The sequence below is a fragment of the Atractosteus spatula genome, chromosome 7 (genome assembly GCF_055471065.1).
Source record: "Atractosteus spatula isolate fAtrSpa1 chromosome 7, fAtrSpa1.hap1, whole genome shotgun sequence".
NCBI classification, from domain to species: Eukaryota; Metazoa; Chordata; class Actinopteri; order Semionotiformes; family Lepisosteidae; genus Atractosteus; species Atractosteus spatula.
In genome coordinates, this window is record NC_142712.1 from 35,966,967 (window position 1) to 36,255,324 (window position 288,358).

At 36.9% G+C, this 288,358-nt stretch overlaps 7 protein-coding genes across 13 annotated transcripts; 3 read left to right on the forward strand and 4 right to left on the reverse strand.

Annotated features, from left to right (window-relative positions):
• Positions 1 to 4,221: 4,221 nt before the first annotated feature.
• slc5a8l (solute carrier family 5 member 8, like) lies at positions 4,222 to 20,243 on the forward strand. Its single transcript, XM_088921481.1, has 15 exons — positions 4,222 to 4,575; positions 5,042 to 5,107; positions 7,822 to 7,873; positions 8,726 to 8,793; positions 9,385 to 9,539; positions 10,297 to 10,437; positions 11,195 to 11,324; positions 11,862 to 11,950; positions 12,466 to 12,578; positions 14,687 to 14,754; positions 15,294 to 15,380; positions 17,837 to 18,042; positions 18,684 to 18,793; positions 18,875 to 18,963; positions 20,073 to 20,243. The coding sequence occupies exons 1-15, from the start codon at positions 4,222 to 4,224 to the stop codon at positions 20,193 to 20,195; spliced, it is 1,851 nt and encodes a 616-aa protein (XP_088777607.1). The 3' UTR covers positions 20,196 to 20,243.
• A 3,242-nt stretch (positions 20,244 to 23,485) lies between these two features.
• Positions 23,486 to 33,000, forward strand: LOC148830868 (uncharacterized). The gene is made up of 4 exons (XM_088920381.1): positions 23,486 to 23,634; positions 28,215 to 28,731; positions 29,846 to 30,010; positions 31,805 to 33,000. Exons 2-4 carry the CDS (start codon positions 28,233 to 28,235, stop codon positions 32,047 to 32,049), a joined length of 909 nt encoding a protein of 302 aa, XP_088776507.1. The 5' UTR covers positions 23,486 to 23,634; positions 28,215 to 28,232; the 3' UTR covers positions 32,050 to 33,000.
• Positions 33,001 to 33,095: 95 nt separating this feature from the next.
• On the reverse strand, positions 33,096 to 65,112 carry sycp1 (synaptonemal complex protein 1). The gene is made up of 31 exons (XM_088920564.1): positions 64,996 to 65,112; positions 63,205 to 63,289; positions 62,500 to 62,540; positions 62,114 to 62,278; positions 61,827 to 61,894; positions 61,002 to 61,075; positions 60,155 to 60,213; positions 60,001 to 60,067; positions 50,810 to 50,883; positions 50,168 to 50,276; positions 49,978 to 50,072; positions 47,393 to 47,574; positions 47,204 to 47,271; positions 47,026 to 47,087; positions 46,004 to 46,120; positions 45,238 to 45,342; positions 44,923 to 45,026; positions 44,212 to 44,329; positions 43,836 to 43,906; positions 43,238 to 43,319; positions 42,803 to 42,865; positions 42,491 to 42,553; positions 41,364 to 41,426; positions 39,656 to 39,772; positions 38,714 to 38,824; positions 38,484 to 38,576; positions 37,800 to 37,874; positions 35,561 to 35,746; positions 35,207 to 35,350; positions 33,635 to 33,721; positions 33,096 to 33,301 (listed from the first exon to the last, which is right to left on the reverse strand). Exons 1-31 carry the CDS (start codon positions 65,110 to 65,112, stop codon positions 33,164 to 33,166), a joined length of 3,003 nt encoding a protein of 1,000 aa, XP_088776690.1. The 3' UTR covers positions 33,096 to 33,163.
• Positions 65,113 to 71,319: 6,207 nt separating this feature from the next.
• On the reverse strand, positions 71,320 to 82,403 carry LOC148830870 (alpha-1,3-mannosyl-glycoprotein 4-beta-N-acetylglucosaminyltransferase C-like). Of its 7 annotated transcripts, none has more exons than XM_088920568.1 (5): positions 81,976 to 82,388; positions 79,463 to 79,661; positions 77,346 to 77,509; positions 76,466 to 76,613; positions 71,320 to 74,380 (listed from the first exon to the last, which is right to left on the reverse strand). In XM_088920568.1, exons 3-5 carry the CDS (start codon positions 77,442 to 77,444, stop codon positions 73,230 to 73,232), a joined length of 1,398 nt encoding a protein of 465 aa, XP_088776694.1. In that variant the 5' UTR covers positions 77,445 to 77,509; positions 79,463 to 79,661; positions 81,976 to 82,388; the 3' UTR covers positions 71,320 to 73,229. The 7 variants fall into 7 exon arrangements, with proteins under 7 accessions (XP_088776694.1, XP_088776695.1, XP_088776696.1 ...); XM_088920569.1 differs by having other exon boundaries at positions 81,382 to 82,388; XM_088920570.1 differs by lacking the exon at positions 79,463 to 79,661 and having other exon boundaries at positions 81,382 to 82,403.
• Positions 82,404 to 92,866: 10,463 nt separating this feature from the next.
• Positions 92,867 to 101,298, reverse strand: tmem183a (transmembrane protein 183A). The gene is made up of 8 exons (XM_088920572.1): positions 101,072 to 101,298; positions 100,323 to 100,412; positions 99,531 to 99,698; positions 99,131 to 99,290; positions 97,570 to 97,750; positions 96,162 to 96,242; positions 95,570 to 95,725; positions 92,867 to 94,083 (listed from the first exon to the last, which is right to left on the reverse strand). The coding sequence occupies exons 1-8, from the start codon at positions 101,133 to 101,135 to the stop codon at positions 93,898 to 93,900; spliced, it is 1,086 nt and encodes a 361-aa protein (XP_088776698.1). The 5' UTR covers positions 101,136 to 101,298; the 3' UTR covers positions 92,867 to 93,897.
• Positions 101,299 to 102,073: 775 nt separating this feature from the next.
• ppfia4 (PTPRF interacting protein alpha 4) lies at positions 102,074 to 224,611 on the forward strand. Its single transcript, XM_088920599.1, has 31 exons — positions 102,074 to 103,192; positions 174,708 to 174,809; positions 175,973 to 176,137; positions 176,963 to 177,037; positions 180,805 to 180,888; positions 186,619 to 186,840; positions 187,355 to 187,501; positions 187,851 to 187,985; positions 190,795 to 190,878; positions 193,932 to 194,063; positions 194,931 to 194,993; positions 195,267 to 195,358; positions 195,653 to 195,794; positions 196,564 to 196,790; positions 201,752 to 201,983; positions 202,675 to 202,710; positions 203,151 to 203,290; positions 204,900 to 205,054; positions 206,645 to 206,726; positions 209,560 to 209,641; positions 210,635 to 210,835; positions 210,955 to 211,017; positions 211,665 to 211,691; positions 212,237 to 212,412; positions 212,736 to 212,833; positions 214,044 to 214,064; positions 217,074 to 217,249; positions 218,028 to 218,096; positions 219,423 to 219,600; positions 221,651 to 221,742; positions 223,336 to 224,611. The coding sequence occupies exons 1-30, from the start codon at positions 102,944 to 102,946 to the stop codon at positions 221,707 to 221,709; spliced, it is 3,714 nt and encodes a 1,237-aa protein (XP_088776725.1). The 5' UTR covers positions 102,074 to 102,943; the 3' UTR covers positions 221,710 to 221,742; positions 223,336 to 224,611.
• A 2,786-nt stretch (positions 224,612 to 227,397) lies between these two features.
• myog (myogenin) lies at positions 227,398 to 232,057 on the reverse strand. The gene is made up of 3 exons (XM_088920600.1): positions 231,445 to 232,057; positions 229,256 to 229,361; positions 227,398 to 227,975 (listed from the first exon to the last, which is right to left on the reverse strand). Exons 1-3 carry the CDS (start codon positions 231,952 to 231,954, stop codon positions 227,860 to 227,862), a joined length of 732 nt encoding a protein of 243 aa, XP_088776726.1. The 5' UTR covers positions 231,955 to 232,057; the 3' UTR covers positions 227,398 to 227,859.
• Positions 232,058 to 288,358: the final 56,301 nt, after the last annotated feature.

Genomic DNA, 288,358 nt, shown 5'->3' on the forward strand with positions numbered 1-288,358 from the left:
TAAAAAAATCATAGAAGAGTACAAGTATCAAGATCACCATAATAACATATGGAAAGATGAGTTATCAGTAATCAGATATTCTTCCCGTTATTCTTCCCGTTTAAGACAGAAAGCAATGTACAGGTCACCTACTGTATTTAAAGAGTTACATTACCCTTCACATTTGTTTTAAAAAGCCTGATTCGTCACAGTTTAACAATTGGGTTCAGTACAGTATGTGTTGGAACTGAGGAAGTGAGAGGTGTCCAGTTAAAAAAATAACAACTGGTTGATTATTATGTCAGTGTCCACCCGCCTCCAGTTAACAACAATAAGACAAAATGGCTTTATGACAGTCTTGGTTTTGCCCAGTAAAGTGCAGCGTTGTAATGTGTCACCCTTGAACAAACAGATTTACGTGACTTTGTGTCAAAGTGCAGAAGCACTCTGCATCCATAAGCCTCATTTCCATTTGCAATAACAAAGCAGATTTGCATAGTTACATTTGCACAAGTAATTTGCAGTCCCAGACCTGACTAACATCATCAGCTTTCAGGCCTAATCTTGAGATTTAAATGACAGACCCAGTGGTCAATGGCTTGATTTCTTCTTACATATACAGTTTATGCAAATGTGGCCCAGTCAATGAACCATGACATAAGCTGCAGGCTACTGTATCACCATGTTGAAGCTTTTACAAATCCCGATCCAGATCCAGATATCACTTTTATAATTTCAGAGGCATATAATGGCCTTATTATATTATAATATAATAATATTATTAATATAATATAATGGCCGATGCTCTGCTATACACCCATGATAGCAAAACAGATTACCAACACATATATGTAAATTCTTGACATCTGTATAAGGAAGTTAGTCTAGATATAATGTATTGCTTGGCTGGATGCCTCAGATGTTCATGAAAGGCTGAAGGGTCAAGGGAAGGCTATGTCTGTGTGGTGAGGCTATCCAAATCCTTCATTTTCATCAACAGGAACCAGTTTTAGTTAATGAGGTTAGGCACTGATCACCTGAAGGGTGATTTATGAATAATGCACATGCATTGATTAATGGAAAAGGCAAAGTCTGTTCATAAGAACCGAGGATGATTTATATTAATACAGTACAAGCAGCGGAACTGTAATAAAGTAATTGACTTGCTGGTGCAATGAAATATGAAAAAAAACAAGATTAGTGACCTTTTAGCATTAATTACATAAATGAATATGTAGTTCCTAAGCCTGATCCTGAGGGCTACCACACCTGTGGGTTTCTGTTCCAGCAGAGCTCTTTACTTAATTGAACTAATATTATTTTCTGTTTCAAAGTTTGAGATTTTAAGTTATGACTCATAGTAGTTAAAAGGTAAGCTTCAAAATGTTTGAAAGAAATAAAAGAATTCAAATTAAGCCTGTTCCTAGGTGGATTAGTTCACGTGTTTAACAGAGAGCTCTAGTAGTACAAACGCCAAGAGGCGTGGGTGTTCAGGCCCAAGACTGTGAACTCCTGCACTACAGCTCGACACGGTGATCTTCCTCTGGCCCAGAAATCACAAGCAAATACAGCTGTCTGATGGAATGACATGATATCAAACAGTTTCAGATGACTCTTAATATCAGCAATCTTGTCCACACTGCGCTGCCCCCCCCACCGCTGAAACGGTACAGGTCAAATCCAAAAGTGGGTTATAACATACCCACCTTTAGCTCTCTCTCTGCCTTTAAAAAAGGACTTAGTCTTAATGGGACTTCCTGGTTAAATGACAGAGAACCATGAGGAGATCCAAAACAGTGACCCATTGAAAATATAGACTGCTTAGTGATAAAACATATCGATATGATTTTCTTTAGAAAACTGACAGTTTTTCAAGGTGGTTCATTTGTCATTAGAAAATCCCTAAATGAGCAGGAGCAAAAAGTCAGTTTGCTCTGTGAGGTGCTGTTTCCTCCCACAGTCCAAAGACTTCTCGGAAAATGTGCCCTGGTGTGAGTGTGTATGTTTGTGTCTGTGTGTGCCCTGTGAAGGACTGGTGTCCCATCCAGGGTGTATCCTGCCTTGCTTGCTGCTATAGGCTATGGCAGTTATCTCAGCAGTTAGAAAATATGGATTTTTTACCCCCTATACAGTGTACTTCAGATTTTCATAGCCTTAATGAAATGGAAAAAAACATCATATAACAGAATGAGTTATGGATTAAATAGTTGTTACATTGTAATGGTTGAAAATAAAAAGGGTAGATGCACAACTAAAGAAGACATTAAAATGGACAATAAAGTTAACTTTCTTTGTTCTGTGTCAATAAACGGCCTATATCGTTATGCTGGGTACAGTTATTACGCAAAAACATTTTATTTGGCCATGGTGTAACATTTAAAGGATATTAAGTTTCAGCTCTCCTCCCCACTGATAGCTGGTGTGTGGTGAGCGTTCTGGCGCACTATGGCTGCCGTCGCATCATCCAGGTGGGGCTGCACATTAGTGGTGGTGGAGGGGAGTCCCCATTACCTATAAAGCGCTTTGAGTGGAGTGTCCAGAAAAAGCGCTATATAAGTGTAAGCAATTATTATTCATTATTATTATCCTATTAAAAGGGATTTTTTTAAATGCCCTGGTTCCAGCAATTATCAGGCTATGTGATCATCTAGCCTGGATCCTGCAGTTTCTAAGGAACTTGTGGAGTGTATTCATGCAGGGGAAAATTGGCCCTGGTAGGAGTATGTGTGTTTGTGTGTGGGTGTATCCCGTCTCGTGCCTGCTGCTTGCTACGTTAGGTTCTGGCACTGCCTGCACCCCTGTACTGAATAAAGCAGTTGGAAAATGAATGGATAGAAAGATTAATGTGTTGTATATACAGCAAACTCAAATGTCTGAGATAAGAAAACTGAGTCTACTGCTTAATGCTGCCTAAAATGTGAATGCCAGCTTTTTCAGCAATGATTCTGTATACAATTGCATAGGGTCCTTTCCTGAGAAAAAGAGTTGGAGGTGAAAAACTCATTATCATGTCATTATGTCATTATAGCAGAAATATGAGATTAAATCTCTATTTGGGCACAGAACTATTCCAAAGCAGCAAACAGTGAAAGAAAAAGGTCAGGGCAGTTTAGGATTGCACATCATTCATTGAATTGTTTGTGTGCTTGTCACAGTAGGCCTAGCCTATGTTTTTATTGGAGGTTAATGATTTCTGAAAGCAATTTTCGATCATAGTCTGTGTTAGGCAGTAACCATGTGAAAATCTGTTTCTTATTGAACTGTTCCTGGATTTCCTGGCTTGTTATACAAATATAGCTTGACCTCACCTACCCATTTTCAAGAGAAGTAACATTGTTTTGTACAGAATGGTCTTCTTCTATACATATAAAGGCTCTGATTTTCTTTATGTACAAATGCTGTTGAACATTGAAGATTTTAAATACTTTCAACTATTGCTTGTCATAACTTTTGACACTGTGAGAAAAAAATCCAAATCACTTCTTGCTGGTAGATTATTGACTAGTGGCACTTCATATTCAACCAAGTTCAGAGAGCTGGTCACTCTAGAATCAAACTGTCATGGGCCCAGGTAACACTTTTCTGCTATGTTGAGACTTTAAAGAAGGGTTGGCTCAATGGATGAACAACAGGTAGTTGGTTTCTTTTCATAGCATTCCAATTGAAAGACCACACTTAGTTGATAAGAAGAAGTTGACAAAATCAGGTCAAGCTATAAAAGGTCTGTTCAGGTCTTCTTAGAAGCAGTTATAACCTTATTAATAAAATGCCAAAATTATTGTAGCTGCACACCTATATTAGTGAGGTGAACTGTGTTTGTGTTTTAGGAAATAATTCTGTTTTGAGTGAGAATCGTATTTTATACCGTTTCGCATTTATCCATGGTATTAGTAATAGAAGAATCGAATGTTGTTTGAAAGGGTGCTAAAAAAATCTAAAAGGGACTGACTGCATTTTAATCTGCTAGGAGTCTTACAAACCCTTTCTTATTATTTCATGGTTTTATATGTAAAATATATTTTCACTTATGTTTTTGGATTGAAATAGTATAGACAAATCTGGCCAGCTTTTTTTAAGACAGCTGTTGTAGGAATTTCAGTGAGAGACAGAGGCTATATGCTTAACCAAAACAGCTTGAAAAAAGTTAAACGTATAACACAGTTTGAGTTTTTGGTTTCTCTAGGAATACGTTACGTGGTGACTGACACAGAAGCCTAGGTTAGTGTTGGGGATTTATTAACAATGGTTGGGACAGGAGGCCCTGTTGCCCTGTTCTCTGTGTGGGACTATGTAGTTTTTGTAGTCATTGTCTTGGGGGCTGCAGCCATTGGACTGTACCAGGCCTTCTCAGGGCGCACTCAGTCCAGCAGCTCGGAGTTTCTGCTGGGTGGACGTCAGATGACTGCAGTGCCCGTTGCCATGTCTTTGACTGCCAGCTTCATGTCTGGCATCACTGTCATTGGCACACCGGCTGAGGCCTACAGATTTGGAGCTGCTTTCTGGCTTTTTGCTTTTGCCTACACCATTATGTCAACCCTCACTGCTGAAATCTTCGTGCCCCTCTTCTATCGCCTTGGGATCACTAGCACGTACGAGGTAAGCAGAGTGACAATGCAGTGCTCTCCACAGTCACGACAACCCATAAGAGCTGTGTAGCAGCTAAAGTCCTCTATCAGTGAACAACAGAATATACTGGGAAGGTCAATAACACATTGTGCCTGTATACAACACTGAGGAGCTCTTGTTTAACTTCTTGCTGAGTGAACAACAAATCTACAAAAGTTCATTAAAAGACTAAAATGTTAACAATTTATTTGCTCAGAGATGTACCTTACATTAATTAATATCCTTCCAGTTTATTTTTTTCCAGGGGGTGGGAAATGTGAAGTTATATTGTTTTTTATAGATTTTTCATGAATATTTCCTGTCAACAAATTAGCAGCCTGCTGTTTGAAGCACATATTAAATGTTATTGTGAGACAGATATAATTATGCAACTTGTCATCTGTAACTAATGATTACTAATTACTTTGGCAGCTGAAGACTTGTTGTTCTTTTGCAGTATTTAGAGATGCGATTCAACAGACTGACACGAATAATTGGTACCACTATGTACATTTTCCAGACTGTGAGTACAAAATACACCAGGAAAAACATAAATAAAATATTAGAACATAATGTCATTGTGATTCTGTACTTTTAAATTTTATATTTGAATGTTAACAAAGTTATGGAACAAATGAATTTGTGCCCCATTTTCAGCAATTCAAGTCAGAATTCTTTCTTATTTTTACAACTAAGCAAACAGCAATCAATCCTTGAACTGATCTATTATTTTTATAAGTTCTAGATATGCTTAGTTTGCAAATAGCTGAGAATTGTTTGGGAATCTGTCATGGTTTTGAAAAAAAAAATATTGAAATGACTTTAATACAGAAAACTATTTTTTTTATTTTTCCTTTGGGAAATTATCTATTCTTCTTGAATGGAAGCTGCCATATTCAGCCATACTGGTGTATTCCTAAGTGCAGAGTTAGGATCCAATAGAAGACTGTAGCAGTTCTCACAGAAACATTTGAATGCTCACAGACACTCTGCAAAATACAGGTTACAAGCCATGAATACCCTACCAAGTAATGCCCACTCAAAGTTGGTGGTGCTTGCCCAGTTGTTGGGGAAATCAGGTCTGTTTGCTAACGATATTACCCTGTCTCACATCAGCAAGACTTAAAGATTCAGCTTGTGCTTACAATATGTCTTTATTTAACAAGTCACTCAGGGGCAATGTCTGTGTCTATTATTTTGTTTTTATATGACACATCACAGATGATTCTCATTTGCACATTATTTTTTAAAAACGTGGAATAAGATCTGATCTCATGAAGTAGGGCTGGCTGATGGAAACAACTAGATCTTTTAAAGCTGTTTTATTTATTTTTTTGTTTTAAGGGTCTTTTATGAACAAACATTATCAATACTTATTATGAACTAAAACTTATACCATGAATCCTTTAATGCTTTGATGGTGCTCTAGACTAGAAAGGACATCGAAAAAGCCACTTTGGGTTGGATTTAAAATCTGAAAATGTCTTACCTTACCATGATCTTTAAATAATGTGTCCATCTGATGCTTTAATGGAATGTCAAATTCTGATAACTGTTAATATTTAAAGTGAATGATAACCATTTAAGCTTTATACAAAAAGCAGTGTTTAAGACACACACAGTACCTGTGCAAAACACCATAAATATTTATAGTGACTTCTACAGAAGATACTAAGTCAACACTTGTTCTTTGGTACAAAAATGGTACTTAGGTGTTGCACCAGTTCTGGCAGAGCAAAAATACATTTCTTATTTCCGTCCAATGAAGAAAACAGACTCTGATGGAATGCATTTGTGCTGTGACCTAAGTTTTGAGATAGTCACACCCAGTCATTTTCAGTGACCACTTTGAATGAAACGCAGGAAAATGAACTGTTCTATTGCCAGAAGCTTTCAAAGATCTGTATAAATTTGGTAGTTATGTATGTAAATCGCACTTGCTATACTTTGTAAATATTTTGTTGCACAATCAAATTTGAAAAGGGAGGCCATTTTACAAAAAGTTGTAGAAGTAACCATTTATGGTTAGTTATTTTATTACTTTAATTTATTATGTTTTTATGATAAGGGCAAGTAAATATTTTAACTGTTCTGTTCTGCGTCATTATCAACCTGAACACTTGACACTATTTACATGAAAACAACAACATATTACAACACTAAAATATACACAATCACATTGAATGAAGAACTGTTTTTGACACAAGAGCTTGGAGAACCTGAGAATGTTTGTGATTTAACAACACATTTCAAGGTCTAGTTTATAACCTAGTAAGACCAATAGGTCAATAATAAAGCACATTATTTCAATTATCACCAGAACACGGCAATATGACAGGTTATGTGGTTCATGTTGAATGCTCTTGCTGCCATCTACAGCATGTTTGGGGAACTGCGTATTGTACTGGTCAACAGATAAGCCTCCTGCAGAATGTGGCCTCAGGAAAACAGGAAGATGTAGTGAATTTATTAGGGTTACGAATAATTTATGTCATACCAATTGTAACTTTTTCTTCATGAAGTCTGGGTAATCAAGCAACTTTATACTAAACACCTGGCCTTGAACACATGGGGCATTAAACCATAAAAACTGAGATCCTGTGTCAAACAAGATAGGGTGATCTGATCCTCATATTGGAAAACTCTTTTTAAATTCAAAATCTTTTGCCTTTTGAACCACAGACACCAGCAGTTAAATCCATGCAAAGTTTGTTCCTGAAAAGAGTTTTAACATGGACTTTTATACAATTGCTCCTGCTCAAAATCTGTCTGTCCAATAAGCTCCAGACTTTGCAGGAACAGAGTTAGCACCAACAGTATTAGTATCCTCTTAGTGAAAATAGGTTTCTTTGTCTTAAACCAAGATGGCTGTCTAACCACAGTTACTTTCTCTTCATTGTTGCTATTTGGGTTGTAACACTTACTCCTGTCTGTTTTAAAACTGTATGGCCAAATTACTCCGAAGTTAATGGTGATAAATATCATTCTAGTGAAAATATCATTAACGTTTAATATGTTGTTCCTGTGAATACTAAGAAGGCTGGCTAATCAACACATTATTAGCACAAATCAAACTGCCTTTGTCTTGGGATATGGCTGATTTAAATAAAAACATAATTACTTAATTCTTGTCAAATGAATCCACAGCCCTGTCTTGAAGTAAATTTTAATCAGACAAAACAGACAACTGGATTAACTGGTATGTGCAAGAACTTACATTGATTTATTCCTTTACAGGCACTGTACACGGGAATGGCGATTTATGCTCCAGCACTTGCTTTGGAACAGAGTGAGTTCTGCTGACAACTATTTCATTGGTGGACTAAAGATCTACCTCAGTTAAAGCAATAGCAGTCCGGGATATGGACAAAGCAGCTATGTCTTATTATTAATTACCACTTCCATTAGGACATTTTACAATTTACAGAAGGACCAAGTTATTTTTACTGAAGTAATATGTTTTGTGTTCACAGGATGCTATGCTATGGGAAGGTTAAAATGTTGCTGAATACTGCTGGGAAAAGAGAAACACAACCTTAAAATAATCATATTTCTCAATAACGTAATTTTATAAGTTATAAGCATTACATATGTCATTCAAAAAAGGGAGCTGTGGTGATATTCCTTTTATTCAGTCAAACACCATTTCAGCAGTCAGGTAGGTCCTAATGAATGCAAAGTAGAGTGTATTTGGCATCACTCCCTTAGCTGAGAGAATGGCTTTCTAGTTGTGTGCATAGGCTGTCCAAATTACCCCTCCCTAGACAGCTACTGTGTGGGTGTAGATGACAGGCAGGAGCGATGTGAGAGAGATATGCAAAGGAACGTCCCAGGTACGAGATTTATATAGGTGAGAGAATGGAATTGCACAAGATTAGATTCTAACCTTCCTCCTTAAAATCATTTGTTCTGTTATAATTACATTTAGTGTGAATAATCCAACTAATTTCTCATCCTTATTTCACATTTTATTTTTATGTTATCTTTATCATTGTAACAAGACACTTTAATGGGGCACACATGTGAAAGACATGACCACAAAGCATGACATTTGGCATCTACAGTACAGTACCTCACTAGTCGGAGAAATTTGCAGTTAAACTGATCAGTGCTTACACTGGCAACCCCCTCTGCCTTTCAGTCACAGGACTTAATCTGTGGGGAGTGCTGGTTGCCACAGGAACAGTCTGCATCATCTACTGCACACTGGTAAGTGTGATCGACTGTCAGCTTCAGACATCACCCTATAACAGTACATCTACTCTCAACAGCTGTTGTCAAGGATTATCCATAAAACAGAAAGATCTTTTATGCCAGCAATAGTCAGTGATATTATTTCACATAATCAGATCACAAATATCCTTAGGACCAGCCTTTTCTTTGCTGTAGCTCTCTGGGTGGCTCCCGCTATGCCCACATGATCTGAGTACACTGGAACAATATTAGCTCAGCTTTGTCATTGGGCTGAAACTATTCAGTTGCATAAGCATCTCGTTCAATCCCTCTGGGAATTTCACAGGACCGGCGTGTCTGTGAAACAAATACAACTCACTACAAGGCATGGGTCTTAGCCAAAAATACTGAAATGCAATAGTGAGAGCAATTCCACTTTAACAAATGATAATGTAGGTCTGGAATATCATCGAAGCCAAACCTTTACCTACAATGGCCAACTTATTCTTTTTCTATTAAAGTGGATTTTAGGCTTTCACTCTTCTAAAAAGCAAGTGATTCCAGCACCACAACAGAATCAGAATGCATTGGGAAGATTGTCATCTGTAATCCCCCCTGGTTCTGCAGGGAGGCCTGAAGGCAGTGATCTGGACTGACGTCTTTCAGATGGTCGTCATGCTGGCGGGGTTTGTAGCGGTCATTGCCAGAGGCATGGTCATCACAGGAGGCCCACACAAGATCTGGAATGACTCGTACAACGGGGGTCGGCTGAATGCATGGGAGTAAGTGCTGTAGGGGAAAAACATTCAACATTCCCTGCAGCCTGCCGCCGAACAAAGGAGAAAGAAGCACCTCGCCCTCAGGCTGTCAGACAGCTCCTACTCCTGCATGAATACACTCCACAAGTTCCTTAGAAACTGCAGGAATCAGACAAGATGATCATGTACCTTAAGTGACATGCCTTAAGCTACATGATAAATGATTAGTTCTGGGATGCTTTAAGACAGGACATTTTTTAAAAAAGAAACCTTTCAACCAGGACAAAAATGAACATCCATTAAATGTTACATCATGGCCAAATAAAATATGTTTGCTTAATAACTGTGCCCAGCATAAACTGTAAACTATTATGTTTAAGCTATTTTAATGTCTTCTTTGTTAGTACATTTGCACTTATTTAAAATACTTTGACCATTACAATGTGATAACTATTCTAAAATATATACTGTAATTAATTTATTTAAATGCAAGGTATATTGTCCAATCCATAACTCATTCTGTTATATTCTGTTAATTAGGGCTATACAAATCTGAAGTGCATTGTATATGGGGTAAATAAATCCATCCATTTTCTGACTGCTCAAATATTTGGATAACTTCCAGTTCAGGGCTGTGGGGGAGCCAGAGGCTATAGCAGCAAGCAGCAGGTTCTAAGCAGGATCAATTCTGGACAGAACGCCAGTCCATCACAGGGCAGACAGACACACTCACATCAGGGCCAATTTCCCACAAGCCAATTAACCTGTCTTCTCGTGACAGCTTTGATCCCGACCCTTTGAAGCGCCACACTTTCTGGACAATTGTAGTTGGTGGAAGCCTGATGTGGACCTCCATGTATGCTATCAACCAGTCCCAGGTGCAGAGGTACATCTCTTGTAGGACCATGGTCCACGCCAAATTGTAAGTACCCCAAATCAGTACTGAGAAACAGGATATATTGTACAAACTAGAGTTGATATGATGACTGCACCTTGAATGCAGAAAATTAGAGTACATCTGTACTGAATAGCTTTCTAAACATTGTCATCATTCAATTGTTTTTAAATGGTTTTTAGAAATTATTTACTTTTGTTTGCCAGAAATTCAACAGTGTCTCCAACAAGCTTGTGTATAACAGGGAGACAAGTGGTGTGTGTTGCTTCTTCACAGACCTACTGTAGCTGTTCAGTTCTGTGACAGAATGCTGTACATATCCCTGTGAAGGGCAGTTTCTTCAGATGGTTCATCCTTGAATTTGTCTATACCTGGATATTGTACAGCATAACGTAATGCAAAACACTGAGGAAACCATGACTGATTAAGCTCATCAAACCCCGGTGAACAGATGTACACTGCTATATAGCAAATTCTGGACACAGCTGGCTAATTATACTGTATATCCCAGATATAAAGCAGTAATGTATGGACTATAGGGCTCAATCTACATAAACCAGTGATGTACTGTATGGACTATAGGACCCAATCTACAGTACATACTGATCAAACGTCTTTAGTAGAGGTTGTGCACCTGTTTCAGCCTTATCCTATTTGATCTCCTTGCCTTATTCAGTGCCAGTATCAAATCTGAAAATCATTGATGGTATTAATCAAAGACATTTCTGTAGGGATGGAGTGTAAAAAATGAGATTTTTAATCTCCTGTGTGTTTTCTCATCCAGATCATTGTACGTGAACATGGTTGGGCTGTGGGTCACTGTGACCCTAGCAATGATGTCTGGTCTCACCATGTACTCAATTTACAAGAACTGTGACCCACTCACCAACGGAGATATAGGGGCACCTGATCAGGTAGCCTTCACAGCACTAAAGATTTGTTTGTTCAGCATCTCACCCTAAATTATCTGCATTGCAGCACTGGATCAAACATTGGCACACGTGATCACCTTTGCATTTATCACGATCACTTAGATTCCTAACTTATTTTATTCAATAGTCTATGATGAAGTTTTTGTTTTGCCTAAGAGTGCAAGAGCTGAAGCCCATGGATAGTCATGGAAATATTATACATTTCACTCAAAAACAAAGAAGCAGATCAGTAAGCTGTTGCCTTCTCAAAATTTGCTTACATATCATGCTTCCTGACATGCAAAGACAGCATTCTCATTCAGAGTGTGAAAAGGGATGTCTGAATGACTCTCCTTAATGAAGACCTGTAACATTGCTAAAAGGCTGATTTTTCCAGCTGATCTGAGGGGAATTATCTGCTTTAAGGATCTTTACAATGAAATATTAAGCACTATGGGTCATCTCATGCAACAATGAGGAAAATCATTTTTTTTAGTATATCTTTAAACACCTGGGATTTATTGTCTTGTCCCCTGTTAGCTGCTCCCCTACTTGGTAATGGACATCTTGGCCGATTTCCCAGGTGTGCCTGGACTTTTTGTGGCAGCAGCGTATAGCGGTACCCTCAGGTGAGAGACTGTGGGCCCCTCTGCGTCTTCTCCTAAAGCGGACCTCTTTACAAAGAGCACATTAGATATTCACCTAATGTGGAACTCTTTAAGTCTTCACTCAAAGGGTTCGGTTGTAAATGAATATAGATATCACACATGTATAGGAAGCAGTATTTCTTAGAAATAAGGATGTAAATTAATAACTACTGTATATAAGGTATACAGAGTTCTTGAAAGTCTAAGAGTGAACTCCACTGATCATTTACAAGTTTGGTTAAAGTTAAAATGATTTAAGCAATTATTAGTAGAAGGAGACATAGAATACCCTATACTAGGATTCTAGGGCAGAAGAATTGGAATTAGACACGCCCACTACATGGGGTATGTGGAGGTGTAAGTGCCACTGTATGTGCTCTGAGAGTTTGATTGCAAGTGAATTCATTTTAAAAAATATTATCTAAATTCCCCCCCCCCCCCACAAAGGTTTCATGTTGAAATTCACTGCAGGCTCTTTGCTCCCCTGTTTCTTATAGCACAGTGTCATCCAGCATTAATGCTCTTGTGGCTGTCACTGTGGAAGACTTCATCAAAGCGCTCTGGCCCAGCACCTCCGAGAAGCTGCTGTTCTGGATCTCCATGGGTCTGAGTGAGTGCCTCTATGCCACACCTGCACATTTGCCTTTAGCCATCTCAAACAATCATCAGCTTCTTTCACTTTGGTACTTTTTTGCTCACACCACTCTCTGGTCCTATCCTTTCATTTCACTCCTGAGCTGATCACTATTCCTAATTGTCTGTTGTCAAAAGACACAATTGGTTCAGATCCAACAATACCATTTGTCATCTTCCCGTGACTATATACACTCACAAAACAAGTCATTACACAAAACACTAAATTGTGATTAAAGTATACACTGACACTAGGAAATGCTTTTCTATTCCTCATTTTTCTGTCATTTCTTCTTACTAGGCTACTTGCCGATTCCTCTGAGACCATCTTGAGTGACTTTTAGAGTTCTAATGCCCTATGAAAATCATGTATTTGTTACGCCACGCACCCGGAGGACTCTGCATTCCACCTCGCATTCCAGTACTGTTCCCAATTAGCCCATTTACCCCTGCCTATTTAATGCTGCTTCACACTCTCCACTGTGCTCAGTATTAGGGTTTTTCCTGGCTAGAGCTACTCCAACTCTCGTTTAAGAATTACTACTTGGTTTTTGGCTTTGTTTTCACTACGACTACATCTCCTGGTTTTGGTTTTGGTACTTTAGTACTCGTTCTGGTTTTGACTCTCGGCTTCCTTTTGGCTTATGGCTCCACTTTCTTTTTTTGTACTTTTGCACCGGCTTGTTTATCTTTGGTTTTCGGACCTCGGATTGTTCTACCGACTACGCCTTTGGATCCCCTGGTTCTCTCCATAGGTTCCTCACTACTTTTCCTAACAGTATTTCCATGATTAAAACTGGTAGAACACCATGAGGCCATGAAAATTAGTTTACCTTCCTGCTTCTCGTACTGGTTAGCATTTTTGCCTCTTATTTTAAATAACATTATCAAAATTCTTTCTTTCCTCAGGCAGAGACATGTTATAGATTTATTCCTTGTTGAACATCCAAGTTAAATTAAATATCTGTCACTTTCCTCTCATCATCAAAAAGGGTCTCATTTCAGTTAATCCTACCAAACAGGGCTGTTTCATATACCGAGCTGTGCTGCACATTGGAATTCAGCTGGGTCATCACAGCAACCAGGATTCCTCAAGCTGTGGAAAAAAGTAGTAACCCCTCCTGCCCCCCAGTTTAGTGGTTTCAACTTTTTTTAACTTTCCCAATCCTAGAATGATCTGTAGCTTTCTTTTTTTTATTTTCCACTGTTAATCAGAACTAAAGTTAACCAGATAATCCTGTTTGGCCAGGGATGCTTCTTGAACTACAAAACTAGTACAAATACCCCTGACAGTAGCAGTCAGTTTATACTTTCTATAAAATGTTCCCTATAAGGCTGAACCTTTTACTATTTCGCCACAAGATTTTACCAGTCTATCCCAAAACCAGAATAAACTACCTTTGTTCTTTGTTAACCTCTTTTATAGAAGGAAATCAGCTTGCAGCCAGCTGGAGTTAAATCTTTATTAACTTCATAAACAATGGAGAACCTTATCTAGCTTTTTCTATATCTGCATTCTCTCTAAACTACCCTCTACCAGCCTTACCTAGAATTAAACAATCCAGATCCAGTTACAGTGACTGCAGATCTTCATTTGCCCCCTGCCAAGCAGGGATATCAACAACTGTCAAGCCCAAATCAGAGGAGTAAAGTATGTAATCAAGCAACTGGAAATAATAAAAAAAAAAACTAAAATAAGCATATATTTGCCATTCTCTTAATTTAATTAAATGGTTTAGGATACCATATTCAAGGTGTTTTAAACTTAAGAGGTTCAGAAGAGGAGCTGCAGGCTGCAAAGAATCAAATAGAATTTAATTCTGTGCTGAAAAAACTGAAAGTGCAGTGTTCAGGTATTCGCTTTTTAGCATGTTTATTTCTACTTGTTTGTTTCAAAACTAATTAACAAAAACTGCAAAAGAAGGATTCCTGCAACCCCAACCCACAGGGAGGCTAACTCCTAATGTCCTGACAAATATGGATACAGCTTTGTGCAATCATTGACACTAGGATGTAAAGCTACAGTAAAATCTCTGTTTGAAGAGTTTCCTCATCTCAGTGCTTGCAATTTTATTTCAATTGTAGGTGTCTTTTTTGGGGCTTTATGCATTGGAATGGCAGCCTTATCTTCCTTAATGGGTGGCATTCTGCAGGTAGGCCTCAAAATCTTTTTGCAGTCTGTTCTTTATAAAAGGGGTCAGAAGTTCATACCAGAGCCTATCCTGGTTTCTGAAGTGTTAAGGGGATGGAGAGCATGTGACTCCTCCCTGAAGGGGACACCAGTCCGTCACAGGGATGACCCCATTAATCCTGGTCCCCACTCACACAGCTACTGTAGGTGGACTGAGGCAATGCACCTCTCTCAAAGGTACAAAAGCAGTGATGTGAACCCACAACCTGCCACTCAGCAGTCCAAAGGCTTATTCACTATGCTACACTGCCTCTGTCTGTACCTTATATGGTACTTTATATAAAATAAAACTGTATTTATATTACATTTATATTACATTTATTTATCATGTCCATGTCGTTCAATTACAGTAAAATTGACCAAAATATTGCAATGCTCCTCCAAAGCTACAAAATTACTTAATGCTCTTGATGTTTTTCATTTGATATCCTCTGCTCTCTGTTGAACATGGCATAGTATGGGCAGTTTGCATCTCACATGTCCTTTTGTTAAACATTCAAGGCAGCACTCTCTATTTTTGGAATGATCAGCGGACCACTGCTGGGCCTGTACCTGCTTGGAATGCTCTTTCCCTGTGGGAATACCACTGTAAGTCACACCAGGGCCAGGTTAATTGACTGTATGCATGTCTGTGTTTGTGTCTGCATGTGTATTGTGATGGACTGACATCCCATCCAGGGTGTATCTGTCCTGTACCCGTTGCTTGCTGGGATAGGCTCCAGCTCCCCCACGAACCCTGTATTAGAAAACTGATGGGTGGATATAGTATAGGAATGGCTAACTCCGTTCTACTATAGGAAAGTGTAAGTATTGTATTTTCCATTTAATATTAGATTCTTATTTTAATTGACAGGTAAAGGCCAGAAAGAGAATATACAGTAAATGACCATGCACAAACCATAGCGTGATGTAGCAATATCTATCAACATGTTCTTATCTCCCATATATGCAGGATATTCTAGCAATAGGTACTGACCAATATTATGTGTACTGTATATATTATACTGTATATAAAAGACACAGGATGCAGCACAAAAATAATTCTAGGAAATCATCTTTTGTATAAGAACACCCAAACAAATTAACAAACACATTTTCATAAAACAGAACCACTGCCAACTTTTGAGAGCAGGTGTAGTTCTACAACATTGTCTTTAGAAATCTAGAACATGACCTCTCAAACCCTTCCTCTCTATTGCACTGAGAGATGTTAAGCCCCACATCTTAATTATTCAGTTTTTTGTTAGCAGGTCTAAATGTAGCATGTCTTCCCAGCTACCAATACGAAGAACTAGTGTTTATATATATATTATATACACACACAGACTTTTGTGTCCAATATATTCATTTACATCACGCAGTGTACTGTGAACTTGGTGGCTACAGATATATGTACTGCATCTGGTGGCTTATCTAAGTATTTTATGGATGTCGCAGTATATAGAGGTTTATTTCATAAGAGCATCCTGAACCTCTAAAACAAGTTACTGTAAATTAAAGCGTGTACTTTAATTTGTAAGCGTGTACAATAATACATATTGGGCTATGAATATCACTAGACGGAACAGTTAAGTGATGGTAAACCCAGGGCTTCTGTAGTTTTAATAAACTGTTCAGTTCTTACTTAAGTTTAGACTGAGGATATATTTGGGAGTGATGTACCAAGGCAGATGATAATATGTCAAATATGTCAGATAAATAAAAGACTTTCTGCACTACTTAAGTGAGCATGTTTACCCTGTAAGTTGTCCAAAGCAAACAAGATCAATCTCCTTAGATTTTCCTTCGATGATGTACACCAAGCAAAAATATATATATACTGTAGTATTATCTTATATATCACATTATTGTAAAAGTACAATTACAGTTGTTAAAAAATATTCATTAGATTTTTTTTTTAATCTGGTCACATTTGAGAACATTGTTAAGGCACTGGCATCAAGCTACACTTTCTTTCTAAATAATTCAAATAGCGACAATAAGATATCCTCAGATATCTCAGAAAATCCTCAGAAAGCTTCTCCATATTTCTGCCCTGTAAGACTGAGTAAATCTAGAATTGATTCAGTCGCTAGGTGCAGCACTAACAACACAAAATATTCTCCTAACATTTATTAAGCAGATCACTTCTTCTGCTATTCTATGAGCCTCACAGTGTTCATAGCAAATCTCAAACATCTTGCCTTCATACACAAAGTGCATTCAAAATGAAGAGAAAACGAAGCAACACCTGGGCTCTTCCCAGCAGCAGAAGAGCAGAGTTTTACTTTTTTTACAGGCTGAATAATAGAATCTGACTGCTTAAACATAATTTCTGAAGCTGTTTGTCCCTGACAGTTTGCAATTCAACATTTTCAAAAGGCTCATTGCTATACTGAAAAAGGTAGTTCCAAAATGATCAGACTATGGAGTGAAAAATATTCTGATTGACTGGTTAATAAAGTTGGAAAGTTTTTGGCAAATTTCAAAATGATTAACAAGACTTTCTAGTTAATATTAAATTCTAAAATAAAATTGGAATCGCCATTTATTTTTTATTATATAAAAATAACCCAACAACAAATAACCCAAATTGGATTCACCGGTTCCCACTTTATGTCTTGGAACAGAGCTACTGCACCTGTACCACACAGATAGAATTACAGGCAGGCTCCCCTGACCCCTCGAGTCATTCATGTTTTCACATGGTGCAAGATCCACAGTAGCACACAAGAGGCTCAGCTTCTAATGGAGCAGAGGAGTGGCGCTCCCTGACATCACCACAAACCATAGGTGCCTGGGAAGTCACAGGGACTGTGGTTTTAACAGGAGTCAAGGGATACCAGGTTGCCTAATCCCACTCTATTCCTGCAGTCAACTGTGCACTGCAGTTTGGGGAATCCTGGTAACAGCTATTGACATAATCCAAAAAGAAACTGTGATTGAGGGAATGTTTGGAAGCCCAGACTACACTATTACATTATCCTGTATTAACTGGAAACTGTAGTTGCTAACAGCCAGAAGAATACTCTTACAAGTCTGCTGACAAAAATTTGATCACACAGGGAGGACTGACGGGTCTGATCACAAGCCTGGTGTTGACACTGTGGGTAGGGATTGGGGCACAGATATACCCACCCCTGCCTGAAAAGACATTGCCCCTCTCCCTCAGCACAGACGGCTGCTTCTCCAATCACACACAGCATCTTAACGGCAGCACTACCACCCCCTGGAGTATAGGAGGAACACCTACAGCAGCTAGTTATTCAGTGTAAGTTTCTCCTGAGGGATTGAATTACATCGGTTCTCAACTTTAGTCCTGGGGGACCACTTCTGGATTTTCCTTAAGCCATATTCTTAATTCCAGTAAAAATTATTTCCGTTTTGTTTGTGTTTTTATTTTATTTTTTCTCTAAAATTCTGTAAATTCAGATATGCAACACTTTGTGTGTTTTGTGTCATTTTCTTATTATGCAAAAGAAACTGATGTAAAGCTGATAGAACTACTGATAGAAATGTGATTCAAAGTGGACTAAAATGTTCACACACAAGCTTACAGTTGCCTGGAACATCAGGAAGGTCACTGTTTTGCTGAAATCCAAAAAACTCTGATCAATAAATGTCCAGCCTGCTGCACCACTACTTTAACACCAGTGACATGATCCTGCATCACAGGGGAATAGGCTGTACCTGAGGCCATACATTTTTACTGGTTGATTTATTATATTTGAAATGCAGTTTCATGCACAAGGCCCAAATGTTTTACTCTTCTTTATTTTTTTATTATTCTTATATAATACAGCAGCCACGAAACATTTTGATTTAAAAAATTGCATTTCTCCAATGTGCCCTGAGAAAGTGAACAATACACAGAAACAGGTTATTAACACTGATACTGACCTGGTGTTTCAGTGAAAGACCTGCAATTGCAGACAACTGGTATTCACTGTCCTACCTGTACTTCTGTCCCTTGGGCACCTTGGTCGCCCTCATCTTTGGCCTCTTCATCAGCATCATTTCAGGTAAAGCAACACCCTGTCTCAGTATATTTGCTCCTGTTATGTGATAAAAGGCTCTCACATGTACCATTTCATCTTCTTCAGGAGGATGTAAGCAGAAGAAGGTCAATCCTGAACTTTTCATCAGGAAGAGTGACCTTATCTGTTTTACTTGCAACAAGGAATCACCTCAGGTAAAACTGGTCACCTTGGGAAAGTGGGCTTCATATTGACTGTATCAGTAGCTAATTAAGAATCTAACAGTAGTGGGCAACCCTGGACTGAAGCAGCCTGTATGTCTGTAGGTTTTCATTCCTATTAATCTCTTAACGAGCTAAGTCACCTCATTACTGGCTTGAAGAGACTAATATACTGTAACAGCTTCTCCCAGCTCTTTAGCTGCTGGTGCTTTGAGCAGCATAGAAAACCTGTGGACAATCTGAGCCTCCTGGACAAGAATTGCCCACCTCTGCTCTAAACTGTGGTGTTATATCTCCTACATCATCTTTCTATTACTTTTAGTGCAAGTCTTGTAATGATAACTATACCTAATGTATACTAAGTGATTATAGTCAATATATACTTCAGAGGTATGGAAGAGTAAAAAAATGTTTTAAGCCCTAAGACCAAGTCCTACATTTAGTGGTAGCTTTAATTTTAAAGCCTGAGATGCCTATATCCCAATTCCTGCTGTAACGTGCAGGGGCATATACTGACCATGAAAAAAAAGTATTATTTGTACATCTAAAGGTTTACCATATAATTCATTCATCCATTTTCTGATGGCTTCATTCAATCCCTTTTCTCTGTTCCAGTGTTACTTATATGAGAGTGCCATTAAAATTCACTGTGGTTAACTGTAGAAGTATTTCTTCTAATTTATTGATTACATAGGGAGTAGAAAACTCTAGGGTTTTTTAGCATGAGAATCTAAATGATGTAAAGCCTGGAGGGCAGCAGCTGTAGTACAGTTCAATTTTTTTTTCAAATAAAAGCAATACAGTACCTTCCAGCACAGTCAAGCACCAGATGTAGACACAAGTTATGCACCTGAAATAGCTCATAGCAATAAGGTGCTTTGACTGTGGTCTCTAAAAAGTATACTAAGGTTTTCTTAAACTCTCATCCTTTTAGCCATGGTTTCAGTGATTTGCCTGAAGCTACACCTTACTAATGATCCCCGTTTAAAACAAATCCTTACCTACTTTAAAATAAAGGAACTGTAGTCCTATTCCTAGCAAGACTCTCTGAGCTTGATACCTTTTTGAGACCCTGCTAAATTCTATCTTCTTGTGCTGTCTAGCTCTCAGTGGCAGAGTGGAAGGAGAAGTCAGATGGCAATTTGGCCAAAGGAATAAGCAACCCTGCATTCAAGAACACTGAACACAACATCCAGATAACTATGGAGAAGATGACCCGTCTGTGAAAGAACTAATCAGACAATCCATTTGGGAACAATGAGACCTAGATCGGAGCAGAAATCATTTATACTACCACTCTGTCAGTTATGATAGTTAGAAACATCCATTTGGGATTTGCTCCAGATTTTTTTTTTGAGACTTTTTTGTTTGAAAGAACAATCAAGCACTCTGAAGAATAGAAGTGATAAATGTTTGAGTGCTGGGTAGAAAAAGACTGCTGTTTATATCTGTCTTTACAAAGCATGAGAAATGTGTGTCAAGGAATAAAAAAGTATTTCCCATACAGTCTAACTTAAAGTCACATTGAGGATCGATACAGTGTATACAGTATTGCAGGGCTACTTGATAAGCAGTGTGCCCAGTCCTGTTCTTTGAAATACTTTTATATGAAGCACTTTCATTGTTAATTGTTATATTCAATAATCTTCTGTTTAAGATGGACGCAGCAGTGAGGAGGGCCTGGAGGTGCTGCAGTTTGAGTGTATTACTATAACCTACTACAGGCTTTTTAAACTCAGAATCACAAGATCTGACAATCTCAGTTGTCCATTACAACCGTCATACTGTACTTCCATCCATCCATTTTCTCAGTGTTTTATCCAATACAGAGTCGCAGGGGAGCAAGAGCCTATCCCAGCAAGCAACTGGCGCGAGACATGAAACACCCTCAACAGGATGTCAGTCCATCACAGGACACACACAAATATGGACACTCTCACTCCAGGTCCAATTTTCCCAGGAGCCAATAACCTGCCAGTATATTTTTGGACTGTAGGGCGAAACCGGAGCACCCAGAGAAAACCCACACAAACACAAGGAAGGCATACAGTACAAACTCTAATCAGATAGCACCCCAGGAATGGTAATCGCTGCACTACCATACTACTCTACTCTGAAACCCTGTGGAATCATTCTTGGTGTTTGCAGTGGTCCAACATGTTTTTCAGTGGATGTTCTTATTATTTTGGCAGGGATGTGTATTGCAGGGTAGTTGGATGCAGTACATGCAAAATATCAAAAATGCACTCTAGGTTTTCACCCCACAAGCTCACTGCAGTGCTTGTAGCGCCAAGGGCAGGTGCAAGTGCTGATCTCTAAATCTGCAAACTCACTAGTACCTTTTAAGCAACAGGGTGTGATCATGTCCAAGGGCACCCTAGCTAGATATAGATCCACCTGACCACTAGTTCTGCTCAACTTGCACTCCAGATCTTCAGCTTCATGGTCAAGCTACTCAGGAGCACCTGAGAATCCCAGGCAAGATGTTTTAGTAGTTTATTATACTTCATGCTTTTAGCTGTAGTAATTAATGGACCTTTAACAGGTACTATATGAAATGCATATCTGGCTTCAGGAAGATGAAGAATTTTTTTGTGTTGTAAACTGTGGTTTTGTACTAACTAGTTTATGTATATTTAACACTTATTATTCCAATTACCGACATTCTGTTTGATTTTCAGTGATGTTCTAATCATGTTGTCTGCATGTCTTTGATTAGCAATGAAAAGAAACCTTTCATTTTGAAATATAATATTACAGAATCAGGAAAAAATAAGGGGTTTTCTTCTGAATAAAGATATTAATAACATGTACTTACCACACAGTTGTTTCACTTTGGTTTTGTGATTTACTGCCTTGGTATGGTTCCCAGCATGCTTTCAGTGCGATTCTCAAATCCCAGTAATTCATGTTGGAAAAAGACAAGGGTGAAAGCCAGAAAACATTTGAGAATGGTCACCTACAGAGTCAGGAAAAATTAGAATTAAATATAGACACTAGAAGTCAGATATGATGTTCGTGAAAATATACTGATGGAAAAAGAAATGCAACACCTCCTCCTCCACACTCTCCCTCCCTGGCCCTCCCGTCTGCGTGGAACAGACTGAAGAGTGACTCATCTGTGAGGAGGACCTGATGCCACTGCTGACAAGTCCATCGCAGTCTGTCTGGCCCAAGCCAGTAGGGTGTGGCGTCTAGGAGGTGTGAGCAGAGAGCCTCTGACAGGTCGCCTTGCTCTAAAGCCAGCGGCATGGAGCCTCACTGTCCTGTCACTGATGCGGGCATTGTGTCTGTCGGCAGTTTCAGCAGCATTACGGGTGGCAGATCTGAAACGATCTCTCAGATGGACCAGTCTGATGTGTCAGTCCTGCTCTGGTGTGGTCAGTCGAGGTCGACTGGATCTTGGAAAGTCTGCTGAAACCTTCTCTGCAGTCGGGACACAGTGGAGCAGCTTACTCCATAGTGTCTGGCAACACTGGCACATGACATGTCTGCCTGCAGCATGCCAATGACCCTCTCCCTTGCTTCTGGTGACATTCGAGGCATTATGGAATGCACAGAAAACTGACGTGTGGCCTTTTTCTTGCAGTGACCTACAGTAAGCTTTGAATTAAGGCTTTTTTAAAGGTGACCTAATCAGGTATTGTTTCACCTGGACCTCGTTGGGTGAAAGTGCACCTAACAAGCTCTTGTGTGATTGGCAAATTGCAATGCCTCACTGCACAAGCTGTACTGCTGGTCAGAGAGGGCTTAAAACAAATTGACAACTTTTTGTGAAAGTTTAGTACATGAGCTATAACTATAGTATTCTCATTCCAGAAAATGTTGAGTTTCTTTTTTCCATCAGTATATGTTCTAAAAACAAGATACTATATTGTTTCTAGCTTAAGAAACACAATGAACTGATTGTCTTTCCAAAGCACGGAGAAAATGGAGCAATCTGGGTAAAAAAATATAGTTGCACTAGTTCATATAGTGTATGAATGACACTTGTTTTTATGAATAATTTATTGTACCATCTGTTACAAAACAACAACAACAACACATAATCTAAATAGCAAAACACTTTTTCTTCACAGCGAAACTTGTAAGACAACATAGTCTTACAAGTTCATAGTCTATTCATAGTTTATTCAAAGTCTGAAACTGAAGCACAGGCATCACAAACAGACACTAAGACAAAGCACCATCTTGAGCTGGATTGAATGGGTACTTTTCCATTCAGTTGTTTTGTGTTATATTGTCCATCCTTGCCACAGAATGCTTTCACAAATTGTGAATCAGTACACGTACACCAGAGTACCGTCGTTAACAAGTTTTAAAATTCATAGAGGAGATAAATCAGGAGAAAATAAAAATAATTAAAAAGTCTTTCAATGTTGTAAAATGTAGGAAGTTCTCAGAAGGCAGCTGGAGGTATAATTGCCTATAAACAAACACAGTGAGGTATTTAGCTATTAACTGAGTCTCCATGGCAACAAACTAGGAAGGAAGGGAAGGTAACAAAATGTGATCCCTCCCTCTTACCTGGAGTGTGACGTAGGACTGATCCTAAGCTTTTCCCAGGCCTTCAGGGAATGAAAACTGAGAACTGTTGAAACAAGCACCAGGAAGAAACACTCTTCTCGGATAAACTCATTCGCTCAGATACAGAGTGAGGATCTGGTAAGTTTCCCTCTCTTTTCTCAGTTGATCTTCTGTTTTCAAAGGCATAGCCCACGGGTTTCCTTTGTCTGGCATATAGTTGAAAACACACCTTTGCACAGTGAAGGAAGAACAAGAGGATTTTTCAAAGAACAGTTTGGAAAGTTAAAGCTTTTCAAAAGTTGTGCGTTTATTTAATAACATAAGCTGTGTTAAAAATGTTTACTTTTTATTTAGTGATATCTGTTGCCAGCCAGTTACGGCTAATGCTTACAGTACTGTATTTCCTATGAAAATGTCAACAAAGAGGGAAATATTTGTAGTAGGAAAAGAAAAGTAGGATGAGTTTGGGAAACCAGGTTTAACAGATGTTTTGCTGACAACCCCTGGTGTTCTAGTGTTGTCTGGTCATGCTGTCAAACAGAGCGAGACTTCCTTGTTTCAGGAAAGTTGAGGGCAGTAAGTTAGTCGGGCCTTGTTGTCACTGAGCCTGAAACCCTAGAATCAACACTCGTCCCCAAGCCACTCTTATTTCATTTTAATACACAGTGCCATTTCAAAATTGCAAGCAGTAGATTTATACTATTATTATTTATTTCACATTTTGAAGAATTACAATTAATGTATAGAATTTTTTCAAGTAAACATTTTTTACTCAAAATAGCAATAATCATTGTATAAATGATGATGAATGTCAGCAAAATCTGCAAAGAAGCTATACAAAGTGAAGTTTACATTGCGTACAGTAAGTATTCAGTCCTCTAAGGCAGTCCCCTAAGGCATGGTGGAAGCTGCCTCTACCAGATTTGTACACTGCAGTAGTCCAATTTTCTTTATTCTTCCTCGTAAATGTGGAAGTTACAGTGGAAGTATTTCTTTAATTCAGTCAGACAAATCTCTCATTTTATTGTTGTCTGTTTAATCTTCAAAAAGGTTTTTGCTTTTATAAGAGGCCTTTAATGTGATAATCTGTTTTATACTGTATAGTGCGTAAGTCAGTGTTTTAGTGTCTCCCATAAATAAACAACATAGGACTGCGCTCTTTGAGAGACGGAAAATACATTTTTGCATAAAAGATTTATTTATCGAACAACACAATGTTTAAAAAAAAGACACCAGGAACATATAATCCTGTGCTATCATGCTAGTCTCCTCCCATAGTTTCCAAAGCAGCAGAGGAGTTTCAGAGCACCTGATTGCTTAAGGGAACTGCCAAGACTAGACTTGTACCGATTAGCTCCACAGTGTGTGAGACATTCTGTTGTAAGCCTAAATGGCTTGTTTATTCTTTTAGACTTTCTCATCCTCCCTGAACAATATTTCATCATACCAGCCGGCACCCCTTGATAAGCCAACACAGAACGAATGCATTACAAAGTTATTTTCTGTCAATTACTGTGCGATTTTTCAGTACATATCAACATCTGAAATGACGTATCTCCTGATCGCACAAAATACAGCACCTATAGCTGATGTGACTACAAAAGCCACAGGAAATGCTTACTGTACATGCACTGCTCTGCAAAAGTCTTAAGAGTGGACATAATCAAGAGTTACAATATATGTATGTTTTGAAATGAAAAACGTACTCAAAGCCATATGCTTTTGCATCTCTTATTCACATGCTGTAAGCTTTCAAATGTTGGTTCTGTTGTCTTCTATTAAGTCTTTCTATTTTCTCAGAGCCTGCAAGTCCCCATATATCCTGCCTAACTTACTGTATCTTCCTTTTCAGTGCTAATTGTGTTGCATCTCAGTTTCAATCAAACTTGTCTGACACACTAATGGCTAGACTTCTGAATTTGTTTAGTTTAGAGGTGACCAATCCTAGTCCTGGACAGGCTAAGCTAAAACAGCTGGTAACTGGCATAACTAGATCAATTTATCAACTTCTCCCAGGTCCTCAGAAACAAATCTGCTGGTACACCAGTTCTCCAGGTCCAGAATTGCAAGCCCATGGCTTATATGGAAGAATACATTTCCGGCCTTCTACTGTATATTCATTAGTTTAAAGACCTTATGTAGTTCTTTAAATCAGAGAAAATAAAGTTAATTTAAAAGGAATCTATTAGAAAATTTTATATTAAATGGCAGTGTTGTACTTTCTTTATGCTTTACGTTGTTGGTTAACTCAGAATCCCTTTTCAGTGCTCTTTCCTTCACATACTCTTTTAGCTCCCACCACTTGAATTAATTCTGCAATAACTAATCTTGATGCAATTGCCCTTTCTTTCCAGACATTTTTGTTTCTGAATATTTGCTGGTCTATGCTCTGGCACTACAAAGCTGTGCACCACTGTATTAAACCATTGTGGAATGTGCTGCATTAACATCCCTAATCCTAAATACACCAAAGCATGTTCCCAGCTTTGAACTCAATTAAGTAGATTCTTAGACTTATGTCATTCATAAACCGTACCCACCATAATTATTGGGGCAGTGAAGTCAAAATAGCTATTTTTGCCATATACTCAAGCAGTTCAGACTTCAGATGAAAAGGAAAATACACAGAATGTCAACGTATTTCTGTGTATTTTTTCAAATAGTGTATATGCTTTAACATTTTAGAATAGTTGCACTTTATGTGTTTCATTTCCACATTTTAGGTAAGCATATGTATTGGGAGAAGTTAAAGTAAATTGACATAGTATAAAACACAGTATAAAAAATCCTTTGCATGCAGTAACTGCATCAAACCTGCCACCCAGTGACACCACCAGACTCTTGGTTTGTTCTTTTGAGATGCTTTGCCAAGTCTATGCTGCAGCTACAGTATTTTCAGTTCTTTTTTTTTGTTAGGGTTTCTGACTTAAGTCTCCTTTTCAGCAAGTGAAAAGCATGCTTGATTGGATTTAAATCAGGAGACTGACTTGGCCAGTCTAGGACTTGGTCCTAGATCGCTTTGGCAATGTGTTTTGGGTCACCGTTTTGCTGCATGATGAAGTGCAGACTAATGAGTCTGGGGCATTTTCTTGTACATGGGTAGACAAGATGTTTCTGTACACCTCTAAAGTCATTCTGCTACTACAATTATTAGTTTCATCATCAGTACAGATGTGTGGGCCAGTTCCAGAGGTGGCCAAGCCAAGACATTACCTCTATGTTCACAGATGAAGTGGTGCTTTGGATTGTCTGTTTGTTCCTTTCTCCACACCTTCACAGTGCAATCACTTTGGAATAGGTTTATCTTTGGTTCATTTGTCCAAAACAGTTTGTTCCATAATTCTACTCGCTCATCTATGTACTTTTTAACAAACTGGGGGCATTCTTCCTCCACCCAATCTCCACCTTTGCAGCTACCTCTCAGTTAACTTCTGCATGAGGGCCTTATCCTCCACATCCTATGGGCACTGGGCTGGCCCACAGAAAAGCCAAATCTCACTATGCCTAAGCACTCAGATGTACATCCTCAAATGAATTTGTTCTATTTTTGGTGCTGATGAGCCAATTGCATCTTGGGGTGTAGGCTTTATAATTCTGCTGTCAAAGTCTTCTGTGAACAGTAGATTGTGATACCATCACTCCTGCACTGTGGAGCTGGTTGATTCCAGCGACAGTTGTGTTAGAGTTTTTCTTCACAGTGCAGACACTTTTTCTATCAACAACTGTAGCTGTATTCCTCGGCCAATCTGGGTGTTGCTGATTGCTAAGAACACCAGTGGTTTCTTTCTTTTTCAAGATATTCCAAATTGTTGATTTTACTATGCCCAGTTAATGTGCTATACTGTGCACCGAAATTGTGCTGTCCTGTTTGAATTCTTCTTTTCTTTCAACTTCCAAATTGCCTGTTTTTCTTTCATAGACAGTTCTATGGCCTTCATGTTGGTTTAGACCTACTGACAACAAATGCTGACAGCAAAGGGAAAAGGCAAAGGCATAGAAAAGACAAAATCCAACACCACACAGTCACAGCTCTTTAATGTGTGCACAATCGGTGCAACAGGATACACCTGACCAATACGAAACATCAAGCAGGCAATTATCCCAAAATGTATGCTTACCTCATATAGAGAATTGAACACAAAAAGTTCTATTAATCTAAAACAGTACAACATACTGTATAAGCACAGAAATACCCAGGAATAAAATATGGCATGGTGTATGTTTGCCTTATATACTGTTCATATTTTCATCTGAATTGTTTGAGTGTACAGCAAAAATAGCAATTGTGACTTCACTGTCCCAATACTTGTGATGGGCACTGTTCCACAATGATACATTAACAGAACAACAAAAAGAGTGTTTCATAAAATAACCAGCACTATAAAATTCACTTCTTATTTAGAACGGTTATAAAAAAGAAACTTCAATCTCCTCATCATTGCTTAAAATGTGGTCTCTCTGTCACAGACAAAGGGATGTTATTGTGAAGAGCAATCCCCTTTCCTAAAGAGTGTGATTTTAAATTTGTCTGTGTTAGTTACTCGTAAAATTACAAGATTTTAAATGTTTTAGCATAGTATCCTTAGTATAATTACATTATTTTATATCTACAATGTCTGCATTTATGTGGATTATTTTCTTTATATTCCTCTGAAATTTAATTATTGCACATTGTTCCTGAGTTTTTGAAAGGCTAACTGTAATTTTGTCCTACACAGGTTCCTACATGTACAAAAATGAGCCCGAAGCTCATCACTTTACCACTCTTGGGTGTTGCTCTGGGTCTATTATCTGCAATCCCTCTGTTGGCAGAAGCTGTTACATTTATTGCTGAAGATGCAACTTTGAACAGTGTATCCACAACCCCCTCTGTACAGTTGAGCACCACCATGGCCAGCACAACAGCAACAGAGAGAACAACATCTCAAACAGAAGCCATAACCAGTAAAGCACCCGAATTTGCTTCAGAGACAACTCCTCTCAGAAATGCAACTGGATTCACAACAGATTCCACCAGTGGTGATTCCACATCTGTGTCGAAGAGCACCATATCTGATCCTTCACCCACAGCCATGTCAACATCAACAGCCAAGGGGACTCATGCAATTACTACTACAATAAGTACATCACAGTCCACCCACAATCAGTCAGTATCAACCCTGTTACCCAATGTCACAGGGAGTAGTCCACTGATCCCCACTTCATTTTACTTCACTCTCACCACTCCCACTTTAGGTAAGTCCAGTTTAAATCTTCATTTCACATGATATAATGTTGTTTTAACTGATGTTCGGGGGGGGGGGGGGTGATGACAACCAAGACATTTTTATATTTCCCAACACCTTATGCTTAAATGTCTCTTTTTCACATTCGTCTTGGACATTCCTACTCCACCCAATCTTCACCTTTGCAGCTACCCCTCAGTTAACTTCTGCATGAGGGGCCTATCCTCCACATCCTATGGGCACTGGGCTGGCCCACAGATAAGCCAAATCTCACTAATCCTAAGCACTCAAATGCACATCCTCAAATGCATTTGTTTCTTGGATGTCTTTATTCCTTGTAAAATTCAAAGGAAGAGTGGGGTTGTTGGAGAAATAGTAGCTATTAAGTCTGGTTAATAGTACCTTAACCAGACTTTCAAACCAATGCCCTACAATGATCTGGACACTGTGTTTTAGGAGGCTTAAATGCGAAGTTAAACTGAGAACATGACTACTAAGTCATGACTACTTAGTGATCCCTCACGGGATCAATAAAGTATCTATCTATTAAACATCCTATTGTACTATTCATTAGGGAAGTGGTGCAAGCCCCAGTGTACTGTCTTCGTCAGTCTGTACTAAATACTAAATACTAAAAAGTCTTAACGAAATCTCCCACATAATTTAAATTTGGTAAAGTGATTTTTCACTTCTTTACTGATATCTGGTGCATAATGGCTTCCTGAATTTAAAGTGCTATAATTATAATTTAACTATAATATTTATTGTAATATTAATTAAATTATTACTTACCATTATCATTATTGTTGTTATTATTAGTATAACTAGCAAAAGCTGGCATCAGTTGGGAGCTGTTCAATCCATCTTTTCAAACTATTATTTCAAAATAAAATCAATAACAAAGTATTTTCCTTTAAAATCCTCCACTGCAAAAAATAACAACTTTAGAGCAGGTACTTCTGTGATTCAATAAATTAATTTAACCTTAAAATGTATACTGTACAGATAATATTAAGGTCAAGCTAAAGACAAAAGTCTTAAAAAGTACATTAAATTATACAGTACAGTAGCTTTAACAAATATTAGAATGTCAGCAACTACTATACATTTCTTTTTTTTATTAGGTGAGCATTTTGGTCTCAGCTATTCTGAAAAGGCTATCACCATTTTCCTCAGTATTATTCTTGGGGTGGCAGTTCTCGTGTTATTCATGTACAGCCTTAATAAATGCAAGAGGAAGAAGACTCAGTATGTACACCGACCCCTCTACAACAACCATGATGACACAGGTAGGATATTTAGCATATTTAATTTGAAATATTTGAGTTTAATTATCAAAGGTCTGAATATGGTTGCTCCATTTCATAGATATTTCAAATTGTGAAAGAAACACTTAAATGTAAGTAAATATAATCTTTGATCTGAAATAAAATAAACTTGTTAAAAATACACTGTATATAATTAATTGGAATAACAACTCACTTCTAAGGATCACATTACATGGAGACTCCCAGGCATGGCACTGTTGAGAAAGGTACTTCATCTGAATAGTCAGAGTAAAATGCCCCATCATATTCTGTAAATGGGCTACAAATGTAAGTTGTTTTTTACTATAAAATTAGCTAAGAGAGGTGCACTTTAAAAATTTGTAATTTTCTAAAATACTGAGCTGTATATTAAAAACATGGAGCCATGGTAGCTCAGACAGCAAGGGCATCTAGCTCCTGACTGGAAGGTCCTGGTTTCAATCCCAGGTAGGGGTAAGTGATTTAGCTTGCCCTAATTCCTTCCAGATGGCTCCCAGGTCCACTTAGCCTGCTTTCCAAATGAGTACTGGTAGTTAATCCTTCCAGGGGTAATAGGCCAGCCAGAGTGTAATGCTAATCACCTCCACTTCCAGTGTTGGATGGTTGAGAAAAATGGTGGCCCTTGCTCCCCATTCCGCCCACGGGTCTTTATGGCCTGAAAAGGGACCTACCTACAGTATATTCAAAACATTTTCCTTTAACCTAACCGAATGCAATCTAATTAAATTTGATGTGACCCAGAACAGGAAATATAGTATTTTCCACCCCCAACAGTTCGAAACCCACTTGTATTACTCTTATCATTAATATTATCAAAAATTATAATTATAGCATACTGTATAACACAACATTGAGATTATGCATAAGACAGTCAAAATGCTTTTCTTCAGGAATATATGTCATGCTGAAGCATTTCTTTTACAGACAAATTTTATTTTGTAGACGTCCAGCTAGCAAAAGAGTTTGGGTTCAACTGCAACATTTGCCAGGCAGATTAGACGATCTTATGACTGTTGATAATAAATAATTTGTAGGTAACTTTAAATAAGAAAGTCTTTTGAATATTGCAGTCACAGTTAGAGGCAAAGTTAAGGAGAGCAAGAGCTGTAGGTACAGTACAGAGATGACAAACATTCAGAATCCTGTCTTTCTTGAGCACTAGTGGGAAAGGAGCATTACATTTGGGTCTAGGTGCTTCCTTCATCCTGTAAAATTTGTTATGGATTCAGTCCTATAACTTAGTTTAGCATAAAAAAATAATTATACTTTTAACTTAAAAAGTATAATGTCTTTAAAAAGTCCTCTTACTGATCCAATTATACTGTGAATAATTTTTTAAAAATTATTCAGCTAAAATTTTCACAGATGTTTCTGGCTTGCCACGTGCAATGCAATAATTTAAAATCATTTAAAAGTTGTAACATTAGTGGTCTATTATGTTTGAGTTTTTACATTTGCATGATTGATTACTCTTGCGTGATTACTGTAACATTTTGCTTTGATTTTTTTTATTTTTGGACAATAGTTTGCAACGTGTAGCATTAGAAAAAATATTATTTAATGGACTTTATTTATGGGCTGCATGATCTTCCTAGAACCTGATTGATAAGAAAAACAAAATCTTAAAGTTTCGAGGAAAATATAAAAATAACATAACTGCTTGACTTCTTTTTTTAATTTATAAACTAAAAAAGGACACTTAATTAAATGCACTTGTCATATATAATGGCTTTGTCATGTCCATACGATATATTTTAAATATCATTGTTTTCACAGTGAACAGGTACAGGACACCAGAAGACACCCTTGTGATTTCAGGAGGACTATATGATGGTCCTCAAATCTACAACCCTAACATGACAGTTTTGGATGAGGATGATGAATTCCATTCAGAAAATCCTGCTTTTACCAACCAACCTACACAATTCCGTCTGGAATTCTTGTCTGAAGAACAAGAAAGGTCTCCTGACTTGGGAGTTAATACCTTTGAAACCTTTAATGCTCCAACTGAGGAAACATAATGCTTTCCAACCTTTTATAATTATGGAACTGCATTTAACAATGTCATTTGCTAAACTCAATGACAAATAAACAGCAAGATAATATAAAATACAAATTTGATATATTGGTTTTAACGTCTAAAAAATTTCCAAATAACAGGTGTGGTGTATGTATGCTAATTATATATGCAATTCCATTAAATATTAAAGCATATAATTTAAACAGAAGTGAAATCTGATGGAAAAATCTAATATTTTGCAGTGAAGGTTTATATTAAAAAATTAAAGGAGAAAAAGAATATCTAGAGTTTCTCATAACTATCTGCAAAATTGTTCCAGAAGAATATTTTTTAAAATCTCTTTCTGTACTTTGAGACTTTTCTTAATTTACATAGACTAATTGTAATATATTATCCAAAATATTATACCATAGCATAAAAGAGCAGAAAATGTACACAAAAATACCAACAGAATTATTCATAAACATTTTATTACAACTGTAACAATAAGTAACAACACATACTATGTTCACAAATGGTATAATTTCCATATCCTACTGCAGGTGCTTTAAACTGGCTAGAAATGTGTAATAAGTAACAAGAAAAAAAATGTATATCACTTAAGTTATTCCATTAAATTAGAAATTCCAAGACTTCACTGAATTAGGAATGGAATGGAATGATCTCAATATTAGTAGTGTATATTCATTTTATAAGCCATATCATTTCATTCCTACAAATCAACTAAATGTATATTTAATAAAAATAACCAATGGCATTTAATACTAATCATGCAATGTCAAATGAAATACAAACTATTAATTGCTGTTGATAAATCCAAGGACTTTCAAAAGAATGTTATCTCTTTTAAAACTCTTGTCTTTTATTGTGGAGATATTGTGAACTGTAAATGTGTGTAACTGTACAGCAACTTTGAACTTTGTAAAAACTAAAATAAAAACAACTAAAGCAATGCAAAACTCTATAAGATTATATAAGAAATTCAAAGGATTTTTCTTCTGAAGCAAATATTGTGTAAAGTGCAAATAGAACCCTCGAAGAAAAGGTTTTAAAGATACTGAAACAATATTGTAAAACAAAAGTTTTGATTGTGGATCAGGTAGTAACAGAAAGACTTAGGCAAATATTTTCTCACATGCTTTCATTTTTCTCTTCCTGTCAGAGCTGGTAACAGCTGTCCAACCAGCATCTCGCATCCTTTTTATAGCCGCCATTTTCAGGGCTGCCCCTGGTGATTTTGGAACAGCAGGACTCTGAAACATAGTGTAATAATACAGTACATAAGTTCTTATATGAATTATCAAGTGTATTAAATAAAAAATCAATATACTGTATAGATGATCAAATTAAACCATCTCAAAAGCTATCTGTAATACAAGTAACACTTAAATGAATTTTCAACATTAAAAAATATAACTCTTAAAAGTTATGATCATCAATTGACATTGAAAATCATATTCATAATTTAGGTTGTAATATATTTCATATTATGTTGCCATTAAGAAATTATTTGCAAGGAAATCACATGAAATATACAATTAGTAAGTAATTGTATTTAACAATAGTTTAATATAATAAAAACATACCATCTTGAATTCTTCTCCACAAAGATGAAGTGCATGAGCATCACTTGAATACAGGCTCTTGAATGAATCTATCTCTCTAGGAAAATTCTAAAATAAAAATTGAATTTTTTACATGAGCATAGTGATTAAGTATAGTGTGAATACTTTAACTACTGAAAAAACATTCTGGAGATAAACCAGTTTTTGTTTTTACAATACCAGAGGTTCAGCATCAAACTGCATCAGTGAAACTATGCACTACGCACTGATTGAGCTGAAACTTGGAACACATCAAAATCCATAGCTTTTTCAAGTTTGCAAATAAAAAATTGCAGTAGTTTTTAGATTCACAACAGATGATAAAGCATTTAAAGAAACATGAGCCATCATGTTAACTACTCTTATTAAAAATTTATTTGCCAATTACCTCTAAACTGTATATTATAGATGTAATTCTAGTATCAACAGGATGAATACAGTATGTATGAAAATTTGTCTCTTGCATAAACAATAATGACTCCCTGACTGTCAATTGCTATTGCCTTTCTTATCAATATGCAGGCCATGCAGTAACTTATCTTGTTTAAAAACATTTGGCCAAATAACTTCATACTTCATATTATTGTAGTTTTTTTTACACTTAACTTTAACACTTTGATGAATTGGTGTTCCTGCTTAAACCAAGATGGTCACCTGGCCTCCTTTTTTTCTCACAACTCAAAGTGCTTCTCTTGGGAACTAATGCACCTACTGCCCTGAAACTTGGAAGACCATATGCTTCTGATTTATGCCTCACAAGTTGCTGTGATAATCTTCCTGCTCAAATTGAATTTTCAATTGCTTGGCAAAACATCACCACTTACGCAAATGTATCCTACTGTTTGGAAATGTTTGGAAAGTTAATTCAGAACTTGATCATTGTATTAATAATCGGTATCATTGTAGTAATACTGTAATTGTTAAAATTGAGAAATGGGATTCAGCCATGTACAACAATGGCTGTTTTACCATTGTTTAGTGCCTGTCTTTGGAATTACTATACCCATTGATTTAAAACTTTGTACACTAAAACCTGCTTCAAATGTGTGCCACACGTTTCAACATTTTTATACCCACATTGGCAAAAAATGTTTCATACCTCTAACTTCTCTTTTTCAAAAACTGAATTCCAGACTTGTTAGGAAAAATGTTAATCATTTTTAACTCCTTAATTTACTTAATTTATTAAAAAATTTAATTTAAATTTTAAATGTAATTTGGAAATGGGTAAGAAGTTCCTTGGAAGCCTTCAAAACTGTACACAGTTTTCTAGTTATCTTCCTTTAACAACAATGTACTGTATGTGTTTAAAACTGTGTAGAATACAGTGTTCCAGTCAAAGTAAATTCCAACATAACATGATTAAAATAGTAATTTATTAATGCACTATTTATGCCTCAGCTGCTAAATATTCCTGTATTTAAAAATGAACTATGTTTTTATCTTAAAGATCCTAAACTTAAAAAAGCAGCATCAAAGAGTGAGCTACCACAGGGTTTCAGAAAATTGCAGTAGCAGTCCTAATTACATCATTATTAAAACCTCCTTGTTTACCAGTATGTCACTTTGTTCAGAGTTGTCTGAATTCATATCAAGCTCCACAGCAACTTTTCTTTTTTTCTTTGCACCATCAGTGACTGGAGTGGGTCTTGCTATTTGCACTGACTTCACAATAGATGGGGTTCGTACCAAATATGTCTAAAATAGAAAATAATTAATGCTATGTTCTTTTTTACTATACACACACGTTTAATAGTCATATTTAAACAAAAAATACCATGTAAGGCAATAATATGTATTTCAAAAATACCTTCAAAAGTGGAAGCAAAGGGCAGCTTTTCTGGCTAAATGGTTTTAAAAATGACAATATATAATCCACTTTGAAAACAAGGGAAATTAAACTTTTACCTTAATGTCTGGAGTGGACAGGTTTTTAACTTTTTTCACTGGTGTCCAAGATAGATGTTTTGTCGATGAATATTTTATTTCTGCCTTTCTCAATATTTCAGACACACTGTTCTTGGCAGATTTTTGAGAAGGAGTTTCTTTTGTGCTGGTACTAGCAGTGGAACTCAAATCTTGGGGATCTGTTTTCTGTCCATCAAAGAAATATTTGTATTTATTTGTAATATATTAATACAAAACAAACTCATTCAGAATATGCACAATGAGTACATAATTTCACACTAGGAATTATACTATACTATACATCAGATTTTAAAAACAAATCTCTGTCAGTATTGAATCAGATGTTATACTTAAGTTTAAACAAAAGTAAGCCTGGTGTTTTAATATTTTAAAACTGTACGTTCCAAAAGGAATGTTCACAGGAATTCTATTCATGTGAAAGTTCTAAAACTAGAAATTCTCTGTTAATGGGTGAAAGGACATTTAAAATTATATTTTGAAAAAAAAACTACACATTAAAAACATATTATTTGTCTGTAAAACATCCATAGGAACTAAATGACTGAACTGTAATTTCAGATGTCTACTAATAATAGTGTGACAAAATAAAAAAATATCAGCGTGCACTGTAAAATCTATATAGGCTATATTTTACATACTAGAAAAGAAAGTCCCTGTTCTTTTCACTCTTTCTGAATACTGACATTTGCTTTTTAATTTTTTAGTCTCTTCTTAAAATAGCCTTAAAAGTCTTCTTAATAGTCTTTTAGAAGTTATATATTTTCTTACAAGGGACCTTCAATTTACGCTGCCCTCCAGAAGTATATTTACAGCAAAATCTAAATATTTTGTTGGCTTTAAGTCTAGCAATTGGATTATGTGCTGTATACTTATAATATGAATGACAAGGATGTTATATTAATGCCTTTTTTGAGTAATTACATCCATGCAATTGATTATATTAGAACCATATTAGAACAAAAATATTATGTACTTTGTTTTCATCCCAGTGATTTCAAGTGACCATAGTCCTGGGACACAATTGCTTTAACACACATTTCCAAGTGTATACAGTCAGTATTTGGTTACATATCCCTTTCAGGCAATAACTGCATAACTGAGCTCACCACACTCTTTGTGTAATCATTGGAGATGTCTAGCCAGGCCTTTACTGTAGCCAACAGCCTTAATTTATTGCATATCATTTTAGTGATGTGGCTTAGACTTTTTATTCAGCATATAAAATACATGTTCAATTGCATTTAACTCTTTTTTTTATTTCTCCCGATGGACTAATTGATTGCACTGGTTATTTATTTTGGTCACTGGCATCCTATATTAAGTATGAATAAGTATGAAATCATTTTCTTCTATATAAGCAGACATAATGTTTCAATAAAGTTCAGAATTCATTCGGTTGTAACATTAGTTAAAACATTGTAATATAATTTTTATTTTTTATAATCAAATGCTATTATTATAATTATTATTACTACTAATAATAATGATAATCATCCATTAGTTACATTAATTGAAATAATAAAGTTATACTCAGGAGTTGTACTTATCAGTTATTGTTTCACTTGGTTAGAGTCAAATTTCCATTTTAGATTTCATTGTCCCAGTACATTTGCAGGGCGAGCCAGCAGCCATATCACCCTGCAACTCACAACTGGCAACCCACTGAGGCTAAGCAGGCATGAGCCTGGTCAGTACCTGGATGGGAGACCTCCTGAGAAAAACTAAGGTTGCTGCTGGAAGAGGTGTTAGTGAAGCCAGCAAGGGGCGCTCACCCTGTGGTCCAGGTGGGTCCTAATGCCCCAGTATAGTGACGGGGACACTATACTGTAAATAAGCGCCGTCCTTCGGATGAGATGTAAAACTGAGGTCCTGACTCTCTGTGGTCATTAAAAATCCCAGGGTGTTTCTTGAAAAGAGTAGGGGTGTAACCCCGGCGTCCTGGCCAAATTTCCCCTGCCTCCTAATAATCCCCCTCTATGAATTGGCTACATTACTTTGTTCTCCTCCCCCCCCTCTCCCACTCCGACGGCAGGCGGAGCGACGCGCCGGTTGGAGTATTTCTCGGTCGCAGTTAATGGCAACGTCAGCTCAAAGATTTGGTTCAAACCACCAAATGGAGACTGGTGTGCCGACAAGCGGACCCTGCTGATGCGGGATTAACGCTAGGAAAGAGAGAGTACATTTGCAGGGCACTGTAAATACAATTAATTAAGCTGACCTTCTCCTTCATTTCACTGTTGAGCTGTTGCTTTAAATTTGAAAACTCCACTTTCAACTTTGAAAGCTCCTGTTCCTGTTTTCACAAAAAGATAATTTTAGTGGATATTTTTAAGAATAATTTTCAATTAATTAAATATATTAAGGCATTTGTCTCCACCCTGAAACAGTTTAACATTTTCCATTAGAAAGTAATGAGAATAAACAATTGATTAAAGGGGAACTGCTATATTTCGGGTTAGAAAGAATCAGTAATGATGAGTCCAATTCAAACCACGATAAAAGTAAAATGTACACATTAATGTATAAAACCTCCAATTTACATCAGAAAATAGACACAATTTCCAGGTATGCGCAGCACCATATTCTGTGGAATACTACTTATTAGTTAACTGTGCATGCAGATCACTTTGGAACATTTCTGTTGTAAAATGTGTGCTGCACAACCTGTACTTATTTGTTCGTACATTACATCGCAATTCAAGATTTAATAACTGATCTGAGAAATTGGGACTGCAGTTCCCCTTTAAATTAGAAATATGCAGTTAAGTATTCCAAAAACAATATTTCATGATGCAATCTAGTAATACAACAGCATTTTCTAAAAACTTTCAGTGTTTATTAAAGAGTTGTTCAACAGGGAATATTATACTGTGTACTTTAAGTGAAGTTATATCATTCTTACCAGGGATGTTTTAGCAGTGATCAATTCTATCTCTTTCCTTTTCTTCTGATGAAATTCAGCTTCTTTTTCTTCCACGTTTTTGTCATACTGGTTCTATTACATAGTAATACAAACATAAGGCTAATCAATTATCACATAACTAAATGGCATTTTCAGCAAATTAATAAAACACAGAACACATTAACAATTAATTTTTTTACTATTTTTACCAACACTTGGTACAGTTTTACCTTATGCTTCTCCATTAAAGTAACCATTTCAGATATCTTGTGTTGGCATGTTATTTCAGTTTCTTGTTTATTCTTTAATGCTTCATCAACTGCAGACTTCAGTTTTTTTATCTGAGAAAAGACAAACAAAACTGTGTTAACTGACTCATTGCTGGAAAATATAACACAGGACCATAAGATGGGTTTGCAAAAAAAAATCTGATTTATTTTCCTTGTTCAATAGTTTAGTAGCAAATTGAATCTGTGTTTTGTTTTTTGAAGGAAAATAGAGTTTGGGCATAAACTACCTGCTTGGGAATACCCTTCCTAATAGCCATAACACTTTGAATTATTAATCCTAAATAAATTCTGTATTAGTTTCCAATTGTGACTCTGTATCCTTCCTTACAGTAGGTACTAAGTGTAATTTTTTTTCTTAGGTTGTCTCAAGCTTTCAGTAGACCCATTGTGCTTTTCTATTATTATAAACCCTAATCTTTGTCTCAAGCTTTAGAGATTTAATGTATACATCATATGTTACTTTATTATTATCACAATTTCCAATTGTTTCTGTCACATCTATTTACTTAATTGTATTGTGGTAGTTTAAAAAGAAAATCAATAAGAGCATCTCTCTGTGCCTTTACATCTTGCATTTAGGTGCAATAATTGACCATTTTTAACAATATAAATTTTGTCCCCTAATAAAGTGCCAGTCACCTTTGTTCATAACACTAAGACCTCATCAAACATGAAGAAACCCATACCCATCTCTACATCAGGTGGTCTATAGTATACACTTTTTGTTAAGACTTTAACAATAAGATTTTCTGTTTCCCAGTTTAACCTATATAGATTCTAAATTATTTATACTAACTCCAGTTCACCAGCAGGTATACTGTATATACTGTAAACTGTATAGACAGGGAGGGTGAAAAAAATCAGTATCTTAAAACACAAAACCTTTTCATTGAGGTCTGCTTCAATTCCACTTTTGGTTTCGATCGTCTTATGAAGATTCTTAATATTGTCCTCTTGAAGTCTTGGAACAGTTTCAAGCTCTGTTTTCAATGTATTTACCTTAAGCGAGGGAAACAGATAAATTGCAACAATATTACTTTTATATAAAGTATTACTTCAAAATTATGGGTTCTGTATTCAAAACACTTAATGTACCTCTATGTTTTGAGTAAAGTGACAATTCTGAATAAAAAAATATATGGTATAGTTTTTATTATTATTTATTCAAAATAATTCAATTTAAATCTCTTACTAAACAAACATTGTAACTTACAAACAGTTCTTAAAATTGATTTCAATATTCAAGTCATTACTATATCTGGAAAGCTATGCAGTTTACAAAGACCCTGGTCAGAATGAAGGGTTGTTTATACTTAAGTAGTCTGTTCTTACAGCAGATATGGGCTTGGGATGGCCTATGGAGTCAGTTCACATTTTCTCATCCTCAGGAGTGGGAAAAGCAATCTGCCTACCTATCCTTAGCACCAGCACTTTGTCTTGCTCTTTTTTAGACTAAAAACATAACTGATATTTCTGGTCACAGAAGACAACAGAAGTAAATTTAGCAGCAAAGAGTAGTGTTTTTATATTTGAGGAAAAAATGTTTCCTTTTACTACTCACCACTCTTAGCTTGTATCTCTGAGATGCATACAAAGGATGAGTGGGGGTAGTATTACACTGTAGAGGGCCTGGACTCACAGTTTTTTGCAAAATATTTGCAGTAGTAGAAGTTTATGCGTTAGTTTGTAATTAAATCTGAATGTGCCAATGGGACAAAGAAATCATGTGATCCACTTGGTCGTTTTTTGTTTCTGGAGACGGTGCATGTTATCAAGTATTTTAAATTGGTGTAAGGATAAAATGTGTACTGATACCTTAATACTCCACCCTCAGCTGTTACAATTTTAAATTAATTTCTATAAATTATTCACAAAACTCTGAGGAATAGATTTAAGATGTGTTTTATACCTAAGTTACTGTATGTAATACCACTTCAAAATTTGAAGTGCAGCAACTGTCTTTGGAACCGCCCATTTGGTTTAAGCCACTAGATGTCAGCTTAGGGATTCTCTAGAGGAAGAATGAGTGCAAGCATTTGCACAGAGCTGTAAGACAGGAATCTAAGCAGCTAGTTTCCATTATCTTTCTTGTATTCATATACTGTAGTGAGATCAAACCAGTTTGGTCTCATTGTAAGAATGGTTTATTTGATTTAAGGGTACTTTCATGGTTAAGCAATATCGCTGGTTAGATTAGTTCCAGAGCTGGCACTGAAATGATCTACTGATAATGCTCCATGCTTGCCCAACTTCTCAGGGTTAGAAATAGGTTATATGAAAAGATTTAGCTTCCACCAATTAAATCACTCTCCAAGGAGCAAGTGCTCCATTGGGAAAGGTTATGGGAGTTCTGTGGTGGGTGATGCCATCTCAGCTGCTAGCACAGTCTGAAGGAACCTTTTAAAGTTCAGACAGAAAGGGAAAATGAGATAGCCCAGTATGTTATGGACCTTAGTAATATGGGACAGTTATTTTCCTACACCAGGATTCACTGAGAGATCCAGGAAATTAATTTAAGTACATCTCCCAACTTTGTGCTAATCTGGCACATATCTCAACAATTTTTAAATAAAACACATTCTGTACATACCTCAGTTTGAACATTATTGCACTTTTCACGCTCTGCTGCAAGTTCTCCTTTTAAATTCTTATTCTAAGAAAATGAGATGATGTATAGAATATGTGCATATCCAAAAACAACATTATTATTTAAACTTTCTTTAAATCACATAATGTGAACATTTAGTTCAGAAAATCAAAATACATACAGTATATATGTTATATGTATATGTATATTTCATACATTATAAATGTTATGTAAAATATAATGGTTACTGTAATTCCAAACAAAAAACAATTCACAAGGTTTTGACAGTGGAGACTCTTCAGGTATGTGATGGAAGAAATATGAGGCATAAGCATCAGGATGGAGAAGATGAAAGAAAACGTGAGAATGGATAGAGAACTGTGAAAACTAAATAGAAATCTAGGAATTTATGTAGTAAATATGGAAGGTGGCAAACTGTAAAGGAGGGGAGATATAAGAGAGACATCAGTTGACCATTGAGAGCCAGGCGAATGTCTGAATCAACTTTAATGAATATATTGGCTTCTGATTTGTAGTATGTGATTCTTTGAATATCAAAGGTAGTGTATCTCATGGCCAGGAAAATTAAAATGGGGGACTAGAAGAGGACTTGAATCTTTACTGCTTCTTTGTTCCTTTAAATGGTCAATTAGTCTTCTATCTTTTCTACCAATGTAAATGACAGGACACTTTCTGCAAAAAATGCAATGAATGAGATTGAAGTGAAGGCATTACTCCCTTTAAGTGATCATGAAATGATTAGAAGGATCAATTTTAACCCCACACATATAAATTACCCACTATCCAAATATATAGTATATAGGAAACAACAAACAAGAAAGCAATGAAAGTTTTCTTCAAGCTGATGCTTCCTCAATTTACCTCTCTTGATTATGATTACATCTCTGTGCCCTTTCACAAAGATTTGAAGAGTACTAATACAACAATAATCCTAAATTAAATGTGGTTCACATATGCTCCAAGCCCTCACTGATTGATTAATCTCTCTCCAATGTCTAACTTTTTTCATTTATATTTACAAATGTAACTTACATTACATTTACTTCCTTGTTTCTCCGCACACCTGAAGAAAGCTATACAGCTAAAACATTTTTTACTTAGTACAGTACCTCTTGCTTTAGATCTTCTTGAGCTTTGTTTTTCTGTTCCATTTTTTTCTTTAAGGTATTCAGCTACAAAAAAAGTGAATCTAAGGAAATCATTTTAGATCAATATCTATGTTTACTTTAATAAAGATGAAGACACAACCATCTTACTAAATTATATTAAAATATAATTTAAATTTACATTGTCTGTATAATTTCATATAATTAAAAAAAATTAAAGTATGCCATAGCATCTGAATATATGAGGCAAGAAGGGGGTATTGAAATTGCAAGATTATACAAATGCAGTAATTAACTTTAAACTTAAGCATTTACCTTTGTTTCCAGGCTCTTAATATGTTTTTCCCTTTTAATTAATTCACTCTGCAAACTTTTAGTCTATGAAAACAGTAAATAAATAGTTATTCATCCAATATAGACATTATTATCATCCCAAATTAAGCTGTCCACGCAGATTTTCTTTTGATCATCTATTCATCAAAGAGGCAAAACAACTTTTATTTGGCTATTACAGAGGCCAAATAATGTTTTAGGTAGATATCTACAAATAATTAAACCATGTATTTATGTTTTAAGATTAAATTTAATTTTAATTTACTTTTTTAAATTAAAACATCACATTTTTACCTTTACATTGTTTTATGACATTTGACTTAATCAAGTCTTTTCTTAACCACTAGAATTCCAAATTGTTTGGTACAATGAGGAAGGATATTCAAAATCTAACAATAATATTGCTATAGTCCTTACTCTTTTTTCATGCTCTTCTAGCTTATTCTCAGTCTGAAAACCTTGCTTTTCAATTTCACCTTTCAGTAATTTGAGATCCTCTCTAGTGAAAAATGTTCAAAGGGAAACAAATTAATAAAATTGATGAAAATATACAACATTCATCATGGATATGTCAGATATTCCACGTTAACAAAATGTGGTCAATGCCAATTTTTCTTGACACAGCAGGCATTCTCCAGCTAATGTGAAAGTTTTATCAGAGAATGTCCTGTGGACACATGCCTGAGGGCACACAGTTTACAAGTGCTTTTCAAGCCATTAATTAGATTTATCAAAAGTAACTACAATTTTCATATCTATAAAAAGTTCAGATGGGTGACTTTAATAGGATCTACCACATGGGGGTCAGCACTGTTTGATGAAAGAATGGGGAAGGGCACTTTTCTGAGGGATGCTGGACCTCACTTTCATCCTTTTTTCATTTATAGTGAGATGTGTCATTTTCTCATCACCTCTCATCTCCCATTTTTTTATTACTGAAAGAACCCAATTGAATATGGAGTAGAATATTTTAATATGTTAATAACATTTTCAAAAAATGTAACAAAAATCATACCCGAGTTGATGGTTTTCTTTGTATAGTTTTTCAATTTCTTTCCTGCTATTTTCTTCATTTTCCTTGCTTGCCTAATTTGAAAACATAATCAAAACAAAAACTGCATTTATTTTCCTTCCTTGTTTCTTGTTTAACAATTTTCATCACATTAAACATATGAAACAGAGAAAAAGTCGTAACAAATAGCATATTTAAGGAAATTTAAGAAATATTCCTTTTTGTTTATCAAACTTTCACTGGTGTAAAATGTTAGCAACATAAAATCTTTTTTCATTTTCAAAAAATATATATCCCTTTCTATAATATGACTCAATATAGGATGACACTCTTCCATAGGTAGCAAACTCTTTTAAAGTCAATATTTTGACATGCAAACCTTCAGGTACTCTTCAAGGTTTTTAACATTAACAGCTTCGCTCTTCATCTGATGGATAGCATCCTGCTTTTCTGTTTGTAGTTTGTTAAAATTTGACATTAACTCTTGATATTTTTCCCTTTTAAGAAACAGTGAAATATGACATTGTCAATGTAGAGGCAATCATATTAATATAACCATATTAGGCAATTAAGTTATTAAAGTTTTAAATGTTCCATATACAATAAGATGGGTACCATATGGATAAATTTTAGTATATTAGGAAAATTGCTACTAGAGTCAGTGAAGGAACACATACAATATATTGCTAAGCTTTAATCATTTGTAACTCATTGTTGGATAAATTCTAGTCAAAAAAACTTTTTATCTGTTCAGAACTGTTAACTAACATGGCTCACAGTTGCTAACTTAAAAGCATGCACTTCATCATTTTTGGTCAAACAGGGTTAAGGTACTGCCTATTAGTTACAAATGTAATCTATCACATATTTTAAAAAATATATTAATTATTTAGGCAGATGCTGGACAAAGCATCCCATAATGCATTATAGTGAGTCCTAAAGAGAGTTGTGTTGTACAGTATGTATCTCTGGTAAGTTTCATAAGACATTTAAAATACAACATAAGATCCCTAAAATCTTAATTTCAAAAGCTCTTCAATTTGGTAAAAGTTATGGTGTAACTAAATTAAAAACAAACAACATGACACACTGTTGTTGTTTTAAGTCTTTCTTTAAATCTTCCATTTCCTCCTGTGGTACCACCACTTTCCCAAGAGCTGCAGATAACTGTTCTTCAATTTCACATATTTTTCTCTGAGAAAGATAGAAATGTATGTCATTTTCATATAGGTATTCTTACAAGTAACAAAAACAAAATTTCATTAAACAGAGCTTAAATTTTACTCCATTTCAGACATCCAATACAAATAGGTAAATGATTACCATAAACAGGTTTAAAGAAAATGTCACCATTTATATTAGTAAAAAATTAGTTAACCACTAAAGTTTAAATGTGGAAACATACTTCTCTGTCTTGCACAGTGTCCTTCAATTTTTTCTGGTCTTTCTGTAATTCTTGTAGAGTCTCTTCCATGTATTTTTTTTCTACAGAATTAATCTGACCTATATTCTACACAAAATGGGAATTTATTATTGTTACAGAAAAACGTAAAGGAGAAATTAAATATCTGTTCAAAGGCTCATTTGACTTTACAAAAATTTGAAAGCAGTGAATATAATATTCTGCTTATTATAAGAATCTACCATATTTATTGAGTAGGAGCACAAAAAATGTTGAGGTTGCTCTTATAACGATGACAAGCAATGGGTATTATTTTAAATTTTCTCTGCTACATGGACAGACACCTAAGCAACAGAATTTACTTTTTTTCAACTATACATCATATAGCAGCAGTTACTAATGACACAAATGAAAGATTTTTTTCCTGAGAAATTAGATGGTACTGTATAATACAAATATTGCATCCAAAAATCATTGAATGACTTAAATTCGCTTCAGAGCATATCTGACCCCTTGTGATATGAACATCTCTTCCTTGTTTATTTTTTAAATAGGGATATTCCCTCTTGCTATATTAACAAGTAGCATGACATTACTAAAAAGTGGAAAATCCTAAATGGTTACTGCTAAAATCTGGTAGTTTTAACTTATAATTATTCAATATTTCACACTACTGTTAGAATTTAGCATAACTGTCCAATTACCCATTCTATATGGAAAATGTATTAAGAACTATTTGAAGTCATAGTTTGAGAACAATTTCACTCACCCTTAACTTACAAATTTCAGTATTTTTATCTTCAAGTTCAGCAACAAGTTGTCCTGACTTTGACTCCTCTGTTTTGAACTTCTCTTCTAACAGTTCCATGGACTTAGTAATAACATCCTTTTATCATAAAAAAGTATACTGTATAGTTATTCATATTCAAAGTTACACTTAAACAAAAACATATTTTTTAGAATAATGTGTTCTTAGATATAGTGTTATCAAACTCTTACTTTGTGAACCCAGCATCTTTTTTTCCCAGCAGAACAAAAATACCATTAACTCTTTAATTGAGCCTAGTATTCAACAGAAAGTCAAGCAGTAGTTTAATTTAAAAAACTTTTTTGGTAAATTTAATAATGCAATAGAATGAATAAGCCTACATTCTTTAAGGCCTTATAATATATTTTAATTATGTGTACAATTTAATGGCTGAACTAAAGGACACGTGGAATTCTGCATTCTTTTTCTGAGTGTACAAGGAAATCAAATATCAGTGGTGACACACTGCCTAAATGTAATAGAGAAATTTTAGTTAATTTTATGTTTTATATATATTTCCACTTCTACCTTTTTACTTATTTACAGTATGAAACAAACCTGAACCATGCAAGCATTTAGTTTTGTTAATCGTCTCTTATAAATATACTGTATTACATGCCATACTTTCATTTTGAGATTATCCCAGAATGCATAGGAGTATTTAATTATGGTTTTACTCTGCTTGCGCACTCATGCAATTCCTGTTTTTTATACCAAGAAATGATATTTTTGATAATCATATGTGATCATCATGTTTTTATCAACTTTTAAAGCACTTTAACTGCATATCTATTTGATAAAATATTGATATGATTTTATTTTTTTTCTTATTATTTTATATTGCTTCTGATTTTGTCTCTTGTATGTCAAGCAACTGAAATGTTATTAACCACTACACTGACAACTTTATTTTGGGTTTTACCAAAACCACAAATAAAAATTCTAACATTACTTGTATTTGTATGGTAAAAATAAAATATTACCAAATCATTTTTGAGAATTTTAATTTGTCTTTCCTTCTCGCTCTTTTCCTCTCCTATTGCTCCTGGAATGTATAGAAATAAATCCAGAATTTAAATTAAACTTTAAAATTTAACATTAAGAAAATGTAAATATGCAGTATATTAATATATTTAAATTTAAATAAAGTATTTTTGATACCTAATTCACATGCCTTCTTCTTTAGTTCATCAGAAACTGTATTTAAAATATCTTCAAGCTCTCTTGTCCTTTAGGTAAATAAATAAACAATATGTCATTTAAGGAATCAATAAATGAATTCCATGAATATGTGTAATGCAAACAATGAAGCTGGAAAGTGTTTTGCTATCTCAAAGCCATAATGGTTACCTTTGCTGCTCCAAAGCAAGTGATGCTTTTATTTCCTGAGATTTACCCTGAAGCTCATCAATTACTGCTGCCTGTTGATCCTTCATTTTATTAAGTTCTTTTAAACTGGTTTCTTTCTCCAGAAGTATCTGAGCAAGTTCACATTTATCTTCTAAAGCAGTTTCAAGCTCTTTCCTACATAACTAAACAGATGCAGGGAAAAGTAATGTATACTGTAAGATATGTTCATGATTAAAAAAGTTCATTTATAAGGTTCATTAATAATGAATCTTAATTACTCAAATGTATTTATATAAAGCATTATGCTGCATAAAATAAATATTTGCCTTATATTTCCTTTATTTAGACACAAATATCTTAACAAATCAGTCTTACTGCACCAAGAGTGATTAATTTAATAACACCTATTTTACTTGATCAACTAAAACCTTTGATTTTATGTAATACATAGTTTCAAATATAATGTAATACTAAAATATAGATTACAGTACATAATTTGTCTTTTTTTCCAAGTTTCTAGGATTCACTGAGAGATTCTCAGAACCGTGACAAACATTCTAAAGATATACAGTAGTGTTAGGAGGATGCTTTATGCTATCAAACACTAATTACTATTCATTAAATTAAGAATTTATGTGGGAGAGTCCTATTTTCTCCACACAGGCTGGGAAACTCTTACTGTATATGAATCTCAAAAGCAGAAACTGAAATGTTAGACATATTTAATAACTGTTTTCTTACTCAATTTGTCAGAGGACCTACAAAAGGTATTGTATTAATCTCATCTTTTCAAACAATCAAGAAAGAAGCAAACAGAGTTGAGAGAACCCTTAGGGTACTGGAATCATAATATACTGTGCTTTGAATGCCCGTTGCTGAGGTTCTGCAAATTTTGCATAAGTTAGAAGAGACCCTATCTAAGCCATTGCATGAATACATGTAGAGAACTCCCATTCAAGATACTGTACTGTAACAATCCTCCCTTATTTGCCCTAGCTGTGTCTGTGAGGATGTAGGGAACCAGGGTTTATTGTCCTTTAACCGTTAACAGTTGTGTGAGCTCAACATGGAAGGTGATAGAGAGTGAGAAAGAGAATGCGGCAGCAGCTAGAAGTACATGAGGTAGCAAGAGAAATAAAATATACTTCCCCCATTTATATAAGGGGAAAAATTTAACAATAATGAATTAAATAATAGTTTTAAGACCCTATACATAGAGTAAATAGAGGACCACTTAAAATAAATAAAATAAAATGCCCCTATACAGCTGCACTATTTGCTGTTTACATATGTAATGTAAACTCTTTTTACGTTGAAAATGTTATTACGGAAGCCACAGGAGGATTTTAATTCCTGTCAAGCCTTGCATAACCAAAATTTATTTATCCCAAGAGTTTGTCAAAAGGTAAAAAACAGAAGCTCAAATGGTTTATCAAATCAATTTGGAAAATTGTAAGGGAAGAGTTATAATACATAACTCTTATAATCCTATAAAAACAGCATTACTTTAAAGAAAAGGTGTATGATGAATAGCAAGTGCAGAAATAATAAAAGATATGAGACAGACAGAGAAAGAGACAGACAAAAAGGAATACTGCAATGTAGGCTATGATAAATAATAAAAGATGCTTTAGGTATTACAACAGCAAAACACAGTTAATAATTAAGACAAAATGTATACAAGATTATAAAATTCTAGACTGGACTGGAGAATTGCTAACGTAGTGTCCATAAAAGCAGTGACAAAAGGGAGCCAAGTAATTACAGACCAATAAAGTCAGACTTCTATTACATGTAAGGTTATGGAGATTCCTAGTATCTCCATACCTAGTACCTAGAATTAAAGAAGGCTTTTGATAAAACGTCTGATAAAAGATTAATTTTCAAATTACAGGTGATCAGCATTTGTGGTAATGTGTGTGTTTTAGAATTGGTTAATGGATTAAAAGCAGATAAAGAGTGAGAAATAGTTAAGTTTGATGAACCAAATACCAAAATAGAAGGATTAGCAAACAGAATCAAAGTGTCATAGAATGCAAACTGTTGAAGGAGGAACAGGCTGTGATTAAATAAGCTGTATTAGTGGCCAGGATTGTGTCAAGTATACCTCCACCCAAAGTTTTCAACTTCAAAGTTTTCTATTGCTGACAGCAGGGCAGGAATCAATTAGCAACAATTTAAAAACATCCTGGCTGTCCAGACATGAAGCAATTACCACACCCTTGAAACTGACACATGGAGGTGTGAGGGATTGCTGAGCCAGTTTGGACCAGATCTATTATTCAAACTCATCATTTTGACAAAAGTAAACCAATGGATTTCTTCTAAGACTAGAGGACACAAAAGAAAACAACAAGAACAGGAAGCACATCTTCATCTTAACATTTATGTGAGTACCATAACGAGAACAAGCTATCCAGCCAAGCTCTCAATACCCGGTTGTCCTTCAAGAAACTACTGGAGGAGATCCAATAATTTACTGATTTTATGTTTGATTTTATTACTTTAATTTCTTATAACAATACAGGTTGTAAAAGATTAACAAAGAATAACATGAAAAAAAAAGATTTAGAAAAATCTCAAACCTCAGTTTCTTTGCATAACCGTTCAACCTTTTCCAATTGCTCCAAAAGCAATTCCTGCTGTTTTTTTGATTCTTGAAGGTCTTCGTACTGTTTCTCTAAAATTCAAAGTTTCAACAAATATTTACATTTTACAATAAAAAGAATGATATTTGATGTACAAACACTGTGAGGTTTAATAAAAAAATCATACTTGCAGTTTCTTCTAGTTGATCACAGCTCTGTGTTGATTCTTGAAACTTTTGCCACATTTGTTGAAGTTGACTGTCTTTATCATTAATTGTCTCTGAAAGCTTTAATACCTTAAAATACATATAGTTTATTAGAAGCAAATAAAAGAGATTTTATTTTCATAATCAGACATACATGAACAACATAACTCCTTATTTTCGATAGAACCCTGTTACTCAATAATAATAATCTCAAGCCTTGCTTAGTTTCCTAGATCTGACTACATTATGCAACAAGTAGTAGTGCTTGGTAGCAGTACTGCGGCTGTCAACTAAAACACAAACACACACTGAATATCACCAAAATGTACTTCATTTCAAATGCTTCCACTCAGATCTAACCACTGTGTAATGCCATAAAACATTTATTTTACTGGGTTTTGCTGAATTTAGTAGAATAGGGATCTTGAGATCACCACTTGCAAACAATCTGAATAACAAATTCAGATCAAAGGGACAGGCACATACAGATAAAACCCTGGATAGTTAATGAACATAATTACATATTATTAAGAAGGTCCATATGAAAATTACTTGATTGAGTAAGCATAATTACAATGCACATTTAAAGAAATGTATTGATAGAAACCACTGTAGCCACTAACCTCTTCTTGCTTTTTCATTAGCTCTTTCTGAAACTCCTGTCTAGCTTCTTCAAATTGTTCTATTCCTTCTTTTGCTGAAAATATAATTTATTATTTGGTAAATACAGTATAAAATATTTTTTGTTACATTAATGGTTCTTATTTTCATGATAAGATATATAGTAATTTCCCATTGCAAATGGGGATACTCAAACTGTCTTCAACTTAATGTTGAAAAAAGAAAAGACATGATCATTGATTACAGAAAGCAACCAAGAGCTGCAAAACCAAAAGTCACTGAGGAGTAAGAAATTGAAAATGTCAGCAATAACAAACATCTTGACACTATTGTTGATTACAAACTAAGATTGAGGAAAGCCATATGTAAGAAGATCCAATAGTGATTAATCTTTGTGAGAAAACCCAGCTGTTTGATGTGTTTACTACAATAATGGCTTTATTCTTTAGAACTTTCATTGAATCTGTCTTAACATTCACTGCGCTAGCCTGGTTTGGTAACCTTAATACATGCCATAAAATAGACTATGCAGGAATAGTGAATGTAGCCAGCAAAATTATTGTTGCACAAGAGCTACTGCTATCAGACATCTATACCAAACAAACAGTGCAGGAGTCCAATAGAATCACTGACTGTCATGACCATCCCTTGCACAGGGAATTTAAGCTCCTTCCATTGGGCATCAGTTTAGACTACCTTTATTCAAATACCATAGAACTTATCTTTTATTTCCACTGCTGTTTACTGAGGACAATTGATAGTGTTTGTTTTTCTCATCATATATGTATGTTTCTTACTAATGGGTTCATGTTCTGTTAAATGCACTGTATATTGTGTTTTGTCTATTACCTGCCTGCAAAGCAAATTTCCCACCTGGGTCAATAAAAGAAAGGTAACAACCATCACTGAATGACTGCAGATTGCATAACATTAAGTTTAAATTTGTATCAGTATTATTTTTGATACCATAATGATACAAACAACAAACTAAAATGAAACCACTTGGTATTCATGGCACCAAAAGAAATACAGATGCAGCCATTCAAAGTGCGCGGCACAGACACCGCGGTACAGATACCGCAGGTATGATGACACGGCATACCGCGGTGCGTGATTGGTTGACCGACAGGGGCACTCGTGGTCCGTTGGTCTGTCGTAGAAAGACTTACTGTAAACGTCTTTACTGTGCCCGTTGTAGATATTGAATTTTACCACTGAAGGGAAATCTTAGTAGCTGAGCATAAAAAGAATAGGAGCATACTGTAACGCGTGTGAAGGCCATAAACGATATTAATTTTGGAACGTAAACATACAGTATATAGCTGGTCTTGGTACTTTAAAGAAAAAAATACACACCGTTATTCCATTTCTCCCTAAACATTGTAAGCTTCGAAGTCTTTAACTAACGTGATACCGGAGTCAACAAGCATACTTTTAGAATTTGATTAAAAGGGAATATAATATGGAATCGCGTATCTAAAGAATTTAATAACGGTATGATTATATCCATGTACTGCGGCAGGGCTGTGTAGGGCTGTTTCGCCTGCCTGATCATGCGAGCTCTCTTGTAGCCTACTGGTCTAGGTGCGTGACTACCAACTGGTAGGTTGTGTGATCGAATCCAGCTGGTGCTGAACTTTTATTTTAACAAACATTTCTTCGAAAAAATAGGTAAGCGATATTATGGACAATCAGTTGACTTTTATATTTCAAAATATCGCAACATGATCGATATTTGCGATATTTTGAACATATCTTCCCTTCTGACAGCGGTTCCCGCTTCTATTGTGTGTGTGTGTGCAACAGTAAATTTTTATAGAGAAATGGAGGCTGGACAGTATGCGTTACAATATAAACATTTATATTGATTTAAATCGTGTTCTGATTTAAATCGCAAACGCGTGTTTAATTATGTGTTTTTAATCATAATCAGGCTAATGCATTTCTACAGTTTCTGTATGAACCAGCTTAGAGGTTCATACAGAAAGACAGCTTGTGTTTAAATCGAGTGTAAGGTAATTTATGCTTCTAAAGTCATGGTCAGTATTATTGTACTGTGCTGTACTGTGTCACATTATTTTATAGCGTTTTTATTGCGTTATTAAATCCGGTGGCGCTGTGTTAGTTTCCTGACTCACATTATTTAAACTACCACATTGATCATTCATCTCTAAATAAACTTTATTTTATATAGCGTTTTAAGCGATTAGGTAATTAGATTGCTCATAAACCTAATCGCTTTTTCTACATAAACACAGCGTGATTGCTCTCTGAAAATGCTTTTCCTTTATTTTTAAAGTAGGCTCAGATTTCAACTATAGATCGTATTATTATAAACTTTCTTGGAAAAATGTATTTTATGTAAACCATGTTTGCTATTAATTCATTTAGGGCTAAAATACGTTCATTGTCTTCCAATCGAGTCGAGTTGACATTGGAAGCCTGCCACACCCGGACTGTTAAACCAACGCATTAGCACGTCAAAGCCCATTGAGCCAGTATTGGCTTTAGTATCCCCCCCTTCTCCCCTCAATTCAATTCAATTCAAGGTGTTTTATTTGCATGACAGATGGGTACAAGCAGTGTTGGGTATGTATATTGTAACGCTTACGGCAGACAGGCACTGTGTAAGAGCCGGCGCACCAGAGCAGCGCACCGAGGGAGCGTCTGCATTTCTAACTTAGTTTTTAAAATTAGTCAAGCAATATGAAGCATCTCCTTTTACTTAGTGCCTGAGCATAAAAAGAATAGGAGCATACTGCAACGCGTGTGAAGGCCATAAACGATATTAATTTTGGAACATAAACATACAGTATATGGCTGGTCTTGGTACTTTAAAGAAAAAAATACACACCAGTATTCCATTTCTCCCTAAACATTTTAAGCATCGAAGTCTTTAACTAACACGATACCGGAGTCAACAAGCATACTTTTAGAATTTGATTAAAAGGGAATATAATATGGAATCGCGTATCTCAAGAAATTAATAATGATATAATTATATTCATGTTGCAAAAGAACTGCAACGGACATAAAAACTCCCTTGCTTTTAACAGAGCGTTCCATAATTTCTAACTACGAAAATGCCAGGTGAAAGGATTTGTAAACATATTTTGTTAAAGCAAGTCAGTTTTTTCCACAACACATAAAAGACATTTTTCCAAGAAAGTTTAGCCTTTGTCACTAATGAAACCACTAAATAAAGACATAAATATAGAAATCTTAAGATTTGTTCTATTTAATGTTGGTAGCAGGATGAACTGTCAGAGTGTATATTTTGTCGCAGAGTTGCTGCAAGATGTTAACAGTGAAAAAGGTATTTAGAAATGAGTTATTTCAAGATGAAAATTTTCAGAATAATTGCAAATCTAGCAGGATAGAGAAAGCACAGAAAACTGGCAGTTAGATTGATCAGATTAGTATGAAAAGTCATTTAGCAAAGGGAATTAGAAGAGTGACAAACTAGTATACTTTAGATCTTTTTTTTCTGAACCAGGGACAATCTGATCATGTTTCCCTATAACAATAATAAAAAACTTTATTTGATATATCACCATTAAAGGTGGCATCTCAAAGCAATACAGTAGATGTAAAAACAGATAAAAGGACCACAGATTACAAAGTAAATGCATATAAGAAAGACAAGCAGTTAGAGGTGCTACCAAAATTAGAAAATGAAGCAGATACAGACACTAAGTCTTCTGAAAAGAAAGGTTCTGAGGTTAGATTTAAACTGGCCCTGGTGTGTGTGTGTTTGTGTCTGTCTGTCCTGTGATGGACTGGCGCTATGTCCAGGGTGTATTCTGCCTTGTGTCCGTCGCTTACTGGGATAGGCTCCAAATCCTCTGTACTGGATAAAGAGATTAGAAATGGAAGTAAAGGCACTGTGTGGATGGAACTATACACAGTGTTAGAAACCCACTATGAAATGGCAGCATCTCACTGAGAATAAAATATTTTATTATTTTATTAAAATATTTTATATCTTAAGGAAACAGCCTTTCCACCTCTCTTGCACATCAGTATCCATACCTAGTTATTTAAACAAATTGCCTCTAATTATAAACATCTTAATATGCTGGCTCTGTGGATCCGCATCAGCTATGTTTGCCCATTCCTTCAATTCATGTGCATCCAACACAGTTCAATGCCAGCAACTACACATAATCTAAAATACAATCCTTATTTCAGTATCTATGTAAACATATAGTCTGTTAACTTCATCATCTTCATCAAAAGTATGCCTAACCCCATTAGGAAGTGTTCTTGTTATAAGTGTATTCCTCAGCTTTCCCCAAACTATCTTCTTCTTGCCAACATCTCTAGTCTTTTATCCTGCAATAACTCAGCCAACACTTAAATCTCCAAAAGCTGCTTGTGTTAATTTCTTTAAATCACAAATATCATGTGTAAATACTGGCCATGTAATACTCTGCATTGTGGAATAATAGTTTATTTTAAAGGGAACTAGAGAAACTAAGAACTAGAGAAATCTAGTTTTTTTCTAGAATTAATAAATGCACATCCTGTTCACTGAGGAAATTAAATCCACACTGAGCAATCTTCAATATGTTCAGAATATGACAGCAAGAATCCTATCAGGGATGCATTACACCTGTTTTCAAGTCCTTGCACTGGTTACCTATCAGATTTCGAGTCAACTTCAAAATCCTTATCCTCCTTATATACTGTCCTACAACTGTTATTATTGATCTCCGAATTATTGTACTTGACATGACTTCATTCAGCCTTTCCTGAACGTCTATGACAGGCAGAGAGAGTGCTGTTTCTGGTGCGATCTTTTACAGCTGACATTTCACTGTTTTAAACGAACAAGAAATTAGATTGCTCATAAATCACTTATTCTATATAAACACAGCGTAATTGCCCTCCGAAAATCTTCTTTTTCTTGTTCGTTTTAGAGACCTTGATCGAAACTGATTTTAGATGTCAGAAAGGATTTATTTTCTCTGTATTTCCTACATTGCTTTGTCGAGATTTTAACTTTATATCTAACTTTATATCTAGGCTCAGATTTCAACTATAAATCGTACAGTAATTAATAGCAGTAAATACTGATGTTTATACATAAAAAAGTCATGCCTTGGAGTATAGACCCCCAAAGGAATGCCATAGACTCAAACTGCAAAATAAACACATACAGAAAGAAAGTATTTGTATTGTAATTGCAAATCCTGGTACTGTATGAGTGATTGGTATGACTTTCCTCATTACAAATCTCTTATTAGAATTTAAATTTCTCTGTAACTCCAGGTCAGAACAGAGAAATGTAACTGCCTTAAGGAGTTTACGATTATGAAAAATAGAAGGATAAGCATGATACGTATGTCTTCTGTCATTTTCTAAGTCATGTTACTGAGCACCAAAACGTGTTGTGAATATGAATCCATTTAAGGTTTATACCATTAAAGTAACGGTTTATTCCATGCTGAAAATGTTTGTACCAGACTTTTTTGAGGCCTGTTTAATTGTGTCTGAAGTCTGATGTTGTAAATTTTATTGTTAAAAAGATCCATGAAAATGTCACTACTAAAGTTAGCTGGTACTGTTGGTACTGTAAGTGGCAAGTAGAGCTCATATTTTAGATTTTAAGGAAGCAACGGACACAAGGCAGAATACACCCTGGACATAGCGCCAGTCCATCACAGGACAGACAGACACAAACACACACACCAGGGCCAGTTTTCCCATAAACCAATTAACTTACCAGTATGTTTTGGAGTGCGAGAGGGAGTCATATCACACATATGGAGAAAAACCATGTAACCCAGAGAGAACATGTAAACCCCACACACACAGGATGGCAGGAATTGAACCTAGGACCCCAGTGCTGCAAGATAGCAATGCTAACCACTTTGCCACCATTATAAATGGATGGATATCTTAGTTATCTTTCTAGTTCACAGGTTTGCATGCATAATTTAATTTTGAAAGCCACTGAGACATCAGGTACTACTGTTGTATTTATGAAAAAGAAACAAAACAAAAAACATACTAACAACTGTGCCATCCTACTCCTTAGCTAATACATTTTATTATTCATAAACAGTTAACATTGTTAGCAAAATATTTTGAATTATATTTAACCCTATTTTTTCTTTAGTTTTGTATTTAACTTATTATATGATAGTCAGACTTAATGTATATTTGAACAATGAAAATATATTTTTACAAGATTTTACATTAAGCACTTAAAATTAATATGGTTAATAATAGTAAACTGTAACATGCTGTAACAGGATCGGTTAAACTGCGAAGAAAATGCTTTCAGAGAAAATGTTTCAGGTGTGAAGAACATAGATCTCCAATGCAATTTCAACCAAACCTGTTCCCACACACCCTGCCCCCACTACCATTAGAATATACACAAAGCACTCAAATCTTTCGAGCTAATGATCAGGTGACCCGAGAGAGAGCGAGAGAAACACCAAGGGGTGCGGAACCAGGGAACTATTTACATGGAAAACGGGCGATCTCCCCAGACTGTCCGCCCGTTTCACTGTTACCTGGATACCTCTTTATTTAGAACTCACAAACACTGATTTTTAGTTTAGAAGGATTCAAGTAGGGTTTTAGATGAAAGGCAGCGACCTTAATCAAGCCCAAATCACAACTGAACCCATTCAGAGCCTACATTACATTTTAGCGTTTCATTCTGAGCAGAAGACCCTCACACCTGAAGAAGGGGGAGGTGTTTTTCGCTGGAAATCTCGCCTGCTTCTACTTTACAACCGGAGTGCTGGCTGTGACGAATTAAACCGGTTTTACAAGTTTCAATCACAGACCATGTGACATGGGAGTCAGAAAACTCCACCGGATTTGATAACGCTATAAAAACGCTATAAAATAATGTGACTTGGCACAGAACAAGTTTACAGCACAGTTCAATAATAAATGCTGACCATGACTTTAGAAGCATAAATTGCCTTACACACAATTTAAACACAAGCTGTCTTTAGCCCTCTAAGCTGGTTCATACAGAAATGTAGAGATCCAGGCTCAGAACACACAGCTTCATTAGCGAATACATATGCAGGACAACTAGACGTTTTACAGAGGATGGATTTTTAGAAACATCCCATCAGTGACATCACTGAAGTCAACTCCTAGGTACTGTAACTGTCGTGTGGATAGTTTCACAAGAATCAGACAAAGGTTTAAGCATCGCTTGTTCTAGATAAAACTGCATAAAAAAAACAACAACCCATAATGTACTTCTTTGTGGCTCTGTTTGCCCAAATCATATATTCACAACGTGAAATCTAGAAAATAATATTACGTAACCAAAATCCGCAATATGGAAACAGAACCTGTGTAATTGTTGATAGATGATGTACTCGTAACATTTTTTCAAGACGAACTACAACATTTAAAAAATGACTTGTATGTACTTGATATCTCTAATCAATCCACGGGTCCCAGCACGAAACGAAACTAAAACGCATACCGTTTCGCGCTTCTTATTAGTTGCTCAAAAGTAATTTGACCTTATGAAATGCATAATATAAACCTAGAAACATATACGTGAGCAGTACTTAAGCACTGTAGTATCGGTGTTAAGACATACCTCTCAAATACTGTAAATCAAGTTAAAAATATCTCAAGACAGATTCTGGTCATAATGAAACCATGTTTCGTGTATGTTTTCTTTAAAGTACCGAGACCAGCCATATACTGTATGTTTATGTTCCAAAATTAATATCGTTTATGGCCTTCACACGCGTTGCAGTATGCTCCTATTCTTTTTATGCTCAGCTACTAAGATTTCCCTTCAGTGGTAAAATTAGATATGAATAGTCAATACTTAAACGGGCACAGTTAAGACATTAAATATACATATACATACTGTATACAGTACAGTTTGCATACGGTAATATGTTTATGTTCCTAAATCAATCTCTTTTATGAGCATGTGAAAGGCATGGTGAATCACTGTACTTTGCATGATTGGAAACAAATGCGTGATTGCGAAATGCTGTGGTGTTACTTTTACAAAGATGGTCAATGAAAAAAAGAATGTTGACCAGGGCAATACTTTGAGTTTACACTTACAGCTTGTCCAAGGTCATTCATTATTAATACTATTAGTAATATCTTCGTTAAAGACTTTGATGGCCACAGCTCAAACATGAGAGGTTGAGCTTTATTAGCTCCACCTTGCGGAAATTCCGGATACTATTATTTTGCTTGTCGTATTATAGGAGAATTTACGGTAACTCGCGGTATTTACCGGTAGCTTGCGGTAGACTGCGTACAGCGTACCGCAAAATAATGCGGTATTGCCCGCGCATTTTGAATGGCTGCATCTGTATCAAAAAAGCAAAATCTGTATTTTTATCATTATGTTCAATAATGCTGCATCTAGGGCAGTAGTGCCTAATCCTGATACATGGAGAGACCCAGTCCAGCATAAAATACATTTCTAAGGACTTGGAATAAGTTAATTGTGATCAGTTACAGCAGAAGGTAATTTTGAAAATTGGGTAAAGTTAGAGATCATTTAGGACCAAAGTTTTAATGAATCTCAGCCCTCAAGGCCCAGCATTCTTGTGTAATACATTTGCTTAATTCAGTAATTTGCAGGTGTTCACGATCTTTAGTAGCAGGTGACCAATAAAAACTACTGGTTTTTGGCTCTCCAGGGTTGGACATCCCTGATCTAGGGATACATGTAGAATTTCCCAACACAAGATTTTGCATTCATTTCAAATGTATACATAATCTTTTTTCCTGACATGACAGTAATCTTGTGATTTTAGCTTTCTAATAAAAAAATGTAAATTTCCACAAATTTAAATTGTAAAACAAAAAACATTTTGTTAATTTCAAGACTAACATTCTCCAATTTAATTTACTTTTAATTATATATTGGATGTCTGAAGGTGACAGTATAAAATTCTATTAGAAGAAAGACTTTATTGCCCTTAGCATTTCATTACATGGCTCGTATTACAATTTAATAAAAGAGGTCAGTAGCATTCTATTTTGTATAGCAGATGTTTTTAGCCAGGACCCATGGGCCTATGCAGCAGCCTTAGGATCTGTCTGTGGAGATAAAAACTGAAAGACAAACTTTTAACTTACTATGAAGAAATCCCAATTAACTCCTTTTCTATGTTATTCGCAACTGTTACCCTATACCTTATTACAGAATCTACTCCAAAACACTCACATTTTAGCACCTCATTTCTTTCAGCTTCAGCTTGCCTCTGAAGGTTTTCAAATGCCATAATCATTCTCTAAAATTCAACACAAGAATACATTATTAAGTTAAAATTTTATGTGTGATATGTTCCTTAAATATGAAAAATTCCTTTGAAACTTACTTGAATCCTTTCATTATTTTGCACAGCAAGATGATGAGTTTCTTTTCTTTCAGATTCATCTGTAATTAAAATATATTTGTTCCTTTTAGCAAACATACATGACCTAAGTAAATTAATTATGCTGATCAAGTGTGTTGATGACAAAAATTTTAATGAACATGAGATCCACTCATGTATTTTTCAGGCTAGCAATGTGTGCATTCACTGTTAATTTAAGTCGATGAAATTTAAGCTGCCGTGTTTGGCACAGGCTTTCCTACACATTGTAGAAGTCTTTTTGCAGGATTTTGTCCCTTACGTTTCACAGAACCTGATCTCTGATCAGTAGATGGCAGGCATTATCCAAGTTCATCCTACAAATATTCAGTGGGGCTTATGGTGAAGCATGGACCTTCCCATTGATTACACTGATGTACACAACAATTAACGTACTCTACCGAAAAGTGCATCACACGCTGACATTTATCAAGGTCATCTACACAAAACCTGGATTCATCATTAAAGCAGACTTTCTTCCTCTGCTGGAAAGTTTACCTGAAATGTTTAGTTAACATTCTGATAGCATGAAGACATTCTCTTTAATAAGAGCAGCGTATTAATTCCTTTATATGTTTTGCTTTCTTGATTTTTACTAGGCTTGACATTCAACATTAAATTACCCAATCACTTCTGCTGAATCAACTCTCTCACTAATTAGGTAATATAATAGCTATGCAACAATTACTGAAATGTATAACAATCAAAACAATTAATCAATATCTAAAATTATTTTCTAAAAATATATATTTCTTTTAATTTACAGTATATAAAACATTTTCTATAGGATTTATATTTATGATTTACTTACATGTATTCATTTTTTCCCCTGTTCTTTCAAATGTTTCCTTCAACATTTTGCACAGATTTTTTATTGCAATGTTTCTATAAGAAATAAATACACATTTTGTAAAATAATATGTTTCTAAAAAAACACAAATAGTAGCTTGTGTTATCACTAAGATAAAAATCAAAATGCACATATACATAACAATTTAGCTTCCAAACTTTGCCATTGTCTTGTGATACAAATTATGACCTGAAATTATACTTAGTGTGGCCCATTGTTGTAAACTTTGTGCTCTGAAAGCTTAATGAAATATTTTTTAGTCTAGACATAAATATTAGACGTTATGGGCAGATACTGAATTATCACAATAATTCATGTCACTTCAATTTCGTCTCAAGCAGTTCGAGTTCCCATGAGTGCCCATTTTTTCCCAAAATAATAAGTACTATAATGTCTGTACTATTACCCCACATAGGGCAGGAAGGGAAAACCAAGTAACCATAAAACACTTGCTCAAAGTGTATTAGAGAGAAGTACTGTATGGAGTTTAGTTTCCTCAGTTTTAAATTTAGTTTTACATTTGTTGTAAATGAACAACCACAGACTGTTGTACGTAAATACTCAGTAATTACAACAGCCAAACAACAGAATAACAACAGACTGTTGTAATCACTGAGTACAGTATGTTACTCATTTTCGGGCTGCAGTAGCTAGACAGGCAAAATTGGGATTTGTCTAGAAAATCGTTTATATATGAATACAACAGTGTAAAAACGATGTATGGAACAATATAAAATGACCATCAATGGATTTTGGATTTTCATTTAAAATTCAGAAGTAACTTACTTGTTCCTTAGATCTTTATTTTCATTCATTTCTTCTTCCAGTTTCATACTAAGACTCTCATTTTCAAACTGACAAAACAAACATTTTTTTGTCATAAAAACAAACAATGCCCAAAATGATCAATGATAAACAGTCAAAATACAATGTTATTCGGTAGCATTATTTTATACATGTATAAAGGTGTTTTATGTGCTTATGTCTGTGGTGTATTTAAGTTATTAGCTGTATTGCACTATACTGCACATGTCTATAATTTCAAAAGCTCAAAAATAATAATTATTCTTAACCTGTAATTCCTGAATGGCTTTGCGTTGGTTCTCAATTGTTTTTTTGTTCTCCTGGAGTTTTTTGTCTTTTTTTAGGATTTCAGCGTCCATGTTAGTTTTCCAGCATTTTATCTTCTCAGCCTCCTGATACAGCTTGGAATAGAGCTGATTAATTTTCTCACTTTTCTGTGGAAATAAATTAAACTTAATCACCCATTGAATGAAAAACATGAGCACATGTGCTAAGCCTTTTTACATTTTTACAAGTTTTATCACAAATTTAAATATTTATTAAATAAAAAATGACCAACTACTTTATAATATACTGTAGTTTGAGAAGAATACTTTTAAAAAAATGAAAAAATAAATCACATAAATGAATTACAAGCAAAATGTTTCTCAATTACCTCTTCTTGAGTTGGAATTATAGCTATCTCCTTTGCTGCATCTTAAAAATAAACGACATTTAAATTAAAAAACAGATACAAAATCAAACATTTGATGATAATAATCAGTTTAATCTTCCTGTTTCTTTCAAACATTAATTTTAATATGTGCAGATCTATGAGACATATGTTATTTTATATTAATCACACATGACAAAACTAAATTATAGATATTGTTTTGGAAAATAAATCTCCTGTTTACCCTCAACAAATCTTTAAACTAAAGGTTTGACTATGTTAAATACAAAATACACATAATACTTGACACAGTTTATGGATATTGATTACAGAATTAGAAGCAGAAACCAGACTAAAATAAGGAACTCTAGGAATCATGTACTTAGTAAGACAACTAGAAACTGTCCTTTCATTTCAGTTATGTTTTATTTTTTAGAACTTTATTTATTCTTAAAATTTATATTTAACATTTTTTCAATTTCATATTTCTAAATATCATTAACATGCAGGTGTTTTAGTTCATGGAATAACATTATAATGAATATTATAAGTATATTACAGTACTAAAACAATAACAAATGGAATTACTACTACCAAAACAAAACAGAACTTTTGTTCTCAACTAAAATGCCAATTGTTGTCAGAAGGGATAATAAACATAATATGGTAAGATGAATAATGATATCTTTCTATTTCCCCTCACATTACCTGGCTTAAGAGGCTTAGAAGCCATTGCAATGCCAGACTTCGGCACTGAGAAATTTGACTCATTGTCAAAGAGTGTATTGAGAGCCTGAAAAATATAGAAAGGAACACTAACAAATATATTTGATCTATATTTACAGAAAATAGAAATGAAATAATAAACAACCATAACAACACCTATCATCTTAGAGGCATATATTTAAATATAGTCAGCAGCTGTATCACTGTGCAACTCACAGTTGGCTACTCAATGAAGCTAAGCAGGCCCTGGCCAGTACCTGGATGAGAGACCACCTGGGAAGATTGCTTGTGGGACCAGTAGAGTTCTACTGGGGTCCTAATGCCCCAGTTTAGTGAATGGGACACTATCCTGGAAAAAAAGGCACCATCCTTTGGATGAGATGTAAAACTTAAATTTTACAGCCCTCTTACGTTGTTTTTTTTTGCACATTGCCATGAACGCCACAATATCAGGTATGGAAAGATGACCCATGGCACAGCCACAGCACAGTGCATGGTGGAAAGGGGTCTCACTCTGTACTAGGGTGTACTATAGGCAACACAGGAGGTGTATACGCAGGAGGGCTGCTTGATAGTTTGTATTATATACCCAATGGCTTTGAAATGTATTGCTTGCGACCGAGTCTGAATTAGAAAAAGCTTCAAGTAAGGCTGTTTCTTTCTAAACTTTAATCTTGTTCTTTTTCTTTTCCATTTTTTTCATTGTTAAAGCAATTTCAGTTACACCTCAATTAGCACAGGAATTGCCACATTAGCAGCACACTGTAAGTACCCTGAAAATTAAGACCAAACTGCAACAAATCTAAAACTGTCCTCAAGCCTGTAATTTGTGACTTGTTCGACATTATGTGGATTATGTGTAACTAAACTGTATCTGCAACCAATCCCAAAAAATCTCACTCCTCCTTGGCAAAAGTCAATGTTTTGTTATTGGAGCTGGAGGAACTGAGTAAGCATAATATAGAGGAAATAACAAAGCCCATGTTCATGGCAATTTGCATCCTGAATCATTAAAGCAACAGCACAGTAAAACTGGTGCTGTCTCTGACTGTCAGGTTGTCAAAAGTGAAATAGAGCATTCTGTCCAGTTCTCTCATCTAATAACGTATCACCACTCTGCTCTACCCTAAGTCCTGCTAACATACAGTCCAATTAGAGACTTAAAGCTGGTGAAGTCTAAACAATAGACACAGTAACTTCAATCGGTGCCAGTGACACCAAAACACAAAGCATTTGTGGGAGCTCTGTGAGATATGCATTCAGGACTCCATGTCAACAAGAGTGTGCTGTCTCCTTGGAGTTAAGATGGCTAACATTGTTGAAAGAGCAGACAAAGGCAGGTAAAAACCTAATTGTTTTTTGTTTTCCATATTAGGACAAATAATATTGATACAAGCAGCAAACTGGCTATGTTAAGCAAACTCACAGATCTACAAAAACAAACAGCACCCAGTCACTGGTCTTCTCATGAAACCTGCCTGCACCATACGAAAGTGCAAAACTGTAAATATCAATCGATAAACATAAAACCTGATTGAGAACTCATCAGCTTTCCTGGCCACTGGAAAACTTTCTAAGGAAAAAAGTATCTGAAGAGAGATGAAAAATCACTGAATGATATGGGCAATAAGGACAAGGATCCAGAGAGATTCCTATTTAAACTAGAATAAAAGTGAAAGCAAATAAATCAAGATCAAACAGGGAACAGAGGGATATTCATTTTACATTCTCAAATCAGAACAACTGTAAAGCAAAATATGACACCTACTGTACCTGCATAAAACCACTCCTGCTTTCAGTATTTTCCTGAGGTTTTACTGTGAATACAGGCCCTGAGCTTGTCTTGGGGGGTACATACAGCTTAAAATTGAATGGTCTTGCCTTCTCCATGTTGTCTTCAAAGTACCAAACCTGCAACATCAGAAACATAGTGACCAATATAAGAGTTACAAGGATGATGGTCTTTGTAGTTCATTTTATGAAATATAGTCTTTTAATTATATGCAAAGACGTAACATGCATTTAGCTATTTGTATCATTTATTGCTAGTTTTAAAATGTCGTTATTTAATTGTATACACTGTGCCCTATTGTATATATTATTTTTATTAGAAAATAGCTTGTCTAATTCGCCAAGTAAAATTACAATATGTTGCTTTACCACAAAAACATGTCACTGAAACAGTGATTAATACAGTATGTCGTCTCAGTATTGACAGTATTTTTAACTACGCTGCAAAAACTTGAAATCTCAAATATACAACTTGCTCCCTATACACATATTTTCATAACGTATATACACATAGCTGTCTGGCATATTGCTAATAATAACAGAAAGAAATAAAGTAAACACTTTAAAGTAGTGATAATACATTTAGTTTTTCTTCGCATTCGGAAAACAAAAAAATAAATTGCTGGGTTGTGTGTAGCGCCCGACTCTTAATTGCGTGTACACGCACTACGAAATAAACTTTTTTGAAGTCGGAAATAAGATATAAAATATCAAGCATCTCTGAAAGATCTATTACCTGTGGATTACTTAATTATCAATATACATTTTAAAAGGTTAAATTTTACTTAATAGTACTGTTTCTGCGGTACTGCGCCTACCCACCTGAGCGAAAATAACTGCCAAATTTCAAATCTGGCTGCGTGCACTCGGCGGGCGCGCGCCACGCAGCTGAGAACCTGCTGAAAGAGCACCTGGTAGCGTCAAATCCGTTTTTAATTTGTAATTTTTATGTTGCGGACTACCTCTGCGTTGATTGACATTCACTATACTTACTTTTATTTACGCGTTTTGCTATTGTTTTACCATTTTACAATAATATCAGAAATTACGGTGGGTGTGTACAAATCCTTTGCCAAGATTACTAAACTGCACACCTGGAAGAATCAAGCATGGGAATGTAATAGAATTACAATAAACGTGTAATAATTATGCTCTTTTGTTTTGAAACATGTTTAGTGAATTGCCCCTTCCCTTCCAACTGACATTGTCAAAGTATTTTAACGACAAAAGTAACAGAATATTAAGTTAACATAAGAACGGTCACAAACGAGAGGGATGTCGTTCAGACCATCTAGTTTATGTGGTTTCTCAGAAGGTAAAGGATCTGAGAGCCTTATTTAGCTGTTCAGCAACAGGGCTGGGCATTTTGGTTCGGACTCCCATATACCTTTTGTGTCAAGAAGTGCCTTCTGCTGTTCACTTTTGTAAATGCAGTTCCCACTGGTGTCATCATCTGGTTCATCCATCAACGTTGAATCTGAAGAATCCACAGGCTGACATTGTTAAAATATTTGATACAATGTGGATATGAAGCGAGATCAGGTGTAGTGTGCAGGTTTTAATCAAAAGGTGCTGATCGAACAGTGCCTCTAAACACTCCTGCCTAGAACCTGGCATCAGAGTGTGAGAGTTGCCTACCCCTGGTATAGTCAGGCTAGAAAGACTGACAAAAATAATTGTGGCAGTTATGGTGATTTGTAACTGGGAAGACAAAAAATGAGGAAAAACAATTTTTACACATTTAAATTGCATTGTCCCCAAGATAAAACTACTATTCCGCGTATCAGCTATGTCACTTTGAAGTTTATTTGGACAAATATCCATGCAGCCATTATTTACACACGTTTTGAAAATTTGAATCCAGTTATGCATGGAAGATGCCTGCAGATGTAGTTTTGTGCTAGTTCAAACAAGGAAGCAAAAAAGCAGAGAAACGCAGCTCTCTTGGCTGACAGTCCTATCTGCTAGCATTACAGACTTTGCTTTGCAAATTAGAAGTGAAACTCCACTCACCAGCAGGCATATTTGTTAATTCCAGCTACAGCAGAACAGCACAGGGATTGAGATCTGATCCCCACCAGACAGGTGTTTGTTTTTTAATTTTACGACATCAATTTGTCACGCCCTCTGCAGCCAGAGGGCGCTCCTTCTCTGTCCTGTCCCTAGTTTCCTGCCTGCTGTCCTTCCGGTCCCTCTCTTTCCCTTGGGCTATATATTTCCGGGTCTTGCTCTCTGCCCTCGCTTAGCATTGACGTTCGGATGTCCTGAGACCCGCCTAGCACCAGGTCGTCCCACGTCCGCTACCTGGGGGCATAGGTTTCTATACGGCACTCCTGAACTCTTTGCACTACGAGGCCGGGCCTTTTTCCCGTTCCGCCGCTACGCATATGGGTCTTAATCCGCTCTCCTGCTCTCCACGGTTTGTCCCTTTGGACGTCCGTGACACAATTTAAAAAAGGAATTAAAACAAACTGCTTTGAAACAGCTACATCTGGCACAACCCTAGAAAATAAAAATATTAAACTTATAAATCTTATTTATAATCCAGGTTTGATTGTTTTCTGAGACCATATCTTGAATATATTGTCCTTGCACTGTATTTTGCACTAGTTACCTTTCATTTATTGCTGTCTTCACCTGTATGGTGAAGTGCGTGAGAGAGAGTTACAATGTATTTTTTACACTGGGTAAATAAACTCAGTAACTGTCAGGACAATAGTTGCTTAACACAGCTGCTTTTTTTAGTATAGGACCCCTAATTTCCCAACGTGTTTTTGTCCGACCTTCACAAGGAAGACATATAATGATAGTAAAAGTTTGCACTCCTCCACTGTAACTGTGGCACAGGAGTGACTGAACAGCTCAATCACATTTTGGAGGAAACTGGAAAATGAAGGGGAAAACTGAAAATCAGAAGATTTTTTAAAAATTAAATCTTTTTGCACAAAGTTAATGAACAACACTACAATCAGAGATCAATATTTTATAGAGTTGGGTCAAAGAGACACAAACAGTCAAGGTACAATAGCTGCAGGTCTGCTTTCGCTTTGAATGGTTCTCAAAATGCAGCCCTCTAGCACATCTGTCCTTAAACAGCACTGGGACCCTGGGTTCAATTTTGGACCGGGGGTGCTGACTATGTGGAGTTTATATGTTCTCCCCATTTTTGTTTGGGTTTCCTCTGGGTGATCCAGTTTCCTCCCATAGACTAAAAACATACTTGTAGGTCCATTATCTCTTGGGAAAACTGACCCTGGTGTGAATGTGTGCGAGTCTGTGTCTGTGTGCGCACTGGGATGGACTAGCATCCTGTCTGCAGTGTACATGTCCTTGCACCTATTTCCTGCTGGGATAGGATGCTCTCCTGCAACCCTGAACTGGATAAAGCAATTAGAAATTGGTTGGATTGACAGAAAAAAAAATTACCTATTAATTATCTATCTATAAATACATACATGATAAAAACACTGTTTGAATCGAACTGCCAAGAAGGTGATCTTCAAATAAACTTAAACATGTTATTTACAATATTAACATGAAGTAACACATTAAGGATAGCATGGTGGAGCAGTGGTTAGCATTGCTGCCTTGCAGTGCTGGGGCCAAAGGTTTGATTCCTGAGGTGCTTTCTGTGTGGAGTTTGTATGTTCTCCCCATGTTTGCATTGCTTTCTTTCCACAGTCCTGTCTATGATGTACAGCCTCCTGTCTTTTCCCTGTTGCTTGCTAGATTAGGCTCTGACTCCCCCACAACCCTCTATTGGATAAAGAGGTTAGAAAAAGTTTGAGTGACGTGATACATTTAAGGATATGAGAGCCACAAGCAGCCTACAGGCCACACAAATAATATCACAAATGAAAAACAGTTTTCATTCATTTACAGTGAAATACAAAACTTAAAAGTGACAATTGTTTTGATAAGGCCAATAGCTTTGACCTTAGTCAAGCCTTTGACACACTTCTATACTACTCTTCTTAACTCTGACTATTTTGGATCTAAAATTACTTGCTTCCCAGGTTTAATAAACCTTAATTCAGTCCATCATCTAAAACAAGGGTTACCAAATCAAGTTCAGTTTTTCATTCCAGTTAAATTATTTAAAAAATATATTGAATTAGCTGGATCAATTGAACAGATTTAGGTCTTCAGCTGCTGTTGATTTACAGAATGTATTCCTCCAGGACTGGACTTGCGGGCCTTGGCTTTATTTTTCAGTGTGTTTCTACTATACAGATGAAAAGCCACTAAAATGGTCACCCAAAACAAAGAAGGACTGTGGTCATTGGTCACATTAGGTGGTTGTCATGTCAGCACCTGACTCCAGAGCTGTGGGGTAGGCTAACATTACCATGGTAAACAGCCACACCTTTACTCTTCTGTCAACGCTGGTTATAACAGACACATAATTGAAGAAAGACATAAGATGTGAAGAAGGGGTTAACTGATTCCTTTCTGCACAAGGACTGGACTTCTTGTGACACCAGACATTCCAGGCTTAGAGTTATGGCAGGACAGGGGGATAAGGATTCCAGATGCCCCCCTTCTCAAGGAAGGAAACCTAACACTGACCATTTGGCCAAAGTCTGTGAACTGTCCAAACACCGTGACCTCCCCCCATTACTATAGTAATGAGCTATGTCAGAAGCAGCAGAAAAGGGCTATATAAACTGGAAGTTTTGTACTGGCATTTTGAACAATACTTCTGTTTTATTGTTCCTTGCATACAATAAAACTCATCTGTTTAACTTCATCTCGGGATCCAGAACTCATTTGTCTGTTACAACATAATCAAACAGAAGGCCTCTGTGCTATTATGAGCACCTCAGCCTTTTCGTGGTGCAGACTATATAAGGTCAGGTCAGACTGCACTCGGCACACTGGCACAAAGTCTGCTCTAGTGTAGTCTTCCTGTGAATTTGCTCCTTGCTTTGTTCTCTAGTTCCTGTGTTCCCCTGTTCCTGGTTCCCTGTTTGCTACCTGTGTTCCCGAGTTGTTGTAGTTGTTCCTGTGTTCCCTCTCTAGTGCTTGTTTTGGATTCTGGCCTGCTACTGGATCTCCCCATATGCTTGAATAACTTCAATGTGTAATATGTACAATTTGTACAGAGTTGGTATGGACTCTGGCTTGCTCAACCTACTCTCACGGATTTCCCCTCATGCTTTGGACAGGGTTTCGTTTGTTCTTTTTGACCTTGACTCCTACCTGACCTGCACGACCATGAACTGGAAGAGCGCCTCTGGACAGGAACCTGGCAGCCTTGTGTGCACTTTCAGCCACAGCCCCTCCAGCTGGCAAACAAAGCGCTCGGCCTAGCCCCAGTGTGTGCACAGCACCGTTCCGCCTTTCACTACTCGGCCACAGCTCGTGTTCCGCTCATGCCCGTTTTGCTCGACTTCCCCCCCTCCACTTTGCTGCTTGCATTACGCTTGGCACAGCTCGCCTGACAAAAGTCCTCTCCTGTCTGCCAGAGTGGTGGACCTATCAGCGGTCAGTTAAAATAATGAAGTTAAAAAACAATTAAAGTCAGGAAGAATTCTATTTGGTCTTTAGCATATGTGATCACATGATTTGACTTGTGTCTCAGATTAAAATTTGCATTGACGTAAACTGAAACACTTATTGGCTTTCATAGTAAACCCTCTGGAGTGGGCACTTTGGATGTGTCCCTGCTTTGTTTCCCAAGGTACACTTTACTGTAATATTAAAAACAGAGTCTCAGCATCAATGCCAGTTAAGATTCCTTACCACACCGAGATCAACTGATCTAAGGGATTAAGTAAAACAATTTAGCAGCATGGAAAATTCTCCTACTTACCATTTGACTAAATTCACACCCCACCTTTCTTTCATTTATGCAGAACTGTGCAAATATATTTGAAAACCCCAATTCTTGAACGTTTTTATGTTGTTAAATCAAACCAGTATAACATAAATAATAATAATAAAACTGCAAAACAACCAAAATGTCAATGTCTAATACTATGTATGAATTTAAAAAGCCACAAATTTAAAAAAAAGAAAATTTTTACTGAGACCTTTTAAGAAGGTAGGCTGATGGAGTTTGCAGTGTTGGGGGAGATAACTTACAGTATAAAACGTTATCCATTACAGTCATTAAGTTTCTCTTACAAATGATTAATTTTTAAAATTAGCAAGTAATCCATTAAAAGAAGCCTTTCCTAATATGTGTTGTCTGCACATATAGATAGGAATCCCATAGTTCTGTAAATACTGTAGCAATCAGAAGAACTTGACTGTTGAACATTTGATCTCCAATGCACTTTCAAGAAATGTCAAAAAAGCATATTTAGTTTTGAATCATTTTAATTTAAGAAGTTATCAAATATGAATAAAATTTCTTCAATAAACCAATATTATATGTGTAGAAATCCCAAATATATTAATATGCCATAATACAGTTAATAATTTCATTTATACGTTTTTCACAATCTTCAAAGTACTGTACAATAGCACAGATGCACATCAAAAACAAAAATAAGGTGGGGAAAAAGTCCAGCAAAATGAATTAGAAAAAAAAACAAGAAAAAAATAATGAGACATTATGAACTTCAGGGAAAATAGAGTTTGTTTTGAAAATGTCAAAAATATCAGTTTCAAATGGACTTGGGCAATGATTGTCACCAATGTGATGCTGAACACAAGAAGGCTCTATCACCCACGGTGTGGAGCCAGGTCTTCAGCTGGTACAGGACTTCTTACTCAGCCAATCCAGCATTAAGAACTGGATTTGCTCAAGAAAACATTCATATGGAGGTAGACCATTACATGCCTTCTACATGAGCAGAAGACCCTTTAATTGCCCTGTAAAGTGAAATTTACAGTAGATGGAAGTTGTGTTGATGCACAACACATTTAAATGGCATATAAACTGCAGGACTTTGGACATTCTGAAGCTTATTTACTACCAGAAGTAACACCTTTAAGTGAAGTGTTAATCTCGATTAAATAAAAGCATTTATTAATGTTTCAGCATCATAAAGGCAAGGGTTTTACTTGAGCAATGTTAGGCAGGTGGTAGAAAGAGACCCTTGCAATGCTCCCTTATATGTGTTCCAAATGATAACAAGGGTCAAAAGTAACACCAAGGTTTCTAACGTCCATTAAAGGTTTGATTTCAGCACCGTCAACAAAACACTGCAACTCTGCAAAGCTGTGATTGGGAGCCTATAAGCTTAAGCTAGGTCTTGTTGGTTTAGTTGAAGGTTCTACTGCCTCCAAATCTTAGTATCAGACATTTATAAAGTGCACGAGTAGTATCTAGTCTGCAGGTGTATCTGTGCATCAGTGCAAGAATGACAAAACCTCAAACGATGAGGCAACGCATACATATTAAAAAGCAATGGTCCCAGCACAGAACATTGTGGAACACCCTGAGTAAATGGAACAATATGAGTTTTACAACAGTGAAAACTTTACAAACTAAGTCCTTGAAGCCAAACCAATGAAGGGAGACAGTGTCAAGAGTGGCACTTAAGTTCAGAAGAACTAAGTAACTCACAGTCAGAAGCCATTATCAAATCATTAACTACCACCACCAACTAAATCCTTACCAAGGGCTGTTTCAATATAGTCTCTGTCGAAACCAAAACTGTTCAGAGCACATTACACTCAAAACTAAACTGTAAATTAATCTCCCACCATTAGTTAACACCACTGAGTGAGCTTTGAAATAAGAACCTTACACTAAAAAAACACAATGTATTCCAAAGTGTGTCCAGCAAAAAACAGCAGGTATAAAGTCATTTCCAGATGTTCAATAATAATTGCTTCTTCCCACCATTTCCCAGTTCCTTCCATTTCTCTCTATATTTCTGTATCCCTTTTCACTTGTTGTATCTGCACATGGATAATGTGGGCTACAAAAGACATTTAAATCAAACAATATCTTTATGGGGTATAAACATCAGCAATGTTTATTGCTAAACTTTTATAAGGCCTTTTAAGGACAGGATTCTACCAGCAGCTGCTGCATCCCAGTTATGCACATTCTCACCCAATGCCACCCATTTTTGTTTTATTAACTGAAATAGAGAAGTGATGGTCTGATCGGCATAAACACTAATAGATAAAACCGTGATGTAACAGCACATGGCCTTCTGCGGTTTATCCTGTTCTCAAACAGGCCTGTTTCAAATAGATACATTTGGTTCATGCACCCATTTCCTTCTGAATCCTTAAAGCTACTTGATTGATCATCATGTTTTCTTTTTGATCCAAAGGTTTATTCTTCGGATTATAACCCAATCTTCCTGTTTTTTTGTCACTACAATTCTTAAACAAGAAACAGGAGAATTGGTACTTCCTTCTATATTGTTTTTCTCAAAATGCCCATCAACAAAATCACCAAGTTTGATATAATGTGAACATTCAACTCTATTCTCCAACATGACTGGTTTTGTTCCCTGTTCCACCTCTGCAGACTGTAGCTTGTCCTTCATTCTGTCCTGGGAACCTGAAAGGATCAAGACACGTGATAACATAGCTGGTTTGTGCAGCACAATGGTAAAGTAGCTACCTGGAGATGGAGACTTTCCCCAGAAGTAGTCTTCTCCATTGTCATAAGCTTTATTAGCAGTGTACTTCTCAAACTGAGTGATGTTGGTAAAGATGTCTGCTGGAGGGTTGTCAGGAATATCACTGGGATTCTCTTCAAAATCATTATCCTTTAAGTGGTTCTTGGTCCCTTGAAAGGAGGAATACAGCCCCACATGTTGAAATAAAGAAGGTCTGAAACGAATCACTTCCTTTTGAGCAAGAAGTGCTCGGAAATGACCTAACAGCCAGTCACAGGGCATCTCCTGGTAGAAAAGAAAAAGAAACTGAGCAAGTCGTGGCAGGTCACTGGAATGGTATAGCTTGCCAATGTAGCCAAGCTTGGAAAATTCCAGGGTCACCCAAAAAGAGTCCTTTCGCGATGTAAGGAACTTTTTAATGGAAGTGAAAAAGTTCTTGGAGCAGAGAACATCGTCCTCTATCATAACATAGTAATGTGAGAGGTTGGCACAGAAGTTGAAAAGGAAGGCATAGTCCACATTCTGCTTGGAACGGAAGTAGACGCGGTCGGGTGCGTCGTTAAAGTTTCTCTTCAGTCCCTCTAGATGAGGGTACTGCTCTTGAGGTGCATGAATTACCATTAGATGGCCTTTCAGGACATGGTGTGGGAACCTCAAGGAGATGTCCTTCACCACCTGAATGTTCCAGTCCTTGTCAAAGTCTGCAAGGAGGACCACCACCACCATCTCTTTCAGCTCTTCATCAGAGGACTGTGTAAAAATAGAATTGAGCGTTTCCAGGAGGTAATTGCCTTTCTTTCGCTTGACCGACGAGAGTCCCACCGTGAGGTATTCTGAAAGGAAGAAAATGCGTTACTCTCTCATACTCTCTAGTAATGTCATCTCTTTACAAAAATGCCTTTTTTACTAAGTCTTAAGGTATTTGGACTCAAACTCCTATTGAAAATTTCACACTTGCCTTTTGAAGCCATATGACTGATGTAGAGGTTAGCAATTAGAATTAGTAGTTGTGATGACAATGGTCAAACTGGTCTGATATCAGAAACTTTAAGTGGATAAAGATACAATGAGGTTGAGTGTTGAGTTGTGTGTATTTTGCCCACCAGAGAAAGGATCTTCCAATCAAGCCTACTTAAGCACGGTGACAGGTGGGCACTGGATAAACCTATTATTCACATAAACTAGAAACTCAAATGAGCCCAACCCCATACCAATCAGAGGTTCCTGTGAAAAGTATCAGCCTGCACAACAGGAATTAAACAAAATGTCAAACAGCTGGAGAACAATCTACTAAAAGGAAAGGGGCAAATTGTAATTGCTGAAGAAATCCTGGAAGAGATTCTGTAAGATTAAGAAAGTTATTCGTCTACTGTGGAGTGTTGAAATTGAAGAACTCAGTTATAAAATGGACATTACAGGATGAGAGAACATGAGGCTTCTTTTTCCCCACTATTTCTTTCTGAAGAACTAACCCCTACTTGGTTTCCAATTGTTTTTGTTATACACCCACTCAGATTGGAATAGTTCATTTTGTGTTCACATCTTGGTTCACACTTCCAAAACCTGTAACTTCACACAAGGCAGGAGGAGGAATGCACACCTCAAACCCACACACTCTTGAGATATTTATATTGATATTTAGATATTTATAGACTACACAACCCTGTACATGAGGCTTGTCCTCCACTGACAGGACTGCAAGCCTACAGTGATACCAGCCTAAATTCAGCTAGTCACCTAAACACCATGACTTCAACTCTGCAATGCCTGGATCACAGAGCTCAATCTGCAACCAAGAGAGTGCCTCTTCCAATCGCACCTCTCAAGAGCAACAGAACCATAATTTCTGAGAGCAATAGAACCACCTCTGCTTGTCCTGCTGCGAAAGAACCAGATAACGCAAGCAGATGAACTCCTAAGAGTACTTGGCTTACAAGATAACATCAATTACACATAAGTCTATATATTCACTTATTATAAATTGAATATGCATGGTAATGATACACTGAACATTGCAATATACAGTGTATATTCACATGCTCTGTTGGCACACTCTGCTGTAGAAATCTGACTCATTATTCCTGACCAGGCGCGAGTGCATTTTAAATAAGATACCTGCGGATGTATGTGACACAGGCATAGCTGAAAGACAGGGATGGTCACTCATAAAGCCCTATTCATGATAATAACATAAGGTGACCATAGCTGGACACTGACTACAAAACTCAGGTTGGTAGCTGCGTTTGCATGCATAGACTGCAAAGGAACCTAAACGTAACCTAATCGTAAAGGTTTATTCCATGCAGAAAGGAAAAGAAAAGAGATACAACATTTCAGCTGTGGAGTCTTCTTCAGGTGCGTGAAGAAGGCTTTACACCTGAAGAAAGCTCCACAGCCAAAACGTTGTCTTCTTTTGGTTTCAGCAAACTTTTACTTGTTCCTTTGCAGACTATAAAGTTCGCTCAACACTCCTGTGGGGGATAAACCTTGTGTGTCTTCTCCCAGTGCTCTCTGGAAATGGCCATTACCTCAAACCTTCACTGGACTGCATTGTGACACTCCTTGCATCCCTCCACTGTGTTCATTAAGTCAACATCATAGCATTGATTTTGTGAGCAAGTTCCCAATGTAAACTTTTAAAATTATTATTTTTTTTAGCTTTGACACCTCTTTATTTGTAGTTTGTTTCAAAAGTTATTTGCCTTGAAAAACAATCTGCCATCACATCCTGAATATAAAATCATGTGCTTTGTGCCACAGAATGAAGTGAATGTATCCCCAAAACGTCTTTTAATTCCTGTATGGAAAGATATCTGTATGCTTGTAGTCATATAAAGACAAGAGCAATGCAGTCTTTTAAAATATACTACAGTGACTACTAGCATTAATATAGTATAGATTTAACTAGCCAAGCTTACTTTGTTTCTGCACAGGAAATCCTGCTAGGAAGTGGTAAGAGATATTAAGTGGTGAAGAATCATTTTGCAGTTCGGTGAAACTCTGCAGGTTTTTTTCAGAGTTCAGCTGCCGTGAGACAATCTCTCTTGCCCATCGCTTCTCTTCCTCCTGCAAATGCAAAGCGCTTTCAAGATTTGTTTGTATAAAATTAGCATTGACACTTTCTACCTTTTCGTCTTTTATGATTACTTGAATGGCCAAGTGCTGGCTTTGAAAAAGAAACTGATGGGTTCAACTGGGATTAACTGGTGACTTCTGAGACAAAACTGAATTTTCATGAGTATTCCCTGAGTGAAGATGCTGTAGATGGAACTGGAGTTGGGGTTAATCAGACAAAACCATCATGATTAGAAATTTCAATAAATTTTTGTATTATGTATTACAATAATATAATTACATTAAATGGTGTGCAATCACATCTTTACATCCTTTATGGTCAAGGAAAGCTCCAAATTTAGCAATAAATCCCATATACACTATGCTTACAATGATAATATTAAAATGGCATTACCTGCTAAAAACACAAAGAGTCGTCACATACAGACTGATAAGTATTTCTGCACAGCAGGAATTAAATTAAAGGAATTAATTGTTTATTCATATCTGTGCCAACCTTTATCAAGTGTAACTATTGTGATGTGGACAATATCAGCATGTTGTACAATGAGATCTCCTTAATTGTATGAACAAAACTCACATCGTAAGCAGCTTGTTCATATGTTAAAGATAGTATAGATCTTGTAATGAGAAATGTTGTTTAGACATTGACTCAAAAACCCACAAGAACCCATGGCTGTCCTTTTTCCATTAAGCAATAAAAAATGATAGTAGTTCACGTACAGTGGATAAATCCCCCTTGTTATTACGTGTAATGTAGAGGACAAGGACGAGGCAAAGAAAAGGCAGGTAGGAGACAGTCTTCTTCCAATAGATTCGCATTGTCACTGGACGTCTGAAGCAAGGATGGCAACACTCCTTGTGAGCAACTCTATCAACCTGTGGAACTGAAGAGTACAAACACGTCAAATCTGCCTGTTCCTGACTGCAGGACTTCCCAGTGCCGCTCATTTGTTAAACGTACTAGACTGTACTCCTTTCAGATACTTAGAGATTTTACTGATAATGTTAAACTTCAGATTTCCCAAAGATTAAGAACTGAAAATGACAAAAAGACATCATTACTCCACTTCCCCTGAAGATTTTCTAAAATACAACAGAAAGCTCTGAACAAGTGAAATCCTGAAGATACTGAGATCAGGACTGTGAAGTCCTACAGTATGTGATAAAAAATGCTGTCTTATCATTTCACCCCACAAATTTTACTACATTTTGTGACCTTTAGCAAAGAAAATGTGGTTTATTTCTACACAAAGCAGAAGTTTTCTTTGTCCTGCATGGAGTGATAAAACAGCTTGTTATTTGCTGGCATTCTCAATGGTCCATGTGCTCATCAATGATAAGACTGGACTAAAACCTGCTCCTCAGATCCAGCACAGCAGGGGAGGGGGACAGGAGATTGGGGAGGCTTGGAATGCTGCAGCTTACTGCACAGTGTTTCTTCTGTATGATTTCTGTTTATTGGGTTCTTGGTAGGAATCCTGGAAGCGGGTGTGAGTATTATGTCAGTATTTTGTTCCAGTTTTGAAACTTTTAAAGCAAAATAAAACATTCTAAAAACATAAAAAAAACAGTTCACAAAAAACTGCCATATCCCTAGTTATGTTAAAACTCTGAAAAGAATGGCAGGCAAAACTCTACAAGTCCTATACATGCCTAAATGTGGTTTAATAATGTATTTTTTGTATTGTTCCTTACTTTCATGAAAATCTATTATATGGGTATAATAGGTATTATATGGCAAGGAAAGTTTTCCCCTCAGACAAAACCTTCAGCGTTGTGCACTGCTTCCTCTTTAAAACTTGCCACAAGCCCTTTTGAAATTATTTCAACACAGCTTTTAAGGATACTTTAGACAACTGCAATAGTATGGTGCAATTCAGTGGACAGTTCAAGATACAGGGTGGGCGTTGACCTGCCTGGTACAGAGAATGATAGCCTGTTTATCTTCATTGCAGGAGAGATGAGGCTAGGACTTTTATCCTGTCTGTCCCCTGTTGTGTAAAGCTTAAGGCATATGAACACTGTTACACAACATTCAACTTTCATAAAATTTTACTTTACATAAAACCACCATAAATTATTTTACCGGACCCTTTTTAATCCAATAATTTATTTTTTTAAATTTTATTGGATGACACCATCTATTCATTATATTACAAAATGCATTCGTGTGACCTAAGCAGTGCTTTGAATAGTTCTTAAATCAAAGACAGTATTCACATTACTATAACAGTACGAAGTATGATCTTCATAAAGATTAAATCCCTGTGATCATGTGGGTTTTGCCCACAACCCCAAAAAAGAATGCTGGCTAAGGTAATTGGTACCTCTAATTTTTTTATTTAACTTGTACAAGTGTATGTTGCTTTGGATACAAATGTCTGCAAGTTTGGCATTTTACTGAAGCAATCTGAGTGAAGTGTAGTACTGTACCTGATCCATGGGTATAACAGCAGTGCAGGAATCTAACCCATGACCTACTAGGAGCAGTCCAGAGCCTTAACCAGTCCCAAACACTCCCAAATACACTGAAGAGGAAATATGAGAAGCAGGTGTGCAGCTACCACATACATCATTTACAGCACTAGATTTTAATATTAGACTGAGTGGGAATTAAAAAATTAATTTCCAGTCAATACTGACGTCAAGGATTCTTTGAGGTGTGTCTGAAATTACAAGTTTTCCCCAACAATCCTGTTTTTCAACAAACCTATTAGAACAAAGGAAAAAGTAATAGGTTTATTCTATGCTGAAAAAAAGAAGAAAGAAAACAACGTTTTGGCCGTGGAGCCTTCTTCAGGTGTGTGCAGCCTACGCATGCTGACGCAGCTACTCACCTGAACTACAGTTTTTTTTTTGCTTGCAGTAGTTTTCTAAGGAGCAGTGTTTTCTATTTTGCGATTTGAAAGTGCCATGAAATACTCATACTGCCAGCACAGCCACAGTGCTACCTTAACATACTTTTTAAGAGCTCCTGGGTCAATTTTAGCTCCGCGTTTCCTTTAGGTACAGTTACTGACGTCAAAGGCATAAGATCTAGAAACAAATAAAACAGGTGTAGAAAATATGAGGTGCTATTTACAGTAGGAAACCTTTGTACTTAGCAATGCAAAGTCCATCAATCTGGTTTATTTGAATGAATCGGTGTTAGGGTCTATGATTGCCTCCTTTTTGGCATCAGTTTAAAGGAAAGACAAGTTACTGGGCTGTTCATAGCCTGCAATTTTTTTTTTTTTACAAGATGTAACAGCCAAACAGTTGGTCACTGACAGGACATAATATGGAACACCACAAATCATGGGACTTCACCAAAATCAAGGGAAAGGGCCTTATCAAGAACGTGCACTCACTATAGTGCACATATACACACACAATATGTGTGGGGAAAAAAATTCATTTTTATCACAAAGCACTGAGTTTTTAAGAAAGAAAAAACTAAAACAAACACCCAAAACTTGATTGTTAAGGTGATTTTAAAATCCTTTGGCTTGCATCCCAGGCTTTACATGGCTATGTAGCAGATATGTTATCTGCCTGCTGCCCTCAACATGACTTTTGCTTAGTAGATTCAGGTTTACCATGTTCCCACTGCTTGTCTGTCGTCCGTGGGTGACAGAGCCTATTGTTGCTCTAGAACACCACTCCAAAACCGGAGCTTTTTTTATCCAACATTCAAATTGACCTTTTTATGAAGGACTTAATTGTGCTTGTTTTACCTTCAGCGTTGCCTACGGCATTTTATTGGCTTTGTAATTTTATTTAACTGCAAAGTGCATTGAAATAATCGCTTTCCAAGGTAGTATATAAAAGTATATTATCCTTAATAAAACGTTATCAAAACATCTAGAAAATTATGGTTTTGTAAAAAAATTATATAATGTTACTTTCAATTTTCACTTCACTTATCCCACAGCCAGTACTCTATTCATATTATTTCCACTTTAACTAACTGCGCGTTTTGTTTTGCTTCTCCCGCTTAGCAAAACAAAATATTAGAGTTGCTTTCATTTATTATTTATTGCCTACTGACGGCTTATCTGTTTTAGACGGCTTCCCGTTATCTAATAACTTTCAGTGCATCCCTTTCACCCACAGAAGACAGACATTTTAGAAGCGAAGTACTGTACTTTTACTATGGACAAAACAGTACATTTAAAACCACAGCAATAAAAACTGAATGTAAATGTTAGTTTTAAAGTCAACCGAAGACGTGTTTTTTTTGTGCAAGATGCAAGCCAGCTGAATCTAGTAGGACGAGGTGTATCTTAAGTGTTTATTTTATTTAAATATGATAAAACCACATGCTTTCACACTAAACTGAATGTTAGGACCAATCTAACTCGGTGAGACTGCGCGAATGTTCTACACCGGGTTGCAGCTAATTATTCATATGACGCGTTTCAAGGTAACTTTACGCTGTTCTTGTTTAACCGGTTTGTACAATAAAAACGTTCCATACTTGAACATGTAAAAAATAAAAAGCGGAAGCCATCCGTTAACATACAGACTACATAAGTGTTGAATGAATAAGCAGAAAGTACCACTGTGGCGTGCTCACTAACTTGACCTTACCCATGTCGTTATCTTCATAAATTCATTAAAAGAAACATTTAAACCGTCTTTATATCCACATGACGTCAATGGGCGTCTTTTAAAATCTTTCCATAAGAGAACGGAACCTACGCAAATTTAATATTAAATCTCGAACTGATCAAGGCATATTTTCAAGGCAGAAACGTACAGCGGTTCCACTCACCTCTAGGTTAAATTTTGGAAGTTCCGCTTGGATCGTCAAGCGATAAAAACTAATCCCATACCCTTTAAACCCAAAGGAGCCGGTTGCTCCTTTGAGGCCATTGATGTAACAAAAACATGAGGTTATGTGTCGCACCCCTACATAACCTGATGCTGTCTCCCGCACAGCAAACTGTGACAGCCCAGCTTCGACAGTTCAGTTTATTTTAAGTGTCGGTACCCTGCTGCCAATAGGCGGAAGTAGATATTTTTGGGGGAAAAAAAAAGGAATGTAGGAAGAGAACAGAACCACAAAATTTCCCTGCCTGAACACGGGTATCTGATTGGCTATCAGGATGTCGTTATTAAAAGACGCTATTAACTATAGCGAAACAGACCTCGACCATAAGGTAATTTTCTCAGTTTCAAGTGTGGTAAATTAGAGGACGTTCGTCGCACTTCTTATATTAAGAAAGGTGCAAAGTGGTGTCCCAAAAGGGACATTTCGTGATAGTTTCTGAAAAAAAAATCACTCCAAGGCTCCTGGAGACTGCAAGACTGCTCGGTGCCACGAGTGACCTGCTGAGCAAACAGGAAGATGAACCCTATGCGGTACCTTAGGGGGTCTAGAGATGAGGGTAAAGTCCCCGGAGGGCATGAGGGCTTGGCGAGAGGCGAGGTCAGAGTCGAGTTCCGAGGTTAGTAACAAAAGGTAGGCGAGTAGGTTTCCAGTCCAGAAGAGGGTAAGGCGTAGTTAAAAGGCAATTCCGTGATTCAAAAGGTGTAGGTCAACGAGAAGACTTCCAATCCAAAAGAGCAAGACAGTAGATGTGGTCGAAGGAAAGTTCCGAGGTTCGTAACTAAGAGAGAGTAGGAGCTCTAAAAAAAAACGACCAATACCGAACGAAGAGCAGAGGGTTCTGAAGGGTAAGTATTGTACGAGGAAGAGGGTGCGTTGATTGATGGAGTGTCGTGGTTGGCTGATTTGCAGGAGCGGCGTCGTTTGGCAGAAGTGTTCAGAGTTGGAGAGTAATTAGCACGGGTGCGTTTCCGTGTGAGAATGTAGGCAGAGGGCGTGACACTCGGGGTGTCTTACCCAGAGAATGCATACTTGTGGTTTCTTATTTGGATAAGGGTTAACTTTGCCCAGCTATTAGCGGTGTTTAATAGCAACAGCAATAATAAAAAACAGATGATCCATATGCTGTTCTGTATTTAATGCAAAAACCTTTAAAAACACGCAGTCCGTGAAATGACCAAAACATATTCTGATGTTGTGTGCTTTAATACTGCCAGGGCATTCCAGGCGTGTATTTTTGCATCTCTCTCATCCAGCTTTTTACTGTACGTTTGAAAATACACTTGAGAATAAATAAATATTATTACTCTTTCTTAATCTCAGTATCAAGGCAATAGGGATAATGCAGTGGAAATCCCACAGATAATTTATGCTTCTTTTTTTAATAATAGATTTTTAACATTTTCATCTTTGCATTTTTTATAATAACCGATTTACTTTGACTTAGACAAACTCAATTTTGCTTCCTTGGCAGCGTAAGACATTAAAACGACAAGATAGTTGATGTACATTATCACATTTTTTTAAACTGCATTTAAATAAACTGATTCTGCCAAACAACTGTCATCAACGTAGGAGAATACCCCCCCCCCCCAAAAAAAAAAAACTCAAAGCAAAGAGTAAGCAGTTTAGTTACATTTGCACAACAACAGCAGGAACAGTGGTACAAATACATTTTAACAACTGTCTTCAGCGGATTTTGGATCCTAACTTTTCCAAAGGCAGCAGTGAGTTTTAGCACCTTATTAACTGCTGATTTCACGTGGATCTGCTACTGTCTCCCTTTCTCTGTGTCTTGTGCATCGAATTTAAAACAACTACCCGCTTGAGGTTTTAATCTGAATGTTTTTAAAATGGTGGGTTGCAGGAGGTTACCTTGAGAAACATCCCTAGTAGTTGTGCTGTAACGTTTATAGATTTCATAATTCTCGACCTCATGTGAAGTGGTGTTTGTATTTTTACTTACAGAACTAAATATCTGCTTACGTACAGTATTTTCCCCTGTCCTTTTACAGTACTGTATGTATCCCCTTAATGTATTGCAGCACCAATGATACATTGGGAGGCATTGCTGTTATATAACATCACTCCCTCGCCTGGTTCTGTTAAAGCTGGAGGATCACAGAGGGATAGTCCTTTTGCAACGGCTTGCAAGTCTTACAGGATGAGATAGTGAGTTTGATGCAGGAGACCAGCTCCCTGCGGAACTTTGACTGTGTGCAAGCGTACAGGTACATGTTCACAGCAGCATTGCTGAGGCCCAGCATGGTGCCAATGTCAGCAGCCACATTGATGGGGATAGAGTAGTCATTGCGGTTCACACCATAAAAGGCTGTCCGCAGGATTATCTGGGTGATGAAGCGAGTGACAGAGAGCAGGGCGAAGCTCATGGAAACTGTGATGAGGAGAACCATTGACTTTCTCTTTTTGGAGCGGAAATAGATGGCACATTTGTGGGGCAAATTGGGGTCATTGTGGACCTTGTTACTGTGGACAATTTGACGGAGGGTCAGCCCATTCAGGGAGAAGATGATGATGAAGGGGAGAATGTACACCAAGATGGTTTGGGACCACACCAAGGTGTGGACATAAAAATCTGTAGCCTCTTGGTTGTAAACGCAAGCCCAGAGCATTTCATGGTCACTCGCATTGAAGCTGGACTTATTGGACCAGTAGTAGGGAATGGCAAACAAGTGGCTGCAGGAATAGACGGTGATAATGACAATAATGGCACACCTTGGGGTGCACAGCTTTGTCTTGAGGCTCAGGGTGTTGATGGCCACAAAGCGCTCCACGGTGAAGGACACAACTAGCCATGTGGAGGCATTGTGAGCACCGTAATTGAAGATGTCCCTCAGGCTGCACCAGGGGTCCCAGCTCCAGTAGGGTTCAACGGTGTGGTACTTCAGCGTGATCTCCAGCACCACGATAAAAATAAGCACCAGGGTGTCAGCCACCGAGATGGCCATCAAATAGTAGGTGCTGGATTTGGACAGCATGCAATTTCTCTTCAAGAAAATGAGGAAGGTCACAACATTTGCTGAAAAGAGGAAGGAAAAGTCATTTAAGAAGTGACACCTTTTTTAGAGCTTGAAAATAAAAACAAAACATATAATCAAACCTTGACAAAATGTGTATTAACATTGTCACTGCTATCTGACATGTTATGAGATCACATTTTTGTGCATTTTTGTGCCATCACCAGTAATCCTACTGTGTAGTATTTTGTCTAAATAAGCTGCCAATATGGTTGTTTGTATGATTGAAGCTGGGAATGATCCCTCAGAAGAGGTCAGTGTTGGAGAAAGACTCGGGGGCCCTGAGACATCTGCTTTTTCAGATTGGTAGTGTGTGATATGAAAATGATTTAAAAAATCAACTTATCATACACCCTATTTGTTTTTTGTGTTGGATTTTTTAAATCTTATTCTTTATAAATTTCAGATTGATTGTACCTAAAACAGAATTGTTGGGTCCTCGATGATAATGAGCACACAATCGTCTTACATCAAATGCACAGCAAACATGCTGTTAAATTATTTCCATCTCACCAATGTTCCTAATTCTTTCAACAGAGAAAACATTCACATTTAATTGGAAAGCACGCTTTACAATATAACAAAGAAGTCAATCCCAATATCTGTCATGCACTGCACCCCCATAAATATACTTGACGTGATTTGTCTTGTGATCATGAGTTTTGTGAAGCACAATAGAATGTCTTGCGTCACTGTTTGGCAAGTATTTATTAGGTGGTGGAGAGTCTCTTTTAGAAAAAGCACTTCTCACTAGTGGTTTCTCAGATGATCTAAACAGATAAGAATAGAGAGTTAACATTTTGCACAAAGGTTGAAGTAGAAGTCCTGTGCCCCAGGGATCATGCTGAAGTTTTATCACAAAATATCATCTCCACCAAAAGCATTCTTCAGGGTGGTGTTCAGGGGAAGCAGGGCCAAATCAAACCATTAAGTTCATACTCTGAATGCTTGCTAAAATTGTAGGAAATAGCGGGCAAGGACAGGAGTAATTAAGAGATATATTAAAAAATAATAAGATATCATCGGTATAGAGAGAGAGATGTGATGCTGCATGTTGTTGACATGGTGATTTGTGTCACGGGTTCAAGTAAAATGAAAAACAACACTAAAGACAGAAGGAAGCCCTATGGATATGAGGAGCTCTCGGAGGTTGGGAGCAATTTGCTGAAGGAGTTGATTATAACCATTTTAACATTCCAATGAATCATGTCCCTAACTTTGTATGATCTAAAGCCAACCAAGATGCCGTCTCAGCATCCAGGAATAGGACAGCTGGTGTTGATTTATTGTCCAAAATGGAATTAGGGAGACAGCAAGCAGTATTTATTGCCAACCAGGTTTAATAAATCCTCTTTGATGCTCCATTATGTTTGATCTTGATAATTTAGTTCAAAACTGATACTTCTCGGTGGCGATTCCGTAATTACTATCCATCTCCAGGTGTAGAATTCGTGGTCTAACTGCGGCCTAAAATGTATGTTATGAGATTGGGTGGACGTTGGAATATACTTATACTGTACAATGCCTGGTTGCCTAACAGAACTATAGCAGTATTGTCAGAAGCTTCCTCATATGTTCAAAATTTGTTTAACTAGCCCTATCGCTTCAGCACGTTTCTCTCTTGTTAGCTCCACCTTTTTAGATCTCTTGTGTTGTGTTGTTTTTCTTGTTGTTTATTTTTTAATAATTAGAATGTGTTTAATAATCTAAAATCATATTAAGAAGGACACTAAAGAATTCATACGCAAGGATGAGCAATGCAGGCAATAAGATTTCAAAACTTAGTGGTTTTATGTTTATAAAGCACTTATAGTCTGTTATTTGTGGAATTGCTGTGGAGCTTATAATGAACGTTCAGGGGGGATGTCAACAGCTACGTTCAATCAGCCTCAGCTGTTAGTAATTCGTAATCATTTCTGACGTCATTTCATCACACAATACCCCCCTTCTCTTCTACGCAAATGTCTTTTGCCTCCCTTCTCCAACCGATCTCCACCTGCGCAGCTGCTCCTTGGTCACTCTTCACTCCACAGGAGGGTCCCAGGCTCTTCGTCCTATGGCCAGGAGGTTCGCCCTCATCAAAGCAGGTTAAGCCAAATTTACTGTGACTAAAATACTCAATAAACCTATCGATATGCATAATTCATGGGTGTTGTTAATTTCCGACTGGAGGATGTGTGGAAATGTTAAAATTCTTTGATTGTCATCTAATATCACCGTTTATGTTGAGAAAGGTTCCTTGCTTGTATTATGTGATTATGACGTCAGCGAATTCTGTATTATCTTGTATTTTTAGTTCGACAAAGCTTTTTTTGTTTTTGCAAAGAAGTGACCCAAAGAATGTATGAGATGAGAGTTAAGATTGTTCCAGAGATGAGAGATTACCAGTTAAGCAACATTTCTGGCGTGACTGAAATCGAAAAAAATAATGCGAATTGTGTCCAAGATCACCAGCCTGAACTGCTGGTTGTGGGCCTTCAAAAACAAAAAGGGATGAATGTAGCTGACTGCAACATTGTTTTGCAATGTGGGCATGCTCTGTTTTCTGTGCCTTTTTAATTTTTCACTTTCTGTTGGCCCAGACATAGCTGTTTACTGCTTTGATTAGCTAAATAAACTATTTGATGTACAGTAGAAAAACCATGGATTTAAAGGAAGTATTCTTAACTCAGGCAATATGCTCATTTGAATTGCTATAACACATCATTTTAGACAGCCAAGAAGAGTCTGATCCTCCATTTGAGGTCCCTTCTGATGGCTACATACACATGTTCAGATTATGAAGTTCATTCAGATGTCCAGATGTTGGAACACTGAGATATCTAAGGCCCCCTGATTTTGGGGGGTTTTGTCTTTGATAACATAGGCAGTAAGATTAAAGGGGTGAATGATATTAAATATAAAAAATGATTAAAGTTAAATTAGGTATTGTATCAACAGAGAGAAAATAGTCAGAGGATCCATCCAATTGAAATGGCTTCTTTACTGTTCAATAAAGGACTGTACCAAAGAAGCTAGTGAGAGGTTTTGGTTCAATAAGTTTATTGCATGTTTAATAACAGGTTAAAAATACAGAGGACCTACCCTAATCCAGCTTCTGGACAAGACATGTTCAGAAGTGTTTCAGGAGTATCTGTGTTAACATGTTTCCTTTACCATACCACACTAATAACTCACATCGAAATAAGTCATTTGAATATGAAGAACAGTGTAAGGCAAGTGTACAAGAAAGGTTCAACAGGCTTCTCTCCTAATTTATTCTGTAAAGAACTGCTATGAAACACAGAATTGCCTGACACTTGAGAAATTGTAATGGGAGCAACAGTAGAGTCTGATACTCTTGAAGTATAAATTAGTTTCTAAGAAAAAATAAATACAGGAAAAATGTTTAAGGCACAGATGAAAAGAGCAATATTCATAGGTTATGAGATCTTTTAACAGCCAGGTATTGACTAATTAGGATTTACACTCTTTAGGGAACCTGATTTAAACAGGACAAAATTAAAGTTATCTCTAGCCATGATCTTTGTGGATTCTGCACAGTCCTTGTTCAGATATACTTACAACTAATATGCTCTATGCCAGTTGAATCATGAATAAATGTGTACTGTTTATTGTTTGAACAGGACTATCGATACCTCATAGATGAACATGAAGAAAATGATATATATATAAACAAATAACTGACCAAATAATAACTTGCAGTTTGCTTTACACTGCTGGCATAATTTCTGTACAGCCTGGGGGGTAGAAGACGTGAATGTTTTATCCCATGTAGCTATACCTACATCCACAAGTACAAATTAAACAAACAGCCAAGCAGTAGTAGAATGATGGAGAGATACAGTAGTACCACTGGTGATCTCATTATGGTACTACAGTACCAGCCTGAGAAACATTTTTTTATACACACACACTGTACTTATATGTGGAGGGTTTTAGAGGAGATTGAAATGCACAGTATAAAAGAATAAGAGGGAAAATATTATTTATGGGTTGTACACAAGGTCCGAATGATTAAAAAACACTCATTTATAAAAGTAGTTATTTTCCTCTTTAGTATAAGTGCAAGTATAGGTGTCAGCATATGCATAGCCTAAGATAACTGCTCACACATATCCATAAATATATTTTTGGTTTCCTTTGTTCAACTGATTTATCCCTGTTTTTATATTATTGTTGGATGTACAGAGTTTGTTTAGGTACCATGTCTTTCATGCCATGATGATTGTTCACACTTTTTCATTATGGTATATGGTACCATATAATATTCTTTTCCCTGAAAAAACAATAAACAAAATTGAACATAAAATCTAAGGAAATCTAAGAAACTGTAGACCGAGACCCATTCAAACGAGATGGTATACCCATCCATCTGCCTGTATGTTTTGGAATGTGAAGATGAATTAGGTCTTGTTGTTTCACAATGCTAGAAAGCAGATATGTACATGCACAAAGTGGAATTAAAAGTCTCTTTAGAATTTCTAGCATTGCAAAATTCTTGCTCTTAAAAAACCCCACAAAGTGTTTCTTGCAAGATATCTATCCATCTGTCTGTGAAAGCCAGAGGAGACAGAAGCAGAAATCGTCATACTTACAGGGAATGCCCACTATAGCTAGAACCGGGTAGAAGACTCTCTGCAACATTACCATCCAATGCCCCTGGTCGGTCATACCTGAATCAGTGGGTTACCCACTCTGACACCCAGCATCTGGCACTGCCGTTACTGCTGCAGCTGGGACTTGCATTTTATGGTTATTGTTCTCATAACGCTCAACAAACAGTTCAGCCTGGTCTCTTAATACAGATGCGCATCCCTGAGGGATTATCGGGAGAGATCTGTGTTAATCATTGCTAGTCGGGTGCTGGAGTTGTGTTGTGTGGTGAAAAGATCATAAGCAGTCACAGGGGGCTCAGACCAGCCCACTGTTTGTGTGTCAGAGGAAGAATTATTGTCCAGTTATGATTGTCACAGAAGAAGAGTAAAAAACAGTTATTTGGAAAATGGGTTCAGGTTCTACTCCGTTTTTGTTTAATCACAATATTTATTGTTGTAATTTCTATCTTATACATATTGTATATGCATTGTATACATGGACTTTTCCCCCCAGGAACGGAACAGGACTTCTTGCAGAAGAGTTTTTTTGTGCTAAAATAAGTTTAAATGACTAATGCATTTATCTACAACAACTTAGATGTATACTCACAGAATTAAAATTTGAAGACTGGAGTGACATACCTTGATCAATGGTACAACAGCAATAATAATATTTATAAAGCACCTTTCCAAACCCAATGTACAGTAAAAATAAACAGAAGTATAAAGGTTTATACACATGGAAGGGCAATTAGACATAGATCTTGATAAAAAGGAGAAGTTTGGATTTGAAGAGAGTCTGAATGAAAGTCATTCCATAACACTGGAGCAGCGATGGAAAAGGCACGGTCTCCAGAAATCAGTGAGCGGGGGACCAGCCTCAAGTGACTGGAGACTATGGGAGGGAGTGTAAACATGGAGGAGTACAGAGATATATGATGGAGCCAGATTGTTTAGAGCCTTGAAAGGCAGTAACAAGATCTTATATCGAATATGTGACTTTATATGCAACCAATGTAGAGACTTAAGTGTTGGAGTGATATTCTGCCAAGGTCTGGTGTGGGTTACTCATCTAGCTGCAGAGTTTTGAATATACTGGAACTTGTTGAGAAGAGAGTTAGGCACTCCATAAAGTGTGGCAAAAATCAAGCCATGATGTTATAAATGCATGAATCAGGCACTCAACATCAGACATGACGGAAATTGCCTAATATTTCTAAGGTAATTTTTTTTCACATTTTTGCAAGTAATATTGTTGCTTGAAGCATTACAAAAGAGAAACCAGACCAATTCCTCATCTGAAAGGAATGTCCCACATGGACAGGTTAAAAGAACAAAATCTCTTGACTAGATTTGACTAGATTATGTAGGGATTCAAATTCCTAACATTTTTGATTCACTGTTTTTTTCAGTCACTCTTTGGAAATATTACACAGTTCTGGTTTGATTTGCCAAAAAAACTGGCATTGTATTACTGGTTTCCCAGAGTGTTACAATAGCTTTGCAGCAAGGTGAGTCAGAAATTTGGCAATTTTAGTAGCACTTCTCTGATTAGTTACCTTTTATTGTGCCCTATTTCCTTTCAGCAATAAAGCAGTAAAACATAATTCATATAGTCCCAGTTGCTATGAGACATTTGCGTATCTTTATTACAGCAAACTTTATTTAATCCCATGTATATCTGAAGGTAAATCTAAGTGGTAAATATGAAACATTTCCACAACATTTTTAACACAGACAGGTGTAATAAAGTAAAGGACAATAAGGCTGTTTTGTTAATTAACGTGAGTTAATTCATCCTTGTTTTATATAGTCACAGAGTCAGGGATAAGCTGACTTGCCCTGTTATAAAACGATTATAATGTCTGTTCTTGATAGGAAAATTACTTTCGAAGATGTGTTGAAATTGATTTTTAGCACCAGGTGAAAAATCCTTTGATCTCCAACTTCACAATCAGAGACAAACTGGCTGAACACGCAGCCAGTGAGCAAGATCTACAGTACATACAGCAGCATAGTGCTGTGCATTACTGCCTTGTAATTCTAGGGCACTGAGCGTGATTACAGTGTGGTGCATTTTGACAAATAATGTATTATTTTACTTACAGTATAGTTATTGGGAAGGCGTAGGTCTCTGGACTAGTAACTGGGAAGTTGTTAAATACCAGATGGAGCACTGCTGTTGATCCTCTATTGTCTTTTGAGTGGGGTGATCAAAACTGATCACAATATACTAAATGAGGTCTAACCAAAACATTGTACATTTGTAACATTCTGTATACCTTAAATCCTTCATTCATATCTATATATTCATGCATTTCGTTGGGATAGATCACACAAGGCAAAATTATGTATCAGGAGCATGTTGGCAATATAAAAGCATTTATAAATATAAAATATAAATATATATAAAAGCTAGGAAATCATATTTATTTTTTCTTAAGTTACCTTTCATGTCTGGGCAACAATACAACATGCTCTCAACTAGATTCTCTAAATTACTACACTAATCATTATACCAAATGCCCCTCATTTCAATAGATTTGGATCAGTAGCTTTACTTGAGAATTGTGTGTGGTGAGGCATTGTGTTGTGTTTATGCTCTGCAGCCTTGATTCATTATGAAGATAGTATCTGGAAATGACTTGAATCAAACTCAGGAAACACCAGAAACACTGGATCTCTGTGATACTGTTGTCACGGGAAAGCTCTAAATATGGAAACTGAAGTGAAAGATTTATGATGATGACAGTACTGACCTTCACTTCCCCTTCAGCTAACAGAAGAAAGTTTAAGTTATCAACAATCCTGAACCTAGCCAGCATGGGTTTGGAAGGTGAAAGGAAAATAAGGGATGACACAGTAGTGCAGAGGTTAGCATTGCTGCCTCACAGTGGGTTCATTTCCTGAGGTTCTGCCTGTGTTAACGTGGTTTCCTTGCCCTGCCTCCAAAGGCATACTGGTTTGTTAATTGCATTACAAATTTAAACTCCATGAAAGTAAGGAAAAAATAAGCCACAGTGTTTTTCTCTCCACTCCTTCAAATAAAACAGTATAGTGAAGTATTCAAAATTAAAATGCTGAAAAGTGCGATTTTTAAAGGGGCATCTCCATGGTTATGAAATACAATTAGAGTAAGTGTTCTGGTAACTTTCTAGGTTCATTTGCACTTCATTAACAAATACTTTAAAGATCAATGGTAAGCAACAGCTTACAAATCAGCTTTAAGTAAAATAAAAATAGCACCACCTTGTGGCTTTATCAAGTACAGGATTAAATCTATTTTCAAATCTTGCTAAATGCATATACAAATATCCTAACCCATTCAGAATATTTGATGTCTTCAAAAGAAGCTTTAAAGTCCCTCTAAATACTCCCAAATCATCTGATTTAATTAACAAACAAATCCATCTATTTAATGTAATTCAATTTTCATAGTTAAGCAGTACTTCAGTCCAGTTGACACCCAGGTCAGAATTAAACAATTAATCTAAACCTTATGTTAATTTGTTACGATATAATAAAGATATGCAGTCTAGAGATCTTAAAACAAGATCTCTAAAAGCAGGGCAACTTTATGAGTTTATGTATATAGAGCTCAAATTAATCCTCGTGTACTGCCTGTATTGAATTCATATTCATGTTTTATTAGATAAATGTGTGGATTTATAGTATTAGGACACGTTAAAGATTACATAGTGATTTACTTCAACTTCTGCATGCTCTTTCAGAGATTTCATTATAAATAAGTGAATGTTAAGAAAAGCGATCTATAATCAACATAACATGATTCAGGAAATCATACCAGTTTATTTATCATTTCAGAACGTCACTAGCCTTCTTATAGTCACGGCAACACAATCACAATTAAACAAGCTCTTTGGAAAAGGAACTCAATTTAAAAATGACCAATAAACAAGAACACTCCTTTAATAACTGAAAATGAATTAAACATGATCAGTTCCAGTTTTTATACTATGAATCACAGGGTTTTTCAAATGGTATTAGGACTTACTGCCCTGAAAAAAAAGTTTGTACATTTAAACAAATAAAATACTTATTAAAGAAAGCTCAAGCTGAACTGCTGTGCACTGCATTTAAGAATGTTTGGAACACCTTGCAAGCTCCCCAGATTTGGAACTGTAGTGTTAAAAATTTTAATATGTAATTGCTAATCTCCTTTCAAGAAGGTTACAGAATAAGTGCTTTATGGAGCTGGCTCTGAATAAACTGATGTAATAGCATGCTAAATCAAGATATTTTGGCCCTGTATTTCTTTTAGATCTCTAAATACAAAAATAAAATGCAGTAGACAATACAGGCATTTAAATAAGATCTGGCAAGGGAATACCACCCCACCATGGGAAAAAAAGAGAGAAACATCTGATTCAATTAACTCTAAAACAAGCTATTTAGTCTCATCATGAATTACATAAGCAAGTTGGAGATTTACATAGTATTGATAAGAAAAAATGAAGTATTATTATAAGAACTAAAATATTCTTGGTCATTTGTCCCTACAATTTCCCTTCTGAAACTGGCAGTGAAATGTACAGTAAAACAGATTTAACATCTTATATTTACAATGCAGCAATTTGTTGTCATTCTATTAACTTTCACAGCAAACAAGTACATAAATACCCCTTAATAAAGCCTCTAAATGCTTCAATTTTTCATATCCCAAAATTATGGACTGTACTGCTATTCGGGTTTTTCTCTGGCAATCTTGAATGCGATCCTTAGCAATTTCAGGCGTCTCTCAGAAAAGCCCTTGTGTTCTGGAGCTGGGTGATTGACAGCAGTGTATATGAACGGGAGGAGGACTAAGCGTTTGCAGATGTGGGGTACTGGGGGTGCCACCAGTCCATGAGACGAACGCTGTGCACGGGGTCCAGCACCACCTGTACCCCTTGCTCGTTTCGGGGCTTCTTGCCTCTCAGGACAGGAGAATCCTGGAACACCAGCCTCACACGGTGGTGCCTCATATCTGTACTCACATTTATAGTAAACTGCAGGAAAAAAAAAGATATCACATTCAAACCAATACAAATATTTCAAAACTGTAGCACATCAATTTCCCTTCGGGATCAATAAAGTCTTATCTATCCATCTATAATTCACATTACTTTAATCTATTCTAATGTGCATATTCTTGATGCTGAGTATGAACGTGGTTATAGTACTTGAAGCAAAAGCACCTACAACTTAAACATTCCTAACCAAACTAAAAAATCAAAACTCTACATGCAGTTTTCATAGGAACTGTCAGGAACAGTATATAGTATGAACATCTACAAATCTTAGGATAGTTTATTGCCATCAAGGCCACTTGATTTTTCCCATGTCATAAAGTATCACTGCAGTTCATTAAATAATGTATTTAACAACTTATTTTCTTCTTATTAGTTATCTGTTTATTCTTCCTTGGCTGTCCCAAATAGTTAAGGATGGTGGTTTTCTAGGAACCTGAAGGTGTCAGATGAAAGACCAATACAAGATGCAGACGCTAGCAGGTTAAACGTGAGTTGGAGGTATCATCACATACTGAGAAATCTGGTCTTGACGAGCTCTATTCAAACCTGAGGGGCAGATTATGTTTTTTAAGCCCCCGCCCAAAAGGGCTGCTCGTTTTTAGTTACAGCTGCCAAAAGACACTGCTGCCTCAACTCTTTGCCTGTTTGTCAGATCATAATTAGGAACATCTAGAAATCACATTCTTGCTCTTGTCACCTTAAGATGATAGGACCTGGGGAACGTGCTATGGGGTAGAAGATGCCTGTTTGTAACAACTTTAATTGTGGATAACAGCTTTCAAATATATCTTGATAGAATGCAACATGAATGTATGGCATGGAGACCAAGATGACTAAAGGCCTTGTTCTGTCACAACCTTTGTCTACCAAAACAGCCACCAAGATATAACAGGTGGGACATTCCTGTTCTGCCAGTCAGGACTTGAGTGCCAGAACCCTGCTTGCTTGAATATGGAGGATGCAGGAATCCTAACAGGCCAACACAGTCACTAAAACAGCTTCAGGAATGACAGAGCCCTTCTGTGCTTCACCCTGTCTACAATGACACTATATTACTCATTACTAGGTGCCACAGTGAAGATGAGGCTGTGGTCTTTGGAACCTTGTGTGCTTATGAGTTTGGGAAACTTTGCCTGTAATCCAACAATCTCCACAAAAATCATAATTTAACTAAAAGTCTCAGGTTGTAACTTACTCAAGCAGTGGCTACTATACCCAAAACCTGAAAGATTGCATTTTAAACATAAAACAATTAAACAGACCACTTTAAATGAACAAGTAAGGGTTTATTCCATGCTGAAAAAGAGAAGAAAAGAAAGAACGTTTCACCTGTGGACCCTTCTTCAGGTGTGTGTCATTCAGCATGGAATAAACCTTAACTTGTTCCTTTGCAGCCTAGGCATGGTGACGCAGCTACCCACTTGAACTCCTTCAGACCACTAAATGTTGCCTAATATCTTACCAAGGTTAAGGTCATGCCCATTACAACAGAGGTGAAGATGAAGTTGAGCGTGGTGACTTGCAGCAGGTAGCAGTCATGATCAGGGTTGTCATGAACCTCTTGGTACTGACTGGGCAACTTGAGTCGACTTCCACAGCCATTCTTATACTTGTCAGGCTGAAACAAAAGAACTTCTGTATGACAGTGTATTCTAAAGCAACCTTAAGTCTTGCGTAAATCTTTGGTACTTAATATAAATACTATTACATGAATACAATCTGAACTGAAATCTGTTATTGGTAAACAAAGCTCATCAAGGAAAAGTTCAGGAACACAACTGGCTATTAGTCTATTATTTTTTTACATTGAACATTATAAACCTACAACTGTTTTAACACATTCAAAATTTTCCAAGAATAAATCTAGAAAGGTAATCATATTACCAAGACACATGGCATCGTGCTAATGTACCTTGTTTGTAAAATAAAACAAACACTGTTATATTGCAAAAAAAGAACAGAATAATGAAACAGTTATTTAATGGAAACTACATTACTTAGGACACCACATTAAAATAAGATGGTTTTATTACACTCACACTGGAGGTGCTTACCTGCTTCATGAATTTGAAACTGAACTCCCACATTGGTTCTTGTCTATTTCCTATGACCTTCTGGACCCAAAAGAGCAAACACTGAAAAACAGTCAATTTTGGCAGGGCAGAATGTTTTAAGTCACATTAAAATGTCCAACACTTGAAGAAACATAAAACATTGTCCTACTAAACCTTGCTAATTTGGAAACATGTTATATATTTAAAAAAAACAACACATTGCTGGCTATATTATTAGGGATGGAAACACGGTCTAATCTGTATACAGTTAAACTTTTGCTTGGATACTATAATGCATATACACTATACAGAAATCACATGCATGCAAAATCATACAGTTATACTACTTAGCAAGTACAACTCAGTTGCCAATGCTGAGAACGAAAAGAAAAAATGGCATCAACGAAAAAACCGGCCTTTATTCAAATCAAGTTTTATTCACAAATTACAACACAATGGAAACATACTTTATCACAATTGTGTCTTACTGCATCTTTTAGCAAACCCATGTCAGGTGTCTGCTAAAACACACTCAACAAAAGCTACAGAACGAAAATTCCATTCAAACAATTCAGGTTTAAATTCAGCTAGCAATTGGAGTAAATCCCTGGCTAGATACCTCTGTGTAAGGAGAGAGGGCACAGGTGCATGGAGCTGGCTTCTGGATTTACAAACAATACACACCATACGACATCCAAGTCAAACTATCCGGCAATTTCCTTTCACTCTACCTTACTCTAAACAAATCATGTGTTGCTACCATGGCAATCCAACCCATAATATATTTTAATGGCTACAGTTTATGAAGTACCACTATCCTATTATCCTAAAACCATTTACTAAGAGCTCATTTCCATCTCATATTTCAGCGGCTTCCAATCCTGGTCCTGAAAAGTGCCAATCCATCAGGTTTTCATAGATTACAGCATATTACAATTACCTCTGTACCATTTACAAAACATCAGAAACAATTTCACAGCTACTCACGTTAAGCAAGTGATTCAGTTAAGTTTACGTAGAACCCACACCTGAGTACTCTTCATCTGTGAAGAGCCAGAGGTCTTAATTTGAACAGATTACTTGCTTAAATCATCATTAATTTACAGCAGTTTCCAAAGTGTAATTAGTGAATAAGACCTGCCTATAACCTATAAGATTAACAGGTTGCTGATCTCTACTTATTGAACACATGAGATCTTATCCTCTGCATTATCTTTTCCGTTGATGCACAATACTGCAAGATTTTTATGAGCTCGAGTGCAGACTCAATAAGGTAGTTTTTACTTCTATTATTTTGAACTAAAGACCCATACATAGTGTCCACAAATTAAATACATCTTAAATATTGGATGTAAGTGTTTAAACTATTAACTATTTAAACAATAAACGTATGATGCCACTATCTTACCTTAGAATTCAGGAGAGTTGTAGGAGTGGACTCAGGGAGAGAAGGGCTTTTAGAAATGCGTGAGCTGTAAGGCTCATACATGTGGAAGAGGGAACGAATCACACAAGCACGAAGACACCGCATCTTCCCAATGGAGTAAGGCTGCAGGCGGGCAGGCAGGTCTATATCCAGGTTATAGTATCTGATAACAGGAGAATTAATAGAATTTTTGCCCATTTTTGCATTTCACAGGTACACATGCAAACATTACAAACAAACTAACAGCAGGGCTTGACTAAGGATAAACCTTGACGAAATTTATCATTGCTCTGCAAGTTCGAAAAAACTACAATTTAGAAAATTGTATATGACGGATTTCATTCATTTTTAGACAATTGTTAAGAACTTTTAGCTCGTCTCATTTAAAATATTGCCCTGCAAACATGCAAAGTTTTTTCCAACATACTCTTCAATAACTGGTAGTTAAGAGGAGCATTAACTAAAAAAAAAAATCAGATAATGAAAAATCTGCTTTATCTTAACTAGATTGTAAACATGCACAGTATAAACTGTTGATTTTAACTTAATTGCTTAACAGCAGTTATATCACAACTGGCATCCCACTGAAGCAGGTGTGATCCTGGCCAGTACCTTGATGGGAGACCTCCTAGGAAAGCTAAGGTTGCTGCTGGTGGAACCAGTAGGGCGCACTCACCTGGAGGTCTATGTGGATCCTAATGTCACAGTATAGTGACACTATACTGTAAAAAATGATGCTGTGCTTCCGATGAGACGTAAAACTGACGTCCTGACTCTCCCTGGTCATTAAAAATCCCGCAGAATTTTTCGAAAAGAGTAGGGGTCCTGGTTAAATTTCCCCCTGGCCTTTATCAATCATGACCTCCTAATATGAAATGACTTCATCACTCTGTTCTCCTCCACACGGATAGCTGATGTGTGGTGAGTGTACTGGCGCGCTTTGGCTGCTGTCACATCATCTGGGTGGTGGAGGGGAGTCCCCATTGCCTGTAAAGCACTTTGAATTGAGTGCCCCAAAAGGTGCTATATAAGTCATTAGTGCCTATCCACATTTTGGCAGACTGTGCAAAACCAATATTTCAGTGTTTTGCAACACAGTAGTATACCTAGCACAGGCTTATTGAAAAATTCAGCCGACTCATTGAAACAATAACTCAAAGTGAGAAGAAAGCCAAAACACAGCTTTTGGTGCCGAGTTTCATGCTAATTTTTAATCTCATTTTTCATTTTAAGAATTTAACCGATTTTAAAAATACAAAGAATTCCATTTAAAATCTTACAGAACACCAGACGGCAGAGGGGAGTCCTAAACCAGGAGTGGGAAACACTGATCTAAGTCATATAGATGCAAACGTTGCATTCTTGATCATGCTTTGCTGCTACTTAACGTAGTGCTGAAATATTTTCCCCATTTTACAAAAATCTAAGTACTTGGCCATGGGCATCTGGTTAGTTAAATGGAGCGTTTTTGAGAGGCACTATCATATGCCACTTAGGAAGCATGGCTCTCTAGAAAAGCCATGATTCGAAGAACACACCTTACCTTCTGTATAATCTCAACCAAAATGCTGCAGTGCAAGTGACAGTCCAAGCATTCTTGCAGATCAAAGCAAATTTACAAATGTCTTCTGGGCGGATATACGAAGCCAGCAGCAGCCAGATATCAATAGGATATTCCTCTCCAACGTCTGCCTCACTGCTTTCTATAAACAGAAATAAATGATCAAGCTGTGAAAATCATAATTTGTTTGATTAAGTACATTTCTGAGAACTTTTGTTCATGTCTTTAATGTTTTTTGAAATCATACTACAAGCATAAACTTAAATATCTGACAAGTTTCTCAATGGATCTATCCAGCACAGAGGAACTGCACAAAGCTGAGCCTGCCACAGTATTTTCAAACCTTTGTCTGCCCCCCGAGGGTGGCCCCCGGGAGACTTACCTTTGCGTCTCTTGCTTTTCTTTTTCCGGGAGCCCTTGTGCTCACCGGCGCCCCCCTCGGGGTCCAGGTCGTCGCTGCTCTCGCAGTCCTCGACCCTCACACCCACCACGGATGACAGCACCTCCTGTACAGGGCCGTGAGAGGCCTCCAATCCACAAAGCAATTTCACTGCAACACAACCGAGAGTCCACACACAGGGCAGGGGAGAAGCAGTTTTGCTCATCTACAGCGATGTTAAAAGTCCATATTGTAAGCTTACGAAAACTAGTGGTAAAATAGTATCCCTTTTGGGATCCATGGTAATGAGCCTGTAAACTCATCTCTGAAATCTCATTCTTGAATTTTCCGCAAATACTATCTGATGAAGCCAAATTATTCCACCAACATCAGAAATGAGACAATGAGCACAATCCTAAGACCTACACTACTTATTCATGATGCTAGAATGTTCTCTAAATCTGATAAGCTAATTAAGATCTCATGACATGCTTACTAAATGTTCAAAGTGGATTTAAGTCACACGTCTGTACAATATTTTATCCAATTCAATTCAATTTATTTTGTATAGCACCTTTCACAACAGGGTTTTTTGTATCCCGGATACAAAAAACAGCATCTCACTCAGCAATGATTCTGCAGAAAGGCATTTTGAAATCTCATTTCGGTAACTGTGGCCCAGACTTTCGACTCTTTACTAAACGGTTTTAGGCGTGCTGTAATTAAGATCGAAGCACTTAAGCTGGAGACCACTAAGTGCTCTCAAGATGGTGTCCGGCCGATGTGAAACCTTACCTTCTTTTTCTATTGCATGGGTAACAGCTTTTTTCACCCGCCCAGACTTCACAATGGCTGGGTCGGAATTGGCATAGTCAGCCACAGTAACTGCAGAGAAAAATAAATTCTGTAAGGACCCGCGATTACTGACATTCTGGAGTGACAATGTAAATACAGATGAAAACAGGCCGGGTCAATCTACATCGAACTGGTATAAAAACGGTAGCAAAGCGAATTATAATTGCAAGAATTGCATAAAAGTGGGAACTTATCATATGCAGTTTTACAATACGTCTATGTGAACTGTCAGTGAATGTTCATAAATTGCTTATTAATTCTGAACTGAATTGATTTTTGACTTGAATGTTTAAGTAACCACAGCAAAGTGCAAATATGTTTTTTTTTGTAAATAAAACTTTTCGTAAAAGAGAGTTGCACAGGAACTTGTCATAACACCATCTGCCACTATAAGAAATCTTTAACGTCGAATGAAGACTAAAAATTCAGGTTCCATAAATGTACGTGTAAAAGTACCCGCCAAAGTAACGCGATATTACAACTCAGATACCACACAATGTAGGAATATACTGCAGTTCATCATAAACACCAATAGCAACTTGAATCCTTAGGCTCAAACTGCAGACGAAGACTCTTGCAGTTCATAAAAAGCCCTTATCTTGAGTGCAGCTGATCTCATCCGTTTTCCCTCAAACACGAACACACCCACCGGCTGCCCGGGGCCTGCATGGCTCCTTCTGTACAGATACCTGACTCCGAGCAAACATCCTCGGCCCGGAACTTCAGCCGTTTTCTGTTCCCTTTCTTGGGCATGGCGGCGGAGATCTGTGGCCGGTTATCGTGACTGCGGCTCCTGCCATGTCGCGACGACAAGCAGAGACAAGGAAAAACGAAAAGAAATAAAGGAAAAATTGAAATCAACCCCTCCAGGATCTTCAGCCATTATGGAACTGAAGATAACCTCGCACACAACCGCGCGAGATCTCCTCGGTGCATTACATCATCGCGATAGGGCTCTTAAAGGTACAGCAATGTCATTATTATAGCAGAACAGTAACTATATATATTTTAAATATTTGTGTTATTTTAGTCAGCTAATACTTATACATAAAATACTAACAAAATCAAAAGAGAAAATGCATTTTACATTTCAACACTGACGATAGTGATAATTATATGCAGTTAAATTATCTTAATTTCATAAGAATATTTTATTTACTTCATCTTAACAGGTAGGCGTGGTAACTAAGCCAGATATTTAGGAAAACAACACATGGATTGGGAGTTTCACGTTAATTTAGCATTAGGTTCTGTTAATCTTAGAACTCGTACTGCTTGCATTTGTGATTGTTTTACTAAAGAAGCTGAAACTGTATGATTAGGGAGACAGTGGAAAATTATACAATGCATGAAAGCAGAACAACAAAAAACTCAATAAAGAAAATGTGGACTAAACCTATTTGTCAGTATTGTTTTATTTGATTTGGTTGTTAAGCGCTGCGCCCTGCAGTCTGATCTGTGTCATTGTATCGACGGGGAACAATATCCAGAATGCAACCACCTAAATCCTCTCCTTTTGATCTGGAGCTTTATTTTCCATATTCTAATTTAGTTTTGTAAGAGAATTTATGTTTCAGAGCAGGGAATTCCACGTGAATCCGCCAGGGTGCGCTGCGAAAGTTATAAATCTTTGGCTTTCGCTTACATTGTGCCGGGTTGTATTTTTGTGGTGCTGATGAGGGGAGTTTCACCGTACACTTTGATGATTGTAGACGCCTTCTCAGATTTTTCGTAAATCACTTGGTGGATATAAAAACCTCGGCGGGCGACGAGGAGCCGTGCGCCGTTTCCGTAAATGCCATCAACACCACAGCAGCGCCACGGCTAAATTATGCGTAAATTGTTTAGCAGATAGCACAGTTGCTCTGTTTTCGTAAGCGGCGGTGACAGCCGCCGCTGCAGCTCTGAGCTCGCTGCTTGCGAGAGAGGTAGCGGGGGGAGTAGTTTGTTGGCTTGAGAGGGGGGATGGCGGAGGAGTCGGCAGAGGATGCGGCAGAAAATAAAATGTATTTGTCCGTTTCGGTAACAGAAAGAATAACTGCAGCCGGCGGGTGTCGGTAGAAGAAGGCTACGGGGTTCTCCAAGACACAGCGAATGACTGTCAATCGTACTGGCACTCCAGCTGGAACTATTTCATCGCTGTTCGTGGGGTTAGCAGTCTTTCTTGCTCCTTGTCTGAATCAATTCAATATCAAGTGAATTGGGATACACGCACAGCTGGGTGGAGTGAGTCGGAGAGAAAAAAACGCCGGCTGGAGTTCAAGTAACCTAAATGATGATATATTTTCATTTTTTAAAAAATGTGCATTACTAATAGCAATAATAAAATTCTACCTTTGTGATAAATGCATAATCATCTACTACTAAGCTTTAGTTGAAAATAACGTGCCAATCCAGCTGAAGTAAAAGTTTTTAAGTTTTTTTTCCATATCATTTGGACGAAACTACATTGATGCGAGTTGTGCTTCAAATCCTATTCTCTATGACCTTGTGCCGGAGTATTAGGATAGTTTAAATTGAACAGCAGTTCGTCTGACTAACGTGAAGACAATACAGGCAAGATGATGTGTGAAGTGATGCCCACAATCACTGAAGGGGACTCGATGAGCTCGCAGAGGGGTTCTCAGAATGGCTCGGATTCGGAGTCCAATTTCGAGCAGCTGATGGTTAATATGCTGGACGAGAGAGACAAGCTTCTGGAATCTTTACGGGAGACCCAGGAAACACTGATCCAGACACAGGCGAAGCTGCAGGAGGCGGTGCACGAGAGAGACCTCCTTCAGAGGCAGATCAATTCAGCACTGCCACAGGTAAGGCGTTCTCGCCAGCCGAAAGCGGTACATCCAGGCGCACTGTGCTGGTTTCGACAGTCTGGAAAACGCTCAGAAAGAGAGATGTATGCTTTGTTTTAGACATGCTTAGTTTCGCATGGGACAAAATCCCAAATACAGTGGGTACTCGCATGTCCCCGTATACGCCCTATCAGTTTATAATGTTTTGAAAGTCGTTGCAAAAGAGTGCGCGCATTTTGTCTTTCAAACACGCACTGAAATGTGTACCGCACAAAACGACATGTAAGCACAAAAACACCAGTGAAAAGCAGTTGGTGCTGTAGCATGACTGTGCGTGGATACCTGGGGCTTTTGGTAACTAAGGTAACGCGCAGCCAGGAAAGGGCGCTGGTGTGTGTGTGTTGCAATCCTGCCTTGGCTGTGAAACCTATGTCTGCTTTCCACATTGGTAGGATACACTGTACCCATACTTGTCCATTGATTTAAACCGATGTACGTTCTTTTTTTTGTATTTCTTTAATGCTGACCAGTTTGTCTCACCACCTTTCACAAAAAAATAAATATTCGTAACCTAAATGCAATAAGAACTGCATTTATATTACTTTCTAGAATGCTGTTTCAATACTACCGTACGTTATGCTGCACCCTAAGAATAGTACCATGGTTAATTCATGACGTTTTGGGGTAGATTTTGTCCCTCATTTATTTCACGGTGTCCCATTCTTTTCCATGAGTTTATCTGGTTTTACTGTGATTTGCTACAGCTTTCTGTGCCGTTACAGTTGAAGGATTGTTAGCATACTCCTTCACAGCTGGAGTGTTCTCAGTTTACTTCCTGCTTGGGGTGCCTGATTGTGAAGTTAAGGAGTTTGCATGTTCTCCCCATGTTTGCATAGGTGTTTGCCCAGGTACGCCAGTTTTCTCCCAAAGACGTGTAATTTAATTTTGATTGGCTACTTTAAATCACCCAAATAGTTGAAGGTGAATTACCATATGACGGGGTTTGCTCCCAGTGTAGTCAGTATTGAACTACAGAGAAATAGAACTAAATGCATTCAGTGTACCAAATGGCCTCCTTTCATTTCTCCTTTCAACTGTTGTGATACCATTTTAAGCAGTTAAAACAATTGCAACATCTATTTGTTTACGTCAGTGTGTGATGTTAATTTTGTTGTGTCTTGCTTCATTATTTTAAAAACAGGCCATTGTGTTTAACAGTACATTAAATATGGTTGGAATTTCAAAGGTTTGCTTAGGGAATGTATGTAAATTAAAAAAAAAACACAAAACATGGTTATTGAGGACTCATTTCTTATTTTTTGACTGTCCTGCTTCTGTACTTTGAAAGTGTCCCCAAGAAACGCAAAAGTGGATTTTGTATTTTTTTTACTCTAGCATTAACCTGTTTTTGAAAAACTTCACTGGGAGAGTGAAGAACCTTCTCCAGTTTCACCTTTGGTACTGATTCACTCCAAAAGCAACAAACTGATGAGTTGAAGCCCTCAAGGGTCTAATGCGGCATCTCAGATTTTCAGATTGTTAGTTTTCATATGACACCAACTATGGATTTCTTTGTTCCAGTGTGGTGTGGGAAAGTTTAGAAAATAGTGAAATAAGATTCATTATGAAGTATTAGTGCAAAAACCATTAAAAGTGTAATATGTTTTGTGTACTCTATTTGTGAGTATTAAGTGTGGATGCTGTTAAGCATATGTTTTGGGCTACAGATTTTAAGCTCATTTTTAATGTTTGTGCTGAAAGCTTCAGGCAAAGATTAGGCAAGTTAGATACTGCATGTATCTGATATAACCTGATACGTGAGTGGGCCAAAACCCATTCGTTAGTGGGGCTAGAGATGTTTTCTCACCTGAGTAAGACAGGTGGCGGGGAGTCTGTCGCTTCCAGTTTTAGAAGTGTCATCTCTTTTAGAAAGAGTATGTTGTACCAGAGAAGACTTAGCTATGGAATGTGCTTTCCAAGGATATCTGTGACTCAGACATTCCCAGTGTCTCTGTATCATAGCTCACAGCTTAATATTTGCTCCTATAGGCTGCCCTTTTCAACTGTTTGAAATTCATTGTACGTTCATGTATTTTGATAACACTCTTAATTTTACAGACCTTTTGGATATTTAGAGAGCTACTGTGTAAACTGTAATTATAATACTGCAAATAATTCACTTTGGGTAAGGTCCTTATGGCTCAGAAATAGGGAAAAATACTTAAAAACAAGATGATAAAACATCAGTAAACAGCCAAAGACCCTTTTTAAAAGTTGCATTAGAGAATTTCCTATTAGGCAGGTCCTTGCAGGGAAGAAACTGACTCATGTTACCTTCCTGGACCAGTGAAATATGGCCGGGCTCTCTCAGCAGACCGCTTGCCATTCACACACACACACATGTCATGCTGGCTCGTTGGACACAGAGCCTCCCTCTCTCTGAACTCGCTGGCCAAAAGCTTGATTAAAACTGATGTCACCAAGCTCGCGGAGTGTACAGCATGCTAATGACTGGAGTCCAGCAGACTTGAGCTTCCCTGGTAAGTCTGCCAACGGCAATATAAAAAGAAAAAAAACCCATCTGTAATAATGGAAAAGGCTGTAATTAATAAAATCGAAATATTCTTTTTTTTGCCTAGGAGATTACGGGCTTGTTTAGTAATAAGTGGCTGCTTAACTGAAATAAATGCCCAATGCGTAAAAACAGGTGTTTGAAGTGGACTGAAAAATCCACAGAAGGTACATAAGAATTCTTGCGCTTGTCTGCACATTGAAGTGTTTCAGCGGCTCGTCATAAATATGATTTCGTTCTGATTAAAGTGAGTATATTGTAAAGAATATTTTAGTGAGCTGAACTTCACTCAGCATGTAAAAATTCTATTTCATATTGTAGTAATTGGCAAAGCACTTAGAGAGCTATGAATACCTATGGGACATCTAAGAGTATCTGTTGGCCCAAGCCTTGTGTTACCAAATTCCTGAAAATGCCTCTCAAAATCCTATGAGAAAATTAAAATTGCAGTGATGTTCCCAGTTGCTTGCACATTACATGAAAATTATTTTATCACTGAGCAGCCGCAGTACTCGGAATTCCAGATATCGGCTTGTATTAGCATGTTTTCTTGCATTAAAGGCTGAAATGCATGTTACCACCCTGTCCGTTTTTTTTATAAAGATAGAGTTTTAAAAGAAATGGGTTATTTAACCTAGCTAGAAAGAGATTTAAAATGTGCCTATGAAAAGTTTCAGTCTAGTTAAATCTGCCACAGAAGCAATGTGAACTGTGGAGGTCAAGGCTGAATGATTTACTTGTTCAGGCTGTAGTGAGTCAACAATCAAGGTTCCTAACTCCACATCCAATGCCATGTTGATCTGTGTGGTTTGTGAATTGGTCTTAGGAGGTACCTGGCAGAAAGATCAAGAGAGAGCTTGAGCTGGAAAAGAGAGATCAGCTGCCTCTGCTCATTGATGGAGGTGCCTTGTTGCCATCAAGAAAAAAAATATTTCACATGTATCTTACATGAAAATTATGACGTTTTTATGAAATCGTACATTATGCCATAGTTAAAAGATAATTGACTATCTTGTTATTTTGAGACAGTACATTACTGCATACTCTATCTGTGTGATAATCATGTGCTAGCACAATTGTCATACAATACAGTACCTACACTACCATTAGATGTCCTTCAATTTTAAACAGTGGAATTGATTGCATGTACTTCTTTGTTTTAATCGACTGCACATACGTCTTTCTTGTTTAAGGAGAGGTTTGAGTGTCCTCATGCTTATAATGGTTCACATGTGCTTAAGATTGTGTCATTTAATTATGACCTAACCCCAGTTGAAAGAAAGACCGTGCACATTCTACCACATTGGACATTGTCACAAACACTTGCCCCGGAATTCCAGCTGAGGTATCGGTAGCTTCTAGGTGCTGTCACTGCACAATGCAATATGTTGTTTACAGACTCAAATGATCATTTGTATCTGTACTGTTATGTTTAATGTACCATATTGTTATAACAAGATACTTTACTATTTTACAATAACAAGATACTTTACCATCTTGTAAAAAAATAATGACATAATGTACTTTTTTTGTAATAACAAGATAATTTTCTTGTAATAGCGAGAGGCACAGGAATTGTTTTTTTTATCCTTGACGGCAGAAATATGCTTCATACTTATCAAACTGAACAAAGAAAAAAAAAAATTATGGACAATGCCAGAAGGCTCCTGTTTTTTTTGTAAAGGTTTTGAATAATGATTTGTTTTTTCTGACTAAACAAAAAATCTTTTTTTTCTTTTGCATTTTTTAGTGCAAACCTGATCAATAAATGGTGGAGTGTGTGGAGCTCTTTTTGCACATTAACTTAAGCAAAACATCTGCTGGAAGTTGCAAGCAAAGGAGGCAGTGAAACTTGATAATTGCTATAAAACTTTCATATTATTTTCAAAAGTCTTTTTTTGTACATAAGCAAAGTTAATCTTCCTGATTATTTCTTTAGCAATGCTTGTGGCAGAGAATTTAATATGATTAGTTATCTTCAGACAGCTAGCATGAGTTTCACATCACAGACAAGTAGTTACAGTACATTCTGTCCACAGTGAGAGAAAAACATTGAACATTATTACTTATTAAAAAAAATGATTACACTGGTTAAACTACACAATTAACCATAACCTTAACCATACACAGTTAACCATAACAATGAACATAAGTCACGGTTTGTGGACTACTACAGGGAAAATTATTGTGGACATGCAAAAAGCCAAACAATGGTTGTGTCTGTAAAATTCAGATTATCTAAAGGAGTTTTGCGCCCACACCCTGTCACAGCAGTGCACAGCTGACTCTTGACTCGAGGGAGGGTGCCAGCTACTGGGTAATTATCTCTGATGTCTCAGACACCTGATTTTCCTCAGAGGTCACATCTAGCAGAGAACGAGCCCAACCTTGTGCTTAGATCCAGAGCTCCAAAAATCCTAAGGTTTGTGTTATTGTGTAAGTTAGTTAAATATGCAGCCGTGAATCTGGAAGACAAGTGAAAAAGGAAACGTGGTCAACAAAATATAAACACACTGAAACTGATATTCACATACAAACACAATGTTATATAGAATTATGAGTATAAATAAAAAAAGGATTGTGCAAAATTGAATAGTTAATGTTGTGGTTGCCACACTGTAATAGGCTTTATTCATCCATCCAATTTCTAACCCCTTCTTTCAATTCAGCGTTGCGGGGGAGCCAGAGCCTATCCCAGCAAGCAATGGGAGCAGGGTACACACTGGATAGGACATCAGTCCATCGCAGGGTACACAAAGACACAAACACAGAAGTGCCTACACTAATACAGGACCAGCTTTCCCAGAAGTCACTTAACCTACCAGTATGTTTTTGAACCATGGGAGGAAACCGGAGCACACGAACATAGTGAGAGAGAAGCAACACACAGACCCCACGCAGAGACCACCCCACTCAGGTCTAGAATTGAACCCAGCACTGAGAGGCAGCAATGCTAACCACTGTGCCACCATGATGCCCCAACTTCATTTGAATTCTAAACAATATTTATTGGAAAATGTGGTAGTTGCAGCAGTGGTAAAATCAAGGTAGTTACAGTATTATATTTCTAATACAAAATCTTATTTATACAGTCAGTGGCTTTACAGTCTAGCCAAGCGTAAGTGACTGGGCTTGCATGTGCTTATTAAAGCAAGCAGTGAAATCCCAGGAGTCTTTGATCAAACTGGGAGTTACTGAACCCTGCTATGGGGTTAACAAGAATTTTTCATCTGGAAACATTTGACAGACTGTTGCCTTTTTTGAAGCTGATTTTCTGAGGTAGATTGGAGGTAAATTAACATCTTCTCCCATCACGGAGTTAACAAAAATTATTTTATTTGTAAATTGGAGCTCCCAGTGCAGCCTTTATTGCAATTTGTCACGATGCACAGGAACAAACTGCTTCTTATACATCCAATCTGCAAATCAGTCCCAGAGCTCAAAAGCGAAAGGAAATAAGACAAAAAGCAAAGGGCTTTAAATAATTCATAGGCAATTTCCCTGTTCATGAAATTCAAAGCTCCATTGCTTCAAAATATCTGCGTATTTTGGAGGAAAAAGGCTTCATGAATGAAATCCCCTGCCTCCCCCAATGTCCTCTCTTGGATAAAGGAAATCTGTTTTTGAAATCAACACCGAATTGTGTTTGTTGTTCCAGTACATTATACCTGACATAATTTGCTAAGGTTCTGGTGATAATGCAAAACAAACATCTATTTTCATGAAGGTGCAGTGCTGCGTTTGATTTCCATTGCGGTGACCCAGAACTGTCATCTCCCATGAATGTGTTTAACCCATTCAGAGGGAGCTAGCTTCCTGGAAAGATTTCAAAATGGCAAGATACACTCAATGATAAATGTGTCCGTTGTCTTTTAACAGATGTCTCGATTGACAGAAACATCTAGTACCCTGAGGAGCTAGTGCACATTTTCTGGAGAAACTAGGTTGGTAGATCAATCACAATCTTCCAGAAAATGAAAGCAAAGGTGATCCTGTGCACATTTTTCTCTGATGGATGGTACTTGTTTTTATTAAAGTTTTGACACCCCATGTACCAATCCACAACATAAGATATATATAAGTGTTTTAAGTTATGTAATATATTACAATAATTAATTGTTTCATCCTTTAGTGACTTTTTAAAGTAAGTTTTTAAAGGATTATAGTTAACCATTATAGTCATCTCTTGTAGATTACACCTCCAGGCACTGACTTTAAGTAATGTTGAATTGATTTAACATTTTCTGAAATACCAGATTTTCAGTACTGCTTTAAAGGAGGGGAGTGTTAAATATTCAAGCTCTACTTTTTTGAAGTAATTGAGATAAATTTAATGCATAAAAACAAAATCATAACTCAGCTAAGCACAAAGGTCCAGGTGATCCTGAAAACAACTGTCACATGGCTTTGCCATATTGCATGCTTGGGAAGATGAATGGATTTGAGATTTCATACTTATTCTATATATTTATATGCTTTAAATAATTTGGTAATGAAAAATTCCTCCATTGTCCAGTCTGCATGGCTCTTGAAATGAACTGCCAGGATTATGCCTGTCAATGTCTTGGAGGCTATGTTTAAAGCATGTGCAGTTTCTGAGCAGAGCTCTGGCTAATTTCCAATTTTAGAAATTTATTTTAGATTCGATACCAAGATTTCAATTTTAGATGTACCTGTAGCAAAAATATTGCTGGAAATCAAAGTGGAAGCCTTAATGGCAAAATCCATTTAACATCCACCACAACGACCCGATTCAAGTCCGATTGAGGCCATATGGATTTGGAAGTGGAAAAATATAAGAGGAGCCTGCTTAGCCCAACTTCCATGTGTAGTGTTTTTCAGGACATTTGGCATAAAACAGTGTACACAAAGACACAGTGTTTGGAAAAGCACAATTTCCAATGTAGATAGATCACTTTATTAGCCAGAAGCTTGTGGTCAGAGCTCAGGGTCAGCCATTTATACAGCACCCCTGGAGCAGCTGGTGTTAAGGGCCTTGCTCAGGGGCCCAAAGGAGTAGGATTCCTCTGCCAGCCACAGGATTTGAACTGGCAACCTTCCAGCCACAGGCACAGATCCTTAGCCACAGTGCCACCACTCCGCCCAATGTACAAATGTGAATGTACAAAATGCTAAACAAAACATTTCTGCGTCGCTCACCTAGTATAATAGCTTCCTCGTTACTGGTCATACATTATATTTAACATAGGATGCTAAGAATGCACACTGTAAGCAATTTTAATGGAATAATCCAAATTTTTGCAAAGCAGTAACATACATTTTTAAAACCATTTTCTTATACCATCTTGTATGCTGGTTCAGATATCTCAGGTGAATTCCAATCAATGCCCTGCTTAAGTTCTCCGGCAATGCCTGTGAGCTGCAGACATGTCTCCAATTTCCCCATCCTGAGCTCATTTTCTGTCATTTTGTCTATGTGTTCCGTGATATGTGTCAAGAGACTTTTCTGATTGACAGTACTTGACAGAACTGCAATGAAACCTCAGGTTTTCAGCAATAGCCAACGGAGGAGCCTGCTTGTGTTTTTGAGGTAGGTCCCTGGCAGTGATCAACCACAAATTAACATGATGTGTCAATATCTATGATTATATGTTTGTGTTTTCTTTAGAAACTGCATTCTTAAAAACAAAATTACAAGACAGTATAGGAAATTGGAACAGAAGAGCAAATAGCTGAATGTTCCCCAAATCTTACGTATCAGAAGGTTGTGGAAATGCCTTTAAACTGTTTTCAACAGAGCTTCATAGATTTATGATTCAGCCATAGTACTAGAGAATTTTTTGTTTGTTGTTGTTCAGGCATTAATCACTGTGAAAAACGAAGTAGGTGTATTTTTTAGATTTTTTTGCAACATTAGGTTAGTGCTTAGTGTCATGTTTCCTTTCTTGGCACATATATATTGTGCCAAAATCTGAATAAACAAACAAGGGAAGGAATTAATTTCGATTTATGAAAGCCAGGGATTCTTTTCCCTGTAATTATTTAAGTATACTGACAAACAACAAAAATGATAATACTGTAAAAAAAAAAACATTCTGTGACCCAATGGAGATTTATTTGATTCAGTTTATCAGTGCAATAAGAAGAAACAGCCGTAGACCACTGAAATCATTCAGGTATCACTGATGTCCATAATTGGTGTGACCATCCTTGTCCCCTGACACATGCCTGACGTTCACAAGTCATTGACCAGCACAGGAAGTGCTTGTAAGAGAGCTATCCAATAATATAATGTCCAATAAGACAACAGCTCTACTCTACAACTAAGATGTTTGTAGAGGATGCTACTGTTGGACTTCTCCCAATTACCCCAATAAGGGTTCCAGTGGGTTCCACCAGCTTATCGTATGGGCCAATTACTTAAATGCCCGCCCATGCATTTTCAAATCCATTTATCCAATACACTGTCACAGGGGGAGCAGGAGCCTAGGAAGCAATGGGTGGAAGGCAGGATACACCCTGGATGGAACGCCAGTCCATCTCAAAGAAAATGAACAGATGGATATATAAGTTTTATTGATGATGAATAGGGTTACTCTGAGGATTGAAAAGAAAATGATTCTTCAGAAGTATACATTTGCATATTTATAGGCTGAAGCACTGCCCTGTACTTTTTATTTGTGACGGTTTTTGGACATAAAACAGTTTTTAGTCAAAAATAATTCTGCCGATTTCTGAAGACTCGATAAGGTAGTTGAGAAGCATTGAGCAAACTAATAATCTTCATCTTCTTTATCTTCTTGATGTGGAAAAGTATTGTATAAACATTCCCCATCAGGTGTTGCTAAGATTTACATTTAATAAATTTCAGCATTATCTATTATTTAAAAATATTACACTATTACATTTTAGGTGGCATAAATATAATTTTTTTAATATTCAGATCAAATCTCAGCATCTTCCCACCTTCTGTGACTAAGCTTATTTTCATTTGCTACCCAGTGTTACTCTGTCATAAACAGCATAAACGTCATATTGAATACCTGTCATAAGGCCTTATTAGCACCACAAGCCACAGACCGATAGGTGTCTTTGGGTTGTTCTGTCAATATCTGACTCATTTTGAGACCTGATGATAAGTTCACCTTCTGTCTTGATATGGTGGCACAAGGGGTACCAGGATGGGAATGACCACTCAAACTCCTTGTCATTCTCATTTCATTCTTGACAGTCTAAGAAATGAGAAATGGCTGCTGGGTGGACATTAAGACAACTGCTGTATTCTAGCACTCACCATCTCAAATGCCCGGTTCCTCTTCTCAGACATCAGTCATGGTATCTTGCAGATGAAAAGTAGAACTTGCATTGTTTTCAAAAGGTTTGGCAGCACACTACCCTGAATGACATTCCACAAAATTCTTGTATTGTTGTGTTTATGGCAAACCTGGCACTAATTTATAAGGAATGCTGAGAACTTATTTTTCTGCACTATATTCACAAAGCATTTTATTGAAATTCAGAATGGGGACAATAGTATCATAAGTATGCACTGCATGATTTCCTTTCAGAGGCCATAGTAAGAGGCCACTGATTTTCAGCACTTTTTGTAATCATTTCTCTTAATACTTCAAGAATATCTTTTACAATAGTAAATTCTTGGCTACATACTGTATAAGAAGCAAAAACACCTGCTACATTAGCATACAGTAGTTGCTATAAACAATTAGTATGCCTTGAGCAGTAATGTTTTAAATAGCTTTCAGTAAATTGGGAGGACTGATTTAAAAGCCGGTGCTGTTTAGAGGACAAGATTACTCATGTCTTAAGTTTCACAGGGTTGAGCTGATGGTCTGAGCCCTTATATTTTCTGCTGATCTGAATTTCCTTCTGCCTGCAACACTGATAGTCCTGGAAAATTCAATATTCGGCCTTCCTGATATCTTCCTGGCTTGACAATCAGCCAAGTGGATAAGTGATCCTGATCAATTTAGCAACCTTGTATCTTCTTTTGAATCACAGCAGTCCTTCTGCAGCTGAACAGTTTTTTTAAGAAGTACGTTTAAAAGCGTTCTTTTCAAAGTAGCTGGACAATTGCCCATAGAGCAGAACAGTAAGTTAATTCTGGCTCTTATAACACAATCTGTGTTAGAACATGTAGTTTTCTATTAAATCAATGGACATGTACAATAAGGTTACTACAAAAGCATTGTTATTCATTAAAAAAGCCAAAAACAAATAGATGAGGAGAAAATAGTTCTTTTTTCAATTATTACCTTATACATGCTACAATAGAATGAGGTAAAGAAACCAAGTTTTCAAAAAAAAATTCGCCCACAATTCGAGTTATATTTTATTTAACTTTAACAAAAGAGTATGTTCTTGTGAGGAAAAAATGCAATAAAAGACATCTTTGAAGTGCCACTATCCCTTTGTTCCTTAAATAAATGTGTTTGTTTCAGAAAATCCCCCTGGTATTTTCTGATTTTATTTAAAAAGTGTTTGTATGCAACATCAATAATGCGTAAGATCTTAATTAATATGTAAGTAAGTGAAGAGGAAGATGATAAATTAGAGCATTTATCAGATAACCCTCTCCAGGGCCACCGAGAATGTGAAATTATTATCTGACAGTAGCCAATGGCAGTTTGTGTGGACATTTTAAAAGGTCGTATACTGTAATGTACTCTATGAGGTCCTTTAGAAAACTTTAGCCATCTTGTCTCCACAAGCTGTTCAGCTTTAGAAAAAGACTGCAATAGGTAAGGGTTTAAAAAAATCAATAACCAAAATCGATTGCTCTGTAGTCAACTTCTTTTGTTTTACAATTTTAAATTGTGCTCTGCAATTGTTTGTCATTTCAGTTAAGTCAAAGATTCAAGTGGTACAGTACTTGGCAGGCAATGAGAAAGTATCTGAACTGGGTGCTTGTACACTTATTAGCCATAATGACGTCAGGTCAAGAATGCAAAAAAATGTATTGGTACATTGTATGTTGTACAAAATCAGCTGAATATAAAGAACGACAGGCGTTGCTTGCAGAAATAACGTTTTGCTACGCTGTACTTTGGTGAGTTAAAGTTATTATTCTCACTGTATCAGGGATCAGTGGATTTTAAGATACGATCACATTAAAATGGAATTCTGGAAAGCTATATTAGGCCCATTATTATTATTAATAATAATAATAATTGCTTACACTTATATAGTGCTTTTCTGGACACTCCACTCAAAGCCCTTTACAGGTAATGGGGACTCCCCTCCACCACCACCAATGTGCAGCCCCACCTGGATGATGCGATGGCAGCCGTAGTGCACCAGACCTCTCACCACACATCAGCTGTCAGTGGGGAGGAGAGCAGAGTAATGAAGCCAATTCATAGATGGGGATTATTAGGAGGCCATGATTGGTAAGGGCCAATGGGAAATTTGGCCAGGACGCCAGGGTTACACCCCTACTCTTTTCAAGAAGCACCCTGGGATTTTTAATGACCACAGAGAGTCAGGACCTCGGTTTTACGTCTCATCCAAAGGACGGCCCCTGTTTACAGTATAGTGTCCCTGTCACTATACTGAGGCATTAGGACCCACATGGACCGCAGGGTCCCCTGCTGGCCCCACTAACACCTCTTCCAGCAGCAACCTTAGTTTTTCCCAGGAGATCTCCCATCCAGGTACTGACCAGGCTCACGCCTGCTTAGCTTCAGTGGGCTGCCAGTTGTGAGTTGCAGGGTGATATAGCTGCTGGCAACTAATATGTTGTTATTATTATTATTAGGCAGATTATTTTTTCCAGTGCAGCTTACAATTTTGCCCATTTATACAGCTTGGAATTTTACAGAAGTAATCTAAGTCCTTCGTGGGATTACAATCTTCGGTTTATGAGTCCTAAGCCCTAAACTCTTCTCTACACTGCTGCCTGTAGGCAAGGGTTTATACGCAATGTTTAGGGTTTATTCTATAGCAGGTTTGCCATTTTGTTTGCAGAATGTTTATACTTAAGAATTAATACTGTATCTAATACCATAGAATTATTGAATCTTAATGCTGATTCTTGCAGTGGCACAAGTAACTGTGGGGTCTGATGTTATTGGCCACACTGGAATTATTTTTATAAAAAATAAAACTCAGGCTAATTCTAAGGTGCAAGAATGGTTGCTTGTTAAGTAGTGAGGGCATATTGCTTTTTCTGAGACAGGTCTTCTTTGGGAATGTGGAACTTGTGAAGAAATAGGCCACAGAAACACCTTGAGTAGCAGTGTGGCATGGACAAATCCTGTAATGTGGCAAAACAATTGAAACGAGCCATTTGGAATTGGTAGTGACTAGGTGGCTTTTCGCCTTGTAAGAACGTGTTATATCCAGGGTTTTCTCTCCATTATTATATGAGGAACCTGTTTTGTTTGGCCATTATTTTTCATAGTTTATATCAAGAAAGGACAACCTCAGTCCTTAAGGGTTGGAGTTCTGGAGGTTTTTTAAAATAATTGTCAGTCAGCAACTGATTAAGACCTAGAAGTGTAGGTAATATAACATAGTATTTTCCAAATAGTTCATCCATGTAAATTAGTTCAGAGATGGAATGTAAAACTACAGGGCTCCGTGGTGGTAGCTGAATAGAGCAACCCATCCCTGCTTTGTGTCCATCTTCATCACCCTTGTGACACAGTTCCTCTGCGCTTTGCTATGATGAGTTTTTATTTTAAAAGGGCTTTGCGAAAATATCTCATGAGTGTCTTTTAAATAAAACACGCCTGGGGCTGCGGACTGGGGAGTGCGTGACACTGATTTCTTATCCCTGCTTTCTCCCGTCTCCTCTGTCAGCCTGATGTCTTATGGAGCTAAGCACGGCTGAAACCGGAGACCTGTCTGCCTGCTCTTGTCAGCTGCATCTGGGAGAACTTTCCTCTTCCTGGTCAGAGTCAGGCCTTCTCACTGCCCTGCCATCAAAAACCTTTTTTTTGGTAACTGATGCTTTTCATAGAATATGTTTTTAATACTTATATCACATGTAGTAAAAAAAAAGAGAAAAAATCAGTTTGTTCTGCAGCCCAAAGTCTGCTGTTTAGTGATTTTGCTGAGTCGGAAATATGGATAATTCAGAGAAGAGTGATATTTTCTGCAGCTCAGGAAATATAATGCGTTGTCCATTATGCTCCATTTTCATGAAATATTAAAATATATAGGCTAAGTGTCACAGCCACATAAGACACAGAGAAGTTATCTTTGAGGTATCTTTTGTTGTTCAGCAGACACATTCATAGCAGATTGAATCTGATTAACAAAGCAACTCATTTCATCTATATATTATTATATAATTATACATGTTTAAGCCATGTTTGTGTTGGTATTATTTACTTTTAATTGTGTTTGTCACAAGTGAGACTTTATTAACTTTCTCACACACTAAAGCAAATGGCCTAAAATGGAGAATGACAATCTATAATTGCAGAAAATCCATGTGCCCTTCGTACACCCTGAAGAAGTTCTCGCCTTTACACGTTTTCTCTGTGGGCAATTCAGCACTATTTTAAAAGCCTGCTTCTACTGCAGTGATAAATGAATTTGATCGATAGCTGCTGTACTTTGGGATGCTAGCTCCTCACAGGCATGGTTTGGTTTGTAATGTGCCTAATAACACATATTGATAAGAATCTCAGATAAATAATAGAAAAGAATATGTAAAATGAATTCAATGTTTCATCAAACTACAATTGCCTGGTTGGAGCATGAAATCCAGTTTATTAGGACTTAAAACCGGTAACAGAAAGGATGCTGATCCAAGCCAACTTGTAAGCCTACATGTAAGAGGGTCTCTACAGAGATATTGAAAAGGTCTTTTAAAAATGTCATTGTTCTCAAATAGCACCCTCTTAAACTCTTTAATCAAATATAATGCTTAAATGGTATATTTCACCAGCCATCGCTCACTACACTGCCTGAGCCCACTATTTTCACAGCTAGGAATCATTTTCTTTTTCATTTCCCAATACAGGAATGCAATGCACAAAGTGACAGTTTCCCCAACTGGAATGTTTTAAAAGAATTTCAAAGAATTGCTCTGTCTGTGAGTTTTTATTATACGCAGTACTGGGGAAAGTTATTTTTCCAAATGTGATACAGCTAGAAGTTACTCGTGCATATAACATTAAAATGAATGGAAATAATTTGTGAATGTTATATAATGTTGGGACAAATCATTTTAAAAAGTCACCATTTATTTCTAACTTTAATGGATTCATTTTAAAATGCCTCCTTCTCTGAGTGTATGAATACAGTATACAGTATATAGTATTTATATATTATTTGCAAACTGTATTGAATTGTCATATTCTACCACATGCTGTACCACCTTAATTGCTAAATTCCATCAAATCAGTAAGAAGATATCACAATACATTATTAACATTACTATTTAGGCACATTTAAGGCTAGTGCACGTCATAGTTATTGTCAGAACTGCTGGGACTGTAAGCAGATGTCTGTCACTGGAAATGTTTGATGTGAAAAGTGCATGCACCACTGAAGTTGTTTGCCTTGTCACAAACAGATGTCTTTCAGCTTTTAGAACTGTCATGGTTTAGCTCAGTTAAATGGAGTTGTTGTTTTTCCTCCTCCCCTAACAAACACACTGACAAAACACCGGATGCAAGGCTGAGTTCTAGCCTGGAACATGTACAGTATACACTTCTTGGTAATAATAAGAGGTGATATGTTTGAATGTAATAATAAAATATTATACATTTAAATGTAATAATAAGAAATGGCACATGATAATTTAATAATAACAATATTAAATATTACATATAATAGGTCCCTGGGGAAGGAGGTGTGGTCTGATAAGTTGTGTTTGTCTCCTTTTTCTGCTGTTGTCGCATGAATTAATATGGCACTTTCATTAAATTATACCTGTTTTTTTGCTTAAGCGGGCACGTTTCTTTCCTTAAAGTCTTCCTTGGAAATTATAGACAACTAATTTTAGTGTATACAGTATATTACCAATGTGTTTATTGTTTTTCATAAAGAAGGGAGAAGATAAGGATAACATATTAATCTTACACAAACAATATTGTGCATTCCAATCATATATGGCCTACAATCAGTTTGCTATTCATGATCAGGTTAGAAGTAGGGCAGAGGAGATGGAAGATAAAGAAAATTGATTTACTGGAGGTTTTACATTTTTTATTTGTATCATTAAAAAATAGTGAAGGAAGGTTGTTAAAATGGGAAAAAAGTTTACATTAATTGAAATATTTTAAAAGACGTTTTCTCCTAGTGTTATTTATTTTCATTTGGTGATATAGCTGACGGTAGTCTGGGATTTGTTCCTTGATTTAAAAAGAAAAAATGTCTTTTTTCAGAAATATTCCTTCACATTTTTCTATTTCTTTCACAATATTTCTGTGACTGTGTAAAAAGTCTAATTTTGAATTAAAATAAATTTGAAGCACGGCCAGTCACAAATCACTTTACTAACTTTAAGTGCTATTAAAATACATTAAGGTACTTCTTATGTATTTTTGTCAGTATCATTAAGTATTTTTGCTCTTATCAAATCTCTGCTGCTAAGGCATTCACTGTGTTTACTGTACATTGCTATTCTTGTGCCAGGAAGCAGATGGACACAAACGTTTCTGCTGACTCTTAGTCCCACAGGCACCTGGTCAGTGGGTGACTCAACTCAGACACTTCTGACAGCACAAAGCAACTGTTGGTGAATGACAGAAAGGTGGAATCAAATCAGTAGCCTCCACACGATCAGGTTCATTGTGCTGTTTAAGAACAGACTGCTTCATAGCCACATTATCATCATCATAATCATCCTTCTTCAATCAATTACTGGAACAAAGTGAACTTCATAATTTTAACTTGTCATCCTGAGGTCTTCTTGGTAGCTTACTCTTTTCTTCAGGGTCTAGTTTACAATTTCCTTTGTCTAATACTGAGCCATCCTTTTTGCTGTGTCCAGCCCATTGTCATTGTACTTTCTTCACTTTTCCAGTAACTTCATAAACACATGGTTACTGAAAGTCCAGTTTTGCCCACTATACATGAGCTCAGGGAGAATGCATTGGTCAGAAAACCTTGAGGTAAAGGCTTACATTTGTTTCCCTTTCAGGATTTGTAGTGCTTGTAGAACTGACAAACATTTATTTATAAATTAGTTGTATGTATTACTTGGGGTAACTATTTGAATTGTATTACTGATGGCCAGTACATTTATCCCATTCATATTGTATTTTTATTGGAAGCTACACAGCTTGTACAATTGTGCCTCTGAAAAAAGTGCAAATTTGAAACTGTCCAGTTAGAAACACCTGTCTGTAATTGTTTAAATATTCTTACAGTCAACTCTTCCTTTAGTGGAACACCCAAAACAGCTGTCTTCTGCTATTAAATTTAGAACATTTCTCCAGTCATGTCAGCTTTGATCTTTTTATTAATTCCTGGCATGTGCCTGGAAAGGTGTTAGAAAATCAGTTCATTGCTAATGCCTCTACTTGCATCACATTCACTGCTGTTATAAGTTCTGCCTCCATTAATACTTTCTTTTGTTTTCTGGAACCTTATCAATAATTAATAAAGTCCATTAGGCTGTCCATTGGAAAAAGTCTTCTGGGCGTAGAGTAATCTCATTTGGTTCACTGGTTTGACCCAGGTTCTCCGTGTGGTGAAAAGCCAGCACTGGCACCTGAAGACATCTACAGTATTAAATATATTTCAAATACCTTCTGTCAGGGTAACAAATGAGAGATTGGATCATAATCTTTTAAAGCCTCTCACGGGCTTGATATGGCTGAATTTTGGGTAAAAAGGACTGTAGACTCTAAAAGGCACTGCTTGGTAGGAAGACTGCTCTTGATGAGGAATATTGCAGTTAAGTAAAATGCTGGGGTCTCATAAAATATGTGAAATGACAAAAATAGTTATATTTTCAAAAGCTAATTTTGTAACTGAATCCAAATTATATGTAAATCTCCTGTCATAACATTAATATGATATCACTGAGCCTTTGCCTCATGTTTGGCATTTTCTCGTACGGTTGCTCTTGGTGATACGAAGCTTTAAAATACAGCTCTAAATATATGAATCTTTTCTTCACACCTCAGCTATTTCTGGCTAGATGTGTGACATCTACATTTTGCATTTGGTATCATGCCCACATATTTTTCAAGGTGGAAACTTCTATTCTGCTGCACTCTTAAGATAGGAAACATAGGAAGATTAGAAGCAACATTTCATTTTTTAATGCAATCCATATTTACTTTACTAATGCAATTAACCTTACATTGCTACAGCTTGGAGCATGTATCATATTATGTGAAACTAAAAATGTTCTAAAGATTGTATTTTTCCTACAGTATCTCGTGTTACTGTTCATTTTGTGTCAGAAAACACAAAAGCAACTTATAGATTAACCTTATTGACGATAGATGTATTTCCCTGGAAACAGAGGAAACAATGAAAAACGAGCTCTCTTGTTAGAGAAAAATTGGTATCATCCATTCTCTAGCATCTAAGATAAGCCAATACCTCACCAGTAAGGATAGAGTCTACCTTTAAGGTAGAAGTACAATATTTCTTAGATCTGAAAATATAAAGTATTTGTACAAATGTTCTCATTTCAAATAGACTGAAATACTGCTTTTGTTCAAGAATGCTTTTTAAAGTCTATTTTTTCACAGTAAGTGATTCTTTGTACTGAAGTCCTTGTTGATTTTACTGAAACCTTTTGTAGCTTCATAAATATCAGCTTTAACTCAGTAATAAAAATTTAACTTCAAAGAACTTTCCATGTGCAACTTTGTTTACCTACCAGATTTTGATTATTCTTAATTCTTAAAATTATTAATGTATTAATTTATTAATACAGTATGTGTTCAAGAATAGTTAACCAAATAATCTTAACTTAATGCCATATTTATCTTATGTTTTGTGTTAACCTTTTGTGTTAACTATCTTCCTTGTTATGCTCTGCTCAAGGTGCAATATTAGTTTGTGAAAACACTCCTTTTTATATGTTGGTCTAATTGGGCCTTTGAGACTTTCCGGTCCTCAGTTAACTTGCTCCTTTTCTTCTTAACAAAAAAACACCCTACACTGTATAGTAATTATTTGCTTTGAATCAAGAGAAATATATATTTTTTTTTTTCTCTTAATAAATGCAAAAATTCCATGTTGCTGCTGAAAACACAATAATGTAGCCTGGAGTACAAGTCAGTGGCTCTTAGTTGCATATAATATTATTTTATTTTCTTGATAAACACAAGCTAAGAGATTGTTCTGTATCACTTGAAGAACCATGCTTGGTGATGCCTAGAAATACAGACTTTTATATGTACAGTTAAAGGTTTTAAAGCTAATGAAATATTTCTGTAAGTGTTGCCTGGTGTGCGCTGTCATAACCTCAGCAGGCTTTGTGTGCCATCTGTCAAGTATAGTGTACAGCACATTTAGCACAGGAAGATGACAAATTCTCCCTCACAGAAATTTCCAAAGAAGCACAGGGTGTGATCCGTAGTATGAATCTGAGCATGTCAAGTTGAACAAAGGAACAACAGATTTTGTATTGGTTAACAAATATAGGTTTAATGCATTTCCTCACTATTATGTTACAGTATATCTTCCTCTTTGTCTAACATACTTTTTGGTGGTGCTATTAAATTTATAGGAAATATAATGAGGAATATTAGAATTGTAAAATGGGAGGGAGTTTAAACTTTTTATCACTTGAAAAAGATGCTGTAAATGATATGGCCAGTCGGTCAGAACGTAAAATTTTTAATTCACTATTGCCTCCGTAGACTGCATGTACAAGGCAATATAATGAAATATGAATAAAATATTAGCTGTAGGCCAATTCACTTTACAAAAGAGAATATATAAAAAAAGCATTTTGGGGTTTAGGATGTAGCTACTATTGTTTAAAAAGTAAAGTTATAAATATACTTTAAAATAAATTGATCTCTTTAAGTCATATCAATTTAGGTGTAATTAACCTTTTGAAAGATTTCAAATTTGCCAGCTGTATTTATTATTATTTATTATGCAGCCTTTGTTGATAGAACATTATTAATTTTTAATGCTGGTGGTGTATTCTTCTGCATCAATGCAAATACACAGCACTCCTCCAGATAAACATATAAATTACTATCATCAGGGTAAATTAACACAATGATACATTAACTTTAGAGGAGTAATTCTTTCAGTTAAGGTGTACACTTTGCCCCAATGCAGTGGCTAAGATGTAATTTCTTTTCATCAGTTAAATGTGGATGGAAAAAGTCCCTACCATGAAAAGACGAATCACATATCAAGGATGTGCTGCAGAATGAGGTGCAATTATCAGAAGCCCAAGGGGTCATCGGCCTAAAATAGCTTTAAATATTGAACAAAGTATTTTGTCATCTCCATTCCCACTTATACAGTGAAGTCTTCTGAGAGAAATAAAATAAAAGGCCCTCAAAGTAATAAGATTAAATCAATTTGAAGACTTTTAAATGCTTCCCATTAAAAAAAAAATTCAAGTCACAGAATGACACTATAGAAAAAAAGGCTGAAAGCACACTCAGTCAGCTCAGCTTTGAAATCCCAGCTCTGTTTAAAATTCATATCTCCTGACAGTAATGTGAAAGCTTCTTTCCCTTGTGTCAGGGCATTGTGTTTCCAATGGAAGCTTGTGAGGAACTGGCCATGGGCATGCCTTTGTCTGAAACCCTATGACAGTGGCCTTCATTGACAGGCCACTTGAACAAACTTTAAAAATTAATGTCTGTTTCTATTTTTTACTGTCCTGACCTGCTTGTATTCTGTGAATGTCTGCAGTATTTTATGTACTCGGATGATTTTTTATTGGTGTTCCAATACTGGCTGCACAAAAACCTTTTCACAACAAATTGAAAAGAAATGCCAAAGACTGTACAATTTTGCTTCACTTGAACAGTTCCTGCCTTGAAACTTTCTTGAGTTTCTAATTCCAGTTATTGATTGGCATACTGTGCAGGGTGGATCCTGCCTCATTTCCATTGTTTGCTGAGATAGGCTAAGGCTTCCCCACTGCCCTAAACTGGATAAAGTAGTTACATAATAGATGGATGTTTTACTAAGCAGGCACTTATTTGTGTGGTTATTATGCCCCAGTGGGGTTCACAATGTCTTCTTCTCCATGTTTTTTTTTGTTTACTGAAGTAATTTGTTTTCTACAACATCTTTGAGCTGGTTGCATAAGCCAGTCTTGGTAAATACATACAGTAAATGACTGGTAACAATATACAATTTAGTAAAAAGCACAAAACATAAACAAATATAATGGTGTTTTTTTCTAACTTGTCAAATATATGGCTCAAATTTGTATTGCATTTGTTGCTTTACTTTTTTTCCTCAAAAAAGAGTAGGTTATAATGCCTGCCTTGGTAGAAATAAGTGCTTCAGAGGTTCTGGTATTGTGCACATATACATTTCTTAAATGCCTGCTTTTGTTTTTGAGACACACAGATACTGTCCATACAGTACATATATACTTTTAAAAAAAAATTACTCCAAAGAGGAACAATGAAGAGAATTTACAGTAGGCACACAGAATTTATTAACGGATGAGGAGAGCAAATTTGAGTTTCTAAAATCCTTTTAGAGAGAGATTATTCTACACTCCAGTTTCTTTTTTTAGATGATAAAATGAAAATGGAACTGTTGGATCTTTGTGGAAACTAAGAATGCACAGGTCAGGGATGCAAATCTGAAGAAAGAATGCCTGGGGGTGAACAATTTAAATATTTTTTCTTCTATTTTTTAAAAGGTTAAAGAGCTTTGCTGACTTTAATTCTATAGGGACTTTGGAGTTGTTTTCCATATTTGTCCTGTAGGAAATTGGAAAGCCAGGGAAAGGCTTACTAGTAAAGCCTTGCAGTTCAGTTTATGGATTCAGGGGATATTTCCTGTGGTATAATCTCGGGATTGTGCACACACTGGGCAATAGTCTGTTTTGTGGTGCATGGTCTGGATTTTGGCCATCCAGCCCGGTCACAACCAGATACCATTCTCATATCCTGTGTGCGTGGAAATTATTCCCATTTGCTTAATGGTGACAAGAGTAAGTGCCATCCAATGTCTTCAGGATAAGTCAAAGCCAGGGTTTAAAGGGATACCTACTTAGAGCATCTCTCTGGTTTCTTGAGGTGGTAGTTCAGTTGTGTTCATGGAATTCTGTCAGTCTGAGAATTAACCAAAAAAAGTACATCTTCATGCCAAAGAAGTGGGCAAAATGAAAATAACAAGAATTCACAAGATTTCATGCTTCATGGTATTCCTCTTGAGTTTGTGGATTGTACCTGAAAACACTGCCCATATCTTCATGACAAGCAAGACTGCTTTAGGTTTTGAATGAAGAAGAGCATTCGATAAGACATTTTTTAATTTAATTTATGGTTGATGATATATCAGCCTAAACGCTTAAAAAGAATTCTGAACAACTAGAAACTCATGACGAGCTTCAAAAGTACAAAACAGATCTTCAAAATATACCTGCTGGTGTGTGGTGAGCATACTGATGCACTTTGGCTGCCGTCCAATCATCCAGGTCAATTGCTGTAAAGTGATGATGATAATGAATATGGTGATGGTGATTATTATTATTTCTATGAAGACAGTATGTATATAGATATGCTGACCGCAGATATCTAAAAAATCTGAATACTTTAATCTGGGATCAGTTGTGTACAGTATTTTAAAAAAGAATTAGGAATTAGAATTTCAGTTTTTAGTCCGGTATAGGTCTACGAGATAATCACATTCATGTTTTCATCATTTACCATTAAACAATGATCATCTAATGCCAGGAATAAAAATGCAGAGGAGGTTTAAAAAAACGTTAGCTCAAAAATGTTCCATATGTCATGCTTGCTTAATTGTTATGAATGAAATTAAAATAGAGTGGAATAGAATAAACAGATGCTATTTGTGTTATGTTTATTTTGAGCCAGAAAAAGGTTCTTATATATTTCAAAATTATTGTGCTATGATTTAATATAATCACACAATTAATTTTGCCTATAGCAACATTTTTTTACATTTTCTAAAAATTTTCATTTGTGCCTATAATACAGTTTTTGAAGAGATTTTGTTTTTCAAGGATTTCTAGGTTTAGATTTTCTCTAGGAGAGGCAACATGCAAGCCACTGTTTGGATGTGAATTGCTTCTTATGGGGTGGCACAGTTGGCACAGTGATAAGCATTGGTGCTGTGCAGTGCTGGGGCACTGAGTTCAAGTCTGTTACCTGTGTGGAGTTTGTATATTCTCCCCATGTTTACATGGGTTTCCTCTGAGTACTCTGGTTTTCTTCCACAGTCCAAACACATAATGGTAGGTTAATTAGCTTCTGGGAAAATTGGCCCTGGTCTGAGTGTGTGTGCCCTACAGTGGACTGGCCTGCTACCCATGATCATGATCTTGATGATGGATGGATGTTTCTTACAGTATGTGGTTTTAAAACATTACGGTACCTAAAGACATTCTGCTCCTCACAGACCATCACTGATAGACGGAAAGTACTCACGGGAGAGTATCCATTTTCTAAGGATTACATTTTTCAGTTTGGGGGAGCCACTTACTGTAGTTTTCTTTCAAGCTCTCAGAATTATCTTTGATCCTCAAAATATACTCCCAGAAGATTCAGGTCTTTCCAAACCAGAAGACAAAAGACTGTGCTTGCAGGCTAAGTGTTGTAATCTGAGTCTCATCTCATTACTCAGCTAATCAGTGTTTTCTTTTTCTAAAGAACGAGGCAGAGGAAACTACAAAATCATTCAGTAGTCAGGGTTATAATGGGCAGAGATCTCTCAGGACTCTTGGTCCAGAATGTACTTATAAGCCTGCCCCACATCTTGTCACAACAGGAAAACAAAAGGATACACATGACATACTTGTGGTGATATGAGGGTCTCTTCCAGATGTTACTTGAAGGTGTCCCAGAGACTTTGATTCAAAAGCATGGCTCTGTAATTTGTTCTGGAGCCCACACCCCTTGATGTAGTACCTCTAATTGCATGCTCAAGGACACAGGCTTCTGCTTGTCCTAAAGTAAACCTCAGGGATGATTTTATAAGTGTCTTTCAATGTGTAATTTTATCCTTTTCACTATATATACATATTTGATCCCTTTTTCTTGCTTCTCCACAATCTCTAGATGAAGATTTTGAGAAGTTTGTATAAACCCTTTAAATCAATTTCATGAATTGCTTCCTCAGCCTATCTTGTTTTTATGCAGTACATTCTGGATGCTTGCATATAATGCTCTGTACTTGTATTACATGCAGGTAGCAAGATGAATGTTGACAAGAAAAGGCTGCATAATTAAATGAAAAGTGACAAGCTGGTATGCTGCATAAGAATCACTGTTCTTTCAGTCTAGCTGTAAGCATCTTGTCAGGCAAATCATTAAGTCTTAACTTTTCTTCATGATGCTTCATTACAGCTGAGCACAGTATATAAGAACATATCCATTCAGCCATTTTCTAACCATACAGTATATTCCAATTCAGGCTCGTGGGGGAGTCAGAGCCTGTCCCAAAAGCAACAGGCACAAGACAATATGCCAGTACATCACAGGGCAAACCCACAAATACAGACATGTACACACTCACATCTAGAGCCAATTTTCACAGAAGCCAATTAACCTACGAGTATGTTTTTGGACCAGGGGTGGAAACTGGAGCCCCCAGAGGAAACGCACGTGAACATGGGGAGAATATACAAACTCCAAGGAAAAAGATATCCACCCCAGATCTGGAATTGAACCCTGGATCCCAGCAATGTGAGGCAAGAATGCTTGTGTCACCATGTTGTATAAGAACATATTAAAGGTGCAAATGAGTGGAAGCCTTTCTGTCTATTTTGCTTATTGGGTAATTCAATTCTATTCTGACATTTCTTCAAGGAGCCCAGAGCATGGACAACAGCAATGTGGCTGGGAATCCTATTCCTTGCACACACAAATCCTTACGTAAAGAAGTATTTTTACTATTTTAAATACTAAATGCTTTCCCCTTTTAATTTCCTATGTGCCCATCCAGCAGGTTTGGGGTTTAGTAGTTAATTGTTCCAAGGATCTCATCTAAATGTTTTTAAAAGAAACCAGAATGTCAGCTTCAACAACATAACTAGGTATCATATTCCATACTCCTACAAATCTTTGTGTAAAGAAGTGCCTGCTGTTTTCAGTTTTAAAAGCACTCTCATGCATGTGTCCTGTGGTTCCACCGGGTTGACTAATCCACTGGGTTGACTTTGTCAATGACTTTTAGGATTTTGAATATTGTATCATGTGCCATGTCATTCTACTCTATTCAAGACTAATAAAAAATGTTCAGAACTTTCAGCTTGTCAGTGTAGAACATTCCCTGAAATATAGGCTAACTCCTTCATTTAAATTAAATAAAGTTTTTTTTCTTATATTGCCTCTTCAAGCTCACTATTTCCCATTTTGTATTCATAGTTGTTGCTACCTGCATGTAATATTCTGCACTTGTCTGTATTAATGTCTTTTGACAGGTGTTTGCATCATTGAAAAGTTTAATTCCATTTGCTGCTTGTATAGCATTTGCTACACCTCCATTTTGAGGTCATCTGCAAACTTCAATTATACCTTTATTATTTGTAGTAGTATTAATAATCTGGTAGTATTAGTATACTAATTATACCAGAATCTGGAAAACTGATATAAATTAGGAAGAGCAACAGTACTAGTACAGTTCCTTGTGGCACTCCACTTAAAAATTCTTGCACAAGACCAGTTTATTTTTAAAACAGAACAAAACAAAACCAGAAAAATAGACTATGAACAATTGAAAGCAATAATACTCAAGGTCTAAGCAAACATTCTTTGTCTTGTTTTTCATTGTCAATAAACAACATGCTAGAACCTCAATCACGTCCCATCAGTCCCTTACTGTTTGGTATAATACAAATGATACTGGCTATGTGGAAAGACGATGACTCCAGCTAATGGGGAGCAGTGTGTCCTTTTACAGATTTCATAGAGGACAACCTTTAAGTTTGCTGATGAAAACACAACTTTGTTTCTAAAGACTAATAATAAGTTCCACCGAGTGAAGCCTTTTAGCAAATCAAAGAATTCTCTAAAGCAATTTCAGGCCTTTGCACTGAACATGTAAGCAGTTTGAGATATTTGGATTTAACCAGGTCGATTGATGGAACAACTCCCATCCCTGGAAAAGTGGAATAAGTCCATTATACATTAAGCTATAGATTTTTCACAGTCTGTAATGTAGGGATTACAGTATGTGATATGTGATTTGGTGTGGGAAACTGCAGTACATCAAACTGTACCATTTTTGAAAAGGCAATTAAAATGTTTGCATATTGTTAAGTTACAGAATAAGTGGTTATGTGTTTTACAGTATATAAAGACATAATGAATTGTGTGCTGGTGTGGGATTTGAGACAGATGTCTTACTCTGGTAATTTGGAAATTGAACTAGTAAAAAACTACTGTACCAGCTGTTAGTGTTCGCCAGGTTCAGTACATTTTGTATTACTGTAGGAATGTAAAAAAAAAATAGAAGGAATCAGATGGAGTCTGAAATCTGCTGGCTCTCTGCTTTGCTGAGTATTTTTTTTAAAGGCAAGCAGGGAGTTGAGACATCATGAGGCTAAGCAGCTCTGGTTGATTGGAGCATTTAACATTACAAACATAGAGGCGTAATAGACTTGAATCTCTCTTGCAGTAGGGTTAAGTCATAATGATCTTTCAAAGTAGATGTGTTTAATTGTGTCAAGGTGTTTAGCATAAAGGACACCTTTGGGTATGGTACTGTAGGTGACATATGTCAAAAACAAGTTGTCTGTGGTTGGGCAGCATTCAGGCTTTTTTGAAGTCATATAGAAGGTGGAACAGCAAATACATTTTCTCATAAACTACTGGACAGTGATAGAGGCGTCTTATTCTTTTGTGAGAATTCAAGGAGTGCTCTTTTCTCTGTGTTGAGAGCGACCTTCTCTGAGGATTATTGTCAGTGATAAAATTTCTCTCTCTTTCTGTGTTGCTGTGCTGCATGATGATTCATATCTGTATGGCTCTTCTGCACCTGCTGGTTAAAAGAGACTACCCTTATAAAGGTTGTTAATGATAAATCTGAATGGGCTTTTTGTGGTTGAATTCTTAGATCGCCAGCACTAGTCTTCAAGGTTGCAAGGTCCTCTGGTTCTCATTTCACCTCTCATCTGTATTATTTTAATGAACTAATAACTTGGAAAAGATGTTGAGTCAACTGTTTCTTCAAGTTTTAATCAGTTACTTATTAAAACAGGACTTGTGAAATCTACAGCATATCAGCCCCTCAGACCAGAGGTGAACATTCGTTTAGATCACACTTTTCCACCCCTTCCTGCTTCAACTGCTTTGGCTAGAATTTTACCATGCATTGGTAACCTTTGATATGAGTAAACGTTTTGAATTGTCCTCATACTGACTTCATCTGTCACATTTCAAAACTTGCCCCCAAAACTTTCTTTGATCTTTACTTTTAACAGCTCACATTTTCTCCGGCGCCAAACACAGCACACCACCGCCTCCACACTACTCTTTCCTGTTAACAGATACACTGCGGCAATTAAGCTCCTTCTGCAAACCTTAATGACATTACTGGCCTTTGCCAGCCAAACAGAGACTGCAAAGACGTGCAGTCTGGTCAACAGCTGCATGCTCATCATTCCTGAGCCTGGGGAGCCTGGGATGGCTTTCCCTTTATAACTATACAGCATGATGACTTATGGCCCAGGGGTCATCTTTCCTGAGACCTAGAGCACACAGGCCCACTCTAACTCTGAGTGAAGGTCACCCAGCGATTCACTTCCATTTCAATAATTACCGTGCAATGCAATAATGTGTTGTTGGACTGCAAGACTTAGACTTTTTGTCCTTTTAACAACAAGAATATTTTATTTCTTATTTTAAGCAATGGAAATACAGTACCATTCTCTGCTTTTAATTCCCAAAAATGTGTGCCGCGTTATTGCACAAATCAAATTGGGTAGCCTGAGACAGGCCTGATGAGAGGTTCATATGCGTGTGTTGAGAGGTTATGTGCACAGTTTACACAGCAGTCTGATCTTGGTAAATCTCAGAAGAAAGGCTGAGCCTGGTCAGTACTGGGAGGGGAGTAAAATCGGGTTGGTGCTGGAAGTGTTGGTAGACTGGCAGTTAGCGGATGGCACTCTTTGTTCTGGACCACAAGTTGGAAACCAGTTCCGATGTACAGTATGATGATAGGGGGCTCTGTGCTATAGGAGGCTCCATACTTTGAAGGAGATCCTGGCTCCTTCAAAGGAGGTCCTGGCTAAGTGGTCCTTAAAGATCCGATGACACTGTAATAGCAGGGATGTTAACCACAGTGTCCTGGCTAAATTCCACTTTGGGTTTACCCAATCTGGCCTCCCTAAATTCCCCCTAAATTTAATTGGTGAAGGAAATTCTCACTCCTCCACCAAGTCTGCTGTGTAGTACATAAATGCATGTTGCATGGCACTCTGAGGGATGCATCTCTGTAGTGACGGATGAAGTCACTCCTGTACTGTATAAATGTACTATAGCCTGTACTATATATATAGTTATATATATAGTTCATATATATATGAAACACTTTGGGACACTTTGATATTAAAATTATAATGTAATTGCAAGCAGTTAATTATGATTATTAGCTATTTGGATGATTTAAAAAAAGTAAATTCTGAAAGATAATTTGTAGAAACCTTAAACTTAGAAAATTCTTTGACACTTTAAATTAAAAAGGTGGCTTCTTCAGACTGCATACAAGGTTTTCTTAAAACTGAGCCACAGGTTAAAGTTATGTCAAGGCCCAACATTGAAACAATAAACAGTAGTGTAACTAGGATATTAATAGATAAAGTAATGGAAATTCTGAAATAACTTTCATCAATGTCCCTGAAACTCAGGATTTGTTCATTCTCTCATCTGAGAAGATATTACCAAACTAATCATATTCATTGAAATAAAGAAAGACGATGAGTTTATTTTGCAACCATTGTATATGCTTGATTCCTGCAATAACAGCTGGAAGACTGTTTTCCTTAACTGATTGTATAATAATGAGAGGAGGAACCAAACTGGCGGTGTGCACTGCTCTGAAGCTCGTTAGGAAACTGTTATGCTCATTAAGGACTGTGCAGTACTGATGTATGACCCACCTCATCACAAAATCTTAAATTCTGTGCAATAAAATGCAAACCTCAAAGCCCTTTTCAGATACTGTACCTCCAGGGATAAGAGACAATTAAGTCAAAATTACTCAGCAATAGAAATTGTTAGCATTCATTATACAACCATGTAAAGCCTTCTTAAAAGATCTAACATTGTTCCGAAAATAAGATAGCAAAAAAAGAAGAAACAAACCACACACATTTCTTCTTTTAAAAATAGACTGAGCTCTGATCCCGGCAACACCAAACTGTTTCCATGGCAGCCAGCTGAAGATTAATATGACTTAAGGAGATATTTACAAGGTGTTTGGCTTCTACTATTTGCTAAAGGCCCTATTTGTACAAACATGATACACTGCAATATTAAACTCTATATACATAAGTGAATAATAAAAAATGCTCACATTACAATACATATTTAGCCATTCTATCAAGAAGCTGTTTTCTTGCCAAAGTGGCAATAATCATTACCACTCTGTCAAAACAAGATACAAAATACTAATATTTGTATTTTATATTTTACATAGAAAGTAAGACAAAGGAATTTGTTCTTAATGATTCTAATGAGTTGTTGTCAGTGCTAATGATTGATTTTGGAAGCCATACTTACATATGTAGAGATAATTGACAAAAACTATGTACTATATAAGTACTGTAGGTCTCAAATTACTCACACCTCACAATAAACATCTTAATGAGTAATGTTTGAAAGATGAGTCAGTTTCCCCAGATATTGAATATATCAAATAACATATCCTGGAGAACCCTTTTTGATTGTACAGATTTGCTTTGTTTCCTATGGTAATTTCAGTGTCATTAGAGCCGCCATGTCAAAAATGTCACCATTATTGATTTATTTTATTTATTTCATTTTGAACACCTTGCTGCTTTCTGTTTGACAGATTGCCTTCCCACACTGAGGTGTATCATTCCTCCTGTCCTGCTGAATTTTGCAATACATCATGGAGTTCGAATGAAACAAACTACATCAATCCTTGTCGGTGTTGTGTGGTGGATTCTACCCTGTTTCAATTTAATTAACACTGATTCCTGTTAATGAAGTGCATCAAGACAAGGAGCTCCAGATTAGAGATTTAGATTTAGAGCAGGAATTAATCAGATATTTGACCAATTTGACAATCTGTCCATCTCAAGTTACATACACACTCTCTCTTTCCTAGCGTTAATCCCACATCAGCAGGGTCTGCTTGTCAGCACACCAGTCTCCATTTGGTGGTTTGAACTGACGTTGCCATTAACTGCGACCGAGAAATACTCCAACCGGCGCGTCGCTCCGCCTGCCGTCGGAGTGGGGGAGGAGAACAAAGTAATGTAGCCAATTCATAGAGGGGGATTATTAGGAGGCATGGGAAATTTGGCCAGGACGCCGCAGTTACACCCCTACTCTTTTTGAGAAACACCCTGGGATTTTTAATGACCACAGAGAGTCAGGACCTCGGTTTTACATCTCATCCGAAGGACAGCGCTTGTTTACAGTATTGTGTCCCTGTCACTATACTGGGGCATTAGGACCCACCTGGACCGCAGGGTGAGCGCCCCCTGCTGGCCCCACTAACACCTCTTCCAGCAGGAACCTTAGTTTTTCCCAGGAGGTCTCCCATCCAGGTACTGACCAGGCTCACACCTGCTTAGCTTCAGTGGGTTGCCAGTTGTGAGTTGCAGGGTGATATGGCTGCTGGCCAAGTTACATACACACTCTTGTTGAGAAAGTGCTCAAAATTGCTCAGATGAAACTTGAAAAGTTCCTGTCTGTGGAAAATGTGTCCTGATTTGGCTGGTTTATTTTTTTTACCCTCTCCCTGAACAACTGACCTGAGGCTCATTGCAGTATCCCTCCAGTTTTTAGATTTACAATGAATGCATTTCTGCAGATGATAGATCCCCGTGACAAATGTTCTTTACCACATAACAGTAATCCCTATTGTTCCCTTAATTGGTTTTTATTGTATGCAGCTGATAGCAATTGTCTACAGTTGTGCCAGGAAGGGAACCTCTTAATTGGGATACTGTGGGTTTATCAGCTAAACAAATTCCAGAAATCGCTTTACAATATTTGCTGTCTGAATGATTTGAACACTGGAATGTGAAGACATGCACAAATAGAGCTTCTAATGATATGTAATGTGTAGGACTAGATAAAAAAGAGCAATTCACAGAAGAATTAAATAGTGTGCCAAAAGACCTGTGGGCTGCTTTAGCGTAATATTTCATGGTTTGTTTAAAATAACTTAAAGCTTGAATAACAAATTCACGGACAGTAATTCAAATATTTAGAATCTGTTGTCATTTTACAGTAATGCTCTTTGCTATGGCATGCATCATACTGTAGTTCCTTTCGCATGTGAAAATGTGTTTGTTATGAAAACGTTCTTCACTGGTCCCCACAAAAGGGTAGAATTTATAATTGATTTCCAGTTTAATTTACAATTTGTTGATTAATGAAAACAAAAACACTGTGGAAGACAGTTCTACAGTTTGTCATACAGGGACTTGTGATCATTAAGAAACAAAGATCTTGCAGGTCTGTAGAAACATTAAGGGTTGTCTCCTGGAAACACCCACATGCAGGTGCTCAGGATCTGGTTGCTGTGGCATGCCTGTTGCACGTTTAATTTTAAAACTGTTCTCCTCGGCTTGCCGCCAGTGCCCTGTGAGACTGTGAATTCTGTCTCCACGGCAACAGCCAGGACGGGAGGCAGCCACAGCGAGATTGTCGGAAGTGTTGAGTTCCTTCCTCCCTTTTGCCCTTGGAGGTGGGTGTCAGTTATCACTGTTTCCAGAGGTCGTGCTCATCTCCGGCCCTGACAGCCAAATGTGACCTTCCTCAAAAACAGCACTCTTGGAAGACCACTTCAGTACATATGTTCAGTACATATCTTTAGTGTAAACCGTGAGCTTTGAAAGAAACAGAAATCTTCCCACTTCCTGATAATAGTCCTAGCAGGCTTGTTTTAGACACAGACTGATTTGTTTATCATTTTGTTTTGTTGTTGGAACATTTGGAATTGAAGTGACTTAGAACTGTTGACCCTATAAATCTTTATTTTCTTATTTTGTTATATTCAATTCAGATAGTATTTTTGTAGAACCACAGATCAGTGAGGAACTTCTAACTCTGCTGTGCTGTAGTTTCAAAATCTCACTCAACTAGATCTAACAACCTCTTGGAAATTGAAACACAACACTTGTTGTTGCAATGTGCTCTCAATAAAATCACTACTTTAAAGTGCATGTTAGTTTTCAGTCATAAATATTGAAAAATGTACATGAAACAGCCATAAGGTTACACAAATCAATTAACACCTTTTGAAAGTATTTTATTTTAAGTGGTTTAAAGGCATTTATGATCTGTTTAACATTCAAAATGACTTAGCAGAGCATTTAATTAGTTTCCTTCCTACTCTAGGCTAAGAGGCAATTGCAGCCAAACTCAGTGATATGCTACAGTCATTATATACAGTAGATCACCTTTTCTTCTTGAACCATAGACTATTATCCTTGTGATATTGTATCCTTATCCTTCCTACCTTATCCTTCCTAATTCATTGGGCCTTATATGTATGTAAAACTGCTAGAAACCTAACTCCCCAAAGAATATGGATATTTGGAAGTTTGTAGAGTAAAACGGCACGTTTTTTGTTGGTTATCTACATTTTATTTTTTGTATATGTTCAGTATATGTGGGCATTTTCTGTTATATCTTAATTGTTTTTTACATATGTTATTAAAGATATAATAAAATTAACATATTATACAAGATCATTGTTTTACGGCAATTTGTGGAGGGTACGTTTCTTGAAAGGAACTATATAAAATATAACATTTGAATTACTGATGGAAGCCTTTTTCTGCTCTGGTTGGATTTGGGACTCTTTTGTATCCAGTATTGCTAAAGGTGTATATCCCATCTCTAGTAAAGTGTGCTGGTTCTGCGCCTCTATTGGAAGATTGGAAACCATATCTGAGGTTTTGTAAAAACAGAAGACTGGAGTGGAAACAATGTCTTTCCTGGGTAGAATGTTTTGGGCAGGTTTATTTTTGATCATGGTGTTTTTGAGGCAATGCCAGTAGGAGAATACTATATTGGTAATTAGTATAGTATTACTATATTATTATATTACATACTGTAGTAAGAGTGTAGAAATGGGCCATGTCTCTCCCCACTAGTATGGTAGTGCATAGGTGTAGTAATACGATCCGCTGTCTGTCAGCATGACACATGGATCAGTGCTGACAGCACTGCTTCATGGGAGGGTGTTGGGTATAGCCTTACAGCCACGTGATCATCAGATAGACTGTGGATTTCTTGTGGCCCACTGCAGGGAATAAGATGTGTAAGTGGAGTTGTGAGACATGCTGGAGTGGAAGCTAGGTCACGTGGCCAAAAAATTCTGACGCACATGGAGAGGGAAAACCTGATGTCTGATCTAAAAGCCATTACCCTGAAGATGAACAGATGTCTCTGCTAATGATCACACTGTACAGTACTTAGAACACCTCTGAGGTACACTGGAAGAATGAATTAGGCGCAGAACAGAGAGTGGAATTAGAGGTGGCACTTCCGATTGCAATAGAAACTATACTGTAAGTTGGATAGCCCAAATTTGTGGATAATGTCCTTCTGGGACTGCAGCTGTGATGAAGATCAAAGGGGACCTACACAAAGTTAAATAGGTTTGTTAACGGCTGTGTAAATGGTGGACAGGTGGCCCATATGGTAGAGCATTCAAGAAAAAAACAAGTGTCTATATCCAGAGAAAACAACATATTTAATAAGCATATATCCTAACCTGATATGATATGTCTTGCAACATACATCTTAATCATCTGTTTGACTTTAGTAGTAAAATGAGGACTCATTGGGCTGCCATCAGACTTGATGACTTCCTCATCAAAATCTTCTATACATTATAAAAGAAGATACAATTATCTGGTCACGGATTCAGAAATATTAGATATATCTAGGGATTACAGTGATGAGACAGAACAATATTGTTCTCTCTCCCTAGCTAGTATCACACAAATACATCTGTATGTACACAGTAATTGTTGCTGATACAATTTTGCTTATAACAATGGAATGAAATTATATATGTAATAAAATGAAAGAAAAAAGACATCAACAAATAAATACATATTACCCACATCTGCGATTCTGAAAATGTCACGTGTTTGCTAAACCCATATTCTGCAAATTACATGCAAACGTGTGCTAACGACTGACTGTGAAGAGAGATTTTACATCTGCACAGACTAATTATTCTCATTTCTGGATGTTATTAGTGACACGTTTTTATGTTATAAACTGTAAGAGCATTTTAAAATATATTCTTGAAGGATTTTTAGGTATAATGAGTAGAACATTTTAAATGTATATAATATACTTGTAAAAGTATATTATATACATTTATATTATAAAAGCTTAAGATGTTTAATATACATTGTATATTATAAAAGCTTAAGATTTGATTTTTTTTCTTTAAATATAATTTTTCCCTTGTTTTTTAAACTGAAATTTATATTGTGTTATTTTATAATGCCGAAGTGTCTGTTGTGGGATAAAAAATCAGTTCAGTTTATTAAAAATATCATGTAAACATCTCATCTTTAGTTTTTCATTACAATAATTATTTATACCATGTGATAGAGCATTTGCTAATAGAACTCTGAGGCAGTTACTGACAGACCTGATTGGAATTTAATTACTACTAATTCCTTTTTTTCAAAATGTAGGATATCATCAGTATATTCCTGGTCATTTTTTTCCTACAATGCCCAATTACTTTTATCCTCACTGACACTCAGTTGAAGTTTCTTCTTAGCTTCCTAATTTGCCTGGCTAATTAACATATTTAACAAGACTAGTAGGAAAAAAAGTTCCTGAAAAGACTCCTCATAGAAAATAAAGGGTACATCAGTGTTAACCCCTGAAGTATAATATTATTGTACTATGCTATTTTAACTCCACATACAGTATGTCCATATTCTTTTTGACAAGTAATTTTTGGTGGAAGGTTAATTAACTTTAAATAACAGTGATTGAACAGGATGGAATTATAGGCAAAAAAGTCTCCCTTAGGAGTAAGCACAAAATAGCTAACAAATGAAGAATATTTTCTTCTACAATTGTAGTTGTTCTTTGTACACTCATTAGCCAAAATATTAGGAACCCCAGTGAGATATCATGTTGAGCCTTTGGTCAGCATGTGGAACATATATTGTAGAAAGTTTTCTTTTTTTTTGCATCGCAGTTCCATTTCAAATTGTGATGTGGGTCATGGAATGCAGGATTAAACTACAGGTTCCACCTCTTCTGCCAGTTTTCCATAGGACTGTGCTGGCCAGGAAAGGTTTGCCTGCCATTGTATATTGTACTCAGACAAAGAATGTAAGACTAGCAGGTCAGAATGTGTTTATGCCATTGCTTGAGAAAAGATAATGCACAAGTAATGGTAATGCGCAGCAGGGTTAGAGCATCCTTTAAAAGCAATAAAACCTCATTGGTATTGCTGGGGCACTCCTGAGCTGTTCCACAGTTAACTGCCAACCACCTGCCCAGTACAGCACAAGTCTTGCAGCCGTCAGCACTGCTGATTGGACTGCGTGGGCCGTGCCAAGGTAGCAGGTGGCATCTTGACTCCCTCCTGTTATAATCCCCCTGGGCAGTGCCTGAGATAAATAAGGGGCAGGAAAGGGAGAATACTATTGAGTGCAAATCAAAACTGTGAACAGTCTGTTGTTTTGGAATGGTTACAGTAAAGTTCCTCGACAGGGAAAGATAGTAGGATTTTCCCCTGAAACGTTCTGGGGTTATGCAGTAATTATTTACTTTGATACTTCATTCAAGTAATTTGCAGAATATGGGTATAGCAAGCACGTGACATTTTCAGAATCACAGATGTGGGTAACATGCATTTATTTGTCGATGTCTTCTTTCTTTCATTTTATTATATATATATATAATTTCATTCCATTATTATAAGCAAAATTGTATCAGCAAGTATCCCCCAAGTCATGGACACAGCCAAAGCGATGGATAAATAATAAATTAAAATGTATGTATATCAATAAAGGCTTTCAAAAACCACATTTTCGGGAGCTGTCTATAATGTCTTACACAGGACTTTGCTCGGCCCTTTTGCATGCCTCTGTGGTCAGTCCTGGAAGGACACAGCTCTGCAAGATCCTGTCACCTGTCAGGTCTGGGACATGTGATCCCACATTGTGCCGCCTGCTTCTGCTCGAGCCAAATCCGTGGGCATTGGCTCGCCTGCACTGCGGTTTCAGCTGATGATGCTCTTCTCCGGACTCCGGGGCTATAAAAGAACGAGGGCCGAGTGGGTTTAACTGCTGGGCACGTTTCAAATGTTGTTCCTCGGCTGATCATTCCTTCTGACGCCCTGTGTTGCACTCAATAAGCCCTGCACCAGAAAAGAATGCAGCTGCTTTAAATATCACACTTAAGTCATCCTCCTTGTATGTCTTTACTGCGGCACAGAGAGTAGATCTGCAAGCTAGAGTATTCTAGGGAGATGACATTTCAGATGCCTTACAGTCAGAGTCCTGAAATTGGTATACATTTATGTTTTTTCTCATTTATTTAGCATACTCGATTAAAGTTCACATTTTAATCCACTACCAAAAGGCAATCTTCGACTAAGTTATACAGTAGGTGGATTCGTACTTAGAAGGCAACAGAAGAGATAAGGTTCTTACAGTATAACAGAACATTAAACATAATAACTCAATGTATTTCCATAAAAATTAATTAGTAAAACTTGGAGATGATACAAATTAGAATCTGTTAGTGTATCTGGGGGTGAACTGTATGTAACTGATCTAGTAGGTCAATGTAAAATCCAGTTTCTTTTTCCTGAAATCTCGGTGTGAAAGGGAAAACTGCAGCAGTAATGTCGCCTAGTCACCTAGTTAGCCACCTTATTACAATAAAACAAAAGGTTTTTATTTTAAGTAAAAGCACGAATGTCATAGTCGGCTGGGAACTTTCAGCAGGAAACCTTCTATGTAAAGTTTTAATTTGCATGTGTGCAACAGCATTTACATGTCTTTATTCACTCTCCAATCATTTAGAATAGTAAAAACCAACAACATTCCAGGAATCCATGTCAGGACCTGAATTAGAAAGTCTGTGATTTAATGTAAGGGGGTTGTGGGCCTGGGTGGGTGTTATCACTAGGGCTGGCAGCCTTTCCAGCTATGCCGGACTGCAGTGTGAACAAGAGCATGGCCTGCAAACACCAATTTCTGTTAAAAAACAATAAAAAAACAATCTCTCTTTGTGAGAGATTTAGAGATTTATGAAAGGGGAAGAATGATTAGAGATGCAAATTAAAAAAAAACAGCAAAGGAAAAATATGGAACAATTGTTTCAGACTTATTTGTGTGGAGTCCAACATACGTTGCTCTTTCACAGAAGTATTAGTATTTTGCCTGGTAAATCTCTCACTGGGCTGAGCAATTTGCTGCAGCTCCAGCCTGTTGGATGACTCATGCCGTTTCAGAAGCTCTCCTGTCGCGTTTGTGTGTGTTTGCTGTGGAAGAAGTGATGCCAGCACAAAGGGAGCTACACTTGCTTGTTTTGTTTCCTGTGACGTGCCTTTCTGGAATGGATCAACTCCCAGATGGCGGCATCTGAATACTACAGATAGAAAGCGCTGTTCCTGCGACACCTTCTGAGTGCGATTGAAGTGATACTGTATATCAGAAAAATAATGTAATTATCTTTTATGTATATGAATCTGAATTATGGGGACAAATTAGTGTTTAATCATAATGTACTGTGCATTTGTACATTTCAATGTACATTTTAATTTGTACATTATACACAGTCACTGGTCAAAATATTAGGAATTGTTATTATTATTATTATTATTATTATTATTATCAATATTAGGCAATGTGAGGCAATAGTTGTCTTGTGACTGACTTCAATCTCCATGTCCATAATAATCTTCCAGTTTTTAATCTTGCTGCATTGGGTGCAGTTCTATCTATGCCTTTATCCTTATCATAATCTCAACTAAGGTGGAGAAGATGGTTGCAAGAAAAAAGGGATTCTGATACCTCAGAAAGTTTGGAACATGCTTGACACACATGACACATTTTTGTTCAAGGTTTTCTTCACTCTTGTAGAGGGCCAACATGTTAATTATTGGAAGTCCCTAATATTTTGGCCAGTGGGTGTGTAGTGCAGAAGCATGGATTCCTACCTTTAAGATTCACACAGCTATCTCCTGTGAAGCTAATTTCACCCCACACATACTAAAAATGATCTCCACAGCAGTACTCTTGAGTTAATCTCACTGGCCATTCCTAGACCTCACATATGCACCAATTATATGTATCATTTTTACATAACAGGGAGATCAATTAGCACACCATTTAGTATTGAAACCTCTCTTCACATGCAAAGTTTAATTCTTAAGTCACTTCTGTGCAAGTGTATGATAAGTCAAGATACACGCTGGCATTGACAGCCTCAAAGTAAGTATTATTTACCTAATTTATGCTATATTTAGTAGTAATTACTAACAAGGATCAATAACTCTGCGTGCATACAATTGATTTTCTTTACAAATTGTAACTACATGCACACTTTCTATAAATATCTGAGAGGTAAGGATCCTTTAGTAGCTATTTTCTTAAAGTGTTTTTTTTTTCCTTTTATAGCCAACATGGCTTTTCTGGAAACTTTCCTCTCTTCAGTTCTGGAGGCTCTTCTCTTCCTTACCTGCTCTCTCCAGTAGAACTATTTGGTAGAAGCCTAAATGTTGCTACTCTGAGCTACTAGAACTTCTGCAGGTACCAGCTTCCTATTCCCTCTGACATGCTCGACTGTCTCCAGATTGGATTTTACTCGGCACCCTTGGCAGACTCAGCTCTCCTTCCTGTTGCTGATTGTCTCCACACCCCCCTCTTCTGCCTTAATCCTTCTTGTCCTCTTCGCCAGCTTTGACACTGGATCACTCTCTTCTCCCGTCCTTGCTGCTCTCATGTACCAGCTCTCTGCTGAGGCTTTCTCTCTGTACCCTGGTGTCTCCCATGGCTTTCACTTTTGTGCTGATGGTACCCAAACCTTACACTCTATTCTTCTCCCTGATACTCAAGTTGCCTCTCTTCCTGTCTCATAGCCATCTAGCCATTTCCTTCAGGATACACATCCCATTGTCTGAAACTCAACGTCTAGATGTCGTACTATTTTCTGTTTTCCCTCGCCTGAGGACCTCTCCATCTGTCCTCTTCACTCAATGACCACTCTGTCTCCCACCTCCTCTGCCATGAACCTCTCTTACTAGCAATGCTTTTCTTTTTCAGCATGGTCCTGCTGCATCTTCATGTGCAACTTTTGCACAATCTTTATCAACCTATCTACCCAGCTCCTAGTCTTCCGTCTTCAGTCTAGACTATTGGAACTTCCCCTGGCTGGCCTCCCTTTTCAACACTATCCATCATTCCCAGCTCATCCCAAATTCAGCTGCTGGCTCTGTCTTCTCTTGTTTTCTACGTGCTACTCCAGAACTCCATTCCCTCCTCAGCTGCTGCGTGCATCCTATTCCAAAAAGCTTGGTTTTCACCCACCATTGTCTCATCCACTCTGCTCCTGCCTGACTTTAGTCTCTCTCTAAACCCCCTCTCGCTCTTTCTGCTTCACCTTGCTTCCTCAGACATTCTGCCCCCCTCTCTGCTCTCCCACTTCCAGAGCCTTTGTGGTGAAATGAACTGTCCACAGAAATGAGACCCGTTTGGTCCCTGACCTTTCAGCACCGGCTCAAGACTCGTCTGCTGAGACAGCACCTGTGATCTCTCAGCTCTCAAAAATATCCTTCAATTGCTCTACCACTGGAATGCTCTGGTTTTTTAATTCTCAGAATGGTAATGTACTGTAATGTCTAATTGCACTTATTCACTGTACTGTAAATAGGGAATACAGTACATACCCCCATTATATTACATTTAATTCAGATTACAGAAAGGTTATATTTTACATTACTGCTTCATACAGTACAGGTATGCACACAATCTGTCTTACTATTACAGTTCTTTCCATATCATGGAGTTTGTGTGCTATTAGCATTCATCTTCCAGTTTGTGCTATTCTTCTTGTCTTTTTCTTAATTTGATTTATTTTTAACTTACTGTGTCTACAGTACATGAATGTTTCTTTTACTCATGATTTTATTCTATATTGGACACCACACTGGCATTCACCAAGCAAACAATATGTATATTTACTGTTTTAATACACTTCAAAAAAGGGATGTAAGCAGGAGCAATTAAATCTGTATCATGTTCATTTACGCTCAGAATGTCATTGCTGTGATGGCTTTTTCTTCTTATTTATTATATGAGTCTGCTGGGGGATTGACCCAGAATATGAACATAAAGAAAAAGAACAAAAGGTAATGTGATGCAATAGTTGTGTCTGTTTCCATGAGTTTGTACAGGGTAATGGACTGGAAGAGAGCATTGTGTTTTTAAATGGTTTGCAGCAGCACCGTCTCACAAATGTCTCTCTTAAACTTGAGGTATGGGTGAGATGGGGCATGGTTAACTGTGCCTATTGGAGCGGCTATGAAGCAAGTAGAGGTTACAGGGTGAGGACTGGGGGGCTCATGATTAAGGGTCACTTCAAAAACCTGGGGGGGGGGGGGGGCGTTAATTCCAGATTTCAGCTCACTGATATGTGCTAATCCAGTTTCCCGCTGCCAGGGGGGAAAATGGTCTGCAGAGAAATAATCAAATGTCACTCGCTATTAATAAAACACATTCTTGGAAAAAATAGACCCTCCAGTATCAGGCTTGTTCTTCTATGCAAGAGACACGCGAACATATATGATAATGTATGCTCACTTCAGACCTGGGTCCATTTCAGAAGACACAATTGCATTTCCGAAAGGGTTTGCCCATGTCTGTGAAATTGTCCACACTACAGCTGTATCTAGGTTTGAATTTCAGTTTTGTTCTCTTTTTCAACATTTTGTTGCATTTGTTTAGCCTGCTTCCTTTTGGGGGAATTTATTCTGTGATAGTTGGGTAACATGGTTTCTGGCTAACCTTGTGTTAAAATAAGGAACTGCAATGTATACTGTATACCGCTATTTTCAAGCACAAATAATCCATTGTACTCTATTACAGCTATAGTGTATGGTTCCACATTCCTTAAAAAATTGTGAGCTTAAGTGTCTCTTTCTTTTGAAGTGTAAAACATCTTTATGTTTGACTGTTAAATAGTTTCCTTTGAAAGCAATTAGCAAGAACATGCCTTGTCTTTGCACTCACTGTGACATAGCAATTGGTACCACACAAGGCATTAAATAGAAGTGGTGGCTTGAATGTAGCTCTTTAGCTGCAAGTCAGAAAAAAACATGGTACAGTTTCATGAGATTAACTGGAGCCGTGGATCACAGATAGAGGAAATTAGACCTCTGCAGGTGGTAGACGAGTGTGTTTGTGAGCATGGCCTACAGTAATATGAACAAATTGTTAAATCTCATAGACTTGTTTAGTCTTTTTTCTAATCTTTTGGTAAAGATGTGAGAGTTCAGGCTGTAACATTAACCTGAATTATTAAGAATCAGAGTCATTAATTTGTTTAAAATTCTGTTTTGGGAAATAACGTGTGGATGTGAAAATACAAACAAAACATTTTTATCATTAGTTTTTAGCTTTCTAAAATGTAGCAGCACCGGAGAGCCGTCCTCACACACGTGTGATTTTTGTTATATTCTTGAATATACTTTCTCTTCAAATTTACTGTAATATGAAACTTGTTCTATTATTTCTAGAGTATAATGCATCATTTTAGATGCTGATTTATTCATTCTATATTTTTTTGTATACAGGTTGCTTTAATCATCTCTTAGCATGTGAGGTGTTATACAAATAAAGTTTTATTATTGTCATCATTGCTTACTCTACTACTGGTTTATAATTTATATTTTTTGTTGGATTCTAAATAATGAACCTTTCCTGATCTCCTAATGTCACATTATTTTTTTACTTTTTAAATTGTATTTAATTGTTCTCATTGTAAGGACCCTGGGATAAAGATGATAGCTAAATGAAATCATCAAGAAAATAAACAGTAAAGACAATAGTATTGTTGATTCCTTGGGAGATACAGTGTACTGTAAAAGGGAAAAAGAGTTAATTACACACGTCTGCCACAAGGGGCCCTAGTTTGATTACAAATGTTTTAGCACCTATGGCTTAGTACAATTACTGTCACTAGAAAGCAAACAGGAGGATATTTTCTGCTGCTGAAACAATATTTTATGCTTCCTTGCAGTGTAATATATGAGCAGCTTTATGATGTCATGGATTACCAGTGCAGCCTTTCATATATTACGCTGTGATGAGACAACAAACATCTTTTCAGCAGGAGAAAAAAAATCTTGCTTCCACCATTGTGATCAAGGTGTAAATGTAGCATCAGTTTTGGTCCAATCAGTTACTTATGCTTAGGTATGTTTCCGATTTCTGGGTACATACACCCATAAGCCGATAATGTGACATCCTTATCCTGTATTAAGTACGGTTCTCTGTGAATCAATAAAATACAACAGGTACAGTAGCTAAAGCAAACCTAATGTTCAGTTTCTGTGTATGCATTGTTCACCATTTTGTCTTTGTCTTGTTCTTACATTATGTGCAGAATAACCTTTTATGTAGTGTTGTGATTAATTGTATCCACATGGTCTGAACTCTGCAGTTAGTTACAGGCATTTGAGAATGACTGCACACTTTCAGGAGATCCTAAATATAAAGTAAATCATATTGGATGTGGCCCATAAACACTGATACATATCTGTATCCACATAACCCCAAAAGTTATATTAGCACATATATATGGCACATCATATAAACCAGATTTGTTGTAATTTGATGTTATTATTTGCTGTAATTTGTTTTAGTTATATTATGTAATTTTGTTTTGGATGTTTTAAGGAAATAATAGATTTCTCTTTTCGTTTTAGAGACATGCATCTCTGCTAAATGTTATAAACACAGGCTTTGCTTCAAGTGACACTGATAGGATGCATCAAAACATTTGGGTCTTGTAAGGAATTCTGTACAAAACCAACACAATTGATGCTCTTGACCTCCCTATGAGCTGTACTCATTTGGTAATTTTTTGTATGATGTGCAAATATTTTATTTTGCAAAATAAAACAGTACATCTGGAATTATCTGGAATTGTTATAGTCATTGTGTCCTTGTTTGTTTCATGGTTAGTACTACTAATATTATTCTCATCATCAACCAAACATATGAAATGATGTACTTGAACGTGAAGCAGATAAACTCAATTCTGCATCAGTGCTAAATCTAAAATGCCTTCTTCTCATGCTAGAGGACAATCAAAAAGAGCCCATCTGTTATAATCAGCAACACTGAGCTGTTACAGCAAAATGTAATTGAATCCTTTCTACAATTGTTACCTCTTCTAAAAAACAGAGTCATTGAAACTGCTGCTAAAAGTAAGGTTATACACTGTAGGTCACATTTGGTTGGTTGTTAGTAGCTACAGTAATTGACCTGAGGATCTCGTCCAGCCATTTGTTAAAAGAAGTCAATGTAGCAGCTTCAACAACATGGTTGGGTCAGTTGTTCTGCACAATCTCTTTTATAAAAAATGGCTCCTGTATTCAGCTTTAGTTGTGATTCCAATGAGGAAATTTTTCACAAGTCCTATGGTTTCACTGTTGGTTTTGGCAAAGACCATGGCATAGACTTTGTCAAGCCTTTAAGGATTTTGAAAACTTTTTTCAAGTCCCCCCATAGTCTCCTCTGTTCAAGACTAAAACAGTTCTGTTCTTTTTGCTTGTCACTGTAGGATACTTCTTTATTTAATTTAATGAGGTACCTTGAATACTTACTGCCAGCAATTTCAGATTTATTTTTTTTCTGAGAATGTTTATCAGAAACTTTGTATTATTTAAACAATGCAAAGAGTTCTCTGTCCCTTACATGTTTATTGTATATGTTTATACGTTTTCTCATACAGTGTACTTATACTGCAGCATGCTATGCCAAGAATCAGTGTAAAATATAGTGAGATCATGGTAAAAATGTGGTACAGAACTAATGTGTGGTAAAACATTATACAGTCTGGAAAACCATGGGAAACCAAGGGAAATTTTTGCTAAAAGCTTGGCTACATCCTATTAATAACATGCATCATTGTCTTATAAATGTACTGTATACCAATTTCTTAGGCGTTGAAATGCTTGTATTACATGAAGATATACTTGTGCTGTTTATGCCTTTGCTGATGTGGGCACTGTTGCCTATTCTAAGAGCATCAGAAGTGGATGAGCTATTCGTGCACTTGGTGCCCATCTAATACGCTCACAAATAAAGAGACCAGACAAATCATTCCTACAATTTAATTAATTTACTCTGGAATCTGTAGCACTCCCCATAACGTACAACTGCAGGCTTGCATGTTGCACATACAGTATATGCCGTATATACGCCAAGGACACTCCTCAGTACCTCTCTTCCCCTGGCCTGTGTTCAGTAATGCTAAGCACATAAGCACTTGTTTGTGTTTAGTTCAAATAGGGCAGTTAAACAAGGCACATGCGTGGCAAAGGAAACAGCACAAACAGAAGCAAGAGGTTTTGAAAGTAATAAGGTTGAACATGCCATTTCATGGAGGAGACGCACTGCCTGACAGAGGGAGTTTGCAGCCCAATGGCAGACACCTGAGGTTTTCCAAATCAGAGTGAGCAGTTGTGACACTCACAGCGGGTCAAGAAGTCAGGGATTAACCAAACGTCTCCAGTGGAGCTGCCGTCGTTCCACCATATCAACAGACTGTGTGACCTTTAAAGTCTGGGGCACAAAAAATAAAAAATTAATAAAAAAGAAGCATCGGGGCCAAGTATTTAACATAGTGCAAATGGAAGTGCAGAAATGTCCAGTCCTAAATGCATGGAAAACACAAAAATGTGTGGCCAACCAGTATAGAAAAACTGGGATAGCGAACATGTGGGTGTGGAAAAACTCTGGGACAGAAAAATGTGACATGAATGTGCTGTGCTGAGCACAAGGGTTGCCAAGCATGCAGTTCAATGAAGGGTGCAGTTTTCTCTTTAGCTACTACACTTGGCTGGAGCATTTAAAAAAGCTTATCTGATTCCAAAGCAATATGATTCCAAAATTCTGAGGTAAAAAGACTGTTACTTTGGAATGAGCTAAAACAAATATTAGCATCCATGTATTCTTCAGCAATTGCACGATGTGTTCCGTTTTTGTCTCAAGTTCTTTTGTAGTTTTATCTTGATTTCGTGATGTGTCTGTGGAGATAACAGTGTTCAAGAGCCCCATCTTCTTGGGGAATATAGCAGGCCTTCTGCAAGTTTTTTAGATGACCATCATATACTGTATTAAAATGCTTTAGAAACATTTCTCAGGGTATATCATTGGCATTTCTATGGATTAGTTTAGTGAACCACAGGAAACCTGTGGTAGATCCAAGATTACAAAAATCTTATTGTAGATTACTTAGGCAAATCTTTTTAAGGTGAGGTGAAAACACATTTTAAATATCCTTTGCTGCGGTAGTAGAGGAATGTCTGAGAGATGCAAAATCAATACAATTCATGTAGCAGGGTTAAACGTCTTCATGAGTGGTAACATTTTTGTTTGCAGTGCTGTGGGAAGAGGTTTGCTTCCCGTTTTGTCTCCTTCATGTCCCTGGCCATTATCTGAATCCTGCAGTAAGGCTGACTTACAAACACAGACTGCAGCTCCACTACAGCATCCATATTAAATTTCTCAAGTTTTATTGCATAAGAAGAAAAGTGGCAGTTTCCCCTGTAACACGTTTCAAAATGTAACATTTGTTGTAGTGTTATACATATACATGCTCTACGGTCCTACACAACATTATATGGACTTTCAAAGCCCTTAACATTTATGCAGCTGGTCTGTTTCCTTTTTAAAACTTGCAAAATCACAAGTTTTATATTTGTATTGCAAATTCTTAAGCTCTTCACTATTTATAGGTAAATGTGAAGAGGAGGCTGGCAGAGAGCATTAGCTATCTTGTGCTATTTTGGTAAAGTGTTACTTATATGGCTTTTGAAAAAGAGAGAGCAACTTGTTATTGGAGCAAGGCTAAAACAGGTCAGAATGCAGAAATATCCCAAACACATGTATCATGTACACCTGTTTCTGCTTTAAGGTGAGTGACTCTTCCTTCTAGCTTTTGGTCAGTGGTTCAAAAGTATGTACAGTAACTCTGCATAACCATGCTATTCTATCTCCACATTTACTTACTCATCCATAAAGAGAATGATATCTGACTGGTTCTGAAAAAGAGAAGAATGCTTTCTTCAGGTTTCCTTTATTGTGTCAGCACAAAAGTATCACTTTTAATCCCCAGCAGGTTTTTAAAAGCTGGAAAATAAGTGAATGCTAGCACTGGGAAGAAGTAAGAAAATATACTAATTAAGCTGGAGAGTATTAACATTAGATGCCACACTGCTGACCCTGCTTGATAACTTTATCTTGACATTTGAAATAAAGGTGCCAAGGATTTCTGGAACTGAAGACAGTGGATTGAACTCACTGTTGTTTCCCTATGGGATTGCGTATCCCGGAATAGTTCAATGATTCCTAAAAATTCCACAGTGCCCTGGGGATGTTAGAACAGGTCATTCCCACATCAAAGTTTTCTCTTAAGAGTCTCCCTATTGCTCTTCGTGCCCGCCATCCCTTGAGCTACTGTTTTTGAGATTCATCTGCAGTCTTAGTAAGAGAATCCTTTTCCCCCTTCTCTCTCTCTTTCTCGTCTGCTCTGTTTCTCCATCTCTGGCTAACTGTGCTGGGAGTCAGCCCACGCTATGAACAGAGAGGCTGTATCTGAGGACAGAGTTTGTTGCTGGCTGGATGGCACTCAGCTCTGAGAAATTTAATTTATTCTGTGGCTTACTGTCATCCGTCAAGGATTTAGAGGCAGAGGGTAGTGCTTTATTCCTTCTGTGCTTTCGGTGCTGAGAGAGCTCAGGGATCGGGAGCTCGGATATGATTTTTTCGACATGAACCCTACCTCTGTGAAAATCCAACTGCAGAATGGGATCCACTTTAACACATACATGTATCAGGTAGGAAGTCCTGTTTTAATCCTAAGGACTCGAGACGCTTTATCTGGCTTGTTTTGTGGCACTGCACATTCTGTTGCAATAACTTTGCTTTCCCTTGAGTGATTTGCAAACTGTTTGATAACTTCCAAAAGCATATTTCTGTGAAATAAAACCAAAATAAATATTTACAATAGAAATGGTCTGTTGATTTATTTAATATCTTGCTCTTGATTTAACCTGATTGAATTTAATTTTAGGAAATTGTGAAATGAAAAGAACTTTTAAAGGTGAGACTAAAAATTAATTTTACAAGCTGCTTTCATTGCTATGCAATGCAATAACTTCTGTGCTATTGATAGGATTGATACATTGTTGGATACATATCCAAAGTTCCATCATACTTTCAGAGTTTTTTACTGTTACATTTTAATGTGATGTAATGTGAAGTAATATATGAGGATTTTAGTGTTTAATAGTTATTTTTGCTAATACTTTGTGATCACAAAATAGGCGATGGAGCCCAATGTTGTATCTTTCACATCTGTAATGTGTGTATGAAGCCGTTTACTATGTTACTGTTACAGATTAGAGGTATGTGGATGTGATACCTCTTATCTTCCAAGGAAATCTGGCTGGCTTTACTAAGAATTTTGTCATGACCTGCAATGGAAATGATTATTTAAGGAAGTAAGGTTAAGCATTGTAATGTTCTAGTGTGAAAATCTACTGAATAAATAACCTTCTTGTAGTTGAAATTTTTGTTTTCAACTTGCTCGCTGCAAGTACAGTATAAGAGAAAGTTTGTCTTTTTTTTCAAAATGCTCTTGGATGACAGCTCCATTGATATTTGTTAAAATGTATATACTTTAAATTGTAGAGGATTTGTGCGTATTGTACTAATTAACCTGTTTTATATGAAAAAGTTCATGCTTCATTCTCACATTTTATCTCTGAGAATTTAACGGTGAGGATGCACTGTTTAGCCCAAGATCCTTTTCTTTTGTTGTGCATGCTCTGGTGTCAGCGTACAACGAGGTTAGCTTTCTGTTAAAGTGCCAAAAGATTCTGAAAACTGCAGTGAAAAGTGTTTTCCAGTCGGTATGTTTTTACTTATCCAGCTTGCAAGTTGGACAGGTTCCCTAGCATGAGATTGGAGTGCATTTCAAATAAAACCCTTTTGTTTTGTCTTTTAAAGTCTATTTCAGGCAACAACACTAGAGCTTTTGGAATTTGGGTATACCATTGATTTGTGTATCTGTGTCAGAGCCACAGAATAAATTTTGACAGACCTTTTAAATGATGTCTCCTCTAAGTAAACGTTATTAGCTGGATGGCATGGGAACAGAAGCAGAAAAATAATAGTAACAGCTATCATCATCACTCACATGATGAAAATATTTGAGAACCTCCGCCTCTTAAAATATTTAGTATTACCTTGTTAGACTCAAAAGCTTTGTGTGTAACCTAAATGGAAACAAAATAAATTTAAACAATAAGAAAAAGACTGCAAAGAAAATGTATTTATGGAAATAGGTTGGATATAATGTAATTGCTAAATTTTGAAAGTACTTCCTTGCATAACATTTTGGTATTCAAGTTGTATTTCTCTCCTAAAAGTTTCTGATAGCTTCTGCAAGTCACAGTTACAGACAGTCTCTTTTCTTGTACAGTATGTGTTTAAAGCACACAGGGGATCTCACCTGTCTTTGCATCCATTTCTTTTAAATGTCAAGAGACAGAGGTGGGGTGGCTACAGCCTTGTGCAGTCTGGCATTCTGCATAATCCAATCTGATAAGCAGATTTACCAAACAATGACAGCAGCTTTTGAAACACATTACTTACACTGAGTGTCTACATAACCTCATTGTGAATAAATGCAGATGTGCTGCATTATCTTTCTAAATGATTTTCTGTAATTCTCCTTCATGATCCTTCATCTGCAGCTCATGTCCTCATGTTTTCATTTTCTTCCTTTTCTAAAATGTGATAGATGTCAATGATTTGTATGTGATAGACACATAAAATGTGTCAGTATTTCTGCAGTCTCAAGGGGGCTTTATACTGTAAGTGATCGCAGGCAAGACGTAAATGTCATAACTGCTTAATCGGCAGTATTTAAGCTACTGTAAGAGGCTGCCATCTATGGCCTTTTTCTGTTTTTCTTAGATGTTATCCTTAGAAACAATGTGAAATTATCCAAGGATTTTGTGGGAATTGAATTACACAGTATAGCAGTTTTATAGCAGTTTCCTTCAACAATACTGTAAGGCTTTGCCATCCTTTAATCAGTCACAATCTATAAATAGAAATTAGAAGAAGAACGCAAAGGTTTATATTATCGTGAAATCTGCTTGATTGTGACGTTTGAATGGTATACTGTGCTTCTTAAACTATTTGGCCTTAGCCAAGCACAGAACTAAGAAATGTACAGACTGCTGTTACAACTTTAAAGGAGAGTTATCAGTTAATATTGGACACATTGGTAGTGAATGAAAGCTTAAGAGTAGAATGTTACCTGGAAAGCTACACGTATACCCTTTTTGCAATCATAATGCAAATTCAGTTATACTTGTTTTACAGTACTTGGCATTAGCTGGTGTGGTTGAAAACCAATTGAAAACCAATTCTGTTTGGATATCAGGGGTGGCCTAAGACATATGTGGAAGCATTGTAGAAAACAGTGCACTACCCCACTGACCTGGGGAAAAATGAAGGTATATCAATGTAATCAATGTAATGAGAGCCACTCTCACTGCCCAGAAGAACATTAGGAGCCATTCCTGAAATGAATGATCCAAGTGTTTTCTTTGCCAGACATAAAAGCCACATTTCCTTTTTGTAAATGGTAGTGCAAGATATCTTTGGGTGAATATATACTGTATACAGTACTATAGGATCTGACCAACTCCAGGCTTAAAAGAGCACCTGGGCTTTACTGGTCATGAGGTTCTCCATACCTAAAAGGGATTGAGTACAAATGGAACCAAATGGGAAGAAATTTTGCTGATTCACCACATGAAATCAGTGAACGTTTGCTTCTGCAGGAACATACATGTAACATGCAGTGAAGCTTTAGAAGGAGAACTGATTGCCTTGTCCAGTGCTCTGCGTTTTTATCCTTACTCTTTCAGAATGTCTTTATTTCAAGCAGAGCCACTGTCAATTAAGTTTGTTATGTGTGCAGATTACACTGTCTTTCTGTGTTAAAACAGTTGCTAAATCAATGTAGAAAATCATCTTCTTCCTAAAATTAGCAATGAATTGTGTTTGGCTGTTCTGAAGAATATATCATTGGTCTTGTTATATTATCAACATGCTTTGTTGTTCACACTTTATGTCTCACTCTCATTGTTAAAGACCTCAACAAAATGGGTCTGGTGTTGTCTATGGCATTTGATAAAGCGAAAATCATTGCTATTCTTAGAATCTGAACTCCAGGAAGCTTGAGATATGGATGCAGAAAGAAAAGAAATGGCTGTCTACAAACATTTTAATCTCAACAATGCACAGCCAGATGGTTTATTTCATCCAATTTTTTTATGCATTGTTGAATGGGCTGCTGAGAATAAAAGCAAGATTAAAAAATGTACCCTTCTTTCAAAAGATAAATAATCCAAATTTGGGTATACTTTGGCCCATACTGCATTGTTTTCTTTTCTCCTCGTACGCTTTAATCAGCCGGTCATTCCATTGGTCTTGTAGTCTATTATAGAAGACAAAATGTGTATCTTTATTCTCCTGTAATGCCTGTAATGTTTTTGTTTATTTGACCGGACACTAGTTTCCAATTATATTAAATGCTGTATCCCTTTTCTTTTCTTGTCATTTTTTAAGACTTATTCAAAGCTGGCTTGTTTTTAAGTGCAGGTTAGGGAGCAAAAAGATATTTTGAGTCACTGTCATTCAAAACATGCATACATTTGTGTGCAAGAATAAAACAGTTCTTTTCTGGATATATTTAAAAAATATTCAGAGCATAAAGACATATTAGCAATGGACTGGCATTCCTCCAGGGTGTATCCCTTGCGCCCAATATTTACCAGGATAGGTCTGGGCCACCGTGACCCTGAATTGGATTAGCAGTGATGTGATGAAGTGTATACATCTGCAAGGTGGAGATGAGCAGAATCTCATTTTCTCCATGCTGCACCAGCTTCACGAGGAGCTCCAACAGGCTAGTAGTCAAATAGCTTTTTTAACATGACGTGTCCAAAATGTAAGGCAGTCAAGATAATGATATTGATTTTTGTGAATAATCTGTAATCCTCTGATGTGTCTGAATATACTGACAACATATCTACCATACTTTCTTTAAACAGCAAATGGAAAAGGAGAGCCTCTGAATTCTGCTTAACACTCTACAACTTTTGCTGTGGGTGAGACATTCAAGTAAAAAAGACAGTAATACAAGATGTATAGGCCAAGATGGGTTTTCAGTTTCCAATTTGATCAAAATGGCACACCGTAGTTATTCTTGAGCTTACTAGATAGCTATTACTCACATGATATGAGGTCAACATTTGATGTGTTCACACCATTGACAAGCAAAAATATGGAAATGACCAACTTGGAAGGGAGGTGTGTATTTTGTGCATTATGGACAAAAAGCATGATGTGAATACATTGGAATGGACAGATCCAATGGAGAATCAACTGCTTGTTTTTTAGAAGGCAAACTGGTAGATCAGTTTTTTTCAGTTACTGTGCCACTGGAACTGTTTCAAATGATTGCCAGAGTAAATTGCTTTAATAACCATTATTCTAGACCGCATCAACACAAAGGAGATAAATGTCTAGACTAATGTCTAGGGTAGGGAATGATTCTGTAGGTTTTATAGTTAAAGAGCAGTTAAAATGTTCTTGAGACTTAATCCTAATCAAAATAGTAAACACAGCCCCCAGAACTGAAACATGTTGGCCAAATGGCACACTCACGGTGAAATATGCACAAAAGTCACTCAAAACGTTCAATGCATCGCACAAAAGCAAATAATACAATCAAAACAGTAAAACTCATTATCTGATGAGCAGCACTTTACACCAGTTGCTTTAAAATAGCATAGTAAGCACTATCATTTTCAGAATTATATGCAATTGGGGGTACATGCAATCTCACCGTGGCCTGCTCATTGATTATGTAGTCATATTAAAACAGTAGATTTTAGTAACATAAATGTAACCCACTGTATTCACATTCTCATACTTGAGACATGAGAGGAGGAATTGGTGATGAAAGATTGTGACCAATCACAAACACATACACAAACACAAAATATGTACTGTAACTTTCCCTTTGCTGTATTTTCAAAGTAAAAACATAAATCAAATCTATCACAGAGTATATAGTAATAAAACAAATGACATTACAGTGAAAAAAGAAAGTGGAAAATTAATTAAATTATCACCTAGTCCATTCTATGCTGCTCTTGAGACAGACTATTTTCATCAGCATCACACAGGATGGTTTCCCTAGCAATGCAGCAAGGAAAATACAGTACCTCCTGACTTGACTGGGCCACCCCTGGCAATCCATTACAGAAATGTCCTGACCAGCTACATTTATACAGTAGTATCTAGGAGTGGTATTTGGTGATAGGGAGTTTTATTGTAGACCTTCCTTCACCAGGACAAATCAAAATCCTCAATGGGCTTAAGGAGAGTATTAGGGGAGGAACTGCACAGACCTGAATGGTGAACATGAATGGTGGAAGGGAACATTGTCAATATCACCACACAGTTTAGACTGTTAGCTCCAACCTCCTATCTGTAGCTGCCTGGATCTCCTGCAATCCTATGGCATTGTTCGCAGGTGCCATTTCAACAATTTGCAGCCTGCTGTTCAGCTTTGTAAACCTTGCCTCAGCCATCCAGAGTGAACTTTTCTGTCAGTACTTTTAAGGAAAGTGCTATTTCTGCTGGACAAAAAAGGAACAGAGAAAACTCCATATGTGCATTTCATACAATAATGTACTTCTGTACATTGAAGTTACATAAACTCTTACCTATTCACAAGTCTGAATATTCTAATTATATAACAATCAATGCCACAGTTGAATGAGTCGAATTGGGCTACACCCTAGACTCAGCCAGTGAAAGACCACGATTTATCACATGGTGAACAATAGTTGCCCATATTTCACTTGGCACTCTCTGTGTTCTTCCTCTATCCCTTTGAGCAGCTCTTACTCTCTGGGCCTGTGGTATTCCTTTTTTTCCTCTTTGACCATTCTTTGACAACCAAAACTAACTCAATAATGATCTCGTTTATGTGTGATTTATGAACTAAGTGATAATTTAACAATTGGTGGTGGTGGTGGTTGAGTGCTGTCGACTCATGGCGACCCTATGGACAGTTCCACTGTCACTATCCATAGAGTTTTCATGACAAGATACAGAAGTAGATTGCCAGGCCTTTCTTCTGCACAGACAATACGAGTGTTGTTGCCGTTGTCACATATATGTGACCCTCTGCCACCACCACCGCCCCATACTGCTGCTGCCCAGTCTGGGTTATTAGAGAACCTTGTGCCCGACGTGGGACACGAAACCACTACTCTGAGATTATGAGTCTCATACTCTACCAGCAGAGCTAGTCAGGGCTTAATTTAACAATTAGGGAAAGATTATTTGTATGTGTATAACAGGATGTCACCCATGTGAGAGTAATTGTTATAAACTGGGACCAAATGACTGAGTTTTATTTGACCCCAAATTTCTAATTGATTTTTGTGTCATCTTCAGAGCATTTTTTTTTACTGTTTTAGACAAGAGGTGCTTGGCATTTGAATCTTGTATGAAAGCAATCATAAATTACTGTTGTGCAGAAAAATGGTTTTGTTTTACTTATTTGGGTTTTGTTTTTGACAGTGTCAACCACTATTGCATCCAATTGATAATGAAGAATAGCAATTGAGAAAAACTGTAATTGTATAAATAGGAATAAACTATAGAATACAATTAAACCTGTATAATTATGGACAGCTATGTAACTTAAAAGAATTAGGACAGGAAATGATGCTTTTTTAAAGAACATAACATAAAAATACAGTAAGCATAAGAACAACGTTATAATTATTTAAAGAAAAATAGTGAAATGTATTTATTTTTTGCCTGCATTCCACTGTTATGGCATTCCACCAGTCCAGATTTGCACATTCCCCTAAAAGGACAAATTTTCAACTTTTAGCAGAAAAGTTTGGTTCTTTTAGGAACTGGACCAGAACAAATAACAAGATGGTTCAAATCCCTGGCTAAAACTGACCGTTCTGTTTGAGTCAGTCATTTACAGTATCTGCCCTAGTTTCTACACAGCTACAATAAGCTACACTGGGAGATTGTGTGGCTAAATATGTGATGTTAATGCCTCACCGAACAACACATTTGGGAAGATCAAAATTTGGCTAATGAGTTGTTATTGCTGATGCAGCAGATGTGATTGCAGATCCAGCTGCAGTACAGTAATTGTGGACATAATGATAATTCGTAAAGAGATCTGCTTGATTGTGGGTGATTGGGTCAGAAATTAACTGAAAATGTGAAGCGCCCATGAATTGTTTCTTGTTACAGTACATACATACTGTATGTATACATGCTTGCATTATAATAGACTATAATCCAAAATATATTCCAAGATAAATGAAAGCATATAAAATGTATCACAATTTAAACCAAATAAATAGCAAAATGCTGTACTGTATATTTTGGCTTGATATTGAAATATATTTTATGCCAAATCATAGTGCCAGAATTTGCTGTCTGTGATTTGTCAATGCAAATATGCATTTGTATTAATGCCATTAATGTCTATCTGCCTTTTAAAGCTTTTATGTCACTTTTAAAATTGACTTGAATTTTTTAAAAGAAATACAGTATTTTATTGTCTTTTCTGTTGTTCTGTTTTTTGCTGTTGTCAATCTAATGACAGTTTTAGTTGCAAAGCAGTTTCTTGATATGTCTTTATATTGCACTCCTGAATAAGATGAGATGAATAAAGTCATCTCAGTTATGTTTTTGTAAAATATATTTCTACTCCTTTACTGCACAATGTAAGATAAGAGGGCCCAGTCAGACATCTTCTCCTTTCAAATTGCATTTGTGCTGCAATTACAGTATCCACTTCAGCTTGGGAAAGAAGTGTCCTTAGCTTTTTTAAATCAACAAAGTATCACATTAACTCCTCATAAATGCTGCATCTTATAAAAGGAAATTACACATTACAAGAAACAACTTATAACGTGAAACAAGCAGAAAAATGGTTTAGCTAAGCTATAATAATTCAGGTTATTTTTGTCTGAGCAGTGCACTTTCCCCTGTGGTCAAAACCGTGACCTTTCTAACTAATACCCTGTGCTCTTGTAGCTCTAACAATCGATGATAAGCTGCTGAAAAACTATAAACTGGGGTTGCTTACCTCATAAATACTAAAAACAGGTAATCCAGAACAGTACAAGTCTTTTTACAGTACAGTACTTTTATTTTGCTATACATTTTAGTCATTTGTAATTTTTTTGCATGATGTGTCTTTAACACAAGACAGTGCTTGCCCAATCCCTTAATGCTAGCATTAACAGCCTGTGACTGCTCCACCATTACATCTCCTACAGCTTGTTTTTTCTTCTACATGCTCAATTTCTCTTGGAGCCTTTTGGTTGTAACAAAATATAAAGAGGACTGAGCAGCAGCTCCTGCAGGCAAAGCTGAGATTCTGTATTAGAAAGAAATTGCTTTTCTAAAAACTGATCAGCTTTTCAACTTATCTGGTATCTCAACAAGTATTCACAGGTGCCGAATTTATTATGCAATATTAATGTCATTGTATGTTTTGCACTGCTTCTTTCTGTTGTGCTTAATGAATGCCCCTGTGTCCGTTTTGTGTTAATAAAAGGTAAGGCAGAAGAAAAAGAGGCAGAAGAAGTACTTTTAAAAAATCTGTTAGATTGGTTGCTCCAATGTTTATAGTTTATAACAAACATTTGGAAGAAAGGTTAGATCCTAATCTTGCACACTTCTGTTCTCTTACATACTGTATGTAAGTCTTGAACTGGGGACTTCCTGTTGTGCATCTGTCCCACCATTCCCTAGCTCACTCCTCACAATAATTCCCTCAGCTAGATGAGTCACACCAAATACTCTACATATTTCATTCACATTTGTGAGCTATTGTGTGTATGTCATCTTTGTATTCCTGTAAACCTTTTGGTGCTTAGTAGGTTTTTAGATAAAGACACATCCATCCATCCGTTTTCTACCTGTTTTATCCAATTTAGGGTCGCAAAGGAGCTGGAGCCTATTCTGGCAAGCACAGGTGCAAGGCAGGGTACACCCTGGAAGGAACACCTGTCCATCGCAGGGCACAGACAGACATTAACACAGACATACACACTCAAACCTACTGTAGGTCCAATTTTCCCAGAATTCCAACCAGAATGTCTTTGGACTGTGGGAGCAAACTAAAGGAAACCCACGCAAACACAGAGAGAACATGCAGACGCCACGCAGATAGCACCCCAGTTCTGGAATTGAATCCAGTGCTGCAAGCCAGCAACCACGTGTGCCGATAAAGATACAGTACAATGATATTTAACTTTTGTTTTTCTAAACTCTGGAAGTCGTTTATTTCACTGCCCATGCACATCTGTATACTGAAAGGATAAACGTTTTTAGCTAAAAAAGAGAGAATAAAGAATGTGATTTAAATTATTACTGACAGCTTCCTTGGAAATATTGAATTCCCTTGACTGTTTTCTGTCAAACTTGAATATTTTGTTTTTTGAAAAAAAAACCAACCAAAATAAAAAATATAATCCTGTGGAAATTCTTTGATTCTTATAAGAAATTCTGACATTGAATTCTGGGTCCATAATCCTTACACTTTCATGCAAATGTCTTGAAGGTCTTGTTCAGCAATCCTGTTCTTTCCTGCAGTTTAAACATCTTTGTGCAGTCCCTGAAGGACTGCTGTAGGAGAATTTAATGTAACCATGCTGGATTTGTATGTCCCAGGCTAATCGGAATGATGATCGATTTGGAGTTGATGGGAATTGACACTTGAGTAGTGTCAGAACTTTAAAAGGTTAAGCAGATCCCCTCTCCAGAATAATAGGTACAGTAGTCTGAAAGGCTTATGTTTCTACCAATTATGCAGACAACACTTCAGGCTCTGTTCTTCTATTTATATAACTGTGACCAATGAGTCCAGTCTTTTTAAGATCTCTAGATCTTTGCTTAGCATGGCAGTCTGTGGGCAGTGAAAAGAGCAATAACTGGACCTTGATAAACAACCTATTTTTGAGCAGAGACATACAGTATGTGAATTTTTAAATTAAGAAGGAGTATATTTGGGTCTGTTTCTTCATTTTCATATCCTTGATGTGTTATGGGAAATGTGTCTGTCGGAGAGTGAGAAGTCTGAATCCTTATTTATTTTCATGTGTAAGTTTATACAGTATGGCGGAAAACAGTCTTTTACGTAATTGTGCTGATTCTTTCCTTCTTCGCTGATTCATTTAGACCATCTGGTGGCTTACGCTGAATAAATATGTGCTGGTACTCATTCAGAGTATTTGTGATGTTAACTTAATTGAGATTTTTCATAGCATGATCTTATCTGCAGTTCTTTTCACTGATACAATTTCTAACAAATTTAATTGAGAGTGTTAGGGAAAAACAAGGCAATTTTGCGTTATTTAATTTTTGGATTCTCCCCTAAGCTTAGGACCTGATAATAACTGCCACTGACAGGGTTTATCCTTTTCAGTCTCTTCAGATCTTCATCTGGCTCTTCCCTAGAGTAACTCCTCTTTTTGCTGACCAGACTTTCACTTTTTTTCCGCTGTCCTGTTTTTCTGTAACAAAATGTTCCAATTTCGTTTTATTTTTTAGTTCATCTAGTTTTTTTTTTCTTTTCGTATACTGTATATCAGTGTTAGAGGTTGCTCAGGCAAAAGAAAAGGGAAAAAGTATTCTAGGTGAGCTTTCTGTAACGCTGTGTCATCCTGTGACTTTGAGTGTCCTTCTTGCCGTATTCCTGAAAACGCTGGGTTGGTGTAATTCAGTTGTAAGAATAGGAAAACCTCAAACTACAGGCTATGTCACAGAGTGTCATCCTGACCCTGACACATGTTTCATAATCTCCCTTGGTCTCCTGGGACCTGCCTAGTTAGATGACACAATCTATTAACAGTTAATTGTGGTGCCCTAAAATAAAGTCGGACCTCATATTCCTAAACTTTGTAGTAGTCAGGCAGCTCATGATAAACATGAGCAGCTGCAGTGAGGGTTATGATAAATGATTTGTCTTTGCCTTTGCCTTAGACCGAAGCTCTTGGCCAAAAGTCGCATTGTCAGGTTTGTGCCATGTGAAGGAAAGTGCTCGGACCCTCTCATTCTCCCTCTGATCAAGACCTTGTTGCCATTCTCGCAGGCAAACAGCTGGGGGGGGTTGTAAATGAGCCCAATCTTTTAACGATCTAGATCCTTTCAGTATGCAGATGTGTGTGGGCAGTGAAATAAGCGACTTCCAGAGTTGAGAAAAACAACCTACATCACATAACGGTGTATACTGTATATATGTATAGCAGTCTGATCATTAATGTTTTCAGTTTTATTTATATCATTGAGCTCTTTGAGCTTTTTTGGCAACTCTTCCCTTCAGACAGCTACAACTCTTCATTCATATTTATGTAATTATTTATTTCCATGTCTGCAACTGAGCAGGAAGCTCAGAAAAGATGTTCCTGATTAATATCCACTGTAGTGTTTCATGTGTACTTTTTTGATTTTGTAGGGGATCATTTGTGGATCAAAACAACCATACAGTATGTTTTAAAGAAAAGTAAACAGGGGCTACTTCACCTAATCATGAATATAAGCAGGTGTGAGCCTGGTCAGTACCTGGATGGGAGACCTCCTGGGAAAGCTAAGGTTGCTGCTGGAACAGGTGTTAGTGGGACCAGTAAGGAGCACCCACCCTGCAGTCTATGTGGGTCTTAATTCCCCAGTATAGTGAAGGGGACACTATACTGCAGAAAAAAGGCACTGGCCTTTGTTTGAGATGTAAAACTAAGGTCCTTGGTCATTAAAAATTCCAGGGCATTTTTCAACAAGAGTAGGGGTGCTAATCCCAGTGTCCTGGCTAATTTCCCCCTGGCATTTACCAATCATGTCCACCTAATAATCCTTCATGATTCTGTTCTCCTCCTCACTGGTGGCTGGTGTGCCGTCGCATCATCCAGGCGGAGCTGCACATTGGTGGTGGTGGAGGGGAGTCCCCATTACCTGTAAATCGCTTTGAGTGGAGTATCCAGAAAAGCGTTATATATGTGTAAGGAATTATTATTATTATAAACAGACAGAACATATTTAAATATTTTGCCATATTATTTTACCATTTTGAGATAGATGTTCTCAAAGGAATCAATAACTTGTACATTGAATGCTTAAAATTAGAAGTCCTGATAGCATGGTGTATCTTTTGAGATTGCTGGACAGCCTGATGGTGTCACAGAGGCTCTTGAAATGGTGCATGCAGCAGAATGTTTAGAAAGAAATGTGTTTTCAACTTTTAAGCTGTTCTCTTCTGTTAGGTGGGTAAAATTTTGTTAAAAACATAATAACTGCTGATGAAGAGCAACACAGCAGAGAGGTATCAAAGCTGCTGTGTTCTGACTCTCAGTCTCAGGGGGCCCTAATTAGCATTAATTAAAACTTACCTTCCTGAATAAAAGCTAAACAGTAAAAAGCATCTTGCAAGAAATAGAACATCAAAGACCTCAAACAACCCCAAAGAAATGTGGTTTTATATTCCAGTGCTGTGATTATTGTTTTGAAATGACTTGATTACCTGAAGAAAGAGCAAAATACAGCATATAGTAAAAATTCCATCATACTTGGTAAAACCTTTATGATCGTTTGTTACCCATAAAAGTCCATACTAAGTCTCTTTGTACTTGACATTGCAGCATTTACTGTAAACTGTACAATCCTGCAGCCCTCACCAGGACAAGATGACTGAAATTTGATGGATAGTTGGGAGCACTTTGCTATTAAACCCTCAGATATATCAACTTTGGGAAATAGATTTATAGTTTTCACCAGTTTTATATATACATTAAATAATACTTTATAGTGCCTTAAAAAATATTCACTCCCTTCAAAAGTTTCCACATGTTTTTTAAGGCTTATAGATAGCAATCATGACACTTTCAAATAAACTTTATTTTAAATTAATTTTAACTTTTAAAGTTTTTTTATTAGATATTATTTACCATTTCTAACTCAATAACATTATTAACGGATAAGGAGAAGGTTACTTTTCTCTTTAAGCACAGTGCAGTCAATCATTAAGAAGAAGAATGTTCTTTATATCAATCACTATCTGGATCAGACCGCCTTACAAAGAAGGGCTAGCAGGAAGCTGGTTCAGGAAGCCACTGTGAAGCCAACTGTGACGTTGAAAGATTTGTTTTATGTCGGAGATGGAAGTCATTGTTCAAACACTGACAGTGACTCGGTGTGACTAAACCACCTAGATGTTCTGGGGTGGTCACAGAAGTCCTAAAAAATATTGGCCAGCCGAAAGAATTGTGCAAAAAGGGCCTTTTAACTAATAATTTACTGCTCTGATAAAAGAAAAGTATTTACAATATAAAAAACGACATTCAACACACATAGTAAACTGCATTTTGTGCCGAAGAATGACCTATTAGCAAATAACAATACGATAACAAGACAGGAGCAAGGACACTTAACAACAGATTAAGACAAGACAAGAGCGCTACACCATAAGTGCCAAGTTAACCACCCTGTATTCCACCACTGCTTCCTTATGATGGACGGTGAACCTCCATTTACACCGGAGGGGAGTCAGTATCTGCAAATGGACTCAAAATGGTAGAATAAACAGTACAGCACTTGCACAAGGTGCATCCACAACAGGTAAGACAAAAATGCAAACAACAGCCAATACATACTGTAGATGAAACAAGGAATGTTTACTGTAACTACTGTAACCAAAATAAAAGTGCAAAGATGTAGCAACAAAGGATATTATATTTTCTTGAATGACATGATTAATTCGGTAAGTGAATAATAAGTGTTTATGAACACACAACCTGCATCACACCCATTCCCTGCATTAGGAGGATTGTATGAGCAAGAAGACCCCTTCTTTCTTCTACATAAAGAAGGGGTTCTTAAACACAGAGGCCCAGGTCTCTCCTATCTAAATTTTCCTTGCAGTTCAATGGGTGCAGTCATTTCTCACTTCTCCACCTGATCGGCTGCATAGTGTGGTTGAAGGTATAGAATGGCTGTCATGTCACCCGGACCTGGCTGACAGGATGATGTGTGTTCTTGGCTATATGTAAAGCATCTGGAGATTTATTATTATTCAATGGATTTTAAACAATGTCTGTCTCTGAGAAAAAGAATAAAAGGAATTGCAGAAAGAAATGACAGTGATTTCAGAAATGTTTTGAACACTGTCATATGGAATCCATACAGTTTTGTCTCACACGGATCTGAGGTGAATGGACGTGGTTGAGTTTTGTATGGGTTCATGATTATGCCATTTTGTGCTTTAAAATGGGTACGTGATATGGATTACTGGGCCCAGTATCTAGAAAAATTCTTTATAAATTCTTTACTCTCTCTGGAGTATTATAACATTTTCTGAAGAACTTCCAAGGAAGTCAGTAAAACATGTTCTGTGAGTTTGATCACTGTGTTGCTATAGTAACAAAACTCATGGGATTCTTAATGAGTTTCATTTAACATATACAGCTCTCCAGTCGTCTTCGACTTACAATGATCGCAGATTTAAATTAATGCATGGATGACATTCAATGTAACTGTTTTGGAAGTGCAACAGGAAAACACAGAGTAAGGCAAGGTTTTAATGCTGATCTGTAATTTTGACAGTTGAGTGCCTGGATAGGCTCTGACTTCACTGCAATCCTAAATTGGATAAAGTGGGCAGAATATGAATGGATGGAAAAATGATACTCGGGTTATGTAATTCTGACTTTTCAGACAAGCTTGGAGGCCATATATTGTTTTGAGGTTAAAATGCAAACCAGATCTGCTTTCATCAGGGCAGTATAGTATTACACAAATTCTGATTTGAAAAACAGTTTTTGTTGTTAATAAATATTGTAGTAAAATAAATTAACATAGTTGTAATCAATTTGATGAAAGCAAGCAACAGTGACCACTTCACAATTATAGTTCCCAACTGGGCTTACAACTGGCATTTGTTAGTTGGCGATAGCTGTGATAATAGCATGTTAGCGATCACGTGAAATCTGTACATACGAAGAATGTTTTATTGTAAAAACAAAATAATAAAAAAAAAGAAATGGTATCTGTACTGTATCTGTCAGTCTTCTCTGGAATTGTCTGTAGGGATTATTGTTGACAGGCTTAATCAGCATTTGATTCCTAAAGTGAATCAAAGTGTAGCTTGAAATATTAATTAATATATCCAGAATACATTTAAAGCTGTGTTTTAGTAATTCAAAATGTATTGTAACTACTATATTAAAGAGCATAAGCATTATTTCCACCCCAATTTAGGAAGCTTTAAGCTCCAAATCATATTTCTTGTGTGTTTCAGTACAGAAATGTAAGAACATAATGTCAGTTAATGAGGGCAGTTTTTATGACTTAAGTTACACTAGCAAATCTACTTACAGAGATGTTTTTCAAATTTTTGCTCAGTAAATAAAGTGGAATTTGCTGCTTTTTATATAACACTATAGAGAAACAATATACAGGGATACAGTTTACATTCCATTATTGCTTTCATTTGTTAATCCATGTCTTGGGAATTAAATGGAAATAATCCAAAAAATGATATCTCAGTGTTTCCTGGCAGACACTAACTACTTTTACACTTTCATTTGATTTGTATTTATATTTGTGATCACAATTAGTAAGTGAATACAATATAGATATATACTGTTTAGCGCCTTGCAAATGTATTCAGATTTTTGCACAGGTTTTCTTATTTTGTTGCTTTAAAGCTTGCAGTGATGAAACTTTGAAACAGCAGTTAATATTTGTTACATACACAGCCTACTTCAAAAATTGAAAAAAGAAAATAGAAAAATGGAAAAGCCACGATTGTCTAAGTATCCAAACTATTTGCTGGGATGAGGTTACAAAAAATCTCTGAGTGTCTCTGTGAGCACAGTCTACTAAATCATTAAGAATTGGAATGTGCATCACACCATTTATAGACTTCCTAGATCAGGCCGTCCCTTCAAACTGAGAACCTGACAAGGAGGAATCTGGTGAGGGTTGCCACTGTGAGGCCAACAACAACTTTGAAAAAGCTACGGGGTTCAATAAGTGAGATGGGGAAATGTGCATCAATCCTCAGTATTCAGAATATTTCACAAAACTAGCCTGTATGGGTTGATGACAAAAAAAAAAGAAAACCGAAATGTTACAAAATGTAAGCCATCTCAGAGATGGCATGGAGTTTGCAAGACAGCCTCTAAGTGATCCTGCAAAAATGTTACAAAAAGGTCTTGTAGTCATTTGACACCCCACTGACACATTGCAATCTACAGTAAATGCACGTTACATGCAGTATGGCGCAGTGATCTGTGCTCATGTATCAGAGCACCTTGGTAAGATTGATGGTGAGGTCCAGGTGTGGTGGTCTGGACAGACGTGTCTAAACGGTAAGATACTCCACTTATAGCAATGAATGGCAACCTCACAATACTTCGTTGATAAGGTCTTGGGACCTTACATGCTTTCTGAGACTAATCCTGATAGAACAAGAGCCACAAAGCATTAAGCACGTCCTCATGCTGCTCATAAAACAGTATTATAAAGAGATTAAGTTGACAGAAAAGTAAAGCAAAAGATACAGAAAACAACCGTCATTCAAAAACAGATACAGATTTGCTGGGCGATCTACTGTATGTTTTGGGCACTTTGTGCTCCATGTCCTTCTGATTAAAAATGTTGCTCTTTCATTTTCTCATTTTGATTTCTGCTTAAATCTGATCCTGATTTAATTTTGTTAAACCTGAACACTATTTCATCTTTTACTGTAGTTGCAGTGAAACACTGTACTTTACCTTTTTTTCTAGTATGTTTATTACTTCCACTGCTGTTATGTGCACCTGAGAGCTTTTTGGATCAATGAAAAGAAAGAAGATGAACAAAGCTGCCTAACATAGCCAATGGAAAGAAAATAGACTAGCTCTGTTTAGTTAAGATGCAAAACATATTAAAGAAACCTGAGCTAGAAACTATTACTATAATTAATATTATAGCTAAAATATTAGCTACTACCTGAGCTAGAAACTGTACTGTGAATGTGTCATTTTGAGAGATTTCTCTGAAGGATAACAGAGAGCTCTGGAAAATCCTTAATGGTGATAACAGCACACAGATGTCACCTGTGTTAGGAAGGATGATAGCTTGTTGATACTGTCTTTGCAGAAATAATTGCTTTGGGAGGTGGGTGAGTTTTGATTGAGCTAGAGACAGGCAATTTAGAGAGACTTGGCCAAAAGCCAGACTGCTCACCTAACATTATTGTTTCCTCTGGGCTTGTGTTGCAAGAAAACATTGATTTCTGCTTTGGTTATAGCAAAACTGGCATATAAATAGATCCAGGAATGTCAATATAATACTTTGTCAAAAACCTATAGTATGAAGCAAAAGGGTCTCTTCAGGTATTCCGTGTGACTGTAATCTATTAGTTTAAATATGCTTGTATTCATTATTATATTTAAAATCTATTTAAACATTGAGTGTTGCTTGTTACTTTATAATTATATAGTTAGGATCCGTTTTTCCATCAGACAAGTAGGACTTTGAGTAGGCTTTCCATTTGTTCTTTTTGCCTACAGTATAAAGACATAAGTTCCAGTATAGATAAGATACCTATGGTAAACTAAACGACAACAAAAAAATCAATCTCAGACCGCAAATTGAAATGATTTATTCTGTTAAAACTCACCGTCTCTTTTAAAGTGACACTATAGCATGATAGCATTGCTCTCTTCCACAGTTTTATTTTAATCTGTATCCGAACTCTGCCAGTTGCAGCACACAAAAAATGCTCCATTTTTGCATTTTGTTAGGAAACATAACTCAGGCATCCTTTTAAATCTAACACAACAATATGATTCTATAGTATTTGATAATTATTTATTTTATATTTCAAAGCTTCTTCCATTCCAAAATCTTAAATGAGCTAAACTCTCAGTATTCCAATAAGTATGTAACACAGCATTTCACTTCACTATTTTCGGGTGCTTGCACGCTGTAATACGGTGGATCTATCATCTTCCTGTGGCTAATATCTACAGTGGTAATCTGATGATTAAATCAGTCATGACTTCAGTCAAGAGACACTGCCACTGGCAATGCAGAAAGTTCACATTAGTGGTCTTCGCTGAATAAGTAGCCAAAAAAATACAAGGCTGACCGACTCTGGAAATGTGGAAGTCAGTCTGCTGGAAGCTCCAAGACTTCAGGATTTTGATATTATAGCTTTAAGATGCCTGGAGTTCATAAAGGTTTAAACATGTCATTGTAATCAATCTCAGGGTACTGGCTTTCCTTTAATAGAGCAGGGCTGACATCTTAAAGAAGAATATCTTTACAAAACCTCAACGAACTGTACTAAATGACCATTTTCATAGGTGAAAGCTCATCTCTAAAAACTTCCCAGACGATTAAGTTTAGTATGACAGACAATTGAGTTCTTTAATAAAGGGCAAGACTGAAAAACTTCCAAACACACACAATTAACACATTTAACTTGAGTGTTTGAAGAGAATTAGATCTTTATGAGGAAATTTGTCAACCACCTTCTGAAAATCGATTTCTTCCTTATTTATTAAGCAGTTGTGTCACTACTTTTTCACCTTTTCTGTGTTACATGCTGAACAACTGTCTATATCCATTCTCAACCGATTCTACTTTCATCTGTGTTTACCTCACTCTGACTTAATTGTTTGAACAGGTTAAATCCATACATACTGTTTCTACCTGAAGATGCTTCAGGCCAGACAGAATTAGTAAAGTACTAAAGCAGTCATCAGCTATGTCTGGTGCTGGTTTTCCAGTTGGTTTCTCCCAGTCTATGTGAGATAAATTAATACCATGAAAAACACATCATCCCTTTCACGAATTTCTCAGATTTCATTATATAATTAACATTTGTATTAGGTGATCTGTAGTAGCTCAGATAGCAAGGGCATCAAGCATCCTGACTGGAAAGTCCTGGGTTCAATCCCAGGTAGGGGCAAGTGACATAGCTTGCTCTAATTCCTTCCTGATGCACCCAGGTCCACTGGGCCTGCTTTCCAAATGAGTACTGGGGGTTAATCCTTCTGGAGATAATAGGCCAGCTGGAGTGTGATGCTGGCCACATCACCTCCAGTGTCAGATGGTCAAGAAAAATGGCCTTGCCCCCCCATTCCCCTGATGGGCCTGAATGGCCTGAAAAGGAACTGACCTGCCTATTAGGTGATCTGAAGCATGTTCTAAAGGCTGTGCTTTTCGAAGGTTTTTTCTAAGTCTGTACCATATACAGTAAATGCTATGATTCATGATTCATATACAGTAGGTATAGTTCCTGAGCCTGAATATTCATAAAGTCTAGCAAGCTGTGCAGTTGTGACTTACACAGTAAGCAGAAGGCTTGATATCAGGATATCAAGACAATTGTGAACCATTTGGTGTGAGACAGGTATGACTATGTAGGGAGGTGACACAGTCCAATAAATGATATTTGCTTGCTTATTTGTTATATTATGAATTATTATATTTTTTTAAATACTGTCCTAAAAATATTTTCTCAAAGGTATGATCTAGTACATTTCAGAGCAGTTTATTCTGAGAAGTGCTGCCTTTTAGCACTGGGGCCCCTGGTTCGATTCTAGACCTGGAGAAATATCTGCGTTGAGTTTGTTTGTTCTGTGCCTGTTTGCGTGGGTTTCCTTTGGGTGCTCTGGTTTCGTCCTGCAGTCCAAAGACTTATTAGTAGGTTAATTCATTTCTGGAAAAAATTGGCCCTGGTGTGAGTGTGTGTGTGAGTGTGTGAGTGTGTGTTTGTGTCTGCCTAGCCTGCAGTAGACTTCTGTCTCAACCATGGTGTATCCTGTCTTACTGAGATAGACTTTGTCACCCTCACGTCGGTGTACTGGGTAAAGTGGTTAGAAAATGGATGGATGGATTACTCTGTTTATTATTAAGTAATTTGTTCTACTGTTGGGCTTTCACATGAAATCATCCATCCAACAATCCATTACCAGCAAGCTACTTATCCTGCTGTGGTCACAACAAACTAGAACCTCTTCCAGAATCACAGGACACTAAGCATGAGTGCTCTGGGACTACTGTATAAACTAGATGCCAGTCCATTACAGGGCCACTGTGAAAGGGGCAATTTAGAATAGCCAATCTAACCTAGCCAGAATGTATCTGAAGATGGGAAGACATTCTGTGAGAAATGTCCTGGAGAAAGACAACAAAAACATGGGAGAACATGCAAATTTCACTGTGCTCTAGCCTCCACCCCAAATCAAAACTGATATGAAACCAGCTAGTTTAAAGGAATGAACAGATTGACAAATCAAACTGGACCTAGATCTTGCAATGGGTGTAACTGAAGACTTGTTATTTTCACATATTGTATCTCTGTTATGTTATTTAAATGCTTTACAGTACATATTAAGAACTCTTTTTATTTACAGAATAGAAAAGTGTGTTACTTAAAAGGAGAGACAATCCCTTATCTACCAGAAGATTAACAGAACATTTTTCTCAAGACACCAGTCCTGCTGGATTTTGAACAGCGCCTCTGTATCTCATCAATATGCCTCTTGATCACAGGCTGCTGTTTCAAAGCATAACCGAGCAGTGGTTCACTTAGCTCTCCATATTTAAGAAGCTTAAAGGAAAGTAATTTCACCCAGCAGAAATTCAATATCTCCCAAGCTTTTCTGATATTTCATATCAAAGAAATATAAAAATGGATTTAACTGCATTCATGGCAAACAGTGGAAAAAGGAGAATTATTACAAGCATTATCTGTCTAAAGTATTTAAACTGTTTATATATATTGCATACATATGTGCTAAGTCTGATTTTGGTAACTATACATAATATAAAATCACACTTAGCTTACTTAGACTGGTGCACCTCTGCCATCAGTCTGTTATGATCCATATACACTATTAGGTCTTTCACACAATTCTGAAAATGCTGATTCAGAATTTACTCACAACCAATCTTCAGGTTCCAAATGGGCACTGCTGTCATCTTTGGCACTGAATGTGTGATTTATATATCTCTATAAATTAAAATGGGGTTTACAAAAGAGCTTTTATATTTTCAAACAAGGTATTTACTGGGGTTTCTGAACTATCCCATTTAAAACTACTCTTAGGCTTTTTTTCATTTTTGTACTCCCATGTTCACTATTCTTTCACACTTTGGCTAATTTTTATGTTTGTATGGACATTCATGGTTTTCAATTGATATTTTATGTCCAGTTTTGTCCTATAAACCTATGAATTTCCACATTAACTGTATGCAGAAAGTATTAATAATTCTTACAGATACTGATAACAAGAGGTCCCTGCTGGGCTTTCTAGTTTATGTTATTGCTTTTTTATAGTTAAAATCTTCAGAAACTGTTTCACTGCTCTGAATTTTAGCTTTTTTACGTTTCAAAGTGATCTGTCTCTGGGTTCATAGCAGAAATAAAGGAGGGAGAGCTATATAAAAATGGAAATACTGTTTTAAGGCGTATGTAATGATTAATGTGACTTGAAAGAGAGAGTGAGATACAACATCTGTTCCTGGATTGAAACTGGCCTCCTGTCTATTGCATTGCCCTACAAAAAATCAGATGAAATTCACTGACCCATTTTCTTCTTAACCCAGTACACCCAGGGAATAGGATTTGAAATCTGAACAAAATAAAATCTGAATAAAAAAGAAAAAGAAAAACAAAACAAAACAAAAGTTATGCTTGTATTTAAATAAGAGTGCTTATGAGGCAGATGTTAGTGTTAATCGTCAGTCTAAATACTGTCGTTACCAAAGATTAATTTAGCTCCTGTCCTATGACCTCCTTTCCTGTGTTCCTTGTCAGATGATTTTGATTCTGTCCATCAGACATGTCTGTCTGCTGTGATCACCTAATGTAGCCTGTTCCTTTAACTTGCTTAGCAGCACATCAGCCTTTAATCCATTTCATACAGGTCATCACTGCCTTTCATATTAAGGAATATGAAGTGACAACATTTTGGAAGATTTTTCCTACTGCATACCTATGCTTCACATTTCCTCTTATCATCAGGTGAACCGATTGAATCTTTTTTTTGTAATACTGTATTTAACTTTTTGTACAGTGGTAATCCAGGAAGCACAAGAACTTGCTTTTCTGTGTTGGCTCAGGGAAATAGCTACAGTACATATCAATCTCTATAATCTGTTTTATGAGTGCGGAATCACTGACTGCTGAAATAATAATTTGTTCCACACCACTGCACAGAAAGCACAGTATACGGTTACCATAGATAAAAAGTAACATTTCTAAAATCTTACTGCAAGTTACAAACCTAAAGCTGTAAAGATAATGTAAGCATGGTTGCAAAAATGACAAAGAATTTGAAAACACAAGTTATTCCTTGATTTGGGAGGGAGCATGAAAGAAAAATGGAGTGAAAGGAGAAGTTAGTGCTCTTGAGTCTTGGGTGAAATTCTGGACTGGGGTGCCTTCCATGTGGAGTTTGCATCTCCCTGTGTTTGTATGATTTTTCTGAGTGTAATATCATTTCCTTCTCCGCTCCCAAGGATGATTGTTTAATTTTTTAAATTGTGGTGTATCTAAATTGTGGACTGTACAGGTGTATGTGTACTGTATGTGCACTGAAATCCTATCCAGGGTGAAGTACTCCCTTGTGCCAGCATCTTCCAAAATAAGCTCCAGGTTGCTGTGGCAGGTTAGCTTCAATTAAAGTCCTCATCCAGGCCTATACTGTCCATACTTTCCAATGCAGGATGTTTAAGGGCACATCCTTACAAATGTAAATAGGCTCTGGAAGGCTGTGACACTAATTAAAACATGAATTTTAACATCTGTCTGGAATTTGACAGGAAGCCACTGGAGATATTGCAAGACAGGAGTTATACGTATGAATGCCAGAATGAGGCCTGGTCAAATACTTGGAAGCAGAGGTACAGTAGGAACACAGTGAGATTTACAAGGTGTTTTTCAAAACCCCAACAACAAGGACCTTACAGTAGCCCATTCTACATGAGAGAAAAGCATACAGTAGTTCCTCTGCAACAACTATTGCCAGTTGTATGGGTTATAGTGAAGCGATATTCCTTAAATAGAAGAAAGTGTTGGTGGTTGTTATGAACTTGTTTGTATTGGTAACTATAATATTCTTTACTGAATCCTCTTTTGTCTGAATGATACTGTACATCAAACAAGCAAGTTATTAAAACAATGTCAATGTTTACTGTATTTATTAAGCCATTCTAAGCACATTTAAGCCATGTGCAGATATTTTTATAGTTTTATGTGAAATACGTATTCATTTAATATTCTAGTAAAACATTCCAGTAAAATATTCCAGATAGTAAAAACCGTATGCCTTTGAATTTTAGCTTTAATTTAAGACATAAAACAGGCTCCTACTTTATAAACGTACAGAGATATTACAAAATGTTTGAAGGGACATCATACCAGGTGGAAATGTACTCTTGTTCCTGAGACAACAAGTGTTAACATGGTTTTTCTGTCATTATTTCATTATTTTATACATTAATACATACTGTAGGTTGAGAAAATTTTAACTGTGATATCTGAAAGAAATACTATCCAGTTAATACTTGTTATTATTAAAAGAGAAAACTAGTTGTAGAAAACTGTTCTTGAGGTACAGTAGATTATTATTAAATATAAAAATATGATTGTGCCAAATGTGAAATGTTCTCATCTGAAGTTAATTTACAGAACCGTCAAAATCAATGTGGACCATATCCATCCCATCAAACAATAAAGAAACCATCACCTAACATTGGCAGTTCTTGTTTGTTTAAGAACGCTGTAAAGAGTTAATAAATACTTCCTCAGTACATTAGAACAAACATCTGTTAACTGAGTTTAGTGCCTTGGGTCCTTTAGTCTGTTCTGAAACAAAACTGATCAGGTTTACTGTCTACAAGGCTACCAGCTTTAAGCTATGAACTCTGTCAAGCTGTTACAGATTTTAACATAGGGGATAAATAGTGCCAAAACTAGAACTTACTCAGTACTAAAACATATTGTATATCTTCATGACAAACATAGACATACAACATCAATACAGAGAAGAAACTAAGCAGCCCAACCTGTGATGTACTCATCTGATGTCTAATACAGCAAATTAAAAGGGCATCAAGAGAGAACTTTCAAAGAGGTATTTTTTATATCATATCGCAGACTCTCTTGTCTACAGAGGTGATGTCTCAGGCAGGTACAGTATTGCACTCATTGGGATTGAGGACTGATTTGTTTGCAGGCATCACTGTAAAACAATGCAAAGTGTAGAGTGCCGAGAGTTTAACAGGAGGTCATTGTATCTTGGCAGGAGTTCGCAACACTAACAAAGGAGCTTAATGGTTGCAGAGAGCAGCTTCTGGAAAAAGAAGAGGAGATCTCTGAGCTGAAAGCAGAGAGAAACAACACTAGGGTAAGATGGTACAATTTAACGTACAGTCTAACAATCTGTTTAATGTTGGCAGAAGTATAGAACTATAAAGTCATGATGGATCAGAACAATAAAGTGTGCTGGGGTCAAATCCTGGTAGTACAGTACTACTATTATAACCTTGAGCAAAATGCTTTGCTCAAATTCCTCTAGTTAATGGCCTGCTGCATAAATCGGTCTCAAGACCATCATTGTAAGTAAGAATTTGTTTTCAACCTTACTTAGTAAAAAAGTGATACCAGTTAAAATCAGAATGGGGAATGCTGGGGGAATTTTAACGTTTCTAATGGAATTCAGGGGGTATGTTTTCATCATTACATTGCAATACATTTATTTAGAGAGAATGTCTAATAAAGAGAAAAGCACAGAAAGCAGTTTTGAATTTTATAATATGTTTGCACACATTTATGAGACCTTCGTTTTAGCTTGTTTCTAGTTAGCTGGTTCAAGGCTGTCTCTTTAGAATAGTAATTAACACCAACTATACAGTAAATGATACAAATTGCGTTGGGCACACAGAGCTTGACTTTGGAATGATCACACTGATGGGGTGTGAAGAAATCTCTGGCTGCTTAGCAGTCTCATGACAGGTACTAGTCACTGCAGGGAAGTTACAGCTGTATCCTCAGTCTGCAACTTGAGCTGTCAAAGATAGCACACACTGTGAGAATTTGTTCGTTTGCTTTTAAGTGTTGGACAAGAGCTTTACCACCTTGAGCTTCAATTTGTCTGATCTTTGAAGCTTAGGAAGCCTGGGTCTGCTTAGTACTGGAATGATAGACCTCTAAGAAAAATCAGTGTGCAGGTGCAAGTGGTGTTGGTGGAGCAGAATGTGGTACTTTTCAGTCTCAGACATTAAACTGGATGAAGCTATGACTACTTGGTCGTTAGTAATCCAATGGCACTGTTCATGAAAGTAGTATCTTGGCTAAATTCTATTTTGGGCTTGCTTTGTAGAAGCTGCCATATATCATTCAGGTGGATGCTGTAGTTCAGTGATGGATGAAATGAACCCCCTCCTACTGTATGTTTAAAGTACTTATACAGCTGCAAAGCACTATGTTTATAAGTTATTAATTGGACATGAAGTCTATCATTCCTTTTGAGGGATTACTAACCATACAGTGCCCTCTTCTCTGCCAAAGCTTCTCCTCGAGCATTTGGAGTGTCTGGTGTCGCGACACGAGCGGTCTCTCAGGATGACGGTGGTCAAGAGACAAGCCCCGCCACCCTCAGGTGTCTCCAGTGAGGTGGAGGTCCTCAAAGCCCTCAAGTCCCTCTTTGAGCATCACAAGGCTCTAGATGAGAAGGTGGGAAGCAGTTTATCTTCAATTGCTTAAAATACTGTATATCACCTTGTTTCCTCAACTCTTAGTAGCCTAATATATGACCAATTGTTTTTTTTTTCTCTGTGCACCATTCTAAATATGTCCTCTTTAAAATACTTCTCAGTGCTCAAAACTTATTGCAGAGAGTAACTGGACTAACTGTACGTACACAATGCTCTAATAGAAGAAATACATAAAATAAATGCATTGTCTAATGTTTAAAAGAATACATTCATAATCTGTCATTAAAAAGCCATTTAAGGAGATTTTAAAACATTATTCTGCTAGCCTTATTTACATTTTATTTTTTGGACTTGCATATTATCATACCTACAGTATGAGATTTAATGCAAAAGTTGTATGCATAGTAAGTGCTCCTGGACAAAGGAATAATAATAAGAACCACAGTCTGGAGGAAATATCTTTTTACAATGCTTACTATTGATTGATTCAAAACAGCTTTTCACTAAACATCAAAACAAGCATTTTCTAAAGTTCAGAAAGATATGTCCTGAAGAAGCCTTTGAGGAATTTGAAAAAAACTAATAAAATAGTATATATTATTTATTTTTTATTAATTAGAAGATAGAAAAAGCAACATAACTTATATGAAATATAAATTCTAAACCAAATGCCTTTCAGGTACTTGTAGAAGTAGACTGTGCTATAGAAGATGTAAGATTAAGGTTGGGAAATTGTGTTGAATTTGTGTTCTTAAGGATTAGTGGAATTTATGGCACTTTGGTGCCAAACTCTGTAGCGTTTGATAGGAAATGGCAATTAGGAAGTCTTTTCTCTGTCTTTTAGGTACGTGAGAGATTGAGGGTGGCGCTGGAGAGAGTGACGGCATTGGAGGGGCAGCTTGCATCTGCCAATCAAGAGGTAACAGCGCTTCCTTTCTATCAAAGATAACTACTGTATAACCTTATTTCGATTATTTCCTTTCTGAGTGAGGTCTCTTTCACTCACCAGAACCTAAAGAACTGGGAACAGCTGTTAAACTGGATCAGCAAAGTCTTGTGAAATTAGGAAGTTAAGATAAGCTAGGAATGGACAGCCATGGGTTAGAGGGGCAGCAGGAATGGAATGGAAACAGAACAGAAGAGTGTCAGTACCTTCTGTACATACTGTAAATATTTAGCACTAATTAATCAAACTGTCTAAAGTTTAAAAGATGATGTTCTTCCCCAGGTCTCTTAAGATCATTTGATCTTCCTGAATCAAGGAACTAGTTTATTGAGGTAGTGATTTTTGCATGTGCTTTGGTTGTACAGAATCAGGCACATGAAGAGCAGCCTGTGCAAGCAATTTGAATCTGGTGTCTAGCTAAATATGCTACCCCTGCTTCACCTAGCCAAGAGGTCTTCTCCATCAGGAATGGCTAAGGTGCTCCCTCTGCCTAATTTGACAAGGATAAAAGTCATTACAGCCTTTCATAAGTGCTCAAATGCTGTGATATAAAACAGAAGGTACACAATTAGCCATACATGATTCCCATCCAAAATACCTGTAATCATTAAATAATCTGTGAGTTAAATTAGTGTGTGAGCTCCTTGTTATGCAAAGAATGCTAAAGGAGGTTATGAGTTTGTCGCCCAGCAGAATTGGGTTCAACAGCACTTGAAACAGATGGTGCTTTGCTTTTGCAAGTAACTGTAGTACTGCCACTGCTGTTTAAAGTTTTAGTTGCGAGATGCTGATCTCTTAAGATGGAATGAGCTAGCAATAGTTTATTCTGTTTTCTGATATCACTTTGGGGTGTGTGATGTTAAAGCACAGCTCACTTGTCAGATATCAAATGCTGTGTGAATCTGGAGGGAGTATTAGAGCTCTTGGGATCCAAGAAAGTGCTGACAAAAGTATATGTTGTGGTTTGCAAAGCCATTATAAGGGGATTTTTTTCCTTGTTGTTTGTAATACAGGATATCTAGGTCAAGGCCTCCAGCGGTACATACAGCTGTTTCCATACCTATCAAATTAGTGAAAAGAGAGGGAAGTATTTTCACTTTGGTGGTTTGCGTTACAGTTGTGCTAATGAGTCCTATTTATATTCACAAATAAAAGGGAAAGGCAATTGTATCTGCCCACAGATGATCACAAATACAAGTAGGAGATGGAGTTTCTCACAGCAAAATCCTAGGACTGAACAAAATGTACATTATACCACATGTTTCACATTTCTTCCCATGAGAACAATTGTAAAGCATTGAAACTGTAATGGGATTAGTGTTTTTACATATTTGCATCATGTTTGTTTTACAAATTGTGCTAGTTTAAAATTTGTTAATGTCTTATTTTGCCCATAATGGATTTGCATCCAATTAGGGTTGACTAAAATGACTTCCATTTAAAATATATGACATCTGATAAATCCTCCTGCTAAAGTCAGTGTCAACTAATTGAAAAATCAATTGGCACAATTTGGCACAATTATCATAGTTTTGGAAGCCTTGTCTTTGTTTCACCGTAGTGAATTCAGGTTTTCTGATTTAGTACTATTAAACATTGAAAAGAAACTAAAAGAACTACAGTACCTTTGTTACAATGTAATTTGTTACAATCTTTTCCTTCCCTATCAGAGAAAGGAGCTACTACAGCTTTAGTATACGTTACGAGAAAAAAACTAATTTGATTACAGAAACCAGTTAATTCTCTCCATTACTGGTCAGGAAACCTACAGTGAAAGACGTTTCACTAATTGCATTAGTGACAATTAATTTGTGCAGAACATTCAACTGGGAGTTCCAAATTAATTGATTTTCATATTAATTAACTTTCAGATTAATTAATATAATGGTATCTTAATCTTTAATACAGCTCCATGTTTTTTTCATTTACTCTTGCCTTTTTTGTAGAAACCAGTTATTCCTGGTGTCCATTCTTATTCCTGGCTGGTTATACATATTAATAAACAGGGCTAATTCCACACCTTTTCTGATGCCATTTATACTTGCTGTCTTTTATATGTGCTTGTTTAACCTCTAGTTGTTGTTTTAGTGCATAATAAGATGAATAGTTCTATTTTTACTTCTGAGGTCACACCTCGGTGATTGCCTCATCTTGTGCTTCACATTATTTATGTGCATATAAAGACTTTTTGTGGATTTCACATACAATAATTTAGAGAAGCAAAAAGAGCATGTAAACATTTTATTTAAAAACACCTTGCAGAATCGGCATAAGCTATTTCTTTCAGGAAGCATATTCCTTACTTCTAGGTACCTGATGCAGTAAATCCTTTTCATCTGACCCATGGATGTTATGTAACGTCTTGAAATGAGGTTCTTTTATCCTGGGCAAAAGTTAATTGACAAACTGCAGTGTATAATTCCAGTTCAACCTTTTATGTACTGTGTTTAAAATAGCTCTTCATGAAAAACGAAAGTCTTGCAGAAAACCCGAGCACTACCACTCGCTGAGATTGTCTCTGTTGCTTTCAGTATGCGGGACTCTGGCAGAAAGGAACTGCATCCTAAGCAAAAAACAAAACTGGCTCAGTCACCATGGCTTAAGTATTATCAAAGAGCTTATAAGGAAATAACATAGATGTGTCCAGAGGCCTAAACTGAAAATAGCTGAGTATAAAACTTCAGAATGTCATTAGGACCCACGAAATACACTGTGAATACTGTACTGTACATCCCCTTTATTAGTAGCAGGTTTCGGGGTATCGTAGTTTACTTGTAACCAAGCTAGCCATGATTGGTGATGCAACTCAATAGGAGAGTTGTATTTTGCGAGAGTGTTAAACCATCTTGGCTGAAATGTTTTCCCAATGGTCATTCAACTACAGAACACAGATAATATGTAGTCATGAGATCTTTCCATAGACATCATCACTGAGAGCAATAGTGCATTTAGTCTCTGACACTCTTTATCTGGTCTGAAGGAGTGGTTACTGGAATTTAAAGTAATGTTTTTGGGGGAAGGTATCTAATGTCAGTAAGGTTGCAGTGAACAAAGTTATCAATTTGAAAGTTCTCTATGAGCTGGAGATTAGGTTTAGCAGAAAGACAGAAGAAGAAATACTTTGTCATACTTTCGTGTCCTTCTCAAATTACATTTCAGTAAGTTTCTGAAAACTCCTACAATTTCGAAAAAATCAGTGACCTATTTTGTTGTTGCTAAGACATATTGGAAACTTTGTTTGTGCTGAATGACATCTGAAAAGATACAATGTGGATGTAGGGTGATGTGTACAACTACAGTAGGTAAACATCCAGTATGGAGTCTGAGGAACCATGCTGGAAAAGATATTACCCTGCCCATTACCCATGTTGAAAAACAGGTAATGAAGGAAGAGTTTTAAAGTTGGTATTGTTGTTATTTTTGTTCAAATGATTTGTAAAATAAAGTTTAAAAAATTAAGCCTTTAAAGCAGTCTTTTAATCAAGGCTGATGTCTCTTTTTAAGAAAAAAAAAGTACATTACTGTCAGCTCCCTGAATTGAACAGACTGACTGGATGACTGAAATAATTTCACAAAAAAGACAGCAAACCCAGGCAGTAGACTTCAGTATTGTACAGCCTTATATGATGATCCATGGCAGTTTTCAAACACTAATCCAATGGGTTTCATCTCTGGGGTTTTTGTAGTAACATGACTCAACATTGCTGTGCGTTTATTACTCCTGCTTGTCTGTTCATCAGCTCCTCGCTGTCAGGCAAAGGAAAGACAAGACTGAGGGAGACTCTGTGGATGGGATGGATGCTGTTTCCAAACCAGCATGGAAGGTAGGTTGCTGACACTGTACTTTATCTCGGATACCATACTTAAATTACAAAAGGAGAATCAAACTAAGCCATTTGCAGTCTGCATACTTTACTCCTCCAGCTGAGCTTGTAGAATAGATAACCCTGTCAATCACACAGTCAGACACAGAAAGATATCTTCAGAAAGATCCATCAGGACAAGTTCTTGTATAGTGTGGAAACTGAGATAAGTTAGTCCATGCAGACTGCTTAAGCAACTTATTAAGTATTTATTAACACTTATTGCTTTGGTAGTTGTGCACAGAGTAAGAGAGCAATTACTGTAATTGAACAGGTTTTACAAACCCTCTTTTTGGCGAAGAACACAGGTCTTTATGACAAATACGGCTTATTTATGTGATGAAATGTGTCTTTGTGGTAAAGCTTATATTGTTATGATAACAGGGGTTTTAAATTAAAGTTCTTAACTGATATTCAGGAGGAATGATTACAACCAACCATTTTTGTGCAAACTGTTCTAAACTGTAATCATTCCCAGAGTCTTTTCTCAGAGCTACATACTGTACCTCTTATGCAAAAATCCCTCTCTTTTTTCAATTAATCTCATTCATCCCTCTTCCACCCCATGGTTAACTTCTCGCTCTGCATGAGGGTCCCAAGCTCTTCCCTCTATTGCCAGGGGGGTGGCTCTCAGACAAGTGGTTTAAACCAAATCTCACTTAGTACTTAATAAACACCCCCAAATGCATCTAATTCTCGGTCCACTTTATTCCTCTTAAAACACACGTGTTACATATATGTGTAATTTAACCAAAGTTTGGGAGGTTAAAATCTAATCTTGTACTTCTCCTTTTCTGTATTTAAATACCATCTGGTTGCACACAACTCTCTGCACATCTTTCCTGGCCCCCCTCCCTCCACCCTTGCTGCACCCTTGCAGCAGCTCCCTGGTTCATTCCTTGTAGATGAGGGGGGTTGTGACAGAGCCGATCTCCCACCAGCGCTGAGCCATTCCTTCAGCCAGACAACTTAACACCGAAGTATTAAATGTGCTATTCCTTTATATTTGAAGGCTAATTTTTTTGTTATTAGAATTTGACGGACCTATTGAAATATAATTCTGCTATTAGTCCAGCAAAACGGGATAGTCTATTTCATTATTGAGGTACTTTGGCATTGAAAGAGTATATCCGACTGGTTGCAAAGGTGCTTTTAGGAAAAAATGCTCATATGGGGAGCATTTGGGATCTTTGAAATTAATACTCCCTTGGGATTTAATAAGTTACACTTGCTTTCACTTACATGATGTCCATTTGTGTAGAACAATGAATATATAAAAATCTTCATCTTTATATTCTGAGTGCTTTTTATGTAAAACCTTTTTGCATATTTTAAAATGTTGAAAGATAGTGTGGGGATCAGAATTTCAATTTTTTGGGAATTGTATTTAGTTAATTGATTAAAAAGTTCATTTTTAAAGATATAAAACATTTTTGTAAAGGGATGATCATAAAGTAAGGGCTTCTTGACAAAGATGTTGATATTTCTATCCTAAGGAAACATTCTGTAGAAACATTTAGCGGGTATGTAGGGTTACTTTTATTAATTTATGAGTCTTCTAATGGGACTATTTTTCCAACAGCACAGTGTGTGTATTTCTTTGTATGAACTGTCCCAAACCTGCCATTGAAGGGGTCTAAACAATGAGATGCAATTGCACAAAGTTCCATGTTGAGGAATCTCAAAAGGCTGAAGAGAAGTAAAACTAAAACAACACAGTCTATGAGATGGAAATGTACTGTATCAGCTGCAGGCAGATATAGGAAAGTAATGTCAAAAGGTTAGGTTTTGATTTCAACAAATTGAAGTGTTTAAGCTTCTTAACTAGAACGTTACTGTAGGCAGGACAGGCAGTTGGAGGCTGTAACTCTGTTCAATTTAAGGCTGTTCTATGATAAGTCAACAAATTTAAAAGGTATGGTCTAAGATACAGTAGATACTTTATTGATCCCATGAGTGAAATTGCAGAAATTAGAAACTAAATTTTTCTGAACCTTTGTTTTGTTTGATTGTCTTGATGATGCCATGAGCTGGTATCATGAGCTATGACACTTAAATGCATTGACAGAAGGTTAAAATCCATTTCATAACACTAATGGTAAAAAGAGTCGGAACATCTGCAAATGTTGTGCACTGCAAATTTGTGAGGTACAAGTGAGTCAATACACAGTGAGATGCATATCAAACAAAGAGGAAAGAATTCTGGCAGAATTCTGACACCACTGAATAACTGTGGGAGGGAAGGTCTGTGAAGAAATGATGTTTTATATCTGATTTGGATATATTTTGGGTCTGGACTCATTTTGTTTAAAATCACAGTTTTTCAAACAATGCTATCTTCTTAAAGTTTACAAACATTTTAGCTCTGCAGTGTCATTTGTTGTGAGGTGGAATCTTAATGGATTTAGAACTGTTGATTAATGTGCAATTTTACAACTTTTTGATTACAGTTACAGTTTTATTGTTTTACATAAGATGACATACTGTACCTGACAGAACTGTAATTTTTAGAATGAAAAACAAGAATGCACACGAAATTCAAGAAGAAACCATTATTTTAAATATTTGTGTACTAAACCTGTAACTGTAGATGCATACATTATAAGAATCTGAAAACTGGTTTTCCTGTAAGATGCTACACTTTTGTGTATTTTAATCACTTATAGAAGAGAGAACAGTGATTTCTGTACTAGGAAGAGCCAATCCACAGTGCCATCTGACTGAGGTCCCTCAAGGTTTATTTAATTAACACTACTGATTAATTCTGTTTTGGGCAGGAGTACATGAAACAGCCTCTTTTGAACATCACTCCAATGGATCTCATTTCTTTTTTTTTTAGGTCAAATCATTAAAACTTCAGCACACAGCATGAGTATTTTAAAATTAAAAATGAACAAGTAAATGTTTGGAAGAAACACTGTAATGCAGATTAGAGTTTGTAGTATGAGAGAGGAGAAACACCTTTTCTTTATAGCTTGAAATATACCATCAAGCAAATTATGGGATGTTGTATACCCAATTTAGAAAGAAAACTTGATATAATAATTTAATGAGCAGCTCTACACTGAATTTCACTGAATTTCTATACTAATAAACACAACTTTTACGTCTATATATTTGACATAAACCACAGTTTCTTTAGACAAAAGTGTTCAGTTACAGAAAAGTAATACAGTCCCAATACTTGGAAAATCATCTTTCCATTATTTTTGGCTTCTGAAATTGTGTAGGACAAGCCAGCAGAGACACAAACAGAAAGCATGTTCCTTGTAGCTCTTTGTAAATGGGAAAGAGATGAGATCCTGAATTGAACTAGAATCACAACCGAGTGGCCTAGATGGGCGGAATGGCCTTCTCTAGGTTGTAACCTTTCATATGTTCTTATGTTCTAAGTTGAACTAAAACTCAAATATCAAGTCACATGACTTGAACTCTGCTTTGTTAAGGAGCAATACTACTCACTCATTTAATAAACCTGTCTGCTCACTATTTTAAATGTAACATTATGTAGATAATATTATTATATAATATGATTTGCACCACTCATTTGCTTAAAACTGCACACCTCCCAGTCCTGAGTCACACAGTTCTTCTGAAACAACAACCCCACCATTCCAGAAGTCTGGCCTCCTGTTGGTGAACAATTCAGATCTATAAAGGTTTCTAGGGATTACGTCTCTGTCCATGGCTCAAGTATTTAATGAGCTCCATCACATGTGAAACCAGTGACCTATGATGTAAAGCTTAGACTGTTGGATTTCCATTTGTGCAGCATCATATACTGTAGAAGGAATGTCTCAGCTTTAATTTCAGACATGGCAATGGACAAATATAGCCCCACACACAGTCTCAAACATTCTTTTGTCTGTTAGAGTGCCAAGATGGGTAAGAGCCATAGTTTTAAATAAAAAGGCCAGCTGCATAGAGTGAAAGGGCCTATCTGTAGCTCAACCTTATACCATCATTAGGGATAAAAAACACTAATAAAGACAATATACAGTAGCATGGTGCAGATAGCTGCCTTTTAAATCTCACTGTAAATCACAGGATTGAAGAAACACTCTTTGCACAAATTCAGCTAACTGTCTGATACAAGATGAAAGGAAAATTATTAAGGATGTCTAATGTATGCAGACTGCATTGCATCAGTGACATGATTCATGCCATAATGACCAAGGCTCATGTCTGACTATTTACACAGACCAGATTTTGGTAAATATGGTGAAAAACTATATTGTCTTGAAATGGTAGCAGTAGTCGCAGGTGCATCTCAGTAGTTGGTTCTATTCTCTACTTGTGTAATATTCTTCCATTTATCCTTTATTTCAAATTCTGTCATAAACTACTTGCTCACACAGCTACAGTACTTGATCAAACAAGCTGTACTAATCATTGCATTGGACAGCTGACTACCGCAAAGCCAATGCTTACTGAAGTGCAGGTTTTAATACTCATTCTTCCTAGGGCCAGTACAACCTATGGGGATCTTTTTAATCCCTGCCCCATAATGCTAATACTTTTTTTAAATTTGTAGTGTACATTTAAAGCAACATAGTCTTAAAATCGATTAATTAATAATTAACTTTTCCATACTTTAAGTTTGTGCCATAAAGCCACATTGAATAAAAAAATAACTGAACATTTATGGATAATCCAACATCTCTAAGTTTAATGGTCTAAGAAAGTATTACTTACTTAGCCTTGACACAAAGGTTAGTAGTACTGTCTTACTATAAAGGAAAAAAAACAGTATTCTTATACTTATAGTACTTAATGACATATAATGACGTAAAATTATTTGAGCATTTTTACTTTGATGTAAACCAACACCACATTTCAAACAGTTGATATTGTAACGGCCGCGGGCTTTGGTACGGAATGGAGCAGGCATGGGACTCAGGGAACTAGGTTGAACAACACATTTATTAACTTGAACCAGGGAAAAGTACACACACAGGGACAGGGGTTACAGCGCTGCACCTTCACTAACATACACACACACGAAGGGAAGAGGCTGTCTCCCAGCCTCCGCCCCACTATATACAGTCCTGTAGTCCCGCCCCCAGGCGCTGTTCTCAGCCCACCTAGCGTGTGCATGGCTAAAGAGCCCCGCGTGGCACTACAATATTAAATAATAAATAATTATTTTTCTAAATTACCCCAAGAACAAAGAAAGATAAAAAAATCATTAAGTACTGTAGAAATAGTTGCTTCAGTCTAAAAAGATTTGCCCTTATAGGGAAGTGGGCCAATACATCTCCTGCCATCAAGATACATTTTGTTGTTAATTTGAAGTGTATTCTAAACTTTGGAGAATAAAGGATAGTTCCTCTACAGCAGTAACCACATGGGACTACAAAGAAGGAACATCTGAATTGATCATTTTAACTGCTCAGCTCTTTTTTCATTGATTGACTCAAACACGTACACAATGAGTGACTAGTAAGGTTCATTATCAGAATTGTAAATGCCTTTGTAAAAGAAAAAAACCTGGAGTCTCAGCTCCTACCGTACATCAAGATTTTGGTTTAAAAAAACGGAATTCACCTACAACCCATAGGGAACCAAGAGGGAACCAGAACTAGGATATTATGATTGAGGTTTAAGGATGAGGGAAGAACTAGAGAAGAACTAGAGAACTAATGTCTTTCAGTTCATGCACACTGTGGGTGTGTTGTCTTGTGATTTAAGAGGCTGCCCAATGGCTCCATTGACGCCCATGATGAGGTGAGCCGCACTCTGGAGCTGCAGGAGCTTCTGGACAAAGCCAACATGGAGCTGGCGCAGAGCAAGGAGCGAGTGAGTGCCTTGAGCACCCGGGTGGCAGAGCTGGAGACAGACCTTACCACGGCCCGCAAGGACCTCCTGAAGAGCGAAGAGCTCAGCAGCAAGTACCAGCGAGACATCAGGGAGGTGAGGGTGATCAATCAGGGAACAGCATCTCCAAACTGGGAGCTTGGCTTTTACCAATAGGACTGTTTATCACTTGTATTCACTGCTGACTCACCACTTTCCTTCCGCACAGTCCTGTGGCATATTTCTGATTTCCCCCTGGTTTCATTTTGCATCGATTTTTATTTGCCTTTCTAACTGAGTTTCAATAGCGGTTTGTTTCGATACGGTGCTTGAGTGCTCATTCTAATGACCAAAGACTGGTATGTATATATATGAATAGAACTCATCTTGTTCCATTTAGAAATTTTGAACCCTTTAGAAGCAAAGCTGAAAATTCTGCTGAAAGGAAAATACCTGAGAAATCCGTCTCTTCTGCTTTGTGTTTTGAGAAGAGTATTCAGAAATATTGGATTTTGAAAAACATTATGAAGCATGCATGCTCTTCACAACCCTGTTATCTTTATTGCATTTACACATCTGTTGTCTTGACCCAGAGTTTATTTTTTTACTACAGTATATGCCTGTTTCCTAGGCTATGGCACAGAAGGAAGATATGGAAGAGAGAATTACAACTTTGGAAAAACGTTACCTGGCTGCCCAGAGGGAGACGACATCGATCCATGACCTTAATGACAAGCTGGAGAATGAACTGGCCACCAAGGAGTCTCTATACCGCCAGGTAGCATACAGACACTGTATAGCACTGATACTCAATGATAAGGATGGCAAATAGAAAGAAAATTGCTATGTAATTGTGTAACTAATTTTAACTGGCATAAAACCATTAAACTGAAATGTATTGGTATTTTAAGAAGTGTCTGAGGCCTGCATATCCTCAGTTCACTAGACATCCTGTCTGACATGTTACAGGCTGAAGGTGGTGTATGCGTATCTTTTCAAAGCAGAGATGATCTAGTCTGAGCTGCGTCTGTTTCTGGAGAGGAGCTGGCACGTATATCTGGCATTTGTCCCTGCTATTGGCTGATTCCCAGCATGATTCTGTATGTGTGTGTCGTTCCCTCTGGCAGAGCGAAGAAAAGACCAGACACCTACAGGAACTTCTGGAGCTGGCAGAGCAGAAGCTGCAGCAGACCATGCGCAAGGCTGAGACCCTGCCTGAGGTGGAGGCAGAGCTGGCTCAAAGAGTGGCCGCGCTGACCAAGGCAAGTTCACAAAAACTCATGGAACATCCTTGTCTAAACGCCTATACAATACACTACATTTGTAGTAGGCCCCTTTTGAAAAAATAGTATTACCTGTGACAAACAGGTAATAAAACTGTAACAAAATGCAAAAGGCACAACCACATTAATGATATCTGAACCTTGTGGCTCATGTAGAAGCCATCGACAAAAAAGCGTACCTTCAACTCATTACATCTGTGTTTATTTTCTCACCACTGGCTCTGAATAGTGCTCAATTTTAATTCTTTATCTGAGCAAATTGGGACAATGAGCATGTCATATAATGCACATTTCAAATATAATCTTGAGAATTGCTGTATGTTCAGTTAACACCTAAAATGTGTTTTGATACTGTTGTAATTTTCCTTCAAGGGGTTTCGAATTAGAAACAACTATCTGGTGCCTGACAGAAATTAAAAGGACTAGAAGAGATATTGGGGAAGGGGATTTTCCAAATCCTTTTGCACAGATCATAGAAATAAATGTACAGTATGTATCATCATTATCAAAATTACTGATGTTATTATTACTACTAACAATGTTTGATAGATTCTTTTCAGGCTCCATCCAGACACTTTCAGCTTTCTTATTTGCTATTTTAAGAAGCTGTTTTACCCTTGATCTGCTCTGAGAGGTTAAAATTAACGAGTGCCCACTGCCTTGAATACATCCCTCAGCTCATGGTTAAATCCACAGAGAAACATTTAGCAAGTTTCTTTCTCTGTCAGAAAGTGATAAAGTCCATTAAGGGTTTGACTCACCAGAACTAATCTGTCTCCTGAAAAAAGACCAAACATAGAGAAGCTTAATCTGTGACTGCTGTGGTCTTTTAATAAGTGTTGCTAAAACTACAGTGTCAGATGCCTGGTGTGCCAAAGATTCTAGAGTCATGTGTTTTAATACGCCTTTATTTATATATAAATTCAGTTTATATAAGTATCCAGTTTATATACTGGTGATCAAAACTGGGTGATTTAACTGAAATACTAAGCTAATATCAAGGGTAGTTGTAAATTTGAATTTATTTGAGCAAAGCCTTACATTTTTAACAGATTAAAAAGTGTACTGTTTAGATAAACAAATGTTATGTTTAAACTGGATAACTCACCTTTAAGTAAAAACAATACTAAAAATGAGCAATCAGATACATTCTCTGGATCAAAGAAGCCAAGAAGATTACAGATCTTCAAAGGCACTGACAGTCAACCCAGTGGGTCTCTTCATTCAATCAACAGTAAAACACAAACCAGAGGACACAACTGATAGCTACTAGCAACTACTTAAAGCAAAGAGCATTTAAAACCTTCTTACGCTGAGTGTTGGAAATAAGTATCATGCTATCCAGCCATGTTGCCGAAACTCATATACTTGCTGATACCCTTGGCTTCTTTCAAGAAATGGATGGATGGGTTTCTCAGATCAATTAGATCAACTAACACTCCTCTCATTTGTAACCCGTTTTAAGGTTCTTAAGTTTTGTTTGTGTACAATCTAAAGACAAAGTGTAATGTCATCCTTTCATGCTGCCCCTGTTTAGTCAAATTTTATAGAGCATCTTCTGTGTGGGAGTGATATGAAAGTGATGTGTTTTCAGAGTATACCTCTCCTACCACTAGACAGAATGGGTCTTTCTATCCCAGTCTCTGGCAGCACTTTGTTACAATCCATAATTATATAATTAACCTTACCGTGCATAGAAATATCTACATTTTGCAATGAAGAGTTGTGAATTTATAGAGATGAATATAATGAAAACAACAGAAAAGAATACAACTGGAATGTTGTTTTAATAAGAGAAAAGTGTCACTTCTGTAAGTATTAATTAGTATCTGACTTGAGCCCTTTTTTGCTAAATGTTTTGCACTTAGATTATTTGGAATACATGCTAGTCCAGTACACACTACAGATGAACATCTTTTATAGTACACACTGTCTCCAAACTTGTTCATACTTGATTGGCTTGTTTACTAAGTTTGTGTGTTCTCTAGTTTTCAAGCTGAACCTGTGTATTGACTGATCTCACAAATACCACAGTTTCAAATAAGGCAGTACTGCTGGGAGTCCTGTTTTAGAGGAAAATGTCTTCCACATGGTCACACAGTTTATACATAGTTAACAGTGAAGCTGTTTATAAAATAATACAAAATTAAAGTATGAATGGTGTTGGGTATTCCACCCTACAAATAAAAGGATACAGTTATTTCTATCCTTGCACTGTATCTGTATTCTGCTCATGCAGTATGTTCTAGTGCCTTTTTATGCCATAATACACAATGGAGACATGCTGCTTGAAAACAGGAGGGAATGCATATCATGTTGTTTTTCATTTGAATATTCACCAAAAACATCATGCACAAATTCTTTTGATTAGGAGATTTTTGGAACAAAAATACAACATAATTTAACAGCGAATTGGGTCCTCTTGCTGGACTTTAACCATTTTTCATGTACTGTATTAAACATGTATCGACCATTTCACAAATAAGTTTAATCTTTTCAAGTTTAGTTAACATCTGCAGTGAAGTACTGGAGTCATTATCATATGACTCCATGAATTCTGGGAAGAGAGAGGCTTTTCCATTTGCGTTTGGTCCAGCTTGTACTGTTTCTACCAAGGCACTGGGCTGTTCTCCTAGTGTGGCAGAATAGAGTATCTGTGTGGAAAACCTATTAGTCATTGGTGGTGGGAAACCACCTCTGAAGAGGTTCAGGAACACATGAAATTGTGTTTTCCGTGTCTGTTTTCTGTCTTTCAGTTCCCGACGCTAATGTTTTCCTTTCCCTCCAGGCGGAAGAGCGACACGGCAATATTGAAGAGCGCTTGAGGCAGCTGGAGTCCCAGCTGGAGGAGAAGAACCAGGAGCTTGCCAGAGTGAGTGGGTTCTCAGACAGAAATCCTGAGGGGAGCTTTAGTCAGCACTCTCCCAATGTGTGCGCCTCTCCAAAGCCAATACTGGGCCCAACAGGCGCGGTAAGGGGCCATCCAAATAATATATCATCAAAAAAAAGTTTTTAGCCAACTTTAAATGATTGAATTAGCCTGAACAGAGCTGCTTTTGATTGTATCTAATCATTCCATATACCATGTATCATGTATGGATCTTTAGTTTGGAACATACACATAGCAACCATTGACCAAGAGCATCAACAGCTTCATAGCAGGATAAAAAGCAGAAGCATGTGGGAACTCAGGACTATTTTTTTTTTCTTTTATGAAAAATTAAGTGCAGAATTGTACCATTTATTACATGACAAAACACCATCCATGCACCAAAATACAAACATACATGTACTGTACATAATCAGCAGGCTAACTACGATGTGCAGTATATTGAGCTTATTATATAGTATTTGGATGGCCCCTAACAACACCAAGCTTCTCCCACACTTTGAATACTATACTAGATCTTCATCAGGCACTTATTAGACTGTCCTTGATCACACAGTATCCACACTAGGTGACATCCTTTACCATTGAATGCATTTATAATGCTAAGTTAACAATTATGAATGCCATGTCAACATTTACTTACAGTTGGGTAAAATTATATTGAAAGAAATAGTTTTCTAGGTGTTGGTTATGTCTAGTTTCAGAGGTCATGTGTAAATTGTTTTTTTTTGTGTTTTCAGACTTTGTGAAAATAGTAATTGACCTGTGAATGAAAATATCATGTCCTAAGGAAACCCAAACTGATTGTATTAATCTAAAATAATTACAATTTAACTGGAAAAAAATATATTGACTAAAGTTGTTTTAATTGTAAATAGATTAGATCAGTGTTTAATGACTACAGGATTCAATACTTTCATGATTATATACTCATATACAGTAGATACATTTAAGAGCTTCTCTTGTGAATGCTGATTGTAATTGCTCCCTTAAAATCCAGAAGCTTAAATTTTTGTTAGATGTCACTAACTGGATATGTGAATACAAACCCAAAAACACTTCTCCCTGTCTATAGATATTTCACAATGAAACATAATGTACTCAATTCCAGCCAGGGAGTCTAAAATACAGCTGTGGTTTCCTGGCTTAGACCCAGTGTTTAGATGATTGCTGTTGTGAATTTTCTGTTGCTGTTGTGAGTTCCGTTCTGATTGCTGTTGTGAGTAAATGAAGATGTAGGTGTTCAATATTACAACATAAATAAGCGGAAATATTTGGGCAATGTAGCACAGAAAGGATGAGTCAGTCTGCAGCAGGTTTGCTTAGTGTGAGCACTGAGGATACTGATAATGGTACTAGCTAGTGGATAGCATGATTATCTTATTTACTGCTAAATTAAGTAGTACTGTGGATTGCCTGGTAAGCTCCATCAAGTGCACTAGGTCTCATCCTTGACATCTGTATTTTGTGCAGTGTTATGAAAGTGGACCCTGGGAGTCCTTTCATATTCTCTACAGATCTGTGACTGAGCTGTAGCAGCACAAAATACTGTACTCAATACCAGGAGCTCTTGTGTCTGTCAGTTGTGTCAGGTTGTCTTTCTGTTACCTGTTCTGATCTGAAAAGTTAAGCTCTTCTATTGCAGTGTCTCCTCCACTTTCCTGAAGCCTGAAGTACCTGGAATCTCAACACATTCCCAACAGTAACCTCAATTCTCTCTTTCAACCCAATTGGCTGTTATATTTAGGCTCTGAATAATTCATGCGTTCCTAATTTCCCTCACAGAGAACAGATAATTATGTTTACTTGAAAGCATTTGCTTTTGTTGAGTTAGTGTGCTGCAGTGTAACCTCTGAAAAGGCTTGAAGACCTCTAAATCTAAATGTAATCTGTTCATTTTCATCTACAAAGGGTATACTGTAGATTGAATTGCATCATAGGCCTGTTCAAGTCTTGTCCAGCACTACAGAAATTTAGACCTATTGTCCTAAAAAACAGGCTTATACTGTAACATATGCATACAATATTTTCTCATTCCTCAGTCATTATTCCATTATACAAGTGTCATTAGAGGCATTAACAGGTACGATCATTTTCAGTGCAGGAACCATTTTCACTTCAATTCTGTGTAAGAGTTTTTGACATGACCTCATGCAATTTTAATCAAACTGTCTCATTCAATTAATCATTATACAGAATTCATATGTCATTAATCAAATTGTATTTATATGACTATGAATGCATAATGCATGAACCTCTGCAAATTTCAGTATTCATGTGCTATATGCTTAGCATGCTAAACTTACTTTTTATAATTGAATATTAGTAAGTTGATCCAAACTACAGCTGTCGTTCTTGACTATAGTTTTGTTATTGTGTTTGGTACTTTTGGCTACATTGCTGTACTAGTAGCAGAGAACGCTTCAATGCTGCAGCCTTATTGCTCAGTACAGTATTAGACATGTTTGAACTGTGAGTACCTCTTTGTGATGTATTGTGCCACCTGCTGGTTATTCTGCTTATGAACAGTTGCTGGAAGCTTTCTCATAATGCAATATGTGAACATTTAAGTTACAACACAATACTTGAGTTGTTTGATTTGAACAAACTTCACATTGTCAAATTATTCTATTCCAAATGTATATGTCCATATGGAATAGAACTAAAAAAATACCCAGTAAAGTAAAATAAAATTCAAGTTTTTGTTACTGATTCAGAGTTTTTGAAGTCTTCCCAATATTGGTGTACATAGCATTGAGGGATTTATTTCAGATGTGTGGCCTTTAGTTCTGACAAGGCTACATGAAGCCATTTGATACAGTACTGACCTGGCAACGGATCAGCGCTAAAGATCAGTGTGTCCACTCAGTCTGTGCTTTAATGTTTTGCCTTGAATGAAGCACTATTCTTTTTTTAAATATATATCAAAAAGCTGTCAGTTTCTCTTCATTACCAGTTGTGTGTCGGAGGATATGCTAGAGGTCATGCACAAGGTTCGACCAGCTTCTTTCTCACTTAGTATTTCACTGCGGCAGGCCAGGCAGAGAGAAAAAATGAACGAAGAACACAACAAACGTCTTTCAGACACCGTTGACCGCCTCCTGACAGAATCCAACGAACGGCTGCAGCTCCACCTCAAAGAACGAATGGCTGCTCTCGAGGACAAGGTGAGAACATGAGACGATTCAGGGGTTTTCTTCTTTCGCAGTATTTACAGTATTCACAGTTTTAACAGTATTTGGACTTTATCTCCATTTTGGCAAGAGGTAGTAATATTCTAGGAGATATTCAGTTGTTGGGTCTCTGTTGTCTGCTAATTTACCATTGTGTTGAAGTGGTCTTAAAAGGACATCACAGTGACTGCTGCCTCATCGCTATTGGGTCCTAGGTTTCCGACTGGGGCACCTTCTGTGTGGAGTTTGCTAATTCTCCCCATGCCTGTGTGGATTTTGTTTGTGTACTAAATCAATGAACAGCTTCAGATCCACCTCAAAGATTGAATCCCACCTTCTAAAGACAGGCTAACTAGGTTAATTGTAAAAGGGATGCTAAACTGTCCCTGGGGTTGTGCCTTGCAATGGACTGGAGTCAGATCCACTGTGTTGTCCCTCTTTGTGCCAGTCACCCCTGAGTGTCTCTATGTTATCATGACCTTCATAAGTAATAAGATGCTCTCTGTCAATGGATGGATATTGCAGAAAACCTCACAGATCTCTCAAAGACTGCTGCAAGGAAGAACCTGGAGTTGCACAAAGCTGTCAGCTCTGCTACTTAGATCTTAAGCATTGTTTCAGCTTCGGTTTGTCTTTTTATAAACATTTTGTTTTTGTAGGAGGTTTAGTATTTGGAATTTTCCAGTTAAACCATGTTCCTTTTTTCCCTTCAGAGCTTGACTGTGTGTCCAGTTTCCACCCATACCATCAGTGACTGAGAGAATAGGCCCTAGCCCCCAGTGCTTGCTGGAGTTAATCAGTTAAACCTTTAGGATGTCTTATCATTCCTGTATTACTTTTATATAGCTTCTTTTTTTGTAGAACACTCTTATTCAAGATTTGGAAAATACACAAAAGCAACTTGAAGAGTATCATCACACAAAGGTACGGTATCTCTGAAAACGTGTTTTTTACTCACTAAATTTAAAACTAACATATGTACAAAATAATCTAATGTTGTATTTTATGTAAAAAAATAATAGTGGTTTCTTGAACCTTATAGAAATACTGTATAAAGGATGACAAAATAAAAATAGCGAAAAATAAATGTTAGATTCAGTTTATACAGCATGATGTACAGTACAGTATATAGCAGTATGTACAGCAGTATTCCATTAGGAGTTCTGTATCTTTTTAACTTTTTAACTAATGTTTCAGGAACGCCTAGTAAATGAAATGGAAAAATTGAGGGCTGAAGTTGAGCATCTGAAAAGGAGAAGTGGCGCTTTTGGAGATGGCACACATCCACGGTAAATATAGCTCTCTGTGTCCATCCTGTGTGCGAAATCACACAGTGTCGAAGATTATATTGCTAAACTTCCAGTCATTCAAGAAGCCTTTCCTGATGTGTCTTGTCAGTTTTCATCCAATATGCCTTCTTAGTAACTCTATAGTTGTTTTTTTTCCTTCATAAGGCATCCATCAGACTGTTCAAATAGAGCAGCAACACTCAGAAACGCAGTATGTGTTTTCCTCATAAGCGGTCTCCTATTGCCTGGTGACTATAGGAAATGATAATACGTCTGCTTCTGCCCTGTGCTCAGGTCTCAGGTGGGTAGTGCCACAGACCTGCGCTTCTCCATTGGCTCGGTGGTAGATGCCCAGGCTGAGCACTTTGGCACCACAGCAGTAATTCGGAGAGCGCAGAAGGGCCGACTGGCAGCACTGAGAGACGAGCCCACAAAGGTGCGAACATATGGTGAAAAGACACAAAAATGAAGCATAATCAATTCAGGTTTTGTTGTAATCTCCAAAAGAATGCTGATGTACAGTAAAATGACTGAAAAAATAAATGTGCCAGAGCAGTTATCTTTAGCAATGGGCTTGTGTATGACCAAAATGTGTGACTGAAAATAACAGCATGGAGCAAAATGTCAGATGATTTGGATGCTGAAATATTTAAAAAATAATTGTACTTGTAAGGGTATGTAAATAAAAGTGGTTAGTAAGGTTCTTTGACATGACAAAACTGAGTCGTGTATTTTATTACTATGCTTTCTCATTTTACTTTTTCCTCAACTGCATATTTAACATCCTTTTGTTTGAATTTTGGCTTCCATTTGGATTCTGAAATGTAAGTTTTTAAAACGTATTATGGATAATTATGGATTAAAGCTTCAAATGATGTTCAAGTTAGACTTATTTTAATTAAAAGTAAGAAAATATAAAACACCACATGGCACAGAGAAATTTAGAGATTTGTGTTCTGCGCTTTATAAAGAGTGGTTCGTTAAGATGAAATTACTGGCATGGAATAGTAGAAAACTAAAGTTTTAATTTCTTAAGACAAATTTTTATAAAACCTACTGTTGTTCTAGGTTTCAGATCTATGCCTTTCATTTTAGTATAAACCAAAATGTTTGTGTTAGTGATATTTTGCTGTACTTTTCTGGGCCTGTGCCTTCTGTTTTTCCCACAGTTGTTGTGTTGCTAAGAGCTATGCTGTGTTTTGTAGATTCTCCCTGTGATTGACCAGGACTGGGAACGGTCCCAGCCTCCCAGTGTCCGAGCCAGCGTTGCCCACCTGGTAGAGAGCGACCCCGAGCTCTCTGACATTGATGATGATGACCACGAGACAATCTTCAGCTCAGCTGACCTGCTTTCACCAAGTGGGCACTCTGACGCCCAGACATTGGCATTGATGTTGCAGGAGCAGTTGGATGCCATCAATGAAGAGATCAGGTTAGCACGTGGGTGATGGCTACTTGATTACATGGATGACTACAAGGAGAAACGTTCTTCTATATCCATTGCACTTTTTTTAGGACTGGGATTCCTACAAAAAAATAACAATTAAACAAGACATTGGAGAGAGAGTCTTCATTAAATTAAAAATACTGATTCAAAATAGCTTTTATAATAATTGCTTACACTTATATAGCGCTTTTCTGGACACTCCACTCAAAGCGCTTTACAGGTAATGGGGACTCCCCTCCACCACCACCAATGTGCAGCATCCACCTGGATGATGCGACCGCAGCCATAGTGCGCCAGAACGCTCACCAAACATCAGCTATCAGTGGGGAGGAGAGCAGAGTAATGAAGCCAATTCATAGATGGGGATTATTAGGAGGCCATGATTGGTAAGGGCCAATGGGAAATTTGGCCAGCATGCCAGGATTACACCCCTACTCTTTTCGAGAAACGCCCTGGGATTTTTAATGACCACAGAGAGTCAGGACCTCGGTTTTACGTCTCATCTGAAGGACGGCACCTGTTTATAGTATAGTGTCCCCATCACTATACTGGGGCATTAGGACCCACAGCTGGCCCCACTAACACCTCTTCCAGCAGCAACCTTAGTTTTTCCCAGGAGGTCTCCCATCCAGGTACTGACCAGGCTCACACCTGCTTAGCTTCAGTGGGTTGCCAGTTGTGAGTTACACATGACATGAATATGTTGTGCCTGATAACATACATTAAGACATTGTACCTGATAACATAAACCCTTGGTTCATCAGACATTTGAGGCTGCCAGCTTCTTTATTATTTAAGGTTATCTTTGAACAGCCTTATTACAGGTTAGATGCAAAATATACATATGAAGAAATACATAAATATCACACTTTGGCACACCCAGTATTATTATCAGAAATAATGTGGCAGGACTGTTGTATACTACTGTATACACTGATATTCTGAAAATACATTGATCTTGGAATCCCAATACATACCTTTACTGCTTATACAGTGGTAGTTAGGGTAAAAAAAATAAAAAAACAGCAGTGCCTTATGTTGCATACACACAAGCGCCTAAATTATTTTGTTCATAATTGCTTTGTTTTGTAGTCAGACTTGGTCTTTAGAGGGAAGATTGCAATGGATTATGTCATTCAAAATATCAATTGTTTTGCTGTGGTAGAATTCTGACACTGACAGCTTCAACATTTATTCAACAATATTCTGTGGTCCAGTGTTCTGTAGCTTTAGAAATTGTATAAATACACAGTACAATGCTCAATGTGCAACATTTATTTTGAAACAAAATCTGAAGGAAAATAGACTACAGTTATATACAGCCAGGAAATAAAATGGTGAAATAATTATTTTGAAGAAATTCTGTCTCACAGTAGAGGATGCTCCAGATTTACAGATTAATTGCACATTTTATACACAAGCACCATTGAAAACAATCTTGGTGATGTTGTCAAGAGACTTATCATATTGCCTTCTGCTGTACAGCATCAATGACAGATCCTCTTTTTACACTTCATACAGCTCAGGATAGTAGGCAATGACCTTGGTCCTTAATGAAAATAGAGACTGGAAGTGTGGGTTTCTCTGCTCCCAAGACACATGCCCTGTAATTCAAGTCAAAATCTCTGTCCTAAAATTCGTAAACATTTTAAAATTTTAAAATGCATCTAACATGAACAGTTGAATATACAGTAGGAACAGATACCGGCCAGCAGTTCATAGTAATGATTTTTATATTCAGTACACATGAATAATTTCAACAGCAAACAAGTATTAACTGTTTTAGTGTTATCTGAATTTGTAACTATTCTTTCTTGGCCTTGCATTGGTGATGCATTAAAAAGACATACTGTCAATTCACTAAATACACCAATGTGAAGACAGTAAGTATATAATAGAGAGTTTAATAGCTGCCCAGAAAAAAAAGAACCCCGGGCTATAATCAGAGTCAGACCCTACACAGTAGTAGTAACCACTTAGACACCTTAACATCCAAAACGAAAAAGATGTTCAGTTTTTAAAACTGCTGTCACATCTACCTGTACAGCTTCTACAACCTGCACTATATTAGGTTGATATTCATATTATAAAGAAATTGTGACACAATGCTTGGAACAGCATACTGTGAAGACTAATAGATTTTTTTTTGCTTGGTATTGTGTATTCTAATTTTTCGATCAAACACTCTAGGTTTGTTAATTGTTCTCTATTGGAGATGTCAGCATTGACCCACATTTTCCTAAGAATGTGTTTCTTAAGGCACTTTTGCATTTAAAGCATAAATGCCATGTTAGTCACAGTGCTTATTATAAGAAGATGTGACAACGTATATCGTAACAAGATTTTAAAACATTAAAATACCCACTGTACCTCAAGGTTGTCAATCTACAGACTGGATGATAATTCCCTGGATGGCAAAATACTGTATATAAGTGTGATGCGCTGTTATATGAAGAAATGTGAACTTAAATATAATTTACTTTTTGACAAGAATGAGAATGAGAATGTCAATCTTCAGGCATTTTTGTTTCTTGTTAAAATGAGATATCTTTTTTTTAAAAAAAATCAGTGAATTGTGGTTTACAAAATTTAATTTAATTTTGCATCAATGCCTTGTACGCTATTAAAATGTACAATTCACTGCAGAATGTTTTCTTATAGTTTGTGAAACGCCCAGTGTCATTTTATTAAAAAAAATCTAGGCTGAAACTGTAAATTAAATCAATTTATTTAATCTGAAATCCACAAGATTATGTAGCCTATGGGATTATTTATTCCCACTATATAGAAGTCTGTCTTAACTATAAAATACAGAATTTATTGTCCTTGTATCATTAGCCTTTCAGTGGTTTTCTTCTTCACTGAATAATCCGAATATATCAAAATAAAAAACATTTTATAAATGGTAACGTATGCTTTTAAATAAATTGATTGCTATGTCACATTAAGTAATTTATGTCACTGATATTTGTAGAACAAGAAATTAATATGTTTTCTTACATCTTCTTTGATTGAACATGGGTCTTTCACACTGATTAGGAATTGACAAATGAAGACAAAACAACTAAGTAATAAAATAAGAAGACTGTTTATAATAGTATTATAAAATAATTATCCAATAAGATACTGTATGTATCCAATATGATTCCATTTCAGTCAGTTCTGATTCAGTTTTTTTAAATGAATCAGCAGAGACAGGTTCTGTAACTGATAATATGAAGTAAATCGAGACTGATCACCTCAGTCTTTCAGGAAAGCTGAACACTGAGGCCTAGAAGACATTTTTGGGACATGAAATTAAAATAGCCTTTGGAAGAGGCAAAAAAAACAGTTATTGTGTCTGTATTCTCCGTGGGGGAATTTTAGTGTTAGAAGAACTAAATTAGTTTTTATGTTGTCATTGTAATTATTATGAAACAGTGGAACACAGTAGCTTTCATTAAATGCAGTTAATCGGACCGTGATAAGAACTCATGGAACAGGCATTAATTAAGCTCTAAATGCTGACATACATAGCAAAATTGCCCACTAGCTGTTCCATCTGATAAGGGCACAGTGCATTCAACAATATATTTAACCATTTTCTTCCCTGTATGCAATGCAAACATGCTTTGTACATATCTTGGCTGCATGCGTTTAATGCATGCACAACGTTGGCCAGTGTACTGTAATTATCATCATTTTCATCATATATGATCTTGAATCTTTCCACAAACAAAAAACAAAAAGCAACTGCCTTATGATTGCAGCATTGAGACTACACACATTCTATACACATGAGACTATACACATTCTTCATAAATACCCATATATACAGTAGATCTAAGAAAAAAATACATGAATTCAATTAATTTGAGCAGCTGTTTTCACATTGTAAACATGGAAGCAATACCTCACACTGATTACCTTTTAGAAATTATTGCCCTTGCTTACCCAGTATTGTTTTGAGTCCTTCTAGCTTCCTTTTTTAAATTAAAACACTCATCTTTTATGGTATGTGGTATGCAAGAGTTGCTGGTGTTTTCAAGTAGAAGACTGATGCCATATTTCTCTCTATGACAGGAGGTATCTTGTTCAGAATTGCTTTTAGTGGCAAATACATGTTTCATGCAGACTGGAAACTCTTCTTTGTTAAAAGCTTTTTTTCTGTATTGTGTTTAGATACTTTCTCTTTTTCTCACTCACTGTCCACAAACACAGTAGATAGAATAAAAAGTACAATATGTTTCAATCTGTTTGAATACTTTGCCCTTGTTTGATTTCTGTTGTTACTTCCTTGTACAGGAATCACTCGTTCTTTAAAGTTTTTCACAGCGGTTTCAAATACAGTACAAGGTGATTGTTGGTAAATAACTCCGGCAGTGGACAGTACAGACCCTTTGCACATGAGCAAACTTACAATATTAGTATAAGATTGTGTCAAAGAAGTTCAAGTAGGCAGCTGCATCAACAGCGAAGGAAAAAACAAACGCTTATTCCATGCTGAAAGGAAAAGAGACACAATGTTTTGGCTGTGAAGCCTTCTGGTGTCAAGGAACCTTTAGAAGTCTTCACACTTGAAGAAGACTCCACAGTTGAAATGGTGTGTTTCTTTTCTTTTCCTTTCATCATGGAATAAACCTTTACTTTTTCCTATGACTGTGTCAGCCAAGGAAGGTGGTGTCAGTCGTTAAGGGCCATTCATCAACAGGATTGCCTGGCGCTATGTCCTCGTAAATTACAACCGTTAATATCCTGAGTGTGAGCAGCAGATTGTAATAGTCATTTTCTGGCTGTCTTGCTGTTCTCAGCTAGACTTCCATATGATTAATTTGTCAAAAATGCCATTTTACTATAGCTTTATATTTGGTACTCTTCAACAGCCAGTGGCAGATATTAGTACAGCAGCTGTGCTGCGCAGTGTGGTAGTGAGGGCTCAGACCTGCTGTGTGTGCTGCTGTTGGCAGGATGATCCAGGAGGAGAAAGAGTCCGCCGAGCTGCGCGCGGAGGAGATTGAGAGCAGGGTGACCAGCAGCAGCATGGACGGGCTCAACATGCCCCCCCTGCGCCCGCGGTCCTCCATTCCCACCTCCGTCACTGCTCTGTCCCTCGCCAGCTCCTCGCCCCCTGTCAGCGGGCGATCCACCCCCAAACTGTCCTCCCGCACTGCTGCCCATGAGCTGGGCATCATGACACTGGTAAGACCAACATTTCAATACAACTCCCACCAGCAGAGTGGAACCCCTGATGTGCCCTGCCGAATTGGTTAAAAAATATGGGAAATATTCATTATTCTCACTTTTATATCTATAAGTTGGGGTGGCATTGTAGTGCTGTGGTGAGCATCCTGTTTTGGGGCCCTGGGCTCAATTTCTGAGGTGCTACAGTATCTGTGTGAATTTTGTACTGTATGTTCTCCCCATGTTTGCTTGGGTTTCCTCCCGGCACTCCATTTTTCTCCCACAGGCCAAAGATATATGGTACTGGCAGGTTAAATGGCTCCCGGGAGAACTGACCCTGGTGTGAGCGTGTGTGTCTATGTCAATGTCTATGTCTGTGTGTACCTGTGATAAGTTGGAATCCAGGGTATGTCCCTGGCCCGTTGCTTGCTGGCATAGGTTCCGGCTCCCCCATGACTTTTATTGGATAAAGCAGTTAGAATTTGGATGGATGGATATCTATAAATCTCCAGGAATAGTCCAGGAATAAAATGACATTTTGTCATATCAGAGAATGTGTGCTACAGTGTTAATGTACCGATAGAAATGTTGTAATTAAAACAGGTTTAGCTAAGGAGAATGTGACTGTCCATGAAGCTTTAAGTAAACATCAGCCAGATGTTTAATTTTGTCTGTGCCTATCTCTGCTTTTTTTCTTAAATGCTATCAGCCTAGCGATTTACGGAAACATCGCAGAAAAGTGCTCGTAAGTGCTACTGATTTTTTTTTACTTTAAAATATGTAGATGTAAATATACTGGTACATGAAAATCTGCTACTCATGGCAAAATCACTGATATCTAATTTGGTACAACCTTATTACACTGAAAACTCTAAAAAGGGTGCTTTCGCTGAAAACACTTTGAGTTTTACAGGTTCTCAGCACGCCAGGGGAGAAGTTTTACTGTAGTGCACTTACTGAAGGCAGTTTAATAACAGAACCTCTTACAATACCTCTGGTGTGTAATCATATTTGACCCAGTTGTAGACAAGGTGGACTATGGTAATGTTGTTTTTGCTGCAGGGGATGGGCCTCCTGCACAATTCCTTTGTGTCATGTTGTCTTGTTATTAAGGGAATGCCTGAGGATCTCAAAGGTGCTGCTTTGCCCATAGTTCATGTATCAAAAGAGGTGCTTTTCTCTCAGTCTCCAGTTTCGAGGGATGAGTCCCGGGAAGACAAGACCACCATCAAGTGTGAGACTTCACCACCCTCCTCTCCACGCAGTCTGAGGCTGGAGCACATCGGGCACGCCCTGCTGTCTGGCAGTGTGGAGGATGGCAGAGGGTAAATGGGTGTATCTGCTCCTGCAGATCTGTCGCCATCATTTGCATTTCATTTCCATATTCACTTCCAAACACAACAGGCAAACACAGCTGCACTAATGTTGTCACTGCAATTGCAGTCTCTATTAGCTTGTAAGCTTCATTCAGTAAGAGTTTTCTCTCGTTACATTATTCATTATTATTACAGTTAACTTATTGAAGTGTGAGCCATTCAAAAGCAGTCATATTTTTCTGTACAATGACACCTGCCACTCCTTGAATTCCATATTGAGAAAAAAACAAATCAAGACTTTTATTTAAATGATGAAGTTTCTCCTCTATTTTCTCAACAGTGAAGTACTATACAGAACAATCAACTGATCAATAAACTGCAGAGTATAAAATTGAAAAACATCAAGTGTAGTCAAACACTATGCTATTATCATTTACCAGAATAAATTGTAGCAACATATACTGTAATATGTGAATAGAGCATTTTTCACACTTGGTAGATCAGGTGCATCTTCAGATTTTCACTTTAATATTAGCTCCGTCAATGTATTTAATAGTATTTTTTATTCATATTTTTTGTTTAAGGTAACTTTCTCATTTTTTATGTCAGACTAAAAATACTGTAGCTCCTAGGCACAAGCTTCTAAAAGCTATAAGAGTTTGTTTTGATTCTCATGTTCAAAACAATTTTAAAGACATTTAAATCTTCTAAAGTATCTGTTAACAAGCTAAACATGTTGTTACTGTCTTAACTGGACCAATTTAACAGCTTCTCCCAGCTCTTCAGTTTGTGCTTTAAAAAGAACATTGTAGACATGTTACTTGCCCAGAAGAATCAGAACTGGACAAAACTAACTTATGCCACTAAAAGTAAAATCAATCTGACACACATATGTAATTCAGTATAATAACAAAACAAAAGTTTTGTTTTTTAATCATGTTATTGAATGGGTAAATAACACCTTACAAAATGTGATGTATATATTTTGGTAATTTGTGCAAAATATTTAGAAAATCCTGGAACTAGTGCAGTTTGGAAACGACAAGTAATCAATCCCTATCTCATGGCTCTCATTTAGCTTCCTGCTCCTGCATAAATATGGGTTAATAATCCTTTCCAGTAACTGTCACATCTCTCCTCCACCCCATCAACAGCATCTTGCTGTAGTCCATTTGCTGGCTTTGTGTGGGAGGTTCTGACTGCTTGGTCTTCATGGCCAGGCTGCCACTTCTCAGTCCTAATGACCCACAAATGCTAGAATCCCTTTTCTTGACCACAAACAGAGATATTGCCTTCTGCTCCTGATTAGCTAAAAGTATAAACGTATGAAGATGCCAGTAAGGCTAAAGTAATGTTGCTATATAAAAACTAAATTTTTCTGTTTTCACCTACTGTATACAGTACATGGTATACATGGGATTTTTCCAAAGGGAGACAATTTTCGAGAGAAAAATATTCTAGAAAATGCTTTGAAGATTGTTCTCTAAAGTGCAGGATGTTGCCTGCATCTCTTAAATATAAAAACTGGTGCACATGCGTAAACCAAGGCTGTTGCCTCAGAGCGCAGCACTGTGACAGTATGAAGGGATACATGGTGAGTGCGTGGGCTGTGTTTCAGGCCGGAGGAGCAGACGAGCAGCAGTAACAGCAGCCAGGACTCTCTGCACAGGGGAAATAAGAAGAAAGGAATCAAGTCCTCCATCGGGCGCCTCTTCGGCAAGAAGGAAAAGGGGCGGCTCATGCAGATGGGCAAAGAGGCAACTGCAATGCATGGTACAGCCGTCAATCATCTTTTTGAATTGTTTGCTTTTTGAATAACCTTTTCTAACCTTATAACCTAAGCCTGAACTCTGTCAACACTTTATGTTAAACTTTTGGGGAGGTTCAATTAGAATTTGATTGTACTCAGCAGTGGAGCACTGGTTAGCATCTGCCTTGCAGAGCAGGGGCCCCCACGGGTTGGTTCCAGACCTGGGGTGCTGTCTGTGTGGAGTTTGTATGTTCTCCCTGTGTTCGTGTGGATTTCCTCCTGCAGTCTAAAGACATACTGGTAGGTTAATTGAATTCTGGGGAAATTGGCCCAAGGTGTGAGTGTGTGCATGCCTGTGTAATCTGTATTTGTCTGCCTTGGGGTAGACTGGTGTCCCATCCAGGGAGTATCCCACCTTGCACCCGTTGCTTGCTGGGATAGGCTTTCACTCTCCTGGATCCTGATTTGAATGAAGTGCTTGGAAAATGGATGGATGGACATTGGACAATGGACATTGCTCTGCAAGATTCCCTGCTTCCTATTATTGTTAGATTTCTGTATTTTGCCAAGAGAAATCACATGACAGTCCCAGCCTGTAAAATATTATATTGAAGGTCATCATAGCTAGCAGGTATCTGTCATGCAAATGTTTATTTTTTTTTTACAAATTTCAGTATGGCTAGTACTTTTTGACATTTATATTTTTGATCTGTAGCAAAACACTCACCTTTAAAAGTTTATTGGATGGTTAAGCCAGCTTTGATGTTTTATCATGTATTTTTAGAGGCATGTTGATGGTTTCTCAATCTGAGGCAGGGGGGCACCTGCATTTAAAATGAGAAATCTCAATTAATAAGCTGTTTATTTTGAGTTAGTGTACATGGGTCATAGCATGTTATTAGTTTTAAAAGTGAAGAATGCATTTTAAATGCCTATGAGCTCATGTTTTGAATAAACAATTTAAAACAAGTTAATACAAGTCCTTCAGGTTTAAAAGAACACTGTTTATAACAGTAGCAAATGCACACTACAAATACATATTTTGAAAAACTAGGAAGTTTCTATTGTCACAATTTGCAAGACTAAATGTGACAATAGAAAGTTGAAATTCACATATAGTAGTAAAAATATATTGAATAGTGTACTGGATCACTTTGCCCCAGTTATGGCACAATAATGATGATTGTTTCACTGTTTTTTTTTTAACCTGCAATAGCCAGGTCTGCTGTTGCCTTTAGTGATACACTAGAAGCACTAGATCTGGTTTGCTACAGTACTACTTTATAATCCTCAGGAATCATGGTATATTGTAGAACATGTTACACCATTCCCACCACTTTGGACAATATGAGTCATTCGTACGGAGCATGCTGTTCTTGGATATTTTGTGAAGGAAGGGCAATACACTTGCATACAACAGCAAGCACAAAACATGAAAATCCCCAAACAGTCACTGAGCTAGAGGTGAAGCTGTGCTTGGGTACTTATTTTTAGCACCGTAGGGCGCTGTATCAAATGAGTGAGTAATGAATGTGTTGAAAAGTAACAAATTCTGCCATTGAATTGCTGGAGTAGATTTTTGGTGTTGCGAATGAACATGGACTGTGTTTCAGATTTTGAAATGGGCATCCACGATACTCTGGGGCTGGGGAAACTGGGAACTCAGGCAGAGCGGGATCGCAGGATGAAAAAGAAGTATGTTCCTTTTATGTTTATTTCCTTTAAAATCTCAACAATCTGTTTAATACTTGGCCACACCTTCCTCTCTACTGTTTTTCTTTTTAGTTCACATTTCACCTTACCACCTCTAATCTTTGAAGAGACATGCTGAATTGATGTGTCCAGTGGCTTTGATATTTAGACCTCATACTTTAATACTAATTTGTATTTATATTTTCTATTTAAAACTCATTTTTCATTTATTTCACACTAAAAATATGTCATAGACACAAGCTTCTAACATCTAACCAAAGTTTGTTTTGACTATTATGTTCAAACCAGTTTTAAAGACATTTATTTAATAAAGATATTTATTAAAGACATCTGTACCAGTCTAATACCCACACAGGTATAAAGCCTGCATATTTCTTTGTGAAATCCTCTCTTTTTATAAAAAAAATCCAATCTGTTTTCTTATTTTTACAACAATGGAACTGACTTTTTATGCAGCAATTATAACAGGCTTTCAAGATGCATGCTATTACACAGCAGTAAGCTAGAGATTCAGATATGAAACGAATGGTAACTCCTTAAATAAAGGATAATTTCAATTAAATAGTTGACTGGGCACCGTTTATATTTATTTTGAACTATATATACATATCTAGTCTTTGTAAAATTAAGGAATGCATTTGTTTTACATTATAATTTGGTCAAAGTAAAGGTTCATGAAGTTGTCCTAATGTCTGGTGTCCTAAGTGTTTGGAAACTGTACACATGAATTCATTCCTGTACCTCCTGCACATGATAAGTAATGTTTTTTGTTTGCCAAATACTGGTCTGCATACATGAATACAAGAAGAGACTGATCTCTTTTTTGTGATGTAGGGCTTGTAAATCTGCTTTACAAGGTTTTGCATTTGTTTCTGCTGTCCAACACAGGTTGAAAACTGTTGTTTTGGGGTTTTTTTCGTTGCTGATCCACTTTTGTGTCCTTTTGTTAATGTCTACATGAAACTCTCAGCCTGTGCTCGTGTACTTTGCTTTGAAATGTTTTCAACCTGATTATTAAAAGTGTCTGCTTTTTTCTCACTCTTTCATCTCATGATTAACAGAAAGAGGTAAGTGTAGCCATCATCTTGTTATTTTTTGTTTGGATTCATTATTAGGTTTTCTATATTATTTTTAATTTCGCTCATGTTGGTCTTTTCATTTCAGTTCCAGACTGTATGTGATTTTCGTTTTCGTCTTCTGGCTGCTGAGACTGTCTTGAGCCAGCTGTTTGTATAATTGCCTTTGAACGCAGAAGCTCAGCTTCCCACTGTGCTGTAATAATAAGACCTGACTTAATTAATATATAGATGTCAAAATATGCAAATGTTCTTTCAATCACATCTATTTCATGTGGCCTTTTTTCCTGCATGTTTCTATGCTCTGTGTCCTTCTGAAGCACAATCATAGGGAATCCTAGGGATTCAAAACAGGCAAACAAAAAACCTGCCACATACTGTAAGGTCACTTCTCCGTACCTTAACTTTATTTTACATTACTTCAATTAATATTCACTCATTGTTTTTTTAATTACTTCCTTCATTAACGGCTGTTCAATTTTTCAAAAAAAAATTATCAAATTTAGAATTGTCTGATTTTTTTTTTGCTTTACCTACCTTATTCGGGACTTTCCAATTGTGTGTTTTGTACTGCATGTCTCAGAACACAGCTACAGTACTCACAATGCTGCACAGGGGAGAGTGAGGAACTGCAGGCAGAATCGTTCCCCTCTCCCACCGTTGTGCCACTCGCAATTTAACATGTCAAAGACAGCGCAGCCTTGTGCTGGAGCCCTCGAAGGAGAGGTGCGTTCTTCACCTAAAGTACAGTGAGGCTCCAAGCTCCTGGGAGGCTGCAGGGGTCTCTGTGTTTGCCAAGAGAGTCTGGCAGACTATTTCCATCCGACACACAACTGGTCACTGTACTGCTCCTTGAGGAATCCCAGCCTCAGTGGGCTAGTGACATGGCCCAGGCTCCAACCCAAGACGCCTAGATCCTAAGATAACTTGCATTCATACAAATGACATATCAATATCTGTTTATGATATTTTTTCAGCATCTCTATGTATATAATGTAAAGGATTATATAGACGTATATTTTTACAAACTTTTGCATACACATACAATAGCATTCTACTGTACAGTACTATAAAAACCGTGGCCTTATTTGATTTATTTCAGTGTTTTATTTAATTGTCCTCCCCCCTTTGATTCAATTTGTTGTCTGTCTACAGCCCTTATAGAGCTGCACTACAACCTACGTGGGTGAAAGTGTAGTACAGCATTGCTCTAGCCTAGAATCCAATGGAGAGATGTGGAAGCAGAAAGCAAGAGAAATAATGCTATGCTAAGATATGGAAATTTTAGGACTGCTAGTACTGATCAGGGATTAGCAATACCGTGTGCTGTCTCCTTGTAATGAAATAATCACATTAAATTGAACAAAACAATTCTGGTTCCCTAAGTAAAATAACATTTTACTTTGCTACCGTTTTTTTAGATCTGTTTAATACTTAAAAGGGAGAAATCCCCAATTCCTTGGCTAGCTTGAAGAAAGGCAATTACTGTCGGTAAAAAAGTAGCATTTCTTCTAATATCCAGAAAAAAAGATAAAAAATAAACTATTCTATGAGTGTTTTCTTTTTTTATGCTTAATGTCCAAAGTCACCATCATACTCATACTGTATACTCATTTCTGCTGCTGCTCAACTAGAGACATGAAATTAAATGCTAATTTATTTGTAGGCACTGAAATGGAAGATCTGGCCATATACTGTATGATTAGCGTTTTCTTGTTCATTCACCCCCCTCTTTCTAGACACGAGCTGCTAGAAGACGCGAGGAGGAAGGGCCTTCCATTTGCCCAGTGGGATGGGCCCACAGTTGTTTCCTGGCTTGAGGTAGGAAGAGCGCATTTGTGTGGGTTTTCCTCTGTACCTTTTATTTTTCACTCTAAGATACGGGGCACGTTACTTGACACTGCAGGACAAACATTACACAGTTTCAATATGTGTGTAGTGGCTTCTTTAATGTTTTGTTATGATACAAAAACATGTGCAGCACAGAGCACAGTGGTTAGCGTTGCTGCCATTTAGCTAGGGGACCTGGGTTCAATTCATTGGGTAGTAATTGCAAGGAATTTGTACATATGTTCTGGTTACCCCCCACAGTCCAACGACACACCAGTAGGTTAATTGGCTTCTGGGAAAATTGGCCCAGGTGTGATTGTTAGGGTTAGGGTTAGGGTTTGTGTCTGTGTGTGCCCTGTGGTGGACTGGCGTCCTGTCCAGGGTGTATCTCACCTTACTTTCCTCTGCAACCCTGTATTGGATAGTGGTTAGAAATGGGATGAATGACACAAAAGCAATTTGGATCATTGAGATTCTAAAAACACATTGTATACTGTTTTAAATGTATTAATTCTTTATGTGGCTTTCATAATTATTAACTCAACACCTGTCGAAGCCACTGGATGGCTTAACATCTATATATTTTTTTATTTTTCTCCTTCAATCTAATGTCTTTTCTTATTTACAATAATAACATTATTCCCTATGAACTTTCAACTCCACAGTTGTCATTAAATGTGTCTCCTACATTATACAAATATTATACATATACTCCACACTTCCTCATTTTTAGAGTGTCACAATCCATTGTACTTGTCAAATAAATAATACAGCGAGCTAAAATGCTTAATGCTTTAGAAAGGAGCTAAATAACTAAACTGATATTTTTTAAGGAGTGAATAGCTTATTTTCATAAAGAAAACAAGAAAGCGAAAGCAGTAGAACATTTCCTCAACTGTGCCTACAGCTTGTACTTGAAGAGTATCAATTAGGGCCTGAGTCTCAGTATCAATTAAAGCCTCTTCTCTGGCACAATGTTCCCAGTTGTGGGTGGGCATGCCAGCTTGGTATGTAGCTGCCTGCCGTGCCAACGTGAAGAGTGGTGCCATCATGTCTGCCCTGTCTGACACGGAGATCCAGAGGGAGATTGGCATCAGCAACCCCCTGCATCGCCTGAAGCTGCGCCTTGCGATTCAGGAGATGGTGTCTCTCACCAGCCCCTCTGCTCCGCTGACCTCTCGCACTGTGAGTATGCCGACACCCCCCCCCCCCCCAACCATATCCCTGCGAATTCTCACGGCGGAGAATTCCAGCAGTGCTGCTCGCCCGCGACTAAAACGCTCTTCTCTTTGCTCTGTGTCCAGTCATCCGGGAATGTGTGGGTGACGCACGAGGAGATGGAGAACATGGCGGCCTCCACCAAAGCGGTCAGTGTGCTGCGTGTGATGCCCACCTCCGCTCGCAGTGAGATGCATATGCTGCATGTTTGAGGTGGAGATTTTCTTCCCATGGGCTAGCGCCTGTGCTGTAAAGTATAAAGTATTGGGACACACTTCAGTAACATACAGTGCTGCGTCATTCACATCAAATAGCGTTAAATAGGAACAAATCCCTTTAAACTTTATATGTAGTCGTTGTTCACCGATACAGTTTTGAAAGAGAAATAGGTTTATCATTGACAGGTAATTTCACAAGAGATCAGGATTATAATGATGCATTTAACTATATAGAACAGTAGTTTTTCATATTGACATGGCTGTCCTGGTTTGAGAAAAAAAAAACCCAAACTGATAAGAATGCAGTATTTTAGATAGATTGTTTGTTTTGTACTGTATGTTTCAGGATTATTACTCTTTGAAAAATCTAACACTTTAATGTATGGTTTGAGTGCATACAATGAAATTGATACTGTATTTTACACTGCAACTACATGAGTAGCGTCTTGGCAAGTGCTGCAGTGTGAGTGTAATGATCTCCCCTCTTACTGCACTACAATGGGTGATGCTTTTAAGATTCTCAACTAACCTTTAGTTCTTTCTCCCTGTACTAACACGCTGTCACAACAAACTGATAGGAGAGTGAAGGGGGAAGCTGGGCTCAGGTGAGAACTCTCATGTTAGTGTCCTTTGAACTCTTAAGACCATTGCCATTGCCAGTGGAAGTGTTTTACAATGAACAGGTGTTGTGTTTATTTTTGCTCACGTCACCTCAGTGCTTTTATTGCTCCAGCTTAATTCATTTGAGAAAGGACTAAACAGTACAGTACTGTAGTGTAAAGCATGCATATGGTGGCTCCACTATATTGGTGTGCAGTGTGAGTACAAATGCACAGTATTATCACAATGTAAAAATGTGATTTCAATGGTTTAGAATGACATAGTGCATCATTACAGTGGCAAGGAACTGTAAAGTACACCTAATGTAACATTTGTTGAGCTACGCAAATGCTTTTAGTGTATTTTTTATTCTGTTTCTTTTGTTATACTTTCCCTCAGTGGTTCCTACTCTAGATGTTTTTCCCCTCTTTGCTAAAGATTCATTACTGTCAATCAGCATTAGGGTAAGCAAAGGTCGGTCTGCACTCCTCTTCTCAAACTGTCTTAACATGAGAGGTATCCAATGCGTGTCCGCTAATCCTCCTGGCAGACGCTGGCATACGGGGACATGAACCATGAGTGGATTGGGAACGAGTGGCTCCCAAGCCTGGGTCTGCCGCAGTACCGCAGCTACTTCATGGAGTGCTTGGTCGATGCCCGGATGCTGGATCACTTGACCAAGAAAGACCTACGCACACACCTCAAGATGGTGGACAGCTTTCATCGGTGAGCTTTCATCTTTCTCCCGTGACACACCTGCAGTGTATACAGAGACACTGCCACACTAAAGCTCTAAGATTTTTGTTCTAATTATTAGATTTTTATTTTTAAACTTATCTAAATACATCATATGAATATTTATATAGATTTACATACAGGTGAGATGTGAAGAGGAAAGTTTGCAGGTCACTAACCTAAACTCTGGTTATAAACCAATGTCTCTAAATATCCACTGTTCCGAAAATCAAACTCTTTATACCTGAGACAAAACATTATTTTTTTTTTTGAAGGCCTTTATGTGATTGACTGTTTCTTTTACTATAACAAAGGGCAAGTTTACAGTATGGGATCATGTGCTTGAAGCGTCTGAATTATGACAGAAAAGAGCTGGAGAGACGAAGAGAAGAGTGCCAACATGAAATTAAAGGTAAGGTCTTCATGGTTTTATAGTTAGAAGATCTGCATGTGAGTTAATAACATCGTGATGTACCCCATTGATTCCTTTCGTCAGATGTAGGGCTGGTTCAAAATAATTTACACGTTTTGAAAGTTTGAGATCTTCTCCTTCAATTGTTTTATATCTTTCTCAACTTTGAGATTATTTTAATAATACTGTTGTCTGCACAGAATCAAGATATTTTGGGAAAGGTTTTGGATCTGTTCCCCTAATGTCTAAATGTTAATGCATTCTTACTGAACATTGATATTGATGCATTTTATATCTACTATATATATATTAAATGCTCAAAGTGTGAAAATTACAGCTTTGTTTTCTTAGCTGAAAGAGTATGCTTAAGTTTGTTTTCAATTGGAAAATGTTATTGTTTTGTGGCTTTTAGTAAGCTTTAGGTTCTATTATTATCCCCTAAAATTAGTCAACGATATATTTAACAAATACGACTAAACAGTGGCACCTAGTGTTCATTAGTGGATTAGCCCAAAGTATTGTATTACTTCACAGCTCTGCTGGTTGTAAGTCAGGCCAACAGCTGAGATTTCACAGCAGACACACAGAACAGTAAACCATTAAACCACCAGCACAGCACAAGTTCACAGCAATGTGAACTTGACCCAGCTGTCTCGACCTGCTGGCTCATGTGTACCAAACAGACAACTTCACTTTGACCTTCCCTAGGGTAAAATAAGACCCTGCCTTTCTGCCAACAAACTTCAAATCTATAAAATTACTTTTCATGAGAAAATAACACTCAGTAAAACAGATTAATCTAATGTGATTTTCCTCATGTTCCTTGTATGATAACAATTAAAAAACTCCTATTGCTTTTTGCTTACTTCTATTATTTATTGTTGCATTATTTGAAAGTATCTGTTAAAGATAAGCTTCAAGGCAGTAATTCCCATTGTTGAAAAACAGTTTAACATCAGAATTAATTAGGGACATGGGTTGATAGCTACAACATAGTAAGGGGTTCTTTTCTTTTTTTAGTATCAATGAAATAACAGCAGTATGGATGTCTCTATTAATGGCCCTCTCCATAGTTGTCTGGAGTGTCTTGAACAGCATAGGTTCCATTTAATCCCAATTAGTGAGAAAGGCATCAGGGGGAATACTGTGTCTAGGAAGTGTGTCTTTGTCATACTCTGTAAAGCTTTTTTTTTTACTTAAAAAATTACAGATCCAACAGTGGCTGTCTTTGGTAAGTGAAGCAAGACATTTCCACTTATTTAAATCAAATTAAATATAAGAACTGTAGTACTTTGCTTAAAAATATATACTGATGGAAAAAAGAAACGCAACACCTCCTCCTTCTCCACACTCTGGCCCTCCTGTCAGTGTGGAACAGGGTGAAGAGTAACTCATCCGTGAAGAGGACCTGATGCCACTGCTGACTAGTCCATCGCAGCCTCTGTCTGGCCCAAGCCAGTAGGGTGTGACGTCTAGGAGGTGTGAGCAGAGGGCCTCTGACAGGTCGCCTTGCTCTAAGGCCAGCAGCATGGAGCCTCACTGTGCTGTCACTGATGTGGGCCTTGTGTCTGCCGGCAGTTTCAGCAGCAGTACGGGTGGCAGATCTGAAACGATCTCTCAGATGGACCTGATGTGTCTGTCCTATTCTGATGTGGTCACTCATGGGCGACCGGATCTTGGACAGTCATCTGTCCTGCCAGTCTGCTGAAACCTTTTCTGCAGTCGGGACACAGTGGAGTGGCTTACTCCATATAGTCTGGCAACCCTGGCACATGACATGCCTGCCTGCAACATGCTAATGGCCCTCTCCCTTGCTTCCGATGACATTCGAGGCATTATGGAATGCACAGAAAACTGACTAAATATGGCCTTTTTCTTTCAGTGACCTAAGCTTAAGCATAAGTCCTTAAGCTTTGAATTAAGGCCTTTTTAAAGGTGACCTGATCAGGCATTGTTCCACCAGGTCCTTGTTGGGTAAAAGTGCACCTAACAAGTTTTCGTGTGATTGGCAAGTTGCAATGCCTCACTGAACAAGCTGTATTGTTGTTCAGAGGGCTTAAAACAAATTGACAACCTTTTGTGAAAGTATACAGTATAAGCTATAACTGTAGTATTCTCATTCTAGAAAATGTTGTTTTTCCATCAGTATATATTCCCTCTTGTGTTATTAATGATTGCAGTTTTAGCAAAACATTCATTTACTACATACTTTAAAAACTAACAGATCACAGGGTCTACTGCCTTGGAATTAATAATTCTGTCTGTTTTGAGAGAAGACACTGGAAGTTGCCTCAATAAAAAATAAGGTCTTTCCTAGTAGTTTACAATTCAAATGCAGACATTTCGGAAGCACTTGCAAAGGGAGGACTGGTTTAGACTATTTTGCAAAATAATTTTGCTCAAATCTGACTTATTAAGATTGGAGGCAAAAACTGGGCCAGTAAAAGCCTTTTGTTGCATTCTGAATTAAAAAGCTAAAATGATTGATTCTATAGTAGCCTATTAGCCACACTGAGAAAAAAAAAGATAATACGTCATTACGAGATACTGCTGCTAAAAAATCAGCACCAACCAGGACTCTCTGCATAAATGCATTACTCTGTTGACTACAGCAACAGCTTGTGTGCTCTCCTGGAATTGTTTCTGTTTTGCATTCCCATGTTTTGTTACATTCATGTGTGTTCTGTGGAATTTAACACAGAAATACTGTCCTTCTGCTCCCTTAACATGACACATTTCTTGCCGTTTGCTTTGTAAATCCAACTTCAAATGTATTTCATGTACGCATAGGCTGAAAGCTTTTGAGATTTTTATGCTGAAATATCCAACGATTCGCCAACAGTAAAGCAACAGCAGGTATAATTCGTACTGTTATATCATCGGAAATGATTAGGCAACAACCTACCTACTGTACATGTTTCTGTAGTTTCACATCGAGAATAAAATATGTTTGTAAAGTTATGCCTTTTCTACTTTTCAAAAAAATTGTGAAAATGACATGACCATCGTGAGCAAGTCTTTCAGCTCAACAGACATGACAGAACCTCCTAAGTGTCCTGAACAAGAGCCATTTTTTAGAGATAGGTCGAAGCATAGACTGTCTGATATTCTAACTAAAGGCTCGTACAGACATAATAGAAAGGACTTCCTATTTCACTTTCAAAAGTGAACTTTTCTCCTCCCTGAGTTTCAAAGAATAAGTCAAGTAGCAATCAATTTGTTCTCATTGGGCTCTAACCTCAGCAAAAGCTTTACATGTGACAGCCTATTAATGTTATCAGCTTCTCAACTTTTTATTATTTTTTGTGGTCAATAGAATATCATGGATACTGACAAATCTAAATAACCAAACAACATATTTAATAATTTTACAAAAGATGGTAGAGTTATATGATATATAGTAGTTAAATAAGGCAAATTTAATTCAGTTATATCACTGTCATGCAGTTTATTAAATACAATACTCGTGATATGCACCTGATTAAATTTCAGACCTTGTCTTCTTAGTGAAGACACTTTCATTGTAGAAGAGGTCATAGAGGTCTTTGTTCATCTTCACCTCATCAATATGTTTTACATTGTCCATACTTGAAATGCTATTTGAATTAAAATTGTCACTGAAAGCAAACTGGATATAAGGCGTGGTTTTAAACCTCATTGTTTACTTGGCCTCTGACCTCATCAACTGGTACAGCATTTCAGCCACAGGTCGTTCATTACCCACCACTCAGGAAATATAGTTGGATTTGGGCTTGTTTTTGGGGTGGTATAATAGGAAATGAAGTAGCTGCATTATATCCCATAGCATATGTATGTCGTTGTTTATTTTATAACATTATAATATTTTAATTTGGTAATTTTTGTCATGAAGAATACAAATAGAATAGAGCATAAAAAACAGAACAGCACACACAGTCTCTCACTTTGCTGCACTGCCCATGTGTTGCACATGCAGTATTGACTACAATTGGCATGGCAGTTGGGCATCAGATGCCTGTAACAAAATCTTCAAAAATGTTTCTAGCATAGATTAGCCTTTGGTGTGTGAGGCAAAGCCTTGCCAGTATTTTAGCAATGCCATGTGAAGTGGACCCAGAGCCCCGGACAGGCATTCAAGTCTTGGATGGTGACATTCTGGAGCTGCCATTGTTCGTTGAAGAGTACAATGCATGTACTGTACAGTATGCTATTAATATAATATTGTTGTTATTTACCATTTCTTTCTGTTTTTGGTGTCTAGATACCTTGGTGTGGACTAATGACCAGGTGATCCACTGGGTGCAGTCTGTAGGACTCAAGGAATACAGCAACAACCTGCTGGAGAGTGGGGTTCATGGCGCTCTGATTGCACTGGATGAGAACTTTGACTACAGTAGCCTGGCACTTATCTTACAGATCCCAATGCAGAACACACAGGTACCTGCAGTGGACAGAAGACATCAGTATTCTGTAGCATTAAAGTGTTCTTTCCTATGAGAGAAGAGCAACATTAGATACCTTAAGTTCCTAAGCATTCTTACTTAATGTTGACCTTACATCTGTAGAACTGCTAAATGCACTCCACTAGCCATAACTGTGCCATTTCTCAGTTTGCAATTTAAATACTGTACCAAAGGACTCCCGACAGGCTGAAGAAGTGAGTACAATCTGAGCCCTATATACTATAAAGTCTGGACTTTTTCATTAGTCAGCTGTGATTGTCATTTCCCCAATCAGTGGTGCACAATTGGCTGAACACCCTGAGATTGTGTGTTCTTGAAATGAGCACGTTCTTTGAGATTGCCATGTTGAATTCAGCTAGATTCAGCTGGACATGTGTGAGTCTGCAATGTTGTTCATGAGAGATGCTTTACTCTTCCATCTGGCAATAAGTAAGGCACAGTGGAGTGTTTGACAAATGACAAATAATTCTCATATGTCAATGTGTCAGAGGGTGTGCACAGGTCCTTATTCCAACCATGCTATACAGGAGCTATGGTAGTAAAAGAAGATTTGATTTACAATTTGAGATTTCAAACTAGATGTGCAGAAAATACATTTTTATAAATATTTAGGTGTGATGTACCTGTAAACCAATGTTGTGCACTATGAGAACTTGGATTCCTGCTGAAAATAAAAAAACTTTAGGAGCCATAATGACAAATGTGTTCATTGGGAGTCAATGTCAAAAGGGTGTTTGTGTTTCTTTTTACAGGCTAGACAAGTTCTAGAGCGAGAATTCAACAATTTGCTTGCGCTGGGTACAGATCGGAAACTGGATGAGGTGAGAAGGGGGAGAAATGGTTCTGTGTGCTTTCTTCTCTCCTTTTGAAATATTGATGCATTTTCAGTATTCTTCATGGCAATGGTCTGTTTCATACATAACTTCTTTATCATTAGTAGACAAATGCAACAATCTTAGCAATGGTATTACACACTTTGGGCACTAGAAGAAGCTGCTTCATAATTTCACTTGAAACTTAAGTTTTTACAAAACAAAAAAGTGCTAAAAAAGTACAACAAAATACCAGTCTTGTTCTATGGTACCATCCAATTTTCGTAATCTTCTCACCTGTTTTCTTTGTCAATGCTACTGAAGATGTTTGCAAGCACTAGTCCTGGAGCACATCCATGTGTTTTGGTCTTTCTTTCTGCACAGTTCTGAGGAGGAACAATAAGTAATTGTACTTATATATTATTCTGTTCCTGCACTCTTTAGTTATGTGTGTTATCACAAAGACATTTCAAACAGAGCTCCATTCATTCTGTCTTCAACTTGCTGATTAAGTGGTTGCTTATTTCTGTCTAAACTGCTCTTAATATGTGACCAGTTTGTGATAAACAGTGTCAAGTGTTACTCACTTCCAATTCTTGACATCCAACACACACCGCAAAGGGGCCTGGATGTGAAATTCCCAAAAGTAACCCCATCCAGTTTCTTAATGGTTAAAAAAATAATCTCAAACCAGTTACTAGTTGATTAATTACAAGTACAATTGAAACCTGCTGTACAACAGAAGACAGTAAAAACACCTCTAAAACACCAACCCCACAGTCCAAAAACCTACTAGAGGTTCTTGTTTTTCTTTTTTGTTTTTGGCAGTCAGTATGCTGGTCATTAGTGGATAATTCTGCAGAAAGCAAAGACAAAAAATGTCAATAAATGTCATGCTGTGCCTAGAAATGAATGTATCACCTTTTATTATTTCCTTCACTTCACTGCAAAACAGCACTGTGATGTTCAGCAGCCATTTGTGATTCATCAGGCTGGCAATTTGATTGAAACCTAGACATAGGCTGTTTGCACATTGTTCTAACTGCTTATTCGATAGAGTTAAGTGATACAATTGAATTATAACTGTTCCTGATTATGCTGCATTGTTCTCCTGGATCTCATTATGAAGATGCAACAACCCTCCAGAGATGTCTGTGGAACGCTCTATTTTGTTTTGAGTATTTTGAGTGCAGTACATTCACTGAAAAATTGCTTTTTGTTAAAGAAATTTTAGACAATACCTAAAATGCTAATGGGATTTGAATCCTGCCCCCCCTCCAACATTTCTTTCCCCATGGCTTTCTTTCTCCTTGTGGAATGGTTTGGTCTCCACAGGGAGATGACAAGTCATTCCGGAGGACGCCATCGTGGAGGAAAAGATTCCGCCCGCGTGATGGCCATGGGCTCAGCATGATGCCCGGCTCCATGGAAACACTGCCCGCCGGCTTCCGCGTCACTGCCATGTCTGTTCCCTCCGCTGTGGCGGTGATGCCCAAGAAGATACCCCATGAAGGTTGGTAGTGTCCAGAAGTCCTTCCTTTACCCAATTCATCCTTGTAAACAGCACAGCTGGCACTCCCGTTCAGAACCACTCATAGCCTTTAAGTATATTGCTTTGAACAGATCCCACTGAGGAATCCTACTCCGTTGGGCTCCTGAGCAAGGCCCTTAACCCCAACTGCTCCAGGGGCGCCGTACAATGGCAGACCCTGCGCTCTGACCCCAGGCTCTCTCCCTGTCTGTGTGTCTCATGGAGAGATAGCTGGGGTATGCAAAAAGATAATTCCTAATGCAAGAAATTGTAAAGGGTTAATAAAGTGAGGTTATTATTATTAAACCCCTAGTGTTTTATTTATTGCTGTTTGTATACCACATTGGTTTCATTGCTCCATGTCTTGTGTAAGCACTCCTGGTCTCAAACATTTGTGCAGGTATATATTATAGGACGTTTTTACAATTATTGTAAATTATTGTCAGGAAGACTGAGCCCTGCTGTACAGCAGTGGAAATGAAGCAAAAGGACCAAAATAAGCGAATGCATTATTAATATAATACCTGGTAGTATATTAAAAGATTACATTTCTAATGTGAGGGGTGCTGTCTAAGAGTTTAAGGCTATACTGAACCTAGCAAAAGAACATGAGAAAAAATTAATTTGGCCCATCTAGCCCATTTGGAAGTTAGTAGTTAATTTATCCAAGGAACTTGTTCAGTTGTATAACAACAAAAGAATAGAAATAATCATATCGGTGCTTTACCAGTTTACAGGCTGGTGGTATGTGACTTCAAAATGATGTGCATTTTGCTAAAACTATATTGCCCCAAAGTTAAAACAACTTTCAACAACAATCTAATCTTCAACCCTGTTGGGTTTTAGATTGAAAAGTCACAGTTTCAGCTTTCCCTTAATTGAAAAATGTCAACATTTTGAAAAGCAAAGGTCATTTAGCCATTCAGACTCATTTGGTTGCTGTTATGAGCAAAGTGTCATAATAAATTATTTCACAGGTAATTCCACACTATTGGCTGCAGTCTGACTAGGCACTGGCAGTATGTCTAATGACTCTCTGCATAAAGATTTATTCTGTTTTCCGCTCTGGAGGGTCCTAACATAATCTAGGCTTGTGTCCATGGGTGCCTGCACAACTGCTGATCTTGGACAAATCCATCCCAGAGAAGTCAAATCCCCTACACACCTGAAGAATGGAGAATTGCTTGATACAATAGCTAATTATGGAATTTGTGTTGTGTGAATTCTTGATCTTATGTGACTCCAATATACCTGCAAAAGTATTTTTCTTTAATCTTATCTCCAGCTGAGATTCATTTTCATTTTCTCACAACTGTTTATTAAAATGTCAAATATACCTACTAGTTACAATGTGACTGTCTGTGGACCCTCTCCATTCCATATATAATTTTCTTCAATACAAATTAATCTGAAAGCAGCTATTTTATGTACAAATTAAAATGTTCATGATCTTTCTACATGATTTATGTTACCTACAGTTAGCTACAGTTCTAATCACCAAAATTACCCTTGACTAAACACCATTTGTTATTTGCAAGCTCAGAAACAGCAGGTCATTACTTATGATGTTAGTGATTTCAAGGGAGGAACGGGCAATCTTTTAAGTTTGCAAGTATTACACAAAATTCATGAATGGGATGAAACTGAATTTATGTTAAATGGAAACAATGGTAATTCTTAAAAAAACTTCAAAAACAGTTACTTACAGTCCATGAAAGCATTGCAATGACATCATTAGCCTTGATATTCTCTACACCCTCTCTACTAAATATGCCCAGGGTAACTGGAGTTGTGTATTAATCTCACACAGTAACCAGGATTGTGTATTAATCTCTCACAGTGACTGGGCTTGTGTGTTACTCTCACACGGTAACAGGGGTTGTGTGTTACTCTCACTCACACAGTGACTGGGCTTGTGTGTTACTCTCACACGGTAACAGGGGTTGTGTGCCTTTCAGGACGTACTCACAGCTTGACTGTCCCACTCACAGCATGTTGTTTCCCTTTTGTGTTTGTCGTAACTTACTGACAGCTGGATCCTCGGGGTCACAGAGAATAGACACCTCCACTGTTCGGACTTATTCTTGTTAATACAAAAGGAACTAACAATTGCAGGCAGTCAAGGTAAGCATTTTTCAGAAACATTGTGTCATATTCAGGCCCTTATTTCAATTTCAGTTTCCATTTTATTTGTGCCTCGGTCACACTAATCATTGTCTTAATGGGTTTTATTGCAATTTATTGACATAGGCCCTCACATTTATCTTATTCCCTTTTTTACCAGCTTACAGAAGCCTAAACCAAATAAATTCCTATGAATATTGAGGAGAAAATATTCTGCAGTGTATGTCAAGTTATTCACAGAGAGAAGTACAGTAAATTAAAGATTTCGGTATAATATTGTAAAAGGTTGATATGAAGTAAGGAATACTCACAACTGATGGTGTGAAGCTTTCAGTCCTCTTTCATACCACTATTGAAAAGAATATTTTATCTACTGTACTGTACAGTATGTAGTCAGAAGACCCTGACTAAATCACTGACACAAACAGTATTTACTTTTATAACTTGGCTTCTTAACCTGGTGGCCAGGTGCTTCAGCTGCTCAGTTGAGAAATTAATAGTTTGTCAACATGTCACTGTAATTATTCATTTTCTTTAGGGCTTAGATTTAGACTTATATTTGATAGATTTTTTATTGGTTCTGAGCTACACTGTGTTCACCTGCTGGTACTCAGTTTTGTTCAGCAGAAATAACAAACAGCAGTGAGTCATGAAGGTAGGAGCTCTCAATCACTGAGTCCCCTGGCTCTGTCTGTGGTTCTTTCAGCTCAGTAGAAACATGTTATCTTTTTTAAAGCCTCCAGGGACACCTCAGAGAATCAAAAACAAAACTGTTGCAGTCCCACATGACCACAAGGTGTCACTTAAACACTGGACAGAGTTTACAACATTGTCCTGTAGGTTGCTACAGTAGGTGAACAACAACATTTTAATATTTTGTTTTTTCAGCTTACATTGTTCAAAAATATTCCAGCTGTGTTTTCTTGCTTGGGCTCAGTGCAAACACTCTTTACTTTATTGTACGTTTATTTAATCACCTCTCAACCCTTGACCTCAAAAAATGATTTTAAACAATGCTTCTTGTGTTCCAAAGCAAAAAGTAAATTCTCAGTTTTTGGAAACATTTTCAACTTTTTCAATAATTTAGTAAGAGACAACATGTTTGTGTGGAGGAAGAAAATTATTTTATTGCGGTTTAATATGTTTTTGGAAAAGACACTAGATTTTAACTGGACATACTGTAGCAAAACTTCCTCTCTGAGGACTGTGGCAAAATGCTCTTGCAGTCACTCTACAAAAATGTAAAACTCCTTTACAGCATTTTACACTTTTACAACATGGGTTCCCTATTTGAGTGCACTTTTCATTATTTAGCATTTATGAGAAAAAGTGAGCTGCTTACGTGCCTCTGGTTTTAGGTGATAAAATTAAAAATATAGTTTTCATTGGCTCATACAGGCTGGTTCGAATAGCTAATATCCTTCTGGTCATGGACAAACTACGTCATAAAAATCCTTTGAGTCTTTTGTTTTCTTGAAATTAAATAAACAGCTCCACAATTCCTAATAGTTATGCTTGCTAAATAAACCCTGTTTTTAAAACATTCTCTAACTTTTGCCAAATCCATTGTGTTTTGTGTCCCATTCCTTACAGTGCACTCTCATTACCTATATGGACATATGCTCGCGGCCTTTCGGGAGTGAACTTCTACATTTAAACAGGATGTCTTGGATGACTGTGGGAAGTGATACTGCCTGACTACAACAGGATTTCCTCACGTGCTCTGCAATAGGGACGATGAGGCTCCTAGACTCTGAAGTCTGAACGCACAGAAGAAGTGCGTGTACTGTATATGACAAAAAGGCAACGTCAGTTTTTACAATAGTGTTCCAGTATTTCAAATTAACTTGTAGCTGTGATGTTGTTCTGATGCTCCCTGTTTTAAACTGTTCTATCATGCCTTGTATTCTGGTGGTCATAGTATATTTCCTAGTTGTATCTATAGTATATATAAGACTTCTCCTTCGGTTATGCAAGGTGATTATTTTTTCTCTTTTCTGTATATAAACTGAATGACTGGAAAATGTTTTATAGAAATCTATATGGAATTTAAATGATATCCTTACTGTTCAAAATTGAACCTTTGTCCTACCAGTGACTGCTATTGTTTGTTTGACATCTATTCCCCTGGTTAGTACTTCATTGGTGTGCAGTTTTAAACTATGAAGTCTTCTTTTACCAGTGGAAATAGTGCGTGGGTGACATTGCAACGGTATCTGTCAGTAAGAATAGGTCATTTCTTGAACCCTAAACAATGTTACTTGACAATTCTCTGCAGTTAAACAAGCTCAGTCATGTTTTGTCCCTTTTAGTATAATAACAGTAATATTGAAAATGTTAATGGTCTGGGTTGCTAACAACTTAAGAGTTTATCATGGTTGGGTAGAAATAGATCTCTGATGTAATAACAGCAATACTAATGCATAAGAACGTCAAAGGCACCCACTAGTCTTGCTTTGGGTGAGACCCGGGTATTAATAGAATCAATGGATTTCTGATCAAGGGCTTCATATACAGTATCTGAAGGATTTATCTGATGCTAGGATTTACCAAACAAATGTGGACATGAAGCAGCTGTGAAGCCCGTCCAATAAGAGGCCTGATTGTACAGTATATCATGCCTCCAGTTCCCCTTATAATGGAAATATACAGATTTGCTTCAGATCAAATATAACTAAACTGGCAGCTATAAGAAGTTTAGTCTAGTGTAAAGAGCCAAGAAATTGACTATAAACTGCAGTCAGAAAACAGTTGCAAACACAGGACTTTTTAAAAATTAACTACTTCATTTTGAGGTTATGCTAATACTGTACTTGAATCCATATAGGTGTCAGTCCATTTAAACAACTAATAAAAATACCTTCAAAAATATTGGTTGTCCTTTACTTTTGTTTAAGCACTTAGCAAAGATATGGACACTTGTCTGACGGAGTGTGCAGAGCCAAAAAAATCAAAAGTGATGGAAGCTAAATTTGAGATGCCGTAGCTTTATAAATAATTATGTGTGGGCTTATTTGTTGTGTGAATAATGCCAATGTTAACCATCTAATGTGATCAAATAGAATGATTATACATTTACATGTATTAGTTGGTCATTATTTATTGTGCAGACATAGAAGTCTAAGACTGTGCTGTTGATACCTGATTTTGACAATCACCTGTCAGTTGTAGTTTAATTAATAACCCTTTAATACTGTCTTTTTGTTGTATTTGCTGTATTTATTTTTTGCCAAATTTGCCTTGTAACAATCAAAAGGTCTTATTTTTTTTTGCAAAGGGAGTTGATGAACTACAAAAGCACTAATGAATCAGTATTCTGATGCCAAGCAGTACAAAAATCTAACTAATTTATTTGAAAGAAAAATGCCATTAATGTTTGAATTATGTTTGAGAACTGTTTAATTCTTTTTGTTTGTGTTCCTGTTCAACATTATTGGACCCCAGTTCAACTCTATCAATTAGTTCCAATTTCTCAATATTCTGGCATGGACCTATAGGATATCTCCAAGATGAGTAATACTTCAAATTACAGTACCTAGCACTACAGACTATCTACCTCAAATTCATATACAACGGAATTCCATATCTAAGGTACTGCCAAAGTAGCGCTGGATAGGTAAAACAGTTGTTTCTTCATTAATTTGTAAAGTCTGTGGTTTAGAACATAAATACGTTTAAAATGAGAAGATAAATTAAAACATCTACCTACAGTAATTTGTTTTTTAAATAGCTAAATGGTCTATGAATCTGGACTTTTTTTTAATCAAAGAAACCTGGGCTTTGACTTCAAAAACATGGTTAGGTAGCGTGTTCTAGACTCTCACAAATTTTTGTTCACTTTTACCTCCTGTTCTCATCTTGAAATGTGTTTCCCCTTGATTTCTGTTTGTGTCCTATGGATCATGTTTTACTGTTTACTCATGAAGAAGTCCAATGGGATGTGTTTGCCCTTGGGGATTTTCAATACTTGAATCAGGTTCCTTCATAGTCTTACCATTCATGACTAAAAAGGTTTCAGCTCTTTTAGTCTGTCAGTTTGAATACAGTATATCTGGTCGCTCTTCTCTGAACTGAATTGTAGCTGCATCTTCTTGGTATCATGGCAACAAACATTGTGCACAATATTCTCAATGAGGTCTTACTAGAGCATGTTAGTTTTACAAACTCGACATTTTTAACTATATATTTCATCAAAATTTTTAAAGCGTGGGAAAGTGGAGTGTCCTATCTCACATGCAATAATGGTATATCATTGTAAGTTGTGGTGTATGTACACTGTAAGTTCCTAGTGTCAAGGAAGTGCACTTTTGTGTGAGAATAATCAAATATCATTCTCAAGGTTTAAGCCACCTTTCAAATACTTGTTAGACAAAGAAACAGATTTCACTTAAGGAAATGTTCTATGCTATATTTTATGTGCCTAAACAATAGAAACAAACTTATTGTTGTGAGATGTCTGTGACAATGGACACTTCTGTAATCATGGTTCATTAGGGATACAGTGCCCACTATGTATTTTAATAATTTCCTGAGAGTACCGCATCTCAGAAATGATAGAGCTCTTTTTTGGCTAGGTGCTAGTGCAAAAACAAATAGATTGTTGCAGGAGTGTATTTACAGAAGATGCTGGTTTTTTAATTATTTGTTTTTTTTATATTTATTTGATTGTTTGGGATCGATTGGAATATTCAGACTAACTTTAGTGTTCTGCTGAAATGTGAGGGTATTCAGGCCCTGAAAAATTTCAAACAAGTTATTCTAATAATATGATCTATTTCTAATGGGATATATTACACCTGAATATGCCTGCTCCTGCTCTCAAACTGGATATTGTCTCTTGGATTTAGCAATCGGTGCAATGTGCATGCTTCATATACTTGTGGATTTTTTTTTACTTTTTATACATCACTGATGGGTTATGTTGCCCCTGTTGCTATACAAGTTAAGCACTTCAGAAGCGCAATTCTTATTAGTTGTGTATTGACAGGAGCTGCTCCAGTATTTCTATGTTCACACTATGCTTTAAAATAATCCAGCATTCCCATTGATGTGTTGATAGATTACCAATTAATTTCTCTTTCAATGTAATGTACCTTCTCAATGTCTGTTTTGTTGATTGAAATGTCTCTTCCCAGCCTAGTTATCTGTGGATCTTTATGAGTGCTTGAAATTGTGGGAGCAAAAAACAAAGAAATATATATATATTTGGTTGCATCTGTTTGTCATTTTCTTTTAAGCAGTTTCAATTGTCATTAAAACGTGTCTGAAACTGGGATATAATTTGCAAAAAAAGAAAAATGTGCAATAAATTCATCTTTTGAAGTATGAGAAAGGACTAATATGTACTGTATGTATACCATAAATGGAGTTTACTGTATTTCTAATACTTTGTATATAAAACATACTGTATACTCTACACATTCAAATTAAGCTGCTACTGTTTCTGAGACTGGTTTATATTAATTTGGGTTTTGATCATACAGTTTAATATTAGATTTAATATTTATTAATAAGATTTATATGAATATCACCATTATGTTCTTGGTAATAACATTAACAAGTCATTGTAGAATTGATAAAGAGGCTTGACAATGAAACATAGTTTAATTTCTTTTGAACATAATCATCAGAGACAGAAACAAGACACTTGGAAAATACAAATACACGTCAGTCTTTATTATAAAAATCAAAAATAAGTTAACCAAAAAAATAAAATAGCAAATCCACTCTGTAAAAAAGACACATATTTACATCACTTTCTTCCACATTTCTAGCTTAAGTTAAGCAAAAATTGGTCAAACTGCAGTATAAAATATTGGCCCCACATGAATAACCATTCATTTTAAGCAAAACACACACAAATAAAATGCAAGACCAAAAGGTAAATGCTTTAAAGGATGATCTCAACTCATCAATATTAAGTTAAGGAGCAAAGAGCTGATAGAATTGTTAAAGCTCTCACTTCACATATCTATTCGTATAAAATTAAATAAAAAATGGACCACACATTTTGTACAAGGAAACCACTCAGTCATGTTTTGACATGTTTTGTGGTTCTTGACTCTCAGGAGTGCTTTTGGTTCTTTGGAAGATTTGTGTTTGGCTCCGTCAAAGCTCTCATTTGGAAATATCCCCTGGGTAGGTGACCGCTGTGCCTTCCACAGTAATGCTGTCCACTATGGAGCTCAAAGACCGAAGGTTGGGTTGTTCCGAAGAGTCTTCATTAAGAAGGTCTTAAAAAATATAAAAATATCAAGTATAAAAAACATGATGAGGATGTGTCCTCATTTAGCTGTTTTCCTGATTTCTAATTGTGCTCTGTAGCACAATTATATCACACACATACTACAAGAAATTATCAGCTACTCAATGGCTGATTTCACAAGGCTTGGAAGGGGGAGAATGCTGTGCTGTGGGTGACAATGATCAATTCTTGTATCTTCAATTAAGATGGAATAAACGACACTATTTTTAAAACATGCCTATTGAGGAAAAGGATCTGTTGCACATTACACGTGTGTATGTGTACCATGGAAGGATGATGGGTAAAGTGTGATTAAGAGAAGAATTGTGGCATCGACAAAAAAAACAGCAGACATAAGATAAAGGCTTGTTAAATTGTTTAGTGTGCTGTTTTGATGGTAATACATGATAACCTGAGGTATGTTTTCTGAAAAATGCAGGAATTCAGCACTTGCCTCATAATTGCATTTCCCTCATTTACAGCTTCCCCAGTGGTGTTTGTATCCAGATAAGGGACACATACAGTAGCTAGTAAGCAAAACATCCTTCATTCTCATTTGTTGGCATAATTCAGTTCCTGAACAATTAGGAATCCAGGGCTTTTTGCCTGTCATGGATTAATTACCATTATATTAAAAATCCTAATTATTTGTTGTAAGCTGTAAAACAAGAATGTTCCATCTTTAATAATAATTTTAGTAGAAAGGTTGCTTCAGTTATACTAATGTATTGTCAGCTTCTACCATATTGTTGCTGTTTTTTATATCATAATTATTGGTTAGGAGCAGTATTTTCTTTCATCAATATGTTGGTATGTTGAATGATTATACAGTAATATCATTGACTGACATTTAGAGAACATTTCTATTTCTATTTCAATTTAGTTGTTTTTTTCTCTTTTTCTTGCAGGAAATCCAGGCTGAATTAGACATCAAACTCCTAACAACATAAACAACATCTGCATCCCTGACAACTTCTTTATTTACCTCAAGTAAAATTTAGAAATTTTTTTACATTTCTATAAAAAAGGGAAATTAGAGGAGAACGTACAAAAAAATAATCCTGGTTAATATGTAATGTTCTTTTTTTCCTGGCTTAGTCAGAATACCCTTGAAAATGAGAGGCTTGAATGCTCTAGTTTTGTTTTTGGTAAGTTCAAAATGACCTTAACAGAAAAGCTCGAGAGATATCCATGTAGAATAAATGCCTGCAGTAGGAAGCTCCTAGCACACCCTTGTCACGCCCACAGGCTGCGTAACTGCTGCCTTACCCTCAGGGTTGTTGCTGAATGCGTGGCCACAGTGATCTGAGGGGCTGCTCCACTCTGGGCTGCTGCAACAGGTGCTGCCAGAGCCCTGCTCACTGGAAGACGACACCTGCCGCCAGGAACACATTGACATCACACAGTCAGGCATGTCAGCTTCATTCACTGGACCTAAACAGCTATGGGTTGCTTGAAACAAAATAATATATCACACAAGCAAGTACAAGCAAGACCTTCCTCCCCAAAGAATAACTGGCACTTTTACCTTATCAACCAATAAGTTGATATTTTAATTTAAAATGATATTATAATTTTTTCATTTTGTCTTGAATTTGTCTGGGAGGTTTCCTGAAAATATAAAGATCTTTATCCTTATAAGATTAGCTCATATAGATTATGGGTTTCAGGTCTTAATTTTTTTTTGGTAAAGCGTTTGCAATTATTTGTTAGTTTTGTGATAGTTTCTCAGAACAAGCGGGAATCCAGGGCTCTTTGCCAGGCAGATGAAATTTATGTCCATACTAAATTAGTATGCCAATTTAAAAAAAATAATTAGGTTTAGATAGCATAGTGTCAAGTTAAACTGAATAAAAAGTGTAGTAGTTATAGTATGTGTTAAAACTTGGCTTGCAATAGAAGATAAAGACAACATTATGTCATTCAAACTTCATACACATATAAATAAAAAAATGGATTTTAACTTAATTCTACAACAACACATAGTATAAAAAACAATATGCAGAGCTATAATATATACTACACATATCTGCTTTAAAACCTGTATCCTGAAAAATGTTACCACTGAAAAGATTGTGTGAAAAATAGTACTTGTTCATTAATATTTATATTCTATTTAATTTCATTTTTATGGTCTGAATAAAAAAATCTAAGATAATTATTGTCACTTTTGAAAAAAAAAGAGTTCCTTAGCCTATTAAGGAGCCACAGTACAGGAAAGGAGCAGTGTATTTTATTTGCTTGACTAAATGTGTGCTGTCCCTCAGACCTGGTAAATACATTGAATTTTTTTAATTGTATGGTTTCCAGTATTAAAAACGTGTCTTCCAGTGGTTACATTTGGTTTCCAATAAAATAATTGCATAAACTACAACAAAAGGTTAATTACAAAAGGTAAATTAAACCCAAAACGTTTACAATTAGAGAACTGTCATTCAAAACATTGGTACTGATGTTGTAATGACACCAAACACTATTATTAAATATGCTTTGTTATTAAACATGTTCTTAAATATTCTGCCATTCTGGTTCTGCCATATCTGTTGTTGTAATCATTTGCTAAAGATCCAATGTTTTCTTACTTAGCTATTCTCTTTTAAACTAAATAATTGATTTATACTTTAGGTTTCAGCTCTCTAAGGGCTTGATAATCAGACTTGTTTGTAGTTCTTAATTTAGTGACACTAAAGTTGGGAAGATATGTAAACGTTTGATGTATTTTAATTAGATATGTCTGTGCACCAGCGAGGAGGTCTGGGAGTACTGTTTACAATAAATACAAAGTGAAATAAGACTGAGACTAATGTAAAGGTGAAAAAGAAAGCCAGTCATTTCAGGTGTAAGAAAAAAACAAAAAAAAAGGGCTTGTAGCCCTGTTATTTAAAAATCCATATTTCTTTTGAGATCATGTACTCAGATCTTATTGTTGGATTTCTCTCTTAAGCCTTCATTCCTTAAGCACAATTGGTGTTAGTTTCAGAAATACCTTAAAATAAAATTTAAAATACTTTACAATTAAAATAATACTCAAAACACTAATGTAGAGTGAATTGCAAATGGATAGTTAAATGAAATTTTAGTAAATCTATTAGTAAATCTATTAACCCACTGAAATAGATTCTATTTCATCAAATCCAGAGACATCGTACATTTGAACATGTTTTTTTGAGTTAGTGATAATTATTGTTGTTGTTGATACTTGTAGAAAGCTGTTAAAACTTGGAAATTGATACAACAGATCCTTGCTGAAAGGACTGGTCAAACCATACAAGGTAGTAATTACCATTAGACTTTTCGTTGTTATTTATTTTTTGTTTACAGTAAATCCCTCAGTAACATCAGGGTACTGCAGGTCAGTGACAGGACACACCCTGCATGGTGCAGCTCAGTCTGACACCTTGCTTGTGCGCCGCACTTGCTTTGACAGCCAGACCTCCCTCTCTGCTTCATTCACTCACCCTCTGGGAGCCAGAGCCCCTGTAGTGGAGCCCACCCTGTTCTCTGTCCTGCTGGTTCAGGGAGCTGACCAGCGCCTGCAGCCTCTCAATGTACTGGATCGCGCTGCGCAGGATCTCTACTTTAGGGAGCCTCTGGTTGGGGTTCATGAGAGTGCTCCTCTTAAGCGCTTCGAAAGCCTCGTTGACCTTCTTCAGCCTCCTCTTCTCCCTCAGGGTGGCAGCTTTTCTGCGGTCCATGGTGACGGATTTCCGCTTGCAGATTTTGCAGGCCCAAGGCAAACACTGGCCGGGGCAGTGCTCTTGAGGGGACAGGCTGGCCGCTGGGGACACTTTGTCTTCCAGGCCCGTGCCAGACAGTAACCTGCTGTCAGAGCACAGTCCCATCACTGGTCGCTCCTGGTAGGTAGTTTGATCGAAAGCACCTTGCAGCCGGGTGGGGAAAAAATTTTCACCTCCTTCATAGAACCTCTGATCGGGAAAGAAATAAGGGTTGGTCTCGAAAAGCTCCATTTTTCTGGCCAGTGCAAGGTCGCTCTCCACTCCTCGCCACTGCTGGTCTGAAAATTTGTGCTCGTGTTCACAGGATCTGTGGACAACAACTGCTCACACCAACTGTTTGGTGGCATTTAAACCCTCTGCTTGGCATTAGATCACTGGGTTAAATATAGAGAAGCCCAGAGAAACCTGATCCCACTTTTAGCTGTTGCCTCACATCCAAACTTTACATCTCTTTTCATTCTTGATCTCTTGGGGGGTTTTGGGGCGGTTTGGTTCAAGGAATAGTGACACAGTCTTTTAAAAGATAGGAGGACCTGAGCTTTGTTCTTTCAAGCAAAAAGAGTAAAATAAAATGTATTGTACTCTACACAAATTACCCAAACCCTAATGAATGCAGTCTTAATGAGGCATTGATTCCCATTTTTTATTTTATTTCAAAATCTATTACTACAACAATCAATTTCCTTTGTCTTTTTTACCATCCTGTATACAGTATAACCATTTTTAAAGCTTTAGACCTTTTGGAAAGTTCTTTGAAAATAAAAAGTTAAGATACTGTACTTTATGAGGCTGATTGCCAGAACTTCACACTTCGGTAAAATAAAAGAGGGTTTTCATTTTTTTTATTTTAAGTAAATTAATTTTTTGGAAGAAACTCCCTATCAATGATCCATGCAATAATTTAGACCTAATGACTCTAATCAGCTCTACACTAATTGATGTAACTTGAACACCAGGTTAGGAATTTCCACCAAGGTGATCCGTAATACTACATGATGACTGCTCACTGAAATCAGAGACAAGTAAATTAATTGTTGACAGTTAATATCTCCTCTGTGTTCTTCCTGAACTTAGACTGATAATGCAGTGCAGCTATTGTTGATTTAGACATATCCCAGTTAAGTTATCTGATTAACAGGACTCACTATTAAAGGCTTTCAACACTACACAGTTATTCAAATACTGGCTGTGTAACTTTTTTTCACACCCTCTAAATGAACATGAATGCTCTTGGTTCAGAAGTGCATTAGCCCTGCCAGTCAGATTTCACTATCTCTGCAAACTGCAGCCCAGAAGCTTGTCCTCTCCCCTTAGTAACGCAGCCCAGGCCTGATGGATTAAGTGATTCTGCTGTTTGCTGTCAGTTTAAAGTGTGATGGATGGTCACTGATGGTTGAGGCAGTACAAAGACTTTACTGTACTGGAGAGGGGTCCTCTCAGTGTGTTATAATCACTCATTACTACCTTAACATTTGGCCACTGGGTTCCAGAGCAGCATTATAATATTTAACCTTATTTATATTTATATTATATTTAATATAATTTAATATTGATACCTGAGGAAGGCTCCAAGGCCAAAATGTTGTGTTTTCTTTCTTCTTTTTTTCAGCATGGGATAAACCTATTACTTGTTCCTTTGCAGCCTACACATGCTGATGCAGCTACCCACCTGAACTTATAATATTTAAGTCAGTTTTATATGGATTTATTTTTTTATTAAATTTTGAGTTCTCATCTCTACCTTCCATTCATCCATTTTCTAACTGCCTTATCCAATTCAGGGTCACGGAGGATGCTGGAGACTAACCCAGCAAACAACAGGCACAAGGTGGGATACAGCCTGGTTGGGACATCGCAAGGCACACACTTAACAGGGCCAACTTTACAAAAGCCATTTAAGGAAACTGGATCACCCAGAGGAAAGCCACATGAACACATAGAGAACTCCATAGAGATACAGTAGCACCCCAAGAATTGAACCCATTGCCCCAGGAATGCTGACCACTGTGCCACCCTATGTCTGGCTTCCTCAGAACATAGATGTCAACCATTTCACTTTTCTCGCTAAATGAAACTTCTCTTAGCAAAGCAGCTTCTTTGTCACTTAAGGAAACAAATGGTAACAGTGACCTGGCATTTCATTAGCCTGTATATTTCCTTGTTTAGCTTCTTTAATTATTTCGGCGCTGCCAGAATAGAAATCAGCACAATGTCAACACCTGGACATGAAAGTAAAATAACAGAGTGATTTTTCAAAATTACATCCAGATAATACTGTAGCTTTGCTATGTATTCCAACAGTGGTTTTTGTACTCCCATACAGTATAGTCTGATAGGACCACTTTCAAAGTGTTCTTGCTCTTGTGCAAAATATGGTCCATTTTTCTCTTTCAGTACAGAGACCAAATTCCAAAACAATTTCTTTTCCACACCTGTTTTGCCTTCTGCCTTTTAAAGGAAAGACATTTAAAGAAAATTACAGCAAATCAAAGTGAATTATGTTTTGTAAGGACAGTGGGTGCAGCAAAAATATACTGTAGCGCACCTTGGGGTTCTAAAGCAGAAGGAAGGGAGTTAATGCTGCATTTTTGGTGTTAAAAGGTTGTGTCTCTTACTGGTGTCTGACAAAGATCAACCTAGTAAAACTAATCAGACTCAAGAAGATGGATATGTTTATTACCAATAAGTGTGTTTTATATCACTGCCAGTTTTCTGAGTGTTTGCAGTTGTAAATCATTTTTCAAAATCCTTTCATGGTCACTTTTGTGTGGTAGGGGTTACTTTTGTTTGTTAGGTTGATTCATGATTGGTGATTCATGGCAGTCTTTCCTGTGGTTTTACAGATCTAAAGTCCCACCAAACATGGGCTACCAAATGCTAACTTATGTAAGCAAGTTGTTGCAAGTCTGAGAATCTGTCTTTTGAAATGTACAATTTAGAGTATGCTAGTGCATGTCAATACTGGATCCGCAGCTGATTTTTCCTTGTACAAGACACCATGTCAGCCATGAAAATAGTAATATTGATTTGCTTAGTAGGTGTTTGAAGAAAACAGGAGGTGAAAAGGTTTGCCCGTGGAGTTAAATGGCTTCCGTTTTTTTAACAGTTCGGGTTTGTCGATACCGAGTTGAAGAAGTGACCAAGAGGGCAGCTTTAGGGATTTCTTCTCGCGATCGGAGACTTGTCATTGCTTGTGTTCCTGCTTCATCACTGACAAGCAGGAGCGCATTGCGAGACAGCTGGGGCGGGTGAATTAGCTTCTTGTGAAGAAATGCCCAGAACGTGGCCGCATTAGCTATGGAATGTGCGCTCTTCTCTCATACTTGGCTCCCGACCCCTAGAAAAATATTATGCCCTCCGTTATTGCTTCCAAGAGAGTGCTGGCCTCTGTAATGACTGCGACAGATGCTTGCCTCCACCGTGTTTAGAGCTTTTCTGCTTTTGACTTCTAAGTTGCCTGTTGCTATGGGATTTGCTTTGTCAAATGATCCGTTGACTGCTCAGATTAAATTTCATCCAAAGTGTGCTATAGAACACGTGACTTGTATAGAAAATGCTTTGTGAATGCAAAAGATCAGTTAGTTAGATCCGTTTGTCATTTTTGGCATTTTTTATTCCTTTATTTGTTAAATGAAAACATCTTGAGTGTATTTTTGCTTTATGATAAGAATATGTTTATGACATTTTTAAATGTATTTCTTATTATCAAACGTTATTTTAAAACTATAAATATTGATGTCTATTAATATATCTACTTCTATCTATCTATCTTTTGTTGTGACTTAAGTCTTTTCAAGGGGCAAAGTGTGAATTTGCCTTCTAAAAAATGTAGGGTATGTGCATCAATCATCAGACATTAACTGCAGAGCACAGGGATTTTTGAAGTGTGGGGCAAAACATTTTACTCTGAAAATGAAGGTGTTGATTTCTATTCACCAATGATAGATTGATGGAAGCTAAATTCAGAGTGCTTGAGTATTGCTTACATACAGTATAGGCAACGATATTGCATTTTATACTTGGAGAGTGAGGCCATGGATAAATCTTTTTGAAGTCTTTTTTTAAGAGTTTTAGTCTCCTACTACAAAGAAGTTATGCACAGTACCAGTGAGAAAGCATACATTTATTTTTGTTATTTCATATTTTTATTCTGGCAATACTGATAGTAAAGTAAGAAAACTTGAGGTCAGATAAATGAATATAGCTTTGATGGTCTGGGTCAGTGGAGGTACTGTACAGTATGTGTATGCAGCTTCCCGTAAACTGTAAATGAATGACTCCCTTTCTCACGTGCATAATTACCCACAGTAAATGGAAGAATCTACTGTAAATGAGTAAATGCTATTGCCAATGCAATTATTTTGAATTTGACTTTGATAGTTTCCAGATTTCTCTCTCAGGTCTCTGTCCAGGTATCTGTACATAACTTAATTCACATTTAGTAAATCTCAAGCCACTATGAATATATGTTTTTCTATGCTCTTTCACAACTAAAGAAAAAAGGGGACTATTGACAGAGAGATAGCTGGAAGGAAATACTACATGTCGAAAATGGTCATTGCACTTGACCTGTTGGATTCCCATTGACATGACTGATGCAGAGCCTTGACCTGCAATGGATTATCTTCAAGGGCATTTTTGGTCCTATTCACAGGTACTGTACATTTGCGTCATCATGTTATTTCTTGTAGATTGTGTTTGCAATAAAATCAATGTTGTATTCAACCCTTAGATCTGATTGATTTTCATGACAAATATTCTTATACATTTCTTACTATGTATCTTGTAAGTACAGCAATTAGTTTTCTGCTTTTGCTGTATGCTCCAATCTTCAATCCCAGTTTAGTGAAATTTAGATATTGCCCCCTGGATTGGATTTAGGAAGATGATTCTAAACATTGTATTTGTTAATGTACCCTTTCCATCTCCATTCTGTCGAAAAGAATATTTTGCTACTTGCAAAAATAAACACACTGCCATAATAAATACATGGCTACACTGAGAAGCCACAGGATTTACTAAAGATATAACAACTTCTACTGTACTGTATATTAGTGATCAGAATCACCCGTAAATTCAGATTGAGGGACTGATGACACAGAAACCTCAGCAGCTCAGATACGAAATGAAAACAAGCTCACTTGTTTTTTTAAATGAGCAAACTATTGTGTTTGAAATGAGAACAAAGGTGAGTTTTAAGGAAAATAACGTGACTATTGAAAGCAAACCCTTTCCTAAAGTAAGTACAGAAAACAACTGATGTTACAAATATAATCAGTTAGACTGGGATCATTCCTGGATGGTTGTTTTTTCTTTCTAGCTTCAGCGGAAACACATCTGAGTAGTAGCATGATAATGTTATAATCTGACATACTATATCTATGTATTATTTCCTCACATTGCTTAACTTACAGTGTGGGAGCTACTGTGAACTGAACCCTCACACTCTTCATTAGAAATGTTTCCAGTATACAAAACCATGGACTGAACTGGCTCGTTTGACATTTGTGTGGGGGAACCCCAGAGCTACTGCTCGGATGCCTGTGGCCGGAACAAAATTACGTTCTAATCTTTCAGTTCCAACCTTTTAATATCCACCAGGTGGAAGAGTTTTAACATACTCCCCCATTTATTCATTTATTCTGCAAAGCCAGACCCCACACTTTGTCATGTGCAGGCTATGTGTGGGTTGAGGGGGTGTTTAGAAGAATAGTGGCAGCACTAAACAAACTCTTTCAGATATTGAGATGAAGGTGATAAAACCACTTTCCTCATCAGTATAAGTGTGTATCTGTGGAAATACGTTTTGTTTTTATCTGCTCCAGGCTCTGGTTGAATGTTCTGTTGATGTTTTGGAGATTTACACAAAGGTTAATTTTTTAGAGATGAAAAATGCGAGTTTGTCTCAAAAAAAGCAACATCAAGATTTTTAAAGAAGATTGAAGATTGTATTTAATGTAGTTGAATATAAGCAATCTCTAAATTGGTTCACCCCCCCCCCCAACAATCAGCAATACATTTCATTGTTTACATTAACTTTGTATTGAAACTTTCTCCATTCTTCTAAAATTATTGTTTAATTTTTACAAGAGACTACAAAGGTTCGAAAGCCCCCAAGGCGGAATGGTAGTGCATCAGATCTCAAAAAGAAAAAGGCCTGCTTTATCACCCCCTAATCCAAGATGGCACACAGAATGGAAGGCATGTATGTTAGCAGCTGTTCATGTCTCAGTACAAGTGGTGTCACATTAAGGCGATAGAGTAATTCTGGCCATGCTGTGTATCTCTGAGCTGGCCTCACCCATTGTAGGCATGCTTACTGTTAGTAAATAGTTAGCTCAGAAACCCAGAAGTGAGATGGTAACATTTAAATTAAAAATAAAAATTAAATATAACAGATCAATATCTCATTGAAAAAAGGAGACATTCCTTAATGTGAAAGTCATGGGAGTCTAAACTAACTTGAGTTGCATTATTAATCTACTAGAAAACAAATGAGAATGACACTTCTTCTCTTGTTTGTAACTCATAGTATGTTCTTGTATATAAAAACACTAACATTGACATGTCTGATAACTATAGCACCAGCTTTGAATCTCATATGTTCACTTTTACAAGACGCTAAGGAGTGTTAACATTTCAGTAGCCATTTTTAGTTTCGGTGGTTCTTGAATATGCAAGAGGAAAAATGATGATGTCATTGATGGTGGTCTCCAGCCGTCAATCCTGTGAGTGCTGGTCAATATGAAGTCCTCCTGTATAACACTGTTAATATGGTACAGTAAGTATTAGGGGCTTGGATCATGTCACCTCGTCTATACAGTAGGTCCTTCTGTGTAATTGTATTTATGCTGTGTGATTTTCTTTAGAGGTGGAGTAAAATTGAGGGAAAGAAACATGTTTATCATGCAGTAAATCTGAGGGTCTCCTGTTTTGAAAATTAAGTAACCCATTTCATATTTGTTGTTTCAAAGGAAACAACAGAGCAACAGTTTCAAACATTCAAACATACTGTAAGAAAGGTCATGATTTAACTTCAGAAAGGAAAAATTTAATGGTCAGTAGATGTGGTATCCGCAGATCTCATGCTTTATTTTCTTCAAAGAAGTCACATTATCAGCTTCAACCACTTGTTGCAGACTTTGACAGCAAATAAAATAAAATAGAAAATGTGCCCCTTGATCAGTTTTAGAAGCATATTCCCATTTTATCATTTTTCCCCAATTGTGTCAAATGATTGTCCAATAAACATGCTGTATTTTTGTCAATGCTTTAAGCATTATACAGTATATTGTACTTTAAGTCCCATGTGTCATTATTATACCCATGAAGAGCTCATCCAAAGCTGTACATTATAAAAAGAGGAGAAGAGTTTAATTTTTGAAACCAGTGATTTCTTTTAGAGCTGTAGCTGGAAATGAATGAAAGTGTTGTAATTGTAATGTCTCAAACCAAAGAATCTAAGAAAGGATGCAGCTCTTCGGAGGCCATACTGTCCACCTGACCCAAGTTAGTAGCTGATTGCTCCAACAGTCTCATGTAGCTGTTTTTTGAAAGAAGCCAGAGTTTAGTGGAAAAAAACTGATGTGCTCCTCTGAGTGGGACTAATTATCTGTCTAAATCATCCAGGAATTATCTTCAAAATGGGAATGTACAGTACATTAATACATTAATTTCAAATCTGCTAAGAAACTTGATTTGTTATTGATGTTTTAAAAGATCTTGGAGATTATAAGACATTTATATATAATTGTAACATTAAGACATTCCCCATTTCTTCAGCATTTTTTCTTTACCCTAAGAATTTTTTTTGCTACAGTTCATCACAGACAGATTGTTGCCAGATGTAATTTAGTGTTAAATTAGTGTTTTATCTCACTTTTTACTGAACGACAGATTGTTAATTTATTGTTAACTAAGCTCCAGCCTGTCATAACTGTCAGTTACAACACTGTGTGGTCAGCTACTGTAGATATGCTTTTTTACAGTTTGCCTCAGGCAATACAGTGCATTAAGTCTGGCACAAGCAGTTCAATGCATGAGCAGCTTCTCCGCAAATTAAATTTCTGTCAACAAGGGATGTGTGAAGTTCCTGAATCGTACAGGGAGGTGACTAAATACAGTATGTAGGACATCTGTTTTTCTGTCTGTGTATTCAAACCATACCTGTTTATGATTCTCCATCAATTAACATAAGTACTACATGTGTGCAACACTGCTCTGATATATACTGTAAATAAGAAATGTTTTAGGTTAAAATTTGGCTTATCCCACAAGTTAGTTGACTGTTTTATACTCCATAAAAATACACTGAATTCCATTGTGTTTTATCTTTATTATTGTAAAGATAATTTAATATACTGTATTTATACAGGGATTTCATATGAATTTTACTATACTCTATATGTTTATTATTATATTTAATATAAAAATGTTTAGCTTTCACAATTCAGTAATATTCTAGTAAGATTTAAACAAATTTTACAAATCTCATAGGTCACTTTTCCTAAAGGGGTGTTTTGTACACTTGGAATGTTTTTATAGGTCTAATGTGCTTTATTAAAAAAAGAGTTTGCTTACTGTCACTGACCATCTCCAATCGAATAAGTATCATAGCCATGTGGTTAACTCATTAATGGGGCTCTTGACACAATGAGGTCATACAAGTGGAAACAGCTGTTGTGCCCCATTACAAGTCATGAAATAAAAGAGCTTGTCAATTACCAGACGACTGTGTGGCTGAACAATAGTAGATTTATACTTCAATACTGTAAAAGTACATACTGTATTACTGGTACTTTTGGCACGAATATCTTACTAGGTGACACTATATATTGTGCAAATGTGAAAATTATTTGCATACATGGTTGTGATATATAATTATAGATCATCATGCAGATATACATTATTCTTAGAATTTAATCATCCTAGTAAACTAGGTTTCAAAAATAAATGTCATGCATAAGCCTGAACATGTACAAGCTAACAACTTTTTTAAGTCATTAACTTCGAGTCTAAATAGTTTATGTACTGTAGGATTGGGAGGTTTCTGGAACAATGTACAGTATATATCTTAGGTAATGGTGGATCCTTATTAAATGTATTGAAATTAACATCATATTTCCTTAAAGCTTGCTAAAAACATTTCCCCTCAACATACCTCGACCTTCTCAAACAAAGACCACCCAAATGGGATAAAAGTCTCCATGGTTAATTAACCTTTTCTCTGGACAGCTTGCTGGGATGTCTATTTGTGTAGAGAATAGCTAAGGCCTCAAATCTGAACTGCACCTCAAATTACTGTTGGACAAAACCACTGGAACTAATGGACAGATAAATTATCTCACTGTACATTTATTTTGAAGAACATCTTGTACACCATGTCCACCAGTCACATCACCATCACACCTGTCTATTTTCAGAAGTAAAAAAAAAAATTCCCCGAACACACCACTGTATAAGAGATGTTTTATGGTAAGAGTGTGATGTTTTAAAAAATAAATTTGTAAATCCACACCATTGCTGGAGGAATAAAATTTTGGAGTTAGTCTGAACCAACCACTAGGACTGTGTATGTTTAATTTAATCAGTGTATTATCGCAAACTTGACTTACTGTATTTACTGACCATACCAGAATCTAGCTCATTGATCTATACTGTATTAGGAGCAGTAGAGGTCCTAGTACTCCACTAATTACATAAACTAAGTTTTAGTATTCACCCCATATACAGTATGTGCAGTTTTCTATTTCTTTAACCGATTTCCCAAATATTTGTTTCCTTGAATACCTACCACCTGCAATTCATCTTTTATGTGGACTTTCAACGTAAGCCTATGTTGAAAGAAAATCAACATCAAAACCCCATACCATCCAGTAATAATTCTAACAAGCTGGTTAGGCAACACACATTTTCTAAATCCATATTATTTTCAAGGATATTATCTCAATTTTGGTATCCAAAATCAGTTTTGTTCTAATTGTGGTTTCTGTAGCCTTACAGTACATGACATTGAAGTCAGACTTGGATCATCAGACTACTTGGTTCATCTTTCTCACTCTTCTTATGGACAGGCATTACATTAGCAATTCTTCCATCTATGGATACTACTCCTATCTTAAATAACTATCGTAGGAGGTGTGTCAATGATTTCTGAACAACATCTTGTGTTTCTTTGAATACAAGTTTCAATACAGATGCATTACTTAGTGAACACCTGAGTAAAATACCCATTTAGTACATCAGTCATTTCCTTCACATTTTCTAAAAGATTAGAAGCCTTACCTGACTATTGGGATCAAGAACAGGCTCTAAGGTTGTTCTAATTATTTTTGTTCAAGTACTGTAGGTAGCTGCATCAGCAGGCACAGGCTGCAAAGAAACAAGTGAAGATTTCTTCACACCTGAAGAAGGCTCCACAGCTATGATATTGTGTCTTTTCTTTTCAGCATGAAATACACCTGTACTTGTTCCTAATTATTGTTGTTACTGGAGAATCGCCTAGTGATCCATTATTAGTTATTAATTCTCAAAGTATTTGGAGATTAAAAGCCTTCTTTCAACGCATATATTTAGTCAAAGAATGGTAACGAGCTCTCAAAACATATTGAGCAATGGATCTTGGTAGGTAGTCTGCTGGGAGCACACGTACAGAGTTGTCGAAGCTATTTGCTGTTAAAGTTTTTAAAATTTATAGTCCCAAAAAAGCTATTCTGATATACTGGGGGTGAGGTGTATTTGTTGTGTTCACACGTTCTGTAGTATTCACTAGAGTAATCAGATCAGAAGACCAAAATATAAGGGTGGCAGGCTGGTCTTTGAGGGGATTCTTAAAGCCTCTTTTATTTGTAAATAAACACTGAGAGTGATAATTAGGATAATTAGTTAATTAATGAGATTGTTGGAAGTTGTTTATTCCACATTCTTACATGGCTTGTAATTAGTAACTTGGGGATACAAAAGTGTTTCCATGGTCTTAGCAGTTTTGTTGAGGAGCTGGAAAACTGCAGAGGAACTCTGTAATAAATTATCTTGCTCTTATTCTGATGTCCAAGGTGAGTTTTGTATGTTCAATTCAATAGAAACATCTTAGTTTAGGGTGGTGTCTGTCACTATGAGGTTAAATCAAGCTTGTCTCAGTTTACTGACTGCGACACAATATTTGCAAACACAGTACTCTGCTTAGGGCTATTTAAGACAGCTCAATGGTACGTATGTCTAAGATATGATAAGTATTCTTTACTGATGTTTGAACTGAATGATTTGTGTTACAGGAGATCTACTGTTTTAAATCACTAAATTGAGTTAGCATTTTTATAGTACATTATCCTTTGAATGGTTGTCCGTTGTGCTCATTGTGTTATGATAGGTCTGGCCAAGTTTTTTTATACTAAACAAATGTTTGTTTATGTTATACTAAACAGCATAAAATATCTGTGATATAAAGTGTGTGATTTGTCCCAGTGTCCAGTTGTGTCCCACAGTCTTGATTCCAGTTTTTGGTATTTTTGATCTTCGGTTGTTCATTCTCAAAAGTATTGTAGTGAAAACAGCAATGAAGACTTTAGAAGTTCTTGTTTTTCTAGCTGGATCTCTGTAGTCCTGGGTTATTGCACCAGGGTGTTGCCCACAGTCCGTGTGTCAGACTGACAATGTGCTGGCAGTGCAGGGCACAGGGCCTGGGTCAGTTCTCATGCAGCTCACACTGGGGAGAGGGGATGTGAGTAGGGTTCCACAGCTGGGCTGATGGACCTTTAGTGAATTAAGGTTTTTCCCAGGAAGATACAGGTATTTCTCCAGCTGGAGGAATCACCCCCAACAGGAGGGATAAATACAGGAAAGCTGTCACCCTCCTAATTGTGTTAATACTCTACCTTTATGTCACCTTCTTTAACAATACTCAGGTCTGTGAGCTTTCCTTACTGCATCATGTTATTTCTCATTCACATTTTATTCAAAAACACATTTCACAATAAATAAACTACTGTGCAGATATACTATTGGAACAGTTTCCAGTTCTCTTGTTCAGCATGGTAAAAATAATACAACTGAAAACAGGAATTTATTTTTCCATATGAGGTATGTATAAAGTGATATGTTCGGGGTTAAACCACACAAGAGCTGTTTTTGTTTTTGGAAAAGCAGAGTCATAATTCTCACCTCAGGAGGGCACTTTTTTTAGAAATCAAAAAACATGTTCAAACAGTGAAGAAACCTGAAACCCATTGGCAAATATCGACAGAACAAAAATACTATGAGGGGAAAAAACTTCACTTCGCTTTCTGCTCTCTGTTTCCGTCTGGCACCAGTGACCTACTCCTGTGTCAACAGGGACCAGAATGTAGCAGTGTGGTTGTCGGTTGCCAGAGTGACTAAATAGTTGACAGGATTCAAGAGGAAGAAAACCACAGCCTGTTTCCAGCAATGTGGGACTTTATTGGAGCAGGATGCAAACAATATACACCTTCTAAGAATGCAAGAACGAAGTATAAACATAAAAATAGCATTGTATATTGGGGGATCAAGTATGTATCTTTCAACATTACAAGTTATATATCCTTCATTTGCTGGTATGCTTCAAATACTATAGTGCTGCTGATTTCTACGTATAAAATTTAATTTGTGTTTTTATACAGTATGGATCCACAGGAGCACACGAGAGCTTGAAATTCACAGTAACAGGATTAAGTATAGCCCTCTGTATTTATTTTATTTCATTTAGAAAGAAAAAGTCTAAGAGGTAAAAAGGAAATCACATAAGTGATCTTCAATTACATCAATAATAGAAATGACAACAATATTGCTTTATAAACTGTTCATTTAAGACTGGCAGTCAGATTATCATTAAGCAATATAGAAAACAACACACATTGCCAAAGAAGGTAGAACTAAGGCATTCCATCTCCCAGTGAAGAGCTTTTCTTAACACATTCTTCACAGTTGTACAGTATGTGATGCCTTGGCTGCCTTTATTGTTAGATGTGCTGAATGCTCAGTTCATAAAAAGACAAGGCACACCTATCTTAAATGATCTAAATAATTCAGGATCTCAAAGTCTGGTCAGCTGTACAACACGAGAAATGCTTGACATACTGGCTCTTTTGAAATAAAAATATAGCTTTGACCTCTCTGATAAATTCCTTCACTGTAGTGAAAGGCTAAAGTACACATTTAGACAGACACTGTAGGATTTGCACACATCAGAGCCTTTTCAGCACTTCTACAGATGTTGCAATATCTCATCTAATACCCAAGTATATAGCCATAAATGAATATAAATGGCTATAATGACTATAATATAAAAAACGGATAAACATAAATATCAATCTAGATCTCAATTCTATAATAAATCCACAAAAGAGAAGGTCATGCCTTTTAATATAGTCTAGATGACCTACTGTACTGTCATTTTTACTCAACAGGAGTTCTGCTGCATTCTGCTCCTATCTTCAACTTCATGACCATAATAGACGCAAATATCCCCTCCTTGAAATCCATAGGAGGTCCACATTGCAAACTCCGTCTATCTCCTCTGGCATTCACAGAGCATGGACCTAGCATACATTTATTGGTGTAGGAAGTTGCTGGTCATTGACCGTGACTTTTGTTGGTGTGGGTGAGTTATTTGTTGCACAACATGCTTTCCAAATACATAAGATGGTGACATGATTTTGGAATGTCATCAGATGTCGGTACTGCCTGGAATGAGACGTCATGAATCCTGTTAATCTGTTTTTCCACTCTCACCCGGACCAACGAGTTTTAAATAACCTGCCACTCTGTCTTCTTTGCATGCGGCATTCCTGTCTAAGGAATTCCCCTATGTTTCTCCCAAAAATGATTAAATATGTCCTTGTAGCAATGCAAAGTCCTGTGTACATGTTAATTAGGCTAACAAAATTAATCAATAGCAGGTTTGGCAAGTCCGTCATGAGACTTTCACAACTTTTTACTTTACTGTACTGTATGTATAAAAAAAAAATAGAAAAACTGCAGGTTCAAATCTCTGATATTGCTGGTGTACAGTATATGAAGTTTAGTCCTTGACACTTACTTGGGGTAGTGATGGTTTTCTCATAGACAGACTTAGAACATATGTAACTGACATTTCAGGGAAGTGCTCAGAAGGAAACTAATTAGCACACCTCATACTCCCCTGGCTGTCACAATACAATGAGCAAGTGACATAAACAGCTGATAACACAAGGCAAACAACATGACATTTGAGTTTCTGATCATGGCCCTTTTAAAACATTAATTGTTTGAATTAAAAGCCATTCAAATCCAAATAAAGTATGAATATATTGTAATGGGTTAACGAACTAGTTAAATGGTTAACTAACAGGAAACATCTCATTTTAAGGGGCCTAACGTTTAATTGTTGTAAATATTGTATTGCAGGAATCAATTTTCATCCCTTTGCTCTTCTTGATCTCTAAAGAGTATACAGATTCTTAACAAAACAAATATGCGGATAATACAAAAATAGGGAGAAAGGCAAATACAGAAAAGAACAGCAAGGTAATTACAAAAAATCATTTTGTAGGATGGCAACTATACAGTATATCCATATATCCATATCACAGGGGTAATTCAGATTTGCAGGGAGCCACTCATGACAAATCTGTGAGTATGTTCCTTCTTCTACTGTGTGTCCTCGTCAAGACAATGTGGGAAATAAATTAAAAAAACAAACAGAACTGGTTTGTATAGAGCACAAAGTATCCACATTAAATCAAGGCATGTTGTTCTCAAGCCTTACACTGCTTTAGCAAGAGCTCTTTTACAGCAACAGGAATGACTCTTCTTGTCTCAGGGGATTATCATACAGGACAGGTTAAAGGACAGGTTAAAGCACTTAAATCTTGTCAGTCTAGCCTCCTTATTTGTGTATCAAGAATTTTCATCATTTATACAGTACATGTACTGTAACTAGAATTATAATCTTTATCTTTATTCAAATCTTGTAAATATGTTGTAAATAAAGGAGATAAATTTAGCCTGCTATTGTAATTGATTTATTTGGTAGTTTTACATATCCTCAGAAAGCCTATAAAAGGTTCTGGAAGTCACCTTGATCACCTTGATTCATATTGAAGGAGGCTGAACTTGAACACTGAATACCTACTTTAGTACCATCTCATTATGAGAGAGAGAGAGGGATCACTTTATTGGCCACATAAAATTTATTGTATTAGGAATTTCTTTTCACATACCCCAACTTTCTCTCCATGAGACACACAGACAGGGAGAGAAGCTTGGGGTCAGAGCATAGAGTCAGTAATTTATGTGGCGCCTCTGGAGCAGTTGGGGTTAAGGGCCTTGTTCAGGGGCCCAATGGAGTAGGATTCCTCTGCCGGCCGCAGGATACAAACCAGCAATCTTCTAGCCATATATGCACCTACATATGCATGACTCAAACATTTTAAGCTCTTTTACCCTGTAATAGAATAGTAATATAAGATGAAACTTTTAATGCCGGTTTTTAACTGAAAAGGGGAACAACAGTATGACTAAAAAGTATAATGTCCACAAATCATCTTTCCACTCATGTACAAGTCCTCATTCCATCAAAAATATCAAGTTCAGCCTTGATCTTGATTAAAGCGTCGAATGTACATGTAGCCTGATACAGGATGTGTACCATTTTGAGTATTTATTCTGAAAATAGCTATTCCAGCTACTGTACGTCTTTTATCATAGAGTATATACCATTTCATACAACTTAATGTGCTTTTAATGATTTGTGAATTACAGTTAGAGCTTGGATCAATGTAGGAAATTAAAGGTCATCAAAAGAAAGTCATTTAGCCTATTACTCAATGCACATCAACCTGAACTGCATAAGAAATCGGACAATCTGACATTCACTCTCAGTAAATCTAAAAGCACAGAGAGGTGCAGGGAAAGCAGAATGCATCGCCCATTGTAAGTCAAAGCAAGTGCAGGGAAGGAACAGGAAGCCACACTTGCAGTGTGGTGCTTACATAGGGGGGGGGCTTCCATCTGTCTCTCTCATTACTGCACTGCCTGGGGTTTGACTTTCCCTGGGTGACAGGCAGGTGTGTTGGAGAGAGATCGGCTGTGTGGGTGGCTAATGCCTTTAGAAGACCAGCTCTTGATATTAATTAGCATCAGAGGTGCCAAGCAGAGCTTTCAGAAATATGGCTAAAATCAAGGGTGTAAAAAATTATAGATCTACAGTACATACTAGAAATGATTGATTTAACTGTTTTATCTCCATGACTTTATTTATCCCAAAGGGAAATTGAGGAATTACAGCAGCCCAGCCCAAGACAAGCAAAAACAGACAGCAGAATTGACTAAAAATTAAAATAAGTACAGCAATATAAAATTAAGTAACAGTAGGTGTGTGCAAAATATGCGAATAGTCACATGTAGTTACTGTACATATACATGTGAGATCATATGCACTGAACATAGGAACAGAATGTTTAAAGCATCCACATTAATTGATAACAAGCTCCTATGACATAGAGATGATGGAGCCCTAACACAAAATGACTAAAAAAAAAAATCTGGTACCAGGACTGGCCAATCTCTGTGGGAATCTTGGATAATTCCTCAGTTATTGTTTGTATTCATTCTGTTGGATTTAACCGTAACTAGATTCACTATGTGTAGGGCGTGAAGAATATGAATATGTTGAGACTTAATATATTAAAGGAAAAATACAAAAAAAAACAAACAAATGGACACACTGTGGTGTATGTACAGTATATCGACTCCTGCAAGCGCTTGTAAAAAAAGAAAGCTTGTTCTATAAGCACATACTATTAAAACGTATTTAGTAATGTGAAAGCAGTCCTCAGTTCCAAAAATCACTTACATCCTCATGCTTAATTATAATGGCTGCTGAACCAGAACTATGCATGCTGTTTTAAAGGCTCTCTGAACTGTTTTACAGTATGGTGTGTGTGATTTATCTGACAGCTGTGTGCTGTCTTTAACTTGGCAGCAGCGAGAATGTCTTGCATATTGGCCAGATTCTTTATGGCAACACCCACCTGCCACTCCATGCTGAATATAGCAGGTCTTTTCAAGTTTCCAAAAAACATTCATACTCTGCTCCTAGGATTTGTCTTTTCAATTATGGATAAAAGTGTTTTTCTTCTTTTGAGTAAGAAAAATGCATCCGTGCTTAAAACAATGACCCAGGGTTGCACCCAGTATAGCTGAAACACCAGCCTATAGAGACTTTCCAGAAGGAAAGTAAACTGGCTTCCTGAAATTCTTTTCTTTTTCTCGGCCCTAAGAAATATTCTAAGAGACTATTTTTGCAGGAATATCTGTTTATCAATTACATATAACAGCATAGAAGAAACCACAACCGAGAAACTTGACTAATTGAGTTAATGATCTCGGGGCATGGGTCATTGTCGTTGTGTTTCTGAAATTGTTACATGTCCATGGCACAAATCTGATTAAGTAATGCTGTACATTTAAAATACTTTACCTGCTTGCTGATTGCCTGCTTGTTTCAGTACTTCTTTAATTTTAATCTGCTTTATGTAACAATGAAAATGAATGCACTGCACTGCCTTATAGTGTGCATCTTTCTTTGAACTGTAGAGCTTTGTTTACAAAGGTTTTTTTAAACACTAAATTAAATATAAATCCTTCTTTCAGATAGATATACAAAACCATGAAACACAGAAATGAGGCAAATTTGTTCCATTCATAACTTTTGTAATAGTTACAAACACCAAACTTGAGATATTTCCAACAATGTCTTCAGAAAACGATTCATAGTAAATATTTTAAACTCTCTATATACAGGTACAGTACAGTATATGTTTTGTAACCCATCTCTGTTCTCCAATTTAATGTTCTGCTTTGGGTTTTGCAGTAAGATGTGAGGTGTTTTCCGATACATTTATTGGCCTTGGTATGCTAAATGGTGTAACACTGGTATCTTCATATTTACCACCAGAAGAATTCCACGCAATGGTGTTCCCTTGTTAAATGTTGACTTGATAGCATGGTGCAGAAGATCCTGGATTTCTTGGGCATGCTGTTGGACACACATGGAAGGTTTGCATTAAAAAAGCTCAAAATGGCAATTAGCAGATAATCTTGGCTGTTTGTGCAGTAATATGAGGCCCGGGAGTTTGCAAGCTTAGGGAGAGTTTATTACCATAGTAGGTCTTCAGGAGGCAGGTGGCTGAGTCTGTGCTGTCGTGAAGTAGAATAGATACAACAGCTGGGACTGTCAGACAATGACTTACTCTTTGCCGCCTGGAGACTGTGCACTTTACACCAGGGAGCACTAACAGTACGATACTGTATCAGAGGCTTATTGTGAGAGTGTGTATGTGTGCTGCAGTCAGTGGAACCTAACAATATAAGTAAGATTACAAATAGAAGGAGGCAATTCAGCATATTTTGCTAGTTATAAGTACCATATTGATCTAAGCATTGCATCTCTCATAGAAATGCTTTTCTTAAAAATTCAGCTTCAACAGCATGACTAGGGAGTTTGTTCTACAGTACATCCCCATGTTTCCCTTTAAAGTCATTTGTCTTCCTAGGTCCCTTTATCACTACTGATGTTGAAGAAGTCCCTTCCAGAAGATCTGTTTTCCGAGCTAAAGCTTTTCGGTTGTTTAATTTGTCTTTCATATGGCTTCCCTTGCAGACAAGAAATTAGTCTGGTAATGACTTCTTAGTGTTTCTGCTTCTATAACTTTTATAGTGCAATGACCAAAACAACAACAACAACATTTTAAAAGTTAGATTAACTAGATGTAATCACCCAAAGTTCCAGTTAAAGCTGTGGTCACACTGACATCTGTAAATGATAAAGGATGTTCAATGTAGTAGCATGTACAGTAACTTGCTTAAGTGAACAAATTACCATCTTAAACATGAAAGTTCTAGTGAAGCTGAACATTATCTTTTCTGAACCAGAGTGGTTCACCTATTCTTGTTTTTTTCCCCAAAAGTATTTATTGGACATCTTACTGTTCACTCCAAGATCTCACTCACTCACTAAGGTTGGGGCACTGAGGAACTAAGGAAGGAAAATGTGAGGAACGTCTGTCTGGAGCACCATGATCTCTTACTGTCTGCTGCCAAATAACATTAATTCTGACTTCAAAAGACATTTACAAATGTGCCATGTCTATAATACACTACATTTTTCTTGTCAGGCATTGTTTTGTCATAGTCAATGAAAGATAAGTTTAATTGTACTTAATTCTCAGTCCTCTGAAGACAAATGAAATTGGCAGCGTTTTGTTAAAGCAGCAAACACTGAGTCAATGCTATGTAATGAGTTTGATAATGTTATGAGTGGTACTATTTCACGAGGAATAACAACACCAAAGAGTAAAGTGTCCTGAAAAGATTATGGATTGATTAGTGAAAATTTGGCTTAACCTGTTTGCCTGAGGGCTAACCTCCCGGCCAAAGGATGAGAAGACTAGGACCTCCATGCAGACGCAGTGGAGGTGGGATTCAGAAAGATGTATGTGAGGGAGAGAAGGGAATCTCATACAGTATTTATAGAGTAGAGGAAATGACATCAGCAGTGATTGCTAATTACTGACAACTGAGTCTGATTGAACTTTGTTGTTATCGTCCCTCTCGAACCTTCGTTACAAACTCCTTTTTAAAAAAGCTTAATTTTTTATTATAAATCAGCACTTCAGTGCTTCACAAAACTACTGCTTAGTGCATTTGACACTAGATGGCAGTAAGACATTTGTTTAACTTCTCTGTTTAGACGGTTCAGTTGAACCCACTGATAATTGTATCTGGACTGCATGCAGAGTACTTAAATACGGTATAATAATCTTTTTTTAATTCAATACCAACACAGATACGGCATATACTGTAGCAAACACTGCCTTTGTTATTTGTAATATTGTATTTTTTGGGGCTCACCATTTGCCATTATTTTCCTTCATAAATAATTTATTTTGAATTAAAAACTGTAGTCTCTTTCCCTTTCCCAAAAAACATGTTCTACGAATAACAATGAAAGAGCACTGAAGTTCATTCTTTTTCCCTTCCATTGAATATGCTCTTCTGAAAGGGGTGCAGAAGTAAAAACCATAGTTGCTCTGTATTTGCTTTGATTTCTTCCACATTTACGAAAAGGACATGCGGCAGTTGTATTCTCTTTGTTTACTCTTTTGTGTAATCTTCAAGGATTCAGAAAGACCTTACACTAGTAGCAATCAATTTAATTAGCTATTTGATTTCAAAACAAAAGAACCACAGGTGCTAGTTTTATTGAAACAGTACCTACATCTTTTAATAAACACACACCCTAGGAAGTCCTTCAGCTTTCAGAGCACAGCTTGAAAGGAGCTTACACAGCACTGAGAGTACTGTGGGTCTGCACATTGGTGATGAAGTGGTCTCTGAAGCTGTGTTAAAGCTTTTAAAAAGGCTTACGATTAACTGCAGGAGGCTTTCAAGGAATGTGTAATATAGGAAAGAAAGGGTTTTGTGTAAAAGCTATGTGTGTTTGTGCCAGGAAATGAAGAAATTGATATGATTTATCTCTGTACCTTTATAACAATAATTGGTGCTGTGTCACTTTCTTCTTGTGGATTTCCTGGTGGGTTTTCACCTTTCACAATGAGCTACAGTATAACAAGGTTTTCAAATAGGTGGAAGTAAATTTAATGTTCACAGGCTTTAAGGTAGTTGTTTTTATAAAAGGCTATTTGATAAATATTCAGTTACCATTTAACAGACAGACAAATCTGTCAGATTAATAGTATTTTTATTTCATTTGATAACATACTGATAACATACACAAGTAAATTTAAGTTAAAAATTCTAATTTCACAAATCTAGCTCCTTTAACAGTATCCTTGAACCATTCCTGCATAACCTGAACATCCATCCATTTTCTAACTGATGCTTTCAATGCAGGGTCGTGGGGGAGCCTAGCCTATCCCAGAAAGCAATGGGCACAAGGCAGAATACACCCTGGACGGGATGCAACTTCACCGCCGGGCAAACATGGATACCCACACAATTTTTAGGACCAATTTTTCACACGAGCCAATTGACGTACTGTACCAGTGTGTTTTTGAACCACGGGAGAAAAACCAGAGCACCCAGAGGAAGCCAACACGAACACAGGAAGAACATACAGGCCCACATAGGGAAGTGAACCCAGGGCCCCAGTGCTGTGAGGCAGCAATGCTGACCACTGTTCTGCTGTACTGCCCTTAACCTGAACACCCTTCCCTATCATACCACTTTGATGCAGCTGTCTTTTCATTTGTTTTGCCTTTAAAACCTGAGTGTTTATCTAGAAATGTAAGCTCACCCAAGACATTTTTATTTATTTTTTGGGTCAAGTTGTAAGTGTATTGTTGGTAGATAAACGGTAAACAGATTAATATAACCCAGTATCGAGCTAAAGGTGATCAGGATTTGAGTCTTTTAGGATATACAGATTAGAACATTTTATCATTTTAAGGTAGTGACTTTAGAATATTCCAATAGTATGTTATTTTTTCCCTGGCTCTGAAGCTACACAAAATAGGGATAATTTGACTCTTTGGCACTCATACTGTGTTAAGGCCAACCATTGATTCAGTAATTGGCCTTATTATCAGGGAGGCTGCCATAGCACAGCACTCACCTCTCATACATTAACACCTGACTCCAATTTCAAATTAGTAGCCCAGAGTAATTGTCTAATTCAGACAACTATTAATATAGTGCTTAAATTTAATTAAGAATTTATAATTATAATTATAAATATAGTGTAATGAAACTGTGATATTTTTCCAATACTATTTTTTACATACTGTACAGTACTAAATAACTGGTCTGTGGCAGATCTGTGACAGGCTGAGCAGGTGGTAACTTAGGAGATATAAGACCCTGTACCAGACAATCCAGTCATGGTGAGCTCTTTTTCTCTTTGTTTCCTGGTTCTGATATCTTTCGGTCTCAATGTGCTGGGCTCCTTTCCAGATATTTTAGCTTCATCTTGTTTGGTTAAGGAGAATAATCTCGTAGTAGATATTGACATCATATTGAGTTTTCTTTTATCCTATTTTTCCTATTTTTACCCTATTGCTCCTCTGGTGTCACAGCATTTGCTAAGCTCTGAATTGGAGAGAACCTCTTTTGAAAGCCTGAAGTCAAACATCTGGACAACATGGTCCACACATAAGAGTTCATGGTGGATGATCAGAGCTCCAGTGCTGTGGTACGTGCTTGGAAGAGTACAGTGATGTTGGTACATCTCTTCTCCCTCTGGATACATAGATATTCTGCAAACAGCATTGATGAATCCAGTTGTCTTATGTACAGTATATTGTCCAGGTTTCAGTCTCCTACATGCTGTGGCTCAACAACCTCTGCCATTAGCTTTCAACTCTCAAAGCTTGGGTCATGGCATAATCCCTTATTTTACTCCTCTTTTTCACTCTAAGGCTCCCACTGCTGATGGCATTCTAATTCAAATGCAAAGTAAATTTAGATTCCTTGAGATAACAAGGCTGCTGCAGGCTGTGTTCAATCTTTTATACCTCTCCATATCCATGCCTCACAGCACTTTGCTATTAATGCACCCTCAGTCCCCATTTCTCTCCATCAGCACACTTTGCAAGATACCAACATTTTGTCCTACACTTAACTTCTTCTATAGAAGCTTTCAGTACCTGACCAGCAGATTACAACACTTCAAAAGTTATAATTTTCTAACCCACACTCTTTCAAAACCCTTGTCCATTTCTGAACGGTGCTTAGCTTTCAGCACTAACAGGAATATCTTCTGCCTTCTTTATCTGGAGAGTATCTCTAATCCAAGATACTGTAGATCTGTTAATTCTTGAGACTTTTATTATATGAGTAAAATATGTTTTCCCCTAAACTGTAGCTCATTTCCAGCTTTAAAAACCGAGGATTTTATGGGGTGCCACTGATTTTGAAATGTGCTACTTCATTTTTCTTCTCTCTCATATCATATTTGTACTGTAACTCTTCTTTTCATTGTCCTGATACCTGTATGTGTAATCAGACCGTTTTTGAAGCATCCTCTCATCCTTCACTTTTAGGTTGTCTTGCTCAGTTTCTCCTTCTTCCTCTTCCTCAAAAATCTTCAACCTGCTGTTAATTACGTTTAGGAAGTTAGACACTAATGGTCCACTCAAAGGTACACAAAATGTTTTTGTGCCCTCCATAATGTACATTTCTCACTGCATTATGCTTCCATTGATCACACAATTTTGCTTCTCAAATAGAGAAATGTAATGAATGGCCAAACCAGCACTGTTTATGGCTGTAAAGTCATGCCTCTGACCTCTCAGCTCCTTTTTCTGTGCCTCCCTTCTGTTTCTGTTCACTCAGCATGTCCGCCATGCCCGCAGCTCCAGCTACAGTACCTGTTCATATCCCTCTTTTCTTTCGGCTAATCGTTTCTTCTGCTGCTTCTCATTTCTCTTGCTCCACAGGAGTCCATATGGCCCAGGCGTTGACATGTTAGTTCTAAAACCCAATCTAGCCTCTGTTATTTGTTTAGGTCAAACAAAATAAAGCTTAAACCATGTGATTAGGATTCACTCCAACAGCCCCGTTCAGATTTCAGACTTGTTTTTGTGAGCCTTACACACCTTATTGTTTGCATGTCTCGATGTTAGATTAATCATATTTGCTCCTAAGTCTCAGCTTTAGAAAACTGAAGTGGGTGAAAAATTATTCTCTGCTGTTCCCACTTATCTGTTTTTTTTTTTTGCCTTTTCAGGAATTAATGCTCTCCTGCAGTTTCCTTGATTACAGGAACTATGTGCTGTCAATCCTCCACTTCATCTTTCTTTGATCTCACTTTAGCTCCCCTCCTAAACCGCTATTTTAAAATTCAGCTTAGGGTACTGGTACGTACATCAGGGTTCATTTTCTGCGACATTGAAATGCTCTGATCAAGTGCTAAAAATATCTGCCTGGCTGTGTACTTTTATGCCTGTGCAATCCATCTGCTTTTATTGTTCCTATTCCCATTCCTTCCACCCTCACAAAGGTTTTAATTTCAATTGCCGCTTTCCCTTTGAACAGACTTTTGTAGTATGCTTTGTTAGAGCATTAACAGTTATTATATTTGTATAAAATGTACTGCATTCTGGGTTGCCTAGGCACTAAGAGCATTATATAAGAATAAATTGCTTTCATGTTGCTGAAGAGACACACAGGCTGGCTCTGTCTGCCCTCATGGACCATCTTCACTTTATATATTGTCAGCTAAATTATTCATTTAGCATCAGAGCGGCCAGCTGTATGCACCACCTTTTCTCTCATCTGGTCCCTCCTTCCTGCAATTTTGGTTATATCTTAATCATTTTAACAGCCTTGTTGTTCCCCTATTTGGATACAGAAATTAAATGTGCTCTGTTAGTACCTATTTTTAATAAGGATATTTTTCGACTTGAAAACAAAAGGTATAAAAATGACTTAGATGCACTACTGCATTCTGAACATCCAAATAGTTTGTTGTCAAACACTGTGTAGTCAATCAGTTCCAATATTGGCAGGTATCAGCCCTGGGCACCTGCTAATTGACACATGACAATAACAATTGCTGCTGTGTCAACTAAGCTAGTGAGTGAAGCTTAATTTTAAAAAATGTGTTTTTCAGGATGTAAACTGATTGATTTGAAACTTGACAGACACCAGAAATACATTTTCTGTGAGAAATTTTGACAACAAGAATTGCATTTCATATGAACAGCCAATAGTATGCAGCCACACGCTTCAACTGACTTTTATTAAAAGCAGTTTTAATACTTAACTTGCTATTTATCTTCCTGAGGTAGATCCAGTCTTTTATGCATCATCCCTGCCTTGTAATGAATTTTCTGAAAATGTGTATTCTTCAGCCTGTTCCCAGTCCTACAGTCATTTAACTTCAAATTTGGTAGGTATAATTGTGTCAAAGCAATTTAAATGTGTGCAAAAAGTGCCTAGTGTGAACACCGAAGAAGGCTCCATGGCCGAAACGTTGTGTTTTCTTTCTTCTCTTTTCAGCATGGAATAAATCTCTTACTTTTTCCATAATTCTAATAAACTGATATTGATTATTAATATGACAATTATTTGTATGATTCGTTGCTGCCCTCTGGTGGTCTGTCTCATATATTCAAACAATTTTAAATGAAGTTTAAGTCTTTGAAATGATAGAAAAGATGTACCATTTTGGAACCCAAGATGTACCATTTTGGAACCAGCAAAATAATTTCTTATAGGTATGGCAATAATTTGAATAGTATGTTTTGTCTAATATCAGTTTAGTGATTCTCTGACCGTGACTTCAGACAGGGTGTAATTGTACAACAGATGTAACAATGAACTAGATACAGTATAAGAGATTCTTACTGAAGACACAATTAATTACTATACAAATGTTTACAACCTTACTGCAATATGCCTGACTACAGTATATCATAGCAGCAAATTTTGTTGATGTATTTATTTATATAAGTGAAGACACAAATAATACATTATTATTTATTAATTTATCTTCGATTAATATTTAAGATTCCTTCCAGGAGTAGTTTTTTTTTTTTACTTGAATGCTTTAATTGAATATATCACTTGATATTCAAACTAAATGACAGACATTTTTGGATCAGAATTATCACTATGGCTTTTGGTAGAATTGAGAGAAAGAGTGGACAATTAATGGAGTAATGAATGTCCTTTTCTTCCAATCATTGGAATTCAAAATTTGGTTTGAATTATAATCCTTTCAAAACGGCATTCCTAAAAAGCCTTTTGATGACCTTTTCAGTATAACTACTGTAGAACTACTGTACTTCAAGGTACCTGATGTTATTTTCAGAAACAATTCTAGAAAGATCACCCAGTTTTGATAATCACAGTCCTTGTTTCTAAGCTGTTCAATGTCTTCGTAAAAGATATAAATATAAAAGATATAAATCAACCAGGTGTGGAACACGCACACCCTTAGTAATAGGGAAATATAGTATTAATGTGCTGACAGATGGATGTAGAGTACCGGGCAAAGAGTTAGGAGGCCAGTAGAAAATATAGGTTCAATCAATGCCAGAGGAATTCTCTATTTTATTTTTTCCAGTGAGAAATCCATGAATCGATGAACTCTTTAAAACAGAACACCATCTAAATGTGGTATCGTGTTTTTTTTCTCTTGCTAAAATAAATTGCATTTTAAATTTCCAGACAAACTACAGATATGTGTGAGCCTGCATTCATATTACACTTATCACACCTTTCAGCAAAAGTCATAAAATATGGATTTTTAGATATGCTAGGAAATGTAACTAAGCTATTATAAAAATAACTTGCTTAGAGGGTGCTAAAGATGTTTAGACACAAAAGACTAGTAGTTTTCTCTCAGATCTAGGCTGTAGACATGAATGAGAATGAACATTGAACACTAACTTGCATGCAGTGAATTGGTGAATGTTGATTCTTACTCAACAACCAAGTCATGCAGGGGGGCTCCTTATTAACAGACTTTCCTGGTGGAGGTGTAATAAATGGCATGAGGGGTGCTTTCTGACTGGAGCTGGACCCAATTTCCTAGCACTGGGAACAGTGCCTTGGTTTCATCAAAAAGTCATCCTTCATGCCATCTTGCACAGATCGGTGTAATGAAATACTCTGCAAAATGTTTTCTTAGTGACTTTTTCTATCTACACTGGTGTATATCTTCTGTATCAAAATATTGGTGATACATTTAAATATTTTAATTTAATAGCTGAATTATGTTATGCTTCAAACAAATATTGCTGTATCGTAGAAATGCCAAAACTACCCATTCAGAGATAACAGAGTTTCTCATTTCTAAATCCTTAATTTGGGACTAAAATCACAGTGCAGTTGTATGCTTAGGAGTTTTGATATTTTCACCTTTTAATTATTTATGATCATCTTCACAGCACCCATGAATCCATGTTTTGTGTGTCAAATAGTTGATCTGATTTAATTTGAAAGAAAAACTAGCCTCCCACTAACATGGGGCTATAGAGCGTGACCCAAGCCTTGCCTTTAGAGCAAATGAGAACAGTGCTTCTTTTGTCAACAAGGGGAGATCCTAAAACAATGTAGAAGAGATGTCTCTGAAGGAATCGGGGGAATAAAGACCCTTTGAGCACAATGAGCAAAACAAGCATTAGCTTGCACCTTTCCAGAACAATTGGACACACAGGCTTTAGAGAAACCTAATTAAAGCAGACTGCTGCTTTGCTAGTATTGCAAACACTACAACAACAGGGTGTACAGTAACTGCAATCAAAACAAGGCAATCTGTTGCCATGGTTTATTAGCATTTCAGCTTTTTTTACTGCTATGATGCAGCACAACACAGGGTTTATTGGTCCATTAGGTTTACTGTCTTGAAGGTTGAAAAGCTACTTAAGGTAATGACTGAAAAGTCATCAACCATTGACAGCGGAGAGGGAAATCGCAATTATGAAACGGAAGACATTCAGTTACCACTGAAATCTGTGTTTATTTAACTACGCAAGTATATTTATTTATTTTTTTGCAAATCATTAAATCTCTGCAAATATTTCGTCATTATAATGTCATTTTATTTATAGTGATGCTTCCTGAGCTTTATTGGCAATTAAAGGAAACTTTTTGAACTAGTAAAAAACCCTAATGTCTTGCACACTTTGTCAGCAGTACGTCATGGTCAAGCTGATGCAAATGATGATGAAAAGAAAGGAGGAAAGGACTACACTGGATCTCTGCAGTCAAGTATGTGAGAAAAACTTGTCAAAGTATATCTGTTTCTTATTTCTTCATTCCAATTTCCAGTGTACCGTGATTAATTTTCAATTTACCACATTGGCCAAAATGTAGAGGATCCTGTCTGTTTCATCCAGATACCATCCAACCAGATGGCAGAACAGACTCCTAGAGCTTTGACACTTCTGGTCTGAATCCAGGCTGTTCAGACCAACAGAATAGCAGTGTAGTATCACAAGTAACAGTATAAAGCTAGATTTGAATGGAGTAGAGCCTGAGAATGACAAATATGGCTAGCAAGTAACTTTGCAGTATATCCGTGTACAGTATATCGATCCATTATGAGAAAGCTACTGTTTCCTGGTGAGGATCCTGGTAATCTGGCACCTATCCTAGAATCCCAAATGCTCTCACTCTAGACAGGGCACACACAGGCACACAGAGATTAATTAGAATAACCAATCAATTCTAGTATTTGGATGGTGGGAGAAAGCTTGTGTGTGGATTTTCCTGTCTACAGTATTATCGGTCAGTTTTTTTTTAGTTAAATTCTGCAATCAAGTGAAAGCTACCATTTCAGTTTAAAACCAGTTCTTTGTTTGATTATTCAAGAAACAAACCCTGAAAACCGTTTTGTGAATAATTTGTCTCCTCTCTAACCAATCGCATGGTTTCACTGTTATTATTTGCTTTTAAATGACAATAACCTGTCAGTGTCATCAGAAAGCTTTCTCTGAAACACCATATGAATAATCAAGTAATCGTTTTATGAAGATGCTATGACAAAGAAAGGCCAATCACTTGTTAAATAAGTCTCCCAGCATCAGGACTGCACTGCACCACATCTCCAGTAGACAGCTTGGTCTACTGTTTAACTCACTGAAACAGGATGGTGTTTTTGTTTCCCCCTATTGACTTGCAATTCTGAATGCTTAAGGTAATGAGCCAAAAAAATTCATCTTGTAAATTTTAAAGTAGCTGCCAATTGTTTCTTTGTGTGATAGATGTCATACACTACATAAATAATTACTTTGAGATAATCGGTTTGAATGCCCATTACTCTACTCTTGTGAGTGCCAAAATTAAATATTCTGCTTGACTCTTCAGGTATTAACCTTTAACCATAACAAACAGCCCAGGAGAGTTAGGATTTCTAGGACTCTCTGTTTATTCTTGCATCCATCCATCCATCCATTTTCCTTCAGCCACTTGGTGAAAGTTACATTAAGAAGGAGCCCAAAAGAGATTAACAACAGCCCTCATTCTCTAAGAGGGATTACAATCGTGACGGTTTCAGCTGTGGAGCCTTCTTCAGGTGTGCTCACACCAGAAGAAGGCTCCACAGCTGAAATGTGTTTTCTTTCTTCTCTTTTCAGCTTAGAATAAACCTATTACTTGTTCCTTTGCAGCCTACGCATGCTGACGCAGCTACTTACCTGAACTATATATACAGTATATGCATAGGAGAGCAAAAGTTAGCGAGATTAGGATTTAACCATCCTCCATAACTTGTGTTATAAACTCCATATTGTGAACATTAATCCAGCATAATTCCATGAGACAGAGCTTTGAGATGGTGTGAAAACATGCAGAAAAGAGCTGTGGGCACACCGAACAATTTCTCATGTTTGACTGCAGAAGGCACCTTCATGAAATTGTTGCTTACAGGGACAGTGATCTATTAGAATCACAGCAAGAACAAAGAAACCATATCTGTATATTTTGCTTAAGTACTGTATATGACTTTCTGGTGCATTGTTTGTTTTTCATGAATTAATTTGGTAAAAAAAAAAAACGTCTCATTTGTCTTAAATAGTCAGAGTTCCTTAAAACATAATGAATATGAAAGAGAATGCAAAGATTAAGTTTATTAAGTTTGAACCTTTGTTGACCCAGTACAAAATGATATTTACCTATAGCATCAGACTTTGTTTAAAAGGAATATTAGAAAAAAATCATACTAGAATATTAGAAGGCAACAAAACATGTTAAAAATACAACATTTTAGCTGTTTGCATTGTGAAATATTGCAGTCTTTCAGAATTAAAACCAAACACTTCTTGAATCCCCAAGAAGTTAGTCTTTCTTTTGTAAAGTAGTCTGACAATCTTAGAATGGGTTGCACAACACTACTTACCTTACTGCCTGAGAATCTTTATAACCTAAAAAAACAATGAGCATACACTACAGATGTAGACACAGCACTGATTATTACACAGGAACTCAAATTACATGGTTGATATATATGCAAAAGGCATTTTTCACAGTGTACTAATTTCACACAAGACTGCTTTTGCTTCGGCTGTTTTCTAACAAAAAAATATCTTATCTTATAGAGTCGTGTGGTTGTATTGCCTAATGTTCTACATTACATGGTCTAGAGATTAAAATGAAATCATCAATTGTACTCTTCACACAGTGGCCTTAACTTTGTCTGTGTCAGAAATAAAAAATGTCTGTAAGGCCACTACTTGTGTAAATGAACTCTGAATTGAAAATGAAGGACAGAGAACTCAAAGAAGGATTTACATACCATATTTGTGTCTTTTTGCCTGCCTTACATTTTCAAAATAAAATAAGAACAGAAGAATGTGAATTATGTGTGTATTTATGTGTGTATTAGCAAAGATGATCACTATTAGGTACAATTTAATCCAGGGCTTGCAATAGCTCCATTATATCAGGTTACATGATGCACATCTACAGTGACATGATGAATAACAGATTTTGTTATTTCTTTTTTGTTATGTTAGGTATTGCTTCAGATATTATTTTGTTTTGGATTAACCTTAAAGTTAACAATTTCAGGCTGACCACTGAAGATTTTCATGAGTATTTGAATGACCACTTCACAGCTTTTTTCACAAAACAGTTTTTTTGCACTGTTTTATATCTGAATGAATCTGAATCTGAACCAGAAATGTCATGATTAATGTGCTACCAGATTGCATTATATTCTGTTTACAATGCAACAGAAAAATATTTTAACTGTTGTACCCAAACATCATTGTGAAACCCAATCATGTTTGTGTACCCAAACAGGACTGGTTAAAAGATTGTTTCATGCATCAGTCTTTCAAAAACATGTAGCTGCAGACATCTAGCTACCTAATATGTTACAAATTGTACTGTTATGCCCAGATACAGTAATTGTTCTGTTCTGTCAGCAGGGTCTTATTTGCAAGCTAAACTACCCGCAGAAAAGCCTCTGTCAAGATCAATTATTAGATCTTCTACGAGAACTTTGTGTGATACCTCCTCAGCAATACACACCTAGACATCGATCTTGTCCTGCAGTTTTTGAAATGAGCACAAACCAAACTGGATACAACCAACAGGTAGCAACCTCTTCTGTTAAAGTCAATTTGGAGCCAATAGTTCAGCACCTAATTCACCCCTGTGACCTTGCATATGTATTGATTTTTCTTGCAAGCTGTCAGGATCCATTTGTTTCCTATAATTTGTAAAGAAAGAAGTATGCAAGCATGTTGAGAATTGAAATGAGAACAATCATGGACTGTTCCCTCATCAAAGCAGTTGAAGGCCAAACACGCACAGGGGTTAAAATGAGGCATAACCCCATTCCCCTTCTTAAATATTTATACCCTCTTGACAGGTCAAATTATTACCATTCTGCCTCCTCTGATTGTCAACGCGAAAGGACCACCCATAGTTGCTTTCAAAATTTTCAAGCTTTTCAAGCTTTCAAAATTTAGACTTTATTTAACATCGTAGACATGAAGCTGTTAAGCTAGCATCATCATTTTGACAGAGTGTGATAAATGCCAAAACTGTATTTAAAATATTTTTAATAATGATTTAGAGTGGGAGAGTGTTTTCTATCAAAACTCTATACACTGAGCACTTCCTGTTTGGACATCTTTTTACACTGCAAAATGACATACCGTATACAGTAATTTTCATACTGACTGTAGTGCTTTCATAGAATTTTTACAGTACTTTTAAAATCATAACAAATTTCAACTGAATATCAAAGGATTATCATCTGCATCTCACTTCCTCCAAGTTACAAAGTTATTCTGGTTACAAATAAATGCTGTTTGAGTAATAACTAAGAAACTTGAATCCATTGAGAATACTGACATAATAGTCCATCATTTAAAATGTGACTGAACAGATTCTTCTTAGTCTCTTGTAGAATTGTATAGGAATAGACCGTAAATATGGGCAACACAGTAGCTCAGTGGTTAATATTGCTGCTTTGCTGCTCTATGTCCCTGGGTTCAATTCTCAACCTGGGGTGTTATGGGTGTGGAGTTTGTATATTCTCCTCATACTGTATTTGTGTCAGTTTCCTTCAGCTGTCAAAGACATACTGGTAGGTTAATTTTCTTGTGGGGAAAAATGGCCCTTGGTGTGTGTGTGGTACTGTATGTGCCGTGCAATTGACTAGTGTCATATTCAGGGTCTATCCTACCCGGTGACTGTTTCTTGTAGGGAAATTCAATTAAATAGAAATGGAATATAAAACAATGCTACAGAGTTTTAACAGAAAATGTTATTTGATGTTTACATTTCTGACTGTTTTTAAACAAACCTTTATGAAAATAGTCCCTTCATAGGACCTGGAAAAGTAATAGAATACGAAGAAGTTGAACACTGTAAATTAAATAAGAGAAAAGAAAATGGCTAAGGCATAGGATGTCAAAGGATTGGAGGGTTTTGAAATGGATTAAATGAAACTCTTATGCCTTAGTGTTAAAATGTATCTAATGGTTGATAAGTGTTTCAAAGATCTTGTCTGAACGAGAATTGTTTTTCCACCTAATTTTTCCAAATGTAACAGATGGTTACATTTTCTATTATTTTCTTCAGGGTGGTATTTTTAGCATAAGAGAGATTCAACTTTGTAAAAATCTTTCATCCCAATTAATAAGGGTAGCCATGGAAACCAGTTGTAGAGAAGAATAGCATATGGGTATTTCCTTGAAAGGTATCAAATTAAAGGTAAATAATAAAAAGGCTCTAATTCTGCTACATACTGTAGATGAGCTCGGTTATTACTCTTCATAGATATGTTTCTGGATAAGTAATTATCTTTCTGGCTTGGCAGATGATGTTACGTTGTATTTAACCAAACGTAATAGCTTTTAGATCCTGGTGTTTCTTAACAGGGTTTTGCAGTACTTCATTTTGAAGATCAGAAGGTTAATTTATTGGATTATAAAGAAAATCCATACAATAGGCCCTTGTATAAATAATGGAGTTTTGAATTTCACTTACTAGACTCTCCTATTACAAAAACATGTCTAGTCAGTAAAAAATAAAAGGGATATTTTCATCTAAATGAAAATGAGCTTGTTGATGTGACCTCTTTGTCTGAGACTTTCTTGGGGCTTCTGACATGTAGTGTAAATATAATCACACATTGAGGTGTGGGGAAGAAAAGCTTGTCTATCTTTTTTCACACTTTTAATAATAATAATTTGCATTTATATAGCACTTTCTATCCAGAAGCACATTACATATTGAAACCCACTGTGTGCACCACTGAAGTGGAGCACCCTCTTGGAAAACAAGTATCAGCCATTCTGTACCAGATACCCCATTACACAATCGATTGCATGGAGTAAGAAATTAGTTTATTTCTTGAAATATGGGGGTACTTCAGGAAGCCCCAACTGAACAGATTGGAAGTGGAAATTATGCAAGCCTCTGGGATTAACACCCCTACTCTTAAATACAGGATCTTTAGTGACCAAGTAATTAAGAATCTGGTTTATCTTCTCACCTGAAAGAGGGCACCTCCTACAGCACAATGTCCCTTGTCACTGTAGTGGGGTGATGACTGAACTTCTGGTCCAGGGGGAACATTGCTACCTACTTGTTTTTCCTTTGAGATCTGCGATCTCATCATGCCCAGCCTAGCTTAGCATCTGAGAGCATCCAAGCCGCTGAGGAAAGCATCCAATAATAACAAGAAGGACAGGGCTGCCATCGGTACCCCAGGACTACTGCTCAAACCACCAAACATCCTAGAAAAGAGTCACAAAAGTACAGAAAGAACCCACTGCTGGAAAGAAAGGAAGAAACATAGGCTCCTGAGCCCCTGAAAAAAGGACTGACTAAAGGTTCCACACAAGCTTTCTTCTACAAGGCTTCTTTTCTTAAGGATCCTTCAACTATAATGGGGAAAAAAAGAAAAGACTGTCACCCATACCATTCACATCTAAAGCAGATAAGTCTGTCCATAATGTGCAAGAGCATTATGTGTGTGACAACCTATGAATAGCTTGTCTTTAACTGTGATTCTGTTGTCCCTGGCTTTTATTTTGAGCTGAGTTAAAAGCTTGGGAAATGGTGGCATATGACATTATACATTACAATTTAGAAAAAAAAGTGTGATTTTTATTTGATTCAAAAGGATCCAATTCATTTTGCTTACAAATGTTCATTCACAGTCTTGCTAACAACTAATTTATTTAAAGTTAAAATTTAATTCCAGGACCCTTAGCAAGCCAATTAATTCCAGTTGCATGGCACCATTTAAATTGCAAACACAGAGGAAGCTCACACATAGACTAGTTCAAACAATACGGAAAAAGGCAAAAAAAAATTAGCCAATCAGGTTGAGATGTTGCTGAATGAAATTATAAAACCAATCTATTCTTTTCAGATGAAGTCTACAGATGTTTAACATTGACATAGGAAAACCAAGCACAATTTTAGGATCTATAGCACAGAACAAAGAAAATAAAATAGTAAGGTCAAAAGACATTCTAGGTAGACAGGTATAAGACCTTTGATTGAAGTTTACCTCGCAACACTGAAGAGAAAAGTCTGCATCCTGATTTATCTGGTAATTGTATCTGGGATAACCAATAGGGCAGATCTGATTAAATCGAAGGATACAAGGCATGAGGCATTTAGCTTAATCAATGGTCTTTCCATTTTAGAACACGTATTCACATTTTCTAAACAAACCTTTGTAAGATACATGAGTCATGAGCCAGGGTAATTTGTGACTGCACCTGTAACACATTTAGCATTACATTCAATTTGCATAAATAGTGAGTGTACCATAGTGTTTTCTATTTTTCAATTCTATTTCACTCCAAGAATTAAGGGCTATTGCACCATGTGAGCAATCTATTAACCTAACGTATTTGGGAAGACAGGCAACTGATACAGTGTTTAGTTGATTATATTGTGTTCTAATTCTTCAATAAAATGATACGCACTCTTCTCTGTGATGGACTGGCATCCTGATGCTTGCCAGGGTAGAATCTGGCTCCCCCACAACCACGTATTGGATAAAAAGGTTACAAAATGGATGGTTGTACATACCGATGTCATACCAAAGGGACAGGTTGTTAAGAAATAGTAGTGAGGACCCTATGCAGAAAACCAGGGCGATCTCCAAAGGCGTAGTCGATAGAACAATCTGAGGTCCGAAAGCCAAAGATAAACAAGTCGGTGCAAAAGTACAAAAAAACAGAAGCGGAGCCGGAAGCCAAGAGTCAAAATCAGAACCAGAACTAAAGTACCAAAACCAAAACCAGGAGACTTAGTCAGAGTACAAACCAAGGTCAGGAAGCTAAAAACCAAGTAGTAAGTATTTAACGAGTGCCGGAGTAGCTCAAGCCAGGAAAAACACTAATACTGAGCACAGGGGAGAGTGTGAAGCAGCATTAAATAGGTGGGGTAAATGGGCTAATTGGGAACTGTGCTGGAATGCGAGGTGGAATGATGAGTCCTCCGGGGGTGTGGCGTAACACAGGTATGGCAACGGCTGGAATGTTGTTGCCACATACTGTACCACATAGATTTGGTACGGTAGGTACAGTACAGTATATCAAACCTTCTCTATCCACATTGAATGTGCATGGGAGGTTGATCCAAAATGTTTTATTCTCACAATCATGATCCTTATGTCTGAAGGAACAGAAATATTCTGTGTTCTGAGTATTCTTCTCACGCCTTCCCTCTCATGCCACAGTTGCAGAATAAGGGGAGTCATATACACAAGAGAGTTGTCTTAATTTATACATCTACTTTTTTTTAATTGATGATAGCAATGTTGGCTTGGAAATGTTCTAATTGTTAAATGGAGCTAATTAATCAGACTTACTTAAAAATATACTTCAGGTGAGTGTAAATAGAGGCAACAAAGAGTGGCTTCAGATTCTTTTTGTATAAACTGTATGATGATATTACATTTCCACCATACAGTACATTGAATGTAAAGAATGGTGTGAAGAACCCTATGCAGGTCGGGTAGCGAACGAATCCAATAGGGCAAGGCGAAGTTGGAGTCGGGTAGGCAGGCAGTGTCGTTATCCAAGCTTGAAGAGAGGGTTTCGAGGCACAGGAAAACGGTAGACTATTCAATGCCAAGCAGTGAAGTGCAGGTTGAGGAGGTTTAAATAGAAGGTGTGGTGAGAAGCGAGAGATGTGATAGGATGATCAGCTTGTGTTCTGTCATTTTCGGGAATTGGATCGGGCTGGTGTGTGATTGAGACTGAGGTCGTGGGAATGCACCGGCGTTTATCAGAATTATGTGAGAGAGTGACATTGAAAAGCTGGAGGTCCTGCACTACAGGCTTGGGTTCTGAGAGGAACTGCCTAATAATGCCTAATGTCTAAGATAAGATCACTTTATTAGCCATATACAATTTCTTGCATACCCCATCATGCTCTCCATGAGACACACAGACACAGAGAGAAGCTTGTGGTCAGAGCACAGAGTCGGCACCCCTGGAGCAACTGAGGTTAAGGGCCTTGCTCAGGAGCCCAACAGAGTGGGATTCCTCTGCCGGGATTTGAACCAGCAACCTTCCAGCCACAGGCGGAGATCCTTAGTCACAGAGCCACGGCTCCGCTCTGCCTAATATGCCGCTGTGCAACTGAGGTTTAGAACTTTAGAAAATACATTGTCACCTACAGTATATAATGATGCAAAGAGGGCCCCGACTAGCTCTGTTGGTAGAGCATGAGACTCATAATCTCAGGGTAGTGAGTTTGTGTCCCAGGTTGGGCGCCAGATCCTCTGTGTTGGAGCTTGGGCACAAGGCTAACAACCTTGTCCTGTACAAAAAAAAACTAATGTTACGGTGCCAGAAGGCATAATGGGCAAACATCCACATCCATAATGATGCAAAGATGATTTACAAATATTTTTACTCAGCTCCCTTTTAAAATCAGGCTTGTGGTTTCCAGTGGTGGCATCTAGTAAGCAATCCATATAAACAAGATCCGTGTAAAATTGCTTGTGGTATTCAGTCAATATTGGTTCACAGCAGACAGCATTGAGACAAAACCTCATTTGCAGCCCATGACCTTCTGGCTGTGACTGGAGAAATGTCTCTGTTTCAGGGACACCAAGTTCTATTTTTGGAGGAATGGGCACAGAAGGTGCTTAACTGGATCAGAAAAGGGGAAAGGGGATTTATCATGAAATAAGAATAGAAGTGAACACTTTCGTACTGTAACTACTGTACATACCACAAGATTTTGAGGGATATTACACTCATGCGCAATCATGAGTGGAGTTAATTTTCAATTATTTTCCATTAGAAGTCAAGCTGATTAAAAGACCCATGTAAAAATAATTCTAAATTGAACATCAAAATGTATTGGATGTCATATCAATCGCTGTTGACTGTAAGCTACTGTATGTACACAGTTACTGTACATATGAGATAAAATAAAGAATTGTACTGTACAGTATATTTTTTATGAAGCAGTTCAGGTGGGTAGCTGTGTCAGCATGCATAGTCTGCAAAGGAACAAGTAATAGGTTTATTCCATGCTGAAAAGAGAAGAGGGAAAACACAACATTTCAGCTGTGAAGCCTTCTTCAGGCTTGAGAAAGACAGGGCAGACATTGTTGTATTTATTGTGAATAAGTAGTGGATACAAAGTGGACTCAAAGACACAGAAAAGATGGAAGAGGGGGAGAAAAACCACTTCAGATCAAAAAAGCCTTCAGTCATTCAGGACCTTAGCCTAGGTGAAAAAAAAAAACTCTTTATTACATAATTCTATAAAAGTGGGTGTTTAAAAGGGGGTTTCAAAACATACTGTTGGTTTGCATTTTCAGGTAAGTATACTATGGAGAAATGACAATTTACGATAAGTAGAATGGGAATAGGTACGAAATCATTGGATGACAGGAATTTAAAGGTACTGTATGCTTGAAACAGAGAACAGAATCATTCCACTAAATGATTAAACTAAATGACTAAATCAAAGCTAAAAAAACGATGGGCCAAATGGGTGAATAAAATGTGGGTGTACATCAATCACAAGTAGACAGAAAGAATAGAAATAGAGGATGAAAAAAATAAATAATATTTTCCTAGCTTTACAACAACAGAACAGTAAATTAAGTAAAATGTCTCTATGTCGAGACACCTTGAAACAATAAAAGTGGAAATGGTTATGTATTAAATGAATATTTTATTCAGCTCTTGGAGGAAATAATGCATCAGGCTGAGGAAAGACAAAGTTAATATATTAGATATAACAGAAGACATGAAAGAGGCAAAAATATTACACTTAACAGAAACACATAAAACATTTTTTTTCTTATCTGTTCTACCAATCATACAGTACCCAGGAGTCAGGAGATTTTAATTAGAAGCTACTGTATTAGCAAAAATATTACAACAGTCACTCAAGACAGGAGTGCTCATGTACTGCAAAGGTGTTAATGTAGTATTCATCCATAAAATAGGTTACAAAACTGAACCAGGTAGATGTATAAAAACGTTTTATTAAAGCAGAAAACGTTTTTGTGAAAATTGCATGCACTTATACTAACATAACGATAACCATGTTTTTTTTTTCAATCAAACGTTTTCTAATAACTTAATTTCTTAGTTTGTGGTGCAATGCAGGGAGTGTCTGGTGTGGGGGGCGGAGCCCCGCATTAAGGGAGACGCGTTGCTGTGGAAACCACACCTGACGTGAATAAAGTGAATGAACGGCAGGTGTAGGAGTGGTTTAAAACTAGCCTATTTCCTGGGAAGGGGAAAGATCAGGCTGGACTGCAGTTTTGCGGCTGCTCCAGTGGCGAGAGGACAAATGCGAAAGCTCTGCTGTAAGAGAGCCGGGCTGAAACATGACAGTAGCGGGCGTGAAACGCTACTAGTCGGGGCGATGTTAAAGAGCGTGCCGCCGCGTATGAGGGAACAAAGAATAACTAGCCTCTATAGAAACCCCGTGAGGGGATGGAGAAGAAGCTGGCAGTTGAGAGTTTACAACCTAAGGGCGTGAGAGTGAGATGCTAGAAAGGATGTGAGTCTGTTTTAGAGAGGGACAGTGTGTTGGGTCTCGGCACGGTGTGTAGTGCTGAAGAGACTCTGTGATGTAGGTGGTGTGTGTTTGTGTAACCCAACTTGGTGGTGTTGGGGAAGAGAATGTTGGGGCTGGAGGTAGACCTGGGAGTCTGAGGCACTGGTTGTATATAAAACAGTGGCCTAATGGAGTAGGAGCAGGAGGTTCCTAGCAGTGAGGACAACAGAATGAACTTGGTGAACTTGAGACTCTAAAGGGAAAAGGCCCACAAGTAATGGAATGTGGAGTCATGTACTGTATCCTGTTAGCCTGATGAGGGGGTCAGTGTGATCACCACTCTTGGAGGAGAGTGTGTGAGATAAAGAAGAGGAACCCAAAAGAGCTTATAAAGGGTGTGACACGGGAGGAGCAGAGCCTGACCATGCCCAATGTGGTGTCAACTACCCCCATGGCACTACAGTTGGTTATACTGTACAACTCCTAATGTCTTCAAATCAGAAGATTTTTAGAGGTATTTGGTATAGTAGCAGTCATGAAAGATCAGAAGAGTTAATTCTTTATAGAGAGGTTTTGATTTTACCTTTGGCAACTAAATGGTGTTTTGTAATATTTTTAATATCTGGCTCTTTATGATGTTCTTTAATCATCAATTGCCTACACATAGAATACCATGCATCACTATGTGATATTTCACAGATCATGTATTGGTTTATTTCTTAGAAAAAGACCAATATGCTTATCCTACTAATTTACTGATGAGGAATATTCATAGGTTACCAGTTACTAGTTTCCAGTGAGGGACTTTTCTTTTGCCTGAAAGACAGATGTGCTATATTAAATGTTACATTAATTTGTTCAATGTTATTAGCTGTCAAAGTGTAGGGATGCCATCATTTCCTATCTACTCCCTCAGCCATAACTCACCTTTTTTGGTTTTTGCTGGGTTATTATTAGGGCAGAGATATCACGCTGTTTCCACAGTATAATCCAAATTCTGTCTTCCTTTGGTGCTGTGAATCACAGTGTAGTGCTATTGAATGCTGTGATTACTAGCTTACTAATTTATGAGGTTTGTGATGAACCAGTCCAATATCAGACCTACAATTGTAGACCACAACCTCCCCATCCTGGTGGAAATGAATACACATGGATTACCCAACAAGTTACTTGGGGAAGTCAAGCCTCTTGTTAGTTTGTTCAGTCAGCACAATTCTTAGCACCCTCAGGATGCCTCTGAAATCTAAACAGGTTTGTACTGACCCTTAGTCATATGATACATGTGGGCTTTCAGCCTGCAGTGTGCAGTACTGGTGAACCTGCCCTGTTTGCAGCAGTAGATATGCTATCAGACTGACCTTGGAAAAGAGGAGAAATAAAGTGCTCCAAAAGGCAGAATACTGTGGTATGGGTAATAAATAAAACATCAAACTACCCCTGTCTGAGATTCCATTGTGAATTATTTACCATATGCTTTTATTGGTAGAATGAGTCTTTCATTCTCTTTTGTTTTTGCTTTTTATTAGTCTTTACTACAACATGGAACACACGTTTATTTAGCTTTTCAAATGGCAATAAAATGGTTTGCTTTGAAAGCAGACAGCTCTGTATTTTTTTTTTGTCAATCACACCATATTAAACCAGAATTTTCTAACACAATGAATGTTGTTGCAAGATACAGTAGTAGGCTAAATGTTGCTGAAAAGAGATACACAGATTTTGGATAGTACATTTTCAGAGCTTTATTCAACTCATTATATATACTTATTATAATTCTCAATTTTCATTAGGCACAGCATTTAAATCACTGCTGACAAACCATGCCCTGACAAATGTTCCCAATCAGTTCATTTACTTACAGGATGTGATTAGTCAATTGAAAAAATACATCACAACTTGAATTAAGGTGATTGTAAATTTAGAAAATGAAAAACAACAATTGACCTGTAGCATTAGACTGGTAATAAATGGTAGCTTCCAGTTGTCTTCATACCCCCAACAATGTATGTAACCCAAATACTGTACTGTAGCTGCCCAGTCCAGAAATAGACATTTCAAGTATCTGCCCATATATTATGTTCAAGGTGCACAAAACTGAGAATTATTATTCTTTACCTAGTTTGTTAGCAACAGTACTTTACCTAGCTTGGGTAGCAACTAGTTAATTTTCTTTGAAAATGTCTAAAATTAATTTTTGTACTGTACAAGTAATCCATTACTGTTCAAAGTTTACAGTTAATTCTACATTTCATGGACCATTATATACAGTATACTGTAATTAGTATAACACTGACACTCCCAGTTCAGATCAAATGGAATAAAATAAAAGCAGAGCCTATAAAGTGTACAGTACATTGCTCTCATTGCACTTTTAGGGTAATTTACTGTACATCTTCCTTTACGTAATCTGTTGGGTATAGGTTCATTATAATGCAAATGGAGAAAAAGCTGCAAAGAAATCAGAATGTTGCCACTGCATCAAATTTATTGCACAGCCTTGTCCCTAAACAATATAACAAGGAGGGAAATAATAAATAACAGTTGACAGTGTCCTATTAGTAACTTACATTGTTACCTAATAAAATCCACAACCCAAAATAAATTCCAAGCACAAAAGCAATCATATCCTCTATATAATAAATTACTGCTCATTGAGACGCATACCTATAGGTCTGGTAAAAAAAGCATATTTTCATGTTTACTCTTAAATTAAAAAAAAAAGTCAGTAAAGAGTCCCAACATCATCCAGTCACTGTAACCAACAAATTTCATAATTTTTTGGTGTTTTCCTTAAACAAGCTTCCTAATCAAAATATTTAACATAAATAAAATCAGATGAAACAGGGATTTGTCAACCCTGTTACGCCAGTATTAACAACACTGGCCCTTTGAAACTGTTTCAGACCCCATTCAAAAGCTCTTATGTCAGCTTTCCTGACATTCCTTCAACTTGAATTTAAAGTTCGGTTTCCCTTTTTTCTGGATTTCCTTCATTCCCTACCTATACTGTACCTTCTTTCTTTCTCCTGCGACTGGTGCTGATTGAATGAAACATTTTAAAGTACTTTAAACTAAACCTGCATTCATTCATCTTTTAATGTGCTTTGACTTTGCACATCTAGCATTACATTTTGAATGTGGACCACTGTAAAATGTTTTCCTGTCATTCCCACTGTGGCACATACCATCTTACAAGTATGTGCTGCTAATATGGCGCTATTAGAACCTTTTGTGGAAGGCATATACTGTATGTTTGTACTGTAGACAGAAGCAATTGTTCTCATTGTTAATCTTGAGGGACCCCTGTGCTTCAGCTAGAGTAAAATACTCTAGCTAAAGCACATTATTTCCATTCAACAACATAATGCAGTCCCCCCTCAACTTGCTAATTAAGAATTTTCATCCTTATTTCTGACTAAAAAGCTCCTAGTAATTTATTAATAGTGTATGATGAACAAACACGAGGGGGAATGACAATGTATCAGACATGCCCACAGAGAATAAGTGGTCCTCTTTCTGTTTAAATTCATTTAGTCACATTTCAGCTCGCACATCTGGATGAGGGTTAATTAATCGTTAGTTAGTACAGGGTCAATGTCAACAATAATTTATACTTTTTAAGAGCTAAAAGTAATTTTAGAACCAAGCCAGAAATATAAGATTGAAAACATTTAGCCTGTATTTTAAAGTGTATATATATATATAGAAGAGTCTCTTAGGGTCAGGACTGAGAACCGATGGACTAGAGAACAGCAGGATCTGAAGTTGTTGTAGAGATGCCATAAAGCAGGATGTTGAAGTCTTGCAATCTATTTAAAACACGGACCAGGATTCATCAGATTCAGCTATAAATAGAGTAAATAAAGTCGTAGTTTTTTTTTTTATTTTGACTATTTTTTCTCTACCACTGCACTTTTGGCAGGAGGATTAAAAGAAGCTGGAAACTCTTTCCTTTAAGACGTTTCTGTTGTTGGACTAAGCACTGTTTGTATGCTGATTTCCCCACCTTGCACAGTGGGATTCACTCATTGTAGGGACAGCTGCCCTGTAGCTTCACGGATCCTTCCGTGTTTCACTCTTGTCCTGTTTCATTCTTTTCCCTGTTTGTTCCTTCCCTCTTTTGTTATTATTTTTCTTTTTTTATTTCCTTTGACTATTTTAAACATTTGTTAATTTAGCCTTGAGTTATAAAATAGCTGTCTGTTACTGTGTTTTATAAACTACTGTTTAGTCTGTAAGATTGTCACGCTTTAGAGGGGTAGCTTTGCTATTGTATGTTCCAAAGTTTTGTGAACCTGCCAGAATTACTCAGTTGCAGTACCTACTGTATCCTCTTTCAAAAAGAAAGCTTTTTATCAGGTGTATCAGCTTTTTTGATAAGACAAACTGTACTTAAGCTTTTGTTTTTAATGACAAATTAAACATAAGTTACCTTCCAGGTGGCCTGTAGAGTGTAAAACTCTGATGTAACCTTGGTCAGCAAGCAAAGATTTCTTTGGACTCTGAGGACCATCTGTTGCAAATTCTTATTTACAGTGACAAACGTTTTGAAAAGATGATGTGTAGTGAAACAAAACGGTTGATAGGGTACAGAGGGATTAATATGGCTATCTGGAATGAATGGGTTATCAAGATTGTGACAGGCCACCCTCTCCTCTGGTGGCTTAAAAGGCCGAAACACATGGACCAACCACAGTTCACAGTTTCCTAGCTGCACCCACTCTTACAGTATTTTCTTCTGAAATACTTGGTTGTTTGAATAGAACCTAGATTTTGTAGTTGTAATGACATACTGGGTGAGTAACCACTTCAGTTCCAGCCTTGCCAGCAATTGAGATTCCATCTATCCACGTATTTTCTAACCACTTCATCCAATTCAGTGTAAGCAATGAGCGGTGGGCAAGGTAACAACCTGAACGCCACTCCATTGCAGGGCAAACAGAAACATGGACATGCACACACTAGGCCCCATTTCCCCAGAAGCCAATTAACCTATCAGTATATTCTTGGACTGTGGGAGAAAACTAGAGAACCCAGCAAATGCACAGGGAGAAAATACAAACTCCACCCAGACAGTACCCCAGGAACTGAACCCAGGGTCCTGTGCTGCAAGACAGTAATGCTAACAACTGCACCACTGCGCAGATTGCACAATGCAATCATATTTCCGGTTTCAGTTTTCAAATGAAATTCTGCTCATTTAATATTTTAGCAGTGAGTTTAACTGGTTACATCTACACTGAGATAGATACTGTAAATGTGCCTTGGCCAAGTAATTTCCTAGTTCAATTTTCAACACTACAGCATTAAGCCAAAAGCTAACATAATTTCCACTGTTTCCCAATATACAGAGACCTAATGGGTAAAAAAAATAGTTTTATCACAGCTTTAAAGTTTAAAAAATATAAAATATATTTTAATTTTTTTTTAAAGATGCTGTATTTAATTCGATGTTATTTGGTGTACTATAGTTTTTCTACTCAAATATTAAAATATCTCATTTCAAAATCTGAAACGGGAAATATGATTGCATTGCGGCTCAGTGGTAAGCATTGCTGCCTGTCAGTGCTGGGGCCCTGGGCCCAATTCCTGGGGTGCTACCTGCATGAGTTTTGTATTTTCTCAACCATATTCGTGTGCATTTCCTTCAGCTGCTCTGATTTCCAACCACAGTCCAAAGACAAGCTGGTAGGTTCATTAACTACTGAAAATATTGACCCTGGTGCGAGTGTGTGCATGTCTGTGTTTGTGTGTACAGTATGTGTCCTTTGATTGACCAGTATCCCATCCAAGGTGCATCCTGGCTTGTGCCTGATGCTTGTGGGGATACAGTAGATCATGGCTCCAAGGTGACCCTGTATGATAGCAGTTAGAAAATGGATGAAATATAAATTTTTTTGGAGTAAACCTTGACCTATTGCAAAATCTTGACTTTTAACAAGTGAAAATTTGTCTTACAACATCTTAACAAGTGTTCTATGGATTTTTGAAGAGTTGACAAAAGGTTACAGTATCCTGAACTGGCCACAATGTAAAAGCTCTGACTAACAACTATGTCAAAGAAAATGATTTAATTAATCAATGGCAGAAAACATGAAAAAAGGTCAACAATTTTATTTTTCTAAATCGACGTGTAAGTTGTGTTAGTAAGTATTAGATGTTATTCAAAAACGCATTGCAATATTCTAAATGAGGCATTATTGGTGCATTGTACAGTTTAACATCCCTTAATTGGAATTCTATACTGTTAATTATACTGTATTATCTAACATTGTTTGTCTTTTTTATTGTTTTTTTTCTAGTTTTAGTGAACAGTTAATTCAGTATAATTAGGATTTATTAAGTGGTGTTCTACTGCTGAAAATCATTAATTAAAATGGCCTTGTGGTATAAAGACTTTCAACAGTGACCTTCACTTTCTTCTAATGTAATGATGGTGGAAGTTATTAATTTCTTAAACGCATGGTTTAATCATTAATTAATAATTGTAGTTGTAGAACAGAGAGGTGAAACGTAACGTAGAGGTTGATCGTAAAGCCAGATTGCAATAGATTAAATCTGGTAGGATGAGGAAAATAAAAAGATAACACTTAGAACAAACGTAAAACAAATTACACATCAGATGCTTATGTGAATTTCAGAACCTTTGTGGAAAACATACAAGAACTTGAGGCTACTGCATTAACAACTAACTATGAGATGAGAAAAACAATGTGGAGGTGGTGGGGTTGGATTGTAAAACAAAATTAATTTGAAGAATTAAAGGGGGTGTAGGCAGTATGGAAGTGGGTTTAAAGAAGAAAAACAAACTTTTAAACCTTAATGATATGTGCATGCTACAATCTACCTGAAGTTGATATAGGCATGAGTAGCTTACTGAAAAATGAGATCAGGGATACATAAAAAGATATTCTATTATCAGAAACTTAATTTCCACTCAGAGAGATATTTTGATGGGGAGTATAGAAACCAATGTGGTTGAGCCTGAAACCTGTCTGTAAGAACCAGGTTATCGGCACCTCCAAAAGAAACAAGACAGGCTACAAAAAGCCGATGCAGAATTCCTAAATTACAAAAACTAAAGAGAGAATGGGATTACAGTTAGAAGACTGAAAGCCGGGGCCTCACCCCCTCCCTCCAGCCTGCTCTGCACTGATTGCCGAGGAGACGAGACAATTGGAGCATCTGGCTATAATAATTAATAATAATTGCTTACAGTTATATAGTGCTTTTCTGGACACTCCACTCAAAGCACTTTATAGGTAATGGGGACTCCCCTCCACCACCACCAATGTGCAGCATCCACCTGGATGATGCGACGGCAGCCATAGTGCGTTAGAACGCTCACCACACATCAGCTATCAGTGGGGAGGAGAGCAGAGTAATGAAGCCAATTCATAGAGGGGGGTTATTAGGAGGCCATGATTGGTAAGGGCCAATGGGAAATTTCAGCTATGGGCTATAGTGAGAAGTCACACAGCTCTGAGTTATTTTGACTCTCCTCAGTTTCTCCTTGGAAATCTGGCATTGAGTAATTTACAAACCACCAGCCAGCATTTCCCAGCAGTCCTCCTTGCTTTCTTCTCCTACCTTGTCAGCCTGAATCCCTGACCTGCCTGGCCTCTGCATCAATCAATGCAGTCAGCAGCAAAGATTGACAGATCTGAATGTCACAGATCACAAGCTGAATGTGTTACTGAAAGAAACAATACGTGAATAAATGAACTCTAGGCCCCAGGCACTGGAGTGAAGCACAGCTACCAGGCCTGGTGGTCTTCACCAGCTTGCACTCCTGAACCCCTGTCATCCTTGAGTCCAGCCTACACTCCTGAACCCCTGTCATCCCTGTGTCTGGCCTGTTAACTAGATTTCTCTTGTACATTTCAGTGTTTAGGCTGTAGATATGTATGCATATTTCTACCTTGTAACAAGCATATTTTTTAAATGGTACCTTTATATTTACAATTAACATTATTTAGTAAATGGGTATTCCATGCCTTTTAATGCTTGAGTGTAGCTGTCTGTCTATTGTTTTTGTTTTGGTCCAGCTACTAGTCTCTCCAATGTATTGCATCCCAGATTTACAGGTTTAGCGATCAATGTTCTGTACATTCTGTAGGATGGTGCATAATTTATTAGAGGTACAGATGGTAAGCGAATAAAAATTGCATGCAGTATTTATGTCATTAAGATATCTAATTTTCAATGTTTTGAAAGTTTTTTTTCCTAGTACTTCCCTACAGAACTTTAATTTTTCAGATAATCAAGTGGTGTAATTAATAATAATAATAGTTAGATTCATTAACCTTTTTCAGCATAAGATCTTTCATGCCTATTAACAAGCCTTTCATCTAATTTCCAGGCACACAAACCACGGTAATGCCATGTTTTAAGAAGTGAATAATTTACATTAATGCACACAGTCAGATACAGCTCTAGATGAAGATTGTAATGTGGTGCGCAGTGTGACACATTTTTAGGCAATTACTCAAAACGATTCCTTCCCTGGTATTTTAAAAAGTCGGATGCCGAAGATTTAAAAGCCTAATCATATTTAATTAGATAGTACTGTTACTTGGGTTTAACTGAACTGCGCAACTAAATTATAAATACAGTATATCAACTGAAAAGGGAGCAGAAAGATCCAAGTGTGGACGAAGAGCAGAATCCCTTGTTATCATTATCATATCTTGCATGCATATGAATTACGCTATTTGAATTGTCTAATATCATTGTGTGCTCCATGCAGCTGTTCTATGTTGTGTTTAATAAGCTAATTTTTTGGTTATATGTACTGTGGGTATATATTTATACTCCAATATGAACATGATAAACTTCTGTGCACTGACGAGTATCTAAGAAGTTGCTCTGGGTGCATTCTTGCTTCATTATACAGTACTGTACCTCTCATAGGGCTTATAACAGCCATTACTATGCTGACTATACACACTGCAATTTCCTTAGTCACCTTTGTGAAACAGTGGCACAAAAATGATCACGTTGATAAGCCCATCTTTGTTTATCCATTTATTGCTCCTTTCTGGTAATACATTCAGCTCCTGCTCTGTTACATTCAGATCTGTCAATCTTTGCTACTGACTGCAGTGAGGGATGCAGAGACAGGTCAATGATTGACTCAATTTATCTGTACCTCTTGGCACAACTCTAGTGTCAAGGTTCTGCAGATCACTGGTCACTCATTTTGTCAACCTTCCTTCAAGAGTTTGCTTATTTACTATACCATGTGCCTGCATAGCTAAGTACTGGACCTGTCTCAGTACAAATTATTTAATAAGGTAACTTATATTATAAGCTAATTATCTTGCTGATTAATTATTGTGGGTGGTGTAGCTTCTCCATTCAATGGAGCAAGTAGGAAATGAGGTTCTGTATGTGTATAAATGATAGACATTCAATATTCTGTTTCTATAAAAACAGGCACTGCTCTCTCTGGTGTTTTTAGACAGGGAGTCTTTTTCAGACTGCTGTGAAACCAAAATAGAAATCAATGGTTCTAAACAAGGAGAAAGTATTTAGGAGGCACTAAACTGATGTTATTATGTAAGAGCTGGAACTGAAGAAAGCAGATTCCTTAAAATATTGTAACACTTCAGGGTTCAGGTGGGCGCCCTCTCCTGCTGCCTGCACAGGTCGGCCCCGCACCGTCAGGGACTCGAACCTGGGCCTCTGGCATCACTTAAGAAGGACCCAGCCTGTTGAGCTAAAGAGAGATCTCCCCTCAGCCCAGCGGCTGTGGTCCTGCTATAACAGGGAAGGGAGGTGATGTCACTGCTCTGGTAAGCCGGCTTTTACACTCAATGGTGGCCGTAAGCATATATATTATAAAACGTATTATGATGCATTTGTGCTTCAGTGCATTAATGCTTGTACAGTACTGTATGTCTGACATATCATGTTAGCACTCACAATCAATCCCATTCACACAAAAATTCTTGATCAATGAGCATTCCAATAAGGTGCTCTGCTTTTGATGCAAAAATGCATCTTTTTTTTGAGTAAAATGAGAAATGGATTTAATCAGTTTGATTTGGTTATGAAGGTGATTTTGTAATTGTAATGAAGAGCAATTGAGTCATGGCTTAAAGCAAAATTAACTCAAAGTCCTGGAATAAAGCAATCTTTTGTTTGTGTTTTTTTAGTCCCTAAAATAATTTGCAATATTTGTATACACCCCTTACACATTCTCCTTTAATACGAATTGGCATCCTTTCAAGAGAATCTTAGCCATAACAGTTGCTGATTAAGTCACTGGGGACCATCAGTGGGCTTACTATTTAACCAAGTTGTTTTCAGTCTATTTAATTTAAATTGTTTGTGCTTCTTTGATTCAGAAGGCCAAAATCTTTTAAACTTTGTTTTGTATAAGCAGATATTCAGCAATTCATAAGGCCTCATCATTGTGAGCTTTAAAAAATAACTAATTATAAATAAAACGAATGTTTGCTTGTTTTGTGATACAGAATAATGAAAATCCTCAAGTACTGGAAAGTGATTTGGATAAATTTTAAATTGGATAATAGTTTCGTTTTTTTCTTTTTTTAGCTAGTCAATACTATAGGTTGAAAAACCTGTGACCTATTGTGACCCACATTTTGAGAATCTGACCTGCATTATATACTGTACCACAGATTGTGAAAAATCACATTTCTATTTGTATTTTTTATATATTTATTCCACAAATAAAGCTATAATTTAAAGGTTTACAGAAAAGCTGTTTTTCATATCACTTACTGAAGGCTACCTCAAGGGGGCATCCTCTCTGTTCAACTGCTGATAACTTCAAGAGGACTTCTTTTTTCTTAAAAGAAAAGGAAACAGCATCCGTCCAAAATAATAGTGTAGTCCTTGGCAATGTTTTAAGATAAAAAGTGTTTTTTTCAATCCTTAAAATTTCATAACCTAAATTTGGCATTTAGCATTGGTGTCACATACAGTAGAAAGCAAATCTAGAAAAAAAAGTTAGTTTTATAAATAAATTAAGGATATTCAAAAATGATGCTTAATAAACCAGATTTAAAGTAATCCATTTGTAAGAAAAGCAACATTCTCTCAAGAAATTTTCTTTCTCTCTGTCTCGTGCTAAAAATGTTTTGTTTCAGTTCTGCCAACCAGGCCACAATGTAAAGGCAGCTCAGCATGATGCTTTTCTCCTTGTTCATACAGAGACTTTTATATTTTCCTTGTTTGTTTGTCAGCATTGTTTGATTTGATTCAGGCTCTGATTTGTGACAGCATTTCCTACCTCTTTTATAAATGGTCTGCCACATGAATTAATTCAGTGCTTTTTTTCAGTCAATCTAGCCTCAGAAAATGGCTTGGAGTCTGTTGCAGTCATTACAATTTCAAGGCACAGAGATTTTATGACCCCACAGTGGCACTGAAGTTCAAAAGGTGTTAATGACCCTAACCTGTTTTTACTTTGCAGTAAATGAGAGACTGACATAAAAGTGCTGTTATTCCTGTCAAAACTGTCCATTGCTTATAGTTCAGTGTACTCTACCATCAAAAATATGATCACCATATTATTTACAGCCAAATTTGTTTTGTAAACAGGGTAACAAGCCTTGTCTATGTTTGTAGACAAGGCTTGTTTACATGTTAAAGTGTTCTTTAAAAAAGTCATAAAGAGCAGCAACAGCAATGTTGTATGGTTCTCTCTTTATTAGGATCAATCCTTTCTGAGAGGATGTAAAGTGATCAAATACACAGCTTATAGTGAGCAAAGAGCATGATACCATCAGAATGATTAAATTAGACATGTTTATATTTTAGAGCTGTGCAATGATTTATTAATCATTATATTTACTGTTTATCAAAATATAAAATAGTTCCAAACAAATTTTGTCTTAAGAATTTGAGATAAAGTCTAATCTTTTTCAAACATCCTTGATTGTAGAAAATACAGTATATGATTATTATGTCGCCTCCAAAGTCTTGATGAATTCAAGCTTGTCTCTAAACCTACTCAGGTTCAGACTCTTGCATGGTAAGCCTTTTTTGTTAGATCAGCCTTTGTGGTGCTCTTCGGGAATGCCAAGAGGACCTGGTTGTGATCGACACATATTTTTGACCAGATGTTGACCAGAACAGCAGTCCTGAAATGTGAATCATCCTTTTGAATGATTTTTAAAATAATGAAATTGCAATTAGCGAGGGTTTTATAATTTCATTGAACACTCTCTCATATCATCAATGTATCCTGTGATTTTTGTCAGACAGTGGACCCCATTTCTTATTCATTCTGTACAAATTCACTTCCTTCATCCCCTTGGTCTTGCTAATTTGCTAATACTCTGAACTCCATTATATCTATGTAAATATTACTGTAGTAGTCTCATACACCAGTCGCCAAATGGCAAAATAACAGTGTCCATGTGTCTCCTTGGTTTCTACGATAGTTTTATCATTGGTATTGGTATCACCAGTTTATAAAGAAGAATCTACCTTCATTTCCAAAAGATGACAAATATTCCTAGTGTATTATACACAATGGGGCTGTATCAACAAACCTTCAATGAACTTTTAATTTAAAAATTGTGAGGTTTTGGTTTTTTTCACCCTCACCCAGTAGCTTTTGTAGATTAGTAGCAAGTTTGGTGAATTCGGTAACTCAAGCTGTCTGCAAGTGACACAGCTCATTTAATACAGTATATTTATTTATTCTCAGGAACATCTCAAGAAAATCTAACATTAGATGTGCTGTTACGTAGACTATATCTCATTAAAAACACATCTCTCAAGGTGCATTTAACTGATGTTTCATTTGATACGAACCACATGACCAGTAAATTAATAGGTAATTTTAAAATTTGTTGATAACACTGCTGTTTTCCTTCCTTTGCAATCCAAACACCAATCTGAACATTATTGTGAACCTATTGTAATAAGCCCTTATGACAGTCCTACTAAAGACGTTTCTTTTAGGTCAGTACCTGAAAAGTTCAAATAATGTTGCAACAGGTACTGCATGCGAACATGTGAAACACAAATAATTTGGGCTAATTTGCACAGGGTTTAACTAGCTTTTCTTGTTCTATGTTTTCTTCATAAAAAAAACAAGTGCGAGCAGATACTGGTGCCAGGTGGTGAGAACAACTCTGCAGTATTTCATATACCCGCAGAAGTAGTCATGATTTGTAAGTAATGCTGCACATCACCCCCATTCATTATGTTCATCAATTCTTCACTACCATCAAAAGGTTAAAATGATTCTAGTGATTTTACTTTGTAAACTATTAGTTAGAGAGTGATTCAATATCATCACCAATTTTATTCGTAAATGATAAGTCCTTTGACTCCTGCAGGAAACTGTTATTCCTGATACTGAACTCTCTCCAGCTTCATACTGTACATCATACATTTTTTGGAATGCAAGAAAGTATACAAGAAACACTGGAACACAAGCAATGTTATTGAAAATATCCTCAGAACATAACATGATGTAGACTGTACAGTACATCATTTTGTATTCATGTCCCACAATCTACACTCTTTGTAAAGCATTCACTTTTTTCACAAACCACAAACTAGCATTTTAAAAAGCTTTTTGGGTTATGTTATAGTTCATTCTTTACTTCTTTACAGCTCACAGCCTGGGCCAATCTCCTGAGACCTAATCTCATTGTGCAGATTAAATTTAAATTGCTCCTCCATTCCTTTCACAGAGGGGTCATAAATCAGTACTGGTAAAAAGATGAGGCAGAAAAACAACCTTGCTTATGCACAATTTTAAACCATTTAAATGAAATTCTAAGTGGGAACATGATGTGATTTCAGCATGTTGATCTACATTTCTGAAATTATTCTCATTGTAGGCTCCCAAAATACGTATCCACTCTTTTATGATGTATAGTACTTGGGAATGTCTTCACATAGTGAAAATTTAGAGTAGTGTCAGTAAGTTAAAAGCTGAGCTTTTTTTGACAAGGGTGTAGATACAGTTTATAGAGTACAGTAGCTATGAAATAGTTCTGTATTTTACTGTATATACAGTAGCAAATCTGTTGTCAGGACAAAATATTACAACCCCCAGTTAAATGAAGACTTTCTGTGGCAAGCGATATGTGACTTGGCTGAGGAACATGAGGGAAGTCTGCTTTCAGTTTGCCTTATTGGCACCAGCTCTCACTCCTTTTGAGAATGAATGAAACCGGTGGAATGCTCAGTTCTGTCTTAATCACTATTACCCCTATCACAACCTCAACTGAAAGCCAACATGCTGGAAGAAGGAAATGAGATACTGTAGGGCTGAAAATACAGTACTTCAGAAACCTATGGAATTTAGACCATTAACTGTTCAAGCCATTTTTCTGTTGTAATTAATAATAACTCCTTACACTTATGTAGTATTTTTCTGGACACTCCACTCAAAGTGCTTTACAGGTAATGGGGACTCCCCTCCACCAATGTGCAGCCCCACCTGGATGATGCGACGGCAGCCATAGTGTGCACAGTATGCTCACCAAATATTAGTTATCAGGGGGGATGAGAACAAGGTGATGATGTCAATTCATAGATGGTGATTTTTAAGAGGCCCTGATTGGGCCTGGGTAACACCCCTACTCTTTTCGAGAAACACCCTGGGATTTTTAATGACCACAGAGAGTCAGGACCTCAGTTTTCCGTCTCACATGAAGGACGAGACCTTTTTACAGTATTGTGTCCCCGTCACTATAATGGGACATTAGGACCCACATGGACCGCAGGGTGAGCGCCCCCTGCTGGCCCCACTAACACCTCTTCCAGCTGCAACCTTAGCTTTCCCAGGAGGTCTCTCATCTAGGTACTGACTAGGCTCACATGTGCTTAGCTTCAGTGGGTTTCCAGTTGTGAGTTGCAGGATGATATAGCTGGGTGATATATAATTGAGGTTTGTGATATTTTTTTTCCATTGTAGGCAAAATACTTTTCTAAACAAATGTAGAAGACATTGGAATACTACTGTAGGTCCAGTATTGTAAATATCCTGCAAAGAAACAAGTCAAGGTTTATTCCATGCTGTAAATATCATTATATTTTCAATATATAGTAAATATCTTGTGAACAGCATTCATTTTCTCATGGAATTATTATAAATTAAGTCATGTTTAAATTTCCATCCTTGTGCACAGCCCCTAAGGTCTATACTAGAATTAGAATTCTGTTCTCATAGTTTGTTACCAAAGGCTGATTAAATGAATCCTTTTTCCCCCCCTCACTACATAGGTTCCGCTCATAATCTTTGTACTTTTGAATTCCCTAGAGTTCTGCAGGATTTCATTATTCAAACTACCTGGAAGGGATTTAGGTGTGTTAAAGGAAAAAGGTTAATTTTTCTCCCTGAGGTTCTCAACAGATTGGAAAAAAATGAATATTGTAAATCAATGCAGAAAAAGTAGCTCATTTATTCTATTATTCTATTATTCTATTCCAACCATGATTCCAATTAATCTTGTACTCTATACCAACAAATGACAGAATGTCCATCTTCCTCAGGAGCAGTTCTTGTTTTCTATTTGCTTTAGTTTTCTTGAACATCTTTCCTGTAAGATGTCTGCAGTATCTCTATGAACTGAAGATTCTGCCCCATATAAGATAGTTTTATCTTTTGAACACCTTTCCATAATCAGCCTAGGAAAGAATAAATACTCAGGAACCTGATTCAGGTATTCACAACCCACTAAAAGTACTTACCCACTCAGCTCAGAGTCCTCCTTCAAATCCAACAAGAATACAAGAATTTCATTTCCAAATATTTAGCATTTGTAAGTACTTCTTTACACAGAGTTGTGGAGGTTTAGAAAATCGCCTTAATAATGTGGATGTGGTAGACTCGATGTGACCTTATATGAAGTGGGGTCATGGAATTCTTAAATCGTTAAGCTATTATCAACTGAACAAGCAAGGTGAGCTGAGAGGCCTCCTCTTTTTTGTAACCTCTTTTACTCTCTTAAATTGGAACATGTAGCATCATTGGTTAAGTCTGGAAAAATACAAAAGCTTATTCAGCTGCACAATATAGCAGTTTCAGTGATTTCTGGGACTTGTGAATTATCAGTCTAGAAACAACTAATGGGCAAGGTACCTGAAATTAAGGACTGTAAGGCTGTCTGAAGAGATGTATTTTCTTTTAAAAATGCAATGGTATTGTGGGGTTGTTTGAGATTCATTGAGAGTCATTATCAGTAAGTATTATTATAAATAATACGTGTATTTGAGCAGCCTCCACTCACAGACATGTAGCAACCTCATTATTCCCCCTCCCCGATGCAGGAATGGCAGTGATTTCAACACTAGAAATCCCCCAGTGACCAGATTGTGTTGATTTTCTTGCTAGCACCCTCCATAGGCTTTGACTTTGTTAGACATGGGCACCAATCCTTTTGTTTATTTTTTTAATATCCATTGATTGCAGAAAAACATTCAACATGCTATGTTGCACATTCTTTATAAAGGTGAATAAACTAACACTTTGTGCTTGAAAGGTGTTCCATCTAAGGGGAAAAAGTGCAAAGCATGCAAAAAGTATGAGTGGTTAATCTGGCATCATAAATTATAGGAGCACTACACTCCTATAAACAGAGTGATAAAGCATGGATATTGTTACACTGGGCCCGTAGGTGGGGAAAAAGGGTACGGTGAAGTAATTGTTCTCAGAGTCCAATTAACAGTGAAGATTACAGAGTTTATTAGGTGAGAGGATGATGACAATGCAGTAATGATGAGGCAAAAAGGAGAACGGCAGACAGTAGAGATGCGCAGGGGAAGCAGTCGGGTCTGGGATGGAAACAGGAGGGGGTGATTGGTAATTAGCGGTGATAAACAGGAACCGGAAGGCTGCCAACGGGAAGAACTGTGGCTAACTCCTGGAAGACCTGAAACAGAACAGCCACCCACTGTAGTTAATTAACTCAATGTCAGAGCCCTGAAGAATGGTTCCTCCGGGCTTAAATAGTGTACAGTTTGAGGTTCCTAACGAGACTGATAAGCCTGGCCTGATCTTGTTAGCGACGGCCCTGATGAGCTCTATCCACGTGTGAACGTGCCGTGGTGATTGAGGGTGCTCATGTAGGAGCACTGAAGCTTGTCAGGGAATAACACATGTACAGTATATAGTATTTTAGATAAGGGTTTTCTTCTGTTATGTCACTGCTATCTGCTGGCATTTGCCTCTGTTTAAGCAGCCAGACTGGAAATGGTCTTTATTGGATTTCCTAGTTATTCTGTTTATCTCAAGCCGAGGACATGACAATATACAAAAATCAGTTCAGCACAACTCAGAGAACCAAGGCACTGAAAAGATTTTATCAGCACAGCTTTATAAGTCAGCAACATTTTCAGTGAAGCTGCACAGGAAAATTATGAAAGGTGCCTGTCAGGGGGGTAAAATATCCCTAAATGTCTCTTTACATTAGCATTGGAAGAGGTTTTCAGAATAATAGGTTTGGAAGAACAGGGACAGAATATTAATGAAATTCAATAAAACACTGATATAATGTATTCCAAAGCCAAAACTACAGAAAAAATAAGGCAGCTCCAGAAATGAATGGAAGTAAAATTAAAGTGCTACAGTATATACAGTACATGCTTTTCCATCAGAAATTGAAGTCAATGAATCAAGCAGAAAGATATCACCAATTATCTGGATTTA

Excerpts from the sequence above, each read along its gene's own strand:
- slc5a8l (XM_088921481.1), top strand. The coding sequence starts at position 4,222 with ATGGTTGGGACAGGAGGCCCTGTTGCCCTGTTCTCTGTGTGGGACTAT. Across the intron at positions 8,794-9,384 it reads GCATCATCTACTGCACACTG|GGAGGCCTGAAGGCAGTGAT; the intron begins GTAAGTGTGATC and ends CTGGTTCTGCAG. Across the intron at positions 10,438-11,194 it reads ACCATGGTCCACGCCAAATT|ATCATTGTACGTGAACATGG; the intron begins GTAAGTACCCCA and ends TTTCTCATCCAG.
- LOC148830868 (XM_088920381.1), top strand. The coding sequence starts at position 28,233 with ATGAGCCCGAAGCTCATCACTTTACCACTCTTGGGTGTTGCTCTGGGT. Across the intron at positions 28,732-29,845 it reads TCTCACCACTCCCACTTTAG|GTGAGCATTTTGGTCTCAGC; the intron begins GTAAGTCCAGTT and ends TTTTTTTATTAG. Across the intron at positions 30,011-31,804 it reads CAACAACCATGATGACACAG|TGAACAGGTACAGGACACCA; the intron begins GTAGGATATTTA and ends TTGTTTTCACAG.
- ppfia4 (XM_088920599.1), top strand. The coding sequence starts at position 102,944 with ATGATGTGTGAAGTGATGCCCACAATCACTGAAGGGGACTCGATGAGC. Across the intron at positions 210,836-210,954 it reads CTCCGCTGACCTCTCGCACT|TCATCCGGGAATGTGTGGGT; the intron begins GTGAGTATGCCG and ends CTCTGTGTCCAG. Across the intron at positions 212,413-212,735 it reads ATGGTGGACAGCTTTCATCG|GGCAAGTTTACAGTATGGGA; the intron begins GTGAGCTTTCAT and ends ACTATAACAAAG.
- LOC148830870 (XM_088920567.1), bottom strand. The coding sequence starts at position 77,573 with ATGAGCGGCACTGGGAAGTCCTGCAGTCAGGAACAGGCAGATTTGACG. Across the intron at positions 76,614-77,345 it reads ACAAGGGGGATTTATCCACT|GAGGAAGAGAAGCGATGGGC; the intron begins GTACGTGAACTA and ends TTGCATTTGCAG. Across the intron at positions 74,381-76,465 it reads ATTTCCTGTGCAGAAACAAA|AATACCTCACGGTGGGACTC; the intron begins GTAAGCTTGGCT and ends TCTTCCTTTCAG.
- tmem183a (XM_088920572.1), bottom strand. The coding sequence starts at position 101,135 with ATGCCCAAGAAAGGGAACAGAAAACGGCTGAAGTTCCGGGCCGAGGAT. Across the intron at positions 99,699-100,322 it reads CCATGCAATAGAAAAAGAAG|TGAAATTGCTTTGTGGATTG; the intron begins GTAAGGTTTCAC and ends GTTGTGTTGCAG. Across the intron at positions 99,291-99,530 it reads GAAAAGCAAGAGACGCAAAG|AAAGCAGTGAGGCAGACGTT; the intron begins GTAAGTCTCCCG and ends TTCTGTTTATAG.
- sycp1 (XM_088920564.1), bottom strand. The coding sequence starts at position 65,112 with ATGGAGAAGGCAAGACCATTCAATTTTAAGCTGTATGTACCCCCCAAG. Across the intron at positions 63,290-64,995 it reads GCAGGAGTGGTTTTATGCAG|GCTCTCAATACACTCTTTGA; the intron begins GTACAGTAGGTG and ends TATATTTTTCAG. Across the intron at positions 61,895-62,113 it reads AAGCCATTCAGGAATTACAG|TTTGAAAATGAGAGTCTTAG; the intron begins GTTAAGAATAAT and ends TTGTTTTGTCAG.
- myog (XM_088920600.1), bottom strand. The coding sequence starts at position 231,954 with ATGGAGCTTTTCGAGACCAACCCTTATTTCTTTCCCGATCAGAGGTTC. Across the intron at positions 229,362-231,444 it reads GGGGCTCTGGCTCCCAGAGG|GTGTCGTCTTCCAGTGAGCA; the intron begins GTGAGTGAATGA and ends TCCTGGCGGCAG. Across the intron at positions 227,976-229,255 it reads ATTCAGCAACAACCCTGAGG|ACCTTCTTAATGAAGACTCT; the intron begins GTAAGGCAGCAG and ends ATATTTTTTAAG.